Source organism: Hypomesus nipponensis, chromosome 18 (assembly GCF_054491055.1).
Source record: "Hypomesus nipponensis isolate SF chromosome 18, ASM5449105v1, whole genome shotgun sequence".
Classification (NCBI taxonomy): Eukaryota; Metazoa; Chordata; class Actinopteri; order Osmeriformes; family Osmeridae; genus Hypomesus; species Hypomesus nipponensis.
The window spans coordinates 12,724,597-13,008,531 of NC_140378.1; the positions used below are offsets into that span (position 1 = coordinate 12,724,597).

General features: G+C 44.8%; 13 protein-coding genes and 1 long non-coding RNA gene across 32 annotated transcripts in view; 6 read left to right on the forward strand and 8 right to left on the reverse strand.

Annotated features, from left to right (window-relative positions):
* Window positions 1-29,046: 29,046 nt before the first annotated feature.
* On the forward strand, window positions 29,047-29,981 carry bhlhe23 (basic helix-loop-helix family, member e23). Its single transcript, XM_084680856.1, has one exon. It carries the CDS (start codon window positions 29,047-29,049, stop codon window positions 29,728-29,730), a length of 684 nt encoding a protein of 227 aa, XP_084536982.1. The 3' UTR covers window positions 29,731-29,981.
* A 22,017-nt stretch (window positions 29,982-51,998) lies between these two features.
* On the reverse strand, window positions 51,999-61,086 carry LOC146252196 (voltage-gated purine nucleotide uniporter SLC17A9-like). Its single transcript, XM_084681192.1, has 13 exons — window positions 60,291-61,086; window positions 59,447-59,644; window positions 58,796-58,935; window positions 58,112-58,211; window positions 57,698-57,828; window positions 57,497-57,593; window positions 56,666-56,762; window positions 56,200-56,287; window positions 56,056-56,090; window positions 55,776-55,891; window positions 55,463-55,518; window positions 55,169-55,198; window positions 51,999-54,635 (listed from the first exon to the last, which is right to left on the reverse strand). Exons 1-13 carry the CDS (start codon window positions 60,422-60,424, stop codon window positions 54,457-54,459), a joined length of 1,401 nt encoding a protein of 466 aa, XP_084537318.1. The 5' UTR covers window positions 60,425-61,086; the 3' UTR covers window positions 51,999-54,456.
* Window positions 61,087-61,236: 150 nt separating this feature from the next.
* Window positions 61,237-63,768, reverse strand: LOC146252197 (glucose-induced degradation protein 8-B homolog). The gene is made up of 5 exons (XM_084680247.1): window positions 63,620-63,768; window positions 63,039-63,167; window positions 62,647-62,843; window positions 62,267-62,464; window positions 61,237-62,134 (listed from the first exon to the last, which is right to left on the reverse strand). Exons 2-5 carry the CDS (start codon window positions 63,154-63,156, stop codon window positions 61,961-61,963), a joined length of 687 nt encoding a protein of 228 aa, XP_084536373.1. The 5' UTR covers window positions 63,157-63,167; window positions 63,620-63,768; the 3' UTR covers window positions 61,237-61,960.
* A 312-nt stretch (window positions 63,769-64,080) lies between these two features.
* Window positions 64,081-86,691, forward strand: dnah12 (dynein, axonemal, heavy chain 12). Of its 2 annotated transcripts, XM_084679842.1 has the most exons (75): window positions 64,081-64,178; window positions 64,372-64,583; window positions 64,668-64,758; window positions 64,887-64,913; window positions 65,004-65,193; window positions 65,284-65,353; window positions 65,469-65,627; window positions 65,740-65,935; window positions 66,127-66,315; window positions 66,430-66,583; window positions 66,753-66,844; window positions 66,960-67,138; window positions 67,255-67,390; window positions 67,484-67,609; window positions 67,695-67,829; window positions 67,952-68,145; window positions 68,287-68,530; window positions 68,634-68,819; window positions 68,961-69,161; window positions 69,261-69,455; window positions 69,539-69,660; window positions 69,764-69,899; window positions 70,100-70,246; window positions 70,388-70,507; window positions 70,601-70,757; window positions 70,934-71,106; window positions 71,246-71,398; window positions 71,492-71,731; window positions 71,888-72,133; window positions 72,277-72,396; window positions 72,474-72,583; window positions 72,741-72,924; window positions 73,045-73,185; window positions 73,280-73,363; window positions 73,453-73,641; window positions 73,782-73,901; window positions 73,999-74,187; window positions 74,280-74,431; window positions 74,511-74,649; window positions 74,778-74,944; window positions 75,063-75,318; window positions 75,467-75,766; window positions 75,894-76,072; window positions 76,207-76,399; window positions 76,573-76,734; window positions 77,686-77,880; window positions 78,125-78,258; window positions 78,351-78,513; window positions 78,641-78,721; window positions 78,861-79,037; window positions 79,156-79,287; window positions 79,372-79,461; window positions 79,549-79,689; window positions 80,025-80,266; window positions 80,358-80,505; window positions 80,638-80,783; window positions 80,944-81,158; window positions 81,305-81,497; window positions 81,607-81,799; window positions 81,894-82,066; window positions 82,196-82,336; window positions 82,490-82,648; window positions 82,844-82,988; window positions 83,083-83,233; window positions 83,420-83,673; window positions 83,839-83,979; window positions 84,065-84,202; window positions 84,298-84,531; window positions 84,673-84,861; window positions 84,951-85,054; window positions 85,335-85,539; window positions 85,777-85,914; window positions 86,017-86,108; window positions 86,210-86,277; window positions 86,389-86,691. In XM_084679842.1, the coding sequence occupies exons 2-75, from the start codon at window positions 64,384-64,386 to the stop codon at window positions 86,580-86,582; spliced, it is 11,919 nt and encodes a 3,972-aa protein (XP_084535968.1). In that variant the 5' UTR covers window positions 64,081-64,178; window positions 64,372-64,383; the 3' UTR covers window positions 86,583-86,691. The 2 variants fall into 2 exon arrangements, with proteins under 2 accessions (XP_084535968.1, XP_084535966.1); XM_084679840.1 differs by having other exon boundaries at window positions 81,894-82,336.
* A 170-nt stretch (window positions 86,692-86,861) lies between these two features.
* Window positions 86,862-91,103, forward strand: asb14b (ankyrin repeat and SOCS box containing 14b). 6 transcript variants are annotated; one of them, XM_084681206.1, is made up of 11 exons: window positions 86,862-86,941; window positions 87,255-87,293; window positions 87,609-87,786; window positions 87,869-87,924; window positions 88,157-88,288; window positions 88,456-88,614; window positions 88,716-88,961; window positions 89,196-89,367; window positions 89,485-90,019; window positions 90,175-90,328; window positions 90,473-91,103. In XM_084681206.1, the coding sequence occupies exons 3-11, from the start codon at window positions 87,656-87,658 to the stop codon at window positions 90,646-90,648; spliced, it is 1,761 nt and encodes a 586-aa protein (XP_084537332.1). In that variant the 5' UTR covers window positions 86,862-86,941; window positions 87,255-87,293; window positions 87,609-87,655; the 3' UTR covers window positions 90,649-91,103. The 6 variants fall into 6 exon arrangements, with proteins under 6 accessions (XP_084537332.1, XP_084537331.1, XP_084537336.1 ...); XM_084681205.1 differs by having other exon boundaries at window positions 86,870-86,941; window positions 87,255-87,300; XM_084681210.1 differs by having other exon boundaries at window positions 86,870-86,941; window positions 87,255-87,300; window positions 90,175-90,372; window positions 90,473-90,599.
* Window positions 91,104-91,299: 196 nt separating this feature from the next.
* Window positions 91,300-105,590, forward strand: tasorb (transcription activation suppressor b). 2 transcript variants are annotated; one of them, XM_084680657.1, is made up of 23 exons: window positions 91,300-91,725; window positions 93,356-93,501; window positions 93,647-93,739; window positions 93,832-93,904; window positions 95,040-95,131; window positions 95,274-95,408; window positions 95,527-95,651; window positions 95,789-95,826; window positions 96,305-96,410; window positions 96,581-96,684; window positions 96,885-96,994; window positions 97,133-97,205; window positions 97,325-97,399; window positions 97,490-98,320; window positions 98,855-99,144; window positions 99,229-99,331; window positions 99,427-100,994; window positions 101,794-101,916; window positions 102,328-102,487; window positions 102,770-102,878; window positions 103,026-103,204; window positions 103,381-103,515; window positions 103,813-105,590. In XM_084680657.1, the coding sequence occupies exons 1-23, from the start codon at window positions 91,416-91,418 to the stop codon at window positions 105,132-105,134; spliced, it is 6,300 nt and encodes a 2,099-aa protein (XP_084536783.1). In that variant the 5' UTR covers window positions 91,300-91,415; the 3' UTR covers window positions 105,135-105,590. The 2 variants fall into 2 exon arrangements, with proteins under 2 accessions (XP_084536783.1, XP_084536784.1); XM_084680658.1 differs by having other exon boundaries at window positions 103,816-105,590.
* Window positions 105,591-109,497: 3,907 nt separating this feature from the next.
* Window positions 109,498-111,235, reverse strand: LOC146252201 (amphoterin-induced protein 3). Its single transcript, XM_084680960.1, has one exon. The coding sequence runs from the start codon at window positions 111,233-111,235 to the stop codon at window positions 109,793-109,795; it is 1,443 nt and encodes a 480-aa protein (XP_084537086.1). The 3' UTR covers window positions 109,498-109,792.
* Window positions 111,236-131,918: 20,683 nt separating this feature from the next.
* LOC146252202 (metabotropic glutamate receptor 7-like) lies at window positions 131,919-173,860 on the forward strand. 3 transcript variants are annotated; one of them, XM_084679449.1, is made up of 10 exons: window positions 131,919-132,106; window positions 148,817-149,033; window positions 154,126-154,261; window positions 154,857-155,011; window positions 155,924-156,061; window positions 158,138-158,338; window positions 161,275-161,414; window positions 163,052-163,987; window positions 169,677-169,932; window positions 172,713-173,860. In XM_084679449.1, exons 1-10 carry the CDS (start codon window positions 132,053-132,055, stop codon window positions 172,760-172,762), a joined length of 2,283 nt encoding a protein of 760 aa, XP_084535575.1. In that variant the 5' UTR covers window positions 131,919-132,052; the 3' UTR covers window positions 172,763-173,860. The 3 variants fall into 3 exon arrangements, 2 of the variants coding, with proteins under 2 accessions (XP_084535575.1, XP_084535574.1); XR_014732017.1 differs by lacking the exons at window positions 131,919-132,106; window positions 172,713-173,860 and adding exons at window positions 132,473-133,095; window positions 164,888-165,090 and having other exon boundaries at window positions 169,677-169,765; XM_084679448.1 differs by lacking the exon at window positions 131,919-132,106 and adding an exon at window positions 132,473-133,095.
* A 10,153-nt stretch (window positions 173,861-184,013) lies between these two features.
* Window positions 184,014-194,074, reverse strand: LOC146252203 (dystroglycan 1-like). Of its 2 annotated transcripts, none has more exons than XM_084681160.1 (3): window positions 193,822-194,074; window positions 189,096-189,653; window positions 184,014-187,926 (listed from the first exon to the last, which is right to left on the reverse strand). In XM_084681160.1, exons 2-3 carry the CDS (start codon window positions 189,456-189,458, stop codon window positions 185,614-185,616), a joined length of 2,676 nt encoding a protein of 891 aa, XP_084537286.1. In that variant the 5' UTR covers window positions 189,459-189,653; window positions 193,822-194,074; the 3' UTR covers window positions 184,014-185,613. The 2 variants fall into 2 exon arrangements, with proteins under 2 accessions (XP_084537286.1, XP_084537287.1); XM_084681161.1 differs by lacking the exon at window positions 193,822-194,074 and adding an exon at window positions 193,560-193,677.
* Window positions 194,075-205,080: 11,006 nt separating this feature from the next.
* LOC146252204 (poly(rC)-binding protein 4-like) lies at window positions 205,081-232,533 on the forward strand. 6 transcript variants are annotated; one of them, XM_084680381.1, is made up of 14 exons: window positions 205,081-205,427; window positions 215,989-216,282; window positions 216,565-216,588; window positions 218,450-218,482; window positions 220,136-220,252; window positions 222,388-222,519; window positions 223,127-223,255; window positions 224,515-224,589; window positions 225,485-225,556; window positions 227,289-227,330; window positions 227,477-227,552; window positions 228,211-228,260; window positions 231,078-231,247; window positions 231,557-232,533. In XM_084680381.1, exons 2-14 carry the CDS (start codon window positions 216,175-216,177, stop codon window positions 231,900-231,902), a joined length of 1,374 nt encoding a protein of 457 aa, XP_084536507.1. In that variant the 5' UTR covers window positions 205,081-205,427; window positions 215,989-216,174; the 3' UTR covers window positions 231,903-232,533. The 6 variants fall into 6 exon arrangements, with proteins under 6 accessions (XP_084536507.1, XP_084536505.1, XP_084536506.1 ...); XM_084680379.1 differs by having other exon boundaries at window positions 205,083-205,427; window positions 227,477-227,564; XM_084680380.1 differs by having other exon boundaries at window positions 205,083-205,427; window positions 215,992-216,282; window positions 227,477-227,564.
* On the reverse strand, window positions 211,495-213,309 carry LOC146252205 (uncharacterized). The gene is made up of 3 exons (XR_014732026.1): window positions 213,191-213,309; window positions 212,733-212,925; window positions 211,495-211,510 (listed from the first exon to the last, which is right to left on the reverse strand). It is a non-coding gene; the product is annotated as an uncharacterized LOC146252205 (long non-coding RNA).
* A 4,513-nt stretch (window positions 232,534-237,046) lies between the features above and the next one.
* On the reverse strand, window positions 237,047-267,423 carry LOC146252206 (dedicator of cytokinesis protein 3-like). Its single transcript, XM_084679013.1, has 52 exons — window positions 267,387-267,423; window positions 261,474-261,557; window positions 261,131-261,171; window positions 259,561-259,616; window positions 258,032-258,128; window positions 256,168-256,316; window positions 255,188-255,272; window positions 253,779-253,820; window positions 253,334-253,488; window positions 252,965-253,046; window positions 252,822-252,882; window positions 252,592-252,739; window positions 251,144-251,232; window positions 250,392-250,517; window positions 249,266-249,390; window positions 248,953-249,115; window positions 248,719-248,825; window positions 248,402-248,573; window positions 248,180-248,277; window positions 247,921-248,004; window positions 247,508-247,608; window positions 247,253-247,334; window positions 246,729-246,899; window positions 245,753-245,945; window positions 245,382-245,509; window positions 244,796-244,942; window positions 244,570-244,668; window positions 244,323-244,417; window positions 244,064-244,139; window positions 243,823-243,923; window positions 243,516-243,723; window positions 243,301-243,386; window positions 243,148-243,174; window positions 242,942-243,037; window positions 242,754-242,814; window positions 242,573-242,666; window positions 242,321-242,469; window positions 241,943-242,029; window positions 241,449-241,553; window positions 241,066-241,207; window positions 240,734-240,900; window positions 240,535-240,621; window positions 240,156-240,335; window positions 239,950-240,033; window positions 239,708-239,824; window positions 239,458-239,600; window positions 239,001-239,218; window positions 238,469-238,584; window positions 238,296-238,380; window positions 238,057-238,179; window positions 237,797-237,879; window positions 237,047-237,658 (listed from the first exon to the last, which is right to left on the reverse strand). The coding sequence occupies exons 1-52, from the start codon at window positions 267,421-267,423 to the stop codon at window positions 237,047-237,049; spliced, it is 6,264 nt and encodes a 2,087-aa protein (XP_084535139.1).
* A 2,642-nt stretch (window positions 267,424-270,065) lies between these two features.
* On the reverse strand, window positions 270,066-281,569 carry dcaf1 (ddb1 and cul4 associated factor 1). 3 transcript variants are annotated; one of them, XM_084680570.1, is made up of 25 exons: window positions 281,361-281,569; window positions 280,583-280,703; window positions 280,330-280,406; window positions 280,176-280,249; window positions 279,928-280,041; window positions 279,701-279,838; window positions 278,943-279,554; window positions 278,458-278,559; window positions 278,175-278,333; window positions 277,869-278,048; window positions 277,577-277,786; window positions 277,268-277,437; window positions 276,992-277,119; window positions 276,640-276,875; window positions 275,454-276,523; window positions 275,067-275,265; window positions 274,864-274,946; window positions 274,038-274,122; window positions 273,704-273,937; window positions 273,422-273,515; window positions 272,861-272,965; window positions 272,676-272,749; window positions 272,437-272,529; window positions 272,086-272,335; window positions 270,066-271,714 (listed from the first exon to the last, which is right to left on the reverse strand). In XM_084680570.1, the coding sequence occupies exons 2-25, from the start codon at window positions 280,693-280,695 to the stop codon at window positions 271,656-271,658; spliced, it is 4,659 nt and encodes a 1,552-aa protein (XP_084536696.1). In that variant the 5' UTR covers window positions 280,696-280,703; window positions 281,361-281,569; the 3' UTR covers window positions 270,066-271,655. The 3 variants fall into 3 exon arrangements, with proteins under 3 accessions (XP_084536696.1, XP_084536697.1, XP_084536695.1); XM_084680571.1 differs by having other exon boundaries at window positions 270,066-271,711; window positions 280,583-280,716; XM_084680569.1 differs by having other exon boundaries at window positions 280,583-280,716.
* Window positions 281,570-281,906: 337 nt separating this feature from the next.
* ssuh2rs1 (ssu-2 homolog, related sequence 1) overlaps window positions 281,907-283,935 on the reverse strand; it is a 4,288-nt gene continuing 2,259 nt past the window's right edge. For both annotated transcript variants that reach the window (XM_084679885.1, XM_084679884.1), the window contains exons 7-13: window positions 283,795-283,916; window positions 283,616-283,678; window positions 283,406-283,488; window positions 283,192-283,284; window positions 283,012-283,117; window positions 282,696-282,803; window positions 281,907-282,580 (exon numbers count right to left, since the gene is read on the reverse strand). In XM_084679885.1, coding sequence (XP_084536011.1) covers window positions 282,440-282,580; window positions 282,696-282,803; window positions 283,012-283,117; window positions 283,192-283,284; window positions 283,406-283,488; window positions 283,616-283,678; window positions 283,795-283,916 — 716 coding nt within the window. In that variant the 3' untranslated portion in view covers window positions 281,907-282,439. The remainder of the gene's footprint in view (window positions 282,581-282,695; window positions 282,804-283,011; window positions 283,118-283,191; window positions 283,285-283,405; window positions 283,489-283,615; window positions 283,679-283,794; window positions 283,917-283,935) is intronic.

The following is a 283,935-nucleotide window of genomic DNA, read 5'->3' on the forward strand; positions in this document are numbered from 1 at the left end:
CTGTGAGTGTGTGTGTGAGTGTGAGTGTGAGAATGTTGTAGACATACTTGTGTGATCTGATTGGAGCGAACAGTCATTTGGGAAGGGTACGCTAATTAGCCGGCAAGGCCTTGAACCAATTTCCTCAAAGAGACAGAAAAAGCATGCAGGCTTGTTTGAGATTGAGTATCAAGCTCTGATTGGAGGTATGGTTACGAGAGAACATAGTTTAATTCCATCAAGGGTCGGATAGACACAAAGGTAGGGGTGATGTTAGGTGTTTTCTTTTCGTTTGTCTCCCTCTATTCCTTGGTCTCTCACCTTCCCAGTGTTATTTTTATCCACCTAAAATATGTTTGTGTCAACCCCTCGTTCCTCCTCCTCTGTTCACCCTCACACTGCTTCCATCCTCTGACATTCCCCACCGTGACTTCTTTTGTGCTTCTCTGTCTTCCTGACCTTCTTTCTCTCTTCCTTTTCCTCATCCCATCTTCCATCTCCTCTAATTATTCAAACATCTTTTCCTCTCTCATCTCCTATCCTGCATGCCTCAGCAGCCTCTCCTTCCTGTCTGTCTGTGTTGGCATGAGCTTCTCTGGCTCTGCCCCCGCCTGCCCGCACTTTATGCTGATTGGACCAGCTGTTCCACTTAAATTCACCATGGCAACCACAACCCGTTGCCTGGCAACCCTGCTCTTCTCCCTGAGTCCCAGCCAATGCTCTCCACAGGCAGAAAGAGGAAGAAAGAAAGACAGATAGAAAATTCCCTTAGATTTTTTTCTGGTGTGTGTGTGCACAAAGTATGCCTTGAGGCCTCCTTTGCTGTGCGGTCAGAGTGATATTGTGTTGAGTGTTGAGTGTTTTGATAAGGCAGTCAAAAACAACCCATTTTAACGTGAAGGCTAGAGGGACTCTCAGTTGACTCTGGAAGATAGGGGGGAGGGGAAGATAGGGGGAGGGCCATTTGCTGAAATTATGTGTGCATTTTTTGTTTTTCTTCTTCCTTCATTCGATCATTCTCCGTCTCTCGCTTTCTCTCTCTCTTTCTCTCTCTTTCTCTCTCTCTTTCTCTCTCTCTTTCTCTCTCTTTCTCTCTCTCTCTCTTTCTCTCTCTCTCTCTCTCACTATCACTCTTTCTCTTTCAGTCTCCATCTCTTTCTAGTCACTTCTCTCTCTGTCTCTTTCTCTCTCTCTGTCCTCTCATGCATGGTGAGAACTGAAGTACATACACCCTCATGCTAAAGAATTCATGACTCTACTGCTCTCTAAGGCCCCACTGTCAGAGCAGCCTCATGGCTTGAGAATACTAATCAGAGCCACTCCACCCACCCACCCACTCACCCACACACACCCACAAAGATACACACACACACACACACACACACCCATACACACATGCACAACACACATAACACACACATAACACACACCTCAGGGTAAAGGAGCCCCTTTTGAACCAGGGCAGATTAACTGCTTGCTAATTGTCTTTTCCCTAGTCCTAAAGCCTGGTGCCTGGACCAGTAGCCAGGGGTAATCCCCACAGCTCATCCCCCCAGATGAGCTCTTTACCTGGGGAGAGCAGCAGGAAGTTCCCCATGACCTCTGGTAAGAGGATCTGATGTCCCTGTGCCAACTCCTCCAAACGTAATAATAATTGTATATTATATATACAATAATAATGACTGTAATTTGATGATATGGAAAATAGACAAATAATGTGTGTAGAATCATATAGCTATAGTTTTCAAGAGTGTATTCACCAAAAATACAACCACATATGCAATCTGATTGAACATCATGTTTGTATCTCTTTTCAAAGTAGACACATTCCAATATTTGAACTTCAGCACAACAGTTTTTTTAAGCACTTAATTGTTGATACCAGTCAATTATCTTTAGATGAATTTGATTTACTGGCCCTGAAAGTAATGTAGATGTGGGGGTGTGGAGGATACTGTCATGGGGGCCAGCTCTCAGTCTCACCCCTTCATTGTCTGGTGGCCCTGGCCAGACTGCTGGGACAAAAATGGGGGTTTAGAAATCCCCCCGAAATGTATGTTAATTACGCACACACACACACACTTATACACTCCTTGGTAGCTTCACTTGATCATTTATTTACACAGCCAGTTTGTTCAAGTGAAAAAGCTCTTCTTTTCTCCACAACACACATTTCTGTCAGATGTAAAATGTTGTGCTCTCGGTCCAGAAGGCAGGATGTGGTGAAGTGATGGGTCATGGATGAAAGAGTTCCACCTCTAAAAAGATTTAGTATAGAGGACAAAATATGACACAACTTGGAGGGCACTTCAATATAACAGTCCAAATGTATCTCTCAGTTTAGCTCTCTTTCCTTATCGACAGTCTTCTCCCATCTTTCTTCTCTCTATCACGTCAACTGCAACTTTTATTTACTCTTTCTCCATCTCTCTCACTTTGCAACTTTACAAGGCGTTGTGGTGATTCCAGACGATAGCCACCCTCCCCTCTTCCCACTGCTCGGTTCCTCTCCTCAGATGTGTTAGCTTGTGGTCCTCAGCTGTTGGGGGTTCTGTCCATGAATGATGATGGGGTTTGATCATTTCATACTCCTCCCGGTCTGGGCCACTAGGGACCTATTGCATAAATCACAGCCCAACAGACATGACTCTCTCCTCTTCTTACTGGAGCTACACGCTGCCTGCTGCATGCATAAACAGGCACAATGTGCCTTTGTGATTTGGTGTGTTCTGTTGAGTAAAATTGTTGTTGTTGTTGACTCCAAAGTCCTTAGTCTCCAAGCTTTAAAACGGCATGATAAGCTATTAATGAAAGACATTTTGTTAGATTAAGCCTTACACTATGTGGTTAAGGTTTAGCTTCTCTTTTGGTTTAGGACTCGTGTTAGGCATTACTTTTGTGGTTAGGTTTAGATTGAGATAAAAGTTAGGTTTAGAGCACTTCTAAATCTCAAGGGTTCTACTTTATTGTGAAGGAACAGTTACCTCTGGTTCAAAAACACCACACTATCATTATTTAATAACGCACGTGTCTTCTGATTAAAAGTATTACATGACAGAACGTCTACAAATGCAATATCAGAATGCCACATTGATATTCCCTACACATGGTTAAAATGGAGAACTGCTTAGACACATTGTCAGAGCTGTGCCAATGGAATGAACCTGGAATTTTCAATAATGACTGCATTCAGGGCACTCACTCTTTCTCCTTTTCTCTCTTGCTGAAATTATGTGTACAGTTTTTGTTGTTCTCCTTCCTTCATTCGATCATTCTCCTTCTCTCGCTTTCTCTCGCTTTCTCTCGCTTTCTCTCGCTTTCTTTCTCTTTCTCTCTCTCTCTCTCTCTCTCTTGACCCTCCTCAAGACCCACCTCAAGCCACCCCCACACCAAGGCTTCACTGGCTAGATGACAATCCAAGTTTGTTTTCTATTTGCTTGAGGTGACTAAAAACATTGCAATTATTTGTTTCTTTCTTTGCTATGCATTTTGAATCTCCTTTATTGAATCCTCTTGGTCATCTTGTCTCTCTCTCTCTCTCTCTCTCTCTCTCTCTCTCTCTCTCTCTCTCACACACACAACACACACACACACACACACACACACAATATAGTCTAAGGTACAACGCCACTAAAAGGGAAGGACCTTGCCGTAAGTCATTCGTGCGAGTACGTACATGCATAGTCCATTAAAGAGCAGAAGGAAGGGGGAGAGAGGGAGGCTCTTACAGTAATTGAAATGTGTTTTCTGAATGGCTGCCAGTTGATCCACTAGAGTCTGAGGCATCTGCAAGCCTCTCGTGTCAAACGGGGGCCCCTACAACAATCTATCTGATTGGGAACCCCCAGATGTAAGTCAGAAAGAAGCCCTACAACAATCTATCTGATTGGGAACCCCCAGATGTAAGTCAGAAAGAAGCCCTACAACAATATATCTGATTGGGAACCCCCAGATGTAGGTCAGAAAGAAGCCCCAGTGTGCTTAGTAGGGGGGGGGACAAAGGCGTCAATTCTTGACCCTCCTCAAGACCCACCTCAAGCCACCCCCACACCAAGGCTTCACTGGCTAGATGACAATCCAAGTTTGTTTTCTATTTGCTTGAGGTGACTAAAATCAGTGCAATTATTTGTTTCTTTCTTTGCTATGCATTTTGAATCTCCTTTATTGAATCCTCTTGGTCATCTTGGTTCTTGTTGACTGATTTACAGACTCCCCAGCATTACCATTCTCCTCTGAGAGGCTTCTGACACTGCATCTATCCACAGCTAAGGACATTAGGACATGTTAAACAATTGTGTATTCCTATTATCGTCTGGATTGGACCCACTAAGGAATTACACACAGTAGGTGTGTGTATATGTGTGTCTTCTTCTGCGTGCAATATGCGTTCCCTAATAGTGGCAGTTACCACTGTAGGGGGGCTCTAGGATTACTCCCAGATTAACAAGGTTAACAAGGTTAATCTGACACACACTCTCTCATTGGCCCAGCCTGTTGTCCGACTAAGGAATGAAAGAGGGGTCAGAACCTCCAGACTGTTTTACTTCATAGACTCACTGAATGTACATACATGTACGGAACGTCTTAATCCTCTTGTTCGGATCTGACTTTCTCTCTCTCTTTCTCTTTCTCATACACACTTACAAACACTTGAGTCAAGATACTGAATTACTTACACTACAAAAAGAGGATGCACAATTACGTAACAAAGTGATACACAAAATCACAAGCAGAACAGTTGTGAGATTGTACTGTAGGGATGTTTACCGGCAGCTGGCATGAGATGCTTTCACGTTTCTCCATCAATCCCTTAGTCTCTCTATCCTTTTTTATCCCCCTGTGACAGATAGATGACCTTCCCCATCTTTTCCTTTTTTCCTCCTCAGAGGGAGAGATGAAAGGAGATGGGATTTGGTGGATTTTGTGATGTTTAGAGGATTGGGGATGATTATTTGGGGACAGGGAAGAGGTGGTGGCTGAACAAAGGTCCTGCCATTGCTTTAAGAAAGCCTTAAGTAGTACTGTGATTGGCACAACACTTTATCTTTATTATAAAATTCTATAATGGAAAATCGACCCTTTCCCTTGAGCTAAGATGAACCTTATCTGGAGAAGTCTACAGAGTGAGGGTGTGTGTATGCCTGTCTGTGTAAGCGTGTGTAGAGGGTGTTAAAACAGATAGCACTGCAGAGAAGGGTTTGAATTGAGAAATGGTCATGATAAATGCGAAACCAACTGCTTTTTGGGACATCTCTGCCTCTTTTGACATGGAATTGACCACAGAACACCAACCAATGTGACATCGAGGTGTGTATCTGGAAGGCCAATTTAGATGCAGTTGTCCTCTGAACCCATGTTATAGTTCTGAATGTGTGTGGCAGTAGTTCCTCCCTGTGTCCCAGCTGCATGTAGCAGCCCAGCCTGTGTGGCTGTGTGTGCTGTGGAACAATGCTCCAGTTAGCCAGGCTTTGTGGTGGAGGCTGTGGCAGGAAGGCAGGCGGTGGGTGGTTGTGATAAGGGGCCTGCATTTACCCACAGGCCAGGAGGACAATAGCTGTGCGGGGCCTTGTGGCAGCCTAGCCGCGCTGCCTCTCCTTTGTCTGGACCAACGTTCCCAGTGACAGATGGCCGGGACGCTGTGGAATATTTGTTACCTTTCCCAGTGACGTGCAATATGTCCTCTCCTCCCCGACCGACCACCGAGAGACGGCAGCTGTCCTTCCCTCACACACACCCTCACACACCATCACACACACCCTCACACACCCTCACGTACACCCTCACACACCCTCACACACACCCTCACAGACCCTCATCCCAGAGGGAAGGAGCGAAACACACACATCCAGGCATCTTGGAAGGCACACATTGAGAATATTGATCGTCCTTTTCTTTTTATCTGAACTATATATCTGTTAAAACTGGCCTGCTGGTCTAATACTAAAGCATCCTGCTGGCAACAATTAACATGAAACATTTTTAATGAACAACAAAACTCATTCCACTAAATCAAGTGACTATTTATCCTAAAAACAAGCTACACATCTTCAAGCCGTTATGCTCTTCTACAAAGCCACCTTTATCTTTTCAACCTTTTCTGCATTTCAGAGAAAAGTGTTTATTATTGTTTCATATCTTGCTCAAACCTTCCAGCCAAACTGTGCAGAATAATAATGTGGAATTACACAACCTAAGTTTTTAAGGCAGCCTCTCTTCTCCAATCTCCAACCAAGTAGATCAACAGAATGAGCCATTTTGATGGTAACCTGATTTACTTGAGACCACCTCAGACTAACCCACAAATAGCAACATACCTGAAGTTAGACTGTTCACAGTGGAACAGCCTCCGTACACTGTGTGGCACGTCTCCCATCCCACTGCCTGGAATTTGTCACAGTGTGGGTCTAGCGAGGGCCTTTAGAGGCAGGGGGGGTGAGCTGGTCTGAATTGTGTGTACTCTTATTGATTTATGGCCCAGGCAGAGGTTAATGACAGTGTCGCTCATTGCTGCTTGTTCTTCCTACTGTAACAGCATTCTAAAGACTCAGAGCCAAAACCCACAGGATTGCTCCCTCCCCCCAGACTCTTATCTCTCCACCATCAGCTCTGACACCTAACCTGGAATCTAGCCTTCATTAACCCACCATGTAAACCCTAACATTCTCTGAACAAACCAGGTGAGATGTTATGCTAGATTACTGTATTTATCTTGGTAAAATAGTCAGTAATAGGACATCCATACACACACACACACACACATACACTGACCAATGGGGCAGTGGATCCTGACAGGGCTCACCTGTGCGTGTCTCTGGAAGCAGGGTTGTCTGTCCTACGCTGCCCCAAAAGGCTGTATCATCAACCCAGGAGAGGGGGTGTCTGTCTGGGCATGGAGGCAGGCCTGTCACCCGCCCCACTGCTCCCACCTCTGGTCTCCCCCAGCCTCCCCCGCTCCCCCTGCCTCCACCATCACTACCTTCCCAAGACAGACGCAGACAGGAGGTACATACAGAATGGGTATGTGGTGTAGAAATAGCTGGAGTTGAAAAGTCTCTCACACACAGTTATTATACCTGTGCAAGCATGTACTTGAGCATGCATGTAGGCACGCACACAAAAGCACAACTTTCTCTTTCCATTTCACTATCCAATTATGAAATAAGCTTTTATAAAAAGTTCTACATTCAGAAATATATATATATATATATATATATATATATATATATATGTATAAATGTATTTGTTTACTCAACTGATTTGAAAGATTTTCCCCTCCTGTGGGATTCTTGCCACAGCAGCAGTGTGACGGGAGGCAGCTACAGTAGAGCCTAATGTCGGGGGAAGAAAATGTCCAAAGTATTTACAAAACAACCATGGTATATGTCAGTCAAATCAGAGTTGTCTCGGTGTTTGAAGTCAGCAATTGATGGTTCCAACACGTCGGCAAAGAGAATTCAGTAGTACTGGGGCTCGTCAGCTGGGGATTGGATTTTCAACTTTTATTAAATGAAATATCTGTGTGGTTCTCTCCCAAGAAACACTCATAAATGTGAAACACTTTGACACATTTTCACAAGCATGAAAGGGTTCTCTCTTGCTCTCACCCTTACTCGTTCTTCGTTCTTCCCCGCCTTTTTGTTGTTTCAATCAAATTTTTCAATGAAGCCCGAAAGTTTGCTGAGACAACTTTTGATGCCCAATCTGTATGGGATTAGCAGAGAGACAGGCTCCAGAGGAGCTTCTCTCCTCTTCCCTCTCATGTTCTCTTTCCCCTCTCTGTTTCTGCTCCCTCTTGAAGAAACTGCTAAATGTCAAACCTCTTCTATCGTCACAAGGCCTCCTTTCCATGTCTCACTAGGAATCATGTTCAATATGAGTGAACAAGTATTCTGAGAGATCGAGTTGTGTCTTATCATGTCATTACACATAGATCAGAACAGGATATGAATGGCTGATGATGTGATATATTTACTCCTGGATTGTGTAAGGTGTGTAGACACAACGTGAGGGAGCGGGTGCTGATACCGCAGTGTAGCTCAGTGAGAAAACCCACACACACACACACACACACACACACACAGCCATCTGTCACACACTACAGTACAGAGGCCACTTACAGTACTGCACATGAAATTGGGACAGTAAAAAACCCATTTCAGATTCAGCTATGATCCTGTGGAAGATGTCCATTATGCAGGAACAGAAGTGTCTGAAGGCTGGACTTCTGGACTGTTTATTTGAGGACGAAGAGACAATAGCACCACATGTCTCCCCGTACAGCTTATTGTTGACACGATGATATTCAAAATGGTTTCTCATTATGTGCAGAAATACATATTTAAAAAAGTATATTAGAATATTGCATCAAAGTATCTTTACTGCCTTCTAATGATGAGAAACAGAAATGAGAAATGTTACTTTTAGGCAGGATTGCTTGAAACGTGGTACACACCTTCTGTCTGCATGCTCTCTGTGCAGCTGGGGAACGAACACCAAATGATGATTTAGAGAATATGTCTTTTTCTGCCTATACTCAATGAGTATAGCAGAAAACATTAGCATAATTCAATGTGCTCTATTTGCATAAATTATTTCACGGTATTGGTTTTCTGCTGCTTTTGATGGATGACTGCAGTGTCTGGTGTGGTTCATTGTCTAAGTGTGTGTTCATGTAGCAGGTTGTGTTTGGCCTCAAAAGGGGTTGGGGTTGAAGGGTGGAGGGTCGAGGTTAGGCAGGGGGGTTACGGTTTGCCATGACGTCTGTCTTTGTTGAATAATCAGCAGCCTTCTGCTGGGGTCAAGGTTGGTTAAGGTCAGGGGTCAACAACAACAGTCAAGGTGGTGCGTCTGCTACGTTTGCTGGGTCTGTTACATACACACACCCTAACACACACACACACACAGACACACACACACAAACTCACACACACTACCCCCAACAAGCCCTATCTGGCGGGCACAGGCAGACCTAACAGCCGGGTGTCTACCCTGGATCTTAGACTCATGTTTAAACGGACACGCTTATATTTCTGATCTCCATACCAAATTCACACCCTCTAACCTTTACCCCGCCCCACCCACACACAGTCAACACACACACACACATTCAAACCTTTAACCCAGTCCCCAACCAACACAGACACACACAAGCCCCCCTGTCACACACACACACATGCACCCCCAAAGCCCCACCCTTTCCTAATCTTCTCCACCATTCCATCTTATTTCCTTGGTTTCCTTCATCTCACACTCACTCTCTCCTTCCTCCTTCATCCTCATCCTTCCATCCTCCTCTCACGCGCCCCCTTCCTCTCTCCTCCCTCCTCTTTTCTTCCTTTCTGCTTGGTTCAGTGATAGGAGGAACTGATGAGAGTAGAAAGAGGCTGCTAGACAACAATCTTCTCAGCACCTGCCCTTCCCCCTCCGCCCGTCCTCACATCCCTCCCCCTCCTCCCCAGCCCTGTGTGCTGAGGGAGTTAGCTGGAGGGCTGGTTGGGGTGTGTGGGGGAAGCAGGGGGAGCCAGGGGTAGTGGGGGAGGGTGAGGATACAGAAGGGGGAGGGGGGGAGGGGGTGAATGAGGTCGTCTGAGTGTGCGGCACGTGCCGGGTGGCTGCTGCTGATTCACACAACCCCCCCTAAACACACAAGCTGGCACACTTACTCACACACACACACACACGCGGACAAACGCCAACATTTCATTATGTTGGTCTGCATCCATCTATTTATGAATATGTATACTATTACAATACTAATATGAATAATAATAATGAAATAATGCATATCCACACACACAAACACATACATACACACACACGGTTATATACACACCAAACCAGGAGCTGATTGGCTGTTTGGATCAGGCAGGGGGGAATTAAGGTCACATGATTGTTGCTACTGTAATCCTTCATTGCACCCAAGGACAGGTTGGTCTCCCTGCATGTTCACTCAGGAAGGCGAGAGGGAAAGGAGGAGGGTGACTAGGACTGAAGAGGAGAGAGGAGGCAGTGTGTGTGTGTCAGGCTGGAGTAGCTAGCAGAGTATCTCCCAGGCAGATCAGATGGGTTTTATCCTCAGGTGTCAGGACAGCTAGCCTCACCGCGCACGCTATGACACACTGCCATCAGCAGCTACTCAAGATGCTTACTGACAATACACGGTTTTGTGTGTGTGTGTGGAGGAGAAAATGAGATAAAGGAAAATAATTGAGAATTGGGATGAAACTGTACCTCCTTATCCCTCCGCTCGGTCTCATATATCTCTCTCTCTTTCTTTCATTCCCCCCGCCAACTTACATTCCCACAGCACAACGGCCAGTTGCCATGGAAACTGGAGGATGGGGTGTATCTTTTCAGCGAAGTGTATGTACTGTATGACTGTGTGTGTGTGTGTGTGTGTACAAAGAGGCAGAGGTTGATTCAACCCACCCTTTAAATTCGGTTTGAAATCCCTTCTAACATGGTGAAGACGTGTGATTGCTTGTTAAAAAAACTGCATTGAATGCAAAAAATCTTGTGGAAGAGCAGTGTGGGGGGAGTCAGATGTACATGTGTCAAATGCTCCTCCCAGTGGGGCAGGACCAGTTCATGATTAGTGGAAGACAATTGAGGCCATTCTGTTGTTTATCTGAGTATCTGGATGTGGCTGCCGTTCAACAGCATTATCACTGTCACCTCCCTCCCTCACCCCCTCCCTCTAACCCCCCCCCCCTCCCTCAACTCCACAACCTCTCACCCACCCACCCCTCCCTCACCCACTCCCTCATCCCCTTCACACCCTTACAATCCTTTATCTGAGACAGCCATTTAACCTTCAATTGGTTAATGATTGTTTGCGTGTGTATGTGTGATTGTTTGTGCGAGTGTGTGTGAGTGTGTGAGTGCGTATGAGTGAGTGTTTGTATGCAAGCAATGTGTGTGTCAGTATGTGAATGTGTTTTAATTCCCCTGAATCAGCAGATTGCGGGTAAACAGAGGCAGGTCTAGTTGAAATTACCCTGTTAATTGATAGGAAACAAAAAAGGCCTAATTAGGTGCGATGAGGCAATGAGCCCAGTGGCACTGTGGACTTAATGATGCTACACAGACAGCACCAGGCCTGCTGCTAACACACATTCCCACTCCTCTGAATAAAGAGACAGAGAACATGAAAGAGTGAGAGAGAGAAAGAGAGAGAGACACACAGACACAGAGAGCGTGTGTTTTTAGGGGTTGGAGTGGAAAATAATAAAAGCAAGACTTTTCAATGGTTACTCCAGTAAGTATGTTTTCCAGCTGCCAGGGTCTCTACTCGTTTAACTAGAGTGTAATATACTGAGTCTAGCATAAATATCTTGAGCATTCATTTCTCTTCCTGTTTATGCTGCCATAGCAATATTGAATAGTTAAAACAAAGAGCAGGAGAGCAAGAGGAAGAGAGCGAAACAGGCAGAGAAAGAGATGAGTTTGTGCTTCAGCAGTGAAACATGTTGCACAATCCAATCGATATGGTATAGCAAGAGCAAACAGTGCTCCTAATAAAACAGTATTTATAGAGCACATGGAAACCTTCCCTCAACAAACTTGGCAGGTAAATAAGAAATACGGTCAGTACAGTCTATTTGGCATCGAATACATGGGCATCGCATCTCTCTTGCCCTTTGTTGGTTTGGTTTCATATACAATCAAATGATATCATTATATTAACACTACCACCTGCTCAGGGTAGAATGCCCCCACCCCTTTCTGTCCTTCCTTCTCTCTCCTCCGTTCAGCCCTGGTGCAGTTATTGCAGTTATATTTTTCCTCTTCCATCCCCAAGGTAATTTGGCTGGTGAAATTGCACCTTTTTTTCCCGGCTCTTTCCTTGTATGCTCCTCTTCGATTTCCTGTCCGGGTGGTTGCCATCACTCGCGCCTCGTCCTTGCTGCTCGACCTTGGCAGCAGACACCCCCACATAACTATCGTCATGGAGACAACCCCACAAATCTATCACTGTGGAAACACCCCTTTGCATAGATATGTATTACAGACCCATAAGAATCACCTGTGTTAGACGTGAACAAACATTCATACACACACACACACACACAAATGCTGTAAAAGTGCAGTGGGTAATCACTCCAGGGTATTCCTATATATGAAATTCCTAGTTTGGTATTCTTGTGTTGGCAGTAAGAAACTCTAGAAGACTCAAGGTCAAGAAATCTAAATTCATGGATTTGTAATAGAAGTTTTTCACAAAGAGCCCAAAAAGCCGAAACTTAATGACATAAATTATCACATTGATGTGCTGTGATTAAAGAAGATAGAGATAAGGATGGAATGAAATGAAAGAGATGGGAGAAGAGAGTGAAGGAGATAGACAGATAAAAGGAGGAAGGACTTTTTAGGCAACTTGATAAACTTTTTGGAATGAAACTTTCCCACATCTATTCACTGAAAAAGAGCCAAAAGTCAAATGCACATTTGTTATCTTCATTGTCATCATGACACCACACATCATGACACCACCATTATCACCACCACATATCACGATCACCACCACCATCATTATCACCACCATCATTATCAACACCATCATTATCAACACCATTATTATCACCACCATCATTATCACCATCACCACCACCATCATTATCACCATCACCACCACTATTGTCACCACCATCACCACCACCACCATTATCATCACCACATATAATGATCACCACCACCATCATTATCACCACCATCATTTTCACCACCACCATCATTATCACCATCACCACCACCATTGTCACCACCATCACCACCACCACCATTATCATCACCACATATAATGATCACCACCACCATCATTATCACCACCATCATTATCACCATCACTACCACCATCATTATCACCACCACCATTGTCACCATCACCACCACCACCACCACCACCACTATCAGGGTCACCATTATGCTGCTGATACTTATTCTGTTACATTATACAGTATCCTGTGGTACATAATACTGTACAATACCTTGCAGTACTTTACATGGTATTGAACAGTATTGTACTATCATATTAGTTTTATACTATTTAATATATCATACTGTGCAAAACTATACAGTGCTATGCATGGTTTTATACAGTTTAATTTATAGATACAGAACATGCGTGTGATGTTGGTGGTGGATTATTCATCTGTTTGTATGTGTATGTCTATGCATGCATGTGATGATGTTTGTTCGTTTGACTGATTCCACTGACATTTCCATAAGACACATGACATCCATGTCTATCAGTCACACCCATCCAACCCAATCTACATCAGTGCACTGCATCACAGTAGGGTCTACAAGTGTGTGTGTGCGAGGGAGACGAGTGAGTGTGCATGCTTGTGTGTGTTTGTGTGTGCGTGTGTGTTATTTGCCAAATATACTGCTAACACCCATCTGTTGCTGTTTGCCATGGCACGTGCCTCTCTTTTATTTAAACCTAACCAACACTAAAGCTAGAGAAAGAGGCAGGGAGGGAGGACAGGAATGAGGCTGGATAGCAAAGAAACAACTCTCCTTCTCTCCCTCTCAAGAAAAACGAATGAAAAAACCCACGAAGCCATTGTGAGGTGCCAGTACCACTCATGCGTACACTTATGCAAATTTCCCACTTCGATGTCAACGGTTGCCGTGTTAACAGGGGGAGAAGTAGAGCGCGGGCCCTCGTCGCAGCATAGACATCATTTGTTTAAGTCATTGGAACAAAAAGCAGGGGAGAGAGGCCTGTCATGATTGGTGAAATACTGTATGCTGGTGTGGGGCCACTGCAGTGGAATAATGATGGCAGCATTACCTCTGGCCAGGCTTGCTTGTGTGTGCCAGAGGCTGTATGGCCATTTCCTGCCTGCTCTGAGTGAATGTGGAGGATGTTTATTCATGAGAGCTGTGAGGAGCCTCTGGTGTTGCTCCACCATAGGCTGGATGCCACAGAGAGAGAGAGAAAGTAGAGAGAGACATAGAGAAAGTAGAGAGAAGGAACGAGAGAGATAGAGAGAGAGAGAGAGAGAGAGAGCGTGAGAGAGAGAGATAGAGAGAGAGAGAGAGAGAGAGAGAGAGAGCGTGAGAGAGAGAGAGAGAGAGAGAGAGAGAGAGAGAGAGAGAGAGAGAGAGAGAGAGAGAGAGAGAGAGGGAGAGGGGGGGGGAGAGAGAGATGGGGCCAGGTGGAGAGAAGAGCAGGAAAAGAAAAAGAAAGACTTTCAATAGAGAGGCCACAGCGTCTATTCAGATCCGAAAACATACCATTCCGTCTTTAGCCTCTGTCCTTATACAGTAACACACCAGGCCATACAGCTTGAGGTGGCCCATTCTCTTGCCCATAGTTCCATGAGGTGAAGAGAGGAGGAAATGGATGGTTAACACCTTACCAACCTGTATTCAAGTATTCTGAATATTAACAAATTCCTTTGACATAACCAGAATTTGAAGGACCCTAACTCAAGGTTGATATTTTCATAACGTTTGTCCATTCATCTGCATTGTCTTGACGTTTTATTGCATGCCAACACAGCTTGAGGTATTTTTACTTACATTTACATGTATTCATTTAGCAGACACTTTTATCCAACGTACAAGAGAGAGCATAGGTCAATGATCATAAACAACGAGATAGCCCCAAAAAACATTGCGGGTAGCCAAAAGATGAATCATACATTGTGAAAAGCAAATAAGTGCCAATGGGTAGAACCAGAAGAGCATGTAGTTAAACAAATTTCAATTACACAACATGATCCTCGTAAGTGCTAGAGTGTACCTGGAGGATAGCAAGCAACAATAATATAATTCACAGCAAGTACAAGCAATAAAATCAGTTACCACTAACCAAAAAGTGCAGCAAGTCCCTCAATAAGTGTCATTGTTTTACTGGAGGAAATAAACTTTACCCAACATCTGATCCAACAAATCCTTCTTCTTCAAATCTTCTTTAGCCTTCTCTTGAAGGTGGAGAGACAGTCAGTATCTCTGATGGAGGTGGGGAGATGCTTATTGGGGGCCCAGACAGGAGAAGAGCTTGGGTTGTGAGCGGGCGCACTTGAGAGGTGGGTCCACCAGACGGTTGTCCGAAGAAGACCGTAGGTGGCGGGTGAGGGTGTAAGGCTGCAGGAGAGACTGGATGTAGGCAGGTGCAGTCCCGTTCACCGCTCAGTACCAGGGCCTTGAATCTGATGCGGACTGTGATGGGTTAGCCAGTGGAGGGAGATGAAGAGAAGGGTAACATGGGAACGTCTGGGTAGGTTGAAGATCAGCCGGGCTGCTGCGTTCTGAATCCGCTAGAGAGGGCGGGTTGCGCATGCTGGGAGACCGGCGAGAAGCGAGTTCTAGTAATCCAACTTGGAGAGGACTTCAGCTTACTACTTAAGTGGCAAAGTTCTGCATACAGCGTACAAATGTGCTACTCTAATAGTCTCTTAAATTAGACAGTGTGACCCTGTGTTCATATAATGTACCTAACACGATGCATAAACATTGTATTTTGGACGGAAGATGACTTCAGAGAGCCTTTGGAAGAGATCCAGTCCCGCCGCCTGTGTGCTCCTGCAGCAGGTGTGCTACTGTGATGCCAGAGCTAAGATGAAACCGTTTTCCTCATAATGAACCAGAATGATCCAGCTGAAGATGATCAGAGGCCAGCAGCACCACAGTGAGAGGAAAAGACACCAGGCTGACAATGTATGCTCACCATGGACTGATCATCTGTGGGATTGTTTCTTGATCCCCCCCCCCCCCTCCTTCTCTCTCATTTAACACAGGCCTGATTAGAACCCAGAGAGAACAGCCACACAGAGAAGATCAAAGAGACAGGGCAGTGTGTGTGTGTGTGTGTGTGTGTGTGTACTGTATGTGTTTGTGTGTGTCTTAGCTTGAAGAGCTCAGTTTCCCCCTCTGCCCCCACCCCCATGTTTTAACAGCGAACTTACAGCAGCCTATGAGAAGCTCTGATTGGCAGGCGAGCTCAATTAGAAGCCTGTCTGGCGAACACATCAAGAGAGTCTTTCACAGAAGCCTGTCACTCCACGCCATGATGACATGCAGATCTCCTCTCTCCCTACACTCCTTTTCCCTCATTCCTTCTCCTCCATCTCCTTCTTCCTTTTCCTCCTTACCCCCTTGCATTTCTTGCTCATTATCAGTGTGAGAAATCATGTTATCTCTGCGTGGACTGCGAATATCCCTGAACCCTGTCAGGAGACGTTTAGTTAAAGGTCTCGTTTTCCTCAGCCTGAACATATCCTCGCAGATCCGATCCAACAGGACGCAGTGTTGAATACTTAGATGCGTATACACGTATTAATTATTAATGTGTACACACACATTAAAACGCAAACACACATTGCCATGCACCTGCATCAAATCTCCCACACCCTCCGAGCAACACTTCGTTCCCTCTTATCTATTTCTATAGAGCATCAATCTGAGGCCAAACAAACAGCAACAGGGTACGTGACAGCAAGGTAAACACGCCCTCGCGGGAGAGCTGAGCAGTGTCAGAGTGACAGCAGATCTTGATCCACTGATTTGAATGGAATGTTCGACCTCCACTGTCCACTGGTCCCCTGGCATGAGCCAGTGCAGAGACAAGCAAAGCCTGTTCATGGCTTTGGCGTTGGAGCGAAGCAGCCTGGACGTCTTCCATCACCAGGCGTTAAACTCCCCTGTGGAGGGAACTGCTCTCAGAGACGGCTCTCAGGCCAGCCCTGGAGCAGTGGGTCGGGGGATGTGTGTTCTCCTGCTCCCTGGTCGTAGCTGCCTCCTCTAGGAGGCTGCCCGGGCCCAGTGGCACGGCTATCCAGCCAGATGTGAACCGCGCAGGGGTTGGAAACAGCTGGGGGAGCGCTGCTGAGATGGGCTGTTGTCTACACACCAGCCAGGCGGTAGCAACTGTATGTGCTGCTTATCAGCGCGGTGCGGTGAGCACGCAGTTGTTCCTTGGAATCCCATTTATTATTCTACAATGTGCCGTCTTGTTGTTCAGTGTCTTTGATGTGGGGAGGCTTTGTTTGTGTTGGTCTTCTTTGGTTGGGAGAACAAAAGTGATTGCTGACAACACACTGCCAAAATAGCCTGGGCATTCCGCTTGGGTGTGTAGAGTCATCTGGTAATAGCTTTCTGTTCAACAGAAAAGGTTGAAGGGAGGAGGATGTGTGTGTGTTTCAACGGGGCATGTCTATGTGTGTACGTATAGTATAATATGACCATTTGTGTTGAATATGAGTGGGATTTGCATATGCGTTGTGTTTGTGTGTGTGTGTTGTGCATGTGTTTGTCTTTGTGTGCATGCGTGTGTTTGTATGCACATGCGCGTGTGAGAGGCAGAAGAGTATGCAAGCTAATTCAGATGAGAGGCTGCGTCGGTTATCGGTGTTGAACACGCGCCACTGTTGGTGCGCAGGCCTTTGTTTGCGGGTAGTGCTGTTTAGTAATGAGAGAGGCTCTGTCGCCTCCGCGTGAGCTGAGGAGGGAGAGGAGACAAGCGTGCAGCGGCCCCCCAGCCCCCAGCCCCCCAGCCCCCTCCTCATCCCTGCCTTCTGTCTCCATACACCTCACTGTTATTGAGATGAGCTGGGTGCGCAGAGCAAAATGGATTATAACTCAATCATGAATCACATTATTACACATCGTCCTTGTATTTCCTAATCGTGTTTCCCTTGGAATAAATCTTCAGGAATAAAATTCTAACATCATGTTTGCTAGGAAACAGAATGTACCCTCTGTTTTGGGGTGTCACATTTCCAGAGAATGAATGTGGAGCGCTCTGTGTACCTGACCTCAAGCAGCACATCCTTGGAGAACGTAGCCATGCTTAGTGAGTGACTGACAAACAAACACAACTCTAATAAGAATCCCCAGGATCCACAAACACATCTCAGTCTCGTAGAACCGACTCCACCTCAGCAGGAAGTGATGAGGCACTGAGCGTTTCCAGAAGCCTTTAAGGACCTCAGCCATATCATGGGCGCTGCCTGCTAGCGAGGGCTGCCTGCAAGGAACCTCAGACAAAGGCTGTGTGGCTAGACAGGATTCATCACAGTAGGACTCTTCCTTCTGCATCTTTGTGCAACGAGATAAAGAATCCTAACTAACACCATCATACACACGCGTCTGCCTGATAAATAGGCTTATGAAGACCACATATCCTAATGGACTGATACTCCAGCACTGGGGGTCAGAGAGGCGGGGAGAGGGAGGGGGGATGGGTGGGTAGATGGATGGTGAGATGGAGGACAGAGGCGGGATAAGGAGGGAGGTTGGACCTGAGGTCACTGGGTGGGGGTGTTGAGAGAGCATTGAGGGAGAGGGGAGAAGAGGGAGGTGTGGAGAGCGGAGAACTTTACACCAAGCGTCTCTTGAGCCATTCAGGGCCGACCTTGCAATCAAAGAGAGTTAGAAAGCAATTAACTCGGACAATTATAGTGGGGAGAGAAGGCTGAATGGTTGGCTAAGTAAAGCAGTGTGTCATTGAATTGAGATTAATTGGTGAGGGGAGTATCTCAAGGTCTTTATTTGATTCCTCTAGAAGTTGTAGACTAAGAAGGTGTACTGTAGGGCCAGGAGCTTATAATGGAGGCCATGGATGGAGTCTCCCTGCTCAATCCAAGAGACAACGACACACCAGACCTGCATATTTTATCAAATGACTCTGTTTTGTTGTTATAAGTCACCTAGCTTTTCAGAGAAACTAACCGTTTGATGTCCACAACAGATAGATATTGGCCCAATTTGAACCCATAACAGTGATCTTGTGAGGATCCACAATGGTGAGTTTAGTTCCTGCTGAAGCTAATGATATGTAGTGAAAAACCGTCAAATTTCTGGCTGGGAGAAGAACACCACTAACCCTCTTGGCTACAGCCAATCAGATTGTCTGTACTTCGTGAGGCTGTACTGTGACTGGACAGAATCTCCTTCCTAATGTGGTGCGATGTAAAGCCTAGATGCCAAAGCCTTCTTTAAGAAATCCCATAGAGGAGATTTCGGGGAAATAAGCCAATCTCACATAACAAGCTTTTCACAAGGACAGGGTAAATGCTAGCCATTTAACATTTCAGATTTTCTTTTGGATTTTAGAGAGGAGGGGAGGCAGATGAAGAGACAATGTTGTGTGATCAGATGGGGATATCAGCCTCTACAGTGGAGTGGTAGATTTGTCAGCTTGTCTAAGATGAAGAGCAGAAAACATGTCAGTTTAAAGGTCAGCTAGTTCATGTTGTTTAGCATGAAAACCACAGGGGAGTCTCTGTTTACAATGTTTACACTGGGAATGATGAACATGCCCACTAATGAGTGCTTAAAATGACTAATTCCCTCTGTCTCTCTCTCTGTCTCTCTCTCTGTCTCTCTCTCTGTCTCTCTCTCTGTCTCTCTCTCTCTCTCTCTCTCTCTCTCTCTCTCTCTCTCTCTCTCTCTCTCTCTCTCTCTCACACACACATTTTTCACAGGGGTTTTTCAATAATTCAACACATTACAAGATAGACAAAAATGATGTGGTTATGTTTTTTCTTTTGTTGAGAGACAGTCAGTCCAATTAAAATTAGAAGCAGGGTTTCCGATTCCCAGTTTCTTCAGATTAATTGGGGCCTGTTAAAATGGAGGCAGAGTGAAGAGTGTTTTCTCTCTGCCTAGTTATCAGTGAGGGCCAGCCATCCTCCCGTCTCACTCGGCCTCACACTCAGTCAACGAGAACAAACAGCCAAGAGAACCCTGTCACTCTCTCTCACACACACACACACACCATTTTTTGTGACGTGATAAAAAATTAGGCCCATTTTTGTTCAGTATCATCTTCATCCCATCCTGCCAGAGGGTACATTTTTCATGCCTCTATCTATGGAGGTTCTTTGTATCTATTTTCCCTCCCTTTCCCTCTCATTCCCCCTCAGCTATCAACCCTCGCACTCGTGCTCTCTTTTTGATTCTCGTTTGGACCCTCCCTTCATCTGTTTCTTCCTCTCCATCGCTCTTCTCTTCTCTTCAGACCCACTGGTTCATCTCTTTGTTCCGGAGGGGGCTGTTCTGAAGGGATGATTCTAGATTGTGGTTTAACATTGGTATGGATAACAAGCCAATTACAGCAGTGCGACGGGTCTTAAGTTAGGGGAATTATTCATGAGTTGTATTCTGGGTGCTGTTTGATTAGACTGTGAAACTGAAGATCCACTCTCTGATAATTGTGGGTCCACTCTGCCTCTGCAATGCTCCTAAGATCTGGAATCAACCTCTAAACTTGCTGGAATTTGTTTTCCTCTTTGAATCCAAGCACAAGATCCATGAGAATCCACAGCAGCACTTAATAAGTTGCAGTAATGAAGCAAATGTGTTCAGCTTTGGCTGCATTGCACAAGGCGGCCACTGAAATGCCTCACCCTCTTGACATTGAGACATAGAGCCAATGATCTCTATTAGCCTAATTAAACCAATTAACCCAGTGTAACAATCCAACATGGCCTCAGCAGCAACTCCTCAACCTCAGCAGTGAGTGGGAGCCTGAAGGTACAGCACAGAGTCGTGGGTACGACGGATCCACTCCCAGATACACCAAAAGGACAAGCACTGTTTCATATCATTAGCATAAACAAATTAGGGCATCACTCCCTCGTTAAGCCAAATATGTCTCGTTAGTGCCACAGCTGAACAAACCTCCTGATTAGGCCCCACTGTCTCCCTTTGAAGCCCGCAAAAGGAGAGTCTATTTTTTAATTAAGCTCATTTGCATTTTACAAATGAGACGCTAATTAATGAGACTCGTTTGCTGGGACTTTCCTGTTTGGCAGGAAGCTGCGAAACCATGTCTACCTGCACCGAGAGAAAGAAAGACCGAAAAAGGGCAAACAGGTCTGTTATGTTATCAAATATTTTTTTTCCTAGTATTGTAATTGTCTTCAATCACAAGATCATCTATAGGTAGTATTCATATTTATGGCATACTATGTAGCTTTCCATAACAGGGTGACTGAATAAGCTTGAGCAATCAAGATACATGCTCCTGATATGTAGAAATGTCTAGATATTGAGACATTTTGTTATGTACGTTTCTGTTAATTCTCACACAATCCTCCTCCTGTATCTCACTGTTAGTTGTAGCATTTGTCTCGTGTATGAATCCCTCTGGTAGCAGATATTGATTTGACTTGTTTTTCTTGGCTGATAGAGGCTTGGAGCCACCCGCAGGGGAGTCCTAGGTGTCTGGGCGGGGGGAGAAGGGAGGAGAGGGAGAAGGAAAGGAAAGATGGGGAAGCAGGCAAATAGTGGTGTGTCGGTCCAAGACCATACGGGTACAAGGAGGTGACAGGGCAAGCAGTGTCTGTAAGTATGTGTGCGTGTGTGTGTGTCAGTGTGTGTGTACTTTATGTGCTTGCAGAGAGAGAAAGAGAGAAAGTCTGAGGTGTGATATCATCAATTAAATAAGCCTCCCACACAGCATCTGGTGCTCCCTCCCTGTCCGTCTGTCTCGCCCTCTTTCTCCCTCTTTCTTTCTCTCTCTCTTTCTCGCTCGCTCTCCTCTCTTTCTTTTCCGCTTATTTGCTGTCACTTTATAGCTCAGTGTCTTTTTCTCTCTCGCTGTCTTTCCTGTGATTCTTCACTGTGCCCTTCATTCTCCATCTATTACATCTGTCATGCCTCCCTCCATCTCTGAAGCACACGGCCCTCCTTTCTTCATCACCTCCATGCTTCAATCGAAAGTTTAAAACAACAACCCGAAGGACGAAAAGAGTCAACAATGGAACAGGAGGAGGAGAGGAGTCGGAGGAGAAGCAGAAGGAGAAGGAGAGAGAGGGAGAAAGAGAACAAGTGAAAAAACAGGAGAGCGGAACTCTTGAGGGAACCCAGTGACCGTACGTTAACTGACAGATGTGCATATTCTCATTATGACACTAATTAATTCCCAACTCATTCTGTTAACTCTGCTAGTTTGGTTTGTGCTCACTGCATGATTCGATTAGACCCTTCACTATGCTAATGAGAGTACTGACCATACTTCACTTTGCACTTAGTTTTGAGCACACAGTGTGTGTATGTGTGTTAATGGGGGAGAAGCCTACTGAACATGTACCTCTATCTATCTATCTATCTATCTATCTATCTATCTATCTATCTATCTATCTATCTATCTATCTATCTATCTATCTATCTATCTATCTATCTATCTATCTATCTATCTATCTATCTATCTATCTATCTATCTATCTATCTATCTATCTATCTATCTATATATCCAGCTCTCTCTATATATATATATCCATCATCTCTCTCTGTCACTCTCTCATTCTCACTCTCTCTGTATGCTAGAGAACTCTATCTGATGGTGCAGATTTGTAAGACCAGATTGGTCCTCCAACAGTGGTATGGGAGATTTAAAGACATGAATGAACCTTTTATATTTGAATCCAATTATAGTTTGTTTGATGCTGTATAACTAGTAGGAAAAATGAATCTGCATATCAACAATTCAGTTTGATGTGAGATTCCAAGAGAGGGAGAGACTGTGTATGTGGGGGGGGGGTGAGAGAGAAGAGAGAGAGAGAGAGAGAGAGAGAGAGAGAGAGAGAGAGAGAGAGAGAGAGAGAGAGAGAGAGAGAGAGAGAGGTATTGGGGTTTTCAGCAATGAAAAGAAGAGTTATATTTGAAGAGAACTTGAGGATGAGAATATCTGAGGTGTAGTGGTGTGGTGTGACCTAACATAATACTGGTTGGGGGAAGTTTCAAAGCCCATCTGTAACACAGGGTAACTCTTATGGCAAAACAGGCCTTGGAGGATTGAGAATTCTTCATGCTTTATGTTTTGGTTACTAAATTTACTGAAATCTAAAATTCTACCATTTAAGTTTGGCATGTTCTTTTCTAATCTTTTTTTGCAACAATATCAAAAATATGTTTGCATCTATTGGTTGCTGACATGTTACTGTTATCAAATATGCCTTGTTTATTTGCTGAATTTAAACTGAACTGACCAACTGTTTTTGTGAAATACATCTGGACAGATTCTGCAAGTAGATTGAAATGCTCAATGGAAGAGACAGAACATCTGTCTAATCACAGTCAGCTAACTATTACCAAAAATAACAAACAACACTTATGATGATGATCAGTAGCAATGTTTGTGCAAAAAAAAAAGTGTTTACGTTCATTTATTTGTGTGCATGTGTGTGTGCGTACATGTGTGTAAATATGATTCAACAATTTAAAACAGTATCTCTTTTTGGTGAGTACTCATGTACATGTGTATGTCTAGTGTGTGTGCATGCTTGCGTGCGTGTGTGTGTGCGTGATTTCAAAATCTAGGTCAAAGCTCTGAATTCGGCAGTGAGCTGTGGAGCAGAAATGTGCATGACTCTGCCTGGTTACGGCAGGGCCCTCTGGTGAGGATTCACACACGTACACAGACACATACACACACACACACACACACACACAAAGACTAGCGTTACCTTCTTTTGACAGTGATCATTAGAATGGGAGCAATTTCTCAACATTTAAGTTTGCTGAGAATTGCAGGCGTGTGTGAAAGTGAGTAGGATTTGAGGGAGTCTTTGTTGTAGAAACACTCTTGGTTAAAATACAGCTCTCCCATGCAACCATGGAGCCTCCCTCTCAGCACAACTCCATAACAAGGATACAGGCAGCCCAATCTGCACATACAGACGCCCTGACTGCCCTCACATGCTTGTTCAAACTGTCTGATGTTAGTATAAGGGCCAGATTGACTCATACCTAAACATTACTAACCTATTAGGATGCACAACTCAAACAAACCATAGCCTTTTGGCTTCAATGTGTGCGTGTGTGTGTGTTTGTGTGTGTATGCTTGTGTGTGTGCGTGTGTAAGTGTGCATGCGCATGTGTGTGTGGATGTGTACTTTGTGCGTTTGTGTGACTCAAAGGACGGACAACGATGGGTGACTTAGATGCCTCGTGTGTTTGACTCACTCAAATCATGTGTTTGCTTCACGCTTTACTATGTATTCTACATGGTGTGTATGGGGTATGAGTGGTATGTTTGTGTGTGTGTGTGTGTGTGTGTTGTTCCTCTCCAGAGGAGCATGCTCTGATGGATGTTAATGTGGACTGACGCAAGGGTGTCCCCCTAGGGAGGGAACATGGCCAACGAGGGAGGAAGAGGAGGGGGATACACACTCCTCTAATCCGCTCCCTTCTTGCCGGAGCCAGAGAAAAGAAGAGGCACTGAACCGCCCAATGAATAAATAACAGCCTGAACCCCCCTCCAGCCTTCGGCTCTGCACAGGAGCACTTAAAAGCATTTTAACAAGAGAGTCACTTCATTAAATATGGACTTCCTGTCCACAAAAACCCTGGAAGGAAAACTCTCGGTGACTTTCCACTTTAAAGGAGAGATCGAGAGAAACCCAGAGAAAGTGAACAGGAGAGAACGATGGGATGAGGGACAAAAGAAGAGGAACAGAGGGAGAGAAGAGGACATTTTAGAGGGCTTGTGGGACGAGAGAAAGAATGCACATAAAGGATGAAGAAGAAGAAAGTAGCAACATGCACGCACGCAGCGGCAGGCAACATGCATCAGGTCACTGGGTTCTCCTGCTTAAGCCATGTCCTTTTGTCCTCTGCTTGGTCTCGCTGACAGAGGTAGCTTGTACTGAGTGGTCTGGCTCCAAAGCCTTGACAGCAAACAACCATCTTTGGTGAGAAGTCAGCAACGATGGACACATTCCATGTATTCATATGAAAAATTAAGGGGTTTCAGTACAAATCACTTGCTAAGGGCTGAATTGGATTGGTTAGATATTCATGATATTACATGCAATACATAATAAATTGCTTATTCACAGTGCATCAGATAAAACTACATATTTATTGACATATTATTTAAAAGTTAAAGGGTATGCTATTACAGAAAATGCATTTGACATTTTTGCTCCAATGAGACAAGGAGAATACACGCTGGAAATCAGTGACCCTTCATCTCCATGGCGACGGGCTCACGATGATGGACAGACATCTTCAGTCAGCTTTAGTGACAGCTCATTCTTAGTGTGATTAGCACTCAGACTCTTAGTCTTTGCCATGTTTCCCTGACCTTCACTCATGAGAGATAAGAAACACAGCTGAAGAGATGTAAAGCAGAAGAGTCACGAGATTCTACCTTGGTCACAGTTCAGTTGAATTACATGCTAGCTCTCCTGATTTTCTTTTCGTTTGTGAATCACCCAGCCGGCCTCAGAGATGGAGGGGGACTGCGGCACCTTTAACGGGTGCGAATGGGACTCCAAAGTGGGTCAGAGTAAAAATATCTTCAACAATTATTCATGGGACCCCGCCCATCTTCACAACCCCCACCTTCTACAAAATCTGCATTGCACTGCAGTGAGGAGAGAGAAAGAAAAAGCAAGAGAGAGAAAGAAAAAAAAAGAAATAAAGACAAAAAGAAAGAAAGAAAGAAAGAGAGAGACACAAAGAAAGAGAGAGACAGAGAGAAAGAGAGAGACAGAGAGAAAGAAGGAAAGAGTGAGGATCGTGGGGAATGGTGGTGAAGAAAAGTGTGTGTTTTGGACTAGAGAGAACATTTAGAGAGGTATAGAGGCCCATGCTGACAAGGTACATGATGAAATGTGGGTGCAATACATAAGGCTCTTCAGTCACCAGTTACACACTAACTGTTTTCCGTGTCCAGTGTTGACCACACACACACACTGCGCTATGGCAATGACTTACCACTGCAGGTTTGGGGAAGCGCACACCAACTCAATGAAAACCAACACACCAAGCATTATGGACTCAATAATTTTTCATGCAAAACCAAATACCTTCTGATTGGATAATTTAACTAAATAGAAAATCTCTGATTGGTAGGAAACAATTTTTATATTTGTGTCTTGAGTGAGTGGCCTTGAATATGCCATTTCCTGAATGCTTTGTTGAATGAGTGTTGCGATTGGCCAGTGAGGGAGGGTGAGGCTTGCGATTGGTGACATGGGGAGAGAGACAGGACTGCAGCAGAAGGGTGTCATGGATGCCAGGTCCCTGTAGGTCTCAACTGTAAATCCCCACATTAATCAGACTTGGCGGGAAGAGATCAAAGAAGCCTGCTCCTTCGTTACTCAGAGCAGCACTTTGAAGACAGAGATAGTGTGTTTGTGAGTGTGTGTGGGTGTGTGTGTGGGTGTGAGAATGTGTGTGTGTGAGTGTAAGAGTGTGTCAGAAACTGCTTGGAAAGAAAGACTGGTCCTGTATAGCGTTTAGGAGACCTACAGTGTCCTTAGCCCTCTAGAAGACTCTCAGTAAACCAAGGCTGACAACAAAAAGGAATATAAAACCACATATTATATATGGCAGTGAGAATGTACTCTCTATATTCAAATATGGGATCTGGTCAACCAACCAATATTTATGTGTGTGTGTGTGTGTGCTGGGGTGTGTGTGTGTGTGTAAGAGAGAGAAAGAGAGAAAGAGAGAGAGACATAAAGTATGTAATGAGGGTTCTTCAGCGTTGAAAAGAGGAGTTATACTGCCTCCCTGAAATCCCACTCTGCCACTGCAGCCCCCTGACTCCCATGCTCGGTGCCAAATGGACTGACACCTTTACATGGTGCCTAGGCCTAGGTAACCATGGCAACAGAGAGCTGCAGCCCAGCCTGAATGTTATCTATTATTTGTTGTTCTGTTGACACATTGACTGCCTCTCACTGTCTGCTTGTCATTTACTTAGACATTGATAATAATAATAAGAAGGTAAATATAATCATACTGAGAGTACTTCATGTACCAGCGATGATTTGAGCTAGCACACACCTCAGACATTTGTCAATGTCAAATGCAATCCATGTGGAATCAATAAAAATGGTACGGTATTTTAGTGACACTGTCTTAAAGTCTGTCTATTTTTATGCATTCCGAACCGTGAACTACAATATCTGTAGAAAATATTTGTTTAAACATACAAACATTAACACTACCTGTATGAACAAACCTGGATACCTGTGTCTACACTGTAAGCTGAGACGCCTTCCAAAAGACCTTTGGTTTCAGACCTGCTGATCTTGCTTGAGAATCCTGCCACCTGCTGGTAATTGTTTTATTTGTACTGAGCATTAGAATTAAATCTGGAGTTAACCATGTAAATACTGCAAGTGGAACCTCTGATGCTTTAACTTTGCATGTCATAGTACAACTATGTTGTCCGGTGACGCCACCACCTGCATGGTCCAAAAATAAGGCAGAACAATGGTAAAGACCTGGTGGTTGAAACTATATTTTGCTCGACATAAAACGCTTTGTTTTGAAAGGGCATTAATCGAGGACGAAGCTTTGTACTGGGAAAGCTTAAAATACACAATTTTCTAATTCATAATCTTTGGGGCAATTTACAGTAGCCTAATTGAAACTCAAAATGATGGTGTACGGTGGAGTGTTAACCACAAGATGGCAGTCTGGTCTTTTTTAATTTTGCTGAATACACCGAAGACATTTTTATGTCTATATCCGAGGAGATAGCACTCAGGGGTAGGTCTTTAATGAACAACTACCATACAGAATGTGTCTTGTTTATTCATTTGTGACAGATGATAGGCTCATGATAGGCTGATGAAAGGCTGATAGCAACTTGACTGCTTGACCCATCGACTATTCACTGCCAGGCCTATACATAAAGCCGCGCAGCCACAAAACAGCAACCCAAAGGATTGGGGCACACTGCAAATATATGTTGTATGTGTGAGATAACCTATGCAGATGGTAGTGAAGTCGGGAAGGCTGTAGATACTAGATTTAATAAAATAATGAAATAGGCCTAATTTAGGAGGTAAGAAATGGTGAAACCATTTATAAAAACCCATCGAAATAGTTCAGGCTGAGTGTGTGCTCAATCTGGAATGTTAACCGCTGAGCATTTGGTACTGAAACAGCTAATGTACGTGGTGAACCGCGCCTTGGGCCCCGGTTCTTTCGCTAAGCCCTGTTTCTGGGGTCCTTCCAGGCAACGCACTTATTATCACCCGTCTCTCTCTCTCTCCCTTTCTCTCCCTCTCTATCTAACATAACACTTTCTAAACACAGAGCTGTTCCTGGTGCTGAAGTGGTTAAATAATATCACTCTTTGCATGGCAAGTTTGCAGATTTTTATGAAAAGTTCTTCTACATGCCTTTAGTGTTTGGCTTTTTGACATGTGTTAGAGCTATAAGGATATATATCATATCCTTTTCTGTATAAATATATTGGAGCTGTTTGCACGTGCTGTAGGCTACATAAAAACCATAGAGGTATTTGCCTATCTGAGAGGATCTCCTGGGAAAAATGAACGCTGGAGATTACGGTTACAGTAGACAGAAGAATCTTTCAATTTGAAGCCTATAAAATCTGACTGGGATTTTAGTGTGAGACAGTAAGCCTACTTACAATTTTTGTTTCAGACAAACATCTGAGTCTTACCTATACGTCTATTCGTATGCTACAGTATAAATATAAATTGACTGCTCTCACAAAAAGCTTATATAGTTTCACAAGAGTGGCACAGACGCAAACCTCTAAGTCTTTATTCAGTAGTATGCTCAGCAAAAATATGGACATTTGGCTTTTTGATTGCAGTTATCATGTTTGAAATTAGGGCCATGCCGGTGTACTAACCGAGTAATTAAAACGCCCCCCTGATTGGACAGAGAGATAATCCCGACGGGCCTCGTGCTCCTACTAACGTGCGAGTGGAAGAGAGCGCGAGTCACAATCTGCCCAGGGCGAGGGCAAGACGCATGCGAGGAAACGACAAGGAGACAAGCGTACTAGTCTCGTCTACGCGTTTTCGCGTCGCTTAGCTCTACACAATTACAGAAGTGCTCTTAAACGTTAATACGCGGAGGGGAATCGTTTACAAGAGTACAGAGGGGGTACAAGTGGTCAACTCTGTTCAGACTCACGACTCATATTTGAAAAAGAGCCACAGTGAGTTGAAGAAAGAGTGCGTTGAAAGTGAAAGCGCTTTGAAAAGCAGGACTCGAAGAACTTGTGAGTAGGCTACTTTTCTCCGCAAAGAGGGAAAGACAAACGGATAGATTCATACCTGCAGTAGTTTCCCATTTCAAAGTGTTTAGTTGTTACGTAGAAATATGAATGCTGGGGAAGAGAACCTGCTGAAGTCTATCAGCAATGACACACTATTGGACCTAACTCAGCGCTATGGCCAGTCAGCCTTCGGGTTTGGTGCTGGCCATGGTCCTGGAGCTCCTGGGCGCTATCCCCTCACACCCGCCGCCGATTTCCTCTCGGGTCAGACCACCAAATCGAATGAAAGCGGCGGGGAGCAGACAAGTGAAGACGACGACAGTTTTGACACTCTAGAGTCCCGGAAGAGGGGCTCGGGGTTCGACGATGACAAGCACGGGGGTCCACTTGCCAAGAAACCCAAAGAGCAGCGGTCTTTGCGTCTTAGTATCAACGCTCGGGAGAGGAGAAGAATGCACGACCTCAACGACGCACTAGACGGCCTGCGCTCTGTTATTCCGTATGCTCACAGCCCATCGGTGAGAAAACTCTCCAAAATCGCCACTCTCCTCCTAGCCAAGAACTATATCCTCATGCAGGCTCAAGCCTTGGAGGAAATGAGGCGGCTGGTGGCGTATTTAAACCAGGGACAGACCATAACCTCGCCAATCCCCACTGCACTGGCACCCTTTGGACAGGCGGCCGTTTACCCGTTCTCAGGCTCGACACTTGCCACCTGCGCCGAGAAGTGCACCACATACTCTGGAACACCTTCGAGTCTTTTCAAACACTGCAACGACAAGCCTTGATTTAAATTTTCGGTTTCTGAACTTTACCTTCTGCATCCATGTTGGCCTCTCACCCTCTCTATAGGCTACTTTTTAAAAACACCGAGAGGGCTTGGGGACCTTGTCCTATGCGTAATCCTAAACTATGTTTAAATAATTACTGCAATGTTTCATCCAGATTTAACAAATAGCTTATATGGAAAATAAAACCAGTGTTTACTAAAGCTTAGGCTAATTTATGACAAATCGCCGTTTAACCTGTTGTGTTTCTCTTCAACCCTAAAATAAACCAGCTGTTGGGCTACTGTAACTGACACATTTGAATTATTGTCCAGACTCCTGTGATTAAGGTTTAGAATGGTAATAATTTCATTTTCTTGTTAACTATGCAACATGGTAGAACAAAAACTAACTAAAGAGTTGACAAGGATGTGACAACAACTAAAAGTTTGTTTGTTTTGCAGCAACACCCCCCCCCCCCTTCAAGATTCTTATTTTATCTTACAGATAAAACATGGGGAAAGACTAGTGTGACGTACTTTATATTTTTGCAAGTTAAGGATTTAGTTTAATTTTTATTTGTGGTTGTTGTTATTGCACAATTCACATGATTGTAGCCTATATTGTACTGCTGTGGAAAATTACTTGCTTTAAGTAGGCTACGTCTATTATGCTATCGGTTACATAATATCAGCCTGTATAAAGATGGAGCATTTGGTTGTGTTGCAACACGAATTTCATATTGTTTATATGTCTTTATAATTAAAACATATATCTATGCTTGGAGAACACTTATTTTCTGATTCATTTAGTCTATAACTGGACGCTGCTTCACAATAAAGAAAATCAGACATAACAAAACCAATAGACAAAACCAATCTCATTTCAACTGCCAACATGTTTTCGCAGGCCTACGGGATTGACATCAATTGGCCTATTTTGTTTACCAAATTAAGGCCTCGGCCTATTTAATAAGATATTGACATTCTATATTTTGCAGATCAGATCACGTAAAAGTGACGTATTTTTTTGTTTAATAAATCATATACTGTTGTCCGAGTTATTTAATGATACTATGAAGCAACGATCACAATTTGACATAGGCTATAGACAATTAGAAATTGATTAATAGGCCTACAACTGAAATAATGAAGCAGAAGGCATATGTACATGTTTACATGCATAACAAAACCCCAAATATTCCTAAAGTTATGGAAGAAATTACTTTGAATGAGTTCCAAACTTCTTGAGTGCTCCGCTCTATTTCCTTTTGTGATCAACCTTTGACATGAAGAGATAGGCCCACATCTATATCTATTAAACGAGCCTTGTCTGGCTGGTGGGGCCCGTTGGCGTTCGGTGGGGTCGTTGGCGCTGAGGGGAAGGGCGCAAAAGGCGCCCCGGGCGCCTGGGACCTGTCTCCCGGTATTTGGGTGATTGCGAAGTCTCGTTGGACCCATACCAAGGCCAGTTATTAACACGATTTCAACTCCTGTCTCCTTCTTCTCTTTAATGCAATGAACGTTAGAGTGGCAATTTTGATTCGAAAGACGGGCAATGGCATTCTAGGCACTATGGATAGACTACAGTTCTTGCCTGCCCACTTGAGAGAAACTACGAACGAGGTTTTCCGACTAAATACATATATTTTTTACAGCTTAACAAATTGTTGATTGTTATTAGCCTACCTTTTTGCCAATATGACGTAATACGATACCTAAATATCAGTCTATAACTTAATGTGTTGTTTGCTCTGTAACTGTCGAATAAGCTTCTTTTTGTAGGCTGTTTTTCAGGGAGAGAACGTTTTGGAAACAGTAGCTAGAATATAGGGCCAAGTAACATAATAGGCCTACTCACAGGTGATCGGCTGTTGTTCCATATGTCACCTGGGAATGGAAATGGTAATGTCTGACTATTCTGCTCCTCTGTCAAATTGTTTGTCATAAAATCAGTCTACATGGGGTTACCACGCAATCACTCTTTAACAGTTTAGCTGAATGTCATAACTGTTACAGGCCGCCACCCATGGCATCTCAAATTGGCTTTCTGATGACATATGACTCCTCAGCAGCCTCATGTGACAGTCGGAGGACTGGGGATTCGTTGTGACAAAGGCTGTCGCTGTTGAGAGGCCATGGGCCCTGCGTTCACTCACTTCCCGCTCGGACTAATTGGCTGAGATGAGACGGTTGTCTTTTTGCACGGGCTCGTGACTGGTCAGTTTCCCTATACGATGGTAAGGCAGAAAAGTGTGCATTCATGTTAAGATATATTATCTTAATGGCCGTCAACAAGTAAGACAAATTGTATCCTATTTCGCCGTAGGTTATTTGATTCACTGAGATCTTTCTTTTCAGAAACATCACTATTCCCCTTTTAACTCAGAAATATTTTCACTTAAACATGTTCCATTTATGAATGAAGTTTTTGGCTTATGTTCAGTCTAACGGAGATAAGAATTCTGTCTGTTTATGTTATGGTCAAAACACTTACTGTTATCACTAACTTTCGTTTATTCAGTTCATTCATTATATTTTATGAAGAATGTACTGTAAACACGTGTCTTAATATTACACAGGTCTGTAGCGCTTGTAAATATGCCTATATGGTATTCGGTATTGTACCTCACTCCAGGTTATTCAATTATAAATCAAGTATTCTCGGCAGTTCACACTCACAGTCACACATTCTGAATCCATACCATAACACACGTAATATCCATAGCAATGGTATGCAGACTCACACACTACACTCGTAGAGAAAAGCAGCAGGCTCTGCTGTCTGTAAACATTTGTGGTTGTTCTCCGCAGCATCAGATAGGAGTGATTTCATTAGCAAGGCTTGGAGCTCTGAGGTATGTTTTTGTGCTTTTCTCCAACCCGATGGTGTACTACTAAAACCATATGCCCTTAAGTGCCTACCTCTCCCTAATGCTTCTGACAGCCCTGTTTTCTTTAATTAAACTCTCATAGAGGGTGGCCTCCATGGCTGATGCACATTGTGCTTCAGATTTGTATACATTGAGGACAAATACACACACACTCGCTTTCACAAACACACACTGGAGGCCTAGGCGTCCAAACACACAGTACTGCCGGGGGTGGAGGCAACAAATGTGGATGGGGTGGGGGGTAGTGGTGCTTCTGAATAAGGTTCTGTGGAGTTTTTATTTTTTCAAATCTGCACAGGGAGGCAAAATATGCCATCAGATGCCAAGTGACACTGCAGACTGGGTGTTTGGGCAGGTTGAAGAGGGGGAAGGGGTTGGATAAACAATAGGGCCAGACATCTTAATGCATGTGTGTGTGTGTGTGTGTGTGTGTGTGTGTGTGTGTGTGGGGGGGGGATTGTATCTATGTGTGTGCTCATTGTGTGTCTGTATATATGTGTGTGTGTCAGGGGGCTGGTTGATGTGTTTCAGAGACGGAGAGAAGCGCTGATGCCTCTCTGTTATTGTGCCTGCGGTGCCACTGGAAAAGACCCCCAGTGTTTCCTTCCTCTATGACATCACAGACTGTCGTCCCTCCCAGCCCCGCCTTGTCGGAAGCGATGAGTGGGTGAGTCAGTTGGTTCCGAGGAGCCATGTGATTTGGGGCGACGTTGCTGCGAGTGCAGTGGGATGAGCTTGGATCCTCCAATTGTTAATCAGACAACAGACAGGGAACAGTGTGTGTGTGTGTGTGTGTTGGTGACTGTGTGTGTGTGTGATTGTGTGTGTGGCGTGTGTGAGCCTGTGTGAGTGAACGGGGTATGGGGGTTGTGTGCTCATATGGCCGCAAACCTTCCAACATGGCAGCCAGGCAAAGCGTTTTTCCTATCGCCACAAGGCACCTGACACCAGGCGTGGTAAAGCCAGACTCCCTGGGCCTGCTGGGAGGGAGGGGAGGACAGAGGCAACAGCCGTAGGAAACACTGGATGGAATCACGGGGGAGCAATCCCTCACAGTCTGGGGCAGTGTTGAAGATGATGCTGTGGAGGAGGTTGAATTAGACCCTCTCTCAGAGGTGCCTGTGTTGGGCAACATGCCTTGTGTTGATGCCTGTGATGGATCAAACCAATGTTGAAAAAACTGGTTGTACCAGTAATACAGATTGTACAGATTGCCTGGTAACCTTGGATAACCTCCTCCTGTCCCTCTTACCACTTTTAATTGTACATCTAAATGTCTATCCTGTACTGTCCCTTCTCCCTCCCTCCATGTCCCTCCCTCCCTCTTGGCTTGTGGTCTTGACAGAGGATGTGAGCTGACAAACGGGGGCATCCGTTACCTTGGCACAGCCTAATCTCTGTAATGGTCCCTCAGATTCAGGACTGGTGGGTAACTTTGAGGGGAAAAAGAGAAAGGGGGCCAGAGACAAACACTACACACACACACACACACACACACACACACACACACACACGCACACACACTGGGGCCTGCACCCCTTTGCCTGCCTGGTACCAGCTGAGGAGGGCTATAGTTTGTGGGGAGCAGGGGGAGCTCGTTATCCTCATTAATTAATGACAAAAGCCATGTAATTGGCCATCCATAATCCTCCATGCGTAGAGCCAGTGACAGGCAGAGCCGCCAGATCCTCCACTCTAACACATGCGAGGAGATGAAGATGCATTTCATTCTTTTCATTTGTGTGTGTGTGTAGTGTATCTGTTGACATTAACCCACATTCCCAATCTTGTTGTTGTTTACGTGTAATTCTCTGCAGTAACATTTCAGTCTCATCATTCCTTGAGTGTATTTGGTGACTACTTCATCAGACTGAAACTGTTTCCAAGGTGCTCCCAGGAGCAGGTAGGTCCAGGAGGTTCCCCTCTGGGTGGAGTCCTCCCAGCAGGGTCAGGGGGATGGTGGCGTCAGAGTCTACTGGGTCCTGCTAGTGAATGGGACCAGGGCTGCAATACTCTCTGAATGAAAGACAAGATTAATGGTGTTTCCTGTCGCAGATCGTCTCTTGCTCGTCTAATTAAAACCATTGGAACATGCACGTGGCCAAGGATCAGTGGCTTTTAATGAGGAGCTTGTAGGCTGATTTGGGTCTCATTTTCTGCTTAATAAGGCTGGTTTAAAAAGTAATTTTGGAAGGATGTGACTCCTTTAAACCTGCTCATTATCAATGATAGCGCTTCACTTAAGTACTTCAGGAAACGCTGTGTTTAATTAATATTGCGGCGTGCACGTGGATTAGCTGACAGGCTGGAATGGTAAAGCAAGCGAGCGAGAGAGGGGGTTGAAATTGATGAAGAACTTTCAAGGGCACTGATTTCATTAAGCAGCTTCATTACGACCCAAATAACTCTTCATGTCATTTCAACGCTCCAGTTGCTCCAGACTCACACACACACACACACAAGCACACATACACACATAGGCACACACTCTCTCATATACTGAATGCATACACACACGCACACACAGACAAACATTTGCATTCAAGTTTTGTGCTGCACTGTTATTGTGAGGATAAAGCATGTGAAACCCAAACAATGAAACATGGATAAAATATCAGGAATCCAAGCAACTACAATTCATATGTGTATGTTCCAAATGATGGGCCACATCACATTTTTCCATTCTCTTTCAATATTGTCCATTGTTTTGGCAGATACTTTGCTTTTGTTTTTCTTAGAACTGGATGATGAGGTCACAGAGAGCTTTGAGGTTCATCCTCTTTACAGTAAAAGCAGGCATGAAAGAATGCTTTGCCCTGGACTCCGCTGTTCAATATCTACAACCAAGAAAAGTGATGGACTTGAGGGGCTTTGTAAAGCTAAATCTCATAGATTCTCTTCTCGTCTTTAGGACCAATTAGCAGGAAGCAGGATGTTTAGGAAAGTAATCGTTAGTTGGGGGGACACGTCTTACAGTATCTGAAGAGTTAGCTAAATATTCTGTTTGCAAGTCAATAATCTGTCAAAATACCATTTAGATAAGTATTGTATGAATCACTGCTACTCCTGAAACTCATTCTCTCAAGTGTGCCCACGATGGAGAGGCTGTGAGGCTGGGCTGTTATTGTGTCCTCGCATCTCCTCTCCTGTTGTCCCTTTTATTCTCTCCACACACCAAGTTTAAAGGCTTTGTTGGATGAGTTGTAGGGTAGAGAGATGAAATAAATGCTTCCTAATCCTGAGAACTGGAATGAATGGATCATAATCGACTCTGAATGGGAGGAAAGCTGAGGAGGGGAGAGGGGGAGAGTATGTAGAGAGAAGAGGAGGAGCAGGAGACTCACTCTAATCATCTCAGTGGGGACCTACTTACATTATTTTGCTGTGACTTGTTGATAGCAGTCACACTGCCCGGCTGAGTATCAGGTAATATCATCCAGTCTTTGAAGGATTAGCAGGAGTAAGAGGCGATTTACCCTGGTTTGTGGAGGGGATAAGTCCTTTGAAATATTCTAATATGGAAAATGGATTTATTTTCTTTTTTTTCTGTGAAAGGTTTCTCAAGAATATTAAGATAGCATACAGGATGGTGGCCCTGGTCATGGAAAATAGAGAGAGAGAGAGAGAGAGAGAGGGAGAGAGAGAGAGAGAGAGAGAGAGAGAGAGGGTGAAAGAGAGAGAGACATACAGGAACAGGACTATTTCAACTTGGTCCCTGCATTGATTGAGATGGAGTGGGAGACAGAGACAGATAGACAGATAAAGGTGTTGTTTCTCTTCTTGAACACAGAGGTACATCTGACCAGGGAGTTGGCTTAGTGACTGCTAGAGTTAATGCCTTGTACAGGCGCTGATGCTGTATCTGGATAAGCCATGGCACAAGTACATTGTTATTCTTTTTCATAAAATGCAAATAAGAGGATAATAACACAGGAATGCACGATCCTGTAACACCGTTTGGTTTCCTGATTGTTTTGTTCTCGAATGAAACAACAGAAAAACACCTATTGTTTTGATTGTGAGGGTTTATATCATCCTACAGATATCTGTGTGTTTTGACCGCTACAGTGAAAAAGTTCAGAAACCTTATGTAGTAGAATCTGAATATCTCAAACAAACAACTTGGGAGTGCATGTTTTTCGACCGCGATGACAATTATTGATGACCATAATTCAAATGGACTAATCATAGATAAATTATGTGTTATAAATCAACAGAGCAGTATATTATCTCCTGAACCCCCCTCACCTCCTCAGGCCTTCAAGGTTGATCTGAACAGACTGAGGACAGGAGACAGCTGCCCATCAGTCTCTCTTTACAGGACCAGTCAATTCAAACAGAAGTGTGTGTGTGTGTGTGTGTTTGTGTGTGTGTGTGTGTGTGTGTGAGAGTTTCAGTTATAATTACAGAAGAGGTCTGTTAATGAAGTAAATGACTTTGGTGTTGGGATGCTGGCTAAATGACACTTTCCTATCACCTCAGACAGATCCAGGCAGAGGGTCTGTGTCGTGGGTGTGAGATAGGGAGGGAGGGAAGCGTGACCGAGGAAAGGGAGGGAGAGGGAGAAAAGTGAGGGGGAACATTTGAGCGTAATGAGAAGGAAACAAAGCAGGAAGCAGTAATTGTATGAAACTGTACATGGATGAAGGTGTGCATATGTGTGCATGCACGAGAGTGTTGGAGTGAAGGTACATATGGGTGTGTTTGTGTGTCTGTTTGTGTGTCTGTGTGTAAATGGAGTTCCATACTGGATGTTGCTTTGTCCAGGTCACCTGCCGTTCCCTCTGTTGTGTTAAGGATTATCCCAGGAAGTTCAGTGAAGCAGCAGTAATATGGAGTGTGGCTCTTACCGTAAGACTGAACCTGGACATACACACACACACACACATACGATGTTTGGAAGATCTGAACATAGGGATTTGTGGGAATGATTTGTTAAAGTTTGTGTTTGGGTTCAGCTGCCATCACATATACCTGGAAAATAAACAGGCCTACAGATAAACACATTTGTTTATTTGGTGATGGAAAGATTTATTTGGTAAAGGCAAACAGGAAGCCAATCCGCCACCTGCATCTTCTTTCTACTGATATTGTAAACAATGGAACAAAACAATACTTTATAATCACTATTAGGAAATTACATGACATACACACACACATGCAGACACATCATGTTCACAATACAGGGCTGATCTTCCTTGTATTGTGAACATTTCCCAACTCAATTTTCATTTGAATCATGACAATGGGATGAGCTATGCAGGAGGGGCTGGTCTAGATTGTTCTGATTGAGCTTCTTGTGTTTGGCAGATATGTATTATGTCTAGGTTAAGAGGATTTAACATCGGGCTCACTGGATTGTGAGATTTAATCATGTTTGCAGAGGTAAAGCAGTGGTAGTCTGCTGGCTGACAGGAGTGTGAGATGGGGATCTCAGGGGGGGGGGGGGGGGGCAGATTAGATGGGATGTGTTGATATGTTGGTGTGGGGAGGAAGCCATGGACAATATACTGTTAGGAATATGGGCAGAACCATGGCAGTTCATTTGGATGAGAGGGTGTGAATGGGGTAGGCTACAGTATGTTTTAGGGGTTTCGAGGCTTGAAGTAGGATGTGTGGGATTTGTTTTATGGGGATGCAGGTGGGGAGGGGGTGCCGAGTCACATGCACACAATGGGATTACAAGAGTTGGGGTAGTATGTAGAGAGAGGAGGAGGGCTGGTGACCCTAATTCTGTGGATTAGAGTGGAGAGGGGCAGAGAGAAAGGGATTCTTGCCTTCAACTTTTTAATGGGGGGTGGCAGAGCTAACAAAGACATGGATTAGTTGCAGTAATGTTCCTTGATGGATGGCGAGACAGATTACACATAAACGGATGGGTGAGAGTAAGTAGGGATGGGATGAAAAAGCCTCAAGAAGAGAAAGGAGAAGGCGGTGAAAACCCTGGCAGGAGTGCGGAAGCCTGAAGACGACAGGCAGACAGACAGACAGACAGACAGACAGACAGACAGACAGACAGACAGACAGACAGACAGACAGGGGGGCTTGCCCATAGCTGTGAAGGTGTCTGTCAGTGTGTGTTGGTGAAATAGCAACTGACCCCTTGTGTGTCATAGTTGAGCCTGCCACTGTGAGGATTAACAAAGCAGGGGGTGGCAGCAAGTGTGTGGTGATGATGTGGATTATACCCTCCTAGTGACCCAGCAGCATGTTAACCTAAGAGCATGGACCCCAGCTGTGCCTCCTGTAAATAATGCAACTACACACTCTACACACACACACACATATATATATATATATACACACACCTGCCTGTCTGTCTGTCACACACTTGGTCCCTGACTCCACCATGTGTCAGAATAGGAGGGACTCGGTGTTAGGCTGATCTGAGAGGCTCATTGACATGGCTGTAGATGTACCAGGGGCTTAGACACGCAGCACTCCTGAATGTTTCTTTCCGCTGACCCCTTAATGATCTAATCCTCTTTATCCTATCAAACCATCCAACACCTCCTCCCCATGACCACTCTCACTATTGTTTTCATCTGTGTTCACAAGTGTGTCTGTGTGTCTGTGTGTTCTGAACAGACATGATATCCCATTCTCTTAGACCCCCCCCCACACACACACACACACACACACACACACATATCCCCTCCAACAACCCTCACCATTCCAAGAACATGCAGTAGTGTACATGTCCACATTGACATGGCCTGGTTTTGATGTCTTCATGTGTGCCTCTGCTAGGTTCAAGTGGCTGACCCTGGACACCAGTGCTGGGGAACACTACCACATGTTTGATAGATGTGTTCTTATAGCAAATTGGAGGCCATAGCGTGCACGAGGTTATGGACCTGTCTGTTCTTGAGATGAGCTTGCGTGTCCTCTTTCCAAAATGATGGAATATATTACCTGGCACTGTTGGTGGGGCCATTGATTTGTTTCAATGACTGTAGACATAGAATGTGAGCTAGTTACAAGATAATTATTGAATTATGTATTGTTGTACCATACTTATGTTTTCTGTAACTTGTGTGTGTGTGGTGTGTGTGTGTGCGCGCACAGTGCCCTGGCTTAGCCAGCAGTTGGCTCCGCCAGGCTCAACTCAGATTGCTCCAGATTAGGAGATGGGGGCACTCTGAGAGAAACCATGATCCATATTAAAGCTGCATAAAATGAAAATTGAAAAGATTTAGAGACGGATCATGGGCCATGGCAAATTTAATCACAACCTGGTTGTGTGTGTCTGTGTGTGTGTTTGTGTGGGTGTGCTTTGTTTGTGTATGTATGCATGTGTGTGCGTGCGTGAATGGACATGTGTGTGTGTGTTCCTCATTTGCATAATTCAGAAGTCATAGCGACATCAGGATTAGAGATGTAGGCTGTATTTACTTACCAGCCAAGTGCTCAGAGTTGTATGACAACATTTCTCTGTTTCCCCTCTCTCTGTACTGACCAGGAGTATGATGACACATAACAAAGATGACCACCTTCTGGAGTTAATAGATATGTAAATATACAATATCTGATGCTGCTGGGTGGAGCTGTGTGTGTGTGTGTTTGTGTGTGTCTGTGGGAGTGGTTGTGTGCAGAGATGACAAGGTCCCTGTGTTCTCTACACTTGTAATCCCCTAAAGCTTTAAATGCTGTCCTACTGTAGTGAAATGGTAGTCTAGTAATTATTGGTGCACTGCGGTGTAGTGTCCAACACTTACTGTTGGAAAGTATGCCCTGCACAAATCTAATTGTCATCATATTTACCTCAATCATTGTTATTGGTAGAAGTAGGCATTAAAGCATCTATTGCCGCACACATTTTTATTGTTTGTTTTAACCTCTAGAGACCGTGAATCTGCGCTTGCTTGTGTGTATAAATGTGTATGTGTTTGTGTATTGGTCGGTGTCAATGTGTGTGTGTGCATGCGTGTGTGAAAATGTGTGTGCATGTGTGCGTGCCACAGGCTATGTGGCTGGCATCCCGGGTTTTGGCAAGACACTTTGAGACAAGATTCATGACTCTGTGTCCTATTTGTGCTCACCTGTATCTGTGTCGCCAAGACAACTAAACACATTTGATGTGTTGCCTGAGTAAATATCTCAGATTTTGCTCTGTTCACTTTTCTCTGTGAGCTTTGCTGTTGCACATCTCGTTCTCTCATTTTCACTCATTTTCTTTCTGCTTTCTGTCAATCTGTCCTCCACTCTCTCTCTCCCTCTCTCTTTAGCGTGCCCTGTCCTAATATCACATTGTCTGTGTCACAGGCTACACACACACACACATGCACAGAACACAGACATAGAGTGAGCAGATGGTGACCGTATTCATTTTTTCTCTGACTTACATTACCCGTTTATTATAGATAGCAGGCTAAGCCAATCCATTCCCACCCACCCACCCACCAACCCACCCAACGACACACGCACACACGCACACACGCACACACGCACACACGCACACACGCACACACACACCACTACCCCTTCTACTAGTGCCCTTCTTCAAGACAGCAAGGCTCAGACACTCAGTGTTGACTCCATCCTGATATCCCTCACCTCCTCTCTTCTGGGACACAATGTGAAGTATCTCTCGCTCTTTCAGCCGCTCAATCTCTCTCTTGCTTTTTCTCTCACACTCCGTCTTTCCCTCTGTCCCCTCATTCTCTTCGGGTTTCTCTTTCTATTCTTTTTTTTCTAGTTCTTTCTCTAGTTCTCTCTGCCTGTCTCTTCCTCCACTCTCCCTCTCTCCATCCCTCTCCATCTCTCTGTAATCAAAATGGTAAAAACCTAAAACCTGTTAGCCAGTAAATCAGGTTTAATCTCTGGCTCGAAGAAAAGATGAACATTAATCCACATCTGTCCATACAAATGTTTACCGCTCATATTTCAGACCTCATTCAGTCCTGCTAGATAAGCTGCATGCATACATGAGTGTGTGTGTGCATGTGTGTGTGTGTTCATATGTGTGTGTTTCTGCAAATTGAATGATGTCCTGTGTGTGTCTAATGACTGTAGGTGCTTAATGTGTATGGATCTGTGCATGTGTGAGGTGAGATCTTGCTCCGCTACAGATGTGTACACATGCAGCTTGGCAGAGTCTTGGAGACGCTGCTGTTTCTAACCTTCCTTCAATGTCAGTTGTCGTTGGAGTGTGTGTGTATCTTTTCAGACGAGAGTTTTTACTATATGTGTATGACAAGTGTGCTTTGTGAGTGTGTGGGTGCTCTGTGTGTGTGTGTGTGTGTGGGGGGGGGGGGTGTATGTATGTGTTTGGCCATAAGTGCATACTGTGTGTGTGTGTGTGTGCTTGTGTACACAGCTCTGTGTGGAGACAACTCTGTGAGGAGGAGTTGTGTAGATGTGTTGTGACGTTGGGGATTGGGAAGGTTGGCCAAGCTGGGAACTCTGGCACACTTAAACTAATGAGAGTTTTCGAAGCAGTCGGAGAAAGTGTGAGTTAGTGCCCCTGGGCCGCCCGGTGGACATCAATCGCCCTGCAGCCTGAAGGCTTTACTCAGTCCCCTCCGTGACCTCTGAACCCTGTCCACAGCACACTAGTCCACAGTCACCTGCTGGAGGATATAGGATACAAATATTAGACTGTCAGAGGACTTCCATCAATGATAATTCAGAGAGTATTGGTAGCTTGTTGATCCTTGATAATGTGCTTATATTAAAAGCGCTGTGTTGATTTGACCATGCTAAAGTTTGTAGACTTTGTTATTTTTGCTGAATAATTCCATTCTGCTAATATCTGAGCACTCTAGGGTGATATTAAAAACATTAATTAAACATTAAACAAGCATGTAACTCTGGATGAAGCCTCGGTCATTGTGTTCCCTCTCACAAAATAAGACTAAATCATTTTATCTCTCCCTGTGTGTCATTCCATATGCCTCTTCCTGTCTTCTCCTCACCATCCTTCTTTCATTGCACTCCCCTCTCACACACACCTACAGAATGTCTGTGTCCCTCTATTCCTCTGTGTCATTCAGCATCTCAGTCTCTCCATCCGTCCTGTCCTCCTCTCCAGTCTCTTCCTGCTCCCTGGCTCTCTCTCCTAGCACCCCCACCCTCACACACACCTACACACAGAGTGGTCTGCCACCTGGCTCCTGTGGAATTCTCCCATCCGGTTGCACAACCAGGGTGCCCATCAGCAATGGGCAGTTTAAGATCAATCTCTTCTCAATGTGTGTGTGTGTGTGTGCGTATATGTGTGTGTGTCTGCATATGCACACGTGTGTGAGGGTGCGTGTCTCAACCACGTCCACACTTAATCTTGTATGTCTGTGTTGCCCCCCCCCCCAACCCCCAACATGCACTCACACCGATAAAAGGAGAAAAACTCTACCTTCTTTTCTCCTTGCTCCCCCCCCCCTTCTTCCACCCACAGTCACCCCAGTGCCCTAAAACTGTCCTAAATGACTTAATCTGCTGGGTGACAGTTCCCTGAGAGGATGCTGGATGAGGCCACTGCTGGATGCTGTAAAGGGATTGCTGTAATTACTGTGATCTGTGCACCGTATTTATCTTTTCAAAGGACGGGTGATCCTGCCGTAAAAAGCCCAACATTTGGCACTTAACTAATGCACACCATTAGATTGATTGTGTTGGATTTGTGTTTTACTGGAGCACTTTTTGTGTGCGTGTGTCTGTGTGTTTGTGTGTATGTTTGTTTGTGTGTATGTGTATGTCTGTGTGTGTGTGTCCCATATTCTTTCCCCTCTCAGCATGCTCATGTCCTGGCCTATAATGTCTGTTAAATAATGGTTGTGTATTCCCTGTAATCCTGATTAAATGGGGGTTAATGTGTGTCTGTTATAATGTTTCAGTAGGGAGTCTCTATTTATGACCTTTTATGACAACAGTGCTTGAATAAATGAACTGGCTCATGATAAGACTCTAGAGTGTAGCTCCAAAATGTGTCTGAATTCACATTTTGTGTCTGTAAGAAACATAGGTAAAGATACTTTGTTTCTGAAAAATGGAATGTAATGTATGAAAATACATACAAAAATCTTAAACATCGGTAGGATACTAAGAGACCAAAAAAACATAAATAATGAAATAAAAGGCAAATATCAGTCTTGGACGTGGCAGTGGTACAAACAGATTGACCACGCTCTGAATTCCAAAATCCTCCCCCGTGCAGGCAACACTTCCCTCACGTCCATCTTGGCAGTTTTTTCCACAGTGGTGTTAGTGTGTGTGTGTGTGTGTGTATGTTCATGTGTTTGTGTGCGTTGTATGTGTGTGTCTGCCTGTCATTGTGTCAAGTGAGAGAACGTGAAAGGCTTCACCGGGCTTCAGGCTGTCCGGCCTCCACACAACCCTCCCCGCCGTCACACCCACCTCTCACCCAGCATCCCCTCTACGGTGAGCACCGAGGTGAGTGTGTGGGCATTTGGCTGATTAGTTCAACGCACACATTCCACGTCTCAGAATGGACACCTGTCCCTCGGTCTCTCTACTTCGCCGCAAATCTTGTTCTGTTGCTCTCAGCAGGAGCTAAGGCTGAAGCTCCACTGTGGAATGGGGCGCTATGTGTACGTAGGACTGAGCAGGACCAAGCCAGGGTTAAACGCTGGACTCACTGGCAAACGTCCTGTCACCTGTCTATTGTCCTCTGTCTCATTAAATAAACTGCTTTCACATTTCTTCCCCTCTCCTTCACTCTTTTTCTTCTATCTCTCTCTCTCTCTCTCTCTCTCAACCCCCACTCTATCTCATTCACTTGTTCATGATTAAGTTTTTATGTTTCCGACCTAGAGAAGGGGGATGAGTACACAGATATATTACAGTAATTATCTAATTTTACTGTGCCTTTAAATGTCTGTTGGAGCCAGAATTATGGCGTTAATACAATAAAGAGGGCTTGGGCCTTGGAGATGATAACTTCCTGGTGAATTGTGCTGAGGGTCCTTGGTGAGACACTGCAGCAGCATATCTGCACTGCAGCTTCCCCAGATCATTACTCCATCTGAACTTATGTTAAGATCTACAGTCTAATAAAACAAACAAATCAGCTGAGGATCTTCTATGAAGATAAACAAATCAGATGAATCTAAGATTGTCCTCTAGAAGTCCCTTACGGAAGATGTTCACTGCAATGCAAGGTAGCCATTTATATGATTGTTCATCCTCAGATCTTAAAACAAACAATAAATAATCCACAAATTCAATGTCAGGAGAATGTAGGATTGGCACAGCTTGCATCACAATGCTAACGAGCAAAGCAGGATGCATTACAACATAACATGAATGCTTTGCTATTTTACCTCCGTGTTTTCATGTAAAATTCTGAACAACGATATTTAGATTCTCCTCGCTGTGCAGAAACCTGGCTGGCTATGGTGTTATTTACTGAGGGACTGAGGCACATTTGGGATCTGTTCAAATTCAAAGCTGTGCCAATCAACTCTTTCTTTCTGGTGCCCCCCCCCACCCCCTCTCTCTCTCTCTCTCTCTCTCTCTCTCTCTCTCTCTCTCTCTCTCTCTCTCTCTCTCACTCTCTCTCGTTGTCTCTGTGTCTCTGTCCTGATAGATGGAGATGTGAAATATTTAAACACACTTTGTTGTTTGGGGACAATGCACTCAGCAGATGGGCCTGCCCTGCACAGACCCAATGTATGCAAATCTCCATACAAAGCAGCCCAGGATGTTTTCAATATAACACAAGGGCCTCGGGCCCTGTTTTAATCCCTCTTTACCCACAGCCAGCGCGTTGTTTCATCCAGTCAAACGCCTTAAGCGCTATGTCAACTTGGACATCTGGCCGCACGACTGAACCAAAAATAAAAAGTGTGTTGGTAAAGGAAAGTGTGTGGGGTAGAAGGGGGGTGATGATGAATACTGTTGGGCTGAATATCCTGAGATGAAATCAGAACACTGGATCGAGACCCATCAGACCAGATCAATGGAGCAAGCCAATCAAAATGCTGTGCACATCTCAGGAACTGGGATCCCTCCCCTACCTCTTGCTGTCTCGATGGAAATAAACAAGACAAGGTGGCAGTGGTCATTGTCCACACTTCTATTTCATTCTATCTTCTCCATTTGGTTGTTTTTCCTCAAGTTGTTTTTCCCACTCCTTGCCCTCTAAGAATACACTGCACCTCTAAAACACACTCACACACTCACACACTCACACACGTACATCTCAACAGAACACATGTGCGCCGCCTGCAGCCACCTTCTCTTCCCTGTTCTGACGACTGATTTCTGCCGTTGTGACATCTGAAGGGTGCTACAGCACAGCCAGGCACCTGGATACACATGGCATCTTTCACTACTTGTGTGTCTGTGTTTACAAATGAGTGTGTGTGCATGTGCATGTGTGTGCTAGGTGTGTGTGTGTGTTTATGTGTGCATGTGTGTGTTTGTCCATGTGTGTGTGTGTGTGTGTGTGTGTGTGTGTGTGTGTGTGTGTGCGTGTGTGTGCTAGGTGTGGCAGAAGGTGTTACATCTCCTAAGGCTAGTTCAGCAGGTTTCCAGGATGGATCAGTAGTTCAGTTGCTTGTGGCGATGTTGCATGTACTCACTGACCTACATGATATGAAACTAAGCACTCATACACACATAGGGCCCTATTTTGACGATCTGAAACGTATCAAAACGCAAAGCGCAAGTAACTTCGTGGGCGTGACTCCAGCTTGGTTGTTATTTTGCCGGCGGGGTAAATGACTTTGCGCCTGGCGCAAATCTAAAAAGGGTTGGTCTGAAGTAGCTACATTACTAATGGGTGTGGTTTGGGCGTGACGTGCAATAAACCAATCAGAGCATCATCTCACATTCCCTTTAAGAGCAGCGGTGTTCCATGGCGAATTGCTATATTAACGGCGGATTTGGATTTTGTTTGGAGACTGTGGATGGGTAGTGTCATAGGAAAGGGTGTCTGTATGCTTTGCAACCCCAGGCTCTGAAGGTTTTGTGTGTGTGTATGTGTGTGTGTGTGTGTATGTGTGTGTGTGTGTGTGTGTGTGTGTGTGTGTGTGTGTGTGTGGACCAGTGCAGGTGAGTATGGCGGGCAGAGCTACCTGTCAGTTCCACAGCTGGCTCTCTGGCTGCTTGCCTCTGGCTGAAACAGTGTGACACTCCGCATCACAGCACCATAGCACAGGGCTTAGACTCAACACATACACATCCACACAAATGCAGACACACACACACTCCAGCTCTCCTTCTGTGATGATGTTTTTACTCTGAATCTTCTGTCTGGGTAAGCCTCACCTGATGGGCCTGCGACCCAGGGAGCCATGGAGTTACAGCTGGTCTGAGAACGGCAGAAAAAAAACAAACCAAATCTGTGTGTCTCAATGCAAGTGTGAACATGACAGAACAGATTGCTTGGCAATAGAGTGACCACCATCCTCGTGTAGAGAGAAAGAGCGAGGCAGGGAGAGAAAAAGAGAGTGAGAGAGAGAGAGAGAGAGAGAGAGACAGACAGACAGAGAGAGAGAGAGAGAGAGAGACAGAGAGAGAGAGAGAGAGAGAGAGAGAGAGAGAGAGAGAGAGAGAGAGAGAGAGAGAGAGAGAGAGAGAGAGAGAGAGAGAGAGAGAAAAAAAGGGGACATGTTATGAGGAAACCAGTGACTTCAACAGAGATGTATATATTACGATGGATGATGATCTCTACTATAAGCAACTATTATCTTAGTCTCTACATCAGGAGATGGTGCTCCTACCCCCAAGCCTCGTTAAGGGACTCTCCTCACAGCATCTACCCAAGCAGGGGGGACTTTCTGTGGATAGAGTGCCTGAGGCAATGCCCCTCCCATCCTTATCCCTGCACACTGACCCATGCTTTGAGACAATAGTCAATAGGTGATGAGGGAGATGTACTGTATCTTTATATAATAGGGTTTTCCCTACAGTGACAACTGCAGTGTCCACTGATTCAGGTATGTACAATGATTTGTAAAATGTGTTTTAATTGAATGATATGCAGTATATATGTTATTTTACAGGGCATAAACAGAGACCATGTGAAACATTAACACATCTGTTAAAGTATAGCTAATGGAGACATATTTTAAACCTTCAGTGGTTTATTCTTCCCTTATAGAAGATTAACAAGAACCGGTGGAGATAAACATTGTATATTCAGCTGACATTCGACGAGAAATAACAAAATGGAGTCAATAGAGAAAAAAAAGTATGAGCGTTGACAGGAGAAGTGAAACTGAGTTGTGACTCTAGCTGTCAGGGGACGTTCCCTTCCACTCGTCTAAAGTTTTTAAGATTAAATGACTATGCGCCCCAGTGGCCCTGCCTCATGTCTGTGCAAGTGTGTTTTTGTTTGTGTGTGTGTTTGTGTGTGTATTAATGCGTGAACGTAGTGTGTCCATGTGTATGTGTGTAGCGATCAACTTCAGCTAAATACTAATTACTGAATACTTAGTACGGGTGCCCTTTCTATTGGGTCCCTTTAGTATAAACATTCATTATGCCTATTTTTCTCCTTTGTAGCTCCGTCATCATTATTCCACTGCATCCCCCCGAGGAGAGAGCGAGCTGAGGCCAGGGTTGGGCCGAACCGGGCTGCCGAGGAAAAATACACTTGGAACCAGAGCACCAGGACCTGGGAATGCACACAAGTGATATTTGTGCGCTGAGATCAAAAAACATTTACCTTTAGATGTTTCCACGATATGAATATTCAATGTCCTTATTGAAATCTAATTTGGGTCTCCTTGTCTCAGGGGTCTTTTCATCAGTGCCTGTTGCCCGAGGCCACAGCTGATTGACAGCCAAACTTTAGTAAAGAGAGAGGAGGGAAAAAGGTGGGGGGTTTTGGTGCTGTGGAGATGTGAGCTGTGTGAAGCCATGGAGGGCTGAAAAAGACATGAGTGGAGGGGCGGAGAGGTGGAGAGCGGGAGGGGGTATTTAACCTCCTCCTGCATGCAGACACACAATGCTGTCGTTTATTAGCCTCTTTTAGAGAAAAAGCGATGGAGCCATGAACTATTATATTTTATCCTCTGTTTCTTCACTTCTGTGGGAGAATATTCACTATGTGGTGGGTAGCTTAGTTTGGCAAGATTGATGACAGATCAACCAAAACTACATTAATTAATTAACATAATATTACCATCAAAGCAATGGGTATTACTGGTATCTGTCCCAGGTGAGGCAAGATTTGTAATATTTAACGATAAATAATGTTTGACAATGTAAGTGAAGACAATCCTCTTGAATAAATATGTAATTGGTTACAGTTGCAGTGGCACGATTACTGACAGTATTTACACATTTTTTTGTGAGGGATTGTTTTACATTCATTTCCAAACTGAACATACGATGACTCTATGCCAGAGGCTATGCACCATATTGTTTTCTAAAATTATATTTGTTCAGATGGCAATTTTTCTATTACTGACTCTTGAAGTCTGTGGCTGTCATTCATTTAGCAAAACTGAAAATCTATTTTGCTTATGTACAAACTAATGTATTTTACAGATATTTTTCAAGTAAATGTTTTCCTTTTAAATGTATTTGTACCTTTCCTCTCTACCTCTCACTCAGTGGCGATTCTAGACACATTTTACTGGGGTGTTTAATCAGGGGGGCACATTAAAAACAAACAAATGATATTTAAACATTAAATACTTTACATTGCTTTACATTAAAATCATACAAACGGCTCTGGCTCTCCCTCTTCCAGCTCTTCAGCTCTCTCAATACCTTGATATGTTTCTCAAACTTTTGTATTTACTGGGGCAAAAAAGGCTGCAATGTCCCTTCCTCATTTCATGATGACTACTTTTTCAGTTTTTTTTCAGTCATCTTAGGGGGCCACATGGACATTTTTACAGGTGCCCTGGCCTCTGTTGGCCCCCGTGTATAACCGCCCCTGCTCTCCCTCTCTCTGGCTTTAAGGAAGATGTAGATTGGGTTGTGTGTCTCTGTGGTTCTAACTCAGATAAAGCCATCATTCAATATCAATTGCCCATTTCTAAGGACTGCCTGGAGTGACATCTTGTTTTTCCTCTGGCTTGGCTGTGAAGCAAGCAGACACAAACAGACGCACCTGTGGGGTCAATGCAGGACTTTCCCCCTAAGTTGAGTTGTTGAGTACATAAACAGTGGGTCAAGCAGTTTCATAGTCGTTTACTGAACTACATATAACCTCACAATTATAAGCATGAATAGCAGTTTGACTGTGCTAACAGACAGATGCCAAGAGGGTTAATTTGTCTCAGCAGAGCTGCCCTGTAGCAAGGAGGGCTGAAGAGAAATGCAAAGATGGGAAAAAACACACACACAAAAAAACACACACACATTCACACACACACACCAGGCTGTCCTCATCTGGCCACAGGGCTGACGGTGATTTCATGTTATTAATGCGCAGGTGTGGGTCCTGTCCCAGAGGGTTTTATTAAAATGCTGCCCCTTTCAATGCCTGCACCATTTGCTGTTTATATTTAACAGAGGCCATATGTCTAGCAGGAGGCAAACAGCTGATGGAGTTTAATTGACAAAAACCTGCCTAAATTTGTGTGTCCGTGTGTGTGTCTGTGTGTGTGTAAAACTAGTGAGAAGTAGAAAGAGGTATAAGTCAGCAGAGCATGGCATACATGGGATACAACCTGCTGCATGGGAGTGTATAATGTTGGAGTTGAGAGTCTTCCCCCTCCTACAGACACCGCTGTGTTCATAGTGTAAACATGTTTCATCTCAGCTCACAGAGACAGTGGTAACCAACATTTCCATTGAATGGGGTCAATTTAGACAATAGGACTGGCAGTGGACAGATTTAAACACAGTGGGGAACCTACAACAAATGTGGGAACATTAACGCTCAAGCTTTGAACATAATCAAAGCCGGAATTCAGAGATCTCAGTGTGCGTGGGACATTGCGGTAGGAGACATTTGATACATATAATATTTCTTTAATATTTCATGTAAAAAATATTGATGTGCAGTCATGGAGAGGGACCTACACCGGGCTAACAGGCACAACACAATTAGCTCTAAAACTGCTGAAGCCTTGCTATACAAAAAGTCTCAAAGGACCTACAGACTTATAATGCCTTCTGATCCATTACTAGTGAGTTATTAATCCTGCACACACAATGCAGTGTCTTTAACTGGGCCTTGATGTCGTTAGTTTTGTAAGAGGGTTCTTCCTGGCGCTACGCTAATTAGCATTCGTATCAGGGACGAGGGAGAGAGAGGCCCTCCGCCAAGGAGGAAGGACAAGGCATGAGACGGCGACACGGTGACATTGTCATTAACTTGATGTTAATTACTTATTAATGGGGGCTATTTCATTTACATGTATCTGTGGCTCTCTGACGGCCTGGGCCTTGGTGGGTTACTGTCCCAGTCTCCACCAGCCTCTCAACACGGGGGAGTTCCTCCCCTCTTGTCTTCCCTTCCAATGCTTCATTTCCACTAATTAAATAGCAAGCCACTCATCATGATTATGTCTTTTAGTGTTTTAAGACCGTCATTTACTGTCACTGTGAAAGTCCTCCTATAGGGACTAGCAGCCTACTCTAACAGTAAGGCTGAGCCTCCCTGTGCATCTACCTACACTGACTTATGGATTCGCAGTAACAGTACAAACATCATGATCCGTGACCCCTCCCCTTTTCCCCATTGTCACAACAATGGACGCAAGCCACCCGTCTCCATGGTAACCTGAGCCGTTGAGTCCCGTGAGAGGGGCTGGGTTGGGTTGACTGGCGTCAGGCCCTTCACAAGTTGGCGGTGCCAGCTAGCCAACATGGCACACAGCGTCCTGCCATATGGTGCCACCTTTTAAGTCCCACTGGCCTGGGCTGGGGAGCTGGGCCTGTAGTGGACTGGAAGTCTGAATGGGACAGACCTGCTCCAGTAACAGAGAGAACATCTACTATCACAACTGAAACACACAAACACTTACACTATACTTGGTTTGACCAAGTTACTCATCTATTTGTAACAGCTATGGTGTAAGTTGCTGGATGGGTTGTACACTGCCTATATGGGGACAACGGGGGGGGGGGGGGGAATGTATACTTGTGGCAGGTATTGTGTCAGTACTTGCCACAAGTATGCTAAAGTCAATTACTCACAAATACACACAAATGTACCTCATGTTTCAGAAGCTATATACAGTGGGACATACATATTTTTTTTGACTGTACAAGTAGTCTATAAAAGTAGTTCTTCAAATGAGCCTGTGTTCTTGCAAACATAGCCACATTACTGGCACTGTGCTGCCTCTCAGTGGCCTGAGAGTGACACTACACCATGACCAAGTTTGGATAGATTCGCTAAGGCCAAACTAATGGGGATATAAAGACATAACAAATACTACCGTTTGGTATTACTTGATGTCCTCCCAAGTAGGTTGGAACCTCCTCTGGAATGAAGTCAAGAACCACAGCACAATCAACTCAATCCAATTGACAAAATAGATTTTATTTAAAAATTCGAGAAAATATGCATACAAATACATCTTTGTAGCAGTAGAACACTGCATTTATTTCCCATTAACTTTAAATAAATGATATAACATATCATACATTATCTTATCAAAACAATATTGTCAAAGCTTTCAGTAACTTACAACACAGTTGGTGCATTACAACAGTGTTGTGTCTTGTTAATGAAGTATCCGGCAGGAATGAAAACATCATAAAGCAAAGTAACAGAAATCAGACAAGTAATGAACGTGTTCAGACCATACAATTAAAGCAGCTGAAGTGCATTCATGTAATTACTAAGCTTTTTTCCTTTAAAGCTGCCTACTACAGAAGAATCAACAATGAATAGGGAGCTTGTAAAGAAGCCTTTGTTATTTGTATGCATCCTACTTTCTGCATGAAACCAAAAATATAAATTATGAGATTAACTACAGGTATATATCTATACATAGCAGTTTCAAACTAGCGATGCGTCATTCTACTAATTTATTGCTTAATTGTCCATCCTACATTAATTGAGTCTGTATACTGTATAATGTCTTCAGTAACACGAGACCATCTTATTCAGGAAGGTATTTTAGAACTTACCTGTTCTGTTTGTCATGATCTCATGGGAACTAGGTTCCCATAAAACAGCTGCCAATCTTTAAATACTATGATAATACAGTAACCTTTCTATTGAATGTTGTTGTTGCCTTTGCAGTGAGGCTTGGAAGGTAAGGAGGGCCAAATTATATGAACTGTCTGTCAAAGACAAAAATTACAAGCTAACAGCAACAGTTTTATACACATTTCCAGGCTACTCTCTGCAGACAAGTACCATTGGAGACAGCTTGCGAATGTGCCCTGACTTCACTGAAAACACATGAACAGCTCAAATGGTACAGTAAGAAAATGTATATGATACATATCTACAATAATCTGGTACTGATGAAACATCAGTAATGAAACAGAAGGCCATACAATTAACCATGTATTAAAGACTATCATAAATACATTGGATTGAATGTGTATAGACAAGTTAGGTCCCAAGACTTGATACAAATATGTATTTCCTAATCTTCACTGATCTTTAAATACGTGTACATAAGTAATGTGCTCCACAGCAGTCAGGTATTGAGTTTGTGTTGGATGGGGATGGTAAAGAAGGTAAGAGACTACAGAGATATTTTGCATCTGAACCATTAGAAAGAACAGTGAGAAACTGAACAGGGACATTCCTATTGATATGGAAGTTATGGTGCCTCCTCCCTAATGACCACACTTCCTGTCTTGACTGTGAAGTAACCACAACATGATAGAATCTCTACATTGAACACGCCTTTTATCCCCATGAGCATGTCCTTTAGCTAGGCCTACATTAAATGAGGCACAATGATCAAAGGCAAAGTAAAAGCAGGTGACCCCTGGAGAATTTCGGACTGGTGTTCAGATGGTTAGGAGGCTAGGAAGGGCAGCATCAGGCTATTGCTTCATTCTACAGCATGTCATAAATTTCATCTCTAATGTATAATATATACGATAAGACTTGACAGATCTATTTGATAATTATTATAAATATAAGTAATCCAAACTGAAGTGAGGTATTTGTTATTGAATGCATCATGCATGATTGTAAAAATAATATAAACAAAATTAAATAGAACATTTATATCATTTGGTCTTTAAAATATTTGACACTGAAACTGAAGGTTTTGAAGCTGGTGCTGTGCAGCCATAACAAAGCCCAGTGACGCGCAATGAGATGACAAACCTGTAACTATGGAGATGGGGGCCATAGAAGTTAACTGAGCAGGATGTGAAGGGGGGCCTGGTAATTAGTCACTTGGTACTTAGGTTTTAGTCACAAACAAGTCCCGTCTATTTTGAGTGGTGGACAGTGGACTAGAACCCTCCAGGTGCGACAGCATTCGCACCCCCTCACCCTTCCAACACACACCTCTTCCTCTGAATACATCACATGTGGTTTGGGTGTGGAGAGAATGAGATCACAGTTAACTGTCTGAGCTGTGACTTTCAGTCAGTAGTTCCATGACTGAACTAAAGTCTCAGTTCAGACAGTCAGAAATGGCCGAGCATCACGAGTGAACAAGAACCACGTCCCTAAAGAACAACACTGTGTTCATCAAGCACAGTCATGAAGGGATCACACACTTTCTGCATGGGTCTGACAAGAACTCAAATACACTCACCTTTCTCATAGGCAAATGGGCCAGCTCTGGATGGTTACACACATATTTACATAATAGTTTCAAGTTCTGCACTAAGGCCTGGGGGATGTTAAAGGCAGTTCAGTAACATTCCAGGGCACTTGAGAGGATTCAGTGTGCTCCCATATTCTGGTATGACAGCGCTGTCCTGTTGTTTCTTTCCCACAGTTCAGGATCTGGTCTGAGGGTGCTGGTTCTGGGCCTGACCCTGGACGGATTCTGTCAGATGTGAATGTTGTGGTAGCGGACCTTGGCAGAGTCGATGTCGACCCGGCGGGCCTCTGCGAAGGCCAGGAAGGTGCAGAGGCCCAGAAGATTCACCACGGAGATGAGGGCAAACACTGTTGCCCATGAACCCGTGGTCTCAATCAGGTATCCAGAGAAATATACCATCAGAACTCCTGTATGGAACACACACACACACGCTCAGACCCGTGTGTCTAACACCACAGACTACCAGACCAACAAACATAAACAATACAAATCCATGGAACACTCTTGATACGAGGCACCGTACAGCTATATCTTAGTAATGGCTTCAGAGCAGCACTGAACTTCACTAATATGCAAGCATAGTTACTCAATGCTAATGCTTCAGGAATATACTCCCCTCCCTGCTGGATGCTGTATGAATAACTGGAAGAGAAATGACAAAAAGCTCATTCTTGGTCTCCCAGAGGAGCAGTAACTGTCATCTCCTATTCTCTCAATTATTCATCAGACACTAACTTTATTATCAATCCATGATGAAATGAGCATCATGGAACTTGGTGTCTGTGTGACTGACAGCAGACACACAGCTCAAAGTTTTTCCTTCAGAGATTTGAATGAATACTTTTTTTTCCCCACAAAAGGGCTAAACAATGGCCGTGCTGCTGGTGAAAGATTAATCACAGATTTTCTCAACACTTTTCACTTGAATTTAGGAACTCACCCGAGAAAGCACCACAAGTATTCATAACTCCTGCAATGAAGAAACATGCTTCATTAATGTTCCTCTTACACATGTCTATAAGGTGCATTAACTTAACAGACATTTTCAAAATCTGATGTTGAAAGAGCAGAGGTGAATCAATAAAAATAAGAGCCAGGTGGGTGACACCAACCAAACAATAATACAATAGATAAAATATTTTCATTTTAGTTTTTAAAAGTATTTAGATGGAGTTAACTGTGTTTTTTATACGGTCATATACACTGAAGGTTTCATAGGAACTTTAAAACATACCAAACAAAGCCCCAGCACAAGACGGAGCCAGATCCTGAACGTTCACCGACACACCACTACAAAACAATCACACAAAGAAAACAGTTCCCACATCATTTACATTAGATCTACACAGACTGACTCATAGTCTGAATGAGTCACAGTAAAACAGTAACTTGAATATGGAGTCATAAAGTGATAAGAGTAATAGAACAGCAGCGTAGCAACACCGTTCCCTAGAGGCCTTTGTGTCCATAAAGATACAACAGTCTGCTCCTGGAAAGTTGGTGGCCAGGTGGTTTGAGTGCACGGGTGTAAGCCTGGGCATCAGTACCTGTGGCTGAAGGTGGTTAGGCCCATGGTGGCAGACACAAAGGCTATGGCCCAGGGGAAGGTGGAGGTGCCACACAGCAAGAGGGTAAACACACTGGACACACCCATGGAGAAGAACTGACAGGTGGAGATGGAGAGAGCACACCAACACAGACTTCCAGTTTAGGGCATGATTGCAGTGGCAAGGTTTCGTTCATTCAGGGAGGTGTTGCTCATATTAAGGTTAAAACTCCATCTGACCATCAATGTGATACAACACAAGCTGAAACCAGCTACAATACCTGCATCAACTTTCTCACTGCAGCAGTATCAAAACCTAGAGCAAGAGAGTGGGAAACAAGAGTTAGAAAAGAGTCAAGTAGCAGCTAGATGACACTCCATGTGTCGTCTTGTATTTCCATATGCAAATGAAAGGGTTGCTTTACCCTGACTGATGAGGTGGTCAGAGAGACAGCCGCTGAAGAGGGAAGAGGGGATGGCCACTAGCCAGGGGACCACGTTGAACACCCAACCCTGACAGGGAACAACAAAAACACACGAGGAAATGCTTTAACACGGATCACCAAGGATGGACATTACTGGCTTGTCTATCCCATAAGTTGACTGTAAAAGTACTGCAAAAGTAATGCTGTTTATAGCGACCACTGCTGGATAAGCATTTGGTGCTTCAAACTGTGAAGTAATAGTACACTGCTGCTAAACCTTACTGTGCTGACACAAATTGACAGTCCTTAACCTTGCCCTAAACATTTCAAATACTAAGAACTACTGTAGCCTCCTCAATCTTGTTTTCCTTGGTTTGATCTAATTCTCCTGCCTGTTAGTTCTGTCATGCCATGCTTGTTGTATCAAGGTTGCTTTTGCTTTGAGAGCAGGGGCTAACATACTTACCCTGGCTTCTGGGAAAGTATCCTTGAAGAAGGTTGGAAGCCATGACAACAGTGTAAAGAAGGTGCTCGCGGTGCAAAGGTGGGTGACAATAACAGCACTGTAAGGAAAACTTAGATTAAATAAAACGTGACACCCCGCATGTCCCATATCATCTTATTAAAAAGCTACACAATAGTGGTTCCTGTTAAGAACTGTGGCATGTTTGACAAACGATCCAAATCCCCAGTAAATTAAAATGCAAGGAAGAATCACCATTCTGTGTGCTGGGTCGACGGTAATATGAGCATTTTTATCTTTAGTTACTCAGAGATGCAATTTTGTGTGACATGAGAACGTCACTTTCTCATACAAGCACACTTCTAGAAACTCAGGGGTTGTTTTACTCTGGGGGAAAAGCTAAGCTATGAAAGAGAATGAAACCAAACACATATTTTCAAGTCAGGTAAAACAGCACAGATCAGTGGCACAGCCAAGAGCTTCTATAAATAACTGTCCCTCAGAGACCAGACAGAGCACAGAGGACATGAATGAACTCATTATCTGAGAACATTCTATCAGCAGATAGCTGAGCTGACTGACCACAGACTCAACCGCCTGGCTTCCTCTCCTGGGTACAGATAAGGGCTTTATCTAATTAGTAATAGGTGTGCAACTGAACCCAGCTAAACACAGAGAAGGTAAACTGCTCATTCATCTAAACCCAGTTACACAGGCTGCCATTCACACCCACACAGACAGACGGAGACACAATCAAACCAAACACGAGCCAATCCAAAAGCGAACGAATGAACAGACAGTAGAATTCCCCATTGTCTTTGCTTCTTATCTCACCAGACAGCAGGTTGTTTGAAGAGGCGCAGCCAGTGTCTCCTGGACAGCTTGGACTGAGTCCCCCCGCTACCCAGAGACTCTAGAGTGATGATAGGTCCTGGAACACACACACACACGATTTGTCTGCATGGCTCTCTCTTTAGAACAATGATGCAGAAAAGGCAATGTGAGTACATTCACAACTACTCACACACCACTTACCTTCCCCTTTGAGTAGATATTTCCACATGCAGTATGCCCACAGGACAGAGAGCAGGCCAGATGCATAGAAGACACTCTCCCAGCCATACAGGTCTAACATGAGGGAGCCAGCCGCTCCTATCACCAGTGTTCTAAAGGAGACAGGGAACAATAAAAGGCACACAGAAACTTCAAAGCAGTTTCCAAAATGTCCCACGACAGGTTTTTCAGCGTCAGTGACCGATGAGTTTCTTGTCTTTCTACCCCATGAAGATACAGTAGTCAAACCATGCTAACCTACAGTACCTGTAGGTTGACTTGCTTTGATTTATCAATAACCAGTAGGAGGTGAACCACAAGACTGGCCCCAAGTAAGTATCAAAGACCAACCGTGTTTGTTTGTGAAAGCAGGATGTGTGTGTGATGCAGACTCACCCCAGGTAGGAGCCACTGCCCACTGTGCTCATGAGGAAGCCCCTCTCACTCTCCACCACCTTTTGAGAACACAGGCTGGCTAGCGAGGGGTAGTGCACACCTTCACATTTGAGAAATAAAATTATGTATTGTATTCTCAAGGTAAAATACAAGGATTAAGTCCAACAAAAAATGAAAGAGCAGACTAAGAACATAACATTATCCAAAATTACAGGGGGGGTTTCCTAGTTCACAGAAAAGTCAACAGCATTTTTCTTATCTTGACCATACATAAACAGGTTTTACAATAGCCCCGAGGTTAATTGCAAACAAAACCAAGCTAAACCTTGACCACTGGCAGCTATCTGAATTAGAAGGGGTTTTAATCGCCATGAAAGTTTGCACAGACAAGGAATTTACTTTGGCAGGAAGGTGCATACATTCAACATATAGGAGTACATCTTAAATAAATAAACAAGTCCAACTATATTATACAAGGTTCAAAATCTAATTAACTAATACTATGTAAAATAAACTAAATATAAAGTATAAAATAGCTATAATGTACAATATAAATATAATTCACAATGTTACAGTCAGATGCTTTAAATACAACTAAACCCTTATCTAACAAGGTTGCTTCATGTTAATCTGTCCTCATAACTGAAATACCAATGTGGCATTAGGGCAGCTCTTCCCCCTCACCTTGCAGCAGCCCCATCAGGAAGCGAGCAAGTGTCATGGAGAAGATGGGCTGGTTGCAGAGGCGGGCCAGGACCGGGGTAAAGGCTGTCATAGCCCCCCAGGCTGCTGCTGACAGCAGCATCACCTTCTCTCCCCCCACCCTGAGAGCAGACACATGATAGCACATAATACTCAGATCACTGTTCCATCTTGGTTTGAACCTAGTGGAGGGGCACATACTCAACAACTGTGGGTACAGGGTTTCCCCTGACTAGTGCAGAATGATACATCCATCTGGAAATGTCTATTGTTGAGTAATAGATAACCATGGGTGTCTTCCCTGAGTATGCAGCCTGACGTGCTACACTATTAAGGTCTTAACTGGGATATCATTATCCAATGTTTGCAATGTTGCAATGATGCTGGCAGTGGCACCTGGGCGTAACCCACCAAAACCAGTTGGTAGAGCTGTCTGTTTTTAGTGCCTCTCTGCAAACATTCACATCAAACAATATGACCTTGTTTCCATTAAAAAAGATATTTGTAGTATGCATCATTATAAAATTATATTTTCTTTTGACAGTTCACACCCAATCCCAGTATTTGCCTTCCATTAGTGCAAACAGACCAAAGCACACAGTGTGTGGAGTACTGGTCAAAATCATCACCCACCTGTCACTGACGTAACCCCCAATGACTTGGGTGAAGCAGTAGCCCCAGAAAAAGCTGCCCAGCACCATGCCCGTCTCTCTCTTGGTCCAGCTGAACTGTTCTGCCATGCTGACCGCACAAATGGGCATGGCTACACGGGCACAGTACAGCAGGCATGTCCCCAACAGCAGCACGACTGTCCAGATTCGTGCCAGTGGTCTGCACAGAGTAAAAATGTACTAATTAATTGATACTTTTTTTTGTTAGGTAGTGTGTAAGCTTGCTTGTAATAGTGGAAGGAATGTGTGTGTGTGTGTGTGTGTGTATGTCCGCATGTAAGAGAATTCCCTTTTAACACTTAGCATAATGGAAATACAGGTTTACAAACTGGTTTACATTGTATTTCAGTTAACAGGCCCAATTAGTTATGTTCTGTTTCAAAATTGAGCATGAATTCAGTAAGTATATGTCAACACATCTATTGTGACATCAGTACATTTTCTTAAAATGATTTAGCACAGGAACAGTCTAAACACGAAAAAGAAATGGGTGCACTAGGCCAACTACAGTTTATGCATCTCGGGACCAGCAGCTGACAGCCATTTCAGAAGTCAATTGGTAGGCTATATGTGCCTGAAAGCTGTCTAACTTAACTTTACAAAAGTTACAAAGTAACAAACACATACACATGTGTGTATGCTGAGTATTGCTTTGGTCAAAATGGGAAGTAAATGTGCCGTGAGAAAAAGGTGCAAATGACTGCCATCAATTGAGCCCTCATCGGCAATTTTGCAATGAATCTCGTTTATACTTGCCAAAAATCATCCTTCCATTTGTTGCCATTAATACTTTGCAATGACCTTACCTTGACCAGTTCGCATTCAGTTCAGACCCCTTCTTCTGACATCCAGCGGCACCGATTTTATCTGTAGGGTGGTTTTCTTTGAGACAGACCAAATCTGGACTAGAGTTCTTTCCATGTTTTTGAAGAATTGCCATTCAACGAGAGTGATAAATATTTACTGACGTTTTCCCTTGGCTACCCAAGTTCACAATCCAGCGCTTTCTCGTTCGTAGCAAAACTGAAAGATGACAAAACAAAGCCTTACGTTCAGATGAAACTGTTGTATAAATTCCTTCCAATTAGATTCATATCGGGTCACATTACAGGGTGGTGAAGAGAAGCGTGCGGGATGAGACAGAACTAAGGAGAGAATCTGTTTCCCGGTGCCGCCTCTGAGGGTTGATAATCCACGTGTCAGTTTCCAGTTACAGCCACGCAGTTCTTCTAGCCATCGGTAGGGCAACCTTGTTCAGGAAGTAAAGACGTGACTCAGTCTTTTTTAAACAGCGTGTACATGAAAGGGAGTGAACTCCATCGATTCCCTTGCATGTCTCTCCCAAACATAAAAAGCGCTCCAGCATGTGAGATGAAAGCATTACAGCTCTGATATGATTACGTAGTAAAACAGTAGACTAGATTGAAAAGATACCATGATTCAGTCGTTTTCTTTACGCTTTGCGTTGCCCTTGACAGATGGATGATGATAATGACTGTCTTCTCTGATGCTCTTGGTTGGCTGTTGTCAGTATTTCTCAGACAAGGCAGCGATGCTGCGCAGTACCTTTGGGCTACTGTAGTTTGTTACTGCTCCCGTGCCGGATGCTCAGCTGAGCTGGCATTGGTCAGATGAGGAACCAAGAATTACATAACATCCCGCAATGTCGTCTTGAATATTGCGTGGTGTTATGGTGCCTTGCAAATTTAAAAACATTTTGTGGCAAGTCTTGTGATTATAAATCCACACATCGACTTTTAAATTAGATTTTATTGCAAAATAATGTCAGCTAAGCAAAACATGGGTTCCAAAAAGATTTTGTTCCAAAAGAAGTATATTTTTTATCTCCCCTCTATCAGTTCAGGCAGATATGAATTCACATCATTGTATAGTGTTGTCAAGAAATGACACGGGATGAAAAGCAAGACCCAGCTCAGTGGAAAGTCAAGCATTAAGATTTTCCTGCTTTTACAATTTTTTAACATTGATGACAAGCATGTGTATATCTGTGACACAGATACACACATTGGACAACCAATCCTTCAGCATCAACTATAAACCTTCTTTCACTCCATTTCAAGGTCAATACATAAGTCTTACAAGCCTAATTTAGGCTTTATTCTCACCCTTCATATGCAAACAGTGTTAACTTTCCCTGCCGACTGACAGAAAAAAAATCTAATAACTGAAATATGTAAAATGATAAATCATCACACAACTTTACATCACAGGCTTGAACAAAGCATACAATGTACCTCATAAAAAAGCATTATATCTTGGAAGAAGTAGATTCTGGCATTAAAGTCACTTTAAAACATCAACCGTCCACTTTGCACTGTCTTTTGTTATCAAAGAGTCCCAACAAAAACTACAAAAAAAAAAAAGAAAGAAAAGGTTGTCTTGCACGAGTCAGTCTCTGCTTAGGTATAAATAGATAACAGGAGAGTGGTGTGTCCATTTTTGCACAAAGGTGTTCTCACTTTGGGTCCTCAATAGTTCCCTTGCTGAGGTCTGTCATTTTGGGATACTTCACTTTTTTTTGGTCAAGTTCATTCTGAGCCCACAGGAGCAGCTTCAGGAGCTTGGCCAGTTTGGGTGTAGACTCTCTATTCTCATAGTCCAGTACAGACTGGTTCACCTCACTCCACACCTTTAAGAGAATGGAGACAGTGCTACATAAGCAAGGAAAAGTCATAATAATTGAAACAAGGACAAATGTCGAGGTTTAAAAATATATTGGTCCTTCCCATTCATGGCTCATCATGTGTTCATTTGACCTCACCTTCTGCCTTTGCATCATGTTGAGCAGATCTCCAAAGGGTGACTCCTCAGGGTTGTCGAACGCCAGCAGAGCCAGGGTTCTCTCCATCTCTGTCAGGCATTCACGGCTCTCCTCCCCTTGCTCAGCCAGCTGGGACTGGGCAAACTCCAGCGCTGCCTCAGTCTCCCTCAGGCGGATCAGCTCGATCAGGTGCTGCTGCTGCACAGGGGAAAGAGTTTTCAAGATATTAGTCTGAGGCAGGAAGGCATTGGAAAGTGTGACACATACAGTAACAAAACAAACATATTAAAGTTGACTTCAAAAGGGACTGAGGGAGAATTAAGTATACGTGCAGAAAAGAAACAAATAATCAATAAATCAAAGGAGGCCCTTTTAGTCACCTGTAGATGAAAGTAGAGGTAGCGGTTGGTGTCCAACAGCTCTGGGTGCAGGCTATTTATCAGTGCGATGGCTTCCTGGATCTGTCCTTTTAAGATCATCTCTCTGATCTTTATTCTCTCGTCCAGAGAGTCCAGGTCCACGCTGGGCTCAATCCCAGACTCCATACGGAACTTCTCAGCTGCCTCCTTGAAACCCTCTAGTACATTTAGTCATAACTGTTAGACTTTGTATTGGGAGTGTGAATTATTGATTTAAAAAGGCATAGAGTTGTTAGGATTAATCAAACAATATATTGCTGTTCAAAATGCACAATTAAGAATAAGATACTAAACATTTCTTCTAACCCTAAACAAAAGACAGGATTATGTAAAAATGTGGTTCTGCATCATACCTGTCACAAGGTAGTTCATTATGAGCCTGTTCATGTCAGCTCTCTGAATGTGGACATTGTTGAGTTTATCCATCCACTCTTCTCTCGTTATGTCCTCCGGCTTTTCAGCATAACTCATAATGAATGGTCCTGCATTGGGGGAATCGAAATAACATGTATTATTACAATAAATTTAACTCAAGCTGTAACTTTTTAAAATGTATTTTAGATGACAATTGACAATTTTGACTGATCTGCAGTCGATATATGAGTGCATTAAACTAAATGTAAGCAAAGGGATAATACATGTTGCCAAGCAGTCTCCATCTTAAATATATTTTCACAAATAAAACAAGTTATTAGAATATCCACTGGTCAAGGTACAACAAGCCACCGGAAGCTCGCGGTACTGAGGCCCACGTCGAAAAGAACAACATTGAAGCCCGACTCGTTTCAGAACCAAAACAAAGCAGTTTTTCAGTCAATATAATAGCATCAAAACACCAAAACCAGTACAATTGAACGGAGCAATGTTGTGCTAATATTCTAGTGTGTGTCATATCCGTCTTAAAATATAATAGAGGTTATTTTAGATTCGGTACCTGAAATGCTGCTACTCCTCTGCGGCAGCAATTGAAAATATGTGCACTGCTCGCGATATTACCATGGGGCGAGAAAGGGATCTCTCCGCGGTTGCCAGGTTTGAAAACCACCGCCTGATCGAGGTGACAGTACCAGCGCAAAGGAAATTCAGTGAAAGCAGAATTTTTTTCATGGAATATTTATTCAAACAATTTAAATGTAATTGTAGAGTTTAAATGTGTTTACACTTGATTATGTGCCTGATTACTCATATCATGCCATACATACACTTACACACAGATATCCTAAAACTCTTTCCTTTTTATGTATTCTTTAACATGGATATAATGTAAAGTTGACATGATGTGTCAGTTACACTTCACATGCCTCTATTTAGTGTATTAATAAGTAATCAGATAACCCATCTGATGAATTAATGCTGTATGGCAAGTTGACCGTTTCTATAGCAACATAATTGTTTACCATCTCTCTCGCCATTCACTTTGGTGCTTTGTAAAATCCAGAAGTGAGAACTAACGCTACATGAGAGCGCAAATCAGTTTTAGCAACAAATAGGAGGTAGGTTTTGTTGCACTTATAGCAGCTTGTATGCATTTCACTTTCAAACAATTAACGCTAGTTTGTACTAATACTGTATGCCCGATTTCTCCTAGCCACTCGGTGCGTTTAAGTTACTGTATAGGCTAGCTACTAAAGTATTCTACCGTGCTGGCAAGCAGACCCAGTCTTATGTCTTTGACTACAACTGTAGTGTAGGTACGAGATGTCTACCTTCGCGGGGGTGTTGAAACCACCCCCAGGAGAAGGCTTGAAGAACTACCCTGTCCTGCCCCCCATCCCAAACACACCTGTCCAGGACGGCGCTATGGGGCTGAGTGGTGCGGAGGAGCGGATGACAGTACAGAGGAAACTCCTGCGCCACAGGAGAAGTAAAAAGCAGCAACAGCAGTTGCATAAGATAGTGTAAGTATATTAATTTTCAGCACTGCCTTCTGTATATGAACCTATTGTACTAATGCTACGGTGTATGTTATTTTACTGTTCAAGTGTTTCTAGTGCAATACAGGCCTACAAACGTGCAAAGGACATGACACCTACTAGGGCTCCCTTGTCACCCGAGCCTGAGTTTCCTCCTTCAGTAAGATTTTTTTTAAAATTTTCTGGTCCTCTTGAATGATTTTTAACTGACAACATGTTTTTTTTAAATCAATTACTCTCAATCTCGCTAGTAATATTCAACATGTGTGTTTCTTATTTATCTTGCAGATGAGCAGCAAAGATAGAAAACGAAGAGTAAGAATGTTTTTGGAACACAATATTTGCTCAGATGTCTTTTGAAATATTCCTTTCTTCATGGTTGCATCTTTGTGTTTTTATTTGCAGTTGAACTACATGTTCTTAAAGCAGTGTGTGGAGGGCAGTCCTATTGTGCCTATCCAGCAGCAGTGGCTGGATGCCATGTTGACCCGTGTTCCGTTGCAGCTTAGAGAGGGCCCTGGGAGAGATGAGCTGCTGCAGGAACTCTGCAGGGAGGTCAGCGACAACTTCCTCAGCGGAATGGTCAAACACACAGGTTCGCCAACAACCACTGTGTGCTTGTGAGATTGTGTGTGTTTGCATTTGGATTTGGATTTAAATCTGTCCTAATGTTTGGCCCCTTCAGTAAATTCTGTGCTGGAGAAGCCACAAATAAAGGGTACAGTAACAACAATACAGAGAAGTCCATCAGCAAAGTGAGTTTATTAATGATTCACAACCAGCATCTTCAAATCTATCATCATCATGCTGGTAATGCAAACATATTTTTTATTCTAGTTTATATGAAAATTCTCCCCATACTTTTTGCAGAGTTCTTGATTTTTCCAGACCATGGCAAGACAGTTTTGTTAGGAGTCGCAAGGACATCAAGGACAATTTGCACATTCTTCATCCAGTAATGCGCATCATTTTAGATATGGGATACATAACATTCTCCCACCTTCTCTTAGTGGACCTCTCTGACTGCAGGTAATGGATGCATTATTACATTATTAGTGTTAATAACACCAAATCTTTTTATACTTTCAATATTCCCTTACCTCATATGTGAAATACATTTTCCTCTTGCTTTAATATAAAGGTCCACAGGCCCTGTAGACTGTGAGAGTCTGAAGAATAAAGTGGCTGTTGAGTGTGAGAAAATAGAGGAGAGAATCAGGAACACCTGGTTCCCCAAAGTCATCCACCTGCTGACCAGTAAGGACACTCTACAGGGGGTCAGACCTGAGAAATTGGACTCCTTTTACAACTGTGTCTCTACTCTCATCTCCAACCAGGTAAGAGTAGTTTGTGATAATTTATTTCAAGATGATAGTTTGGTGTTATTTCAAGTATAATCAGTCTTATGATGATAGCTCATAGCCTAATAATAACAATAACAATTAGTTGAAGGTTAGTAATTCATGGTTGATAACTATGTTGTTGTTTTTTTACATATCTTTATTCTTTTTTGTCAATTTTTCCACAGCTGAGATCCTTGGTTGAGAGAAGTGTTGAAGAGTTTGTCAGCTTATTTGATCTTTGCAACCACCATCGTTTGCCTTTGTTTCGCATGGATCTAACATTTGATGATGAGAAGATGGAATTCTATCCCAGCTTCCAGGATCTTGAAGAGGCTGTTTTACAAATTCTTAAACAAATTACTCTCACCATGCAGGTCAGGATGGGAGAAAATACGATGGAATATTTTGCCAGTATGGTATCAGTTTCACCAATGAATGTGCTGTTGGGTGTAATCAACTCTAATGTTGCATCTGATATTTATCCATAGAAGGTGCAAACTGTCCAGTCATGGCTAGGTGAGGCTAACCAGTCTTTTGTGGATGCCAAATTGGCAGACCATGTCCTGGTATGGGCACAGACCACTGTAAGGACTGCTGTAAGGAAGAACCTAGAGGAACCTAATGAACACTTTCAGAGTTATGGTGAGGGGCTGACAGGAGACTGTTCTAAAAACCCATTTGGATAAAAATATGTTCTTGTCACAATAGGCTGTTTTACAGTGTTTCTCATTATTGAAACACTAAACTAACCGGAAACTAAAACTAAAACAGATCATATAATCCATGACACGTCTTCTTCATCTCTCCACAGTTAAAAACTATGACTGGTTGGTCAATGGAACAGCACAGGCCCAAGTGGAGAAGTTCATGAAGGAAAACCATTCTTTTGATGAATACACTAAGGTAACAGAGTGGAGTCAATTTGACTTTATTGCTGTGAATAACTTCATGCAACTAGTGTGATGATGTTTGAGTTTCAACTATCAGTAGTTGAACTTTCTATTTCTTTTCTTCTTAGCAAGTGGAGCAGTTCCGTGTTCTGTCCAAACAGATTGTAAGCCTTCCAACGATTGCCCACTTTGCCATGGTCCGCCTGGACTGTGAGGAGCTGAAGCAGGGACTGGCTAAGAAGGCCAAGACTTTTGCTGAAATCCTTGTGGAGCAACTAATCACTAGCCACCGCGAGCACAGTCTACAGTGAGCTGCATACAGTTGACACTTTGTATTTCCCTTGTCTAGCTGGTTCTTTGATGTGCTCGGGGTTGCAGAAAAAATGTTCGCCTCATTAAACGTTCCCTTTCTGTGCCTTAAAGGATCTGCCAAGAGTTTGAGACCATCAAAGAGAAAGCCCTCAAGGTTCCAGAGACCACCGAGGACATGACAGAGATGATAGCTTACATCAGTCACATTAAGACAAAGGGAATTCAGGAGCTTAATGCAAAAATAATGGTAAGTAGAAATCTCAAATTATTTAGAGATCTTAAACAATTTAAACCCAAATCAGTTATGAGTTTTTGTCTTTCCTTTTCTGTACCTCCACAGGAGACCCACCATAGACTTAACTACTTGTTGGACGTTCACATATTCGATCAAGAGGATCTGCAGCTAAACTCGACAGTTCTTCTCTGCCCATATAATATCGACCCAGTGTTTGAGCTCAATGATGAGGTGATGCCAATATACTTCCTACCCCTCAAAGTTGACATGAGGGTGCTGGAACAGCTCATATCCTAATTCTTTTTTTTCTCCCTAGGTGATGGACAAGGCCAAGCTAAAGGGAGAGCAAGAGCTGCTTGGTCGAAGGGAGAAGTTAATGCTGGAGCTTGATAAGTTGGGGAGAAGGATGGAGGAGTTCGCAGAGTGCTCTGAGTTAGACATGATGCAGCAGGTGCGCTTTCACTGCAATGCCTCTGCCAGACACTATCACACTGTCACCAAGGGAAGTGCCAGCTAACTGCCATGATGTTCAGTTGTATTATGCCTCATAGTTACTTTTTAAATTTTGAACAGTATGTAACAGATGTGAGAACAGTCCAGAAGCGTCTCCAGGACGCTGAGGAGGCTATAGTCTTCATCAACAAAGAAGAAAACTTGTACAAATGGGACCAAACATTTTATCCTGGAGTGGAGGTTATCAAGGAGAGCATCGAACCTTACCAGAAGCTGTTTGGACTGGTGCTGAAGTGGCAACGCACTGAGAAGAGGTTTGTGCTGCGGATATTGAATAGTTTTGTGAGTGGGTGAATACTGTCAGTAACCAGAATGTAACTTGTTTTTTCTCTCTTCAGAACAAGGTGAAATGAAATATTTCAACATATCTAACCCCTAATTTTGTTTGAATCCAGATGGATTGACGGCTCCTTCCTGGACTTGAATGGAGAGAGCATGGAAGTAGAGGTTGATGAGTTCTTCAGGGAGATCTTTAAGATGCTCAAGTTCTTCCAGCAGAAGCAGAAGAAAGCCGAACAGGAGAGAGACAAGATGGCAGGAGTGGCTAAGAAGAAGCCTGGCGAGGAGGCCGCAGGGAAACAGGAGAGCCCTACAGCACTCATCTGTTCCAGGGTTATGGAGCAAGTTAAGGACTTCAGGGTACATAACTATTAAATATCCATAAATAAAGTGAACATATCCAGTGTATACACAAAATCATGTCTGCTAATGCTAATCGTGCTGAATGTGCGTATGTCAACAGGAGCACATACCTATGGTGTCCATCCTGTGTAACCCAGGTGTCAGGTCTCGCCACTGGGAACAGATGTCTACAATTGTGGACTATGACCTCACTCCTGACTCCGGCACTACTCTACGGAAAGTGCTCAAACAGAACCTGGCCCCTTACTTGACGCAGTTTGAGGCCATCAGTGCTTCTGCCAGCAAGGTTAGGAAACTGTTTAAAAATACTCAGTTTGCGGAGCACTTTAAGAGATTGACACTTTATTTACTGTCTTTTTTCACTTTCTCTGTCTTTTTCTCTCTCATTTTCATCCCTCTGTCTTTTTTTTTTTTTTTATCTTTACAGGAGTTTTCCTTGGAGAAAGCCATGCAGACCATGGTGGAGATGTGGGAAGGAATCTCCTTCCACTACCACCCCTACAGAGAGTCTGGAGTCTCTATCCTCACAGCAGTGGATGAGATCCAGACCATGCTGGATGACCAGATTGTCAAGACCCAGACCATGAGGAGCTCACCTTTCATCAAGCCCTTCGAGAACGAGATCAAGGTGGGTTCATGTCGAAGCACAGTGAGGTCATGTGGTTAAATCAAGCTCCTATAGGCTTCCAGTTCAACGCCTCCTCCTCCCACCTTCCTTGCCTCTTAGTCGTGGGAGGAGCGTCTGATTCGCATCCAGGAGACCATAGATGAGTGGCTGAAGGTGCAGGCTCAGTGGCTCTATCTGGAGCCCATCTTCTCCTCTGAGGACATCATGCAGCAGATGCCCGAGGAGGGACGTCTCTTCCAGACTGTTGACAAGCTGTGGAAGGAGGTCATGAGGCACTGCGTCAAGGACCCCAAGGTAGGAAGAGGTTGTATCGGTGACCTCACTGCTGACCGGCCCCCACGATGCGTTAACTAACTGAACACGATTGGTTGCTGCAGGTCCTGCCTGCCACCTCTCTACCAGGCTTGCTTGAAAGACTGCAAGATTCCAACAACCTTCTGGACAAGATCTTGAAGGGACTCAATGCTTATCTGGAAAAGAAACGTCTCTTCTTCCCTCGGTATTTTTAATTTTGAAAACTTTGATACTAAGACCTTTTTTTTTTTTTTTTTTACTTGGCATGGCTCTAACATTGCAACACACTGCACTGCCCTCTACTCCAGGTTTTTCTTCCTGTCTAATGATGAGATGCTGGAGATCCTGTCTGAGACCAAGGATCCCCTGCGTGTGCAGCCCCACCTGAAGAAGTGCTTTGAAGGCATTGCCAAGCTGGACTTCCTTCCCAACCTGGACATTCAGGTAGACATTTCTGTCATCAAAAGAGTAGCATTTTTAGTGTTGAATAATAAATCCATGGCTTGGGATTTCCCTTCATGAGTTCACGTGTCACACACGTAATTGATGTGGAATGAGAACACAAGCGTTAAGTGAAAACAAATCACGTCCATGAACATACTTTTTCTCGACCCCTGTTATCCACCGTCCCTCCTACCATGCAGGCCATGTACAGCAGCGAGGGAGAGCGTGTGCAGCTCATCCAGCTGATCTCCACGTCCGAGGCCCGGGGCGCCGTGGAGAAGTGGCTGGTGCAGGTGGAGGATGTGATGCTGCGCAGTGTCAGGGATGTGGTGGCCCGCTCCAGAGTGGTGAGGACCTTCACCACCAACACGAGGACCTGTCGCCTACTACGCATCCTTAATAATAGCGCCATACTAAGGCACTTTTTCTGAGTGTGTGTCAACATTTTAGTCATTTCTAATTCATTCCTGAGAGGTTTTTCTGTGTAGGCCTATGGTGAGACGCCCCGTAAACAGTGGGTGAAGGAGTGGCCAGGCCAGGTGGTGCTTTGCACCTCCCAGATCTTCTGGACCTTGGAGGTTCATGAGGCCATCAGAGGAGGAAAGGAGGTGAGGGAGAGGAGAAGCCCACACTGTACAGTCCTTATGATCCTACAGAAACAAATTGCTCATACTGTGTGTGTGTGTGTTTGCTATATACAGGGGCTGAAGAATTACTATGAACAGCTGCAGTCTCAGCTTAAAGACATTGTGGAGCTGGTAAGAGGAAAACTTCCGAAGCAGACCCGCACCACGCTGGGGGCTTTGGTAACCATTGACGTGCATGCCAGAGATGTGGTCATGGACCTGATAGAGAAAGGTAGTGTTCCTCAGCAATCTTAAACCCACACCATACCCCAGGACCGCCCACATGGCCCAATGTTTCACCAATCACAAAATATTTTGACTGATGATTTAGTTACTCCTATGTTAATATATGTATTTGGTTATTGTTAGTTGATGCTGGTTGTTTTGTGATGCCTCCCTCCTCTGCAGGTGTGTCTCAGGATACAGACTTCCAGTGGTTGGCCCAGCTCAGGTACTATTGGCACAATGAGAATGTGCGTGTTCGCATCATTAACTGTGACGTCAAGTATGCCTATGAGTACCTGGGCAACTCCCCCAGGCTGGTTATCACACCACTGACGGACAGATGCTACCGCACCCTGGTAACTTCCTAGCAGGGAAAACAGACAATACTTAACACTGGTGACACACACACATGGGTTGAACGTTGATCTACTTCATGCCCCTCTTTCACATTTCTTTCCCTGTCTTCCCTGTCCTGTTCTTTTCCGTCTGTCTCAGATTGGGGCCTTCTACCTGAGCCTGGGGGGAGCCCCTGAGGGTCCGGCCGGAACAGGGAAAACTGAGACCACCAAAGACTTGGCCAAAGCTCTTGCTGTGCAGTGTGTGGTTTTCAACTGCTCTGATGGCCTGGACTACCTGGCTATGGGGAAGGTGAATGGAACTTCACTGTTCTCGGTACTATCGCAGGGTTTTGTTTACTCATGTTTAGTTGATAGGTTTCAATGTGCTGTACTCCTGTATCAGTTCTTCAAAGGCCTGGCTTCATCTGGAGCGTGGGCGTGCTTCGACGAGTTCAACCGGATTGAGCTGGAGGTGTTGTCCGTGGTGGCCCAACAGGTCCTGTGCATCCAAAGAGCCATTGAGTTGAAGATGGAGTACTTTGACTTTGAGGGAACCATGCTGAAGCTCAACCCCAACTGCTTTGTCTCCATCACCATGAACCCAGGATATGCTGGTCGATCAGAACTCCCTGACAACCTAAAGGTACTGTAGTCCCTACCTTTAAAACTGTTTTCTATTTCTTCATTGTGGGTTTCGGTTTTAAAGTTGGCATTTATAAAAATTTCTGTCAATGGGTCTATCAATGTAACATTGTAATCTTCACCTGATTTATTCTTTGTCTCTCGTCGATGACCCCAGGTGTTGTTTAGAACAGTAGCCATGATGGTGCCTAACTACGCGCTGATAGCAGAGATCTCCCTTTACTCCTATGGCTTCCTGAATGCCAAGCCCCTGTCAGTAAAGATAGTGATGACCTACAGGCTGTGCTCGGAGCAGCTCTCCTCCCAGTTCCACTATGACTACGGCATGAGGGCTGTCAAAGCTGTGCTGGTTGCAGCGGGAAACCTCAAGCTTAAGTTCCCCGATGAGAATGAAGATATACTGGTATGTACAGATAACTGGTATGTACAGATCAAGAACACCGCACATTCTGAGGCACTGTAAAAAAGCATAAATCTAACCCTAATCACACTAACTGATGTTGGTATATTGATGTGAATAATGACTTGCCCTTTACTTCCCTCCAGCTCCTAAGGTCCATCAAGGACGTGAATGAGCCCAAGTTCCTATCTCATGATATTCCGCTGTTCAATGGCATAACCAGTGATCTCTTTCCTGGCATCTCGCTCCCTGTGGCCGACTACAAGGTTAGACAAGGGCTTCTTTTTATGAACCTTCTTTTTACAGCAATAATGTGTCATCATCTTGCCATGTGTTTCTTCAGCTGTTTCTGGAGTGTGCTGAGGAGTGCAGTAAGATTCACAACGTCCAGCCAGTCCAGGTCTTCCTGGAGAAGATAATCCAGACCTATGAAATGATGATTGTCCGCCATGGGTAACTTATCGTTTACATCAATCCCCCTTGGATTCAGAAGTCTGATTCATATCATATTTCCATGTATTGAAACATATTCACAAACATCAGAGTGTTAAATGTGATATTGTGTTGGATTCCTGATGAGTGACCTTCGCCCTGTCTGTCTTGTATCCAGGTTCATGCTGGTGGGAGAGCCCTTTGCTGGGAAGACCAAAGTGCTGCATGTGCTGGCTGACACCCTGTGTCTGATGAATGACAAGGGCTATAATGAGGAGGAGAAAGTACACTTCCGGACAGTCAACCCCAAGTCTATAACCATGGGACAGCTCTTTGGCCAGTTTGACCCTGTCTCCCATGAGGTGGGGTTCTAAATCACCATCCTTTAGTCATCCCTACGAGAAGAACTGTTGAACCAAGGAACCAACTATACCCTGCATCTCCCTGTTGTGTGTCCTTGTGTGTGTGTGTGTGTGGTGCAGTGGGCTGACGGGATTGTGGCCAACACCTTTCGGGAGTTTGCCTCTGCGGAGTCCCCAGAGCGGAAGTGGGTGGTGTTTGACGGCCCTATAGACACACTGTGGATCGAGAGCATGAACACTGTGCTTGACGACAACAAAAAGGCAAGATTGTACTGTAACTCACACTAACATGAAACATGCTACAAGATAACAACCAGCCCACATACATTTACAATGTCTTTCTGTTCCTCCACAGCTGTGCTTGATGAGTGGAGAGATCATCCAGATGTCCAACCAGATGAGTCTCATATTTGAGGCTATGGACCTGTCTCAAGCTTCAGTAAGAAGACTAACCGCAGAGCACAAGAACAGTGTCAACCCCTTATAAAGAAGGAGAAGGCATGACAGTACATATCATCTACTTTCTAGCCAGCGACAGTGAGCAGGTGTGGGATGATCTACATGGAGCCTTCCCAGCTGGGCTGGCAGCCCCTGGTGACCTCCTGGATGAACACCCTCCCAGAGCCCCTGCAGGCCCACGACCACAGCTCCCTTCTGCTGGAGCTCTTTCACTGGCTGGTGCCCCCCTCCCTCCGAATTCTACGCAAACACTGCAGGGTAGGAGGACAGGAGGCCCTAGGACTAGTCCAGACATATATTTGCTGTCTGGCCCATTGTGGAATGTTAACGTTTTTACCTTGACCCTACTGTACCCTGCATAGACTGTGTAGTGAGTTCTGGTTGGTTGTGTCTTACAGGAAGTGGTTTCCACCAGTAACAGTAACGTAGTGGTATCCCTGACTCGTCTATTTGAGATGCTGCTGACAGAACCTGTGAAAGACGATGCCGGGAACAAAAACATACGTACCTGGATCATGGTAATGCTTTCAAAATATGCTTATGTACTATACCCCTGAATGTGTGCTCTTCATCCAGGTGTTTCTACCCTAATCCCTTTTGGTCTGTGTGTCGCAGGCGGCATTTGGCTTCTCCCTGGTGTGGTCTGTGGGGGGCAGCTGTGATGCAGACAGCAGGGAGAGGTTTGATGATTTCCTCAGGGAGATCCTTTCGGGAAAGTCACAGCAACACCCCATACCTGCATCTGTCTCAAAGTGGGAATGTCTTTTTGAGGAGAAGGGTCTGGTCTATGATTACTCCTATGAGGTATGATAATGTCACATTACTGTTTCTTGTTGCCTCTTTTGGGGGGTAAGCCAAGTTACAGTGGAAAAAAATTTGCTCCGTTACTCCTTTAGTTCAAAGGAAAAGGCAGATGGATCCACTGGAATGAGTCAATCAAGAACATCAATCTGGGGGATAAGAACACCAAAGTCCAGGACATCATTGTTCCCACCATAGATACGGTCCGCTACTCCTACCTCATGGACTGCTGCATAAACTATGGAGTGTAAGCATACATCAGCAGCATAGGGTTCACATACTGTAGGGTGCTGTACAGTGCGTGCTAGACTGTGCTCTCTATGCAGGCCTCTGCTGTTTGTGGGTCCTACCGGAACTGGGAAGTCTGTCTATGTGAAGGAGAAGCTGATGAACAACTTGGACAAGGACCGCTATCTGCCCTTCTTCATCAACTTCTCAGCTCGTACCAGTGGAAACCAGAGCCAGGTCAGCACTTAGCACCCGTCAAATGAACACTGCCTTCACCATTCCATTTCTGTATGGAAGGTTTGAAACATATGAAGGCCAAAGACAATACTAACCTAGTCTCTCTGAAATGATTCGTCTGTGTGTAGAACATCATCATGTCCAGGCTGGATAAGAGGAGGAAGGGGGTGTATGGCCCGCCCATGGGAAAGAAGTGTGTCATCTTTGTGGATGACATGAACATGCCGGCGCTGGAGCAGTTTGGGGCTCAGCCTCCTGTGGAGCTCCTTCGTCAGTACTTTGACCATGGCAACTGGTGAGGACTGGGGGCGGCGGAGACACCACAGCTAGATATGTTGTCAGTGAACCATGAAATGATGACAGGGATTGTTCCCGCCAGAATGTCCAAGTGTTCCTTGGTTGTTTCTTGACAGGTATGACTTGAAGGACACCACCAAGATCACTCTGGTGGACCTGCAGCTCATCTCTGCCATGGGACCTCCTGGTGGTGGAAGAAATGCAGTTACCCCTCGCTTCCTGCGTCACTTCAACATCTGCAGCATTAATGCCTTCAGTGACGATACCATGGTGTGCATCTTCTCCAACGTGGTGGCATTCTACCTGAGGAACAATGAGTTCCCTCCAGACTACTTCACTGTGGGTAACCAGATAGTTGCTGCCACCATGGAGGTGAGTCCTGAAGAGATGCAGGAAATACGTATTTTTAAAAGGATTCCATTGACTACAACTACAATGCTTGTTTTTTTTTGTTGATATAAGACTGAGTTCAGATATGAAGTTAGTCAACACATTCAATGATCATTCTACTTCCCTGCAGGTGTACAAGAAGGCCATGCAGAACCTGCTGCCCACACCAGCCAAGTCCCACTACACCTTCAACCTGCGGGACTTCTCCCGTGTGGTGCAGGGCTGCCTACTGCTCAAGAAGGAGTCTCTGGAGAACAAGCGCACCATGATCCGCCTCTTCGTACACGAGGTGTTCCGCGTCTACTACGACCGTCTGGTGGATAACAAGGACCGTGCTTGGCTCTACAAGCTCATGAACGACATTGTCAGAGACCACTTCAAAGAGAACTTCGAGCTGGTTTTCGAACACCTGAAGCAGGACAAAAAGGCTGTGCGTAAACATAAAGTGTATGAGATTTCGTGAGGATAGGTGAAGGAGTAAAGAATACGATCCACAATGCTTTGAATCTTCGAGAATGCTTTGCTCTTTGTTTACATCGTGTATTTTTCTTTTCAAGCTGTGCGAAGAAAATATGTGCAACCTCCTGTTCGGAGACTACATGAACCCTGACCTAGAGGATGAGGAACGGCTTTATGCTGAGGTGCCCTCCATGGAGATCTTTGGCCAGGTGGTGGAGCTCTGTCTGGACGAGTACAACCAGACGCACAAGAACCGCATGAACCTCGTCATCTTCCGGTAACGCTTCTCCCCCATGACAAGCTGCGGTCCGTCACACAAAGGGCATTATATAAATACAGGAAAACAATTTACTGTAGGTAAATAATCAGACGCAAAAACGAAGTATATTCCTACTGTATGTTTGTGTGCAGCTACGTCCTGGAGCACCTGTCGCGCATCAGCCGTGTGTTGAAGCAGCCGGGGGGCAACGCCCTGCTGGTGGGGGTGGGGGGCAGCGGGCGTCAGTCCATAACCCGTCTGGCCACATCTATGGCCAAGATGACCCTGTTCCAGCCCGAGATCTCCAAGAGCTATGGCATGAATGAATGGAGGGACGACCTCAAGGTCAAAGGAGGAGAATATTCCACTACTATTTTACATACGGGCATTTTTGAAAATGCACCTATACTATCTGTATAAATATGGTGTATGCCTGGTTCAGGCCTGCTTTATCACAGAGCTACATGTGTTTTTGGCTGATGTTTTGTTGATCCATCTCCCTCTGTCTTCTTCCATAGCTGCTCTTTAAGAATGCAGGGGTTAAAGGCCAGAAGACAGTGTTTCTGCTCACCGATGCTCAGATTAAAGAGGAAGCCTTCCTTGAGGATGTGGACAGTGTCCTGAACACAGGAGAAGTGCCCAACCTCTTTGCTGTAGATGAGAAACAGGAAATCATAGAGGTAAGGTTACCTACTGTAGGAATTTTCAGTCCTTATCAGAAGGTATTTGGTCAAGAGGAAACTCGGAGCGGAATATCTTTCTAAATCAAGGCAGCTTGATGATTTATTCAGCAAAGCAGCAGTGGTTACAGAAGAATGCAGAAAAATGCTAGAGACACATCTAAAATCCCACACATATTTAGTCAACATGAACAAGCTCCCCATCCCTCCTTACTCCACAATCTTCCAATACTGTCAACACAATTGCTCTGTGTTCAAATTTCCTATCTCTAATGTCAGCCTGACCTGTTCCCCATGTCTCTCCCTAGCTGGAGCGTAAGTTTGCACCCCAGCTGATTTCTCAGAGGAACAGACTATTTACCCTGGCCTCTCCTTTGAGGTTGTCCTGACAGTTCCTTTTCTTCCTTTCTACTATTATTTATTACAAAGGAATGCGTTATTCCCAAACTTGTGGCTCCACTCTTGTTCACTTATGGTCTGACCGTTTCTGCGTTGGTGCCGCACAGTCAGTGGCCTGCTCCGTTACTTATGGGGACTCTTACATGTTGGCCTATAGGTCGTGATGTCAATCAACTTTAGCCACGACACCTACCTACCTGCGAACCGCACCCCTTCCTCCCGGTTTACCTTGCTCTTTATGTTTGAGGAAAAATGACATCAACAGCTAAGTAGTCTTTGACGTGTTCTCTCTCTCTCTCCCTCCCCTGTCCCGTCCCCCATCCCGTCCCCCTCCCCTCTTTGACCTCCCCTCCATGTCCTCCCTGTCCTCCCTGTCCTGTCCTCCCTGTCCTGCCCTCCCTCCCTCCCTGTCCTGTCCTGTCCTGTCCTGTCCTGCCCTCCCTCCCTCCCTCCCTCCCTCCCTCCCTCCCTCCCTCCCTCCCTCCCTCCCTCCCTCCCTCCCTCCCTCCCTCCCTCCCTCCCTCCCTCCCCTCCCTGTCCTGTCCTCCCCAGGCGGTGCGGCCCATCGCCCAGGCTGGTAATAAGAGTGTGGAGTTCAGCCCTCTGGCTCTGTTTGCCTTCTTTGTGACGCGCTGCCGGGCAAACCTACACATCGTGGTGGCTTTCAGCCCCATAGGAGACGCATTCCGTAACCGGTTACGTCAGTTTCCTTCACTTATCAACTGCTGCACCATCGACTGGTTCCAGGTACACATGCAGGAACAATATACACTGCTTTCCGAAAAGCCAACCTACAACGAGGAAGCAATTATGCCTAGGGCATTCGTTTTCAATTGTAGCAACACATTTACCATGTAACACTTCTGTTTCGATGAAAGGATGAATAGAGGTTAAGCATATTGATTTACAGTATAAAAAAAGAAGAATCGTGATAATGTTCTTTACATCCCTCAATATCCATCTCTTAATCCTTCGGCTATGAATTGTCCAGCCTTGGCCAGAGGAGGCGCTGGAGCGCGTGGCCAACAAGTTCCTGGAGAGTCTGGAGATGAGTGAACGCGAGAGGCAGGAAGTTATGCCCATCTGCAAGACCTTTCACACCTCCGCCATCGAGCTTTCACACAAGTACACAAACTACACAACAGATTCTACTCTTTATGGTTCAGTCCTGTTACTGCTGGTGATATCGTGACACATAATTATGTTTCTAACGCTAGGTTCCTGTCTGAGCTGGGTCGGCATAACTATGTCACCCCCACCTCCTACCTGGAATTGATTGCTGCCTTTCGTCAACTCCTCACCAAGAAACGAGACACGGTCATGATGGCCAAGAGGAGGTACACCAACGGTCTTGACAAGCTGGCCTTCGCTGAGTCTCAGGTACAGGACACACCTCACTCTCATGAACACGTGTACAACACTGTTATTTTTTATCATTAGCTTACAGTACAGTCAACTTGTCAGTATGTAGTCATTCCATAGGCTCTGTGGATTTGTGTGTCTCTAGGTGGGTGCGATGAAGAAAGAGCTTGTGGATCTGCAGCCCAAGCTGGAGCAGGCCAAGATTGACAACACCAAGATGATGAAGGTGAAAGACACTCTCATGAAACACACACACCATGACATATTGTTTCTTTTGTCGCCGTCTCAAAGTGCCGGTGCAACCTTCAACGCTGCTCCTGACAAGGGCATGGCCTCAATGCAGCTTGGTGTGTGTCGTGTTTCAGGTGATAGAGGTGGAGTCGGTCCAGGTAGAGGCCAAGAGTAAGGTGGTGCGTGTGGATGAGGAGGCTGCTACTCTGAAGGCTAACGAGTCCCAGGCACTGAAGGACGAGTGTGAGAGTGACCTGGCGGAGGCCATCCCAGCCCTGGAGATGGCCCTCTCTGCCCTCAACACCCTGAAGGTACACATGGCTGCCTGATTTGACCCCCAGGGCAGTACCGCAGTGTACCAACACTCATACATGCAATGACATCAACATGTGTACCAGCTGTGTGAAGTGTAAATTAAACTCCTTCCAGCCCTCCGACGTCACCATTGTGAAGTCAATGAAGAACCCTCCATCTGGTGTGAAGCTGGTCATGGCTGCTGTGTGTGTGATGAAGGATTTAAAACCAGACAAGATTGCTGATCCTGCAGGGACCGGGCAGAAGGTGAGGCCCTGTCAGTTAAATGACAATAGCATGCAAACTGTCTATGTTTAACAATGTTTTTATTTATTTATTACAAACATGCAGATTCTTGACTACTGGGGTCCAAGCAAGAAACTTCTTGGAGACATGAATTTCCTCAGAGACCTGAAAGAATATGACAAAGACAACATTCCTGTAAGTTCATCCTGTCATCCAAGCTGTACCACCCATAGTGTGTGAACATATACATTTGAATGACCTCTCCTCTTTTTCCACTCTCAGGTGCCAGTGATGCTTAAGATCCGAAGTGAGTACATGACCAACCCGGACTTTGACCCCACCAAGGTGGCCAAGGCCTCCTCTGCAGCCGAAGGCTTGTGCAAGTGGATCACTGCCATGGAGGTGTACGACAGAATAGCCAAGGTGGAGTGACCGGAACATTCTCTCTTTTCAGGCAGCGCTGCTGTCTCTGCAACCTTCTCTTTTCCTATTCCACTCTTACGTTTACATTTATTCATTTAGCAGACGATTTTATCCAAAGCGACATCCAAGAGAGAGCTTTACAAAGTGCATAGGTCACTGATAATAACAACAAGATAGCCCCAAAACATTGCGAGTAGCCAAAACATGAAGCACATATTGAGAACAACCAAAATAAGTGCCACTTTTCACTCTCTCACTGTAACTCTACTGTCGATCTGCCCTCTTCCTGCCTCTCTCCTCTGACCCCTCGCTCCCTCCCCTCCTGTGTGATGCAGGTAGTTGCCCCTAAGAAGGCCAACCTGGCAGAGGCCCAGCAGTCCCTAGCCACCACCATGGCCCTGCTCAATGAGAAGAGAGCTGAGCTGAAGGAGGTGGAGGACCGCTTGGCCTCCCTGCAGAAGACCTTTGAGGATAAGACAGAGGAAAAGGCCCAGCTGGAGTTCCAGGTGGATCTGTGTGCCCGCAAGCTGGAGAGGGCTGAGAAACTCATTGGAGGTCTGGGAGGAGAAAAGACCAGGTGGGCTTTTGATGGTGGAGGCGATGATGATGAGAATGAAAGTGATTTGTCTGAAGGACTGACTCTCCTCCACATTGCTGTCCATATACAGGTGGTCTAAGGCAGCTGATGACTTACAGAACACCTATGACAACTTGACTGGTGACGTGCTCATCTCAGCTGGGGTCATTGCCTACCTCGGAGCCTTCACTGCAGGTTTCAGACAAAACTGTGCAAAGAAATGGACACAACTCTGCAAGGTATCATTTCTACATCTCTCTCAGTAATGGTTTCTGATCATCTGTGCAGTAGTGTGCATCCCTGGCACTTGTGCATCACTGGCACTTATTCTCCACACTTATCTCAAACATCTCTCTCTCCTATGCCATAAGACAAAGAATATTCCATCATCTGATGACTTCTCCTTGAGTAAGACCCTTGGAGACCCCATCAAGATCCGGGCTTGGAATATTGCTGGTTTGCCCACCGACAGCTTCTCCATCGACAATGGAGTGATTGTCAGCAACTCACGTCGATGGTGATTCCCTCTCTTTTCACAGTTGACATAATGACATTACTCAAAACACCCAGTCCTCACTCTCTCTCTCTCTACACTGTCTCTATCTCTCTCTTTATCACTCTTTCTGTCTCTTTTTTTCTGACTCTCTTTTTCTCTGTATCTCTCTCTCTTTCAACAGGCCCCTCATGATTGACCCCCAGGGTCAGGCCAACAAATGGGTGAAGAACTCAGAGAAGGACAACAACCTGAGTGTGATCAAGCTGACAGATGGGGACTACATGAGAACCCTGGAGAACTGCATCCAGTTTGGATCCCCTCTGCTGCTGGAAAACGTTGCCGAGGAGCTGGACCCTTCTCTGGAACCCCTGCTGCTCAAACAGATCTTCAAACAAGGTCAGGGTTAACAATTCACTCAAACGTTTCACTCAAACATTTATTGGATTGTCCCAAACAAGATGCACACTAATATTTGACATGGATTTAGGACTATTATAATTGTTTTGCCAATTGAAGTATAACGGATTTGTGTCTGACACAAGGGGGTATGGAATGTATTCGACTGGGGGAGAGTGTGATTGAGTATTCCCGAGACTTCCGATTCTACATCACCACTAAGCTGAGAAACCCCCACTACCTGCCGGAGCTGGCCACCAAAGTCTCCCTCCTCAACTTCATGATCACCCCGGAGGGGTTGGAGGACCAGCTACTTGGCATCGTGGTCGCTAAGGAGAGGTGGGTACACACAGACACAAACCTTTCTCTGTTTCTCCCTCCCTTTACTCTCAAGTGACCGTATAGTGAGCGTTGGTACTACCTCTTATCGTCATTTCCCTTTTCCCAGGCCCGAACTGGAAGAGGAGAGGAACGCCCTCATTCTGCAGTCTGCAGCCAACAAGAAACAGCTTAAAGAGATAGAGGATAAGATCTTAGAGACGCTGTCATCGTCGGAGGGAAACATCCTGGAAGACGAAAGTGCGATTCAGGTCTTGGACTCAGCCAAGATCATGTCCAACGAGATCTCCAAGAAACAGCAGGTGAGTTTGAGGTCTCTGCAGAGAGAGGAGGGAGACAGAGTGGATCTGGTGATTATTCTGCCAATCTAACCGCCTCTGACATTCCACCCCCCAGATAGCAGAGAAGACAGAGATCAAGATAGCAGAGTCCAGGGAGGGCTACAGAGCCATAGCCAAGCACTCATCCATTCTGTTCTTTAGTATTGCTGACTTGGCCAACATTGACCCCATGTACCAGTATTCTCTTGGCTGGTTTGTTAACCTCTACATGAACTCCATCCAGGACAGGTGGGACATGAACATTACTAGTGACAAAGGGCCAAGCTATTCTGGAGCCTATTTTTGCCTATTTTTGGAGCGTATTTTTACATTCAGGATGCTATGTGGTGGAATAATTGCATGTTGCTTGTGTTTCAGTAACAAGTCCAAGATACTGGAGAAGAGGCTGCGATACCTGATTGACCACTTCACCTACAACCTGTACTGTAACGTGTGTCGCTCCCTGTTTGAGAAGGACAAACTCCTCTTCTCCTTCATTCTCTGCTCCAACCTTCTTCTGTAAGTCTCTATTTACCATCGCAGAGGAGCCTTTGGTTCCCCCTAACTAATCTGTTTGTTTGATCTGTTTTAAAGCGGATTTATATACACGCGTAATCTGCATACATTCTATCCTCCACTGTTGTTAGATGGCTTGTCTATGATCTCCTGCAGAGCAAAGAAGGAGATAGAGTACTCTGACTTCATGTTCTTCCTGACTGGAGGAGTGGGCCTGCAGAACAACACACCCAACCCTGACCCCTCCTGGCTGCAGGACAAGAGCTGGGATGAGATCTGCAGGGCCAGCGACCTGCCCAACCTCCAGGGACTCAAGTAGGAGACCCAGCTACCGCTAGCCTGTAGTGTCACTTAGTACTAGAACTCTATGTATGACAAACACCCATCGGCCTGATGGCTAATATTGACCAATTCATAAATCTCAGTCATAATGGCCACGTACATTGTCATTGAGCTCTGTTTTTTACATTCCTCTATGTTAACCTCTAACGCTAACGATCATTTTGCAAGGGAGAGTTTCACGAAGAACCCAGAGATGTTCCTGACCATCTATGACAGCAAGGAGCCCTACAACACCCACCTGCCCAAACCTTGGTGTGAAACCCTTAATGACCTGCAGAAGATGATCATATACCGTGGCCTCAGGCCCGACAAGGTTAGAAAGAAGAGCCTTCTCGTCGTGGCAACTGTTCCACTATATACACCTGTGAATGAATGTTCATGTAGTACTTTACTACGTCATTTGTCAGATTGTACCAGCCATCAACAACTATGTGACTGACAAGCTGGGGAGGAAGTTTGTGGAGCCCCCTCCCTTTGACCTGAGTAAGAGCTACCTGGACTCCAACTCTACAATCCCACTGGTGTTCATACTGTCTCCAGGAGCTGACCCCATGGCCAGTGAGTGCTATCACGCTAAACCAACACACTGTAATCTTTTAGTATTGCCAGACGGCCCACATATATATATATATATATATATATATAAATTAACTTTTGACTGGTACTGTATGTATATAACCATAAATGCCATATATGGTTCATGAATGGTTTAGTCAAACAGATTTGTCCTCCTTTCTCATCCAGGCTTACTAAAGTTTGCCAATGACAAAAACATGGGCGGCTCAAAGTTCCAGGCCATCTCTCTGGGTCAGGGCCAGGGTCCCATCGCTGCTAAAATGATCCGTACGGCCATGAAGGAGGGCACATGGGTGTGCCTGCAGAACTGTCACCTGGCTGTCTCCTGGATGTCCACCCTGGAGAAGATCTGTGAGGACTTCAGCCCCGAAACCTGTCACCCAGAGTTCCGCCTGTGGCTCACCAGCTATCCCTCCCCCAAGGTAGGTCTCAGCACCTGGTAGGCCCAAGCCTGGTGAGACGCTGAGTCTGCAGTATAATCGCACAGCATCTTCTATAAGCAGCCCAGATATTGCAGTGATAACAGCTATGTGATTGTACATACAACACCATTAATGTGGCATCTGCCTCCCTCCCCCTATGGTCAGTTCCCCGTGATCATTCTGCAGAACGGTGTGAAGATGACCAACGAGCCTCCCACCGGCCTGAGACTGAACCTGCTGCAGTCCTACCTGACAGACCCAGTCTCTGACCCTGCCTTCTTCAGCAACTGTCCTGAAAAAGAGCTGGTGAGTGTGTAGGTCAAACACACACACACACACACACTAAAGTCACATACACACATGTCATGTTTAATTCTGGTGTTTTTCTCAGGTGTGGGAGAAGCTCTTGTATGGAGTGTGCTTCTTTCATGCTCTGGTTCAAGAAAGGAAGAAGTTTGGGCCCCTTGGCTGGAACATTCCGTATGGCTTCAATGAGTCAGATCTGCGCATCAGCATCAAACAGCTGCAGGTAATCGCACACACTCATCAACCATCCACACATCCATGTGCTCGTCCGTCGCAAGTTTCTCTCTCACCATCTCTCTCCCTCTTGGACTCCCACAGCTGTTTGTGAACGAGTATGATAGTGTGCCGTTTGAGGCCATCACTTACCTGACTGGGGAATGTAACTACGGGGGCCGGGTCACTGATGACTGGGACAGAAGACTGCTCATGACCACCCTGGCTGACTTCTACAACAAAGACATCATAGAAAATCCTCGCTACACCTTCTCCCCCAGCGGCAAATATTATGCCCCTCCCAAGTCCATATATGAGGACTATATAGAGTTCATCAAGGTAGGGACTTAAGAGGGGTTTTCAGTGATGCTGTTTTAGTCCAATACAGATTTTGTCTATAGTCTGTTCTATTTCTAGTCTATTCTGATACAATGAAGTATTAGATTCTACGACAGACTCTGGTTGTACGATGTCTTCTAGAACCTTCCTCTCACCCAGCACCCAGAGGTGTTTGGGATGCATGAGAATGTGGACATCTCAAAAGACCTGCAGCAGACCAAGTTGCTGTTTGACTCCCTGCTGCTCACTCAGGGAGGGGGCTCCAAGGGAGGGGCCAGCTCAGGAAGTGACAACACACTGTTCGAGATTGCTAATGACGTCCTCACGAAGGTGACCAGTTCTTGTCAAATATTGGGGTTTTGTCCATGTATTACATTTTTGTCATTTTTAAACTCACCCAGCTCCTTTTTTCCCTGTAGCTTCCAGCTAACTTTGACATTGAGGCAGCCTTAATGAAGTTCCCAGTGATGTATGAGGAGAGCATGAACACTGTGTTGGTGCAGGAGATGGAACGCTACAACACGTAAGATACAGCATAGAACTGAAAGTGAAAGAGATCAATGTATGGATCAACAAACCTCTAGGTTCAAATGAGTGTGAGTCAATCTTTTAAGCTTTAAATTATAGCTGCACTTTCTAGGCTAACAGGTTTACAACTGCCATGAAGGAATAGGTACATTTAACTTCTGCAATCAGGAACAAACACAGGATGTGCAAAAAAAAGTTTCTAAAGGTTTGAAAAAAGTTAGATTATGAAACTGTCTTCAGAAAGCCCACTAGTGTGGTTTTCCCCTCTTGCCCAGGTTATGTGTCACCATTCGTGTAAGCCTGCAGAACCTGCAGAAGGCCATCAAGGGTCTGGTGGTGATGGATGCTGAGCTGGAGGCCTTGTCTGGCAGTCTGATGGTGGGCAAGTTGCCAGAGAAGTGGGCCAAGCGCTCCTACCCCAGCCTCAAGCCCCTGGGTAGCTACATAACAGACTTTCTTACCAGGCTCAAATTCCTGCAGGTTAGTATATTTATATCGCATCCACTAATGACATAACATTAGCTAAGAATATTATTTATTTCACCCTCAATGTTGTTTTTCAGAGGGAGGTCAAATCCATGCTTGAATCATATTATACTTAAAACAAAAATGATATACGGATTCTATGGATTCCAGTGGAAAATAGTGACAACTGGTGCATCAGGTAGTGGTTCATCTCACTTTAATACCAGTGTCTTCTGATGTGTGTGCCTGTAGGACTGGTACAAGACCAACAAGCCAAATGTGTTCTGGCTGTCCGGCTTCTTCTTCATCCAGGCCTTCCTCACGGGGGCCATGCAGAACTATGCCAGGAAGTACTCCATTCCCATCGACCTGCTGGTCTTTAGCTACGAGGTCTGCTCACACAGTGCACGTGTATGATCCCTCAACAGCGGCCTGTGTCACCCATAGCTGACCTCTCCTGCCTCTGCACTGTTACTCTCTCCCCTCTGGAAGGTTCTACCCATCGAAACGTCCGACACAAGCCCTGAGGATGGTGTCTACATCCACGGTCTGTTCCTGGACGGAGCTCGCTGGGACCGACTGAAGTAGGTTAAAGCTCCATTTGATATGAACTTTTTTGGTATGAAGTTGTAGGAGTGCAGTGGAACGTTTTAGTCCCTGAGTCTGTTTTTGTGCCTGTCAACAGTGGAGTCCTCACTGAACAACACCCCAAAGTCCTGTTTGACTCTGTCCCCATCATCTGGATCAAACCCAGTAAGAACACGTGGAAACTGAACACGACCTGATGCACCCGTTGTCATTGTGTGATTTAGGAGTTTGTTCTGGTGTCATCATTCTCTATTTTCTCCCCCCCCCCCCCCACAGCTCAGAAGGATGGGACAGAGCAGTCCCAGAGCCTGTATGTGTGCCCACTGTATAAGACCAGTGAGAGGAAGGGCACCCTCTCAACCACAGGGCACTCCACCAACTTTGTCATCAGCATGATGCTGCCCACCAACAAACGCCTGCAGCACTGGATCAAGAGAGGAGTGGCCATGCTGTGTCAGCTGGATGACTGAAACTGAAAGTCACACTATTTCATACAAGCACTTTATGCCGTCCCACTTGGGATTCATGTCTTTTGGTGGATTCTTTATTCACAAATGAACCCTATTAAATACATTTTCAACCACCTCAAGTTGTGGCTTTGATGTTAAGAGTATCGTGTGTCATATGACGTCTGTGTGACATCCTCTGCCTCTTGGCCATAGAGAGGACAGTGTGTCACTGTGTGTCACTGTCTGTCAGTTAAACTCCTGGTGGCGCTAGGAAAACCCCGTGACTAGATATAAATAGAGGGGAGATATAAATAGGTGTGTTTGGGAGCTGAGTTGCCCACTGAACATAAAGAGGGCTACTGGATCCGCACAGCCTGAAGGTAAACAGATAATAAATACACTATCTTAGCACATGATGTTCTTGAATGTGTGAAAGTGGAGTGGTGTATTAATGTTGACAATGCATGCATCTGCATTTGTGTTGCATGGTACCATGCTCCCAACTGTTGACTTTAAGTCTATGGCATGCAAAGGTTTTCTATTGACTTCAAAGCCCAGAAGTTTTAAGAATTACAGCATGGTTTCTGCTCAAAGAACTGCATGAAGATATATTCTGTAAAGACCCAGCAAGACTTCATTTACACATTTAACGCTACATAACTGGAGGGCTAACTGCAGTTTTATTGTTTCCAGATTTCCCCTGTGATCACACAAGCTAACAAGAAGTCTAAGGTTCCTGGTAACCACAGTCTCAGCCACATGCACATGAACTAGGGCATTTAATTCAGGCCAAAACTATCATTCATCATCGGACACAAAATTGTATTACAGTATACAGCAGACACTGCTGAAATAAATGATTTTTGTATTCCTCACATGTGTATTGTGAAGTGCATGCTCGGTCATTCATGCTCTATGTTCTGTACCATGTCTATTCTGTCTTCTGTTTTCAGCTGTGAGTGTGTTGCGAGTTACTGTTCATTGTGAGTCTCTGGTACTGTGCTTAACAGTCTTGTTGTGGCTCACATAGTAATTGTGTCTCCCCAGACAGATTCTGTTAATTACTGGTGAAGCAATCCTTCAAGGTGTGACAGATGAATACGGAGACAGAGACTGGAGATGAGTTTGAACAAGACAAAGATGACAGGGATGAGGATGAGGCCACACAGTATATGATCGAACAGAGCCTGCTCCAATATAGTAAACGCAAGGCAGCAATTTCCAGGTAAGATATCCAATATGCTGTATAGAAACGACCATCTCATTATGATGCTACATGTGGCTGACTGTCCCAATATTTTCCCCAGTCACCTTGCAGGCACTAAGGATGAACCCGATGAGATCTTTAAAGCAGTAAATGAAGGTGAGCCGAACAGTTATTATGTCTCAGTAATACTCCTACTGAACGGTCATCCTTGTCCGTCTTATGTGTGGGATGAGGATGGATGAGATTTAGGACAACAATGTCATGGAGGTTCAGTGTGCGTGTATAATATTGTTGGTGGCTTCTTCACACTCATTCTTCAGTAATAATTCAATCCTAAAAACCTACGTCTGGTACCTGTTTGCCATCCATTCTGCCCCTCTTGACACAGGGGATGAGGAGGCCTTGAGGGCTCTGACAGAGCTTCCAGGGGTCATGTCCAGAGTAGATCATAGAGGATGGATCCCTCTGCATGAGGCTGCAGTGCAGGACAATAAACACATCCTAGAGATAGTGTTCTCAGGTACAAAACCACAAACCAAGACCTACAGTACAGTATATCCTACACATAACTCCACACACAGTAGTTTGATGCACACTGTACAATCATTGATAAATTGACTGCATCATTCAATATTACAATTCAAGTAGGAACATCTAACTTATTATGGCTTGACATGTTGGGGCCAGCTTCTCCACTGGGTGCACTCCACTGCCGCACTTTGAAGGGGGAAACACCACTCTTTCTAGCTGTGGTGCATGGCCTCAGGGCTAATGCTACATTCCTGCTACAGAATGGATGCAATCCAGACATACAGGATGATGAGGAGGATTCTCCACTTGTGGCAGGTAACATGGCTCCACTTGGGTCCCTTTATTAGAAAACTGCTGCGGTAGTGGAACAAAAAAAACTCTCATTACTTTCTTTCTCTCGATTCCTTACTTTACAGCTTTAATTAATGACCAGTATGACCTGGCCACTTTGCTGCTTCGCTACAACGCCAAAGTCGACCCAAAAGGACCTTTGGGCCGAACCCCTCTTCACGAGGCTTCCTTGCTGGGTCAGGAGAACTTTGTGTATTTGCTCCTACAATCCGGCGCCAACCCAAATGTCTATGATACCAACATGAAGAACCCCCTGGCCTTGGCTGCACAGGCTGGCCATCTAAACGTGGTGGAAGTCTTGCTACAGAAAGGTGGGTTTCTTAGTGTATAAATGGCTGCTGGTGTACTAATATTGTTACCATCACTGTAGATGTACTAGTCTGTTTGTACAACAATTTTTGTTCCTCTCTATTTATGTGTGGGTGCATGTTTGTGCCACTTACTCCTCTTCTCTTTGAGCTCTCTTTATCTCTCAACTCTATATCTCTCTACCCTTCTCTCTCTTTCATCTGTCTCTATGTTTCTCTTCTGAATGTCTCTCCCAGGAGCACGTGTGGGGTATCAGTCAGAGTTGGCTGGTTCAGTACTGTTTGATGCAGCTGAATCAGGGAACCCTGACATAATTTCTTTGCTGCTGGACCATGGGGCCGACCCTAACATAGCACTGCCCAGCGGGCACCTGCCTCTCCACCGTGTGGCATACCACGGCCACGTACTGTGAGGAATTCTAAATATTCACTTCATACTTTCAGCTATTCATACAAATGCATAGACTTTATACAATCCTTTGTATTTCATACGGAAAGTATAGATACCAAACTCTTCTCCTGACAGGGCTTTGGAGCAACTGATCCCGGTGACTAAAATGGAGGTGGTGAAGGAGAGTGGGATGAGTCCTCTTCACTCTGCGGCGGCTGGGGGGCATGCTCAGTGTGTGGAGCTGCTTCTCCAGGCTGGCTATGATCCCAACTTCATGCTCCACCCAAGGATACGACGGAACTACGATGATGAACGCAAGTCTGCGCTCTACTTTGCTGTTTCCAACAATGACCTTCAGTGCACCCGTCTCCTGCTGGAGGCTGAAGCTATGGTCAACCAGGACCCTATCAATTGCCTTCAGGTGGCCCTCAGACATGGCAACTACGAGCTTATCAACACCCTGTTGAGGTATGGGGCCAATGTCAACTACTACTCTGGTGTCAACACCACTCACTTCCCATCTGCGCTGCAGTATGCCCTGAAAGATGAGGTCATGCTGAGGATGCTCCTAAACCACGGTTATGATGTGCAACGCTGCTTCGACTGTCCCTATGGTGATAGTTCCCATGACTATGCGCCATGGACGACCTCAGTCATCAAAGACATGGTGGTGAGACAGTCTGGGAAATATGGTATAGGAGTGGGGTCTCATGGATCATGGATGCAGGGCATTATTGTTCATTGGATCATTATTGCTTTTTCTCTCTTTTCTTTATCTTACCGGTCTCTCTCAGTCAATCTGTTCCCAATGTCTGTTTTCTGCAGTTCTGTGAGGTGATAACAGTGTACTGGCTCAAGCACATCTCTGGACTGGTAGTGCGCATTATGCTGGACTACACTGACCATGTCATCTTGTGCACGAAGCTGAAGGACATCCTGAAGCAGCAGAAACAGTGGCCAGAGATCTGTGAAATTCAAGGCAGGAGAAATGGGTTACGGGAGATTTAGAATGATATCCTAAAAGTGTGTCTGACTGAGCAGACTATATTAGTATACCTACACAAATGATTGTATAGTTGTAGAAATGCTTTTGTAGATTACTCAATCTGCTATAACTTTGCAGAGAATGTGCGCAGCCTGAAGCACCTGTGTCGTCTGCGCATTCGAGCCTGCCTGCGCAACCTACGCCTGAGGGCGCCTGTTTTCATCAGCTTCCTGCCTCTTCCAAACAGCCTGAAGGACTACCTGCGCTACCGGGAGTACGATGTCTACAGCAGAGGCAGCATGGCCAGCCCATAACTTTCAACACTATAGCCACAGCTTGTCTGTGAAAAGACATTATGGGTTGTCCCCTTGATAGAATTATATAATATTTGCTGATCTTCAGACACACAATTACTCTTTCCGGGAAGAATTGAGCAACAGTATTGCCAGGCTGAAGTACAGTGGATGAAACATTTATGAGCTTATGTATTCACTGTATAATGTAAGAACAATTTCTGATTCAAGAATGTTTTGTCCTATTATTATTATCCTAGACCTGCCATAGATTTTTGAACCTGTGAAGCAGTGTATGGACAACGGTTCATTTAATTTGTTTGTGTAAGAAGAAAAAAAATGTATGCTAAATAGCCTATTTGCCTTGTACAGAAACGCAGACATATAAGTTGTTCAGATATGTAATTTTGTGATTCGTGCAACCCTCAACTGAATAATTGAACTCCAATAAAGATTAGGCTACATGGTTTTACAAATATGTTTCTACTTGTCGTTTTTTATGCAATAAAGACAGTAGGCTACGCACTGATACAGACAGTGTGACCCCCAAGCGACCCTTGTCCAGTCTCTGAAGTGGATTCATAGGTCGTTGTTCACCAACTGACCTGTGGGAGGCGCGGATTTGCTTGAATGTAAACATTGACGCCAGCGTTTTGCAGTGGTGGAGAAGAAGGTGTACGTCATATTCACTATGGCGGAGGTTGGGTGAGGAGTGGAGTATATCAGTTAAGCGGCGCTGTGTCCAACTAGCAACATTGCCCGCGACAGACGAACACGGTGCCTGCAAAATGGCCCTGAACCCCAAGGCGGAGGGGAAAAAAGACTCAGAATGTACAGAGACAAACGAACATGTCAGGCAGAGCTGCGATAGCAAGAGGAATTCGCTGTCAGCCGCCACCTCGACCACATCCAACCAAAATGGCGATCAGACTGGATGTGAAGAGGGTGCAATGCCCCAACAAGAAGCCTCTGATCGGCGGAAGAGCGGGCTGTCTGATGCCAGGAGTAGCAGTAATTCGCCTTTGCCAGGCCAGAGACACGCCGAGGACCTGCCACGAAGACATTTTCAGATCCCTAGGAAGATAAAAGAACGGAAAGGTTGTGCCCTTTCACTTCTATTTCCAACAGAGGCTGCCCTGTTTTATAATATTGCTGCTGTGTGTAGCTTGCTAGCTAACTGTTAGCATAGTCCAAGTTCTCAATCATCTCACGTTTGAAATTGAGAATATTGTTGCCATTTATATCGATGATACTTACTTATGTAATTAAATAAGTTATTGAATCTGCAGCAGCTGGGTAGACTAAACAACTGTACATTTGGTGGACAGCTAATGCTAGTCAGGCTAGCTAGCTAAATTCTACAAGCATTGCAGGTAAGTTTCTGTAGAGGCGCGTTAAGGGAAGCACGTGAAGATTGTCTCCAGAGCATTATCTATCCTTATAGAGATCCATGGGGAGCTTGGAAGTGAGTTCTGGTGGCAGTGAAGTACTCCCTAAACATTTTGAGGGCTTCACTGGCAATTGTAGCAAATATAATCAAATATCACACCACACCCACTGTTAAGGGAATAAAGTGGCTACCCCCCCCCCCACCACCCCTCCAAGTCACTCAAGGGGTAGTCAGCCCATGCTCCGTATCCTCGTTGACAGTCCAGATTATGAAGGTCCCTTGTGGTGAAGCACAATCCCTTCCCTTTGCAGTGTCAGTGACCCAGCCGACTTAGATTGTATGGTCCCAGAACATGCATTCATGCTAAAGCAGTGCTGTCATGCCTTGTAAGAAACACTGAGATAAATACATGCTGTATTGTAAACCAGTATGCAGATGCTTGTTTTGTATGAGTCCTACTTTGTTGTCAGTAGCTTGGCATGTGTGCTCTGGTGGCTGGCTGAGCCTGTTTAAGATACAAGTTGTGATCTTAGTGTCCCTGTGAATTTGACACAGGCTTATTCTTTAGGAAGGCGTTTATTTGTGGAGTATTTTGTGTTTACGATATTCATATCCTCCATGATCAGTTATGTTTGGAGCTCTTTTTGTTGTTATTAGGCTAGTTGTAGGAAGGGCCTGCTGTACCCCAACTTTCCTCATTCCCCCTAGAACAGTGTCCTTGGAACTGTTTTCCTGCACTGAAAACCTGGCTAATTAATCACAGAGTTTCTCATCATTTGTCGCAACTCCCACAGAATGTTAATATCCACTGTGTGTTTCTCCAAGCAGTGCTCACATGCTGTCAATCAACACCAGTTTCCCCTCTTAGGCTGGTCCCTATCTTAACTCCTTTTGATGAGTAATGTTTATCAGTGTTTCCCTTTTTTGGCCTGGAGCTAATCTTCATGTTCTTTGAAACATTGTGGTTCATCTCATTTCTATTTCGATGTTGGTCAGAGCTGTGGTATGAGAAACAGGCCCACCAATTGAAATAGCCAGACACGGGCTGAAACTGAAGTACGACAAGGGGCTCAACTGACACTGAAGTATAGAACCTATTTGCCCAGCCTGTTGTATGGTCATGCCAGTGATTACTGACGGACTGTACCATCAAGATTAGATGGTCATTCACATCAAATCAGATAATTTCTCCTAACCTTCCAACCTTGCCGACTAAGAGATTTGTTTTCTAACCAGATCTTTGTAAACTGTATAGTAAATAGTAACTGATGCATCAGGATCTCATTTCAAGGCTAATGTGTGCTAACTCAGTGTCCACTGCTGTGGTGACTTTCCCAGGACTGTACCAGTTCCTACCTCCTGACTCGCGGGAGTTTGAGGACCTGGTGAAGATCTTGTCCTCCTTCTACCTGGATAACTCGTCACGAGGGACCTTCTCCTACTCCAAGGCCAGGCTCATTCACAATGAGCTGCTGGAGAAAGAGGTAGATAGTCACGTCTTCTGATGGGAAGCTGTCTCCAGAAAGATGACTTCATAATCTGTCTAATTGAATGAATCGCGGATATGAGTTTTGCTTAAACGGCATGTTTCAAATGTCTCTTTCCTTCCCATTCTGTCCCCGTGTGAAGTTTATTGAGAAGAGGCGGGAGCTGAAACAGGAAGGGAGGACCGAGGCCGAGCTGCTGGAGTCCTACTGCTTCCTGTTTCCAGACAAGTCCAAGGTACAGCTTCCTGTCTTCCTCCGACTCCAGATGCCTAACATGGCCCCGTGGTAAGGAGGGTAGTCTCACACTCTGTGCTGCTGTGTTCTCAGCTCCCGTGGATCTGTGAGAAGGGGCTGTCTGTGGGCCACACCAGGATCACCACACTAGGGAGCACATCCATGGGTGAGTGACCATGTCTGTGGGTGGGTGGGGGGGTGTGGTGCATGGGTACTGTCAGGGTGTCCTTGATAGATATTGGACGGTCGGGTCATTGGGCAGTGCTCTTGACCATGACAGTTGCAGACGTTGGGGGTCCCAGATATTGAGGATGTTTAATAGTCCTGCTTCATCTTGTCCCCTGCTTAGACAGACAGCTTTGAATGCTGCCTCTGTTATCAGGGCTCTACAGTGCACCCATTTTACTTGCATATGCAAGTACAAATATGTGTGTGTGAGCATGGGAAAGTATTTGGGCGCACTCGTGCGAGAGAGTCTTTAACCTATTGGAGATGTCAGTTTCGTGAAAAGAGACGATGGAACCTGCAAATGCTCAAACCATTATTTGCAACAGGAAACATTTATTTCTTTTTTTTGAGAGAGAGAGAGATTTCAACTACTATTAATCGTAACTCAGATAAACCTCATAGGCTGCGTCCTGCGATAGCCTAAAACCAACAGCGCAGTTGCAACCCTACATGTACACCGATGCGAATACAATATAAAAACTACATTTCCCATTAATGAGTAGTTTGAACCCATCCACCACAGAGGACTTCATTCGGATCAGTACAGAGGCACCCTCCCTGGAAATGTTTGACGCCTCCTAAATGTGCTAAAAACTGTCTGTCAGCTGGAAAAAGATCTTAAAACTCCCATGTTCCAAAGCTTGGCCAAGCCAGTCAGTTTAAAACAATGTTACAATGAATACAAAAAAGTAATAAATATCGAATGAATAAATGAGTAACCAATTCTGTTTTCGGTCAATTTTGTGTAATTCATTCAATTAGTCTAATAATGATGCAATGTTTAAAGTTTTTACACAGACAACATTTTTGTCTGTGCCCCTTAAGATTTTCACTTGGCGGCACATGTGCTCCAGCAAAAAAAAAAGTTAGCGTAGAGCCCTGGTTATATCTGAGGATACCTAATACAGGACTTAGCAACAGCTGGGAATGGCCACAGTGTTTATGAGGATTCCTGAACCCAGAGGGACGAGTCGTCATCCCTGACACACATTGGACCCCTACACACACCGATAGGTTGTCTAAAGGGTTAAATGTGGCTTTATCATAATGTTTCCTGCTGTCCTTTCTTTCAGGTGTTTATCTTTCCAAATACTCGGATTTGCTGCAAATGAATCCATTTGAAGTGGGAGCTTGTGGAGACATAGTCATATTCAAAGTTATGAGGGTATGGATTCATCACACCAATCTTGAGTCAAGGACACACAAACAAAATTGTGTCTAACGTGCTTTCCTGTGCTACTGTTTGCTAGAGACAGTAGCGAGTAGCCATTAGTCTCATATGTTTGTGTTTTGTCTGTGTATCTCAGGGCCGTTTGAAGAGCATCCATGAAAATATGCCCAAGAGCGTGATAGAGCCTACACCCAAGTTTGACTGCCATGTGTCCAAAAACGCCACCAGGGTCACCTCCTTGCTGTCATACAGAGCCTTTGAGCTAACACAGGTGAACAGTGGACCGATTTCTGCTCTCTATAGAGCGGAGAACCTGGGCGCCTGAGATACTCTCTGTCTGTTTAGACTAGGAATGAATGACCTTGTTTGTCTGTCTTCCTCTCTTGCAGCAATATTACTTTGAGTTTGCGTTTGATGAGATCAAGCCTCGGCCCAGGCATGTGTGTCCCTACGCCGTGGTGTCCTTTCAGTACAAAGGGAAGGAGGCTGCAGTGGCCCCTATGACATCTCATAGGTACGTGCATAGTTATCCACAACCAACACCTGTCTGTCTGTCTGTCAGTCGGTCTGCCTGTATTCTTTGTTTGGTGTATGTGACAGACACTAAGCAATAAAAAAAATTCTGGTTCTTTCTGTTCTTCTCATTGGCAGGTTCAACACGAGCAGCTGTGAAGGAAGCAGAGGACCAGGTTGTTGCATATTCTCTGTCTCGTGTTCATTAAGATTAAAATGCAAACAATGTCAAACTAGATCCTCAGCCTTCAGAAAAAGGCTAAGACGCACTTGTTCCAGGAGTACACCAGCACTTAAGAAAGACTAGTTGGATCTGATGATAGTTTATTTCCTCCAGGAACACATTGACAATTATTGAGGGACTTGTTGGTTAGTTGTAACTGATTTAACTACTTGTACTCATTTAACTACATGCTCTTCTGGTTCTACCCATTGGCACTTATTTGCTTTTTCACAATGTATGCTTCATGTTTTGGCTATCTCGTGGTTTATGATCATTGACCTATGCACTTTTTGTAAAGCTCTCTCTTAGAAGTCGCTTTGGATAAAGCGTCTGCCAAATGAATACATGTAAATGTGGATCCATGTGGCACTGCATGTACATGCTGTGCCTTTGTTTTGACCTATGCCCCCCTCCTATCTGACTTTGGTTAGTGAGGACCTGTTACACTGTGTGGAGTGGCCCTCTGGTCAACAAGGGCCAGGAGCTGTGCCAGGTCTGCCTGCGCTCCTCCACAAGGCCCTACCTCCCCTTCAAACTGTAAGGAACACACCCTTACCGTAGCCTCAACACAAACACACACACACTAGTGTTTTTTAGTCGCTCATGAATTGAACTAAAAATAAATCTGGCTAAACAGGACTTTACCACTGTTGTTACCATAAATACAACTCTTGAGTTGTGCTGACACGTGACCTTGTGCCGTACAGGTCAGATAAGTTGGAGTTGAGCCGGGGCATGCAGCTGGAGCAGGCCAAGAGGAAGATCCCCTCGGTGCTGTTCTCCTGGGAGACCTACAGCAGCACACGGGAAGGTCAGCAGCGCTCCTTCATCAACATGTTCATCTGTCTCTCTAGCTCCTTCTGCTGTTTACTCCTGATACACACACACACAACCCTGGGACACACACACACACACACACAGAATGAATCCAATCATCCTTTTGCCACGGTTTGGAGGCTCCGTTCGGCTGTAGACAGCATTGTAAGGTGTCTGTGCTCGTGTGTGTTCCAGTGCTGAAGTGCGGGATGTACTGCAGCCTGTTTGAGGTGGTCAGTGGGAAGGGCAAGGCTGGCAGTGGCAGCCTCTCAGGACTCCTCCACAAGCTGGAGCGGGACCGGATGGTGAGTGGCAGCACCCCCTGGGTCCTCCATACACAGCTTCAGCAGCACATCCACACAACACCGTCCTCGGCAGGTAGAACTCCATGGAGTGTTCAGAGAGTGCTGTATGGAGCTGTCCTGATGCATCTCTCTCTCCAGGTGCTGGTGAAACCCTTGTTGGACAGAGGTTTTCTCTTCTTGCTGTCATCGGCTCAGATGGTTAATCCCAACGGTAGGCCCTGTGGTAGTTTGTCTGTCCAGCCTTCTGTCTTTCCCCTCGCCAGCACACGGTGTGTGTCTCGTCTTGTGGGGTTTACCTCTGAGGACGTCCTCTGTTCTTTTTCCTTACAGAGCAGCGGGGACGCTTTGGGCGGAGCCTTCAAGCCCTCTTCATCTTCCAGGAGCCTAGGGGAGTCATCAAGCACAGTAAGTCCTGCTTACAAATACCAGCTCCCTTTCACACCACAGTCACAGTAGAGAATTACATCATCAACTGATGTCTCTCTCCCTCCCCAGCCTCCAGAATGTCTGAGCCAGAGCTCCTGTCTGCTGAGCCCCAGCCCCCCATGTTGACCTCCATGCAGCCCTTTGTCCCAGCCCTCCACTACGCCCTTCTGAAGCTGCGCTCCAACCCAGGCAAAGACCTGAGCTCTGGGGTGGAGCGCCAGGCGCAGGACTTCCTGAGCCGCAGGGATATTTGCCATTCCCGGCACTTCCAGGTGCCGGACTACAAACCGAACCTGGACGACCGCAGCGACATCCCCCCGCCCCCCCGGTCCAAACCCAACATGGACAGCCAGCTGCGCTCCTACATCCACGGGCCTGCCTCCTATATCCTCCCACTGGCCAAGGCTAAAGACATGATGGAGAGGATACAGCAGCCCTCTGCGCCTGCCCCCATCCCTGCTCCAACCCCTGCCCCCATCCCTGTTCCAACCCTGGTCCCCACCCCTGCCCCGGCCTCCACAGACTACAGCCCCGTGTCTGACTGGGGGGGCTCAGGGGGGTCCGACAGGCCCGAGAGGCTCCCTGCAGACACTGACCGAAGGAAGCCAGGCGCGTCCCACTCAAACGGAGGCCAGCCTCACGCTCGGCCCCAGCCCCAGAACGCACGGTTGAAGATGAGCCAGAATGAGTACGACAAGGACAAGATGAAGCAGCTGCTGAAGCTGATCCAGCTGCATAAGAAGGCCCTGGTGAAGGAGCCAGGGAAGGAGAGGCCAGACGGGGGGAGGGACGCCGCCTCGGACCCCCACAGCCTGAAGAGGAAGCTGGAGGAGGAGAACACAGGAGGCACGTCCAAACACCTCCGTTCTGACCCCCAGAGCAACGGAGAGCCCAGCCAAGGTGAGGAGTGGTGGTGGGCACGAGTATTAGAACAGTCCAAAGGGGATTCGAACGGTGACGTTGTCTTGTGTTGCGGGAATGCATTGGCTAGGCTCCATTTAAAATGGCTCTAACATTTGAACTGGGTATATTGTGCCTAATTTAAATGGAAATGTTATTCGTGGTATGGGGTTGTGATACGGTGGAAATATTGACCACCGGGCGAATTGAGTGGCAGTGCAAACTCCCGAGGATGCCACGGAGTTAAGGATGCTGTGATTCAGGTGTACGGAAATGAGAAAGCGTCAATGTGCTGTTCTTAAGGTCTGTTTCTCAGTGTCAATGCAAGAAGTTCCTTCATTTTGTCACATGCTCGAAAGTCATTGTTTGTGGCAAGTCGCAGAGCAACAGCGTCTAAGCAAGCAGGAAAGTTCTGTTGTCGGAGTTACAGTTGTCAGTTATCCTTTTAAGGGGGGTGTGGGAGAAGTCACAACGGGCATTGGCATCCCTGTCATCATCCATCATAACCTCACTGCGTGTGTCTCCTGCCTGTAGCCCACGGAGACGACATCCTAGAGGAAGGCAGCCAGAACCTGGCAGCGGTCATGGAGAGCATGGGCATCTACGACACTGACCTGCGGGACCGGGGGGGCGCCCAGGGGTCCTCCAACAAAAACACCCAGCAGCTGCTCAAGATCCTGCTGGACACCCTCAACAAGGCCGTGGCCCAGGGGGCAGCCGGCGAGCAGCCCGACCCAGTGGAGCCCTCACTGGGCATGGGGAGAGGGGAGCCTGAGCTGGGCCTGGGGAAACCACAACAGCCACCCAGACAGGACTACCTTGAGGTGAGCGTGTGGACATCTGCCGGTAAATCCTGTTTGTAAATGAGCCGACGCGTGTTTGTAATAGGCGGTGGTTTGTGATTTCAGGAGGAGGCTGTGTGTAGTCTTGGGAGTCCCATGAGTACCTGCTCAATGGAGGAGCAGCCCCACAGCTCTGACCATCCCCCCTGGGGTCCCCCTCCTCACCCAGGTAGATAGCACGTAGCACACACTGCAGACACACAGCTGGTACACACCCAGTGAATTTGTCTCCTTAACCCGGACTCCTCTGTCTTGTTTCCCCAGACAAGCCCCAGACCCTCCCAGACCCTGTGGCAGACGGCCACCTGCAAATTATGGAGGCTTTGGAGCCCCATCAGCTTCAGTCTCAGCCCCAAATCCAGCCTCATCTCCAACTCCTGCCTCATCCCCAGGTTCAGCCTCATCCGCAGGTCCAGCCTCATCCCCAGGTTCAGCCTCATCCCCAGGTTCAGCCTCATCCCCAGGTTCAGCCTCATCCCCAGGCCCAGCCTCATCCCCAGGCCCAGCCTCATCCCCAGGCCCAGCCTCATCCCCAGATTCAGCCTCATCCCCAGGTCCAGCCTCATCCCCAGGTTCAGCCTCATCCCCAGGCTCAGCCTCATCCGCAGGTCCAGCCTCATCCCCATGCTCAGCCTCATCCCCATGCTCAGCCTCATCCCCAGGTCCAGCCTCATCCGCAGGTCCAGCCTCATCCCCAGGCTCAGCCTCATCCCCAGGCTCAGCCTCATCCCCAGGTCCAGCCTCATCCCCAGGTCCAGCTTCATCCCCAGGCTCAGCCTCATCCCCAGGTCCAGCCTCATGCCCAGGTCCAGCCCCAACGCCCCTGCAGCAGTCTAGACAACATCCTCAACCAGGAGCTCCACAACTTGTCCTCTGGTATCCAGAGCATTATGCAGAGCCAGCACATCTACTACACTTCCCATCAGCCCTCACAGCTGCTCCAGAGAGACACCTGGCTCCCCAACAGCTCCTTTTCAGACTTTGTGTCCGCCTACGTCACCCCAGTGCCAGTCCATGGCCACGTCAAAATACTCCGGGAGAAGATTGGCAAGCTCATCTCCCAGCCCAGTTTTCACCACATGGACATGACCAGTGCACATGGCTTAGCTCCCCCACCACATGGCCACTACCCCCCTCCTGTGGCAGCTGGTTCCCTACCTTCCTCCTCCCTTCACTTCAACCCAGACCCCCCAATTCCTACTGTACCTCCCCCACATACTCTCAATACGGTCGCCTCCCAACCTCCCATGTCCCACCTACCGCCCCCACACTGCCTAGCCCCTACCTCTGCCCAGTCTCCCGTCCCAACCACATCAGCCCCAAAAACCAAAGCACACGCCCCTCAGGTCAAGAGCTCCTCCTCTCAGCGTCCACACAAACCCCCAAGCAAGACCAAGCCAGACCTTCTCTCCACAGAGGACAACCACACAGATGTCTACTCGCCCTCCCAGGTCACCATGGGCTCCCCAGACTCAAACCAAACTGGATGCCCCGTGGCAGGGTCAACCCCTGCTACCTCTGCCCCTGCTGTGGCCCCAGCCCCAGTCCAAGCCTCTCCTGCCCCTGCACACGCCTCGCCTGCACCTGCACACGCCTCTCCAGCTCCTGCCCCACTCCCAGCTCCTGCCTCAGCGCCTGCCCCAGCCCCAGCCGCTGCCTCAGCCCCAGCCTCAGCCCCTGCCCCAGCGGCCAACCTGCTGTTCGGCCAGCTGAAGCCGGAGGTGTTCAGCAGCCTGGTGGAGATCTTTAAGGACGTGCAGAAGAACACTGTGAAGTTCTACATTCACCCTGGAGACGAGGGCGAGGAGAGCGCCATCTGTGTGGAGATCAAGGTACGTCCATCTGGTAACCTTCTGGGTTTGACCCAAATACACCCCAAACTTGGGAACACCTGGATGCTCCGACCTCAGGTGGATGTGGCCCAGGGTTTGATGGTGGCTTGAGGCCAGGCCGGCTGTGATTAATGAGCAGCTATAATAGTCAATGCAGTCGCTGACTGTGACCTTTTTAGTTTCTTCCTCTGAATCCTCTCTTCCTCTTCGGGGAGACATGATGAGTTTCTCTCAGAGCAGTCCATGACTGTAATAATGAATCACAATAGGAAGCAGGTGACTTGCATCTCTTAATCACTGTTTATTACCAGTCAGCCTGCAGGTCATGAATCTTCTCCACGGTCTAGTCTTTTCCTAATATGTTTGTTTTGTCCTTTGTTTGATTGTGTACCTGGCTCAAGCTCCATCTGTCTGGAGATGGGTCTGTCTATCGCTGTGTCTGTATCTACCTGTGTGACTGCTGTGCCTGGTGGTCTGTCTGTGGTGGGCCTTCTGGTCTGCCTGCTGGTCTGTCTGTGGTGGGCCTTCTGGTCTGCCTGCTGGTCTGTCTGTGGTGGGCCTTCTGGTCTGCCTGCTGGTCTGTCTGTGGTGGGCCTTCTGGTCTGCCTGGTGGTCTGTCTGTGGTGGGCCTTCTGGTCTGCCTGCTGGTCTGTCTGTGGTGGGCCTTCTGGTCTGCCTGCTGGTCTGTCTGTGGTGGGCCTTCTGGTCTGCCTGCTGGTCTGTCTGTGGTGGGCCTTCTGGTCTGCCTGCTGGTCTGTCTGTGTTGGGCCTGACTGACTGTGCTGCCTGTTTTTCTCAGGAGTACCTGAAGAGCCTGGGCAATGCTGAGTGTAAGCCCCAGTCCTTCCTGGAGAACAGCAGCAACCTGGACAAGCTCCTCATCATCATTCAAAATGAGGACATCGCTGCACACGTCCACAAGGTAGCCTCCGCCTTCTCCTCACACACCTGCTGGTGCGTGCGCACACACACACACAACACACACACTATGAGTCATCGTCGCCAGGGCTAGACAGAGCACGTAAAGCCTCTGCCCTCAAGAGATCATCTGAAATAATGGAATCCTAATTGAATTTGTGGCTGTCCTAGTGTTTTATCCATCTGCCTGCCGACATTGGGCTTCTGTGAAATCAGTTTCTGTGAAATATTAAGAGACCACGAGTTTAATTGCACATTATCCTTTTTTTATGCCTTTGGACGTTGTTGTTGTTTAACTGAAGGTTATTTGTTTTTCACCAAGCCCCTTGTGTTAAGATGGTAAAGAAAATGTTGTCATCCCAAAAACAAAAACTCAACTCATCATGGCCGTGACCCCTCCCGTCCCCTCCCTCAGATCCCTGCCCTGGTGTCCTTGAAGAAGTGCTCCACCGTGAGCTTCGCCGGCGTGGACAGCCTGGATGACGTGAAGAACCACACCTACAACGAGCTGTTTGTCTCCGGAGGGTTCATCGTGTCAGACGAGTTTGTGCTGAACCCAGACTGCATCACCCAAGGTGAGCAGCAGCAGTGCTACTGGGGCTACCTACATGGTGGTTTCTGCCTCACCATGGGCCTCTATCATAGTGTGTTCTGCCTCACCATGGGCCCCTATCTGATTTTGTTTCCACTCTACATTTGGTTGGTATCATAATTCCTGTTGAGTAATCTTTACTGGGGTCAGTCTCATGTGTATGTGTGTGGAGTATGTACATGCAGTGTTTCTGAGTGCTGTGTTTCTGAGTGCTGTGTTTCTGAGTGCTGTGTACTTACGGCTGGGCTGTGTGTGTGGGGTGCAGAGCGCCTGCAGTCCTTCCTGAGGTTCCTGGAGGAGCAGAGCTCCCCGGAGCACCCCTGGCAGTGGAAGGTACACTGCAAGTCCCAGAAGAAGCTCAAGGAGCTGGGCAGGTCAGTAGTTATACCCAGGGCAATAACTCTTTTTCAAACCTTTAGAAACTCCCCCCCCCCCCCCCCCCGTAAAACAGTGCTCTGGCCACAAGTACATTATTTACTAGATCGGTGTTTTACATCCCTGACCCTTTTCTCCTCCCATAGGTTGAACAGTAACGCCATGGGCCTTCTGAACCTGCTGACGGCCTATCAGAAGAAGCACCTGGTAGAGTTCCTGCCTTACCATGAGTGTGACACCCAATCACGTCAGGCCCCCGACCTGGACTGTCTGGTCAAGCTCCAGGCTCAGCACACCCAGCAGCGCCACATGATCTTCCTCACAGGTAAGACCGGCATCATCATCATCACCAACCATGTTTATTTCACTCAAGCCCTGTGTCAGTCAGGTCTGGTCAGTAATCTACTGCTGGTCAAATAACCCCACAGTACAAACGGGGTATCTACTATGGGTCCTGTCCTGTGTTGATGAGGTGCCCTCGCTTTGTGCTTGCTCCTGCAGAACGCCGCTTCGAGATGTTCCTACAGTACTCCAGGAATGGCATTGTAATAGCGAGTATCGATGACATCATGAATAGTTTCCACAGCCTAATTGGTGGGATCAATCAGAACGAGCTGCCCACACCGCCCTCTACTGGTGGGTAGTGTCAGCATCAACCTAAGAATGAAACAAAACTGTCTTGCGCTGTCTTATGGCCTCGGTATACTTCAGCCATCCTGCATGAACATGTATAAATGTAGAACATGTATAAATGTAGAACATGTATAAATGACTAAATGTAATGTATAAATACAAATACTTTGCATCAAACATATCATAGCCTGTTTAGGCATTTAGCGTTCAAACCTTTCTGGTACTAATCTTTGACACACAGTTTCCCTTCCTATGTTTTCTTCCGCTTTCTACCGCGGTGTTTCCTCCCCTCTGTTTCAGTAGTGAATGATGAGTGTGTGGAAGAGGACATGTCCCTGGACTCTGATGACGACACCCTGGCGGTAGAAGCGACGCCCGCTCCCACCCAGGAAGCGGGTCTGGAGGAGCAGACCCAGCCCCCTCCCCTCCCTGACACGGAGGAGTTCCGTCCTCCCCTCCCCGACCAGCTCACCACCTCCTCCGGGGAGCACAACCCCTCCTCCATGGCTTACTCAGACTTGGCGGCGCTCAAAACGGCCATCTCCCAGTTCAAAGCCAACAACCAGGTGGGGAACACCTCCCCTGGGGGGTTTGCAGTCAACCCCCACCAGAGCTTCCTGTGTCCTTCAACCCCGTGGACCTCCTTCTCTGGCTACGCCGCCTCCCCGGCCTACCCCGCCTCGCCCTGCAGCGCCACGCAGGAGCAGGACTACCGAGCCCCAGCCTCCACCTCCACTGCTGCCCCAGGCTCTGCCCTCACCACGGGGCCCCTCACCGGCCAGACCCCGCTCCCTTTGGAGGTCAAGCCCCCGCCTCCGCCCCACCTCATGCATCTGTATGTGTCATCCAAGGCCCTGTCTGGGTCAGACCCCGCGCTGGCCGGGGCTGGAGGGGCCTTCTCTGTAGGCGGGAGTATCAGCGCACTGCCCAGCACAGCAGCAGAGGCCTCGCCCTCCGCCCTCCCTGCCACGCGAACCTACCCAGACCCCACTGGGTACACCCAGGCCGACATGGCCCAGCACAGCTTCACTACTGGGTCCACCACCTGTGTAGGCGGGGCCACAACCCATCAGGGAGACGGGACACTCAGCGGGCCTCGGAATGGTGTGTGGGGATCTGTGGGGAACAGCACTGGTGAGACCCCATGCAGCCAGGGAGGGGGCATTGCAGGACCAGTCTCCCAGACCGCGGAACGAGAATGGACAGAAGCCCCTGGCAGCAGCACTCCTGGTAGTCAGGGGGACGGGACTCCAGTGAACTGTGCAGACAGCCATGGAGTCGGTATTGGCATTCCCTCAGCGGCCACTAGGGGGGGCTCAGTGGTCAGACCCATGCTACCTACACACGGGGGGACTGGAGGTGCCTACGGTGCCATACCTGGACAGATAGATGGGTCTCTGCAGGGGGGTTTGGGTCCTGGGTTGAAAGGGGGCTACCGAGGGAGAGGTGCCCAACCAGGAGGGTCGTGGCTCAGGCTGGGACCAGGCCCGGGGCGGGGCCACGAGCAGGGGGAAGGAACTAGAGGAGCACCTTGTTCCTGGGGTTACCCCATGGGGAGGGGGAGGGGGAGGGGTCAGGACTACTACTCAGACTACACATACTCACACAACTACTCCCCCTGAACAGACAATCAACATTAACGAGGGAACAATGTTGGATGACGTACTTCAGAGACTGGTAGAGCTGTCTGAATGTAAATATTTACTTACATTTGATCTATAAGTGATTGAAGGATTCTTTTTTTTTTTTTTTTACAAATAAACAAATGGCAGTGGTAAGTGTCCTACTGGCGTGTATGCTGTATGTCTGCTCTTTCCATGTGAGCTGTTTCACACCTTGTTCAAACCACTATATTTATATTTGCCAAGAAACGTGATGGCCTTCCAGATTCTCGGAATAGTCGTTCAATTTTCTGTTTGTCCCAATTCTAAAATGGTTTTTGAACAAGGGGGAAAGGCTGACAATATTTTTTTAACAAGAAAAAAAAGTGAAAAGCACTTCACTTTAGATTTTTTTTTTTTACAGGCTTGGTTGTTAAAAAAGATAAATGAAAATGAATAAACATCTTTCAAATCTTATTGTTGCCTGGGGATTTCATGGGGTCTAAAGCTTTCTCTGAGTGTTGTAGTTCACTGTACATTTGCTCTCTCACTTGCAGTTCACAATGATGTATGATGGCTTTGGCAAGTTAATTATGAGAAGAATTTTTTTATTATGTTAAGTAGGATGAGGGTGAGTCTGGTATTAGTTGAAAATCAATAACTCCTTTGGTTCTCTGGATTAGAGGACTAACAGTTGATTTTATATCGAGTCGACTGGAGTCATTCGTAAATAGATTTTTTTTTGTTATCAATTTGCAAGGTTTTACAGTCTGGTGTTCATTTACCACTAGAGTGCGCTGTTTTCACGCTAAAATAAAGTGTTTTATGCACAAAATCCCGAACTTACTTACTAGTGAGGGATGTTTCTTTGTATCTTCCAGAGACAACTATGACATTGCAAAATGGTGATCGCTATATCTAACCGGCAGTGTGCACAATCATAGAATGATCCAGTCTTGTTAATACAGAGTATGTTTATAGGAACGATTCTATCCAGAGTGTATTTTGACATGAGGCTGATGACTATAGCTCTTTGGTCCTTGTGTCACGGCACATTAGCATAGCTATTGTAGATTTATGAAAAGGCCCTCCTTCTGGCCTGTGCCTGGTCTGGCTGTTTTTTTCAGCATGCACAATTTACAGCCCATTTAGGAGTTTATTACAATATTTCTATATCCAAATAATGATGCATTAAGAGAGCTTCTTTGATGCTTCTTCGTTAGATGTATGCTACGCAAATGTGGACTTTGCAGTCACAGAACAGCTTTTGATTTGTATATTTCATTCCACATCAATCAACTGATAATATTTATGAAATCTCTCATAGAAAATGCTCCTCTCCAGATGTCCATTTTAATCATGTGATCGGCAGTTAGTCTGGCATGACAATAATACACAGAAATACTTTATGTACTATTAGGTGTGTGAATAGGTATGTCTGAATTCATTTAATAGTAGCCTACAATAGATCAGCAGCGACACTAATATCCTGAAGCAAGCTTAGCCAACGCAGCCCCATGTCTCTGACCTTTTGCCAGAGAATGTTGTGACAGTCTACTTTACATTACATACTAATGCGATCACAAACAGACTGTGTCCCAATCTGCATATGTCTTCAATTGACATTCCCCGAGAATAGGCTCCAAAGTGTTGTGAATGGGCTCTGTCTGGACTAGAATCTTCCTTTTGGCCCAGGAACAAAGACATCCAGATGCTTTATAGAGCCATAACATCAGAGAGCTGGCATTGTCTCCATTATCATGATGCACTGTATTTCACACACAACACATCCTGAATGATTCAAGGGATAAAAGTGTAATCCAAAGGTATGAAAGACTTGCCTTGCAACAGTGACTCGAGACAGTAGCCAGGCCAAAAGTTGAATGTTTAGAATCTTGACATGTCAAACAATGTCCTTTTGCAGCTAATGTGGTCCTGTCGGGGTTTAGGCTTAGCTAATTGGGGAAGAGTGAGACAGCATGAGGTGTGAGGGGATTTGGGGACAGCACTGATGAGGGCCATCACAGTCAGGGATATCAGAGTGGATTTTTACTGCAGCTAGATGCTTCCACCGCAGCCTGATGGCTGTTTTGACAGTTCTATTGCCAGAAAGGCTGACCTCAACAGTGAATGCAATTCCACTTCTGCTATTCAGAATGAAACACCATTCACGGTAATTGGATTCTTGATTCAAATCATTTCATGTCCCTTGGATCCCAACCAAAATCCTGCAAAACAAATAGCCTGGAAATAAGACTAGGCCTACATGCTTTAATTGGAGCGTAATGGAGTGTTGTGTCTAGAAGGACATCTTTTCAGGCATCAAGTGCCTCTTCGTTCAGATCTGTGTAATTTATTGCAGCAATGGTTCCATTCAGTCTAGATTGCATGAGTCAATAAACCTAGTTCCAAGGCTAAATTATTTTGCCTTGGAACAGCCTTAAAATGCTCATACAGTACTTGGCTCGAGGAGAAAGCAGTTTGACATTGTACACCTGCACAATAGCAATGACCTCATCCTTCAGAGCTGTGTGTTTTTCTGAGATATTATATTGGCTTAGCTGTTCGTGTAGAACAAGTGATGAGGCTGTACTGCTGTTTATTAGAATTGCTGTTAGCGTGAGAGGTGTATTGCTGAATCACCTACACATAAAAAACTACAGCAATAATGTAGATCCATCCATGAAGTGATCACATTGTGTTCCCTTGGATGTTTTGACCACCACTCTCATCATGACAGGAAACACAATTCTCTCCCCAGCTGTGTGTGAGCTCTGTGTCAGAACGGGGAACAGATTAAAGGGATTTAGAATCGGAGGAATTGACTAAGCACCTGGTTTTATCCCTTTGCTAATCTCCTAAAACCTGCCCTCAGTACAACTAATTTTTCATGCAATACTACTGTCTCTGTTAAACCACTGCTCCTGACAGACTATAGCTGCAGGTCACTGGAAGTGCCTCAGTGTTATCATTACATAAGCAGTGAGAGGAGGGATTATTTTATGGGAGGCTTGTCATTTTGTAGACTTCTTTGTTTTGAGATTTACCTTATTGGTGGTCTTTGCTATAGGCCTTTCCCTTGAGATCACAAGAAATGTTTCTGTAATCTGTTTGCCTTATGTAACACACCTTTTGCATGTCTTGAAACAAATGTTGACAAATGTGAATCACAAAACCCCAGCCTGGCATCGCCAGTCCTGATCTGTCTGGTTCCAAGGCTAACACCTTTCAGTACATCTGCTTGAATGTCTTTACAAACCAAGATTCAGACAGCTTGGTCTTGAAAGAGGTGCTTTTACTTCAGAAGTATAACTTATGAATGGCATTTTTCTCTCATGACTGCCTCTCTTCTGAAAGAAGATCTTGAGTTGTAGTACCTGACAACATCCTCTTGACATTATATAAAAAGATTAGATTGAATCCTGTTCAATCTCAATCCAATCCTGAACCTCCATTGGAAGTTTGCATAAAGATTAAACTACAATTGTAAGACATTATAGAATGTCTTCTCCAGGGCATAAACTCAGAAGAATTGATGTATTTTCCTTGGCATCATTGTTTGTGTCTCAGAAGGATTAGCTGTCCACTCATCTCTATCCATTCCCATGTTCCCTGACGTCATGATCTAATGTTGTTCTAGTTTTGATGCCTTTTGTTCTATCCTAGCGCTGCAAACATGTTTTTGGGGTTCTCACATTCATGCCTGTTTAAATCTATACGTTTATATTTTATCTCTGACACCACAGTGCATGAAAACAACAATATAAAGCCACAAAAACATTCATGTTTTGCACAGATTTGCTTGAAGTAAATGGCAGCATGCCAAGTGAGTTTAGTAACCCCAATTCACATTAATGTGTTTGTTCTGAAATTGTCAAAGAGTTCTGTTCTGTTGAATCAAAGAGATGAAGCCTTTGCTAGTTTGTCCCATGGCTCTTTGTTTTAGCTTTTATGCACGCGCATGGCTGGCAACACAGTCCAAATCCAGATCAACCTGAGAGCCCAGGAACACTGATCATCACTGATGTTGCTGCTAGATACCAGTGCAGTAAGTTTCCAAGATCTGCAACAGGACTGTAAGAGTTGTATTATGAACTGTGAATATCACTGTGCTATGACACATTTTATTGTGCAGTCTAAATGTAGAGGATTCTGGTTTATTTAAGTAACAGGTGGCCTAAAGATTATATATGTTAACTAGAACCGCAGATGTGACCATGATGACACATTTCATATTTTGAATTGCACTTGTAATTGTTAAACATGTAGTTTCCTTCATTTTTGCTAAGATTTAAGATTTGCAATAACGAAGACACTTTTTACTTTGAGTTTCTAAGAAGATTTATTGAGAATACAGGGATCAGGAGATTTGATCAGGTGAGAAGAGGAGAGCTGATGCAAACAGATGAGGAATCCATCACGGTTTATGACTGAAGTTAGTCCTTGAGTGTCACACAAGTAAGTTGTTGGAATTCACTTGGATTTTCCTTGACTTGACTTTTTCATCTCACAACAGCAAGGGTAAAAACAATGAAAACCTACAAAATACATATCAAAGTATTGGAGAGAGAAATTTACCTTTTTTTCTTTCCTTTGGGACAGAATCAAGGAGATGGAAATCTTCTACACTACAATGTCCACACACTGTGTTTGCAGTGTGGCTCAGTGACTGTCTGAGGTTAGTTGAGTCCTGTGGTGTCCCACTCCCAGCGCAGTGTGGGCTGGTCGGTGGCCAGAGCAGCCCTCAGACAGCCGTTCTGCTCCTCCAACACAGACTCCACAAACACCACGTGTCTGGTGCTCTGGGATTTGGCCACATCCCTTTGGCCCAACGAAGGGGAAAATATAGAGGAGAGGGTGGAGGGGTCATGAGTGGAGACGGGCATGCCTGGGGGGAGAGGCTGTTTGCAGCACCCACAGCGACAAGGGGTCAGATAGAGGTACATGAGGATAAGGACCAGGGTTACCACACAGCCCAGTAATGTGGTGTAGCCTGTGCTGAACGAGTCCACTGTGGCTCGCACTACGGTCACATTCACCTCCCTGGTGGCGTTGAGCATATGTTTATGGTCCAGAGCCGTGCACACGTACATGCCGGAGTCATTCATCTTGGCTGCAGGGATCTCCAAGGTGCCATTAGGGAAGAGGCTAATGAGGCTGTCATTACTGCTGAGGGTAATGTACTCCTGGTTAGGTGAGAGCCATGTAAATGAAAGTTCTTTCCCTTTGACGGAAGTTTGACAGTCCAGGCGCACCCTCTCCCCCTCGTACACAACCAGGCTGGAGATCAGCACAGTCACAGGCAGGGAGACTGCCCGCCCCAGGGTGCAGTTCTGAAAGAAGTGGGAGTGTTGAAGGAAACGGATGGCAGCACGCGGGTCCCCGTAGATCAGGCAGGTGAGATCGTCCATGAAGTCCTTCACCGAGTCGAAGCCCCTCTGCTCCCAGTGCCAGAACACACCATACATGGAGCAGTCACATGCCAGAGAGTTGTTTTGAAGGTACAGGCCTTTCTGGACCGATCCTGGCAGAGCCTTCACATCCTCCCAGGGCAGTGCTGTCATGCGGTTAGAGGACAGGTCCAGCATGGTGAGGAAGGGATGGCTGTGGTCCTGGATGGAGAAGAAGGGAAAGTCTGTGATCTGGTTGAGGCTGAAGTAAGCCTTCTTTAAATTCCCCAACCCTCTCAGCATGCCACTCTCCACACGTATGATCCTGTTGTTGTACAGTAGCAGCTCCTCTAGCCTCCACAGCCCCTGGAAGTAGTGCTGCTCCACCACGTGCAGCTTGTTGGAAGAAAGGTCCAGATGCCGGAGGCTGGAGGCATTGTGGAAGACATCTGAGCCCAGGGTGGTGAGCTGGTTGTGGGCTAGGCGAAGGGTGTCTAGCCGGGGCAGTCTGGAAAAGCTGCCTGAGCCCAGCCATGCTAGGCGGTTGTAGCTGAGGTCAAGTGTGGAAGTGGTGGGGGGCAGGAGGATAGGCAGTCTGGTCAGGCTGCTGGAGCCACAGCTGACAGAGTCTGCTGTACAGAGGCAGATGGAGGGGCAAGTCCCCTCAGAGCAGCCCAGCAGGAGGAGGCAGAGCAGCACCACAGCACTGCCAGGACCCAAACCCCGGGTCATCCTGCTCTGGTCCTAGTTCCCTGAACAGTGTTTATCTCAGACGATCTGCCTGCTGAAAATGCATGGATACAAATGTCATGGCAGATACAGGGCCTTTGTTACAAATAGACTCCAAGATGTGTGTACCATGTGCTTGATATTTCTAGACTTTTAAGGAAAATCTTACAATCTAACCCTAATGAATCCCTACAAATTTACAACTACTAGACACTTAAAATTGAATAATTAAAGATTAGTGGGGATGATGGTCATTAACATTTCATAAGTACTAAAGTAATTACCACACTAGACACATATTCCAAAGTCATTAAATAATGTAATGAGTTTTACCTCTTTGCTTCAAGACAATGTCTCATCGGCAGGAAGTAAGGTGACACAGAGCTCGCAATTGTCACTGCAGAATACTTGAGAAAGAATGGCACCAACTGAGTCATTCCCGTTCTGAATGTGGTGAGAATGACTGACGCCACGCCAAGAGTCGAGAGCAGCAGCCGTGCTTCAAAGTTTTCACACTTTCAAACCAACAAGTTCTCTCTTGCACCTCGATGTCCTAAACGAGTAGCCAAAACAACACTTTTACTTTCTAGTGGATTTTCTTCTGCTTAAACATGTATTCCATCAGTCCTCTACACAGTTGTCTGAGAGCCACAGAGTTGTTTTCGAATCCTCTTCACCAGGCGCTGTATTAATGAGACAGAATGTTCTAGTCTCCACTCATTGCTGTCCAGTCAGAAAGTTCCTCTGATATCTCTCTCCCTGCCCTGGCTGAGAGCAGAGCCCAACAAACATCCTGCAGCGTGCAGCGGTGTGTTAGAACAACGAGAGATCACTTAATCTCTCCCAATCCCCTCCTCCTCCTGCTGTCTGTCATTTAGAGACCAGCCTAGTGTCTTCCTCTCTCCATGATTAAATAATGATGGTGGTATCCCTTCTCTCTCTCTCTCTCTCTCTCTCTCTCTCTCTCTCTCTCTCTCTCTCTCTCTCTCTCTCTCTCTCTCTCTCTCTCTCTCTCTCTCTCTCTCTCTCTCTCTCTCTCTCTCTCTCTCTCTCTCTCTCTTCCTCACCTACCTCTAAATGGTTTTCAGAGGATGAAGATTATGTTATGTAAAAGAGGTTGTCATCACAACTGTAACATCTCCACCATTTTGACTTGTTGTGGATATATATAATTTACTTTTAGTTTTAGTTGGTGGTTTAAAATTGAATTGTCAATATCCCCTCCCTCTCAGTGGATTTGGATTTGGCAAGAATATGTCAATCCCTCTCCACCCACCTCTCTTGCATACTGTGTCGATCTGCTTAAACATTCGTTTGCTCTATTCAATGGTTTTGGCTGTATTTCGTTTGTTTTGTGCCTCTATTCCTCCTCCTGGTTCCTCTTCTCCTTGGATTGCCTTCCTATGTTTTCTCTCTCTCTTTCTCTCTGACTCCCCCTCTCCAGCTTTTGGCTGGCTAGAGGGTGTCCATGCTTCTTGGTCACGGTGGTCCTGACAGCTCTGATTCCTGTCACAGCACATTAGGTTTGCCTCCCAGCAGCCACCTCCACACTACCACCCATAGCCTCTGGTGCTCCACTCACTCCCACTCCCTCTTCACAGGCTTTCAGCCAGCCGGCCCCCGGTGGGCTGATGTGTGCGGATGGGCTTTACTTTCTAATAATGGTAAGGGGGAGATAGTGTGAGGGGCCCAGATGGAGTTGGGTGAGGTTGCATTCAGACACCTCCAGATGTAAGCAGAACCTTAGATAGGGGATTTACACAAAATGTTGTCCCTAGGCTGCCATAGGTTTGTAGGAACTAATCAGAGATGCACACATATTCACCCACGCATCCCACATATAACCTGCTAAGAGTACTTTAAAAAGATTTTTCTCTGAGGTATGGCTCTAAATGTGATTTGTCTGCCGTCTCCCTCTGGGATGACCCCTCATCCCTTAGACAATTTAAATATGCATGTGCCATTGAATATTTATGCAGAACGTACTGTACAACATATATCATTTACATACATTTTAAATGGACTGCTCCCACCACACATATGCAATAAATCTATTTAATCTTACAGATGAAACCTGTCCACGCCAAATATGTTTTTCTTCACTAACTACGTAGATGAGTCATAGTCCTGTGTTGGCTCCGTGTCTCTCTAGGGAGAGTCTCTGGTGCTAATGTTACACATCTGTGTTTAGAGTGTGTGTTTTGTAAGTAGCAAAGTCAGAATGAATAATCACAGGTGTGTATGTGTGTGTGTGTGTGTGTGTGTGTTTGTTTGTTTTGTTTGGCAGCCATGGGGCATTTGTTCAAGGGAAATGGGATTGCTCAGAGTTCACGCACATTAATGCCTGATGGTTTTCCAAAATGGTTACTTCTTCATGCATTGTGATGTCAAGTCCCTTTGATTTGTGGCATATTGAATTCTGTTGTGTGAAACATCTTGCTACCATTGTGCTGCAAAAATAACTATTAAAAAATCCAGAAGGGATGGTACACTTTGCAATGACCCATACAATATAAATAACTTGTGTGCATGTTTTCCTGAGCACTTGTGTATATGTGTGGGCATGTGTATGTCTGCATGTCATGTGTGTACTTGTGCAGACTTAACTCCCTGCTCGCAGCACAAACTGTGCTGTAAAACCCTTCATTTGCCCTGTGACAACGAATCCTGTCTATCATCCTGCTTTGCAAATCCTGCCTCCTCCTCCACCCGCCTGTATTTGATTAGAATGAGCGTATGCAAACTAGGGCTCTTAAATCAGCCAGGTTCAGAGTGGACCTCAAAGCTTAAACCCTGACCCGCATGCTTCCTGCTCCCAGCAGTAAGTGATTTTCTCTTTCCCATCTGCTGCAGAGGAAACACCACAGCACAGGGAATTGTGGGCTCTTCTCTTGTCCTTGAGATGGAGGGTACAGTATCTATCTTTGTGCTGAGTTGATAAAGCTTACCTGCCCTACTGAGAATTCAGTCTGGATGTGGAACTCACACCCTCTAGTTCAGAGGCACTCATTATTTCTACTCATTTATTTTGACAAAGTCATAGACTGTATTATGGACTGTTTAAGTATCCCCTCAAGTCTATTGTGGCAGTGTAGAAAAGGGCTGAGGAAAACATGGGTAGTCTGTCAAAGCACCAGGAGCAGGGATACAGCAGAGCTGAGCCATGAGGCTGTTTGACTGTTGTATTGAAACAGGGGACATTTGTGAACAACTCTGTAAACACGTATTCTTTTGTGTCAGCTGAAGTGTGTGTATAGCCTCCTGCGCTCTACCTGCCTTCCATGAGAACCTGAGAATATAAACCTCATATTCATTTACTGTTTTAACAGCTTTCTGTTGGCCTGGCAGACTGCCAGATACACACATTTGAATGAGTCAGCTCCAGGATGAATCGCAGAAGAGTTGGCGGAATATATTTCTGACTACCACCATTTCTCTCTTTCTCTTGGCAATATAGAGGAGCTCTAAACTACTGTATATAAACGATATACAATATACACTAAAAGATGAGTTTACAAATGTTTACAATGTCTCTGGGGTTGTGGATCCACTGCCTTGGTCTGCCTACTACTGACGACTCAAAGCTGTCATGATGGAAAGGTCACTTCTCTCAATGGTTGTTGTCCACAATTATATCTCATTTGACAGTGAGTATGTTAATCCCTAGTTGATGGGAAGTCATGATGACTGACAGAGTAAGTGAAGGTGGTGCAACCGTGTTCGACTACTCTGTAGTACACACCCCATCTAGTGGCTACAAGAAGACCTCAGAGTGAAAAGCATTGAACACACCATCTAGTGGTATGTAAAGTAACCGTAATCAAAATATCAACAATGTTTCACTACAAAATAATACTTCTCTGCCATGTTGATACAGATGCAATGTTTTCATCTCTGTACTGAGTACAGACATGTACTGTAATTTATCTTCAAGGCCAAACTCAAGGCTGAGTTTCTCTCAGGCCTCAGCATCAAACACCTTGCAGTTACTGTGTTCAGCATGCAAGTCCTTCACCACAGGAACATATCAATACACTTGGCTGTGTGTGGGATGGAAGGCTAAGCTACTTGTGGTTTTAATGTTCAAAAGCCCCTGCCAAATATGTTGATTGCAAGCGATTTCAATTAAACCTCCAAGGGGTTAATATTGCTGGCTGCTTCCTCCTTTCCCCACTCCTTCAGGGTATCTAATTACGCCTATGTGTTTGTAGGTGGTTATACTTAAGCAATGGCTCCACTCCTGTCTTTGTGGTCACATTACTGAGGGATATGGCTTGTGAAATGAGAGCACTGAGTACTCTGCTATCAGAGATTGTGCTATAAAACATGATGGGCCAGAACAAGAGTAAATTGTCGTGACTGTGAAGTGGCCGTCTCTCTTCATCTCTTCCTCCTCCTCATCCTCCTCCTCTCGCTCGTCTTCTCTCATCCTCTCTCAGCGTGGCACCTCCTATTCAGCCCTCATCTCCTCTCCTTTTTCTTTCTCACCTCAAATATCCTTTTACTCTCCTCCTCCTCTGCTGTCGTCTATCCTCTCATCTCCTAGAATCTTGTCGCATCTCTTCCCTCCATCGCACCCACTCTTTCATCTTCTGCCCTGTGGTTATCAGCCGAGGAAGACAGGACCTGAGCAGACTCCAGATCTCCTGCTCTTGCCTCCATCACGTACAGTATGGGAGGTGATCCACATTTCACAGAAAAGCCATTCCGCCCCCTTGACCAATGGGGATTACCGTACGTGATCATATTATTGTATGTCATTACGGCTGTAAAATGAATCATGTGATTGCTAGAGAAATGATGCAGATACATCTTCTGATGATGCACGCTAGAGAAAGAGAGAGTTAAAGTCAAGACTTGGAAAGTGAGAGAGAGCGAAGTGTGTTTGTAAAAGGCTGTGAAAGCAAGTATAAGCAAGACACTACAAGCCTAGTTCTGTATTGTGACTGTTAATACAAGGATGTGTGGAAAGGGGATAGTTAGTCACACATACAGTTGATGTGGAGTACTTTTATGATGGCACTCATCTCCAGAACTGAGACAATGCTGCCACCTGTGCTGCTGCGGTGTGTGGGCTCTCTGCAGAGCCCCACCCCAGGGGGCATGTGAGGGGATGAGACAATGGCACTTCCATTAAGGATCTCCAGGGCCATCCTCAGAAAATGAAACCTTCTCTGAACAGGTAACTCAATTTAACTCCTGGCCGCCTTCTCCTGTGCTACAAGCACAAATACTTTCCCAGCTGATTGGATGAGGTAACAGAGCATAGCCGGAGTCACAGGGTGCAACAGGACACGGCCGCTTCGCCTAAATTGCATGGACATTGTCAGGGGAGTCTTTTCAGTCCCACAGATGGAAGAAGAAGAAGGAAGACACGAGCAGAAAGGCTCAAGTTTTTTCACTTATTTTCAATCAATGGAATAGACTGCCTTTAATCAGGGAGGTATCGAGTGCTGAAGATGGCAAAATGGAGGATTGGTCACCTGGAACCATGCCCATCTCTCCACTGTACAGACTAGAATTATACTGGATCTGCAAACAGTCACATTCAGTATGAGCAGATATGAAGGTGAAACAGTTGGCAATTCATACTTTTATACTGTCTGAAAGTAGGAGGAAGTCATGGATAAAGTAAAAACTGTAACTACACGGCAGTTATTCGTGCCTGGTTGTAATTCTAGGCGTTGTCCTTAGCCCTTCAGAGAAGTACATTTGGAATGACTGGATTTTGATGAGACTGGAAGTGAATAGGTTGACTTGCATGGGAGCTGGGCATCACCGATGGTTATAAAACACATCTCCACATTTGGACAATGAGATAAATTTGAGCCAATGACAGGGAGCGTTCATTTCAACAGTCCTCATTATAAGTCACTAACTTCCTAGCTTTCTTATTAGCCTGCTGGGTAATTGTTCTCAGGCTAAATTACATAACGATAACGTTGACCTTTTCTCAGTCCTGTTTAGTAGTCTGAGCCAGTGGATCCAGGAAAGTCAATTTGATGAACGGAATTTAATGTGGAGCTCAATAATGCTATCTTGCATCCATTATTAATTAGAATAAAAAACTTATCACGGTTAATTATTGCAAATGCAAACCAAATGCAATACAATGAAAATTTGAGAACCTGTGGGTATTCCAGAGTGATGGATGTAGTGTTCCTCCTGTCCTCTGGTATCAGACTCCATTCAGCTGTTGAATCATCCTGTAGGAACACAGACTCAAGAGTCCAGAGAGTGAACCTGGGAGAAGATGGGATGCTAAACGCTTGGAGATACTGTCTAGTCTTGTGAAATGAGGTGATGAGGTTCCATCGAACAGCAGTCCTTTTATAGGTCCTTTTCCACATTTACTCCATTATTTATTCAGACCAGATCTTTCAGCCCATTGTCTCCAAGTTCTTATTCCAAGCCTATAGTGCATTAGGGTGTCCCAAATCAAAACAGAACCCCACATTGATCACTCACTTTGATAGTTATTGAGCCTCCACTCTCCCTCAGACCAGAAGTAATGATTGAAATATAAAAAAACAACTGAAAAGTGATGCTGAGCCCCAGGTTCCACCACAGAAATGGCTGTGTCATTTCATGCTTTCATGCTTTTCCATGCTGTGAGGGAGACGTAGAATGAGTGGGTGAAAGGAAGAGAAAGAAATAGAGGGAGAGAGAAAGAAGTTAGTGAGACTGATTGTGGCCTGCAGAGGTTTGCCGTTAAGCTCACCAAATTGCATTATGAGATTTTCAATAAGATTGCAACCATCAAATTGTAAATACGGACACAGGCCTCCTTCCCCTCCTCTGTCTCCATCTCCACCAGGTGCAACATGTTTCTGAGATCCAATCTGGCTACAAGGCCACCAGGAGCTTTTACTTATTGCTCGGATCCCAGAACAAATCATAAGCCCAGCAAATTTCATGGGTTGGTTCGCCTGGGGAGTGGCTGGAGGCTGGGGGGCTCAGATTTGCTTTGTTGTTTGAGTGATTACACAATGATTACCAGGCGCTGCATACTGTGGCGTTGTGTGTGTGCCGCTGCACAAGGGCACTGGTGGGATTTACACTGTTCTTCATTATGAAAATTTAAATAGCCTTGCTGATAAAGCCTATCCAATATAAAACCCTTTTTCAATAGATTACTGTCGCCCTGCAAGGCTAAACCCTCATCACAGGCCAAGGCTAATGAGAGATAAGGAGATGGAGATACGAGGGGAGGACTCTGCACTCTGTAGCAACACACAAGCATGGCTGTTCAAGACTAAGCCCGCGCCAACAGTTATTACTGAAGACTTTGTGAGAAAGCAAATATCAGTGTTGAGAGGTGTGGGTGTAAGGAGATGAACTAAGAGAGAATGAGTGGGAGCCCATCTGTCATTGCAGTCTGGGTAGAGTTGGCCCTCTCCCCTCTGTTTTGATTATTTCCTTATCTCTCTCCGGCTGGCTGGCAGTGAGTAACAGTGACCCGCCGGATTGCTTCCTGGACCATATTTTCTGGGATGACTCCTGTGTTGCCGTCCACTCCTGAGGTCACTGGATTTATACAAGGCCTTACAAATCCCCCAAACACTCAGAGACTGGCTGCTCCATGAACAAAAGTGGATTTAGATTCAACAAAAGGCCCTTTAAAGATGTTGGTTTATGTTGGAATGCTTTGGCAAGGCAATGGAATTCAAATGAACATGGTTTATGATTGTGTGTGGGTTGTGGGTGTGAAGTCAGGAAACGCCAGGGACATTTGACTGTGAAATGAAACATCTACAGTCTCTTTGTATGGTTTTGTGTGCACATAGCTGTGTAGCTGTGACTTAATAGTCATGTGCAGTCACTGAAATGTAATTGGCTTTCTCTCTGTCTCTCTCTGTCTCTCTCTGTCTCTCTCTGTCTCTCTCTCTCTCTCTCTCTCTCTCTCTCTCTCTCTCTTTCTCTCTCTTTCTCTCTCTCTCTCTCTCTCTCTCTCTCTCTCTCTCTCTCTCTCTCTCTCTCTCATACACACACACAGATACGCTCACGTACTCTCACACATTCATAAACTCGTGCACACACGTGTTCATGCTTGCCATTCACCTCACAATCCCTCTTTAGCTTGTTACCTTTATCGATGTGACATTAGTCCCTGCCTCGCTTACGTCCTGTCCCACATGTAAACAGTGTCTTTGAAGTCTTCCTGTCGTTACTGTAAAAGCCTCGCCACCTTTAATGACGGAGGGAAGAGACAAGACCTGGGAGAAATATTAGCTCAGCAAGGTCACCGCAGACAAGGCCCCATCTGTCTCCTGGAAGCCTCTGTGTGTTCCAGACCCTTACATTACTGTGGCCCCAAGGCATGGGAAATGGATCATCAATCTGATTTAGAGAGCTCCAGGCCAATGCTGTAATTTCTGAGCTGAATAACACTGGTTTGTCCTCCCACCTGCTATCTCAGGTATATTCCTAATGTCTGGTGATGTTAAACTGCCTCATATGGGACTGTCATGTCTCCCAGACCTTCACAGTTGCTCAAATCACATTAGATCACAACAGGACTCCTTTTACTATCAAGTTTTAGAGAAAGAAGGAGCTGATGCAGTAGAACTGTTGTGTGCAGTGATCGGATGTGAGGCCGATGGAGTGGCACAGTAAGCTATAGCAGCGGTTGTTATATAAGTGCCTGTCTTTTCACTGAGCAGGATGGTTATATATATAAACTATTGTTGAAGATGATTCTCTGTGACAGTCATGAAGTTTAAGTTAGTCTGTAAACTGACTAGCAATTCACCAGACACCATTTAAAAGTGCATCAGCCATGCCTGAGTAACAAAAATCCAACCTTTCCTCTATCTCTTTTCCTCTCTTTTCTCTCTCTCTCTCTTTTTCTCTCTCTCTCTCTCTCTCTCTCTCTCTCTTCTCTCTCTCTCTCTCTCTCTCTCTCTCTCTCTCTCTCTCTCTCTCTCTCTCTCTCTCTTTCTCTCTCTCTTTCTCTCTCTCTCTCTTGCTCACTCCTTCTCCATCCTCTCCCCTCCCCTCTCTTCCTTCCTATCGTGTTAGAGAGGATTCGGTGTTCTTTACTGGAGCTGACACAGGGGAATTTGGTGTGAACGTTACTGGCCTAACCACTGGTCTGTTTATAATGAGCTTCTAATGCATTAGATACCCAGATGTAAAGTTAGCTTTTTCAGTCTGCCGACACAACCTATGGATAATATTACAGAGAAGGGAATGTTTGAAATGTAGCCAAAGGAGTCTCCTTTGTGTGCTTCAGCTGCCCAAACTTACACATGTGAAGTGTAACTTGCCATCTAATGTTTGAACATGAGGTGTATCCTCGCCCTCTCTCTGATTTATGTCATTTTCTTTTCACGCCGGGTTTCTCCCCTCCCTTATGTTCTGGCAGTCTTCTTATCAACAGTGCCCACCTATGACACCTCCCATGAGCTGCTCTCGCACCAGCAAATGTCACGTTTGTCTGCCAATGTAAATTGGCCTAGCTGCTAGAGAGAGAGAGAGGGAGAGAGAGAGAGAAAGAGAGAGAGAGAGAGAGAGAGAGAGAGAGAGAGAGAGTCAATATGAGGGGGCAGGTTGTCTCCACAATGCAGGGCGTTAAGGGATCCCGTGAAAGCAGCTTCTTTCCGCTTCCCAGCCCTCTAATGTGACACAAATCCCTTTGACAGAGGAATGTTTTCCTATCCTTGAGTTAGCTGCAGGTGCATTAGTCATCTGTTTTCCTTCCAGTATTTGTTGGGTTTGAACAGCAGGGGGGAGGGGCTTCTTTCTGCCTGGTCGTTTGAAGATCAGGGACCATGGCCCAAGGCCCAGGTGGGTGGCCAAGCCTACCTCGCTGTGCGCATCCACCCCACCCCTCCTCACCTCACCCCCGGTCATTTGAACAGCTCCCTGTGGCTGCCATTGGTATTCACCTGGAGCTGTGCAGTTTCTAGATTATTCTCAATCCAAACTCTATGTTGCCAGTCTGCTCTGTTGTTAGTTCAGCCTGTCATACCAACTGTAACTGTCTCTGTCAACATACCTGGGAGGCATGTCGCCCAGTAACCAGCCTGGCATTCTGCCTCCCTCTGCCTGGCAAGGTGACGATAATCAGGCAAGCACTGCATGGGTGAGACAGGGGAGGCCTGGAGAGGAGATCCACCTTCTGTCTCAGCAGGAGGATTTGTTTTTGCCTGCATATGGAAATTACATTGATTAAAACTCACACACAGCACCTCCCCTGTTTGACTGCAGCCATTTTCTCCTCCAGGGCCATTTAGGAAGCATTCGCTAACACAGCCTTTGGAGACAGCGCTAATAGCTGGTGATGAAGCGCCATCATCACTTCTGCTTAACGGAAATAGGGTAAGGAGCCTGGCATCGTCACATCATTAGATAACTGTTGTTTGTTCTCTCTGATTAGCATGATAAGCAACATGCATCCTACTTCCTGTGACACACTCCTTTTTCGAGTCCATGAGTCGAAGGCCTTATCGCCTACCCATGCTGGGATTTTTAATGTCTTAATCCCCCAGCATATTGCGGGAGATTATCGTTCTAAAATTAACTAGCCCCTTGAGACTGCCTAGATAGCAGCTGCTTTTCCGTCACTTGGCGAGTTTTCAACAAACAAAGTGGCTTATTGCAAATGGGGAGGGTGCTCACATTCGCTTTTTTATAGGGTTTCCCAGATTATAGGAGTATCATGCTGCTGCTGCTGCCGCTTGATGGCATTCATGTAAAGGAAACGTGTGAATACGGCAAGCTCGGGGATTCTTCAGGAGAAAATCCCTGTTTGGTATGAAAGGATCTTTGGCAGCATGTGTACATGAGTGCGTTGCAGTGTTGAGAGTAAGGATATAAAACATGGAGGGATTCTAAGAGAGGCCTGGCCCACTCCCACCGCAAACCCCTGTGCGTCTGCCATTTATGAGAGCTAGTCAATCAAACTCGCTCTGGGGTAAAACTTGGCAAGCATGAGCTGTGGGGGGAAAAATTACATCTGCACTGCAACATTTATTTAAATGAGTCCTGAAGGTTTGCTTGGTAAACACAGTATGAATTAGTCTGTGATTCCCAGTACGTTAATACCTTTCTTTTCCCATCCCTTCTTCCACAGGCATGTGAGCCTAAGCTCAAGCAACACTGCACTGCAGGTTTGACTGAATACCAGCTTTACTGTGCTTTTTGTACAAGCATCAGTCTAGTCAGAGACAATATACGTACATGATTGAGAAGGAAGGGGAAGATCTGACCCATGAATGGCCTCTTCTGGGGTGCCTGTCTCTGCACAAGCACAGTGCTGTCGCCATCCATATTGAAGGCCAGCCCTACCGTGGTGGACCGACATCCCTCCACAAGACGCGGAGGCTGAGGCCGAGGCAGGGTGGACCTGCTGCTCTGAAGGGGGCCCCCTGTGGTGCCTCTGATGAAAGTCTGGAGAGGCTTTCTAGAGGAGCAACACATACTTGAAAGTATAATAAACGCAAAAGTGTATGTTCACAGACTTGTGAGGACTTAACGGACTTAATGTGGTGCGCACATGTAGTGTAACAAAAACTGTTGTTGAACTTCCAAGTTTGCACTTTGGCTCCAGCTGGAGCTGCCAGTCTGTTCCGTGTGAGTGCTCTCCCTAGTAATATAAGATAGTCTATATGTGTGAGTGCTCTCCCTAGTAATATAAGATAGTCTATACGTGTCCAGTATCATACTTGTCTTATTGGAGCCCATCCATTTTAAGTAATGTGATAGTGATATCGCAGCACTATTTAACTGCACTTTCCTCCTCTTGTTCTGCGAGACTGAGGTTTAGACAAGGTAGTCATGTTCGAGGAGACAGACGATATTTATCACTGCCTGCCTGGACACTCTCGCTGTTCATGACAATATACCAAACTAAACAGGGTTTAGCACATCAGACAGCTCCTAGTATTTGTCTGTGACTCCCCCCCTCATCTGTTGGAGGAGAAACAGATCTGAACAGGTCCTGGAAAAAAAACATTGTTGGGCTCACCAGTTTGAAATAATCCTGGTTGCTTGAATAAACAAAACAACAGAAATGGAATGTGACCGCGGGGGTCTGTGTTGCATATGCATAATGTGCTTCAGGCAATGTTTTCATCTGAGAAATTCAAATAATGTCACGACTTCTAAGTTCTGCATGAAATACGAATATACATACTTTTGGCCATGGCCTTTTCAGGCAGAAGTCAAATTATTTCTCAAAAATTATAATTCAAATCAAATAGGATTAACAAATTCCTGACTGAAGGTGGAGTAAAATGGTTTGTGGTAGATGTATAATATTATGAGGAATGGAATACCTTTAAAGGTAAATGTCTTTGGGTGATGGAATTGCTGTTTGCATGACCTGAGAAGTGTATAAAAGCTTTAGAAAACTACACCATGTTGAAACAGGAAAAACAACACAAGGAATTTAGAAATGACTGACACCAAAACATGTCTTTCTTTGTTTCTGTTTGTAATTCTAATGGCATTGTGGAAGAACTATTCTTCATCAGCACCTTCTGCTGCAGTAACCCTGATTGCTGGATTCGATGAACTTGAACTAAAAATATTATCACATCTAAAAGCCTACTGGAACATTACCACTTGGGAGGGCCGATCCTTTCTTTGTTTGAGCTCTACCAGGTTTCTACAGCATCTGTTAGTCTGCAGCATGAGAGGAAATCTAGATAATTTATCTGCTAATTGTTCTGATGTATTCCCCAGTCTGAAGAGACGGCCACATGTCTGGTGTTTTCCTGCACTTTAGATAGTGTGAAGGTAAAAGGGTCCAACTGTGGCCTTGTTGGTCATTTTATCTCTTCTTCTTGTTTCCTGGTGGTTGCATTAGTTAGTCTGCTGGGCTTTCGTTTGGCACATTAAAAGAGATTTGGGTTAATAATTGATGGCACAATTTATGGACTGTAGTGCCCGAGGTTCAATAGCAAGATTCCACTTAAAAGGCAAGCATTCTCATCCCTACGTTTGCCGCAGAGTGCCTTGATTTACAACTTCACTTTGATGGCCTTCAAAATAACGTTAAAGGGAACACCAGAAAAGACAGTCTTAAAAAACAACCCAGCTTGTGAAGTTGCTCTGTCTGAGGTGTGTGTACAAGCATTAAACAGAGAAGAGGGAGAGGGATATTGATCTCTGCACCTTGAGCAACAAAGCCAGCATGGATGAAACACTTCCACCTCTCCACCATTAGTGTATCCAACATGAACTGCTTGTGCAATGTAGCTATCAGATTTGTTGACATTGTACAAAGCTCTTTCAGATAATAGACCAATAGCGTTAATGCCGGTCCCAACGCATTTGGTGCCCTAGGGTAAGCTTCTTGTGATTTTAAGCAATACTTTTGTATTGTTTCTGATGTTTAGATGTGTTTGATAGTCTCATACCTTTGTGTAGACTTATTACTTGACAGTAATACATATAATTTATGGATGGGTTGTAAGAAATAAAACAATATATTTTGCAATGATCCTCCTTTCCCTGCTCTGTGCCCTAGATTATGATGATTGATTTACCGCAGACTGGAATCAGGGTTTCCTAGAAAGTGACTTTTTGGAATGACATCAGCTTTGATATACATTTTTTGGATGGGGTCTATAGGATACTCTCTCATGTGATGAAGCCAGCAAACAGGTTTTTTGTTTTAATCAAATCCCCTGAAGGGGCTAACATTGATTCAATGACTCACATTGTTTGCCCAGTCAGGCCTCTTCTTGTGCGTGGATGGATTAACTGTCGTCTTGAAAACAGCTCTCTTGTATTACATCACCTACCTACAGCAAATGAAGGGAACAGCTATTAACATTCTATAAGAATTAGATCACACATTTTATGATTGTCTTTCCTTTCAAATGTCTTATCTCTTGCTGCATTTGTCTTACCAGTCTGCATTTGTGAATGAATGCTAACAGTGTTTTTTTTAAATATAGATATTGGTATTGTTTACTAACACTCAGCTCAAAATAGACTGAAGCTTAGAGAAGCAAGCGCTTGACATTACCAGCAATCCTGCAAGAATTTTCTTTCCGCCTCTTTCCTGGGATATTACTGACAGAGACCAGGATCAATTCTCAATAGAATTTTAAAAAGGGAATCAGCAAACAGTAAGAAGAGCACCTGCATGCAATCTCCTCAATAGAACCTGCATTATGCCACTGTGGTTATAAATTCCATTTTAATTTCCTGTTTATTTCTTTCTGAAGCTATGGAAACTCTGAGAGGATTTAAATGTCCTTCACTCTTCACCACTTTCTCCCATTGCCTTTGATTTATAGATTTGATTTTCAGCTTGAAAGCAAAAAGGATATTCTAAAGAGAGAGAAAAAAAAACTTGTGACACAGAGGAGCTTAAAACGAGCTGAGAGGTGGAGGAAAGAGGCAGGATATAAACCCCCCGTTCCCAGGCCCACTGATGAAATATGAGGGATTGTCTGAACCACTGTAACAAAACGTGATATGTTGCAAATTAACTGGGCTTTATTCAATCCCCAAGCAGCCGTCAGAGTAGAAGCCATTGTGGTGTAGCACTGCGCTGTCCTGGGCAGTACTGTGTCCGGTGCTCTTCTCCAGCCCCACACACACACCGCTGGGCATGCATTCCATTCTACAGGACGCAAACACTTCAGCATCTCTCTATAAATAGAAAGGCCTTCCTTCATCTTTCTGTGACTTGGTGTCTCTCTGTCAACTGGTATCCTACAAGAGTCACCCTGGGAGAGTGTTGATGAGTCAGCTGAGCACAGAGACCCTGACCTCACAGTGACCTATATTAGATCCTTGTCACACACCCTTGATTGGGTCATCTGCTGGGAGTTGTATAATGAGCATGTACAATACTCCACCTCTCTCCTGCGCCCCTTGTGAGGAGTGATCAGCTGTAAGCCCAGATGCCCATACTGTGTGCAGGCAGTGGAACTCACTGGAGAATAGGCAGCCTTTGTGACACACACAGATCCAGCAGCTGTTCCCCAGTGGGACCTTGGGTGGGAGACAGTGGGGAGGCAGGGGGAGAGGCAGGGGGACAGGGAGAACCACTGATGCATCAAGCTCATTGAACAGAGAGGCCCCTGGGAATCCCTGTCTCAGACCAGGCAATGCTCTCCCCAGGCAGCCCCGGACTACTCCCCTTTGTTTGAATTTGCAGAAATTTCACTGGAATCATTTTAATTGTGTATCGTCTAAAGGTATAGGCAGTGACGTACAGTGTATGTGACAGCTTCCATAAGTCTAGAAAGTGGTAGATGGCATTCATCCGTACCTAAAGGTGCTGATTTATAGCTTCTCATACACAGCTCTGTGAGGTAATTTGCCATTTGAGTTCATTTCTGTCTAATGAGTGAGAGAGATTAATTCATGTGGGTGATGTATTGTGCGTCAGCAGCAAAAACTCCGCCCAATCAAAGCAAGTGTCTGTGTGCATGCACACGTGTCTGTGTGTGCGTTTCAAACTCAAGAAAAAATGTCACCGAGAGCACTTATCTAAAATAAGTAGGTCTGCCCTCAACTGTAGTCTTCCCTTCCCAGCTCAGTATGGTAATGAGTTATGGAAAATGAAAAACTGCTCTTTCTCAACACACAGAGCACCACACTTAATTCCAAAAATGTGCAAATTCTGCACCCACTCTATTGACAGGAATGTGCAACGAGGAAAGATAGAAATAAGTTAATCAATGCATTCCTGCACATTCAATCAGAATAGTGTTCGTGGAGCAGTGTTTTTTTTTTAAGTCATTTAGTTTCTGTGCAGTTATTCTTATTCAGCGCATCCACCTTCTCATCTTCACAGCACAGAAACCTTGTTGTTCTCTTGAAACTGCAGAGTTAACATGAACCAATGTCTTATAGCAGACAACAGCTGACTGCATGGTCTTTAGTGGTCATGGCAGCTTTCAACACACTTCACCATCTTCCAAAATTGCGATCCAGTTTTTATGTCTTCAGAAATACATTCAAACATTCAATGGAATTATGGTTTTAGATTACAGAACCCACATTGTTTCTGGAAGGACTCATTCTAGTCCCGACACATGGCAGTGTCAAACTACATGTATCAGTAAGAAGTATAAGTTATAGAATGTGATGAAATGTTGAGACAAACAGAATTCCCCGACCTGTTGTCCCTGGTGACAGAACAGACACTTTACAGTCTGTAACTGTTACCCAGTTTTGGAAGGAAACATCACAAATTAAGTTTTAGAAAGAAAATGTGTTTGGATACTGAATTACTTATTTCCTTATCTCTATCATCAACACCTTTCAGTCTCATGGTAAATGACAGAAGTGAACTGGAAGGTGTGCTTCACCTTCAGCTGGTAAAATAATTGCATTCATTAATTTGATGGTCTGCTTGCTCATTAAAAATGTTTAAGAATAAAAATTATCACAACATCTGAATCAGTATGCATTTGTGGCACCTTCACATACACACATATACACACAAGAACATAACTACAGTACACAATTTCTACCGACATGCACATTGGCACACACACCCCACATGTCATTATACTGAATAAAAGGATGATTATGAATCATTCAGAAAGGCAAGGGACAAATCTTCTCAATTATAATATTCTATGAAACCTCTCTGATAAAATACCTCACACACAGAACCGCAGAGCTCCCTAGAAGGTCAGGTAATTAACAGGCACAATACCAGGGGCGTTCGCTATCACAATCAAATGTGTGGGTACGTCCTTCTGCTGAATCACCCACCTGCCACAGCTGCCCCCACTTATCAATGAGCCCGCTGGGCCATGGGGTTAGGTATCATAACAAAGGCCCAGTCACTCACAAACAGAACCACAGGAAGATTACGGAAGTGAGTAGGTGGGGGGTTACTACCTTCAGGTCCTTTCACTGTCATTCACATGGTTGCTGCTCGTTATTGCCCACAAAAAAAGCCCAGCCACCCCAATCATAGTGGTAGGTAATTGCCACAGCAACAATGGGCCAAAACAGCAGTGATTTTTCTTTGAATAGTTTCACTTTTTTCCTACTTGGCTGTTGTTACAACATGACTGTGTGTTTCGGTTTTAGTTCAGACGTCTGAGAACACCAAAAGATGTCAGATTGTTAGATAGGTTGTATAACGAACTACAACAGCACCAGGGTTGGCTGCAGCTGAGATGGATCTGGTAACCAGGAGGCAACCGCTGTCATACATTCCATTGGTCACAAGCCTGTTTGTCTGTCACATCTCTGCTTTGACTGGCCACAGAGACACCAACAGCCACAGCAGCTTTACTAACACACAATTCAAGTGGAGCAAGTGTGACAGAGAGATTCCAGTGATAATTGAGTGTGGAGGGCTCATCATCATTCCTAGAGAGCACCTGCTCGCTCTTCTGATGTAAACCTTTGTGGGTTGGAGAGATCAAACTTAAAATAGTCAGCAAACAAGATTTAAAAGGGAACTAGTTTATCAACAGGTGGCAAGCAGAACGTTGCGTTTGAAGTCAAATGTACAATGATGTTTTCTGTATGTAGTTCATATAAGTGATATTTTGTGTTGGGGGTCCCCTACCACAGCAGTGCAGCACCAGCCTGTGTAGACACCAATGTTTGTGAAGAAACCGCAGGACATAAAAATCTAAGAGTAAGTAAGAGGAGTTGGAATCTTAACAGATGGTGTTTAATTAGGCACAAGGCCCAGCAGGCCGGTGACCTTCATGTTGTTAATCTAACATTGCCCTAACATTGATCAAACATTAACACCTAACCCTGGTCAGAATATTCATGATTTCAAACGTACCCTGGTGGTTTGTGGCGTTCAGAACAAATCACAGCGACATGTAATTACCTCCTGCTCCTGGGTGATCTCTTTCCTGTGGATGCCTGAACCTTTCGTTTGTGTCCAGAATTACAGAGGTCTCCAGGTTAATTAATTTGACAGACGGGCCCCATTGTCCCGACTGTCAGCCCTGACGCAAACTGCTGTTGGCCTTGGTCCTGGAGGTTGACTTTTTATTGTTCTTTGATTCTTGGTTCTAGAGAAGAGCACACAGTGCCTGGACTGTAATTGACTCGAAAAAGAGCACTCACAACTTATAGAAGGCATGTTATTTGTCTGAAACAAAAGCTGTGGTCTCTTTTAGCTAGAAATCATTTCTGAGGTGCAATGCATTGACAATAGTCCCTTGGATGAGAAAAGCCAGGCCTGTGTTTGTGTAGTTGGGTATATTTTACACTAACCTTCTCCTAGATGCATTAACACTTCACTGGAACCTTGCTACTTCATGTCATCCTTTTGGTGGAATTGTAATGAAGTGTGTGTGTGTTTGTGTGTGGAGACAGACAGAGAGAAAGAGAGAGAAGCAGAGAAAGAGAGGGGAGTGAGAATAAGGTAAGAGATGAAGGAAGGAAGAGAGAAGGATAGTGGATCCAAACTGAAGTGTAATCTCAGTCTAAATCACAGACTGTTCCCAGGGGAAGGAGCCCCTCTTCCTGAGGTTAGTCAGTGAATTAAATCCCAGTGCAGGGCCCATTTTTCAAAAGTAACCTTTCCGTTGACAGTGTAAGTGGAAGTCAGACTCTCTCCACACAGTCCAAGCAGTGGAATTAGTGTTGTGCGTATCAATGCCAGTCTCCCAGGGTGTCATTTGTAGGGGCTGTTGCTGCATTTTTCACAGGCCTGCCTGTCTCACTGTGTTCATAGTGGAGGAGGCCATCTGCCTCCCTCTCCCCTTCTCCTCCCTCCTCTCCTAGGCAGTCTGTTCCCTTTCTTACACTCTGCTTACTGAGCTCAATAGCTCTGCCTCAATAGTAAATATGATGAGCTCAAATATGGTATAGTTATGTTGTATTTATGCATATTTGTGCCACAAAGTCTACGTTACATACTGACTTGGTAAGTTGGAGCAATAATTCTGCCAACAGTGCTGCTAACACAGATAAATACTTCACATAGCAGAGTTGGGTTTGAATTAATCTCTATTCAAGCCAATTAATTTGAAATTAAATGAAATTTGTCCACTCATGCCTGTAATGTCAATAGGGCATGTTTCAATTAGAGTTACATAGACCCTCTAATCTCTTAATTGAACAGGATGGAAATGGGGTGAACATGCTTTCAGAATGCAGTTTTGCACCTCACACAAAGATTCAACTTTTCTCTTTGGCTGACTTTGTAATTAAAGGACTAATTCCCATTATTTGACAGCAAACACTTAATCAGGTGTGTCACCATTGTGCACACTATCTCTTTTGAAAATCAGAACACAGTTGGTGCATCAATGAGTCAAGGAGTCATCAATTCATCTATTCTGAAGCATTACTTTCTTGGTCTGTAGATATACAGCCCTTTTACAGCCCCCTTACTTTGCTGTCTCGCTATGAGCAGTCAGAATAAATCATATCCTCAGTTATTTCTCAGCAACTAGATCAGAACCATAGGCTACAGTTCAGACCTTGTATATTCCCCTCAACAACCAAGGAAGTTACTTTCCCATTTATTTAATTTTTACTTAGTTACAGCAAATTAAGCCTAGGGCTCCATTTGGACATGTCCATGAAACTAAATTATTATAATCTCTGTGTCTGTGAAACCGAAACCTGTAAAGTAAACCAATAATGTTGAGGGTGATTCAGGGAAGCTGCCTCTGTTATATCTATGGTTATTCCTACTGGTATCACAGCATTCTGTGCCAGTGGGGGTGCAAATAAGAAGGAGGAAGAGTCTTGTGCAGAGGGGTTGCCTGGGCGACCAGTTTAGAACCCTTCAGAATGTCTGTTCGTGCTTCAGCTCTCTTTTCCTCTCATCAACTTCACATCACAGGGCAGTCAGTCCTATAGATAATTATTGATCAATGACATACAGTCTGACAAAGAATGGCCATTGTAATCTTGAATAGCTGTTTCAAACACACATTTACATCTATCGGTGTTTTGATAGACGACTGAGTTTTGACCGATATAATAGTAAGCTAATCAAGGCTAATGACATTTTCACATGTAGGTGTCCTAATAATACTTAAATTCTGTTTGGCCAGTTCATTTATTATATGTAAGCTATACGTTATCTTGTGAAAAAAGTCAAGCAAAACCAATCCTACCTCACCCTCATGAATTAAATACTATCTTCATTTAGATTAACAATACACACAGACATTTATAGCTTTCACACGAAGTTATAATTAGATGGGTGGATGCGTGTGTCCTTTGCGCGCGTCCATACACTCTGTGTGCAAGAAGTGGGGAGAGAAAGAGAGAGAGAGCGAGGGGAGGGGAATTACATTTCAATCGTGCCCAAATGACTGCGTTAAAGCCTAGGCTACTGCATAGGCTACAGCATGCAACGTACCCACCGAAGACGATAGTTTGAACAGGAAATTAATGATGATGCCAAATCGCAATTATCGATGTACAAATAAATTATTATTTTAAAATGCTCCTGAAAATACAAGAACATTTCAGACACTTCGACATAGATCAGTTTATATATTCCACCTGTCTAAGGTGACTAAATCCTAGAAATCTTCCTCTGAAGTCATTCGTCACGTTTTTTTTATCCGGCAGCTGAATGGCGTCTCTCAAGGAAAGCTAGTGAAAACTAATTCGCACGGAAAATTCTTCCCTGTGAGTCTTTACTTTACGACAAAGGTGGTTGTCACAGAGAGTAAGAAAGAGAAGGGAGAGCGCGCGCGAGAGAGAACGCTTGTAATTAGGTTAGGCTACTTGCATTTTGATCCTTTTGAAATGTCTGGCCGCGCTTTTACGGACGTCGTGTCTTTTTGCGAGATTCCAATGATATGACTCCTGTTCGACCGAAACGCAGTTGCTGGTTTTTAGTAGAGATGCCTCCGTCACTGCGCTCTTAAGAAGTTGGACTCAGCGTGAAGAATGTCATCCAGTTCTACGGGAACTAAATTCGAAGTGTTATATTATCGGCAAACGGTTCGTTATGTTTTTTTAATCCTCCCTTCCGAAAAATTGGCCGTTCGTTTCCCATTGTTAGTTTTGAAAAGATGTCTACACTTTTGTTGAAGCGACTGTAGCTCTTCAAGATTTAGCTGTCTGTGTTGAGGATTTCCGAATGTTATAAACTGGCTTCATGTGTGACTCTTGAGTAAAGTCTTTGGTTGTAGCCTACGTTCTTTGACAAATGGATGGAAGTTGTCTCCTTTTCTTGAGCGAACTGAAATACCGTCAGAGGGTGTTTTCCTATTCAACAAGCTTCGCCGTGCACTTCTGGCAGCTAAGCGATGGGCGCAGTTTGTAACCGAATGCATCTCGATTTTTCCACCAAGCTTGTTGAATCGCCACCTTGGTGAAAACAATGGGCTGGTATTGAAAAACTTCGTCGTCATTTGAGTTCCAGTTGTTGATTACTGCAGTCTTATTTCCTCCCTGAAACTAATTCTGGTGAGAGCATCATGGCACGACACAGTCCAAATACGAAGCCGATACCATGCTGTGTATGGAGCGTGTTTTGGTTGCTGAGAACGTTAGTGGATTTTGCGCTGTCACAGGAAATTTACGCACCCCATTCAATCCGGATTGAGGGCCATTTGACTCTGGGTGGACTGTTCCCGGTGCACGCCAGAGGGGCCGACGGCATGCCGTGTGGAGATATAAAAAAGGAGAACGGAATCCATCGGCTCGAGGCTATGATGTATGCTTTGGACCAAATCAATATCGATGATCAACTCTTGCCCAACATCACCTTAGGCGCCCGGGTGTTGGACACATGTTCGAGAGATACCTATGCGCTCGAACAATCCCTAACTTTTGTTCAGGCCCTAATACAGAAGGACACATCCGACGTCCGGTGCACTAATGGGGAACCACCGGTGTTTGTCAAACCTGAAAAAGTAGTTGGAGTCATAGGCGCCTCGGCAAGTTCAGTATCGATTATGGTGGCCAACATTCTGCGCCTCTTTCAGGTGAGTCGTGGGATTCTTTGTCACAGAACTAGGCCTGCCACTCTGTGTAATGTCTCTAAGGTAGGACAAAACACATGCATGCTTATTAAAAATATAGCCTAGGCTATCCTACATACTGGCCTTCTTGCATGTATATTTGTTTGTAAAAATGTTTTATTCCTTCAAATAGAACCATCCAATGTAAATTTCAGCTCTGCTGCCATTCCTCCGTGGTTATTTTTAAGTGCTCGCCCAGTGAGAAAAATGGTTAGAGCTAGCTGAGTGGGCCTGAGAGCACCACGGTGCTGAAAGAACAGCTCCCAATGACTGACCACTTCCTCCCTACCTCTTTCCACGGTGGAACACTGAATGCCTACCGAAGGGGCCTGACAGGTTGAAATACTCACAAACACACACAACTAATCAAAACTGTGGTCTCTGAAAGGTCCGCACAATAGTATCAACATTTCAGGTAGCACCCCTGGGTATGTTTGTGACAATGATATGAATTGAGTATCAAGCATGATAGAGTTTAGAATTTGATCTAACCGTCTTTTATGGAGGGACGCCTCAGTCTGTCAGTCTGCATTCTGTTGGTCTGCTGTTACTACTGCAGTGAGGTTAGACGCCCAATAAAGATCCAAAACTAGCTCTGATTAAAACAAATACCATACTTATATAATACTGATATTTCCAAACTTGTAGACAAATACAACTTCTGTTGATGGAAAAAACAACGTGCCTTGTTGGAAGGCCTTGAAAAAACATTAGTGTTATGTTGAAAGGAAAGTACTAATGATTTTCAGTTTCCTGTGACTTTTGTGAATTTTTCTAAATCAATTAGACAAACAACATCTTTGACCCTGAGTAGCTGTTTGGAGAGTCTTCAAAGTACTTAACATGCTTTTAGCCCCCACCACACACACACTCACTTATACACACATGCTCATGCACACACACACACCCACACACACATTACCCTCTCTTTTAACACCGAGTGTAATCCATATCAAACCACTCTATAGTCTTCCTTGTCTCTGAGGCTTTGTGGCTGGATGGGATGGACCGCCAGGCTGACAGTTCCCACAACAAGCTTGGCCTTGGCAGAACAGGCCGCTCTCTCTCTGTTCATCTTCTGAATTGAGCAACTGAATAAATTAATGTTCCAGGGAAATGCAACCCTATTTTATTCAATATTTGCTTTAAATACATTTTATATTCAATAATTGGTTATTGTGATTATGATTATGGAGACATTTTATGATTCTCTAATTCTCCTCGTTGTCACCATAAGGAGAGTGTGTTTGTGCGAGCTGCAGCAGCGTAGGTGTGCTGGGGCTCAGGAGCCTCAGCACAGTAATCAGGCGGGAGGAATCAGTGGGCTGACAGGCGCTGTCACAAAGCTCCTTCCTGCGTTTGCTCAGCCAGTCACTCTGCATTTATGCTAATTCCCCCACTGCACCTACTTGCGTATAGCTGTCGCTTGCAATCTTGATCCCTGCAGTCAACCCTGCTCTTGTCAGGGTGGAGAGGCTCATTTACCTCTCCATTTCAGCCTGGTGTACATTGACATCCAGCCAAGCCAATGTCTACCTTAATGATCAGCATGATCCCATTGATAGTAAACATTGGTTAGATATGAGTCCTTGTAGAAATCAATAGATCTTCCATCCGACAGCTGCCAGACCATTTACACTCATCTGTCTCACAGCATCAGATTGATGTGTGGTAGCAATTAGAAGTTTCAGAGATTGTTTTCAACTCCAATCTATTAAGTGCCAACTGAAATTAGTCACATTCTGGATGAGAACACCTGATCAGGCATGATTGAAAATGCCATGTCCTATCTGCAACATCAGCTGATAAAGTAGGCTATCAGATGGTTAGGGCATGCCATACAGTATATTTAGATAACATACTGTTCTCCCATTATTCCATTATCCCTACCACTCCCTGTAGCTCACATTCCGATTAGTGTGGCCAATGCGTTTTCTCAATCTGCAGTGAAACTCAGAAGGCATCACCCTTCAGTGGGTCCGCTGCGTCTGTTTGTCCTCTACTGAAGCTCAGTGATGTTGTCGTATCATCCACCCATTGTGAGCATCTCCCCCTGTGATAAATGGATCATGAGGGAACCTAAATAGTGATTGTAGATTTTATTGCCAGACACTAAATATCCTAGCTGTCTGTTCGAGGCGTGAGTGGCCACTGAACTGTTAATGCTGGGAAATTGACATGAGGGATAGATTTTTCTGAGGACTCAGGAGTGTTGATCAATACTGTTGCCATGGTGAGGCCGATTTGCTCTGAAGATGTTTTTATTTCCCTGCCTCTCATGCTGTGTTGGAAATGAAAAGCAACAATGGCACAGGGAAAAAAAGATAACGACTATGTCAACTTTTGAATTATTACAGAGTGAAGGACTTTTCAACCTTTGGAAGTTGATTGTTGTGCTGAATTAGGGGGTACCCCATGGATTCTCAGGGTAATTCATTTGCACTTTGATGACCATACAAAAGGGGGAGAGTTCCCTACTCCCCTGTGGAAGCAATTGTTCCAAAAAGACTGTCTTCACACCTTCAAGCACATAATTCTTGAGGATTAGTCTCAGCAGTGAAGATGAAGGTGAACTGATGAAGACTGGATTTATCATTAAAAGCTTGAAAATGTTTCTGTAGATACTGTTTTGAACAACCTTTAAGGCCATGCTTGGTATAATTTTGTTTTCTTCTTCTACGCACCATATTTTAGTAATGTCTTGAGTGTTGCTTTACTATATTTCACTGGTTTTAAACAGTTTGTGCATGCAGCAGGCCAAAATGTGTTTGCATACTCCTCTGACTACCACAGGCATTCCATCTGGTCTCCTGCAGCCACTGAGTGAAGGCTGGGATGGTCCAATTTGAATGCTTTCAGACGTCCTCATTGTTGTGTCCCACAGTTTGATAGGATGTGTGGCTTCTGTATGAGACAGGGTCATTGTCACTTTGAGACTTTACTACCAGGCTCTAGGCATGTGGACCTAGGATTTGTGTTGACCTCCGGTACGCTAGGCATCTTCACATTTCATTTCACTAGATGGCCTTAGTTAATTAATTTTCTGAAGGCGCGTTTCCGTATGATTTCATTTCATTAATATTACATATTGATTCGCTTAATATTTAGATAACAAAACGATCATTTTGCTTTCAAAGTCACTAGTCCTTGTCATACGTATCTTTCACACTCACGCTAGTCAGATTGATATTGATGACTGTAACATAACCATAAACACTGGACAAAGACAAAAGTGGGGCTTTTGAATCATTTCAGTGGGTCCTTCTATGCTCCGGACATTTTATCCTAGCTTCAGGTCAGGTTTGTATACTTTGATCATGGTTAACTCCATAGTCTTGGTTTCGGTTGAACAGCTGTTTTGAACAGCTTTGAGATCGATGCCCTAATCAATAATTAAAACAATTCTCACCTACGTTGGAGGTACGTCATTGACTCTTTAGTGCTCTAGGCTACAGGTAACGATAAATGTACATTTCAAAGTTGGAGTATTAACAAGTTATATAAACAAGTTTATGCCCTGCCATGATATCTTACAGTCAGGGACAAGCAAACCCAAATGTCCCCATCCTCACATTCTTTTCTGCCTCAGTGTACTCTCCCCACTATTGAGAAGAAGTCAGTTCTACTGAAATGCCTCTTAGACAATGTCCCTTCCTTTGAATGAACAGTGGAATAGGTTTTTATGAGGCTGACATTTACATCAGGAAGAACTGCCCGCGACGTTCTGTCTCCTCTCCATTCCCAAAGACCAAGGCGGAACTTTGTATTGAATGCAGGTGAACTCTGTCTTGTCCTTCTGTCGAGGGACGCGGCCCCTGCAGACCAGCTGTCGAGGTGAGGCATTGATGTCCTCCCCTCTCATAGCCTGACAGGCTCTGCTTGCCGTTTTATCTCTCCTCTTTTCTACTGAATCATCACTGTGATTGATTCCAGGTAGATTGAAGCCTGGCAGACTGATCTATTTGGCTGACAGAAGTCCAAACAGGCACACTGCAAACATGTAGGCTATGTGCTGCAGAACTGGCATGGAAGTTGTCAAATGTCACAGGTTAAAATGTGTGCTTTCTCCAGACACAAGTTTGCCATTTGGACATCTGTATGGATGACAGCGCAGGTCAATTAGTCACATCTATGACACCTCATTTCTGCCTCCAGTGAATATGTGGCAGGTTGTACAAAGGGAGGCACACTCACTGATGCAAACTCTCTCTCGTCTCTCTCCCTCACACACACACCCATGTGCACACAGTAAGAAAATACAAACCTCTAGTGGAAATCCTTTGTTCCATGCCAGTGGTTCTGGGTCTTGTACTTTCTTCCAAAGCTAGCCTTGCTAATTGGCTTTTACTCTGAGTGTGACACAGAGAGCTCTCTCATAAATGTTTTTTTTGTGTCCTAGATAGGTGAAAATGCTGATAAGAATAATAATTATAATTTATTCAGACTTACCAGGAGCAATTATCAAACTCCAAACGGAACCCTGTTAGTGTACAAAAAGGTGGGGAATGTGCTGCATGATTAAACGAATGCGTACCCTCTCTGGCCTTTTATACAGACTGAATATTGTAAACAAGCTTTGTTGGAATCATGTTCAGCAGAGCGGGCATGCATGGACACACACAGCGCAGTGTAGGTGACTAATGCAATATTAATAAAATGAATAAAATATCTCGCCATCAAACAAGTTGTCATTGTCAGTGACATGGGGTCCTGGGGTCAGAGAAGGCCTGTCAGTGGGAGATTGAGAAACCTTGTTTCCCCATTAGTAGCTTTCCTCCACTCCTCTAGGGGTGACGGAGTAGCACTTAGCCATTCACTTACATAACAACACACTGAGCATTACAACCATACACTCTCAGTGTACTGCCACATACTCAGCTATTACTTGTCAGAGTCTATTTGTCCATACGCTGATTTCATATTGTTTCTTTTCACCATGTGGAGCTAGTATGCGTCTCACTTCATCTAGCTACTGTATATCTAACAGTTTGTTCGTCCATCCTTTTGAACCTCTGAGTCTTGTGAGAGCTAAGGCAGGCTAGGGCTTGGTATGGAAGGAGATGGGCTCTCAGCAGTCTTAGTGAGGCTTTGTTGACTCTGAGCTTCATCCCCCTCCTAGACCTACACTGGAGGGAACAAGATGACTACTTAACAGCTTGACTCTTAAATCTCACATTGAGGTCACACCATTCTTTATTGTCAGTCTGACCGTTGAACTGGCTGGGATGTGTCTGTGAGTTCTGGAAGTTTTGCTCAGTGGTTGTGGCCAGCTGAAGGAGTTAGGGGAGAGGAAACCCCAGTAGGTCCAATCCTCTTAGGGGGATAACTGAGGGGAAGCCGTGGGAAGGTCTCACTTGGCGCTGGGTGGCCACTCACACTCTCACATTTTCACTGATGGATTTAACCATCGCTCTGGTCAGTATGACACAGGGATGGGGACTCACAGTCACAGATATACAATTCAAATTTTAGGCAATTCAAAAATTATAGGCAATTCTAAAATTATAGGCAATTCTAAAATAGATTTGAGCATCCATGCCATGACTCTTCTTAGCTCAGTGTTCTGCTGGTGAGGACTGAAAATATTTCTTGAGCCAAGCACTTCGACTCTCCAAAGTAGTAGATTAAATTCTCCCAATAGTGCAAACATATATATTTTTTATATGTTTAGATATGATTTGGCTAAGAGCCTTTTCTCTTTTTACTAAAACAGGTTTTTATATAAATAGCAGGCAAATCATTTCACACACCCACACATTTTGATAGTGCCTTTGCATGGTGATGTTGCATCAGATTATTCATCCCTGTGTGTGCACCCCTTTGCCATTCAGAAAGGAAGAGAGAGGCAGAACAAAAGTTAGAGCAAAAGAGAGACATTTAAAAAGTTCAGTATGTTTGGTGGCTGCTGCAAAGCAATGATTCCTCTTTATTTTTTGAACCTTCTCACTCCATTCCACGTATCCCACTTTCCCTTCATACATAGAACTTTAAAAGTCAGTCCACACAGACTAATCCAGCACAGATGCTCATCAGTGAGAATTCCCCTTCAAGACTTGTTGCGATGTTGCGATTTATGAAATCCTGAGAAGCAACAATAAGCTTTCAATGTGAGCACACAGGTCCCTTGCCTTCCACCACTCCCAAACCCCCCCAAACCCCTACCTTCCCACATACACATACAAACACAAATACGGAACACTGCCAGTTTTCTGACCACCTAACAAAGTGGAAAGTGCAGTGGTCACATGACCTGCTCTCTGCTCTCTGCTCTTTGCCAGGAGCATGGTGGTACTGGGCTGTGTGTGGACTCCATATGAAGAGTCTAATGTGGGCGGACATGTCACTAAAGACTGGCTGAGAGAGAAGAGTTGGCTGACACACATCCTTCTGAGCTGCAATAAGAAAAAAGAGAATGCTCTCTCGGGTCTGCCATGTTTGTTGTGCAGTGAGTGTACATATACAGAATGTGTGTGTTTGTGAGGAGGTGTGGAACAGGAAGGCAGGTGTGGCCCATAAACCCATACATAATACACATGACACATCTTCATTCAGATAATTTCATTGTTGTGTGCTTGTGTTACTACAACAAGTCTTAAGGCCAGCACAACCTGTAATAACACAACCGCAGGTAGCAATGAATCTCTGTATTATCAAACTACAAAGAATAATTACAATAAAATCTATTTAGAAAAAAGTAGTTGCACTTGACTTATTGATTTCACAGCCCCAAAATTAATTGGATTACTGCTCCGGAATTAGATGTTGTGAATTTGCTCTTGGCTATGTTTTTTGGATAGCTTGGTGGGCAATGTTCATGTTTCCTCTCTTTTGCTCTGCCTAGGCTTTGCAGTGGTGTGTGTGTCCCTCAAGCTTGAAAAGAATGCTATGCTGCAGCAGGAAGAGCATACATAAGAAATCAGTTGACAGGATTACTGCTTTCAGATGCAAATCCCATGGGATTGAAAGGAACCTCTGGAAAGCGTACATCGGAGTGACGTTCACATTGATTAGGGGAAGAAGTCAATCCCAATGGACATTTAGCTAATAACCAGACCCATCTTTTTCATAATGGCTTTTTTTTATCTGCAGTTGACCACTGAAAATTGTCAATTGATGGGAGAATTGAGTTCTTTCTAACCACCCCTCTCAGTCTCATGGCTCATGGGTGTGTGCAAATGACAGATCCTGGATCAATACTCTCTCATTGGATAAAATCATGGATCAAATCACTAGTGGCCTTGCCTTATTAGTTTGAGGGTCAAAGACCAATTAAATGTGGAAAACAGCAATTAATCTGTTCCTGGACATGACAGTGTAACCCTCCCTGCAGGCTGTTAAAGCACAGCCTAGGCTAACTTACCAGTGCCTGCATACAGTTTGACTTGACCTCAGTTAAAACTGTCCAAGGTACTTACTTGGGACTGTTATCACATTGTTCATTTATGTTGTTCATTGTATATTATTCCATTCTCTCCATCCCTCCATACACCCATTATACCACAATACCTTTAGTATCATGATCACACACCAACACCACTGCCATCATCATCATCATCATCATCATCATCATCATCCTTCTACTCACCATCATTTACCACTATCCTCATGATGGATTTCCTCTGTCTATCTCTGTGTTGGGGGTTGTTTGTTTCTTCCAGAAGACCAGTGCTCCCATCCAGTCGGCAGTAAACAGATCAGGCCTGTTCCAGTTGGTTGATTTCTCCGAGGGTAATTGTCTGATCTGTTGTCTGCAACGCATCCCTTACTCCTGTTCCCATATACATGCTACTCTGTAGCTCTCTGACAGCCAGGCCACTGCAAGAGGAAAGCAAGTGTAGGCTAATGTAGGACCAGCATTAAACGGGTAGATAAATCCTCTAGGTCCTCTAGGTGCACAAGTCTGAGACTTCAGAGACTTTTCGTGAATCATGAGCTCAGACAGATGATAAGCCCAAGGTCTTGCAGAGATTGAAAGGACATCTCCAATGCAGTGGGTGTCGTCAGACAGGGAGAGCAGTGGATCTGTGTCAGGTTAGGCCTGCAGTATCAGCCCTGTTTCCATCAGCAGAGCAGAGCAGATGGCCAGGCCAGGGCAAGGTTAGGCCGTGTCAGTCCAAGTAAGGTCAAGACTAGACAGGCGGAAGCTAGGTTAAGTTGAGGACCACAGAAGCGAGGGCCAGGTTAGAGACAGGACCATTTTGATGTGTGAGGATGTAAAGTGGAAGACAGCAGTCTTATTAGAGACACCAGGGACTTTTACGAGCTGTGGTTATTGGATCACAACACTGAAGAGAGAGAAGCTTCCAAGGACATTGTTAGGTAACACAGTTTTGCAGCCTAGTTAAGGTGCTACCTGTTAAGTAACAGTGCCACAAATGTCAAAACTATGAATGCTTACTTATCAAATGTCATAATTGCAAAAATGTGTGTGCCTTGGTAATTACCTGCTGGGAAATAGTATTAATCTGTATCAGATCAGAGTATTTCAGGAGGGATGCAAGCTCTTATCGGTCCTCGGCTTGTAAAACGATCATATCGGCTACAATCAGCCACCCATCTGTCAAAGGTTAGGAAAGAGCCAAGAATGTTGTACATCTTCTGGCTAGAATGTGCAGCAGGGAACATTTTCCGTTCTCACCACGTCTTCAGACTCAACAGACACAGAGAGCTGTGAGGTTTGTGTAACTGTGTTTTCATGGGGGTTGAGAATAATTTCAAGCATTTACGGATATTGCTGATGAGATAGTGTAATCTTCCTGACTGTGGGAGAGGTTTGGGGCGACTCCACTAGCGCATGCTGGTGAACTGATAAGTGTCCATTCAACTATGTTTTGTTCTGATCCATAAGTCTTGAGTGCATAGGACCAACTTGTTACTGAGAGCCAGACACTGAAGTACAGTATCTGTGATATCTTCTGATGCAGCGATCAGTAGGTAATGACAGCAGCCGACTGAAGACTGGCCTGTGAGCAGCAGACAGACGGGGAGATACGATCAGAGGGGCTCGTCTGCTTTGTCTGCGCTGTTAGGGGAGAAATGGGGCCGATGATGGTGCCCTGTCGGCTTTGAGAGGGAGAGATTTGGAGAGAGAAATTACAGGACAGAAAAGGAGAAATAGATATTGAAAAAGAGAGGGGGGGGGGTGGAGAGAAGGAGATGGAGGAGACAGAAAGAGATAAAGTTGTGTTGAGAAAGAGGGAGGGAAAGAGAGAGAGACACAGTGAGAGAGAGAGAGAGAGAGAGAGAGAGAGAGAGACACAGACAGACAGACAGACAGAGAGAGAGAGAGAGAGAGAGAGAGAGAGAGAGAGAGAGAGAGAGAGAGAGAGAGAGAGAGAGAGAGAGGATAGCAGTCATTGGAATGCAGGGCAGGGTGTTGAAGACACAAGACCGGAGACAGACAATGAATGTGTTGAGCCCCTCCATACTTCAGGTTGAGGTAAAAAAAACAAGCACCTCTCTCTGCTCCTTGGTAAATAACCTGTCAGGGCCAGACAAAGACCGACCAGCACAATGAGGCAGAGCAGAGATTGTGCCATGTCACTGGTGTATGATCAGACGCACGCACACACACACACACAAACACAGAGACTTGCACACGCAAACCTCAAAGCACTAAGGACACATGCACACAAACACGATGCTCACGCGTACTTCTGCATCTGTCTACATACGCACACGTCCACCATGCTTTAAATAATGCAGTAATATATGATGCAAGGGATTACTTTAGTTTTCTTGTCATAAATGTTTTTGTTGTGCCTCCTTATCTGAAGGCCGGTAGCCTGGAGAATTGTTCAGTGTTTTTCATGCATATTATTAGACACTGCTTTTTCAGATATAAAAGAAACATATAAAGTTGTACTCTAAAGATGGCAGTGGATAAATAAGGCAAAGTCCAGCACACCTTCCAGCCTGTGCTTGGGCAAAATCAATATGACTCTGTAATGTGATTGCCGGTGTGGATAGAGAGAGAGGAATACATTTGATAACACTTCGTCATAAAGCTGCAGGCTATATTTTATTCCTGCTGTCAGAGTGGTCTCAATAGCAGCATCTGTAGAGAGAAAATCCATCAGAGTAGCTATATGGTCTATCCAGCACAGGTGAGCTGGAATAAGCAGCATGTGTTTTTTTCTTTGTCTTTAGACATGTGACTAGTTTATTAAGTGCTATTAAATATGTGCTGTATGCTACATGCATGTCAATGTTGTTAAATGAACCATAGAACTGACTTCATGAACTAACACACCCAGCTGCTAATTAATTTCAAGTTTCCAGTCAAATATAGCTGAACAACTGTTGAAATCCTTCCTCTACACAGCCAGTCAGGGTTCAGTGATGATGGCTAACTGCAGTTAAGAAACATTTCTGCTTCTCCAACAGCAACATTATTGCAATAGCAGGCTGTTTACCAGATGGGAACATGTAGGTCGGTCAGGTTCCCTTTTGTGAGCTAGCCACACTCTCCTCCCACATGCGGCGGCTGCACTCTATCGTGCGGCTCTCGTGGTCAAATATCTGATTTGTGAGTCATACCTTGCCTCTCTCCCTGTGGAGCAACATGCTGGGTGTCTTAAAATATATCCTGGCAAGGCTGCCGTGTCAGACCACAGACCCAGCACACCCCTGTAAGCAGGGAGAGAAGGAGGCAGAGAGAGGGGGAGGGAAGCAGGGAAACTGGGAAGGATACTGAGCAGGTAGGGGCCATGGAAAGGTTTACCCAGAAGCATTTTGTTACATGATATCAGGACTGGATCCTAGCAAGATGTGACTTGTCTTATGTTTGCCAATAAAGGTGAAGCGCAAAGGAGGGAGACTTGAGAACTAAGGCACTGGAGAGGAGAGGCTGGCGGGGAGAGAAGGAGAACTGAGAGACAGACCGGGAGGTGCTAGAGTGAAGCCTAACCAGCTGGACAGGGACAGGTTGGCTTGTCGGAGACTGGCTGACAGGAGAAAGTGTATGTGTTTGTGGTTGGACTGACATTGGTGAAAGTCACTTCGTTTGGAGCGGAAACGACATAGTGGGAGGCCAGAGAGTGAGACGCAGAAAGGGGTGGCTGGCTCGGGTGAGCGTCAGAGAGGGTGGGGGACCAAGGACAGGGAGGCAGACAGGAGGGGAGGGTGAACAGACTGGCGGGTGTGTGAATGACTGCGGGCAGATTGGCTCAGCTCAGGGAAACTGGCAGTCTCAGGACCTCTCGGGGGCAGGACGTGTCTGCTGCTCCTCTGTGTGGGAGGGCCTGCAGGCACAGAGAGAGACACAGGGAGGGACGCATGGAACTCTGTCGAGAGGGAAAAAGTGGGAAGGGACAGAGAGAGGAGGGAGAGAGAGAGATGGACAGAGAAAGAAAGGATGTGTGTGTCGGGGGTAAAAGAGGGGGAGATGAAGTGTGAGCGGAATGGAAATGGTCTTTTATTGAAAGTGTGGGAGTGTGAGAGAGTGAAAAACAGATAGGCAGGAAGAGAAAAGAGTCACACAGACAGGGAGTGAGATACCGAAGGAGGAAAAGAGAAAGGAAGACAGCCAGAGGGATTGAGTGAGTGGTGTCCCTCCCTTCCTGCCTGCCTGCGTTGGCAGCGCCATGCTCTGGTGTGGAGAGATTACCAAAGCCCAGCCCGGGGTTCCATGTATGGACACAGTCATTACCTCTGCCCTGCTGACAAATGGCTCTGTCATCTGAATACGAATGGCCTGCTGCCTAAATCCTACTTTTGTCTGCGTCGTCCTCTTTCATTTATCAGGAAGAACGTTCACGTTAATATCTTTAAAGACCCGTTTATCTGACACACACATTCTGTTTGTGTGCCTCAATGCACGCCGTTCTGTTGTACTGCACTGTCTTAACGGATTTCTTTTGTTGAGGGCCACCATTTATATTCCATTGTGGCTTTGGTAAATTAACGATTTATGTTTTCCAAGACGACCCCTTGTCCAGATCCTTTGACAAGTGGGTGTGTGTTACAGTGTCACAGGAACAGGCTGTGCTCTGGCATTTGGCCACGGACAGCATGAGGTTAGAGTTCAGTCTGTTGAAACCCGCTGCCACATCCGCTGTCACCACTGACAGTCTCAACCCACACAGCCAAGCTGACTGATGTCAAGATATACTTAGAGTCTAATCATGCAGTAAATAGAAGCACAGGGTCTCCTGCGATAGGAGCTGGCTCTCCTCGGTCCACTTAAAATCATTCACTGAAAACGTATCAGCTCTGTCAAATATAGTTTGGGGGTTGTTTTCCCTCTTCGTTCTTTGTAAGTTCGCCTAAGATTAATGGAGACCGAAGCAAGGCTGGCGGCTGCCCAAGTGTCTGTGGCAAACCCCAGACTGGTGACATGTAGAGCTCAAAGCCTTCACACTGAAGGGGACTTCAGTGCTGCAGGGCCTGTGAGGTCGGGGCTCTGGATGAGGGATGAGCTGGGGCTTTACATGAAGGAACGCTTTTGATTACTCACACCGGGGGGCATGCGTCGAATCCCTGTCCACTTTGTTTATCAGTGAAATAGTCTGTTTCCTCATCTCCAGGAAAATGCCAGATCCATTCTTCCTTCAGATGGCAAAGATAGATACGTGCCATTACCCCTACCGAGAAGTGGATTGGGCCATATGCTCCCCATATTATTTTTTGAAAATTTTATTTTCTTGTGATAGCGTTTATACTTCATGAAACAAGCTGGAGGCAGCTTCTGTTCTGTTACAGATGGAAGGTGTCACTCCACTCTGAAGAAGAATACTCCCATTAGCCCAGCAGACCAAATAACATTCCTGCATCTCACCTGGCCACGCTACTTATCAGACTGGCTCTGTGAAATAACAGGGGAAAGGCCAAGCTGCACTAATTAACTTCACTCAGCATTCCTGCTGAAGAGAGTATGTCTAACCTTTATACAGTAACCCCGCTTAGCCACCTTCTCACATAAACAACCTGCTTGAAAATCAAATTGAATGTCAGTAAGCCAAATGCCCCTTTTGCTCTGTCTGCCTCTTACCTTCCCCTTACACTCTCACATTGTTTTTCCCCTCCCTCCCTCCCTCCCTCCCTCCCTCCCTCCCTCCCTCCCTCCCTCCCTCCCTCCCTCCCTCCCTCCCTCCCTCCCTCCCTCCCTCCCTCCCTCCCTCCCTCCCTCCCTCCCTCCCTCCCTCCCTCCCTCCATCCATCACCCCTCTTTAGACCACATCACAGTTCTTATTCAGGGAGGGAGGCGGCACTTTGCGGTGGTGAATCAATACAACAGTGTCCCCTATAACAGACCTCTGTGTTTTCCTCTTATCGATCCTGTCAGCCCAGATACATTTAAGAGCAAGCCCTGCGATTACCCTCAGCAATCCTACCTTTGATCCATACTGCAAACGACAGGCGCCAGACATCAGCTTTGGGTAATTGTAATGTTGAAAGGAGTCCCATTGTTCATCTGTTTTGGGGGGCCTGGATTCAATTTCTCATGTTGACTTTGTTCTTTCTTTTAATTGGTTTGGACAGCTTGTATTAACCACAGTCACAACACTGTCTTATATCCACTAGGGAGGGTTGGATTAATTTGGATGAAGCTTTTTTATGAACAATAAGGTACAACTCTAAGATAGACTCTAAGACTCCATCATCATTTCATCTATCATAACTCATCTAGTGCAAAAAATGATCATGTATTGAACCCAAGACTGGATTTACAATGTTAAATCATTTGGGGTTAGTTTCTGATATACAACTCAACAACTGAGACTGCATTATTTTGCTAACTCCTTAGCTAGAAATTGCATTTAGCAGAATAGTTTCATCAACAGCCAAAATGAAAGCACCCTGCAGCAGGGGTAAACTACTACAGCATGGACTGGGGAAGCAGGACCTAATTTCATTGATGTTTCATTTGATAATAATTGATGCACAAGTGTAAGCGACAACAAAAAGTTGGCTTTTAGTACCTGCTATCCACTGAGGAAGACATAATCAACTTTTCAAAAGAGTGTCATTAAATCCATCCATTTCACACTAAAGGTTGACATCACAAACTAGCATCTCGCTTAATTTGTAGTCCATTAGCTGACTGAGCAGGAGATGCACAGGTGTGAAATTCAAATCTCTGACGGCTTGTTTCAACAGCTTTTCATGGGTTTGTAATTTCAGAAGCTCATAGCCTCACACCTAGACATTTACAGATTTAAGGTTTAGGCTTTTCCTTCACAGGGTTCAAAGTGCTAATTAAAGAGGGGGACTATCAACAGTAACTGGACTGAACTGAGAAGCACCATCATCCTAATGCCTCCCTGCAGCCAGAGGCTAAGGAGAATTTGAGGAGACAAGCCATATTCCTGCAAATATAGGATGTGACTCAACAAATCTATAAGACCTTTATGGAAGCTTGAGTGCATGGACAAAACAGCAAGAGCTTTGTTGAGGTACAGTACATGACTCCTGGCTGGACCTTGTGAGAGACCCTGGGTGTCTTTAATTGCTTATTGCTGTTACTCTCCTTTTCCATAAGTTTGCCACTGTCCCCTTTTGACCCTGCACATTGAAATCAGGCAGAGCTTAAGTGGCTCAACCACAAACATCTGACATATCCCTTTTTCCTGGATTTGTTTAATTGCATTACGTCAGCAGGCTTGGTACTGTGGTACATTTAGCCCATTCAGCAACTATCAAGTTGTCTTGAACACGACCTCCCTTTCCTCTTCTCTATTTGTCAGTTTTATGCAGTTGACCCCTTTTGAGTTGTGGGTCAAAGCTATAACTCACACTCTGGGGTTGTGAAGCAGTGCTCTAGAATCCTATCAGTGAGCTGCTGTGTCCTCATTCCTGTGTTTCCCCAGTGTCCACAGGCTTTTGATCACTCTAATAGAAATGGATGGCATTCATAGAGCCCTTAGATTAGACTGTGTGATGATGTACCACATTCAACATCTGTGTGAATGTGTGGGTGTGTGTGTGTGTGTGTGTGTGTGAGAGAGAGATAGAGAGAGAGAGTGTTTACAACATTACTCACCGGAGCGATGCAAGGCAGCCATTTTGAGGCTGGACATTCATTCCACCTGCAGTGATTGCAGAGTGGAGGTGAGCAAAGGGTTGCAGAGGGTAGGGCAACTCAGAGACTGCTGCTGATGAGGTGTCTGAGATAGCCACAACAGTACCACAACAGGACGAGTCTTCATCACAGAAACGGGGGTACATACACACACACACACAATGCCACCCCTGACCCACCTTCTAAACTGTGTACAGTATTCCCTTATGCATCATCTGAGAGCACCTGAACTGTTGATAGATGATGGCAGCCATGATTACAATAGGAAATCAGCACACCTCCGTAGATAAAGATGATGAATTGCATAGTTACTGTAGTTACTCTGAGACGTTTTACAGCCTATCTACTGTAAGTGCAGCCCAAATTTCAAGTGGGACTCAGGTCTCCCCTATCAGTGAGTAACACTCACCTAGGCTCTGCATGACAGCCATTTGTGCCTACCTCTCATCTCCCACCACAGGGCTTTCAGTGGATGGAGACATTGTGAGGATTGAAGTTTCCCAACTCAGTTTCCTCTGATCATTCACTCACACTATCCACCACCCGCAGGTGCCTGCGACAGCCATGGACACCACTGTGTACCAGAGTGCCCACATCACACACTCGGCGCATCAGCTTTCATGGTTGACTGAAGCTTTCTCCTTCTGTCTCTCTGCCAATCAGATCCCCCAGATCAGCTACGCATCTACAGCTCCGGAACTGAGTGACGACAGGCGCTTTGACTTCTTCTCCAGAGTGGTACCCCCAGACTCGTTCCAGGCCCAGGCCATGGTGGACATTATCAGGGCCCTGGGCTGGACCTATGTCTCCACTGTGGCTTCGGAGGGCAGCTACGGAGAGAGAGGCGTGGAGGCCTTCACACAGCTTTCCAAGGAAGCAGGTGAGGTGGGGGCTGTGTGGCCAGGGATGTGATGTCACACTGAGGGAAATGATGTCACACTGAGGGAAATCGTGTCACACTGAGGTAATTAACTTGGCAGAGTTCAAGCTTCTGCTTTGTTGCCCTAATGTACTTGTTATTCCATGTACGAAATACCACAATAGACCTAAATATGCTTAGACCAAGATAGATAGATGTGGATGTTGCTGTAGTAAATCTATTATTGATGAGTCATAGGTAAATTGAACACTTTCTCATCAGAGTTGAAAGTGGATTTCCTTGATATAAAAGTGTGAATAGCTTGGTGTGTGGGTTCCATGAAGGCATCACCCACTTCATCGTGTGATCATCCCATTCCATGATGCAAGGTGCAGCCTTCATGTTACAGTATTCATCGGCAGAATGAGGGTCACCTCATGAGTCCAGCCTGACCTCCGCACATCCCAGTCCATCTCCTGTGCTGTGCAGCCTCTGAAGACTTCCTTTTCAGTCTGGTCCACCCTCCACCTTCCCAGCTCCAAACTGGAGCGACGTGAGAGAACCTCTGAGATGGAGAAAGCTAATGATATCCCACGGGCCACGATCAGAAGTCCAGCAGACATGAATATTTCATATGGGCGCGTTCATGTGCAGTCTGATCACTCATTAAATCTTGAAGAGGCTGTTGTAGCTTTGGAGTTTGTGTCAAGAGAGAACAGCTGGGAAGAGTTAGCTTGTGTGGTTGGCTGAGGGGCCATGAGGGAAAAGTCCTGATGATGTACTGGTTATTTTGGAAGTTTCATTTTGCCTTGTTACACCCTTCAGTGTGCATGACATGCCTTCAGTGACTAGATCGTTTTCATTTGTTGTGTTTCCCACTGAAGTTTTGTTGGTAAAGGCCAGTGAACTCAACATTGATATTACTGCTATGACTTGAGAGGAGCTGAGACGAAGGACTGTGAAATTATGGGATATTGTTGCTGTTGAGGCACTTTGACAAGAGAGAACTGCAGCAACAAAACAATATCCTGCATTTATATACAACTCTAATGAGAATTAGATGCACCGCAGGCATGGTATCTTTAATCAAAGGGTTTATTACATAATATCAAAGAGGAACTGTGCATTCAAAGGATACAGTACAGGGTATCAGCAGCTCCCTATACAAAACAACACACTGTCTCTATCCCTGCTCTAGGGTGTCAGTAGTGTAGTGAGTTAATTGTAAAAGAACATACACATAGATGAGAGAGATAGGCTGTATTACAGCACACAATATATCAACAACATACAGTACACCAGCCCATAAGGTTGAAATCTGATACCAAGAGATGTTTTTGTGGGTTGGGTTAGAGTGAAATGTCAAATGCATTAGTACTAGTAGGATTCTCGCCTCACCACTTCAAGGAGAATCACCCAGCAGACTAATGCAATATGGGTGCCCATTACCCTGGGCAGCGTCTGGAGTGATGGTCAGCCTGTATCGATCATTTCTTCCCTTCCTTCTCCTCTCTCCTGTAGAGCTTTCACCATAACTGTTTCTTTTTAGTTTTCTTTGCTTGTAAGTGGAGCAGAAAAAATACTAATCTGATTTGTATTTTTCTGTGTCTGGATTCTGGATCCAGTCCAGAGCGATGCAGTTAGGGTTTTCTCTTTGATAAACAGACTCATGCAAGCGCGTTTGAGGACAAAACTCCCACAAAACATCACTCTAAAATTAATTACAAGCAAGCTGCCAAAACCATGTTTTCATATCGCTTGTGGAAAACATGTCAAACTATAGTCCAAATATTTAGCATTGGGTTTTGAGGAAAAATATAAAAGATTTAGATTTTCGGTTTGAATGTGAAGTTCACTCAAGTGAGTGGCCCCATGTGCTTGGTCAACAGCTTAACGCATTTGCTGAAGATAAACACAACAAATAGAACAGCCTTCTCCTACAGGATAGTTGTCTATTGTTGAGTGCCATGCACTATGAACATGGCAGTAGAGGGTAATATAGGATGAAAAGGGCACACACATCTAGAATAGGAATGCCATTCCATTTTCCCACTTGTGTTGAGGAGAAAAGTGGAAGGAGAGAGGGATGGAGGGAGACAGTCGTTCTGCCTCTCTGCTCAGGAGGTGATAAATATAATTGGAGCTTTATGGATCCCCCTGGGGCTGGGTGCAGGGGGCCGGGAGGAGCTACAGGGGCAGGGGGTTGTGGAGGGGGGGGGGGGGGCTGACTCCATCAAGAGTCAGTCAGATTCAAAGGGAGTTCCTGGATGTGTTGACCAAGCTAAATGGGAATGGCAGATTCCTCACCCTGTAGTGCATTTCCCGAATCTCTGGGATTTAGGATGAATAATTGAAACACTTAATGCAGCACACGACCTCTGGCATTTCCACTCATCAGCATCAGACTACCAGCAACCTGATGAATGAAACCATCATTATTTTATCTCTGATGTATTAATCAAACATTGAAATGGGGAGCATAGAGTCAGGGGATGGAAAATATGTAGATAGTAACTGTACTCCCAATAAATGAAATATTGTTTGGAAGTTTCATATTGAAAGGTTTTTAATACTTTCAATGTCACAAAAGAAACACTTGACAAGCTTGCAGAATGTTTGTCTGGCTTGCACTGTTGCAAGGTCCATGAGACTAAGTGCTTTCTTGCATTGGAATTTGTCTTACTGTATCCTCAAATTCTGGTGATTCCGGTGTCATGACATCTGGTGCCTTGACATCTCTAAAATATAGTATTGTTTAGCACATCTCTAAGCCCCATCTTTTAGACCTCCCCCTCCAGGGAAATGTCTTTCATGTCCTGGAAAGGCCGCCACGGCCAGGTGAAGCCTGTCAGACCCCCAGCACAGGATCCTGACAGGACATAGGCCTGGCTCTGGCATTCTCCTCTTTGTCGACGGATTGACGAGGAACTCTGCAGCCATTCAATAATTTAGCCTTCACTGCACAACCAGTGTGAAGCCTGCAGGGCAGTCTAGTCCTCGCAGCATGTTCAAGCCTGATGCCCAATGATGAAGCCGCTCTGAAGGCTGCTTATCTTCATCAGCTGTGGCCTCTGTATCAATCTCTGGCTGCTTTTACCTACAGTACCGTATGTCTCTGTCACGTTTGACAGAGCACTCTATACGCCACATTGTGACAGAGAAAGCCATGCACTTTTATGAGTCTTAAATTTCATCCCATTTTAGATTTACATGATGTTACATTAATGCTCAAACATAATACCCAGAGACAAACAGGCAGGCGAATGACAGCACCTGAAGCTGAAAAGTGTTGTTAATACCTTCCACAGAATTAGACATAGAAAAGAACGACCGTTTCCCCAAAAAGAAAAACCTTGATGTGCAGCGTCATAAGCCTCCTAGAGCCCCAAAGAATCATTTTGAAATCTCTGTGCTAAAATTGAGCTTTAGCTGTGTCCCTGTGAGGCACACAGCAGCTGCTGCTCCACAGTACTGGAGCTGGAACAGCAGGCAGCCAGGCACATTTCATTTTAGGAGAACAGCACAATTCCCCGGCATTACCATGATCATGGAGGGGAGCGTCACCCCCATGTTTGGTCCACTTAAAGACGATTACAGGAGCCATCCCCACTGTCTTTGGGGAGATTCAGTGTCTTCCAATATTTTTTATTTGTTTGTTTATGGGCTGGGCTGGACGAGAGGTTGGGGAGTGGTCCACCAATCACCTGCCACTGCTTTTGATGTATCACAGTAAACACATCAAAAAGCAGTGGCCAAAGTGTGTTCTGCCAGCTAAAAGCTGTTTATATCATAGTAATGAGCCCGAGGAGACAATTAGGACCTGCCTCCCATTTCTCAGTCTGCTCAGGACAACCCAAACTGAAAGGTTATCTGATACTGGAGCGCTTGAGTGGGAGACATTTTAATTGGTTTGGATAGAGCGCTTTGTGTGTTGACTCAGGACCCTGTCTGCTGCTTTGGTGGCTGCTGTAGTTATGATGTGCCTCAGCTCAGGTGTACAATGATGTCTGTTTACTCCTCCAGCTTGAAAGGTTAGGTCAGCCAGCACTCCCACATCTTGTCCTGGAGAGCCGTGCTAATAAGGGTATTTGAAAAAGATGGAATGTTTAGTCTGTGCCAGGTAATGAGAATTTTAATGTGACCTAAAGATGACATGGCACAGAAGCTAATTTGCCGGGGAGTGTGGTCCACCTCTTCCCTCCCTGAACAGCCTCTGTTTTCACCAGCAGTGTTTACCTCGCTTATCGGAGCTATCGGGCAATATTTAAGCATGACCTTAAACTGTTGACAGGTGCAAATTGGGTCATTTCATAGGCCCTTGCTTAAAATGTGGACAAGCATGGATTAACCCAAGAGATTGCCTTAATCAATATTTCCTCAAGGACAATGGCCAACAAAGTTTAGGCCACATCTCTGAGGTGACTGTCACGGGCTGCTTGCCAAATATCTAATAAGTATTTAGCAACGCACAGAAGCAATCAGTAGCTTTCATCCTGTACAAACTCATTAGTGACCTGTCCAAAAAATGATTCATTGTCAATATGAATATGATCTTTGTTTGTATAGTCTGCCAGGCTATCTGATTGGACCAGTGACCACCCAGTGATGTTTGGTAATTAATTTAAATGAGAGTCAATTAAGAGGTGGACTTTTAAATGTCTGTGTTCATCAATTGTGAAAAGTGAAGGTGCTCATTCTCTTGTTCATTCTGCAGTACGGTTTTCATGGAAATTCATTTAGTTTGGTGTGGTTCTGCTCATAGCCCTTTTGTCATTTTGTAAATGGTTTAGCTATTCACTTTTCTGATTTCCTTCCCATTCCTTTTTGTCATCCCTCTTGTTGTAAGCCACCATGACTTAGAGTTGACGGAAATGTAAATGTGATGTGTTGTGTGTGGTTTTTACACATCTATTCATCAGGCTAAGAAATATCCTAGAGCGGGATATAAGACACAATCTTCTCACCAACTCTTTGTTTAGAAGTTCCTAATATTTCCATGAGAAAAGCTTTAGCTTTATCGAGAAAGAGTTTTGACTTGAGGGTTTTTGTGTGCGCGTGTGTTTTTGTGTGTGTGTCCCTGAGGCATCATCATCTCACTCTTTCTCCTTTAAAGGTGAGATCTGCATCGCTCAGTCTTTGAAGATTCCTCCCAACTCCAAGCTGGAGGATTACGACAAAGCCATCCAACAACTGCTGGAGACGCAGCACTCCCGGGCAGTCATCATCTTCGCCAGTGAGGAAGACATACGGTGGGTAGAGCCCTAAACTGCGTCTGGGTACATCCATGTTGTTGAGGGGTGTTGATTACTAACCTTGGTGCAGTCTTTAATCTCAGAGGGGAAGCGCCCGCGGACAGGTTGGAGGCAGACAAATTTACTGTGTGTACACGATGTAGGCAACACAAACATGCCTCGCAGGAGAAGTCAGAGCATGGATCACAAGCAAGGAGCGGGAGATATTGTTTCATTTGCAATGCCTTGTGGGGAATGTCTCTGGAAAGAAAGAGTGAATCTAGCATCCTGGTGATTTTTTTCGATAATTTAATTTAGATGGATACAAACTGACATTTATTATGAGAGAGAAAGGGGGGGAAACCCTGAGAGTGATGGAGCGATAGAGAGAACTTGCTCTACACTCTATGCCAATCTATATACACAATAATACAATTATGGATGATGATTGAATGTGTGATACTGAGACACTATTTGAGGGTATGCGTCCACTTTGAAAACACTCTGGAGCTTCATCCTATTGCAGTTTAGTGTGTGCATAGCTTGCAGTAGCTTCCTAATGGGTTTTGGATTGCATGTATCTGCTGTGGTTCACACATGGCTGCCCTTGCAGGGGAGTTCTCAATGCCACCAAGAGGGCCAATCAGGTGGGGCATTTCCTGTGGATTGGATCTGACAGCTGGGGGGCGAAGAGCAGCCCCATCCACCAGCTAGAGGACGTGGCTGTAGGAGCAGTCACCATACTGCCCAAACGCTCGTCCATTAAAGGTACACACACATACGCACGCCCACACCAACAAATACCCCTTCCCAGTTCACCAGCTTGTGGGTCGTACTGGGGTGCCAAGTCACTGAATAAGTATTCGTAGCTGAATTGTGTCGCTCTCTTGAACAGATCTTACTGTCATATCTCGACATGGTTCTAATGGTTTATTTGATCAGTCTGCATGGTCACTAGGATAATGTTATGTATAGGATCTTGGCATGATAGCCATTACTATTATGGCTATTATTACTACTTTCTATGGTCTATGAAAGTATGAAGTCTTCTTTGATTACAGAGGTCTAGACAAGACAATGTATGGTCTGGTCAAGCCAGGAGGCAGAAGGACTATATTAATCTAACATGCATCATTGATGGACCTCTCAAAAGAATATCAGCCAAGTCATTCAGTCCTGATTAGTCATTATCTTTTCTCGCTGTGATTCAGCCGACATGACAGGGGGAGAGCAAGGAGAGGAGGGAGAGGAAGTGAGAGAGAAAGAGAGAGGAAACCTTCAAAGTGTGAAGATCACGGAGGGTGATGCGATGCAGTCACTGTTGCAGCTGATACCTCTTAACAGTGGCCTGTGTCTGTGTATGTTATTATACAGTAGACAGAGAGTACAACTATAATATTGATTACCTGCAGGAAATAAGGGATACTCGTTTACCGTACAAACCCTATCATTTATTATGCATCCGGCTTTTTAATTAATGTAATATCCCAGATGAAGGAAGTTCCATAGGCAGAGACAGGAAAAGAAACCACAGTGGTCACATTTTTTGGAACATTGGCCATAGAAAGTGGGGCTTCCGAACACACACACACACACACACACCTCGCTTCATTACCTCCAAGTTGGTCTTTGTTAATAATTGGTACGGAACTGCAGTGCTCTCCTTGTTTCGATTCTCAGGGTTTGATGAATACTTCATGGCGCTCACCCTTGAGAACAATCGCAGGAATGTGTGGTTTGCAGAGTTCTGGGAGGAGAACTTCGACTGTAGGCTCCTCAGCTCTTCCAAGAGGGAGGACACAAGTAGGAAGTGCACAGGTACTGAGACTATCTATCTGTCTACCTATCTGTCTACCTATCTGTCTGTCTATCTGTCTGTCTATCTGTCTGTCTATCTGTCTACCTATCTGTCTGTCTATCTGTCTGTCTATCTGTCTGTCTACCTATCTGTCTGTCTATCTGTCTGTCTATCTGTCTGTCTATCTGTCTGTCTATCTGTCTGTCTATCTGTCTGTCTATCTGTCTACCTATCTGTCTGTCTATCTGTCTGTCTATCTGTCTGTCTATCTGTCTACCTATCTGTCTGTCCGTCTGTCCCTCTGTCTGTCTGTTCGTCCACCTACCAACCTACCTACCTACCTACCTTTTTGGCTGGCTGGCTGGCTTGCTAGCTAATACTATATGATGGGGAACTTCTACTCTGCCCAAACCTGCAACATGACTACACAGCACATCATGACATGTATACTAAGCAGACAACATGCATATCATTTGGTAAGGGTGCAGTAAAGAGAATGGTGGGAGGTAGCTCAGTGTGCAAGGTAATGCTGCTGGTGCTCCCAAGTGTCATATTACAGACAGGGTTTTGATCCCACTGCAAACTTCACTTCCAGTGAGATGTGTTGATATTGTTCACAGTTTGTTGTGAGTGTTCCTTAGACAGCTGAACCTGTGTACTACCCCTTAGAGCTCTGGCATAGGGGTGGGGGTGGCAGGGATGTGCTGTCTATTGCCCTGCGTTTGTGTTCAGAGCTCTGTCTGTTCAGGTGAAATAGATGACAGCAGCAACTATAACGGCAGCTTTGAAGAAGTGTTCTTTGTGTGCATGCGACACAAGTGTACACAGGGACTTCTGTGCCACTTACTTCTGAATCTTGTCCTTGCAGTACTCTATTACTCTGTTCTGCTTCATGATGAATTTTTTCACCTCAAAATATTATATCTAAGAGACTAAACTCCATATTGGTGTTGCTTGCTCTCAGTCAGATTTACCAGAAGAAAATGTTTCTCTAAGAATTGTAGAGACTTCTTTGACATATTATTGCAGGCAGGTCTACATTTATGAATGTCTAAAGGCAGAGGCTTTTGCATTCAACTCTACTCACCACACTGGAAAACAAAATGCTGGTTTTGCGTGGGCTGAAATACATGTTCAAGGGAGAGAAACGGGAGGAAATGTCAACATTTATTGCTTTTGACCTCCTTCAGCTTGTGCCATTCTCCCACGTTCATGTTCTCGTCATAGTGGCATGGCCCTGGTTTTTGGTTTCCAGTGTGGACCGCAAACCTTTATACGGTGTTCACTATACACATACTCCAGTCATGTTCTGTCCTTCTGTTCTCAGCAATTCATTGAAATAGCAATACTATCAACATGCCAATAGGCATACCTCTCTCATACCTCTCTCTCTCTCTCTCTCTCTCTCTCTCTCTCTCTCTCTCTCTCTCTTGCGCTCTCTCTCTCTCTCTCTCTCTCTCTCTCGCGCTCTCTCTCTGTCTCTCTCTCACACACAAACACACTCTCCTAGTGCTCTGGCTGGTGCTCCCTGATGTGCTGTTTACTGTAACATACTCCATTTCATCTGTTCTTTTTGCACCCCCAATGTATTTGTTTCTTTCTTGTTACAGTAATGCTTTCATGCTAATTACTTTCTCATTCTTTCAAATGAACACATTTAGTTTCCATATGCCCAACATCATAAAGAAATCTGTTCACATTACCACAGGCTAGTGCAGGATCCTTACCAGCTAGACAAATTCATAATATATGCAACCAGTGCCGAGGCAGTGGGATGTAAAAAGCCTCCAGTGAAAGGGCAAGTCATTGGAGGGAGTGTCAGAGGATGGGCCTTCTGCACTGTGACCAGCCGAGTGTATCACTGGATATTCTGACATTTACTGAAACGCAGCATGGTATCTATCTTTATTTGCAAAGTTTAATTAAAGTTTATATATATTTTAACTGTACAGCAGTAATTGGTTGTTGGTAGTTACTAAAGGAGGCTGTATAGATACCAGTGACTGAGGTGACATTGTATGCTGCCTACGGAATATAATATCTTCACCTCCATATCTGTGACATCTTCTGTTTTTCTCCCTCCTTTATTCCCTTAGGTCAGGAGCGAATAGGTATCGACTCCAAGTATGAACAGGAGGGAAAGGTTCAGTTTGTGATAGATGCGGTGTACGCCATGGCCCACGCCCTCCACAACATGCAGAGGGACCTGTGTCCAGACCACCCTGGGATCTGCCCCCAGATGGAGCTAGCTGATGGAAAGACCCTGCTCAAATACATTAGGAATGGCAACTTCAATGGTGAGTCAGGCATCCCCAAACAGGGTATGTGATCTGTTGGTGAGGTTGGGGAAGGAACATGTGTTGTGGAACCATTTGAATACAAGGAGGATTTCCATACCCTTACAATGTTGTCTGTATTTCGGTCTACAATACTAAGCTTATTTTTTTATGCTTTACTATTAAACCTTTTTTTCTTGAAATGATGGTAATTCCCTCTTTATGTATGATTTCTTTGTTCCAGAGATGTCTCTCACTAGGGCTCAGATGAGGTCCATGTGGACTAGCCACTGCATTTCTCAACAATAATTGTCAAAGGTCCCAAACCCTGACTTTCGAAATAAAATATTTATCCGTGGAACACATTCAAATACAGCCCGTAAAGTGTGCCACAGTCCTCAGCAACAGAATAATGCATGCTGTTGTCATCTCCATTCACGTGTAGTGCCATGAGCATACCAAACAAATCGGGCTAATGTATCTGTACTGGGTGAGCAGGGAGACAACAAACCGGGCTAATGTATCTACACTGGGTGAGCAGGGAGACTCACCTCAGGTAAGCTGTAGTCAGGAAGCCCCTATCGCTCTACCCCCAGGGATGCAGTATTCACAAACCCTTTTAACAGTATGCAAAAGTTACTTCTCCTGTGGCTTTGACAACCTTATCTCAACTGTTCTTCACTGCATCTAGACAGGGTCGGTGCATATTAGGGTGTGTGTGTGTGTCTGCGTTAATGTGTATGCGGGTGAGAGCCAGTGTTAGACTTCTTTGTTGATCTCCCCACTGTGCCGGAGCCACAGAACTGAAGAGAGGAAGAGAGGGAGGGATAGAGAGAAAGAGAATAATGATGCGAGAGAACCCGCCGTGGATCCCCAGTCCACCCACACTGCTCCACACAGCACAGCAGCAGGGCACTTTAGTCATGTCTTAGTTCAGAGCCCCATGCAAACGTATGAATCTTTTATCTAATACAGAGCTCTCACAAAGCTGTCTACACGGATCATTTTGTTCCCCTGGAAATGACAGGCAAAAGGGAAATAGAATTGAATTTGTAATGGCTTTTTATCTGCAAAGACAGCAATGTTGCCTAATTATTTGCTTTAGAACCAAAGAGCCAAGTAGCTAAGCATTTATTTCACTATCTAAAGTGAATGAATGTGTGTGTGCATGCAGCCGTGTGTATTGCTATGGGCGGGAACATTCACATTTTTGCTGTCATACTTACTGTACGGCTGCAGGATACTATGTCAACACTGTCAATACAGTATTTCAACAACTCCACTGTCTGTTTGGAGGAAACACAAGTGACAGGCTGTCGACTACCACCCGTGTATTTTGTTTTTGTATTGAATTGAGGGAGGTTTCTTTTGCTACAGCAGCCATTCTTCTGCTGTATGTTTTAGACTGTAAACAGTGTTTTAGTAGCACGCTACACCTTTTTTGAAAACATGTATTTACACCCCCAGCCTATTGAACTTTGATCTTTCTCCGTGCTGTCACAGACTGGGTGATTTAGAATAGATGAAAGAATCTTGATTCTCACTCTGGATCTCTTGGATTCAATGGAAAGCCCTGACTATACATTATTTCCTCAAGGTGGCTCATGAAGGAGTGGAAAGGGAGGTTTTTCCCTCACTACTGCTTGTTCCTGCTACTTGACTGACACCGTAGAAGACTGGGGCTTTAGGAGAAATGTTCAATGACAAATGTCCTTGGATGTAAGTTGAATGGAGAACTGATATTCTTCCAGCAGAAACTAGGGAGGAGGTTTACCTCCAGGACAGGAGTCCTGCACAAAACACAATGGCAGCATGTCCCCTAGACCATTTTAGACTTCTGTTATGTTATCCTTCACCTTTTAAATTTTTTATAGCCAGAGCTATTAAGGCAGACAATTCCCATGCCAACTGTGGTGTGACTCCCCCTGTCCCATTTCAGAAATGGTACCTTCCCTGTGAGTTCTTGTATGCTGTTTCAAGGTGAACACATGGATGAAACAGTAGTGTTTCAGTTTTTCTCTCACTCTGGCAAGGTAATAGAGAATGACCCAGAGTGTGTGAAGGGGCAAACGTCACATTACAAAGCACAACACGTTCTCACTCTGCGAACAAGCTAGAAATGCAAGCGTCAACCCAAACATGCACAAACCAACGTACAGTAAACACATATACACACAGACACTTTGTCCAGAGCAAATAAACCTTCACAGGTGCATCAGGGAAACACACACACACACACCATTTTACTGTAATAATCCACAGACTGCTCTAAGTACAATGTTTCAGGTGTCCAGAGTCTTCATTAAGCTAATTAGTGAAATCTACAGGGTTCTGCCTGCTACAAACTGAGACCAGATGGGAGCCGTACGATGATCTGGCTGACCTATTTATCTCTGCTCTCCTCCACATGTCCTGAACGTCCAACTGGAATTGTTTGATTCTGACCTTTTGGAAATGTGCATCCATGTTGAAGAACAAGCATCTTCTCATATCAGTCCACAGATTTACAGCTGCACATGGCTCTTATGATGCGCTGCACAGATCCTAATGAGGCGGTGCACAGATCCTAATGATGTGGCGCACGGATCTAATGATGTAGAGCACAGATATAAATACAGAGCTTCTCTGGTGAGCAGCCCTGGATCTCTGATCAACCAGGTGAAGCTGCTGGTCAGAATGGAACTAGCTGGCTTGCCTCTCATCCCTGGGGCCAGGGATATAGGTCATGGCCATTATGACTAGCTCCTACTGTGCACACAGGGACCCAGCCACTGTGACCCCCAGGCCTGTGACTGTACCATTACTTTCTAGGTTACCCATCACATAGGGAAGGGCATTGGGCTGAACACCAATGTTGCTCTGTTTGGACTTAATGTTCGCACTGTATTCCCGAGAGAGCGTGTGCGCACAGACGCATGCTTGAGAGAGCATTCTAAGACTGGGCTTCTTCTCTGCAGGCAGCGCTGGCACCTCAGTCATGTTCAACAGAAACGGTGATGCCCCAGGACGCTACGACCTGTTCCAGTTCCAGAAGACCAACTCGTCCATCCCTGAGTACAGGCCTGTGGGCCAGTGGGTGGAGACACTGCAGCTGAAGGTGAGGCTGGCAGGGCCCTCGGTTAAGAGCAGGCCACAAAGAGGGCTACTAAATGACAGCTTGGGCCGCTCTGGTGGCTGTCAGAGAGAGCAAGCTGACAATTACGGGACAGAACGTTTTGATTGTTGAGGGACATTTGACAGAAAAGTGTATAATCATGTAATTCTATAATCAATGAAGCAGTGTTGTAGGGTCACATTAACCCTGGAATCAACTAAAAGCCAAATTGAAATACTAAGGCTGCCGGTTTCATCCAAGGTGACAAATCTTGCATGAAGTCTCCATAGCAACAGTGCTGTTGGTCTCATTACTGTTTCCAGCCAGTGTGTAATCAGGAACCTCTCCATACAGCGCCGTTCATTGTCTATAAAATAAAGGTCTGTTGCTCGGCCACAGATAGATGGCAGATGGTGATCTGCAGCGACAACTGCAAAACAACCCGTCTGTCAGCCAGGTATACAAGAAAAACACCTGCTAGCATCCACAGTTTCTGCTGGCCAACTGATGTGTTGGTATAGTGTTGATATTAGAGAACAAGTGTTTGGTTTATCCTTTAGTATGTTGTGCTGTAGGAGTCCGTATAGCGTCCTATTGTTGTGAAGGTCAGTCAAGACTTGTGATGTGATCATTATTTAAACAAGGTCTGATTTGTTACAAAAAGATCTCTGTTCTTGGCAGAGGTGTGGAAGTGAGGACATGAAATATAGGTATAGGTTTCAGTGTGTCTGTCCTAAAGATAAGTCGGTGCTGGAGATTACACGTATTGATATGTACTGTGGTATTGGTTAGACTCTAACTGTTAGAATAATGTGGCTGTGAATAGCAGTGCAGTATAATCCCAGAGGTGGTTCAGTATCTTAGCATCTTTCCTCAGGCCTCTGGTATTCTAGGCATTCTCTGAGTCACTATGAAGATCCAGAGTACAGCCCTGACTAAGACAACTGTAAAAAAAGGCATTTTACAGCTCTAAATCCCTCATCTCCTCCAGACTAATCCCATTTTTGTACCTCACTGGCTCCTGTGTTCTTTATTACAGTAATCACATGTATCTGGAATTTCATTGTTCCCTTTTTTTCCATTCAATAAAAAGTAAGCGCTGTTGCCTTGGAGATTTCCGTTACTACATAGTGGTGGAAGAGAAAATCGTCTTTGGGGAAACAATCCAGCAGTGTTTTTCAGCCTGTGTTCTAGTATTATAATAGCATGCCTTTGGGTTAGAGTCATGATTGTTGGTGAGGGCATTCATTAAGGCAGTTGTTAACAGAAACTTGCTCACTTGGCAGTCCTTTTGAAAAACTTAATGCATACCATTACATCCCTTTTGCCACCAGGTAAATATACTGCAGACAATTATCCACTATTATCCAAGTAGCAACTCTTTCTAATCTCTCTCTCTCTCTCTCTCTCTCTCTCTCTCTCTCTCTCTCTCTCTCTCTCTCTCTCTCTCTCTCTCTCTCTCTCTCTCTCTCTCTCTCTCTCTCTCTCTCTCTCTCTCTCTCTCTCTCTCTCTCTCTCTCTCTCTCTCTCTCTCTCTCTCTCTCTCTCTCTCTCTCTCTCTCTCTCTCTCTCTCTCTCTCTCTCTCTCTCTCTCTCTCTCTCTCTCTCTCCTGGTGGCCGATGTGTTCTGCCTGAGTCAGCTGGAGGAGCTGCAGTGGCCAGAGGGGGAGCAGGAGGTCCCTATCTCTGTGTGCAGCCTGCCCTGTAAGACTGGCGAGAGGAAGAAGAAGGTGAAGGGCATGCCCTGCTGCTGGCACTGCGAGCTGTGTGACGGCTACCAGTACCAGTATGACGAGACCTCCTGTCGCCTGTGCGCCTACGACATGAGGCCCAACCCCAACCGCACCGCCTGCCAGCCCATCCCCATCGTCAAGCTGGAGTGGCACTCCGCCTGGGCCGTCATCCCCGTGTTCCTCGCCATGCTGGGCATCATCGCCACCATCTTCGTCATGGCAACGTTCGTGCGCTACAACGACACGCCCATCGTGCGGGCGTCGGGACGGGAGCTGAGCTACGTGCTGCTGACGGGCATCTTCCTGTGTTACATCATCACCTTCCTGATGATCGCCAAGCCCGACGTGGGCGTGTGCTCCTTCCGCAGGATCTTCCTGGGGCTGGGCATGTGCATCAGCTACGCCGCGCTGCTCACCAAGACCAACCGCATCTACCGCATCTTCGAGCAGGGCAAGCAGACGGTCACCGCCCCTCGCCTCATCAGCCCCACCTCCCAGATCGCCATCACCTCCAGCCTGATCTGCGTGCAGCTTCTAGGCGTGCTGGTATGGTTCGCCGTGGACCCGCCCAACACCATCATCGACTACGAGGAGCAGAAGACAATCAATCCAATGCTGGCCCGCGGTGTGCTGAAGTGTGACATCACAGACCTGCAGATCATCTGCTCGCTGGGCTACAGCATCCTGCTGATGGTCACGTGTACCATCTACGCCATCAAGACCAGGGACGTGCCAGAGGACTTCAACGAGGCCAAGCCCATCGGCTTCACCATGTACACCACCTGCATCGTGTGGCTGGCCTTCATCCCCATCTTCTTTGGCACGGCCCAGTCTGCAGAGAAGGTGAGTCATCGCTCTCGCCCTACCCCCCTCCACCCTCTCTCTCTCCTTCCCTCGGCCGTCACGCCATCCTCTGCCTTCTGCCTTTGTTTTATCGCTTGCAAACACACATTCATGTCAACACATTAACACAGACACACACACACACGTGTGCAAACATACATACATACACACTGTACATGTTCAACACTCATTTTCTTTTGATTTCAAAATCATACAGCTCGAATGTTCATAAAAACCCACACAAGGACTGAAGGACATAAATAGGCATTTTAAAGGAGAGGGATGGCTAAGTACTGGAATGTTTTGGGGTGCCTGAGGATTGTACGTAATAGGGTTGCAGCTGCCATTATCTTAGCTGTCATGCCTTACAGGGAAGACTAGGAAGTTGGGGGGGTGGAGGAGGAGAAGGGTGGAGTTGGAGGAGGAACATATGGAGATCTGACTCAAGGCACTCGATTTGTTAACAACTGCACTCCAGAATTCACTTGATATCAGCAGGTAGCGGAGTTGAAGGAGATTGTGACATTCTAACCCTCAGTGCTAGCCATTGCTTATCTGACCAGTATTGGACAGAATACAGATAAATTCATTGGCTCTGTTCATGCCCGGTGTGTGCTGCTTGGCAGGTCCTGTGTACATGATCGAGCTGAGGGGAAGTTTTCCACTGGCACAATATCGACGTCGACAGGAAAGTGTTACAGCTAACCTTTTGAGAGCCACACCGCTCAATATCCTTCCCGCTATGCTACACAATGAGATGGATCAGAAACTGATTTTCCTCATCTCAATTTGCTGCTGATTTCATAGATGAATTACGCCCTCAGAAGCGATTAGGAGTTCATTATGTTACTCACGGCGACTAGCGAGTCGGTAATGTGTTTATCTTTCCTCCTTATGCAGTTAACCCTTGAAGGAAATGACTGGCTCACGTCTTCCACTCACCTGCAGCTCACACTGTAGCCACTGCAGACGTGCTCTCTGTGGGCCCGCCCCTGTGTGCTTCTGTAGATAGGAAGTTAGGTTAAGTTTTGTAAGCTGTCACTCAACCAAGACACTCACCTTTTTCTAACAATACAGTTAGAAAGGTTACTCTGTGTGATAAGGTGAGTTTAAGGTGAGAGATGTGTAGGTTCTGTGTGCACGTGTGTGCTTGCATGGATGCATATGTGTGTGTGTGTGTGTGTGTGTGTTTGTGTGTGTATACACACTGGTGTATTGGAGCAAGTCTCTTATCTTACAAATACCTTGCAGTGTTTTCTGAGGCTGAAAGTCACACAGACTTTTGATTTCGATTTATCTCTGTCATTCCGGGCCAACCATTATCGAAAGATTTGTGGAGGCACAGTTGTGATATGCTGCTGCTGCTGCTGTTAATCCTTAGATTTAGATATCCATTTGACCTTATGTTATTCTATCCCCACTTGATATCACAGCTAGAAGTCTGTGGCTGTGCTGAGTCAATTCTCAACAGCTCAGCGCAATTCCTCTGTCCTTATTCATTGCACCTGTGACACTCCCCCACCCCTGCCCCAGCCCTTACCCCTGCCCCAAACCAATGTAGGGGGAAGCCATGCGCAAACGGCAACAAAAGATCTCATAGCGTCCTGCCCCCCTCTCCTCTGCACCTGCTTGTGTTCAGTCACCACACTGGGCTGGATGACTGTGAAAATCACCAGTTTCCAAAGCCTTCTAATTAAAAAGTAGCTATCGCAAACTCAAATACCAGGCATATAACAGACATTATTCCGGCAAACTAAACACCTGGAAAATGGACCAAAGTGTAAATAATGCTCATCAATTAAACATGCCTATTTTGTCAGCCATAGTTCCATTGACATTGTGTGTGTCATCTGTCAGGTTTTAATAAACAATGCATTGTACTTCACTGTTGTAGAGTCCAGTCTTATAAACAACTTCACAACATTACAGTGATAACACTATCACCATTTTATTCTAATTGTAATCCACTAAATATTAATACAGGTATGGACAGGCATGGAAGTCATCCTGAAACAGCAAGCATCTGAACCTTCTCTGGAAGCATAGAAAGCTTCCAAGACACAATCAGCAGGAGTTAGGTCTCGCCACATTTAGGGGAAACACTTTAAACATCACTCCTACCACAACATGTCTGTTATACACTTAGGGCCTCGTTTACGAACAGGATTGCGCCCATTTCAGGCGTAAAACAGAGATTTCTCCCGTCTTTTAACCGTGCGCTAATAAACGCTAAAGGGCGGAGTAAGGCACTGATTGCCCGACGAGGATCTGGTTTGATAAATACCACGCAAAATGCGGAAATCCACAGTGCGCTATTTTCGGTTGGGCAAAGGTGCAGATTAAGCTGCGGTCGCAATGTTAGGAAATGAGGCCCTTAGACTCTTGTTATAGGGTTCTTGTACTCATATGAATTTCTTATATACAGACAGAGCTGCCAAGATAGATTACCAGTGGCAAAGGATACTTGGCAAGATCCATTTCCTCATTAAATTTTAAACAGGCAAAAAAAGCTCTTTGCCAGAGTAGCTTCTAATCCCGTTCTCTTTCTACTAACAACTTTATTTGATGAGAGGGCAACAAAACATCCCTGCCTCCCTGTACTCCTGTTTTTGGATGATGCTTGTGTGTGCCTCTGGGACCTTCAGTAAAAGTACAATATCTGCTCACAAAAACCTGAAAGTCAACAGGGAAGAATTGGGGGAACTAGAGGCTGTTTGTAAATTCCGAACCTTGGTGACAACGTCAGAGAAATTAATTAGAATTGCATATTGAGAATAATAATTGTAGACCTATTGTAAACATATTCTACCACAGAGGCTTTTTGAGTGGATCCCAGCAAAGGACCTATTTTGCTGTGTGTGAGGCCGTTTTTAATCCATGCTGGTCCATAATTGACATTTTCTACAGAGAATGACAGCCAATCAGAAAGTCGATGAGAGCCATTCATAAGCAGGCTGAGGTCCCCAGAGTGGGCGCGGCAGGCAGGCAGAGTTATTCATGATCCCAGCCAGCCTAGAAAGTAGGCCACTCTTAACAACAGGAGACTACCAGGTAGATTAGCAGAGACTTTAAATCGCGCAATCCATTATTAAAGGCATTCACTTTCAGGGCAGAGAACTCCTTTAATTGTCACTAACTGGATCGAGTCTCCATCTCTGTGTGCATCTATAATCTTCAATTTATACGACACTAAATTGCCTGTGCTTTAAATCCATCCCCGGTGGCACTATGTAATCGTCGTCAGCAGCTTTTGTTTGAGTGGAAGATAGCATATGTTCTGTGTGGATGTTGGGCTGGGCGTTTGGCTCATAATTTAGATGTAAAACTCACAGGCAATCGTTTGATTCCTGATGAGTATCTTAATAAATCATTACAGTGACTATAAATAGAGAGTTGCCAAGCAGTTGTGAAATTGACTTCATGTATTTATTTATGTTAAAGCAACAGGAATTAATTATGAATGCTCCGTGACAAGCTAAACATTCTTGTGATGGGTGAGAGGACTGAGAATTTGGGTCAGGCTCCTACTGCACTCAGAAGACAGCTTGGACAGGTTACCGTAGCAATGTGGTGACATGATGTATGCAGAAATGTATCTATGCATGTGTGTGTGTTGGTCGAGAAAGACAGTCAAAGAGAGAGAACCTCCTAAATACATCAAGTGTGTCTGGTTAGTGTGGTCTCAAATCAATGTTCTCATATTATCAATAAATACATTCTGATTCTATCAGAAATGCATTATAGAAGATACCAGAAAATCATTAAACACTTGTTTCAGCTGTGTTTTAGCAGAGTATAGAAGCACTCTAAGAAGTCAATATAAGTTATTTGGTTTCAGTAGTTAATAGAAAAAACTGTGTGGTGTTGCTATGGTTACTTGACATAGGTTACCAGCTAGCAAACATGGAAACATAACAAGGACTGAATATTCTTTAGTGATTAGAAATGATCTTACATTGCTTCAGAGCTCTGATCAATGTTCCCATACCCAGTCATACGCTCCACAAATTGACAGCGACAAAATCTGGAGCATGCACAACAATTCCATGAACAATTCCATTCTCTTGATGGTTGACGATGAGGCGGAACGGAATGTGTTGAGAACCTCTTGATATGGGCACCATGACATTCATAGTGTTATTAATGCATGGTGCGCTAGATCCCTTTCTTTTTCTATCTCTCAGTTGTTTGTCTACACAGAGCGGGAGAGAGAGAGAGAGAGAGAGAGAGAGAGAGAGAGAGAGAGAGAGAGAGAGAGAGAGAGAGAGAGAGAGAGAGGTATGAGAGAGGTATGCCTATTGGCATGTTGATAGTATTGCTATTTAAATGAATTGCTGAGATCAGAAGGACAGAACATGACTGGCATGTAAATTAATCTCTTTAGACCGAACAATAAGAGTACCATCAGTGGTGCTATTTACTCAGAAAAAAACAGTATGTAAATTGTGACATTTTCTCTTTCCAGTTCAGTCAGTTTTACTGCCATGCAGATATCTGTGACTGAATCCCCCTTTTCTGCATTCACTCCAAAATGCTCTAAAAGAACATGAGTGGCATTTTAGTCTTTCAAGTACAGTAAGTTGATTTAAGTAGATGGTGGTGGTTTGCTCTTCACACACCCTGAGCAGTCCCCTCTGCATGGGCATGAGCGTCCTCCAAGCCCCTTAAAGGCAACAAGTGCCTTGCAGGTTTCTGAATGGTTCCATGATTGGAGAGAAATTTCCTTTTAAGAATACCATGGTGGCATTCTGTACAAAGCTAAATTATACTTTGTTTAAAGGTTATGCAAGTTTTAACTTTACTGGATGAATGGTGTTATGCAAGTGAAAGAGAAAGAATAAGCTCCCTGTGGTGAAGGATCTCAGCAGTTTCCACATGCTCATGCCACCATGGAATGACGGTTGTGTGAACGATCTTAAGCCACTTATCCCAATGTGAGCCAATCACAGGCTGCCCTCGTACTCAGCCAGAACTGAGAGGCTGAGACTCTCTTTGAGGGCCAAGCAAAGTCTACAGTATATGTATTCTTAATCCTTCTTAATTTATGTTGGATTTATAGTAAGGTACTTTCTTCAGGCACTTCAGTCTAATGTCTACCAATTGACTATGGCTGTCAAGCCCTGATGTTAAAAGAGTGGGAAGAGATGCTGCTCCTTGCTAGAGCGTCGTGAGTCGTACTGGAGGGTGGGCTGGAGCTGTTGAGACCAACGGTCAGGGTTTTATATCACCTTAGGGCTCACAATGGGGACACACAAGCACCATCCTCTTAAGCACAAACAGCACTCACACTGGGAACACCCTGAGGGGAATATAGTCCTCTTCTCGCACTTAAACTGAGATAGGCTGTTGAGTTTACTGCTCTGAAAGAAATGCAGGTCGCTGTATGATTATCTTCGCTCATTCCTCTGTTGAGATAACAGTTATTTTATGGATAGTAAGAGGAGGATTCAGTGTGTTGAAGAGTTGCCTGCAGTATAATAGGCACAGCTTGTAGATTCCTCCATACATCCAGACCACCTGCCGAATCTTACCTCGGATGATGCTCTCTCCTGTGGTTCACCTCTTTCTCTCACCTGTAACGGAGCAGAGAACAGCCACATGCTCGATGTCTCCTTACAGCACCACAGTATGTCGTGATCAACCTTCTCCTCTCTCCTCCTCCCCCCCCCCCCTCCCACCCTTCCTCCAGCTGTACATCCAGACCACCACGCTGACCATCTCCATGAACCTCAGTGCCTCTGTCGCGCTCGGCATGCTCTACATGCCCAAGGTGTACGTCATCATCTTCCACCCGGAGCTCAACGTGCAGAAGAGGAAGAGGAGCTTCAAAGCCGTGGTCACGGCCGCCACCATGTCCTCCCGCCTGGCCCAGAAGCCCGGAGAGCGGCCCAACGGAGAGGCCAAGACAGAGCTGTGTGAGAACCCTGCCACGACCGACCCTATGAGTGAGTCTCCTGGTCCAACTGCTAGCTTCTCAGACCTTATGAACTGCGATGTGTGTCTGTGTCTGTGATATTCTGTTGTATCCTGTGTGTGTTGTTGATCCTCTATGTCTACACAGAAGGCACAACGTTCAGTGGGATTTCCTGAGTCTATCCCGGGTAGACCCACTAAATGATTTGTCTGATTTGTGCTGAAGGAAACTCAAATACCATCAACGCTTCTCCTTCCTCAACGCATGTTTGTCAGACTGCCACAGACCCTGTGAGTCACTTCTGTTGAGGGAGTTAAAGGGAAGGGAATATGTCATTAGGCCTCCATGATTCGCACAACACTGAGGGTCTCTGGTGGGCCTGGAGTCACTTAAAGACGGATTAGATTGTGATTATGTCAACAAGGAAACCAGGAAGTAGAGTGGGCCAATCCTATCTATTCACTGACTGTTTCAGTTGGCCCCTAGGTCTTTACACTTCCTGTAGAACTGTAGGGTTTTCAACATCACACTCTAATCCCCCTTTCTTCTATTCTTGAACAGTATCAATGGTGTATTATATTCTATTCGGGAAATGTAAGGGCTTTGCTTGTCTTTGGGGGACCTGCTTTATCTGGTTCTCTGAGATATGGTAAGACCTCTAGCTTTAGAGAGCAGTAGAGGCCAAAACAGAACATGGTGGGTCTTTTCTTCAGAGCACAGAGTAATGTCACTGTTCAGCATTAGGAGCGCAAGAGGTTCAGGATACACCTCGGTAATGGAGCCAGTTAATCTCAGCCAATGACTGTGTGTCAGTGACACCACACCACGTCTGCTAGGCTGTAGGCCTGATCCCGTTATCTAGAGACAGCAGTCAGACTATCACTGGAGCAAGGAGGCCAACATCACTGGTGGGGCCACACAGCAAGGGACTTGTAGGAATAATCACGAGTAATCAGTAGGATTTGAACATTTGATATTCACAATGGGCGGGATTAACATAATGAATCCATGCTAGACCTCTGTTCCCTCAGAAGCTTGGTGCTTGTTATTTAGCTCAGTCCATAAGATTGACAGTCAATGCTAATGATACATCTGAGGCCCCCGATGTTTCCTGTGCTGCCACTAATCATATGGCCCTCTCATGTCTCATGTCATCAACAGGTTCTCTACTGCACTTCTCTATGAATAATAGCTATGCCATGACAGCCCTTCATGGGAGATTCTCCAAACATCCATACTCATTCGACATGAGCTGAAGCATGTGTGTGTGTGTGTGTGAGCGTCCATATGCATGTGTGGTGGAATTTGTCAGAGGTGGTCTTAGGGGAAACGCAATTTGCCTCTGTCACACACATGTAGCTCACGGAGAGTGCACACACACTGCTTAGAGGGCAAACCTCCACAGCTGTTGTGGCTGCGCCGAGGTCCCCAAGCAGGGCCTGTACAGCCCTAATGGGCCTTGTCTCCGAGAGGCCCTCCCAAACGTACACTGTGTCATCTGCTCTGCTCGTCTCTCACCTTCTGTCTGCCCTACACCCACGTCTTCTCCCCCCCCCCCCACCTCCCTCCAACCCCCTCGCCTCTGCCACCCCCTCATGCCCTTCTTTTTTAGCAGCAGAGGGAGTGACATTTATTAATGACGAATTTATGTGCATGACCGCCCTGAAACCTGAGCTGCAGCTTTGTGGCCCCAGGAGACTGTCCGTCAGCTGCTGTAAGCATCAGAGTGCCGGGGCCCTCTCAGGGCACATCACCTCAGGATGAGGCCTAATGATTCCTAGGATAAGTACTAGACTAAGCATTAGGCGCACCACAGATTGGTATTGATACGGCATAAGATCTGTATTATTACCTGTCTTTGAAATATGCCAGGTAATTTGAAGATATTGGAAAAGCACCTTTTCTGTTCCAGTACTGATGACATGCTGAGATGAATTGAATACAATCATGTGTGGATAGTTTAATGATTTTCCAGTTAATCTTTGCATTATGAACAATCAATACTTTGATAAAGCAATGCAGTCACAGAAACACAGAGAAGCAGAAAGAGATAGACAATACTGTTCCCATTCAGTGAACTCTTAACTCTGCTGTAGAATTTAGAGGTTAAGATGTGTAGATTTCCATTTCACACACTCTCATGCCAAGCACACACCGACAGATAAAATCATTACTTTCTCCTCCAAAATAAGTCATACTGTAAGCCTGCACCATGTTGTATATTTACATATGTTTTATTCATCACAGTCACTGGCCAAGACTACAAAATAAGGCTGTTAGGAAGTGGTACGACTTTAATTGCATAGCCCATAGGAGTTGGTCGCCATGGCAACATCAGACCATCAGCAGTAGATGGAGAGTTTACAGCAATGTCTCTGTTTAAGAAACGCAATGTACATCGACATTCTCCAGGTCTGACTGGTAGCACTGCACAAGCACACACACACAAAGATACAGACACACATAGAGACACACAAACAACCTAGGCACTCAGCCATTTTCAGATCCGTTTCCATAGCAATCCATACTGGGATCACGTTAAATGCCCTAGCATTTGTTAGGTGCCCACGTATGTGGTGTTTGTGTTTTTGTAGCGCCAGTTAGCAACTGAAAATAGAAACCAAGTTCAACACAGTGGCGATGTAAAATGTTGTTCTAATCCTACCAGTGTTGCCTTTGATTGCACACTGTTTGGGATTTGTTATTAATTATGCTGCCTTTCTCTCTATGTCTACATTTTGTATTGTGTGATTTGTCTTGTTGGTGATCCTAAATGCCACTTTTAACCAATAACCCCATCTTCATTTTCAGGTCAAGCTACCAAGAAAACATATGTGAGTTACAATAACCTCAGGATCTGATTGGCATGTAGGAAACCCTCCGTCTCCCACCTCTGTGACGTTCCAGGGGGAGGAGCCTCAGTAGAGAGAGGGGAGGCAGATTGACCTTCCCACCTATGCACTACCTAGGACTGTGGGTAGCGTCAGCATTCATGACTTTGTCACTGGTAAAGAAGGAGGTGGATAAGGAATGGCAGATAGTGCACATGGGAAGTATGTGGAGGTAAATACAGCCAGGGAACAGACTAGGAACAGGCCCGGTTCTGGAACCAGACTGGAGGTTCTGGGTTTGGACTATTCCACCGATGTCTGAGCCGCTTCCCCGCACCCTGTCACAGTCAGTGAACCACTGAAGGAATGTCTTACTGGCTATATCCATGGTCGATCAACCTAAGTACCACTGGGAAGAGGACAGTAGGGCTGTTTATCAGAGTTTCTTTTAAAATATTTCATTAAAGCCATATTCTCTTGAAGTATCCATTATATTTGTTTTCCTTAAGTGTGATTTCTTAAGTTCCTTGTGTATGATATATTTTGTCAGCATATAGTCTGTTGAACACCTTGAATAGAAAACTCTACTGAAATTATTTTATTTTATAGAATCAACTAAAATCTAATTTTAACACAAGTACTGTAACTATTTCAGAATTAGGTTATGTATTTTTATTTTTTGTAAATAGCTGAGAGTATTTTCATGTTTGAGGTACAAAAATTGTATCTAATGTATATTCAATTGGCTTTGAATGGAAATGAAAACACCAAGTGTTCACATTGCATGTGTCAATGTATGTCTGTTCTATTTGATGTAAAAACAAAACAAAAAAAGGAATAAATTCAGAAAAAGAAAATGAGCTAAAGTATCATCCTGCAGTTTATTCCTTTCTTTACAAGACAATTTATCATATGTGACAGAATATGGCTTTAATTAGTTGTTCAATTGACCCTTCTGTTTCTGCAAGCATGTCTGTTTTCTATGGTTTTGTACAGGGTAAATTTATGATTAATTATCAGTGGTGTGGAAAACTTTAATATCGAAACAAACATGCAAGTAAGTTATGATATTGTCTGTCAAATTATCCACATGTAATAAAATAATTTTGTTATCTTTTATACAATTAATTAAGGAATAATGGCATGGTTATTTGTGTGTGTGTGTGTACTGTATGTGTGAGCATGCAGGTATGTGTGTGAGCTCGGTTGTTCGAAGGATAAAGCATGAGCCGTTTGCACTGATGCATAAATAATGACCATCAATCAGTGTTGTGTTTATGAGTTTCCTGTAAACTGATGAAAATGTCATGTGCTCATCTAGACCGTCACCCCCATGAATGCCACATTATCAGGCTCACTGAGCTATGCTGTCATGCAGAGGAGAGGAGATCCTTGGAGAGTAAGAGAGAGGACGTCCACTAGGAGGTCTGTCTCCCTTCTTCCGCCGTCTCCTCCGACTTGATCTCTTTTTCATTCTTTCCCTCTTTTCTCTCTTTGTTTCGCCTGATCCTCTCTCTGTTGTTCTCTTGTCCTCTCCTCGGCTCTCTCCCTATGTTTGTGTGTCCCTCTCCTGAGAAACTGCCCTGTCTCCCTACACCAACCTACAGGAATAATAAAACATGGCAGATCAATTTGTCGTCCTGACAACAAAGCCTTTATGAGCTAAACACTATTTATTTTTATCCACGCCTGAAAATGTAAGCTTTTCAAAATGTCTACATTGATTACAATACATCAAACATCGAAGTTCTGTTTCTTTTAGTACACAAGACCCCCTGGAGGCTATGGTATCCTGACACATGACCAGAGCATGTGTATGTGTGTGTGTGAGACACAGAGAAAGAGAGAGATGTAGATGTATAGAGAGATCCATCCTTACACAAGGTCTCTGTTGTTTCTCATTCCATTTGTCTAGCAAGTCAGCAATCCTGTGGGACCAGATGGTCTTTACTTCTTATACTTAGTCTGTCATTCCTCTCGCGCTCAGCCAAGAAAAATCCCACTTATGCCCAATTAAGACTAGCTTCCCCTCCACCAAATTAATTGCTTGTCTCAGTGACTGTATGCAAGTAATCAGTGGGGGTTGGTCTGGTTTGAGATCTGTGGCCTTATGAGCAAAAAAAGAAAGCCAACTCAAAATGCTCAGAAGTAACAAACAAAACAGCAGGCAAAGCCATTCAAAACACCCAACTAATAGTCTTCTGACTAAAAAGAGAAGTAGACGAGCAGAAAAAGAAGACCGTACTTGAGAGAAGATCATGCGTGATAAAGAAGACATCATTAAAGCAAGGTGTGTTCTGCACCTTCAGAATGATGGGAATCATGTGACTTGCCCATTCCAAACTCTAAAGATTGGTAAGTCAGTATCTGCTTTGTATGCAGCAGTTCCGTAGGCCGTCTCCTGGGAGACGATCAAAGAGAAGGGAGAAGGGAGTTATCGAGCTAGACTGAGACATGCAGCATCCGCCAGGGAACAATGCGGAGGCCCTAAAACCTTTACAATGAATTATCTCACTAGCTATACTTTCTGTGGAAAGACAATTATGGGTGAAGTATATTATAAGAGTGAACTGGACTTAGGATGTGTGAACACTGACTGACCTGCACGTGCTTTAACTTGCCTCCAAAGATGGATAGAAGCCCATTGTAGCAGTGCGATGTGTGTGCTTGTGCGCAACAATGACATCATGTCAAATAGAAGTTGCAGCACTCAGAACAGGCTTTTACCCTCTCAGAATATCCATGTCTCAGGTTCCTTCTGCTCTGGCTCTGAGGAAAGCCTTCCTTATCTTGTCAGAACTCCTTCACAGACAATTTACCGATGCTGAGTCCAGATTAGCTCTTTTTCATGGCTCCTCCCCGCTCTGTGCTCTCCTATCTCTCCATAAATGTCCAATTATCCAACTCCAGCTTCTCTGAAACCTTATCTGCTTCCCCTCCCTGGACGGCTGGGCTAGATGCAACAACTTCCTCTAGAGAAAGCCTCTCTCATTTCCTATTTGTATTTATCTTGTTTCTCTTTTTTTCCTTCCTTACAGTAATCTCTCTGTGCTTCCTTGTTTCTGTTGTATTGATCTCTTTATCTTCTGTATCCTGCATGGAGAAGTAAAATGTAGGTCACATACCATGGCATGGTCATTCCAGAGAGCCTACCATTAGTCGGTTTTACCGTCGCAGGTTGATGTTGTTTTGTGAATGAAATACATTTATGAATCTCAGCTGATCTTTTCATTGGTTTTGATGATTGTGAGTGACCCTGAATGTGTCCTACTATTTCATGTACACATCCACTGCTGATTGACATCTACTGAATTGAAAAGAGTAAGTAAGCCAACAGCTCTGACTAAGCAATGCCAGAGAAATAGGTCATTTCAGTCCAATTGTCTAAAGGGGCATTAGGTGGCAATTTCTGCATACACTGGTCCACTCAACTATTCCTTTCTGTTGAGACAGTATACAATGTGTGTGTGTGTGTGTTTGGGGGAGGGGGGTTGTCATCACAATGTTACTCCATTTTTAATCAGAGGAAGGGAGCAGACATTATTCTCATCACATTACTGTCTCCTGGTATTTATCTATTTGTCTTTCTCTTCTACTGCCTTTGCTCTGGAGAGAAGTTTAGTGGGTGGAGAGAATCCATTTTAAATTTGTTTCTTTGATTGTCATTAGAAATATGGATTGTGACAGTCTACAATTAACTCACCTCCTTTCTCTTCACCAGGCATTATCTGGGGATTCAGCACGTGTAGAACCATAGAACTGCAACTACCATGGGGTTCCTCCCTCTCTCTCTCTCTCTCTCTCTCTCTCTCTCTCTCTCTCTCTCTCTCTCTCTCTCTCTCTCTCTCTCTCTCTCTCTCTCTCCCTCTCTCTCTCTCTCTCTCTCTCTCTCTCTCTCTCTCTCCCTCTCTCTGTCTTCTCTCTCTCAATTTGTTTCTCTGTCCCCCCTTTTCCATCTTTCTGGAACCTCAAACACCCTCTCTCTCATGCTCCTCTGCCATCTCTCTCCTTTTCCTGTCTTTCCTATAGTCTGGTGGCTAATTCGATTTTTAGACATGTAGAAAAATCCCTTACAGCACGGTATATAAGCGCAGGTAGTTCAGGCAGGGTAATCGGGCAGCGCACGTCATCTGCTCATTACCACACCTGTGTTAGCCAGCACAAGCCCATTAGGCCACGTCCGAAAACACGGCATTAAAAGGCCACGCGGATACGCACACACATGCACACACTCAGCCCATTTGTTGTATGATCTGTGCTGCTGCCACCACCACCAGAGTGCTTCCCTTAGATCATCCACTCCGCTAAAGTCAAACCTACATGTCCATGTCATGTAACAATAAATGCTCAAATCTTCAAACCTACATGTCCATATCATGTAACAATAAATGCTCAAATCTAATATGTGATTGTCTTGACTGAACTGACATTCTGGGTATGATTGACTGTTCACAAGTTCAAAGCCCACAGCAAAGTGGGAATGTTTGTTTTTTATTTATTTAAGGAAGAACAAGCATGAATTAATGGAGTCAGTGAGAGTGATCCAGCCTTAAGACTCTGGATGTGGTGTATTAGTCCTCGGGCCTCGAAAGGGCTTCTTGAAGGAGCTTGGCCGATCCCCTTCAAGGTGCCTGTCTGTATAGCAGAAGGGAAGAGGTGATGAGGAGATGGGGAGATGAGGAGGGGGTGGGATGAGGAGATGGGGGGGGGGGCACAAAAAGACACACACAAGTGGCTGATATAATGAAGTTATATTTATAGAAGGCTGCCAACGAGTTATACATTGGATTAGTTGATGAGCATCAGGTGTGTGATGATATGGTAATCATGTGCGTAGACGAGGTGGCAGATGGAAGTTGTGGAGCGGTCTTCTCCTCCCAAGCCTCAGTTAAATACACATTGTATTATTAAGATGACTGAGTAAAACAACAACTCTTTGCTGTGTGTGGCAACAACAGATATGTTGTTACTTGCTGGCTGTTGTATGTGTCATTTTAAAAACATTGTTTTCACTTTTCAATAAAAAACCTTTTGTTGAGCCAATAAATGGTGTGTGACTGTGCTGCAAATGTGTTGCATATTTGTTATGCTGATTGAACATGTTCTTTACATGGCCTTGCACATGTTTACAATAGTAAGTGATGACTGAATAATGGCACAGGTCTATTGTGGAGAGACAGCCTACAGCCTTTAATGTAAGGTATATCCATCTGTTCCCTAAACTAGAGGTGGCAGAGATAAGTGCTAGCTGGCTGTGAATATGATTGAAGCTAAGCCCTTATTTCAAAGTATGACACAAACAATGTATTTCCACCACCCTCATGTCACTTTTATTTGAAATTAAAGGAAAAGGTAAAAAGAAAGTAAAAAAATTAAAAGTTAGACAGAAAAACAGAAGAAGTTTTGAAGAAATTTGAAGAATATAAGACGGATTGAATGAGAGGAATGATTTGAACAAAGTCAGAAAATAAACAATATTTCATTACAAAATGATTTCTTGTCACTCGCTTAAAGAGAAAGCTCCTCATTTGCCTTCAACCTTGCTCAGTGACACTGTTGAGGCAATTCTGATCTTGATATATACGGTATCTCTGTAACCTAAAGCTTGCACATTCAACAATACAGACTGTGGGGGTTAGGCTTCAAAAGACACTGTGGAATGAAACTGAAAATGTTGTACAGTCATACAGAATCTGAATAATAGTCTCATATTGCTACAAAGTCATTGATAATTGTGTGTCTCATTTTTCAGTAGTCTCAGTAGTGTAGATCACTCCACATTTGATTAAACTCTACCCAAAGGCTCCATTAATTATGTATCCTGACAATGGCTGTAATAGACTGTGGTTACAGTTGGCAATGACTTGACTAAATTTCCACATGACATAAGTTGAAATGATCTAACTTGGAGAACAAAATCCTGCTCTCCAGTATGTCTTATGTGAAGAATAAGAATGAGTCATATATGCATGTGTGTTTATTATGCATGTAAAACCACATGGATTTTTCACTAGTTTTTTGTTGCTTATGTAAGGACATGCAAACACATGTGTGTGTGTGTGTGTGTGTGTGTGTCCCTGCAGGCATGCCTCTTCAAGACTGTGAATCTTGCATGGATGTGGTCCAGCCTTGTGTGTGGGTTTACCATCCATCCATCTTGTTCCCATCCAGCTCATAGAATGCTGGTCTCCAGGGCTCAGGTCCCCAGAGTGGCCCCTCACAGAGAACAGAAGGGGCCCAGCCTAGGCTCATCTCCACATTCAATGACCCACACATGCCCATCTGGCCATCGGGCTGGCAGGAGACAGAGGGCAGGGAGAGCAAAGCCCTGTGCAAACATGCTGCTCTAACTGAGGACCCAACCATCTCAGCCCTTTAAGGTATAAATGTATGAAATCCTGCCCGTACACCAATCTACAAGGAAACCTTACTTGAGTGTCACTGAGACTAAAATTAGGATCTTACTGTATGTTATAAGAAAATTTGAAATGTTTTGAGTGGTTCTAATTCTGGCCTGAGATCCATAAGAAAGTAGAGAGCATTGCTTCTGGCTGTGGTCAGAATCCCCAGGAGTTCATTTGTAGGGGATGAAGACTGCTAAACATCTGGTGCTGACATGACCTTGGCATAGTCTGCCATTGCTCCTCTCATGCTGCTGTACAGCAAAGCAAATGTTTTCGATAACCTTTCACATGACAGTTTTCACAGGTTCTTCAAGCTTGTGCTCTGGGCTCCAGGAAGGTAGGGCATCTTGAAATGCACCTCACTGACTCAAACCCAGTGGGAGCAGTCAGTACAACTGCACTCTGTCATGTTTTCTCCAACTGTTGGTTGTCATAACCCCCCTATATTCGAGTGACAATTCACCACATTTAAATAAATGGGGGCTTTGCTGTTCTTTTACTGCTGAAAAAGCCCTCTCTCTAGTCTCTGGAACGGATCCAATTATTGAGATAAGAGGGGAAATGCAATTTGCCTAAACTTTCTAAATCTGTGAGTGAATTATGAAGGGAATCTCACAGTTGTTCCAACTTAGCACATTTTTTCATTTTAAGTGTGACTCTAGAGGGTACTGTACATGTGTTATTGTTGGGTGAATTAATTGAGGATCAGTTCATTACTGATACTCTATTAACAAAACAGTTAACTTGAGGGTTTTTCAGCAGAATGTAATGTTAGGATGAAACCAGCATGTATCATCCTGTCAGGTTTTTTAGTAAAATAGTAACAAGTATCCAGGACTGCAAGGAGCAAAGCCACCATTTAATGCCTGTTGTTTTTACTGTAATATCAATGGATGATTCATCAAATATACAGTATGTATTTTTTTTACATTGTTAGAATTGTAACATAAGTGTACATGAGTACATTAAGATGAGGAAGCCTCTTCAAAATGTTGATTTATTCTTACATTTACTGGCTTGATGCACTCGCTCCCATCAGACATGGTGGGTTGCTACTGCCCTCTCCTGGCAGGAAGTGTCATGTTTGAAAATTGTAAATTAAAGTGCAGTAATTATTTTTCATTTCACAAGATGGCACTATTTTCCCTGTTGAATATTCTGCGCACCCCTTTGTGTACATGTATCATCCACAACGATACATGTTTCTAAATCACACACTGTACCTTTGTGCTCCACATTCTGCTGTGCCTAGTGGAAGGAGCGAAGGGTAATTTCTGAAACAAAACTGATCTCATGTGATTTTATTATTTTACAAGGATTGTGTTTCTATAGACATGGAGCAGTATCACTTGAGTATTGAGCTGGTCACTATTTAAGTCTTATTCTTTGTTCTCCTACATGTTTTTTCCTCCCATCCCTATTCCTCCTCTTCTTTTCCCTGTTTCAACGACATTATGCCTTAACTCATCTGAAGGTTATCAGTTTTCAAGATTAATAGGCCAATAAATCTGTGTCATAAAAATGCCTTATAAGCAGAAAACCTCAGGCATGTCCTCAACACTAGGATATGATCAGAACTTTTCTGCAGACGTCTGATGAATAGAACTGCATTCCTCATTCTATCAAAGAAACATTTCAGAAACATTTGTTTCTGACATAACTTCTTCAAAAATATGTCTTATTCTGTTTTTTTTTACAAAATTCAAATTGAATACCAAATGATTTGCCAGATGCTTGTCACACACTTTCCAGAACATTCTATAAATATTAAAATAGAGAAACAAAGAACAGTTTTTCTTTATGAAGTGTAAAGCAACTAAAAGTTATTCTGTTTATCATTAGGTTCAAATTCTGCAATACTGCAGCTTATTTACGGCAAACAAACCAAATTAGGTTTCAGCAGGGTAAAAAAATACATCACAAAAAATCCTGATTGGGCATCCACCGGTACAGTACGTCTATCACAGGTTAAAAGTCAACAGCAGTTTGCAGCTCTAACTCTAACCTCACACAGCCTCTACACTGGCCATGCAAATTACCAGACTGGCTAATAGCCTCAAGAAATACTAGGCTGCTTAGAAGGATACATCATTAGTGTCTTTTAAAATAATCTGACAGTTGGAATCCATGACGGATTCAGAGTATATTATTAGTGAGAAACAATTACCCTCCTTTTACCAGGGAGAGTTTAGTCCAGTGCCACCATGTAGCTAATGAACATTTGTTATGATCCCAGAAATGATCAGCCCACTTGATGAGAGAGGATTGTGCTCTCCCTGTTCCTCATACAGATACATACCTTCCACAGAGGGAGGGCGACTACGTGGATGCATGTGTCCCTCCATAGGAACAGTCTGTGTTGGTACTACAAAGAACCTGAGCAGCTTGGACCTGCTGACTGGTCATCATACAGAGGTTGGAATTCTTGTCAAAGTACCAATACCTAGTCTGCCAAGAGCAGTGCATCTAACACATTGGCAACTGAAAGGTCAGTTCTGCATAGGTTCTCATAAAACTCATACATATTTCATCACATACATTAACCTTCATTCCAAGTACATTATTAATAAGTGCAGGGAGCATGAAAAAGCCTCATCTCCCAGTTTTGACACCACTCCATCTCCCCACAACACTGCTGCTCTAAAATAGCCCAGTATGGATTCACATACCAAAACAGCCTGTTTCGACAATTCATGGAATTGTGGCAATCTGATACAAACATCGGATCCATTCTGTTGCTTTTTACCTGGTATTTACTGAAAAAGGGAGAGTGAGTGAGAGAGTGAGATAAAAAGGCATGATGCACTAGCTAACATGAATTGCTGACAGTGAGCTCTGACTAAAGTAAAGGATGGATGTTATGAAACACATTCTGAAGGCATTCCGAGGCCTTGGCCCATATAAAACACACAATGGCAGACAGTCTTTATAAAACACACCCGCGTACTTTAATGGGCATTAACATGGGTGGGGTACACACTGTGGCTTTGTCGATAAGATAAACCTGGAAAAAACGTAATCGGAACTAAATATTAGAAGAAAAAAAACATGACGTTCGTGAGGGCTGCTGACTGAGGTACATTGTAAAGTGTTGATATTTGTGCTTAAAATGGTTTTGTCAATGAAGCATGGGTCTACAATGCTCACCAGCTGCTAATAGAATTGCTTTTGACCTTTCCAGAGAGCCATCATAATAGAGGCCCTTCAATATCAGATTCCTAAAGCTGTGATTAGTCACTGTTATAGATAGATGACCCAGGGAGAGAGGTAGAAGCAAAGAACTCTGTGCTGCCCACCCGAAGTTGTAGAGTGGGAGCCTTACTGTTAAAATAGGACCAAAATCTTTCTCATGAAAAAAAAAAGGCTGCGTGGATCTTAAGCTCTCCAACGGAGAGTGGCTTACACAGCTGGAAGGTGATGTTTTAATACCAGGCATTCATAGGCATTTCTTTTTAAGAGGGCAATAGTACTGTATTATCGGAAACCTGATGGCAAGATTAATTAACAGGAACAACATGTAATGGCTATTTGGTAAAAAGGTTTCTGGTGTTCTGAGAAAAGTACACAATTTTCAAATTACGTTTTTGCCAAGTGTTGTTGTGTAGATCACTGCTCTGGGTGGTACCTCTATCTGATAAAGAGTGGATTTCATGTATTATTATCACTCAGTTGGTGGACTAGAAACACTACAGCTTGTAAAGCACAAGAAGACCTTTTCCTCATCATGAACTGTAATGTAGTCATCGTTCACTGAGTTTCTGATACAGCTCAATTTAGTGTTTAAGTTGCAATGAACTGTTTGATTTTAAAACTGTGTATGCTAAAAATATGCCTAGCAAGTGCTTTAGCTCCTTAAGAGCAATACAATAAATATCCATAATCAGTATGAATTTGTAATTTGCATTGTAAAATGCACAATTGTTTGAATCTGTATTGTTTATCAATAGCTCATAATGCTACACCAGACTAGAACGATAATAACAGGAAAATCTGATGATTAATTAAATGGAAAATGAAATATTTTACGACCGCATGTTTCAACTGTTTTTTCGTCGAATAAACTGCTCAAAAAAAGTTCTGAAATGCTATTTTGGTCGATTATTCCTCCCCTTTAATAATACTAATTGGTATTGTATTTTATATAGTTGGAAAGCCTGATTTGTCACCTTTACACTGAGGTACAACTTGTAAGGATTGTGCATTCGTGGAATGAGCAACACAGCTAACCGTGTGGGTGGCGGCCCAAAAAAATGTGCCAAAATCCCCTGCAATATTCTGCTGTTGGTATTCACTCTCGTTGATATTCAAGTGGGATCAGCTTGGGCGTGCTGTATGTGCCAGAGTGACCAACACAAACATGTTGGCTGACATGCGACAAATCCTGGTTGAGGAATGGGATGCCATCCCACAGCAGTGTGTGACCAGGCTGGTGACCAGCATGAGGAGGTGCCAAGCTGTTGTGGCTGCGTATGGATCTTCCACACGCTACTGAGGTCCCTGACAGTGTAAAATGAATAAAGTATAAAAATGGCCAATATGTGTTGTTTTTTCCTTATTACTGTGGGAGAGTGCAATTATCCAATCCACCAAGCAACTCAAAACGAGAGTGAATACCAACAGAGGAATATTGGATTTTGGCACATTTCCTTGGGCCGCTACCCACACGGTTAGCTGTGTTGCTCATTCCACGAATGCACGATCCTTACAAGTTGTACCTCATTGTAAATGTGACTAATCAGGCTTTCCAAGGATATCAAATACATTACCAATTGGTATTATTGAAGGGGAGGAATAGTCGACCGAAATAATGTTTCCGAACTTTTTTTGATGAGTTTAATTGTCTGAAGTTAAACCAAAGAAGAGGAACTTGAACAATCTTTGAGGCTTTACCAAATAGTAGTACATCTTTATTAATATATTTTCATAAAACAATTTAAGACTGTATCAAAAATTCAGTAAAAACATTAGATTTTTTTCTGCCATTTTTCCTTACGGTGATATCAGATATGAAACGTACATTATTCACTTGTGGTCTCTTCTTCTCCCATCATATTCTTAACATGATGCAATATTTTCAGTGATGGGCAAGTCAACTCTTTTTGTCCTCCCACAAACGGATTACATTGTTTCTGTTCATGACAGATTAATCATAAATCTAGACAGACAATTAAAAATAAAATGATTCTTCCCCCCCCCCCCCTCCCGTCCCTACTAACTCTATTGATAAAACACTAACGTTATGGAGGATGTTCAGTATCACAGGCACACCATTATGTACACACACCTGTCCCCATGCCTCTTCTGAACCTAGAACAGGCAGCACACTACAAAGACAGTGCAGCAGCATAGAGGCAGAGCAGTGATAATACAGTACTGTACCTTCCCCTTCACACCCACGACAAACTCAGTGTCATGTAGAACATACATCTACCTTCCATTACTGATTCCCCCTTGGCTGCTTAAAACAGCATCTAATTGACCCTGCATTGTGGTGGCATCAACCCCATGAAGCTTGTTCTGTCCCAAGCATTACCTTAGCAACCCCAGAATCCAGATTTCTTGTTGTGGAGAGCAGGATCAGTGACAGGTTAACACACTGTAAATGTCTTAATTATTATTCCTGTTTTGAAATTCAATTAGGCTACATTAACAACAAGCGTGATCAGTGTACTGCTGCCCGCGTTGATTAAGTAACAGATGACCTTTCAGTCCAGTGGTGTGTTAAAAGAAATAAGATAGTGTCCTTTTATGACTACCATTACAATGTTCACTTCTGCAAGACACAAAGAGTAAGGTTTAGTAAGAAAGTGCCTAAGTGCAAATTTGCACCTGTTATTGTCAAGAGGGAACTAAACATGTGACAAAGAGGAAAGATGAATGATTAAAAAAGAACTTAAGATTATCTGTAAAGAAAGGATGGTTTCATGCTTTTAGTTTGGCTTTTTGTCTTATATTCCTCTCTACAAATAACAGGTGCAAAGTCTTAGTAAACCTAACCCACAGACAGATAAAAGCGATATACTGAATTGGTATAAAGATTAACGCTGTGAGTGAGAGCCTCAAGTCTGTTGTCATGGTGACATTTGCTCCAAGGCCCTCTAGCTTGCAGTCTTTCCTGCTTCTTTATTATGTTCTATACAATAGAAACAGTACATCTTCTCAGATAAAAATGATTCTTCTTGGCAAAAAGAGATAAAAAAAAGAAAAAGAAAAGATTACGCAAGAGTCAAAAGCAAAACTGAAGGACAAGAAAAAGAGTGCTAGAGTTACAAACAGTTTCTGCTCAGTTGTCCTGTGCCAGTAGACTTGTACAGTACCAAATAGTATCCACAATGGTCATTTATATGGGTCTAGTTGCCTGCTCCTCTCCAAAGCCATTTTATTGAACAGATATGTAAAATTACTCCTTTCATTCATTTCAAACAAACAACCGTCACCACAGACCTCCTCCTTCCCAGACATAGGCTCCTGTGAGCGTTAGGGAGGCACGTAGGGAGGGGGCGACCTGTACGCCGTCATGTTCTTGGGGCGGGAGCCCTTGCCCTCTATGGGGACAGTGAATGGCGGAGGGGGCTGGTAGGGGGGTGCGTTCGGATCCTCGTCCTGATAGATGGAGTACTCCTCCAGCAGGTCCTGGCTGAGCAAGGTGCTGTGGGGACCCGCCATGTTGGGGTACTCTGGCGGGGGCAGGGGAGGTTTCTCCTCTTGGAGGATAAGGGGTATGCTAGAGGAAGGAGGGGACTTGGAGTCATCCAACTCATCAGCAAATATGATTGGCACTCCTTTCTTGATGAAAGTGGCCTGCTCCTCAATGGTCATCTTCCCCTTGCGTTTCTTGCGGTAGCAGACCATGGCGATGACTCCGGCTATCAGCAGCAGCGCTGCCACCACCACAGCCGGGATGACTGTGTGCAGGTAGACATCGTCGCTGCTCCTACGACCTGTGCCCGGGGTAGGAGTCGCTGTCGGAGGGACAGGGATCGCCACCTCTCTCGGGGGAACAAACGTGTAGCTCTGACACTTGTTAGTGCCATGAACAGAGATGTTGATTGCTTTAAACTCGGGCTCCATAGCCTTGGTGAAGGCCAGCTTGGGCCTGCCCTGGGGGTCGGAGATCTTGCTGCTGAGGACAGCAATCTGGTCCTTTGGGCAGGGGTTTTGCTGGAGGCTGTTGTTGGTCCACTCCACCACAATAGAGCCCTTGGTGATGCTCTTCAGAGTGACCGTGCTGCTGTTGCGATCCCCCAACGCGTACGCTAGCTTCCTGGTCAGGAGGATCTTCTTGTGGATGTCATCCGTCAGTGTCTTGGGGTCACCATGGAACCGGGCAGCGAACACAACGGGGGGTTTGTCATTGGTGGACCAGCGGTTCACACGTACTTCAAAGGCGTCTATTGTGCTCATGCCTCCCTTGTCAGTGGCCAGCATGAAGTACTCATGTTTGCCCTCGTGCTCCTGCTCAGGCAGGCCGTACAGCAGCTGGATGGTGCTATTGAACTGGATCCAGGAGGTTTCGCTCACCACCTCATTGTCCTTCTTCTTCAAAGTCAAACGCAGCTTGTCTGTGGTGCCGTCCTCTTTGTCAAAGAAAGTGTCTGGGGGAATCTTGACCTCAAAGTACGTCCCCACCCAGACATTCACCTCATCAATGGCATTGCGGATCTCAGGCTTTTTGTTGTTATAGTCTGGAGGCAGAGACTGAAGGGTAGTGCGTCTGGGTGGCTTGGGAGTTGTAGTTTTAGGTTCTCTTGGGGCTGGAGTGGAGGTTTTGGGCTTTTTGGTTTTCTTTGTAGGTGAAGTCTTAGACCTTCTGGTAGTTTGGGGGGTAGGCAGAGCCGTGGCCTCCACAAACACAGGACGGGTCATGGTGGGCTGGATGGGGATGGTACTGGTGGTCCCTATAACTCTGGTGGGCTGGGGAGGACCAAGTACAGGAGTGTGGGCTATCTGATCCCTCACCCTTATAGTGGGCTTCACTGGCAGAGGCAAAGGTCCACGGACAGGGGGTGCAGAGTGGTCAGTGGCCGGGGCAATGGAAGGTGAAGTTGGGGTGGGCACAATGCGAACAGGGGGCTCAGGATGTGTGGTTGGGGGAAGCAATGAGGGCACAGGGGTGGGGGTATTGTACAATTGCCTTCTGACTCGTTTCACCATATGGGGCTTTTTGTTAACAATATGCCAACCGACTACAGGGTAGCCCAGCTTGGCGGACATGGTCCCATCCTTGGCTGGTGATTGGACACTGCTAATGTCAGGGATATTGCTCTGGTCCAATGCGCAACCCAGTTTCCATGACAACAGGGCCCCATTTTCCACCACTTTCTTGGCATTACCAGGTCCAGCCATGAAGGCGGTCATGTCAAACAGACGATTGTTTACCACAGGGACCACTCTCATGTGCTCAAGAGGAATGCCAGAGAACTTTCTCATGCTGGCCAAGAGATCGACTCTCTGCTGGGCATCCATCTTGGTGAGATCAGCATCCAGGATAATGGTGAGGACGGTAACAGGCTCCTCACTGCCACAAGTGAAGGGCTGGTGGCCATTGGCCTCGGATTGGAGGGCCAACAGGGCTGGTTCAGTGTCGGCTCGCTCCTCTGGGTACACCTCGATTGAGAAGACCTCCTTGCTGTGGGCAACTGGGCTGCTGGCAACCCCGTTTCTGTCTTCTCCAGATACAGAGATGTGGAGCACACCTTTGTCCTGTTCCATGGCCAGGCCTCTGAGGGAGCACAACTCTCTGTCCCAATGCAGCCAGGAAGGGAGACTCTCCTTGCCCATCTCGGTTAGCTGGATAAGAAATGAGACACAAAAATACAATAGTTCAAGGAGGAAAATGTATGCCTAATACATCATAAGGAAGTGCACAAGGAGGAGGTCATGAGCTGTGCCAACATAGTAAACAAAAAAAGGAAAATATAATATAAGAGGTAATATAAACAGGAAACCAGACCAAGCTCCTATTCACATCGTGACAGCTGCCTGAGTCATCATTGCCCTGCATTTTGAGATATTACGATAGGACAAGATATCATTCAAAATCACAAAATGGTAATAATACATCTAGATTCATCGAGTCAAAGGGAACAAATTGTACCACAGTCCTTTTCAATCATTCATGATAGAGATAAATTCAATCTAAAAGGTGATGTACATTCTATATTGTTAGGTTGATTTACCTATACGTAGATTTCAGATAAGATGTTAACCTAGATCAAAAAAAATAAACTAGGGCTTAAGTCTTGCACGGAAATGACAACATGTTTAATGTCAGATTGAATTTATACAAGAACAATCAAGAAGGCCACATGACCAGGGAATCATAGGAAATAAAAGCAAATACAAGAACATCAAGCAGTTGAGTGATTATGGTTTCATAAAGTTAAGCTTAATGAAAAGGCCTTCTATGCAGTGACATGCAGAGGCATTGTTTCCTTTGTGGAATATCCACACATACACAAAGGCTATTTTCTTTCAGGTGTAATAACTGTTCCCAATTCACACACATTTGGGGAAGTGCCAGAAGTGTGTACAATAGGTGTTCAGTCACAAAGTATTAGCAAAATAAGGTAGAAGATAAACCTTCTATTTCTACAAAAATGGGGATTACACAATATAGGCTATCAATCAACATAATCAGAACACATATCAACTCAGCCATATTGGAGAAATGTATTCAATGGCAGCAATCTATTTATACAATATAAAGCCAGGAGAATACAGATAAACATTACACTTAAAATGCATTTGGAATGCAACATAAGTGAGCTCTAGGGTCCTATTTAACCACTACTGGTGGAATAATTTACCTGGTAAAAGGGACAAATGGCCCAATACATGCACAGTCTGCATGTTTGCAGTCCATTAAGTTATATCTGTGGGGAGTAGAAGCCCCCCCCTACTATACAATCAAATGGTATAAAATGCATGAAGAAATCTGTCACCCTATCAGAGCTTACCTGGATGTTACAGCTGCCATTGCCTGGCCTGGGTGGAAGCCTCATCTGAAACACCTGGCCGACCACAGCAGTGGAGTCTGGGATGCCTGTGGAAGCTCCTTCGGTGGGTGCAAAGGATTCTGGAGCAGTAGTTGGGCCCTTTGTAACAGAGGCTGTGGCCTGCAGCTCTGACAGCACAGAGGAGTGCATGGAGGCCTCCAGATCCACGGTTATGATCTCCCCCAGGGTCTCCTCCGGGCTGCCACGCACACTAGATGGGGCCAGGGCTACCAGGATCACCAACACCAGAGAGATAGTTCTGCCTGGAGGTTGCCTGCTTCTCCCTGCATCCCCACAGCCTCTGTCTGTCTGTCTACAGTGCATGATGGTAGGCCTTTGTGTTCCCCGCCTCCTGTCTTAGAACAACGTCAGGGCCCACATGCACTGGCGTCAGGATGGTGAGCTGGATCCTCTGGCTGAAGGGCTGAGCTCAGATGTAACACTGTTTCACTTTGTTCTTCCCCTGTCGTCTCCCCCTGTCATCCATGAAGAGTGCGTTGGCAGCTTGTCAAACAGCAACTGGAGAGAGAGACAATTCATGTAAGAATCTGATACGGTTAATGAACAAACTCATCAAACCTCATTTGAACTTGACTAAAGGAATTTCACGCTTGTGATAGAAAGGACCATTTTCAGCTCTGTAAAACACCATTATGCACATTCTCAATAGGCAATGTGTTTGGTGTTTTACACAGTATTGGAGAAAGAGTTTGGCTACCACAATTCTTTAATGCAATGGCCCATGAACTAAATATCAATGACAACATAACAAAAAGCTTTTAGAAAAGCAAGTCATTTTAACGTCCTACATTGTCAAGAGGTGTTATAATTTATCTTACAAGTGAATGTTTTCAATAGCACTACTGAACTAGCCTAATCAGTCAGATGCGCTACAATAGTCTGCTAAAAGCCAGTGATCATTTTACAAGTTATCGAAAACAAACTTCAAGGGTTCAGAAACAGACTAAAAACATCTGAATATTAAACGTTGCAAAAATCATTAGTAAAGAGGGTATGTTGATCTCCAACTGATCTAACCTTTGCATGTCAGATTCTTGTGAGATGGAATGACTCAAAGGTCGTTTGTCTTGGTTGTAAGTTTTAATTAGGTGCCCAGGGGGTGGGAATTAGAGTCTCTACTGTGCTGACCCAGCCAACCCCAATCCTGTAGCACTGAGAGACGGCCAGAGCAGGGGCGGACAGTTGCCTGGAATTTTAATGCAGGCTGTGACGTCAACTCATAAAGACCAATACTGTGTCTGAAAACTCTTTAGGGGTTTGCTTTCTTCTCCCCTTTTCCTTCAGTAAAGACAGAGACCTCTTCAACCATGCTGCCTCTCTCTCTCATCTCCTATCAGATAAGTGATCAGAGAGGAACAGGCACAAGGAGGGGGAGCTACAGTAGCGGGCACTTAAACATCAATGAGTATCCTATTGCAGTCATCATATGTGTGGAAAACCACAACCTTGTACAGTATTTTGAGGAAGGAAAGTTGTCTGTCCACTTACATAGACCATCTATGATCGCATTAAGGAGAAATAATGTTTATCACCACCATGGTTTTTATTTTATTTTTTATTGTTCTTTGTTCTATGATACACAAATATTCATTCTCCCTCTATCAAAAGCTCTCATAAATATCCTTGACAACTCAACTGGTGAGGCATTTCTCTCTCCTTTGAAACAACTGGCAACATCCTTCAGATTGAGTATTGAAACGTAAGGGGGTGGGGGGTGGGTCAGGGTCTCCACTGTGCTGACGGCAGAGCCAACGCTGCTCAGAGGCCAAATGCTCTCATCACATTCCTTTTGCGATCAGACAAGATCGATCGGGGAGCGTCAACTTAAATGCTAAGGCAGCAGATCATCTGAAGTTAAGTCAAAGTGTTTTTTAGAGAAACATTGCATTCTTCAAAGGAAGTCACCATGCAGTCAAAAATGGTATCTGGGTGTTGAACACAATGAACATTTTATATTTGTATTATAATGAGAAACCTGTGGACTGTCCTATTTTGTCATCTCTGCAGGCCCACATCCCACTTCAACATTTTCTGCAATACAAAGGGAGATACATTTTGTCCAAGGGTAGACCACTTACAGAAGCTAGTTATGGTGTTTCTGCCATAGAAAGGCATTGTTATGACTGGATCCCCAACTGAGTATGCTGGAATGTTCAATTAAACCTTATCCACAGGGTTCCTTTGCTTCACACTATCTTGTACTAATATTCTGTGCTGGATACAGAAATTGAACCATCTCTTTTTTTTTTTTACCATGTCGGTAAAAATGTCTAAGTATTGGCTACCTTAAAGACAGTTGCCCCCATTAACTCATGTAATTTGGAGTAGGCTAACCCAGTTGGCTATTTTCTAAACCCACCATGTCCTCTTTAATAGAATTCCTTAGCTTATTTCCATGCCCAAAAAAAGCCTAAATATTATTTGCAAACCATTTGTTTGTCCGTTAGATGGCTCTGACTTTTCTACACAATCATTCTAAGACAAAACAATCAACAAGTTTGGAAAAAGGCTTGAGTTATCTTTTATCAATTCATATTGTATGTTAGCCACATTAAAATCTGCAAAACTAGATTTCAATGTACCATAACATAAGCTTTAGCTCCATAAACCCACCCTATGATTCTGATATTAAAGTTAACTCTATAGATACATTTTCATGTTGCTTCTTTAAGACATACTGCACAAGGCCATGCTTGAATCCAGGCAAAGGCAAGTCATACCAACATCAAACCACATAGTTTCAGTGTTGACTGAAGTGAAGTTCTAGTGTATAGTCCATAGGGTCATTTAATTACCTGAAAGACACCTTACACTACTCAAAAAGTAAAAGTATGTTGTGCCTCAAAAGAATGCTATTCACTGTGGCCTAGATTCCATCATGCTCCAATTTCCTAAACATGATTCAATCAAAAAAAAAAAAAAAAAGGCCAAGGGTACTAACTTCCCTAAACACGTGATGTGTTTGTACCTATGACAACGCTTCTGTAACAATATGTTCAAATGTATTAGGAGATTCTGAAGTCAGATTCCATGCAAATTATATAATTGTCACTCTCCTTTTGGCCAAGATGGCAAACTCAATGCATCCAAGCTTGCCCCCCACCCACAACTGACCTGCAACCTGGTCTACAATGTTCATTGACACACTGGAAATATGTCTACTATGTATCGAGAATCATGAAATGCGTCATTTCCCCTTACAATTCTCTGATATTTAAGCTGTACAGTAGGCAATAATTTTAAACCATCAAAAATAATTAGTCCTCAAATGCACAGTGGCATTCAAGACAAATTGAATTGACGTATCCCACATCCAGCAGCCACTGGAAAGCACATGAGCTGAATATTAAACATATCCCAGACTTGCTTGCTTTGCAATCGGAATTGTTGATTGGGGAAACAAAGAGGGACATCCAAACCCAAAACATTGCACAACACCACCCTGACAACCCAAGTAAAGACCAAATAAAGATAACGTCACACGATTGAGTCTGCCTTCTACCTTAAATGCTCATATTGCACAGCCGATACTGGCTGCAAACTGACCTTCATTTAAAAATGATTTTGCTTATTTGCTGAATATGCAGAAAAAGTAGCTCGCACCTGGTAATATCTGCTTTTACCCAATGTGTTCTGTAATTGAAAGGCACATCCACCTAACGTTGTGGCAGGCTACCAACAAGAAGTGATGGAATGGTGTGAGAAAACTGACTTGCTAACAGCTAGCTACCCGGCTATCACAGTTCAAATAAATAATTGTCCCATTAGCTAGTGCTGTGTTAGCTAGCTACATGAAAATAATCGCGCGCTAAAAATGATCATTATGCTGCCCCCAACGTATCATGATGCATGTTTTTATTTTCCAGTCACTCCCGCAAGATTGTAAATAGTCAATGTCACCGTTCATATTTTAAGGAACAGCATTGGTTGCTACCTAGCACGAAAGATATACTGAAGCTACAGCTAACTAGCTAGCAATAATAGCACAGAAATCTCAAGATAGCGACTGCAAGGTTCTCTACTTGCTGAGGCAGTGGGCCCAATTGGTTGAGTGACAGTAGCTAGCAAGATAAAATGGCCATTATAATATCGGCCGTCTAGAATTCGCTAACAGCAAAGGAATAATATATAATACACTACGCTTATTATAATTGTGTTTCTTTAAGCGACAGATTATTGGGCATTTCTTATTTGAACCCCCTAGCCGCGACACCCTGCATCCCGTGGCTTTCACTCTCGAAATGCACCTGTTCTAGCAAAATTGGAAAACTGTCCGGGTTAGCTGGCGCTAGTAGGCTAGTGCTCTTGTTCTGGCCTCGCGCACTCAAACCAATCTCTAGACAAATGTTTTCGCTAAGATGTGTATAGTTCAAAGACACCATGCAATTATTCTAACATACGTACGCTTTAACTATTTTCTTCCGAATGCATCCATTTCGTGGAATGTAGACTGCGAAAAACCAAAGAATGACTGTTGTTAACCTTCCGTAGAGAAGATGCAGTAGTCTCGACTAATCGAGTGTTGTAGCTTGCTGCTTGGGGATGGTAATGAAATGAAATATTTTAGGTCAGTTGTGACCCAACCATTTAGCAAAGCAAATACGATATGATAAAATAAGGTGTTGGAAACGGAGGACAGTTAGATGTTAACATGCAGAAAACTGACCTTGTTAATGTATGTCTCCTCTTCGCTCTAAATGTAATACATATCCATCGTTTGATATCTCAAAATGTAGGCTACTGATACGGCAAGGAGACTAGCCTTAGCAAAGTCACTATATCGTGGGCAGAAAGGTCTTCGTGCTACTTTCTGCTCTCTGTCCTTACGCCTTGTCTACAGGTAGCAAGGAGTGTCAAATCTTTTTTCCTCCTGGTGTTCGACTCCGCCTCGATCTGGGCTCGCACCCTGTTTATTTTGACGGATGCACAGGTGCATTGATATTAACTATAGCAACTGAAAATTATAAATACAGAAACCCAACCGTTTAAACCTTCTCAGATGTTAGAAGATTAACACTGAGTGTTTCTGTTGTATGAGGACAATAACATTTCCCCATTACAATTAGCCAAAGACCAACCACATGTTTATAATAAATGATCATACCTCTCTGCAGAATGTATATTTGTAAATGTCACGCACAACCTTAGTTATTGAAGGCTTGCCTTTCACTAAACATCCACAATATGTATATAAACACCTAGTTTTATAATTGAATGGAAGGCATACCTCAACTCTGAATAATTATAAGCAAGAAGTCAAACTGAACCCTGTGGTTTTGTGGTATTCCAAGTTCAAAGTATATCCCCTGCACATATTTTATTTAGAAATGTATCAAAGTGTGCTGGCCTCTTCTGTCTTTGATGGTGGAAAAGTAAGATATTGAACCAAAAACTGAAACTTTCCCCTCATCTAATGTGCCTGCCAAACCTAAAATATGTTTTAGTAGGCTATACAAAATGAATGGCAAAGATTTGTGATGACATTCAAGTTGATTTGGTTTAAAATTAGTTAAGAAAAGAGCATAACATACGCATCATATGACTATGGGCAGAATCTGTCAGAGAAAGAAAGGTTGATTATTAAGTCTAAAGGTTATGTTTGTTTTTGAACAACATGTTGAAATATTGACAAAGGTATGGTAAAGATTCCAGTTTGTGCAAAGGGCACTCTTGTTCTCAAACTTACATTTTCAATAGTTGCTCATCTTCACTAAGAACATTTTCTAAATCAGATCTGGTCATTCCCTTCACTTCAGTATATCAAGAAATTGATTAAGATTGTCTACTATCTGATTACACGCTTGAAATTTGGTCAGTAGTCAAATAAAAAGAAGCAGCAAAAAACACTCATTGGTTTGGAGAACTATGTGTCATATAGTGCAAACACGTGGCTGTTGAAACTGTAGAATTAGAAGGGACATGCCTGTGGTGTTCCTTCCCACACTTTCTGCTCAATGGATGCCAGTACACTGTACAGATATACCCTTAACCGTCAAAGAACTCCTGAGAGCTCTTGAATCTGAAACTGTTCTCATTACGTACATGTCAATAAGTTATTAACAAAAAAATATGTATGAAGAATGCATGACTTCCAAGTATTTAACACATTTGACAACGCCTCAAATGTCAATGAGAGTAGTCCTCATGCGTGCTTGATCCTGACCAACACCAAACCAGGCCAGCTGTGGTTTCATTGTTGTCCAAGTGACGATCTGATTTATTTGTTTTTAGGTTTACATTTCTATATTCTGTTATTCACTGGCATTTGTAAATCCTATTAAGATTGAATTATTATATCCAGAAGTCATTTTCTCTCTTTTTTTTTTATACATGGAACAGGTACATATACAATGGTGGAACTGACAGTTATAATTTATGAGTTTAGAGAAGCCTTCGTGAGCTGATTTGAGTGACTGCCTGTCTTAGCTAGCACATTGTTCTGCTTTTAGATAAGACATCAACTCTATTGGGAACAATGCTTGACAGAGAAAAGGGATGTTTTGGGTCATAATGACATCTTCCAGACAGGCAGCCTACCTTCCCCTAAAGCTATGACAGCACATTCAAAATATCTCCACCATTCAGTGACAGCATCATCCACACAAGCCAAACAAACATCTTGAAATGTCACATTGTGTTGTCACTTATTCAGTACTATGATGGATTTCATCAAACAACAATTATTCAATACAGTACTTTAATGACCAGATTATAGTGCACAAAACTTGAAAACATCTTCAGACCACACTGTATGTGAATGGCACTGAACGGAAATTGACTGCATCCTCATTTATTTTTCTTGATGGGTAACGCGAGGCTGCCTTTAACAGATTAGAGAGTTGTCGATCATTGAAATCCCTGAATCTTTGTTCACCCTAAGGAGGAGACAGAGAACATACATTGTCTGCATTGAAAAGCTCAAGTCTGAGTGTGTTTAAGGTTAATAGCCAACATACATCAAAAGGACATACATAATTTTACAGTACAAAGAATTAAATGGCTTTGAGAGACACCCACTATAACTTCCATTACAGTATACAGTACCAGTCAAAAGTTTGGTTTGAATGGGAAAATGTGTCCATACTTTTGACTGGTACTGTATATACGTATCATATACTATAACTATGGCTACACAGTAGAGGTTATGTGGCACAAGGTTTTTGGGTATCCAGAAGAAGAAAATATCCTAAATATGTAGTCGTTTAATTTGTAGTCTGAAGTTGACAAAATTTACATTCAAAAACATGTTTGTGTGGATTTTTCTGGGGAAACTTTAGTCATCCAGCAAATGCTTTGCCTCAAGATGTCTGTGGACAAGTGAGCCATGTTTTTCATAGATATTTTCTGCTCTGATTGTATTTCACATATCTTCAACCCCTTTTACTCTCTCTTTCTCTCTCTCTCTCTCTCTCTCTCTCTCTCTCTCTCTCTCTCTCTCTCTCTCTCTCTCTCTCTCTCTCTCTCTCTCTCTCTTTCACTCTCTCTCTGTTTCTCATGTCCCGTTTTACAGAGTATCACCCCACAGCTGATGGGCTTCCATGTGATCGTATAGATCAATCTGACTCTTGATGTGTGAGCACAGAGCGAGAAGGGAAGAGGATTAGGAATCAGCTGACTCCCCACATTTTCTTCCCGGTGACTTACTGTAATGGAAGGGTTAGAAGGAGTGGAGATTGGCGGGGGTTGTAGGAAGTCAGACCCTTATCGGAGCCAATCTCTGCCCATGCTCCCATAGTGGTAGATTACTCCAGACAGGCCACCTACAAGCCACCTTCAGTCAACGATGTCAGAGAAAGAACTCCCCTCACATCCAACTGTATGATTCTCTCTCCCTCTTTGCATTGTTGAGTTTTACTGTAATGGCTAAATCAACAAGCCAGCTAAACTGTAGTAGTGTACAGTGTTAAACATCCATTTTACACAGGAAATACAGGTACACAGTATTGCATGTGGCTGTATGAGTTTGTACTTTCCGTGGATTTCGTTATGCTGTTATTTGTTATGATGGACAAATAAAAGTACAGGAGGATTAGGGGGATTTCTACACCACAGAGCCTAAAGACTCTGGTTCTTGTTTGCACCTGCCCCAATTCGTGCTTTTAAATCTTAGTTAAAAAATGTGATTATCCAAGAAGGGTCCGTAACCTGTGTTTGCTGTAACAGACTCCAAGCAGTCTTTTCATGAATATTCAGTTTGTTTGAATTGTATTCTTGAAGTAACACCTTTATCTCATCCCATTTACACACATTTCTGTGTAAATTAAAATTGTCCAAGACTTGCTGAGGCAAGTTAGCTGATAATTCTCAAATTACGCTACACGATTAATCCACCATCAGAGACCCCCACAGGCAATTACAGGGGATTGGTCTTTAGCTGTGCTGTACATTAGACCAGTGGCTGAGAGGTCTCTCCATTATAGGGTAAACACTCCTCAACAGCAGCCATGTGCATTTCCAATCATGTTAAACGGGAGGCTGTAGAAACCCCCCCTAATGGCTTCTGTGAGTTGGGTAATAGTGTTTGTTATCAGAGACAAACGGGCCTAATGATTCTGGAATACATCAAGAGGACATCAGCAAACGCAGAGATCAGCTAAGGGAATGGCCACTGTGTGACCCCAATGAAAAACACAGAAATTGAAATCCTCTTCTACAACGATGACTAAATAGATCTTCTAAAACTCCTAAATGGCTACTGTAACTCTGCTTCAGTTACATGGAAGACCTATAACTGACCAAAACAGCAATATACTCAAGAATGGTATAGTGTGAATGTTATATTTTGTGGGGATTCAGTGGTGCTTGTCGACCCACAAAAAGAAGCTGTTGCAGTGCTACACCAGCCTGACAGAGCTAAGAAGCACAGTCAAACAGTATGTGCAAACGTTCTGTAACATTTTGAATTAATTAATTTATAAATAACAAATGAACACAGAAGATCACTGCGTTGGATGACATCTCTTTACCTACACTCTCTAAACAGAACTTAGATCTTTTTATGAGCTGTTTATCTTAGTTTCCCACATACTTAGCTATTGTAGGTGAGCTCTACTCCAACATGATGTCCCATGCCTGTCAGATGTAACCTTGTGTTCTCTCCAGTTACTGTTTTAGATAATGATCACCTAGAGCTGGTCACTGTGTTCTCTCTTGGTCTCCTTTGAGACCAAGAGATTTATTAACTCCAGAGCATGCACAGAGGCCAAGGAATGTGCTCCAGTTTCAGCCATTGGATCTGACCGTGACTGGCACTCACAGTTAACGTGGCAAGCAGTCCTCTCTTGTTACGTCTGTATGTGCTGGCCTGTGTGTTGCACCAGTTCTTTAAGTCGCTCTGTGGCCCAGGGCTTAGATACATGGGGACTGGGACATGGGAATGTGCCGCCAGAGCCTGTAGCTGGGGTCCCAGGTGTGCATTTAACACTACCTATCAATTTCAGCCTGGGGTGAGAGAGGCTACAGCCAGATCAAATCAGGAGTCAGAGCTTCAGGATGTGTTTCTGCCCGGCTGATTGCCTGGCTGGTCACGTGCAGCCAGAACAGAGTGAGATGGAATGAGTCACTGGCAACGGCAACCACCGCAACAAATCCATCCAGGTGATGTGTGGGAGAGCACGTATGTGACGGAGACGTCAGGGCATATCACTTATAATTCCATGTGACAATCATATCTATGATAAAAGCTGAATAGAGGACAAGAGAAAAAACAACCTTTCAAGAAATTCAATGTCAGTGTCTGAAGATGAAGCCGCCCATTACTTGCCTCCTCGTATCAGCCCACCTCTTGGTCCAAGGCTGTCAGTCTGTGTGTCTGTCCGTGCTCACTTGGCTACTATCACACAGTGGTGCTCTCTGTGAAAAGGAGGCCACGCTGCTGAAACTCTGGTGTTCATGCCAAAGTCCTGGGATCCAAATCCATCGACACCGTCTCATTTAACAGATAAGAAGCTAATCTCCAGAGGGGGTAGACAGAGAGACCTTCAGAGACAAAGTCTCTCTTGTCGCTTCCTCTTCTTTCTCCACATTCCTCAAATGTGTACAGACATGTGCAGACAAACAAAGATTTGGGCAATCTCATCTTCTCCTTCCTCATCATGTTTTTATACCACTGAACTAATGTAACATGTATAAAACGGGATATTTATTTTCTTTCTACCATCGGACTGTACTGAATGCATTCAGTTGATTGTTTAGAAGGGAAACTATAAAGATAGCCTTTCTTAATTGTAGGCTTCAAGATCAAGAGGCTGTTTTGTGGCCTACCAGTTCACAAGACCAGGTACAATACTGTATCAAGAGTCATACTGTATCACTCCCAAACCACATAATGAAATATCTAACAGACTTAAACCAGGGTGATGGAGTTCAATTTCCTTTTGAGAACCGAAAGCCAGTCATTGAATATTAAACAACAGGTGCCCCCCAAATCATCATTCCCAAGGCTGTTTTTCAAATTAGTTCTGATAATCTACACAAAAAGAATCAGAGCAGAGCAGAATGGTATGGGCTCTTTCAAATTAATCTTTCAACAACAAAATATAAAAAATTATTACTAGTAATTGCTGATTGCAGTTTAGTAAATTGAGAAAACAGTCATTTCATATAGGATAAAACAACCTTTCTATTTTCTTTGGAAATATGTTCAACTTTATCCTACTTGTTTGTATTATCTTATTTCCCCTGGCGTGCCTTCTTGTTCATGAATGCACAGCCTTCCCACACTTTTCACTACACTTATCTGATTGAGTTCCTGTCCCGGGGCACTTTCCAACCACAACACTAGAAACCTGCATTCAGAGTACTGCCCTGCTCTGCATTTCTGTGCACCTGTGGATGATACTGTCTCAAGGGGTGTCTGGTATACAGTCTGAGACACATAGCCTGCAGGAACCCTCAGTTCTGTTATGACCTCATCTCTTATCATATAGGGGGTTGGTGAGGAAGGTGAGGAAGGCCTTGAACATGAAGTAATCTTTGAAACTTGAATAAAAAAAAACAAGAAATATCTGAATCTGAAGGTAATCTGAAATCACCCTTTGAGACAGAGCAATGGAAAACTTGAACCATTGATTGTGTACTGAGTGTACCGAAACTGCAGACATGCATCAATCCACACTTCAGCCCTGCCTTGACATAAACCATGACTGACACTATGGCCAGCAATATAAATCAAATCTAAAGGGCGTGCATCTTAGTGTCAGTATGTCATCTCACTTTAATCCTTAGTTCAGACCAGAACATCACTTTACTTTTCCTCTTTGAACAGGATTCAGTAAAAACTGGAACATGCCATCGAATAAATCTTTGTTTCTCTGTCCTAAAGGACGCTGGATGTTGTGAAATAAAAGAGAAAAATAAAAAGTATTGTGTGTTGTTGTACAGCCGGGTGTTTGCTGAATGTTTATAAAGCTGGGAAGCTGACAGCCTCAAGGAGTCTGACTGTTCTTTACCAACTCAGTATTTAAATTAAGGGGTCCTTGGGCAATGTGTGTACTATTAGATGTCACATTGTAAATAACCAACCATACATATAGAATTCATGCCATGTCCCTGGATGGAAGATGCTACAATCTCATTCTATTGTCACCTCTCCCACAAACATAAAAATAAGAAAGGATTGCGTCCGATTTTACTTTCATGGCAATTTCTAATATTTTCTCTGTCAAGTGCTTTCTGTGGATTCAGGCAGAAATAGTTCATTTCTGTTTTTCACAGTTATCAGGACAGCATTGTTGATTGTAAAAAAGAGAAGTTCAATGGGAGAGAAAATAAACTTTGTGTCATGGTGTCAAGTAGTGCTTAAATAGTACTTTCTAAATCTTTCTAAATACTTTATAAATTAAATAGTACTTTCTAAATTCCTAAGGGGAAATTGTGCCATTGCAGCAGCAAGATTAAAAACAAGCTGCCAGCACAAAATACACAGGGCTGTACACAAGGTAACACACAGGATTAAATCACAGGGAAGTACACATGTATACAAATCAATTTACACACAGGTAAAACAGGTGATACAGCTTACAGTGAACAGGGGTGCAGCGGTCCGTCGTCCTCTGGAAATTCACAAGCTCCTCCTTTGTCTTGGAGATGTTGAGCAGCATGTAGTTCTTCTTGCACCACCGAACAAAGTCATCCACCCGGCCCCTGAACTCATCCTCACAACCGACCCTGATAAACTCCACAATGGCAGTGTCATCAGAGAACGCCTGCTGATGACAAGCCTGTGAGTTGGATCCAGAATGTGGGGTGCACACGGAGGAGCAGGAGTGGGGACAGTACTGTACCTTGGGGAGCCCCTGTGCTGCTCCCCACTCTGCCTGGCACACAGCACAGCAGCCATATAACTGTGGTCTTCCCGACAGATGGTTGACAACCCAGGAGACCAAAGGGACTTCCACCTGCGTCTGCCTCATCTAATCCCCCAGTAGCCGAGGCTGTGTGGTGTTGGAGGCACTGGAGAAGTAAAAAAAAGATTATCCTAACAGTGCACCCAGCTCTATTCAGGTGGGAGTCTAACCACAGGAGCAGATAGATGATGATATAAGATGATGGAAGATAGCGAAGGTGAATTGCGGAGGGTCCATGAACTTCATGGACCCCTAAGGGGTCTGAGGTGTGAAATGACTAGCCTCGCCAGGGTCTTCATGACATGTGATGTCAGCGTGTAGTCATTAAAGACAGTGGGGGGATCCTTCTTGGGTAACAAGACCAGACAGGAAGTCTTCCACATTACAGTGACCATTTCAAGGCCCAAGCACAGGTTGAATGAACTGGAGTACCCCACACATCTGAGCAGTGCAGGTCTATAGAAAGCAACTAATGATAAAGGACAAACAGTAATATATTATGATGTAGGAATCCTTTGTTCCAAACTTAAAACTCTACTAGCATTAGTATTCCAACGTGTCCTGTCTCTTTCTTCCGTTATTTAAATTTATTAAATTTAAATATTATTATTTAGCTTACTTCAAAGAAAGGCCCTATATTGTAAAAGGAAAACACATACTATAAATAATCTATACTTGACCTTTCCTTCTATATGAAACATGCAAAGCTGCATCTAACAAGTCCAAAGGGTGGCCAAAACATATTTATTTGTAGCTGTATGCTTGTGTGTGTACGGATGTGTGTAAAAGCAATTTGCAATCAAGTGCAAAATTCCATTCACATGATGGGAAGTTGTTAGCTTGGAATGGAGAAAAACACAGCATCATCTGCATGCTGGATACCCATGGTTGAGATGTGAACATCAAAGCAAAGAGTTAACATACCAACTGTGCTTGAGAGTCATTCAAGGTCTAACTCCTCTAGGAGTTTCAGGAGGGCTCCAACTTCCGCAGAAGTAAGTGAGAGTTTAAAAGAAGCCATCAGGTCTGACATATTAGTGAATTGACAAAATGGCAACATCGCCCCCCCCTTTCCTCTTCACAAGCTAAGACCCAAACATTTTGTTATGGTGTTAAAAAAGTGTTTCAAACTATGTAAGTCACTACCGCACAGCAACTTGGATATCTAATCCATCAGTAAATGTATGGGCTATAATGTGCCAATCTATAACCAACACCCAATCTCTTGTTTTGAGAACCAAACAAGACTCAGATGAATAAAAGACAGCAGCTGAATCCATGCTTTTCTCTGTAATGTTCTCAGTCTATCAGTCTTTCTTTCTCACCCTCCTTTTACGTAACATAAACAAGTACACACACCAACACACACACAGACAAACCATTTTACAGTCAACCATAGAGGGGGATACATTTGATAAAGTGCTCTGTCACAATTCCACAGAGAGTAGACCAATGTCAACACATCCAGCTGTCATATTTTAGTGTAGGTTTGTGTGTGTGCGTGTGTGTGTGCGTGTGTGTGAGAGAGAGAGAGAGAGAGAGAGAGAGAGAGAGAGAGAGAGAGAGAGAGAGAGAGAGAGAATGAGTGAATGAGTGAGTGCCTATGTGTAGGCCTGAATTGGAACATATGTGTGTATTTGAGTGTGTGCGGGTGTCAGTGTGGGTATATGTGGGTGTCAGTGTGGGTATATGTGGGTGTCAGTGTTTCTGAGTGTATTTCAGTTTAACCAGCAGTCGTGTTTTAGTACAGCAGCAATCCCTCATCCTTATTGATGACTGTCTCATTTCCGGCTCTACATTTCAGCTGTTGTACAACTGCATCTACTTGACTGATATACAGCAGCCATCACACAACCTTAGTCCAGTGATGGTGGTGTCAACAACACCCTCTGTTTTTCACAAAGCACATTTTCTCTTTCTGTTCAGGAGATAAGAAATCAAACAGCACCTCCTACTGTCAAAGAAAGTTATTATCTGCATGTAAAGTTAAAATAATATCTAATGTTGTAAAATCTTAAAAAATACACTTGGTAATCAGAACTGTGCAGTCATTTTAAATCCTCCTTTGCAGTAGGTGTGTGCTTTCGAGTTGTATTGTCTGAACTGTCATCATACATATATCAGCAGTTGTATGACACTAATTGAGTTGATGATGACCATCCTTATCAATGTGATACATGAATATTGTGAGGTCAAAATAACATGGTGGTTAGTTGTGGTTTAGGGTGGCATGTTTTCAGAAGAGGAACATAGCAATTCACTTTGACTTACTGTGCAAGTGATTTATCCATGTTGTCAATTATGTTGAAATGTATACCATCATTATAAAACAACCAGAATATTTACAATTTACAGTAACAAGACACACGTATCACATGTATCACAACATGAACTGAATAAGTTATACTCATGATCAACATATGGCACAACATTCTTATTGCTTCAGACATACAGTGCAACACTCATTCAGTGGACATCAGTCACCTGAGTGACAATTAGGATGATTGGTTAAACAAATTAAGCGCTTTCGAGCCTGCCATGAAGACATTACTGAACCCAATAAGAAAGGTCAACATTCATCACAGCCTTGGTATTAGCGCAGTAGAAAAAATGAACTATTTGCTAAACTCATTGAATTACACAGTTGGGCAAAACAATGGATCATGCAGTAAAAACAGTCATGGTAATATTGAATGCAAAGTCAGATGAACAGTTCATTTAAAGAGCAGTGTGGGTCAGGGCCATGGGTTTCACTATACATGGGTGAGACATCCCCCCCACTTTTTCAAAATGGCGTATCCCCCACTTCTATGTAAAAAAAAGTTTTTTAATGGCTGCATCCTTAGTTATATAAAAAAAAGTTGTCCCTCCCACCTTTTAAAACACACCTACGTCCCGAGTGTGGATCAAGCTTCATTTGATGTCGGCTCAGATGATTTGAGTCAACCAGACACCATCAACAAGGTAATAGGGTTATACAGGTTACTCTTTAGGGGAGTGACATGTTTCTGCCTTCATTGTTCATTCATGATTCACTAGATGGCAGTATATAAGAGCAAGTTACAATACCATCTCAGGGCTACAGTGAGGTTCTCTAAGTGGGGTTTCGAACAAATATCTTGAAAAAAGCTTTTATAGTCATTTCTTAAACAAAATTTAAATGACCTGACTGGCCTTTACAGGAATAAAAAGTAAAATATGTATTCAGATAGGCCTAGACAATTATAAATGCATCATTTCATTGGAATTTCTATTTATTTAATCTTGTTTACAAGATGAGGAACTGCAAAAGAATAACAATCACAATATTCAAAGAGCCATTTTTGTACTTTGTCATGTCACATTGTTGGCATATTGTTGTTCAACAAGCTATACAAATTCTACAGAGCTGATTTTAAATTAGCTGAATGAGCCCCATTATGTGAATAACCTTTCCTAATAATGTACTTGACCATTTCATGTTGCTTAGAAAAATGTGTAACATTTACCCAGTTAACCATCTCACATGCTCCATTTGCTAATCGACAGGAGAGGTCTAGAGGATCCATGTGATGTGCCCAAATGCAGAGGTCCCGCGGGGACACATCTCACCGGGGGGCAGCAGAACGGACAAGACAGTGAACGATCGTTTGGTATAGCCTGCTGGCATTATCTTGACAGACATAGTCTCGACTTGGAAAACCATAGTGATCCGACCGGGCTGGTGGTCGGTCATTCGTTTTAAACTGTTAGCCTCACATCTCATCAAGCCTCCTCCAATCTTCATGCGCCTCGCAATAGCCCCTGCCTATTCTTCCCGTCTGACACCCAAGGAGGAGAATAACGTTGCAACGCAGTGGACTCTTGTGGATACACAATCTAAACATTAGTGAATATATTCATGCGGATTCTTTTAAAGAAATTGTGGGACTCCTGCTGGTACCAGGTAAGTGACAGTTGGTTGGCTATGTTACACCAACACAATTTGCTTGAAAATTGCATCTTTAACTTGAAATTGCTTCCGTGCAGGCTTGTGCTTCTTAACCGTTGGGAACTATTTTAATTAACGGCGCAGTTCTTTTTTAGACCGAATTAAAGCTTATGTAAATTAAAATGCACAGCAGACCAATCAATACTATTGGAATCAATACTATGTTATTGAATAAACTGTGAAATGGGGCTTCCCTTATAAGAAAATGACAGACACATACACTTCAGCCTACAGACATTTCTCCTTGGTGTGCTATTCATATTGCTTTTGTGTGAATGTAATAGTCGACTTTATAATGTTTCATTTTATATTTTTAACTTTTAGAATTGATAGCCAGTAAAAATGTCTCCATTGATGCAAAATCGAAACAAGTTATTTTGTTGCCTATAGCCTACTAATAGCATATGGCAGTGCCCCGACAGATGCCCACGGAGAACAACAGCAGTAGTTTACTGGTGTTGAGGTTACAATTGGCCTGTTGTTGTTGGACATCTTTATGATAATGAATGATGACCCAGCTGCCCAGGCGAGTTCTAGAGCTGCACAAAGATCATTCTGATGATGCCCGGTGATGTGGGCGTCTGTTAGGTGCTGAACAGCGTGTCTCTGACAGGAGCATCATTCACCAGGGTGCCTAATTGCATTAGTCTCCGACTGGACGGAAAGAGTAATGAGTTGACCCAGATGAATAGTGCTCCAAGTAGTAAATGCAGAGTTGTAAATTCGTAAATGTTCTCATGTTGTTTGGTTTGACCATTGCGACCCTTTACTCCAGGTAGCCGACCATTTAGCACACTAATGACAAACAGTGCTATCTCTCTCTATCTCTCTCTCTCTCTTTCTCTCTTTCTCTTTCTCTTTCTCTTTCTCTTTCTCTTTCTCTCTCTCTCTCTCTCTCTCTCTCTCTCTCTCTCTCTCTCTCTCTCTCTCTCTCTCTCTCTCTCTCTCTCTCTCTTTGTTCATTATGTGTTTATGCAGGATCTGTAAATAGGTTAAAATAAACTATACAATAGGGGCAAGATAACATAACAAATTGGCCTATATGGTATTTAGCTATAGCTACATACCAAAAAGATTCTCGATTCTCGGCAAAACAAAGCAAAAGCATACAAAAGCATGTAGCCTACTGACCAATAAAATCCGAAGGTTATAACAATGTCAGTATGAAATTTACCAATGTTTGCGTATGTTAGTTACCACTTAGGCCTATCTGTTGTTTGCCGTTACGTATTGCATTGAGTGTTGAACGGGAATGTTTACCATGAGCTAGGTAGGATACATAGGCCAGCCTGTCAATTTCTAAATTCACTGGGAGCTCACGTAAAAGTGGTGCGATGCCTTTAGTAACAAAACATGGATCTGACTTGGACATGGGTAATTGAAACTGCGCGTTAACGGTAGCCTGATTGCACTGATCAAAGGCGTATTCAATATATGTTTTAATTAGATTTTAATCGTGTTGAAGCTGACCAGATTAATCAAAGACATCCACACACAATGACCGTGACCAATTACAGCACCGAAGGCACCATACATTTTCAGTCCTATAAAGTCCACAAATTCAGTCCCTATATGGGGTCCCCATGTATGCTCTCCTAGACAATACCGTCAAATAAATAACATACTGAAATGGATCACCTGATCAATTTGGAAAGTATATGGCGAAGTATTTCTAGCAATATACCTGAATATTTTATTCTAGCTTAATGAATATGTCCATGTACAGTGTGCTCTTTTCTGATAAGGCCTGTTTTCCATCTGGCTGCCGTGCCATCCATCCCCTCCTCAGTAAAAGCCTGTGTGCAGGAAGGGATACATATCAGGATACTTATACATAAGATACAGTTATGTACAATGTAACTTTCTGTAATACTGTTAAGAAGTAGTAGGAATTTGAACTAAATTTGAAGCAGACATTTGACAAAATTCCAGTATAAAAAATAAAATTGGCTTACAGAACATATTATGTAATGCATGGCAAAAAACAATAAAAGAAGATAATGGGATAGTAACTTTACTTTCTAGGCTGGATAAGTTAGGATAGTTAGAATAAAAAATCAAAAGGCTGTGCATGTGTGGTTTTAAGTGCACACATGGATGTGTGGGTAAAATATGTTTTATGTTTTTTTAGGGAGATACACTCAGACAGGGAGGGAGAGACAGAAAGAGAGAGAGAGAAACCATCAGGCATTGCTGACTTGCCATCCAAATGTAATTCCTTAATGCACTCCAAGATTCAAAGATCTAATAAGAAGTGGAAGAGCCTCTTCAATAATGAAATCCAGACGGCAAGTGCATCAGGAAGGACTGAGGGCTAAGAGGACTCATAAATAACTGGAGCCAGGCCTGACCCATGTAGCTCCCAACATCTGAGAACTGCCAATAGTCCTTCTCATTTACTGAGATTTTGCTGCTGCAGGAAATAGCCTGTGCAATGTGGTCAATGAGGACAGAGTCATCAAGCCCCAGAGAGGGCTGTCCAGTGCGGTAGCTCTCTTTAATTGGTCCATGCTTCCAGACTTGATGGTGACTAAAGGGCATAGTTACGGATTAGGAGGTAAAAACTTGAGGTGAGACATTTACAGGATTTGGACCCTTGAAACGGATGTTGTAATTCTAGGCTGGTTCTCAGTTAGATTTATATACACAGACTTGTGGTTATACACTTACATACTGTGATGTTTAGTCTCTATACTCTATGCACATATGTTCTATTTTATGTTCCTTCTGTCAACAAAGCATAGGACTCAAGTCCAGCTCATGTTCAGTCATGTTTAGTCATGCATTCATTGAAGTGTTGTCACCAGGGTGTTCTTATTACACATATTAATATTTACTAGCAATATTTGAGACAAATTCCATGTAGCAATTAACCTGTATTTAAGCAGTTAGCCTGTGTTTGCCAGTGTGTAATGAGTACAGACTCTGGAGGCTATGACTACTGCCTCCCACACACAGTTCAGTCGATGAAATAGAGCAACACTTCCTTTATGGCATGTTTTGACAAGATGTGGCGGCCCTGCAGACCAACTACAGTATGAACTACTGCCAATTTACAACACATTGATCTGTGAACAGTTCTCCCCACAGACTCACTGAGCCTTGAAGAGTGTTCTGTAAACTCAGAGTTTCAGAGCCTATTGTTTAGTTATGAGTGCTAAAGCATCTTCTGCCAGAGCACTGTGTGATGCATGCTCTCTATTTTCCCCCAGATTCAAGGCCAAATATCTGTCATAGCTTGAGGGAGTCTCCCTGGGCCCCCATGAAAAGACATGACTGTGTTTGGTGTCTAATGGTTAAGCTCATCGCCCTGACCAAGCAGGCCCCATGACTCCACTGTTGTCTGGCTCTCTGAAGGAGAGTCTTATAGGGATAATTTATGTAGCCCAGTTTGCTACCCTTGAGTCAGATAGTACATAGAGTGGCTTCACAGGTCAACAATTAATAGCTTTAATGAACAGTAAGGACATGCATGTCCTGCACTTAAATGAACTATGTAAGTGGAATACATGAAGTCAATTGTTGAGGACTGCCATAGTGACAGTAATGGGCTTTGCTCAGAGGAGCCAGTGTGTGAGGCAACGTACTAAATGGAGGTTTCTCTTTCAATTGGTCGTCGTCTCATCCGCGTGTTTGTTTTTGCTTTGGCGAAACAGAGGGGAGAGAGGCTTTTTTCCCCCTTCAGCTGCTGAGTGCCTGAAATATTTAACAAGGACGGCACTATTTTTGGATTTGTGTTCAGTTTGTTTTTAGGCTTATGTAATATCTAGTTTTGTTTCAACCTACCGAACATGGTACTTTTTGGTGTGTCCGTGCAACTTCCAATCAAACAGCCACTTGGCTATTTGAGGCAAAATGTGTTTTAGCAGAGGATTGTTCCTGATGCCATAATGAATATGATGCAAGGTTACTTGGATGTGATGGGAGGCTTAAGGAATGTATCATATGCAGTGCCAAATGCCATTCTCAGTTGAACTTCAAGGAATTTTTGTATTGTTATCAAGTTTCAGTGAACAAACTGCAAGATATACCATAAAAAGGAAAAAGTGTCAGTGTGCATCAATACAAGCATTACAATACACACTTAACTAAAATATACAATCTGCACTATGACTGAAATAGAATAACTTTTCCAAGACAATCATTTGATGTGGGGTATTTTTTGTCTAGTAAGCAAAGCCTTCCAGTACCATCTCAAGTTGACTTTCCTCCGAGCTATTGATCCCTAATCCCCTCTCTCTCTTCTTCTCTCTCTTCTTCACTCTCTGCTTCTCTCTCTCTCCCTCTCCCTCCCTCTCCCTCCCTCCCTCTCCCTCCCTCTCTCTCTCTCTCTCTCTCTCTCTCTCTCTCTCTCTCTATCTCTCTCTCTCTCTCTCTCTCTCTCTCTCTCTCTCTCTCTCTCTCTCTCTCTCTCTCTCTCTCTCTCTCTTCCCTCCATTGCTCTCCGGTGAGAGGTGTCAGATTCTCTGACTCATGCTCTGGGGTGGAGGATCTTAGGATGGTAGGATAGGAGGAAGGGAGGGATGAAAGAGCAGATGAAGAGAGCATAGACGTTGTGCAGGCAGATAGAGAGGGTGACCTTCATCCTGGAAGAGGGCTGGGATGAAAGCTGGAGTTAATACCCTGCCAAATTGTATTCAGAACCATGCCAAAAAAAGTATTCAGAATGATATATGGTGCTAACGTGAGCTCTCTAATAATAGAAAGAGTGCCATTGTAAGTAGAGGCATGGCAAATGACCCTAACCAATTTAGCCTTCAGTTCCTGATAGCGAAGCACAGAAGGATATCCTTTATAAATACAGCCGATGCCCACACAACTGTGAGACCATTTGGAATTTGTCTAATTTACAGTAAGAAGTTATTTTCGAAAAGGTTTTTGCTTCCTGTTCAAATGAGAGCAGAGAGTTGCAAGCTAGATGACTTCAGTCATGTATATATCTGCACTGGTACTGCTGTCCCCACACCAGTGACCAAAGCCAGCATAAATAGTGGCTCAGACACTGTGTCACTGTGTGTCTGGAACCAGCAGCCACCAGGGACCCGGCGATTGACAGCAATGAAACGTTGGCTGGCTGTAGGGATCATTATTCGGATGTTTCTCTCCTATTGTTCCTGCCAGACATAATGAGAGGGACTAGGGCTCTATAATGAGGTAGTAAAATATATGAGTGCATATGTCAGTGCGTACATTTCATAAGTGTATTTGCAAGAAAATGATCAGATATTTGGGTTACAGTTTATAAGGCGATTAGATGCATCAGACTGATATTGAGATAGTAAGTAATCTTTGTAATGGAAGTTTCCCAATGTCAGTTGTCAACTATTTCATCGTACACATCACTAACACACATAAATACCTAAATAATCCTTTCTTAACTACCATGGTGATGGTGCTCTAATGAGCAGAGAATAATTTACCCCTCTCTGAGTTGCCATGCCCAACAGAATTCCTCTATATAGAGACAGGAGAATTATATTGTAGCTTAATTATTATATGACTGAACAAAACAAAATATATGGATTTGGATTTATTAGAGTAAAATTGATCAAATCAAAGGAAGACTACAGAACTAATACTTTTGAAGAAAACCCCCAAATATCAAAAATATAATTTCCCTGCAGGGGTGTGAATTACAACTGCACAGTTTTAGTCAGAAATAACAATCTCTGGTGTCTATGTGCAGGCAAGACAGGGCTGGTGGAATCCTTTCTGCGGCAGCAAACTGGCTCCAGTAGCGGCAGACAGCCAGGGCTTTAGTCACCTTCTCTGGGGGGTTGAACCGGTGTTTGACAGACAGCATGTAGTGGCGCGAGCCAGGGTTAAGACTAACCCCAGATGAAAGCAGACTGTGATAGGGAAGGGTGCCCCTTGTGTGTTCAGGTCTGACCCCTCCCATTAGATTTGACAGAGCTAAGACAGGCACGCTGGGAGATAAAACAATGCTCTTTAATTTCAAGCCTTTTCCATTTCACAGACCCTCAACCTCCCATTTTCTATTACCCCCTCCTTCTTCCTCCTCTCCCACTCTCTTCTTTCTGCAGAGGCAAAGTGGATGTTCAAAGAATGTTCAAGGAATCTTTTTATTGAGTGTAACCAAATGTCTTTCATATCTTTTTTTCCAAAGTTTAAAATGTTACCGGCCTATTACTGCCTAATAACAAACTGGTCAACTTGACATCACTACTGTTCAGCTTTACACATTGGCAAGAAGATTTAAGTCTGGGCTTAATGGCACATACCATTTTTCATTTATTCCAGCTATTCTTTTCTTTGAGCAGAAATCTTCAGCACATTTTAGATTTGCTAAGATTAGGAGCCTTGTGCTAACACAGCAGCTGTAGAACTTGACCCTTATGGCCCTGTATTGTATGTAGACATCCATACATATAAACCTCTATACATTGTAGAATATGTAGAATTCCATACATCTCTACATTCCATACATCCATGCATTCCATGTCCTCAGTCAATACAATTTGAGCATGGAAAAGACTCCCCAAAAATCTACCTGAAATAAAAACTGTCCCTAGTGTCAACCTGGTGTGGAAGTTGCTCTCGAATATACTATACAGTACTACTGTATTGTTATTTAACCTCTGGTATAATTAAGCTCTCCACTCTCACACAGGTCTAAGCTCAAATACCAACCTTCTGAAGGGTGTGGAGGATGTGGAGGCAGAGTGAAAATGGAGGCTGCGCTCCCTGCAGACCTCATTAGAGTCGGGAGTGGAAGGGTGGTACCATTAAAACCTAAGTGTCTGTCAGACCACTCTTGTCTGTTGAACAGAAAAGTGTGTTGGACACTCTGCTTTTCCCTCTCTAATGCATAGTATATGCTTTCTGATTTAGACTAATGGACAGATGATGGAGGGACATCTCCCTAATACAGTCATGACTGTTGATTGATTGATTATGATATCAAGTATCAAGACACGTCCATTCTATATCTGAATGCTTGGTGCGCCACTACTGTGGACTGTAGAGATCAAAGAGCACCTAGTGTGTTTTTAGGGCCCCCCTCTCTAGTCTGTGATATAGACTCCTTCCCCAGCTGCCGTGTGTCCGTGTGCGTGTACGTGCGTGTGTGTGATATTGCTTGCACCCTTGCCCTAACAGTGCGCGTGTACACAAATTGACACCCTTCTGCATTCGTCTGCGGGGGACACCCTATCCTCTTTCCCTCTCTGTGTTTATGGAGCGGACACCTAACACGCCTAACCCTCCCCATGTACAGTATGCAAGGGGAACCCTGTGTACCTCTGTCACCATGGTGATGAGCTATGTCCTCGTTCCGCGGCCCCTGCTCCCCTAAGCCAGGCCCGAGGCCGTCAAGCCTGCTGTTTGGATCGTTGTTTTAGCGACATCCTTGTCTCGGAACAGGTGTCCACTTCTGTAGGCAAGTGGGTCATGCAACTTCCTTTTCATCTCGCAGCAGTCTCACTGGAGGCTCCTGCAAACGCAGAGAGAGAAAACAATTGTTAGGGCCTGTTGAGGGATGCTTGAGAGTTGCTTTTATCTGTGACATCTTTGATGTGTGATCCAAGAAAGGAGGAAGAAATACTTCTGCTATCTTTGTGAAATTTGGCAACTTTTCACAGAACAAGACTTGACGTTGTTTGTTATAACATCTATGGACTACATCAGGAGACAGCGGTTTATCTTGCCTACTCTGTAAAGGAATAATGTATTGTTTTCTCTGAACACTTACTACATACTCAAGTGATCAACATAAGCACATTCGTGAGGGCCTCAGGAGCAGAGTAGTGAGAAGTTAGAGCGAAAGAGACACTTGGACAAGCCCGCTGCCTCTCTCTTTTCATCCTGAAGCTGCACTCTCGCCACCATAGCCTTAGCCTTAGGCTGTAGTCTGCAAGCTAACGTACTAATTCCCTGGTCCTGAGTCCCCTTGTCTAATTCAGAACAGAGGAGCTCTGTTCACTCTGGAACGTCAGTGCTTGGGATTCTGGGAATGAGTAGTTCAGAGGCACACACCGCCCCCTCACAGACGCAGAGCACAAGCCTTGTTATCAGCCCACAGAGCAGCACATAATGATCCTTCCAGCCATTAACTCCTAATGCAATAAAGCGCTAACATTTTAGCCGTGCCCTACAGGGACTGGCTGAACATAACGAAGTTAGCGCATGAGTTACGTAAATGTGCGCCTTCATAATCAGATACGTTCTGATGCATCATCTAGCACACTTGGAACATGGAACAAAACCAAAAAATCTTTATATATACAGCATGTATATTTATTTAGTTGGTAAAACGGTCTTGCAAACTAGTAAGATTGGAGATGTAAAACAATTGACAGTGTTGTCTCTTTAAGAACAGATAAAGTTGTTTATAGTCTCTTCCACGCATCCTTTGCTTTCCAACTATGATGACAGACCAGCATTGCATGACTTTGACATGGTCACTGACAGGGATACTGTAAGGTTAGCCAGCCAGATCCCAAGCTGTAGTCTGATATCCACAGAATGACGTGGTGATAGATTTAAACAGGCCTTTTTACAGTAAATAAATAAACTGATCGAGCAGCCCTGCCTTGTGAGTTGAGTGAAGGCAATAAACCTGCCTGGAAGGGTTCTCTCAGGAATAACACCTCGTCAGACATCACACTCACTCTGATTAAACATGATCTCCTCACACAGCCTTAACAACCCACAAAAAAACCGACTATAAAAATGCACATCCCCATTGCTCCCCAGCATGGTTTATGCAATCTATGGAGAGGATAGACAGTGAATTAAAGAGCACCTGCTGTATGTAGGAGCTGAATCATGTATCCTAGCTCAGAGCCCTGGCGACTGCAGCAGTGGGCTGGCATGCTGCTGTGGTATTGTGGGCCAGGTGGAATGCTCTTGGCTGACAAGCGCCAGGCATTCATATTAAAACAAGTGGCCTTGACCAGTCGGGGAGTAGAGGATACATGAGCCATGCTTCAGGGGACAAGTGCAGAACATAATCTACCAACAAGGACTGTAGAGTCAGCTTCAGGGCTATAAATGTCTTGAAAGTGGCGACAAAAAGTAAAATAATTTTGCTGCTATTATAATAAGTGGGGAAAAACGTCAAGCTGCATGCAAGGATTAATATTAGTGTGAGAAGGTACAATTGCAATATACTTTGAAGGCAAATTCCATCAACTTTAAGGAAAGCTTTATTCACTGCAAACCTTTAACTTTAGATTTATATAAATGGGTACATTTTAAAACATTATCTTTTCTACAGTACCAACAAGTTACAACATAGTGTTGTAGTATTTTCACATACTATCTTCTTCTGATCGGACACCAGCTGTGTTGACCTGTCTGTGGTGTACTTCCCCTGTCCAGACTGACAACACTGAGGAACAGTAAATCAAGAGGAAACGTAAATATTTCCAGAAGCTAATTATAACCTGTGTTTGCCTTGTCTGCCGAGCACCAAGGTGGCTCACAAATAAATCACCATGTGTCACAAGAACTGACATGCTTCCAGACCCTGTGGTGCAGTGTCATTTGCGGAGCAGTGTACACACTTCTCGTGTGTCTGTTTGTAATCTGGGCACAAAGCTACAAGGCTGGTTAAGATCAACAAAGAATAATGTATACTTTTGAAAACAGTTTTCAAATGTAATTTTGCAGTGCAAACTGAAGTGCCTCAATCTTCCTTCATCTTGTAGTCATATTCAGTGACATGATGTTTTGGGCTCACAGCAGGTCTCTCTCAATGAAGGGTTGTCAGTTAATTAAGGGCCAGTCTCTTACTCACTGATACCCACCCGCTGTCAGTTAGAAGCCCATTTCCCTGTCCGCCACCTAGCCGGGAGCAGCACGACAGCCCCCGCTGCTTGAGTCAATATGGAGAACACACACAGTCTTCCTCTTCATGACTCTCCAATGAATGTTCATCGATTTTAAATAACCATAGATTGATGTGTGCGTGCTGCCCCATTATCAGCAGATGAAGAGATATGATTGTAATGTGCACATTATAGGCAAAGAAGGAAACAGCCTCCAGGATATTGCAAACTCGTCTAAGCTTGACGCTGTCCTCAAATCCCACCTCCATCATCTCATAATGCAGGCCTTAGAGATAGCCATCTGCATACTGTATTCATAATCAAGGCAGCTCACACTGGCTTTGTAGACATGGCAGTGCAGAAGACTTTGAATGGAGGCGTTGTGAAGATTGCTGAATAATGACACATAATTTATTATTGAATTGTGATGCACTGAATTCATATCCAGGATTTTGAATAGTGAAATAGAATAAATATGCTTTGAGAAAGTACTTGCCATTGGGGTGTGATATTTTCTGTGATATTCTAGAAACCATATGTCATTCTAGTAATAATAATTTCTTTAAACACAGACATCTGTGCTAAGAATGTTAATAATGATTTGTTCATCTGCATATTGCTTTTCTTTAAATACAACCATGTGTTCCATATTGTTATAATTTTTCAACCTATATATGCTTTTAATATTTTAATTGAATTGAAATGTTTATTGTTTTTTGTATCAGCAGTGCATTGACAGGTCAGGGTGAGAGAGAGTGTGTGTGTGTGTGTGAGAGAGAGAGAGAGAGAGAGAGAGAGAGAGAGAGAAAGAAAGAAAGAAAGAAAGAAAGAAAGAGAGAAAGAGAGAAAGAGAGAGAGAGAGAGAAAGCTGGCCTTCGTCTGAGAGCTCGACCAGCGGATGAGCCTCGTTCATGCGTCTCCCTGCGTGCCACTCCCACATCACTATGAACTGTGAGCAGGACTTTGGGGACGGGGGCTTGGGCGTCACCCTCACACTCCGACTGCTCATGCACGGCAAGGTAGCGTACAGTCAGAAATTATTTAACTGTTTGTGAGTGAATGACAAAGCTAAAGTTTACAGTTTACTACCCAGGTTTTTTTGATCAATTACTGTTGTATTTAACCTGGTCTTGTTTAACCTGGAACTGTTTTGGTTAAATGTGTAATATTGGTTTTAACTCACATAAATGACAAGAAAGCAGAGCTGTCAAATACAATAATATAGATTCTAAAGTTTTTATTTTTTCTATTTGCAAATGTGTATTTTCTCAAATAAATGTAACTCAATTATCTAATTGTAGGAGGTTGGCAGCATCATTGGAAAGGTAAGAATTATTTTCTACAGTTACTTCACAAAAATACAGAAGTATAATCCCTTCTAAACACACAGTCCCTAAGCTTGCCTTTTGAATGGATGCATAATATGTCTATGTGGATTTATCATCCTACACCAAGTCTTTCTGCTCTGTTGTGAAATCTATACCAAACGCCTGACAAACTGTTTGTGTTCCATATTTCCCCATCCTCAATGTAATTGGCTAAAACCAAACCTCCTAAGACCGTCCACATTCCCTAATGCAGTACAGTAATCCATCACACAGCAACATTAGTGCTTTGACTGCAAAGCTCCGGCTGAAACTCTGCTCCAAAGGCATATTACTGTTGGCTCCCTGTGAGCAGTTTTATGTCTGTTAGGAGAAGGTGGGCTGCTCTCTACACACTCACTAGCTCCCATTAGACTTGCCACATCTAACAAAACCCAAGCAGAGGAGGAAAGGGGGAGCGGAGAGGGATAAACAAAAAACAAGGTGGGACACAAGGGGCTTTAAGTTGGAAATGGGAAACCTGAAGTGGAAGTGAAAAAGAGTGAAAGTGAGGACCAAAGATATACAGTTGTGTTAGAGATACAAGATAGACGGCAAGATAAAAGAAGGAGAGCGAAAGAGAGAAAGATGCTGAATGTGGTATACGCTTGGCAGAGACAGACCTGTAACCAGGCAGTTGATCTACAACAGTCTTCTTAATAACGCTTCCCCTCCACGTCTCTCCCTCTCCTCCTCTCTCACTTCCATTCTCCCTCTTTCTCTCCTCATTTCTCCCTCTATTTACTCATCTTTCACTCCAGCTTTTCCCCATCTCTCTCTCTTTTTTCTCCCCCTCCCCCCTTTCATGTCGTTTCAGTCTCATCTCTTCCTGTCTCTTTCATCACCTCACCTCCCTCTCTCATCTCATCTCTTCCTGTCGCTCCCCACCTCACCTCCCTCTCTCTTCCCATCTCTTCCTGTCTCTCCCCACCTCACCTCCCTCTCTCTTCCCATCTCTTCCTGTCTCTCCCTACCTCACCTCCCTCTCTCTTCTCATCTCTTCCTGTCTCTCCCCACCTCACCTCCCTCTTTCTTCCCATCTCTTCCTCTCTCCTCAGATGCCCATCTCTCTATATCTTGCTCCTTTTCTCACCATCTCTCACTCTGGCCTGTCTTCATTTTCCAATTTTCTCCTCTCCCTCCCTCTCTCTTTATCTCCCACTCCAGCCACATCTCACATCCTCACCAAAACAAGAACAGCCCAAACCAGTGTTCACTCTTATCCAAAACTGCAGTTAGTTCATAATTGCATTGCTGCTAATATAAAAAAAAACATAGTAACATGGTCCACCAGACAGCAGGATTACTCAGTGCTAGTAGTTGTCATGTGTGAAGGTGTGAATTGGAATGATTGTGAGGAAGATGATAGGTATGAGCCAAGAGGAGAGTGACAGATGGAGAGGCAATCTAAACCTGGCAGAGGATGACACAGAGGTGTGACTTCATCCTGACTGGGAGCTGTCCACACACACAGACGTAAATGCATGCATACAAACGTACACACATGAGCCACGTCTCACGGATACAGGCACAAGGACAGATGAGAGGTTGAAGTGCGATACAGTAAATGGTGGAAAGGGATAGTCTGTAGAGCTGGGTTAAACTGTACAGTAAATGGATACATTTTAAATGTTCTTATCTGATTATGAACATAATTTTTTTTATAATTGGGGGGGGGGGGGGGGCTGGTCCAATTGAATGTATTTTGAAGTGAAAGATGCCATGATTCTGGATTGAAGGACAATGTTAAGGGCAAAATCCTTCAAACAAAGCACAAGCACGCAGGCCTCATCAAAGCTCTCCCTCCTCTTCTCTTCTTCAGAAAGGCGAGACGGTGAAGAGAATACGAGAGGAGGTACGTTATCTGCTTCTGATGTCCAGCTCCCATCATGCCAACAGACATGATCATATCAATGCATGCAGAGTGTGTTGTGTCACGTCACAATGCAGTGTGTGTGAATGTATAGCCACATGTGGCTAGGATGCAGTCAGTTCTATGTTTTGTCAGCATAGGTTTATTTGTCCTTTGTGCTTTCGTCCAGTGCATCTTATGAGCTCAGATAATGTAATTAAATGGAGACACACTCTTATATTGGTAAAAGTGCTGGGTAGAAAGTGCTATAAATATTAAAGCTTCGACTCCTCTTCAGCCAGGATGTTTGGAAGCTGGCAGTCTGAATAGCATACAGAACAGGTACAGTCTGATAGCCTGGCTGCCAGCCCAACTTGGCCCCGCCCACAAAAACATTTGGTCAGGAAGTTGGGTCTGGAGGGGCTGTATTGGGGACAAACTATATAAAACCAGGATCTGGGCAGACCAATGAAATTGCCAGGGCGGGCTTTATATGATGATGGACAGATGATCAACAACAACGTAATCAACAACGTCACGAAAGAGCGCTTGGGTTGAATTCGTTTTCAACAAACAACATATTGTGTTGCTCTGATTGGTTGTAGGTCTATCCAATTGAGCGAAGAGGCATTTGTTTTACGAGTTTGGTTGAAACACGCCCCATAGTCACAGCCCAACGGAGAGTTATCAGACTCATATTCTGACTAGAATTATGAGTATGACAACGTCAGGCTAACAGTCTGACCTACCTATTGGGAAACAGTGACTTCTTCTCTTTCAATTGGTCTTGTTTTTCTGTACTTTTTCATGTCATTGCCTCAACCATCTCTGTCTCTCTGTATCTGTCTCTCTCTCTTGCACACAAACACACACACACACACATCCACACACACACAATCTCTCAATATGTGTCCCTTTCTCTCTCCATCCTGTGTCTTTCCTATAACTGTATTTGTCGCTCATAAACCTCAAGGGAGTAGTTGAGCTTCATTAACTCTTTGTATAAAAAAGTAATTAGCTTGCCATTGTTATGGTCCATTCTCTCCCCCTGTGTCTCCTGGAGCACAGCGGTTATGTTAGTGCTTTATGAAGCAGAAGGATAAACAGAGAGATAGTACAACTGTGAGTGGGTGACCCCGCAGAGACCTACAATAAATCACCCACTAAACCAGTCACCCATGATGGTCACCCAGCCACGCTCCCAACTAGTCTGTCAGTCCATGAGTCAGTCAGTCCTGTGTTGGTTCCTCTCCAGGCATGTGGCTGTGTAGTCATGGAGGGAGCATGACTCAGTGCCATGACCACAGGGAAGATCAGGGAGGTCAGAGGATTGGCCTGCTTCTCCTCATGTGACTCCGGGGGCTCTGTAGAGACATAAAGGATGTGTGCAACACATTGTGCAACAATACGGCATTGAGCAAGGAGGGACAGTTACAGATATGATGTCTCTGTCATCTGCATGTGAAACGTTGTGGATGATCTAGTCTATCTGAGATGAAGCATTTTCATCTACAAGCCCATATCTAGAGTCATAGTACTCCACCCCCTCACACATTCTACCCAGAACCAAACCAACAGGGGATGAATACCTGCCTGACCCAGGACCAGGTGTTAGAGGTGACTTTGACCTTGTGACTTGTGTGTTTCCCTCCACAGAGCAGTGCCCGGGTGAACATTTCTGAGGGCTCCTGTCCAGAGAGGATCATCACCATCACCGGCTCCACAGACTGTGTCTTCAGGGCCTTCACAATGATCACGTACAAACTGGAGGAGGTAACTTACTCAATATAACAATCACATCAAACAACTGCCCATTGTAGATATGGAATATGTTGTTGTTGTAACACTGGAGATTGTAACTTAGAACCATGGCATAGTGTAAGAGACAGCAACCTCTTTGAGATGAAACATTCGGAGGTAGGGGGTAAAGGACAGAGATTTAGTTACTGCAATGACAGCCATGCAGAAAAGGACATTTCCCAAGAACATCATTAAGAGATAGCCCTTTCCAACCAATCTTCATGATTGTTCCCTTGTCACTACTTGAGCTCCTGGGCCAGATTGGACTTGGTAGGGAACAAGCTGTGATTGGTCAATTCTCCTGCTAGTGGTCTTACCCCCACTGAGTCATGTGATGGTGTGTCAGAGCGTTCCGTGTAGGGTCATTCTGGCTCTCATTTTGGATATTGCAGGGAGAACATTGACACACTGATGCATCCATTTGTCCTTTCTGCTATACACTGTGGGCTTGCTGTACAATATATTGTTATTGCTATATTCTGCTAGGCATTTAGGTGGCTTGAGTGGCTTCATGTATGTTACAAACAATATGTCATTTAGCATCCTTCCTCCTGCACACTTGAAAAAACAGCAGATGAAAATATGTTAACGTAACCAGAGGAATTTTGTGCGAGCGATAACCTAGGTTGACTGATGAGATGCAGTGAACAGGTATGCATCATGCCTAAAACCATCCCATTTTATAATGACCTTCCTATCCACCAGTGAATGTGTTCATATAGCTCAATAAGACATGCACTGAGAGCAGACTGCAGCTCGCAAGCAGACACTCCCCACTCAGTTCTATAGCTGTCAGTACACACGCGCCTGGCTGGGAGCACGGAGCAGCATTCATTAAAGATCTTAGGCTCTCACCTCTTGCCAACCCTACCTTCAGCTGAAACTCCGAGTTGTCATGGCAACAGGTTGGCTGACCTACAGCGCGGCACTCCCATCATGCCAGAACGGTATGTGTCTGACATCTTAATTAACAGCAAGGAGAGAGGGAAAACATGATTGGGTAATTGACAGACTTTGTGTAGTCCTTACTCACTGACGGAGACACTGAGGCTATCTGGTTATCAGAATCCATCACTTATCATCCCTCACTTGATAAAGAATTAGCCTATTATTCAATAGCATGGCTGAACCGCAGCTATCTACAGAGCACAGTCAGAGATAAGACTCTGGTGTTATTTCAATCTCAAAGACCTGGTGTTCCTGGCTCAGGAGTATCATGTACTTGACTTGTTGCTCCCAGGAAGGTAGATCGCATCATTTAGGGCACTTAGTCATTCTCTATTGATGTTTTATCGTCCTACCCACAGCATACATTGGGGATTAAACGAGGCTCTTTCTTTTGTGTCACTGCTGCTTGTGTAACCCACGGTCTGATTTCCGCCAGTTTGCTTGGAGAGTGTCTCTGTGTGAAGATGGGGCTGGGGTAGGAGTGGGACGTTCACAGTTGTTAAGATATGGTGCATATTTTTAGATCAAATCTCGGATGTGACGCCCAGAGCTCTGTGATCCTACTGACGAGCTACGTGCTGCTCATATCATGAGACGAGACCCCACCAGCCTGATCCACCTCCCTAAATATAGACACTGTGGAGAAAGGCAGCGTCATAGCCACATCAAAATATGGGGCTTTTAAACTTAAACTACAGAACTGTTGGAGAAGTAAATGTTTTTTTTCCCTCACAAGACAAATCCCCTGGGGGCCCCTCTCTAAAGTATGTGAAATGATTCTTACGGCTCGCCTCCTAACACATTCTGTTTGAAAACCATGCAGTATGATTTCCATTTTGCTGAGGAGCAGGGTGGGAGAGGCACACACTAGTTTTCAACCCAAGGTGTTGGGATGCGCGCTGATGGGCTGAGAGACAGTGAGCAGGATCATTTACATTTCAAAGGCTAACTGAGCCTGACTGTTCATCAATTAACATCGCAATCCCTCCCAGGGGGAGGAGAAGGGTGTTTACTACCTGGTCAATTGAATGAAAACAGGAGAGCCCGTCGAAATAAAGTCTTGGCTTTTTGGCTTTACCCGTTGTGACCACTCAAGGGCCCTATTTCCGCCAAGTCGTTTACTGTGGGTTCATGGATCCGTTTTTATTTTCTTTCTGCAGGACCTGACCACTCTGGTAGCCAATGGCACTATCAGCTCCAAGCCCCCGGTCACCCTGCGCCTGGTCATTCCTGCCAGCCAGTGTGGCTCTCTCATTGGCAAGGGAGGGACCAAGATCAAGGAGATCCGAGAGGTAAGCACATCAACCGAGCATCTCCATTAGACCAAGTACCATCTACACACAGTACAACTTCCCCCACTGTACCATTGTACTGAGTATGGGACCTTGTTTATGGCAGAAGCATGCATCCAAGCTTGGTCAACCTGGCGCACAGTATACCCTTACCATCCTAGACTGACTATCACATTAGTGTCACTGTCCACTTTTTAGTTCTACCTTTAGAAAAGGAAAAACATACAAAATTCCGGAGATGAGAAAGGATGTCCTTCAGATGGCTGGAGTAGAAGTGTGCTCTGGTCTGATCTGTTCTGCCGACGACAACGTGTTTCATTTGTTGCCCAGTGTTACAGTGTTAGATCACCTATCATGTGCAATGCGTCTACATACACACTGAACCATCAGGGAATCTTCTACTGCTTGTCTCCTTTTACATCTTCTTATCTGTCTGAGACCACCTTCTATAGGATTTAGCTAAATTTACCACAAACTCAACACAATTGATCAATCTCAATTTTAAGGTCAACACAAACCAGAGATCATGGGACCATGTCATTGTTATCATGCTCTGTCATATCTCCAAAATCAGACTAATCCTTCTCTAAACCCTTGTCACTGGCAGAGCACCGGAGCACAGATACAGGTGGCAGGGGATTTGCTGCCCAACTCAACTGAGAGAGGGGTGACGATATCAGGAAGTCAGGACTCGGTAATCCAGTGTGTCAAACTCATCTGCACAGTAATCCTTGAGGTAAAGCTCTGCCTGTCTCTCTCTCCTGCCTGTCTCTATCTCCTACCTGTCTCTCCCTCCTGCCTGTCTCTCTCTTCTGCCTGTCTCTCTCTCCTGCCTGTCTCTCTCTCTCCTGCCTGTCTCTCTCTCCTGCCTGTCTCTCTCTCCTGCCTGTCTCTCTCTCTCTCTCTCCTGCCTGTCTCTCTCTCCTGCCTGTCTCTCTCAAAGACTGTTGAGAGTTCAAATTGGATTGATGTCCAGTTCTGGCTAGGATACAGATAAGAGTACATTATAGCACTTTCCTGAATATAATATTACCCTCCACTAAGTGTGAGCTAGCTGTCTCTCTTTAAGGTGCTGTCTTGATCCTCGTCTATCCACACAGTGTTGGAACTGCTTGCTTGGTGTCAATCAGGAGAACACCATGACAAAAGTTTTCCGTTGTTGGAAAGAACTTCAAACTCTTAATCGAAAATAAACTGACCTGCTGCAAAGTGTGTCCATCTTTATACAGCAGCTCTCTTGAGTAACAGGAATGGAAAAAGGGAAAACCACCTCAAGCACTTTTTGTCTCCACATGTATGTGTGCTTCACAGATCCTTTTTTGTTTTTGCATTGCAGCTGGACCTGACTGCCTAATTGCTAGTTTGATCCAGTTTTCTAGGGCTTTCTTCAAAGGCTTACAAGTTTCATTAGGATTCTCCACCAGCGGGGCCTTGCTTTTGGCTCCGGGACATAAATTATGCAAAGTTATACAAAGAATCTGCTGTGACTGCTCTCACAGAAAAGATGCTCCACATTCAGAAACTAAAAAACAACACTGCATCCACTCAATACATTATACAACTTCCTGTGTGCATTGTTTCACCTATTTACATTTGAACAAGAAGCTTCCAGTGTCATTGTGACATTGCTCTTGCTCCTGTGCCAGTGAGGTTCATATTTCTGTGGATGTGACATATCCAAGGAGAACAAGTGCTGATGTGTCCTGCCAACCATAAAGATTGAATTCCCAGTGTAATGGTTAAATGGTTCAATGGATGACTAACATCAACTCATAAAAAAGATCATTGTTGTTTATTTTTATCTGCCTAATAGTTCAACTCAATATGCTCCACTTGTTTCACTCTTGCCCAATTACTGTTGAACTTACGTGACATTAGGAGAAGGTATTGTACCGTAACTTGACTTTCTCTATCAACCTGCTCTCCTGTTCCATTTGTGTTGATAAAAATATATCTCACAATCCCAGACCCCTTGTCCTATTTTTGACTCCTCAGTCTCCCCCGAAGGGTGCCACTATCCCCTACCGGCCCAACCCCTCCCCTGGGGCACTACTCATCTCTGGGAATCAGGTGAGCAGGAGAAATGTAACCTCCATAATCCTGTCAAAGTCATCTAAGCACACTATATAGACCATATCAACCTCCACTGGGAGATGCGGTCCAGGTGGTCAGTGAGACACTTGGGCCACTACTTGATTGGAGGTACAAGTTCGTAGCAGTAGCTTGTGGCTACCCACAGTGGGAAGATAAGACACTTGAAGGAAAGTAGGGCTGGGATATGGAAGGGCTTCTGGGTGAGCGAGATATCAAGCTGTCTATGGAGTAAGACACCCGATTAGCCTGTGGGTCGAGACCTAGTCTGAACTGTGTCCAGCAGGGGCTGTTTGGTGTCACTGCCTGCTACCTCAGCACAGCACTGTCTGACACTAGCTGCCAATTTATGATGAGGTATTGTGCTGTGATAGTACTTATAATAAGCTATCAAATTAAAGTCTAGGATGAGGCTATGGTCCAGGGAAGATGAAGGGCTTTAATGAATGTTATGTTGTGAGAAGGATGTTTGTGCAATTTGTCGGAGGAGAGAAATGAAGTGGAATTGGAAGCCCACTGGCGGTGACTCATACTCTAAGCCTGTTAAGTGTGTTTGAGAGAATTAGACATGCAGCTTCAAGGACCTCTCGGACCACATTTGATCTTTAATAGTCAGTACACCAGCAGGAAAGAAACTGGAATGGTTATTTCTGAATTAAGAGGAATGGATTTTTTTAAACCAAAAACGTTTAGAAATAAAGTACAATATATTTTTGGTTAGCATCCTGTTTCAAATGGTATGATTTTGGTTTAATCAACCATTTGATCTTGGTATTCATGCTTGATTAAATTGCTATGTCCAGAAAGTGTTTCCATATTATTTATGTTGGGATTGAGTTGTGACAGCTCTTTCTTTGTTTTCTCTCATATTCAGGTGTTTGAAGCAGCTGACTTTGCCCCCCAGCCCTTGTACTCTGTCAGTCAGGGGGGTCTGGACCTCCAACAGGTGAGCTGGACAGAGGAAATGTCACCACCACTTTGATGTTGCCAAGACAGTGCATCATGAAAAGTCTGATTGGATGACGTCATCTCCCACAGTAGATAGCAGGATCTTCATTAACTAGGTTGCAGTTACACTGTAGAGATAAGGCGCATTCCCAAGGGGGAATCTACTGTATACATCAAAATGGCAGCTGAAGTTACTTGTTTGTTTTTATTTACCTGTTGAGAGCAGTGATTGAGATCTCCTGTGTGTCAACCTGTACAGTCAAACTGTGTGCCCATGTAATTTAAAACATATCCTCTATGACCACAACATGCTTACACTGTTACTACAGCTATTATTATGTAGTTGCATGGTTCACGTGAACACTTAAGATAATGTGTTACCAATCTACGCAACTCTTTTGGAAGATTACAGAAGCCAACATAAAGCAAATGTGGCCACAGGGGAACACTAAGGGCACGGTATAGTAGGTGTAGGGGAGTGAGCTTTTTATAGCTTTGGGGGTGAGGATAGTGTTGTGGCATGTCGACAATTACACAGTCAATCACTGGGATGGGACGTACAAAAACAACAGCTGAAGTAATAAGCTGTGCCCATTGTTCTAGTAGTCATCATGGATATCTCCGGCAGACACAAGATAACACCATCCACTACTACACATCAACGTCAAGTTAGCCCTCCCTCAGTTCACACTTTACGCTACTATAAAAACACTGTATGAAAACACTAATACATATAGCTCATGGAGGAATACTTGACATTGTTCCACTGTTTAGATTGAAGAAATACAAGCAAGTCAATTTACAGTAATCACAACCACCAGGACCAGATACAACAATTTAAAGGTTATTGATTATCTTGCTGTACATTTTGGTCTCTGGTATAAAAATTACTGCAGGCCCACCCAATAGTGAATTATGTGTCTTCCAGGTTTTTGTTTTATGCTTATGGATACCTTACTGGGATCAGCTTGCAATCCTACCCAGCTGATAGCCATGCTATGACCTGGTGACGCTGGCCAGACTGCTGGCGGCAGTCAGAATTGAGTTTAGCTAAGTGCTGTCTGGCATGTAACTGTTAGGAGGAGACTGCCCAAACATTGCTAATGAGGGGAGGGAGGGGGGGGGCAAGAAAGATAGATAGATGGTGGATATACAGTAGCAGATGGATAGAAAGAGAGAATTATAAAGAAAGATTGGATATGGATGTGACGAGGCTTGAAGTGTTTGTGTGTGGGAGGGAGGGAGGGAGGGAGGGAGGGAGGGAGGGAGGGAGGGAGGGAGGGAGGGAGGGAGGGAGGGAGGGAGGGAGGGAGGGAGGGAGGGAGGGAGGAAGGGAGGGAGGGAGGGAGGGAGGGAGGGAGGGAGGGAGGGAGGGAGGGAGGGAGGGAGGGAGGGAGGGAGGGAGGGAGGGAGGGAGGGAGGGAGGGAGGGAGGGAGGGAGGCTTGAAGATATTTCAGGTGACACGTTAAAGAGTGCAGAGTTTTGTTAAAGAGACCCCTGCTGTGAAAACAGAAGTCTCCTGCTGATGTCCGATCTGTGCTGGAAAACACCCACGTTAAAGCTTGCTCAATGTGGCGTTCTGTGAAGTAGCTGCTGAATATCCAGAACCCTTTAGATCCACAGAAGCATTTTGCTTTTGCTGAAAAATTGTGTTTAAGACAAACACACAGATGGACGATGTTGATATTGTACTGTTTTAAAGTAATTGAAGCGACCTTCTTCCTTACAGGCTTACACTGTACAAAACCAATATGGCATTCCCCATTCAGAGGTAAGATGTTTCACCTAGTGTTTAATACTTATTTACATGAACTATAGTCACAATGGCACACAAGGCATGCCACTTGAACAATGCTCATTTCAAGTGCCATAATATTCCTGTTGGTAACATAAACAACATCCTCTCTCCATGGACAGTTGGCCAAGCTTCATCAGCTGTCGATGCAGCAGAACATGAATCCTCTGGCCCAGCCATCCTCCACTGGCCTACCGGGTATGTGTGAGTGTGAGTAGCCATGGTCATGGTCATAGCCAACAGGCATTTATATTTTTATACATTCACTTGAAAGAATAGGCCATTGGGAAGGTTACCGCTTATTCTCTGTGTACTATAATAACTATGATGATTTACGGACAGGGATATTACATTTGTGTTAGTTTGTTGGAATAGTCGAAAGGAGAAATGGGATATGTGGAGACGAACCACTGTGTTTGTGGTTCTTCTGGCATGACTGTCTGTAGTAGTCAATGAGGAGGTCCACATCATTTGTGGAGCTGTTATGTGCTTGTGTCTGTGAGAGTAAGCTCCCTACAGTTTTCTCATACAAATGTTCTCCATATCATCCAGTCCAAATAAAGCTATTATGTGAAATGATGTGTGTTCAGATTCAGGGAACCAGGAGAACAAAAAAAATAATGGTGGTGTGTTAAACATCAGTCCATTAAAATTGAAATTAGCTTTACTAAATCTGGTTATTTTACATTGAAGAGATTTCCTGTATAGCATGTCAAAGATTATTTGCTTGACCTGATAACCAAAGAAAAAGATTGAATATGTGTGATGAAATTATTTGTTCTCTGACTCTAAATATCTTTCTCTCTCTTTATCTTCTTCTGTTTCTCTTTCTCCATATCTCTTCCTCTCTCATTAGGGATAGATGCAAATGCCCAGACTTCTCAAGAGCTCCTCATTCCAAATGATGTAAGAAACTAATATAAGATATTGGGTGTTCTATTTCCACCAGTTTATCAGACAAAACTATTTGATCAAACAATCAAGAGCAGATGAAAATTGTACACTTGAAATGAGTGACACCAGACATTATAGAGCAACATGCTGGATGCTCATGACTTCTAACACAGCACTGTGGATACAGCATATTGTATAACTTGAAAGGAGAAATGTATTTGCAACAAACTAATTATTTGAGTCATCCTAACCCCTGCCTAACCCAAGGTCGGAAGAATTTTGAGCTGATATGGATTCCCAGGTGTTATTGTCTGGATTCCAGTTGCATTGTCTCCGAGTGACTCCCTTGAGAAGCCAGTAAATCCTCTCATGTTCCCTGACCTACTTAGAAGCTCTCTGCTGTCAAAACAGCCAATAAAAAATAGACAAAGATCTCACTCTCACCCAGCCTCCTCAGTCTGAGAGCTAAGACTGTGATGCTGAGATGCTCTGATGCTACAAGAAAACAGCCCAAATTCATCTTCCAATGATCTAGCACTGCTGCTAGGGGCCCTGATCTGGGAGCTTTAGATTGAGAATCTGCTCTCAATCCATCACATTCCTTCTCAATCTAATGGAGAACCTGACTGTAGACTGTGATCCACAAGGTAGTGCTGTGATACACAGACATTTCTTCTTCGAAAGCTTTTCGAACTTTAACTCAGACTAGGTATCTGAAACAAAGAGGACATTTAGAAAACCAAGGACAGACTCTTCTGTTTTGTAGAAGACATGCACACGTAGAGATACTCAACAAGACATAGTTGTAGGTTAACGTCTGTGAAATGAGGGGTGTGTTTTGCTTCAGACTCCCTGCATACCAAAGCCACCAGCCTCTCAGAGGAATGGCACTGTTCACTGCTGTACATGACAAGGACAGCTGCAAACTAAGCTCCAGCCATTGTTCCAGAGACTTACAGCCATGGAGCCCCCCTTCACACACACACACACACACACACACACACAGAGGCATAGCCAGACCACAGTCATCGCACCGGTGCAGGAATCAGGCTCTCTACTCTCACAGCTCCAGTAGACTAACAATACAGAGAGAGTAGAGAGGAGGTATTCAAGAGTTGCTTACCCACAGTCAGCACTATACTGTACATCTGCACAGGCAAGATTTAGCCGGAAGAAAAATGGTGACAATCCCACTACACCATTCCTCTTCCTGTGTCCTTTTAAATGGCTGGTTCAGCAGTAAATCCTACAATATGTGGGCCAGTTAAAGCATAAGCCCAGGCCAAGCATATGTGCATCGCTTGCTGCTTAGTACCAGTAATCAGGGCCAGGTGAATCTGCTGCATCTCCAAAATCACTGACGAGTATTTACGTCACACAACATGGAATAGACCTCTCCGCCCATGCCAGGCGCCTGTCCGTGACAAGTGGGTGCTTACACTGTCACCTATTGAAGCGCATTGTTCTTCCTACAGTGTGAAGCAGTCCAGTGGTTTTGATGATTAAAAGTAATCGTTGACGGCTGGCATCCATAGACAGCTGATGTGAAAGGCCAGAGGCCAGTGCAGCGACTCTCTCCCCACAGGGAAATGACATTAACTTTGATCTCAGGTCTGTGGTGGCCATTGTACTCCTGAGGTGCTCTTCAGCCCAGCTTTGCTCTCAGCCTAGTGTTGGAATAATCTGCAGAGCCAATAATAGCTAGGCAGACCAACCAGGTCGCCGTGTGACAAATTAGAAAGGGTGGAACAGGCCGCTGACTTCCCAGGAAAGGAATGTGATTGTGAAGGAAAAGGACAGGAGCAAGAACAGTGTGTGTGTGTGTGTGTGTGTGTGTGTGTATGTGTGTGTGTGTGTGCGCCCATGCAGGTGCCAAAATGTGTGCCCACGCATGTGTGTCCACTGATGCGTCAGCCAATGTTAAGCTGCTAAAACGCACACATACAAGAGGTACTCCGTCACTGTCAAGCTCTCCCTCCATATATCTGCCCTGGTATCTGCCCCCTCTATGTGTGCCCTGCCCCCCTGCCCCCCTGTCCCCTGGCAGACCTGGCTCCTGGCTCACTGATCCTGGGCCTGGGAGGATCACCTGGGCTTCAGCCTGCTAAGTACCCCATTGTTCTCCAATAGGCAGGCCTGCATGCTGAGCCAATGAAAACAGAACCACGATGATAATGCAGAAAACAAATGTGTACATCTTCTAAACTAATGTCAGCACTATGCAAGCCATCTGAATGGTATATCGTGTTTTGAATTATTTTTCCATTACGCTTTCTATTAGAGGGAAGATTCATCTGGCTGGATTGTGTTTGGGAAGTGATTTGTTTGGGAAGTCGCCACGACTGGGGGAAATCAATAACCTTTTAGCTACTCAGATTAATGAGAGGCAAATGTTCCCTCTCTCGTCTCTTTCACCAGGCCAAGGAGAGTTTCAATTAAGGAAGAGTTTGGAAAATAGTGTATTTGACATGCATGATAGATGGTCAGGCTAGGTCTGCAATTCACATACAGTACTAACACAGGCCATGAAAGGCATTTATGATGACGCACCACAGACAAAGACAAATTTCCCTGAGCGGGACAATAAAGTTAATCGTATCGTATCGTATGAAGCACATTCTCATCAAACATTTCTGCAATTCTCCCCAGTACAAATGTTTTTGATAATCACTATTTCAGTCTTTTGACCGTCAGTTTAATGCCAAGGATAATTGTAAAGTCCTGATTTGATGTTAAATAAAACACAATATTCTATGTTCCTATGCATCTATACACCTGTCCATCCGTCCATTCGCCAACCTACCGTATCCCTCGTTGTCTCTCCTCCAGCTGATAGGCTCCATCATCGGCCGTCAGGGCACCAAGATCAATGAGATCCGGCAGGTGTCTGGGGCTCAGATCAAGATTGGCAGTCAGCTGGATGGAACAAGTGACAGACACGTCACCATCACTGGCACTCCAATCAGCATTAACCTAGCCCAGTATCTCATCACTTCCTGGTAAGGCCAGTGTCTCGTGAGTATGTTCAATCAATGAGATGGTCATAGTCTGGGTAGATTGAATAGTTTTAACAAGGTCAGAGGTAAAATGGCATGGTGATAGGTGATAAAAGGTCAAAACAGTGTTCCTGTGTTGTAGCTAAGTGGCCCAGAGGGAACCGTTAAAGCCACAACTTTTAATTCTGGTCAAACATCTGCTCTACATCAAAGCCGCCTGTTTGTTCGGGGTGGCATTCTGTTGTAACCACTGCCCCCGCTTCAGGTCCCCTCTCTTTCTACTTCACTTCTGACACTTTTCTGTTCCCACAGTTTAGAGACGGCCAAGTCCACAGCCCAAGCGGCCTCTATGGCTGCCCCGGTTGACCTCAACATGGCCTTCACCCAGCCAGTCTCTCCCGCCTCCTCCCCAGCCCCCACCCTGGCGGCTATGGGCGCTTTGACCCCCACCCAGGTCCTGGGCACACCCTACGGCGCACTGCCCCTCTCCGGCCTGCTGGGGATGAAGTCTGTCCCCTTCCTGACTCTGTCCGGCCCAGCCCCTGCTGTAGCAGTCACCGCTGCCCCATCCCATGCCACGCTGGCAGCATACACCACCAAAATCTCCTCAGCCAACTGCATCAAGAAGCCAGAGAGACAGAAGTTTGCTCCCTACTGATGCTACCGTCTGCGTAGCCTCAGCCTCTCCACTCGCCTGGAGGGCGACATGAAGGACAGCTATGTTGTTTTCTTCCACACGCCTGATGTAGCCATACCCTCTGCCAGAGTTTCTCTTGACCTCTACCTGTTTCATGAAGCACCACAAAGAGACCAAGAGAACATTTGGACAATGGCGATTAATATAAGTTCTTCACATATATAGATGATTTGTGAGTTTCCCATGAATTTGTGGACCGCTGCAGTATGAGCCGTCACGTTGTCACTGTTCTATCACTGATGAAGGGCTGGATTCTCACCTGAGACATACGCGTGCAAAGATTGGTTTACAAGCGTGCATCTTGAGTTAGAGATCGGCTCAAAGTATCTATCATACAATACGTTTATAAATTATACTCAGATGACGGATATGCTACGGTATGATGCTTTTTTACAATGTCTGTTTGCTTCTTGGAGTTTTTAAGAACATTTGTAAATGTTTGAGGAAATAGTGTATTTTAATAATTTTGTTGTGCTTTGGTACTGTATTGTACTGTTCTGTTTGTTTTGTTGGATTTCATTTGAAATGTGTAAATTGTTTTATTTTATTTATTTGTATTGTTTTGTTTATTAAAAGTCTTTGTTTCCTGAAATATCTAAAGACATTTGTCTCCATAATTATACATTTGCACTCTCCCTAGGTACTGTAGGGGTTGAGGAACAGAGACATGTACTAACCCACAGCAGCACCTGCAGAACTGTGACACAGATTCCAACCCAACCTCCAGAGAACAAATCAATGTCAAGCTAATGACAAAACACAGTATGTAATATGTTTTTAAAACACGTGCCTTAAAAAAACCCCCAAAAAACTATGACAAATGATGCAATCCCAAATCTCTCCGAGCCAGGTTATTTCTGCGTTCCCCTGTCACAAGCCACTGGGTGGCACGTCATTTCAAATGCCAGGTTTTATGAGGGATGCTTTTCACATCATTGTGCTCTTGTCCCCGAACAATAACTGCAGTGTGATGCATCCTATTCCCAGTGGAGCAGAGGGCCAAGCCTGCATTCACGAGCACGCTGCACACACAGGCACACACACAGACTGAGGCAGAACACAGTACATACATGAACACTTCAATCTACAACGCACATTGGTGCGAAGCACCGTCAGATCCACTGATGCTGAGAGAGAAATGGGGGGAGGGGGGGAGGAGAGAAAAGGAGGGCACATACTATATAGTGACAGCTGGGGTAGAGAGGAGACACACAGCAGTACTGGAAAAGGAAAGTCAGTAACTGCATCAACATGCACTACAGTATCAGGGTCCTCTGGAGAGAGAGACCTTTTTTATCCTCACTCCTTTAGACTTCACCGTGGTAACGCAGGGAGGCCTTGAGAGCGACGAATCCTCATTGTTGTCATCTACATTGACTCAGAAGCATTCCAATATATGACTCTTTCATGAAGCTTAGACTTTATTCATTTCAATGAAGTCTAGTGCAAAATCTGCCATGAGAGAATCCTATTCTTTGTCCAGTTCTTTGTCCTGACATCATGAAAGAGCTCCTGTTATCGTGAGGCTCAGTTGTTGTGTCCATCTATCCTTCCGCTCGCTAACTAGAGCAAAAGAGGTTATAAAATATCTATGCAATCAGTGGTCTGTATCGACAACCCTCTCTCTTTCTGTCTTTCTTTCACTCTCTCTTGCTCCGTCTCGCTCTGTCTTTCTCGCTCCTTTTGTGTGTCCCACTATGCACATAAAAACATAAATTAAAATAATGGTGGAATGGTTTTCTGTGATAAAATTACAGTTACTAAAGTATTAATATTCTTTTTTTTGATTTTGTGCAAATAAATCCTGCAAAACTTTTTGTAATCACTGAATAGTGACTAGTGGCAATGACTGCACAAAAATGAATGCACAAAGATGAATGGATGCAATCACTATTTGCTCATCTTTGATTAGTTGTAAGGAGGAGTCAATTTGGACATCTTTGCATAACAAGATGGCAGACAGTTTTAGTCAGTCACTTGCGCCACCTACAGGATGAATACTATATAGACACAGTGCAGACACAATTCAGCCACATACAAGAAGCCAGGAAATTGATTAAGTAATCTGAGCAGGTTTTGACCTTTATCCCACCCCCTCTCCATCTGTCTCAATGCTCCCAGTGTCCTGTCCTGCATGCTTGTTTTGGATGTTTACTCTGTTCAAAAAGGAATACATTTTCCAGCTCTCTGAACCTAACAAGCTGTTTATTTGGACTGAATTCAAGTTTAATAATAATCACAATGGAACTGTGTTTTAACCCATAACTGGGTTTTTTGTATAGACTGTGATGATACTTCAGCTAAGTTGTTCATTCAAAAGAGAAACAGATGGAATTAAAGAAGGCTTTCTAACTTTTTTTCCTGTCTTTGTTTCAGGCTTGTTATTCACTCAGTCACCATAAGAAACCCTAACATGTCTTACTGACACTACACACCTACACACTCTCCAGCCCTCACTTCCACCCACTCTCTCTTTCCTCGTCTCTCTTATTCATCTTTTGAACACCCATGTTGTAGCAAGGTTTCAGTAAAGAAATGTTCCTGTCTAAATAAAATGTGTGGTGTCAGAGCAGTACATAACGACCCCTTCTGTTATCCTCCACTGCACTCTAGTCAGCCAATCAAGGCTGTTGTTTCTGTTTGCCAAGCAAGATCAGGAAAGGAGCAAAACAGGGCTGATAAAAGATTGTCTTTAATGTTTGGCATTGTTAATGAAGTCCATACCACAGCAGTTATGGAAGTAGGAAAACCACTTTTACAACCAAACACTGTTTGATCATGCTAACACCATATGTACAAGAAAGCACATTGAAAAGTGTATAAAGTATTTATATGTGAAGACTTTAAGTCAAGAACAATGCAGACAACCACAGTCTAATGGATTTGTCCTTTTCCAACATTGATTATAGATATTTATCAATTACACCAATTCCTGGAGTACATGTATATACACAAAACAACAAGAACATCATTATAGGGGGTCTGCAATAATTCTCAAAAATATTTCACAATACCGCTGTATGTACAAGAACAGAATTTACTTTGAAAAATTCTATTGTACCTATATTTCATCTGAGTATCATTCCACCCTACAATTACTGTCAATACTAACAACCCCTTGAAGATTTCTAATTAATTAATTTCTTCCATACAAACTCCAACATAGTTCATGCAAAACGCACCCTGCATCCTTTCATGGTACAGTTCTGAATTACAGAGTCTAACTACAGATGATTCCACATACAAAAATAGATGCTGTCTGAGCAGTTGACAACCTGATGTACGAGAACACAAAGTATCTACTGGCAAAAGAAACGAATGGAGAAACAACTGTGGTTCAAGCCGTGACCCCCGACCTTCCAGCCCACTGGGAACTGTGACGCCACACACTGCTGCTGCTCCCATCCACGGGAGGTGCACTCTGCTCTCACACAGGGCTTTAGACACTCGTTTGAACACAAACAGTTGTTCTCATATTGCAGAGCGTGGTCAAGGAGACAAAACTAGATAAACAGTGACACAAACCAAACAACAATCGCTAACCAAGGCAGGAAAAAAACGTACAAATGCCATATGTTGATATCTCATTTGTTCAGGGAGCATTCAGAAGATATTTCTTTAAGAACTTAAGAACTTGGTGACGATGCGGGGGGTTGTGAGCTTCTCTGAGACGATCAGCTGTGGAGTCCAGATGAGAGGTTATACTGCATTTCAGTGCACTTAAGGCAGGTAGGCGTTTTGAACGCTGTTTGAGGGAGTCTGGATTTGCTGCTGTTCGTGAAGGGGCGTAGGGCCACACAACTTATACATCATAAGAGCTAGGCAATGTCATTGACAGCAGATTACCTTAGTCAGTCCTCATTTCTTGACTTTTGTCCCAAATTACAGGAAGAGGCTGAGGGGGAATGGGGTTGGTGTTGTGTGTTCAGTATGTCCAGCCGGTGGTTGAGGTACGTTGAGTCATTAGTCTTCAGTCCTTCTCCCCACCATGCTAAGTTACTTTAAAGTCGAGTGACTTCACTAAAACTCAGTGTGTCAGGCTCATGGTTCCCACCTCACCAAGTCTATCAAGGCAGTCTGTCACCCAGCTGGTCTGGATAACAGCACACACTCCTTCCATTAGATATCTTTATCACACCAAAACAAAGAAACTCAAACCGAGACCTAACTAAAACGTAAAAGCAAAACAAATTATAATTGCCACTTGTGTAGTACAAATAGTACATCTCATTTGAATACATTCACATTGGTTTTCCATACATTGTGTATGGATGGATAATCATTAGCTGAAGTTCATGTCCCTTGAGATGTGGGTCTATGGGTGGGACCCAAGTCCTAATAACTAACCTGCTTTCTACGATAGCCAAAGAGAAACACATAGGATCTGAATGTGCCATGTGATACGGTTCACTATTAAGGAGCACTTAACAGTATTTGAAAAACTGAGGATAGACACAGCATTGAAAAACACATACTGTATGTAGCAAAGATGTCAATATCACATATCCGAGATATGAAGCCTTTCAAGCAGAGAAGTCATTTAAACTGAGAATAGAATGTTCTGTAGCTGATGTTTGGGATAAAGGGTGGGGAAGTCTTGGTCTTGCACTGTATCATGTGATCATGTTTGCTGTATTTTACAAAATGGTCATATATTATTCTCAAAGCAAAGGAAACGAAACATGCTCACAGACTAGTTGTACAATAGTGTACAATCAATACCAATTGAAACAAAGTCATCATTATCTATATTATTGTTCATCAGATAATATTCCCTTATTGGTACCTGTGAGGCCACTCCATTCATGATCCGACAGCAGAAGCACAGTGAGGAGACTGAGTGGGCCTCATAATAAGTTACTCTAAAGTAGCTTCCTCTCCAACTCTCCTTTCTTTCATCTGCGCTGACATGAAACACTTCCTACTCAGCCCTTGTCTATAAGATGGGTGAAATCATCATACTCAGCCCTTGCACTACAAAGTAAAGTGTATCTACCATCATCAGTGCAGCTCTTTCACATGAGCGCAGATGACGGAAAGCAGAAGCGGAGAGGAGGTCACTATAGAGTACTGAGATGCAGGCGGAGGGTCGGGGGAACTGGTCCTCATGGTGTCTCCTCATGCTCCTCGCTGATGCACTGCTCCCAGGCATGCTTGGCCTGCTCCTCCCTGTGGCTGTGGGGAGAGTGGAAGATCCTCCGGGGCAGGGGGATGGGCTGGGGGACCAGCTCCTCCTCAGGGATGCAGCCCTCCCTCAGGTAAGGCTTAGGGGGCACACCCGGGGGCTGGGGCCGGCGGTAAGGGATGTGGTGGGGGCCGTGGAGCGGCGCGTGGGGGTGGGCGGAAGCATGGGAGTGGGGGTCAAGCCCCGTCAGCTGGGTGTGGGAATGAGGGTTGGAGTGGGGGTGAGAGTGGGGGTGTGAGGCAGGGCTGCGGTAGTGGAGGGGCCGGACAGGGTCCATGGAGTCGGTTTCGGGCCCACTGTAGTGGATGTGCAGGTAGGGGGAGGACAGGTACTCATCAGGGGTCCACAGGTGGCTGGGTATGGGCTCCATGGCCTCGTTCCTGATGGGCGTAGGGTCTGGGTACTGCCCTCCAAAGTTACTCTCACTCAGAGAGGACACCCCGCTGCTGGCACTGCCTGACAGGGTGGAGTTGCTGCCCCCTAATGCTGACTGAGGACTGGTGGGGGAGCCAGGGATCGGGTGTAGGGGAGACTGTGGCGGAGAGAAACAAGCATTAAATACGAGTTCACCATTTCACAGAAAGGAGAAAAAGGGATGTGTTGGCCTTGTTTGTGTGCCCGGTGAGAGGTTAACGCTGGCGTTCTACATGCCAGCTCTCAGGTGGATTACCTTTCTCAGAGAGCGAACAGGCAGAGCCGGAGGCGGGTCGCTGTTCTGGTGGTGAAACGCATCAAAGTGCATCAGGAAATGTCCTGTAAGGAAAAGACAACATTGAAATCGGCCATCCATCACCATGGAGACCAGCACAAGACATTAGCAGGATTGAACTCAGTGCAGGGAAGTAGTCTATTTTACAGTATATTTCCGTGATATAAATCATGTTTCCTCCAGTCTGACATTAGTTCAGTAGAAGGTCCAGGGGTTCCTACCAGGAGGGAAGGATCTGGGGGGGACAGGGGGCATGATGGCCCCTCCAGCAGGGCCCTGGATGTAGGGCACTGTCTCCCTGCACTCCCCATCCAGACTCCAGCTGCTGGGGGCATTGGGGAACACTGCAGCACACAACAACATCAGCACAGGTTAGCACAACAACACAAGGGCAACAACAACAGTGGGCAACAACAACAGTCTAATTGTCTTAAAGTTGGCCTTAGGGCCTCGTTCTCACCTTTCTCTGGTAAACCCATATGAGGATCAGTGCAAGGCTTACAGGGGCTCACTTGTTGAAGTAAGGCACGCTGTAGGTGGTTGCTCTGTCAAAACACAACCATATGACTCCAGTTCCCAGAGAAACAAGAAGCAGACAGCACGTGGCATGGTGTGGTTCATGTCCTGGCCTACCTGTCCGTTCTCAGTCATGTTGTAGTACATGGCGTTGTTAGCCCGCTCCCGGTGCGGTGGGAGCAGCATCATCACCTCCCGGTTGTGTTTGGTCTTGTCAGGTAGAGACGGAGAGCCTGGCAGGATGGATGGGACATGATGTTTATATCAGACTTCTTTATTCCTTGTCAGCTCTGCTGTTCTCTGGGACAGATGTATATCGGCATTGACTCCCTCCTGAGTCACACTGCTATGGATGAACATGTTCTCAAATGAGAGCGGACAGGTCTGCACTGGTATACGCCAGATCTGATTAGGGCCTGAAGTCGCTGAAATCATTATCAGTGATCTTTAGGCTGATGCTATGACATTATCACAAGTATAGCTTCTTAGCACAGCCTGTCAGGAACGTAAAGGGTGAAAATTAGACTCTATTCTGGGGTCTGAAATCCCCCCCTGCTGTTCATCATGGTAAGTCAGTGAAAAGAGCTTCTCTGTAACCATCTCCCTGTGTTTTGGCTCCTGGTCACGTGACGACCCCAGTGTCACTCACCTCTGGCGCTGGAGGGGGCGGAGGTGATGACCTGGGAGGAGTTGGAGCGAATAGAGCTGAGGCTGGAGGAGGAGGGGCTAGGCTGCATGAGGGAGGTGTCCTCGGAGTGCTCTCCCATCAGGCCGTCTGTCAGGATGACTAGGTTCCCCGCCTCGCTGGAGGTGTGGGAGGACAGGGAGGAGGAGGAGTGGCGGATGGAGCCCTGCAGGTTCAGAGGACTGGAGAGGAAGACGGACAAGAGAAGGAACAAAAACAGAAAGAGAGGAGGTGAAGGAAGAATGCAGGGAGTAAAGCGACAGACTGTTAGACCATGCCCGTGTGGACGTTAAAAATGTGTGTGTGTGTGTGTGTGTTTGTGTGTGCCAGTCAGTTTGTGTATGCCGGTATTTTAGGGGTGTACATATGTGCGTGAGTATGTAGGAGTAAGTGTGTGTGTTGGAGAGTTTGACTGACTGACCTGTGCCTGTGGACCAGACGGATGCTCTCTGGGCTCATGTGGCTGTGGGAGGTCAGGATGCCCCTGGGGGAGCTGACCCCAGAACAGCCTGCAGGACTGAACCTGTCCACTCCAGGCACGCCCTGCTGGGCCACAAACATCAACTGCTCTGAATATTCACACTGCAGTCACGCACACATGCACACACAAACATAAGAATCCATCCTGTCAACACGAGTATGTAAAACAGACACAAAGAAGAATTACTCACATGGTGTAAACCAGTCCTCATCACGTGGAACTGATCTACAAGCTTTTTGTGCAGGGGGCGCATTTCAGGGTGCACCAGCTTCTCATGGACGGCCAGCCCCACTCCCAGGATGTGGACCTGGGATTGTGAACAAAAGAAAACATCTCAGCCAATGCCGAGTAGTAGACCTTGCTGTCAGCACTCTCTAATGGGATTGGGTTTCCCTGTCCAATAGGAGAGAGCGAGCCAGAGGATGATCTGACCTGCTCTTGCATCAGGTCCTTCAGCTGAGTGATCCTCTCAGAGTCCTCTGGGTGACTGTTGATGTAGTCCTTGTCAAAGAATGCCTGTAGGGGAACACAGTCATGAAAGAGATTGTTGCACACTCCTACACAAAAGAACGTTAAATATCAACCCCCACACCCCCCGCCCACCCCTCCGCCGTCTCTCCATCTCGCTGCCTCAGCACCTCCTGGTATCTGGCGATGCCTCCGTTGACAGCTGCGTCTATGACTCCGTTGAGGCACATGCTGAGGGGGTTGATGTTGCCATGGTGCTGTCTATGTTGGTACTGGCTGATCAGGGTACGCAGCTCCTGGGTCTTATTCTCCACCACGTAGATGGCATTCTCCAGAGGGCTCACCTCCACCTGGCAACACACACACACACACACACACACTTTAAAGGATTCTAGGGTGGAATATAGGAATCTCAAGTGGAGAATCTAGATTTGATCATTGAATAACCAGATCACACATACACCCTCTTGCATCATCTGACAGATGTGTCCCAGTGGAGGCGGAGATGACATTTTCATGTGTAAGCACGTGTGTGTGTAAGTTCCTCACCAGCTCTCTCCTCTCCACCTCAGACCAGCGAGCTATCCCAGGGAGCGGACGTGTTAGGATCAGTGTGGTCCGCTCAATCCAAAGGCTCTGGAGACACACACACACACACACAGTGAATGCTGTCTTGTATCCAAGACAGTGAAGAAGCATTTTATGCAGAGCAGACAGAAAAGATAGAGTCAAGCTCCACGGCCCGCACCCTGAACTCGTTCTCTCTGTCCTTGGGGCCCTTGTGGAAGGGCCTGTCGTAGTGGAAGCGGTTGACGTTGTTGATGCGGTAGAAGCTCTTGATTCTCTCTGGGACGCGCTCCAGCTGGGGCACGTCAGAGATGTCTGACACGGGGGTCACCGCATAGATCTGCAGGTCTGGGCCGGGCCGTCAAGGATGGACACACACACAGACACACACTCCAAAAGTGAGCGAGCTTGTACTCTCTTTCTACATCCGTTCTCTTTACTATCAAGACCCAGCCAATAAGGAGCTGATGTCAAAGTAGGTTATCTATAGTGGAAGCCTCTGGAGTAGGATACATTGAGCGTCATTCTGTAGGATGGTGTCGTCTGGCTGGTTTGAGTGCTGCATGGCGATGGCCTGAGGAAACTCTCCCAGCATCCTCTGCTGGAAGTCCTCCAGTCGCTCATAGTCATAACCTTTGCAGACAAATTCCTTATTCTGGAGAGAGAGATAAGAGGTTGTCATCAAGGAGAGTGTGTCTACATTGTTGATATGAGTTTTTGTGTCGTATGTGTGTGTGCATGTGTGTGTGTGTGTTTATACTCCTTCTTGTGGAGAGAGAGATGAGAGGTTGTTATATTTGAAAGTGTGTATAAATTATTGATATAAGTGGTGTGTGTTTGTGCGGTGTGTATGTGTGCGTGTACCTGTGTGTGTAAAGTGTGTGTATTGGTCTTACTCGGAGGAAGAAGGGGAACTTCCTGCCATAGAAGCCCATCCTAAAGAACTCTGGTTCGATACGCTGCTGCTCTATGATGTTGTCATAGTACGCAGCCTCCATTTTCTGCCCCAGGGAAACAACATCACAGGTATCACTAACCCTCTAAACCTCTTCACCAGACTCCAAGGCACACATCTACAATGACAAGCTCTGGAGGGTGAAATGCTATCCTTGTCGATGTCAAAATGTGATTCAAGAGAGAAAAAGTGTGACAAAAAGAGATAGAGTGACCGGGAGAGAAAGAGAGCGAGAGCGCGCGCGCGCGAGAGAGAGAGAGAGAGAGAGAGAGAGAGAGAGAGAGAGAGAGAGGGCCATAGAGAGCTAGAGGTATAGAGTGTGGAAACTGGGAAACTCTATCCATCCAACCACAAAAATAAACTAATGTGTGTTCCAGTTGAAGGTGAAAGCAGAGGACAGTCAAAATGACAGACTGAAGGATGGTACACACTTACCCGGATCCAGCTCAGGCTCTGGTAGTCATATAAGGTTTCATACTGGAAAGCCAGTTCCCGGCAGAGAGAAATTCCATACTCCCAACACTGGACAGAGATGGAGAGACAGAGACATGAGCCTACAAACTCCAATTTACAATATCATGTCTATGGAAAACAACTCATGGATGATTTGAAAGTGGAACATAAAAAAACAACACGATTAAAGACAACATACGGAGATCCATTTTAAAGGGCCTCATCCCAACTACCAAGTCTGCTTATGTTCTTCTTTCATATAGGTCTGTTGGACTCACTATAAATGCAAACATACAATATGGTATGAAGCCATATACAGCCTGCAGTGGCTTCAGCATAGCTTGCTTGGTCCTGACTTGCCTTGCCCTTGTTGAAGTAGTGGAGGACTTTGCGGCTGAGGTTCTCCTTGCGCTGCCACTCGCTCTGAGACGGGTAGTGAAGGAACTCCCTGAGGGGCCGGTCCTCCCAGTGCAGCAGCTCCCAGTACAGCAGCAGGGTGAACGCTGCCTCTGGTGGTGGGGAGGAGCAGGAGCAGGCCAGAGGTCTCAGGTCAGCACAACACATCCTGTCTGTGTTGTCATCAACACTCTCAGATGTTTAGGTGATGGTTACCTGTGAAGTCTTCAGCCTGGAGGTGCAGGTCACACAGCTTGTGGATGTAGCGGATGTACATGTCCTCCTTGTTGATCTCTGACTTGTAGAAGTTCTGGGGAGGAGAGGGAAACGTTCTCAGGAATTGTGAAATGTCTAAACACATCTCTGAAGGTCGGAGGTCGAATGTATAGTGGCTCACCATCAGGTTGACAGAACCACCCATCTTCTTGTTCTCCGTCTCATCACCCTTCATGCAGTCCCTGAAAAAACCCAGAAGAGTTTCAAAGTCGCACCAACTGACCAACAAGGCCTGATGTTTACACAAGATTCACAATGAATTCCTATCTAAGCCTATCTGAGATGACGGAGGACGTTAAAGGATGGTACCTGTAATCTAGCAGTCGTTCCATGAGTCTCGTGACAGACGTGACAAATGAGATGCCTGTCTCTCTCCATGTCTCCTGCTCGATCTTCTCCAGGAGGCTGAAGACAGACACACCAGGGGATTCACGTTTAGTCTCAGTACCGAGGAAACAGTCAGGTTTCATCAGTCCAGAAATCAATTGTTAGGCTGTGGAGGTCTGGGAACTCACCTGGGGTAAGGGCCAAACAGCTGGGTCCTGGATCCCAACATAGAAAAAAGGAATTGAGAAACATGAGGTTAGCCAGGTCTTGAGCAGAACACCATGTAGCAGGACAACACAGGGTGTAGGATGTGATCATGCTGTGACTGTGGTGACGCCTACAGCAGGCTGAAGAGCTCTCGATGGTGGTCGTCTCCCTTCCCATCAGACACCATGCTGTCCAGCTTATCCATCAGCTCTGCCTCCACCTACACACACACACACACACACACAGTAGTTCAGCATAGTTTTTTTATGTATCCAGATCAAGTAAATAACAGTGAATTCAAATGAAACATTAAGACCTGCTGTGACATTGCAAACCAGCTGTGACGGACCTGCTTGAAGTTGCCGTTCTTCCGTTGCTCCCAGTCCATCATGTCATGGAAGATGGGGATCATGATGTTCCTGACCTCACTGTGCGGCACCAGCGTCACTCCCAGGAAGGGCCCCATCATTCCTGGGATGAAGTGGGGCTTGTTCTCCCCCAGTTTCTGCCACATACTGAAGAGCTCATAAGCCATCATCACTCTCAGATCTCCATGCCTGTGAAGGGGACAAGGGGACACGTGGTTGAACGAATGAGCAGTGTGTAGCTGGGGTGGCGCTGGGGTAAGTGGTGTTAGGATGTGGTGGCAGTATTACTTGTCCAGGATCTTCTTCTTCTTAGACTGACTGAGAGGCTCCAGCTGCAGACTGGGCTGGTTGATGTACAGAACTGTCAGGCTGAAGAAGGAGTTCCACACCTGTAGACACACACACACACACACACAAACATACAGAGGAAATTAAGTCAAACAGGAAGAAAGCACTAGACACTAGAAAAATATGAAAAAGATAAGATGTTTTCCAAGTTTCTTCAGCACACGGATACTTGAGTTCATACCTTGAAGTCAAAATCCACCTCAGAAAAGTTCTTGTGCAACGCCGGGGACAGGTACTGAGTTGTTGCCACGATGACACTGGAGAAAACATTGCATACGTCACTTTCCAAACAACAGAAGATGAAGGAGGGACACAAAGATAAGTCATAAGAGTCCAGTTATCAGGAGAGTTTCCTTGTGGATTTCTTCTCAGTGAGTGGGGTGTTTGTGGAGGTAGGGTGAGTTGGAGACAAGGCGACAGGTGATGACAGGCAGACTTACTGACTAGTCAGCAGCCTCATCACGCTCCAGTCTCGAGGGAAGATGGTGAGCTTCATCAGATTCCGGAACACGCAGAAGATTTTCAACAGAAACTCCTGGTGGAGGATTAGTCATACGCATTTTATTACATTTTCTTTCCAAAGCCATGTTATCCATACGTAAAAACTTGCGTAGGCAAAATATGAATGAAATATTTTCCTTGTTCTGACTCAACTAATCCCACACAAACTGAGTGGCAACTTCTCACCTTGAGCTCGTCTTTGCTGTGGAAGTTGTTGAGCAGATGGTGAAAGTGGAGCTCTGTCATTTGTCGGAGCAGGGACAGCAGGCAGGACACGTACTCGCCCTGTTGATACAAAACAGACACACACAAACACACTCTCATATCAGTTGATAGTTAAGTCTGCCCTAAAACAGATTGACGGTCAAAATGATGCAACTGTGGATGGCAGACACCGTGCATCAGTGCTCACAGTGATCTCAGCTGTGCACTGAGGACAACGCTGCCCCCTAGCTGTCTCCAGAGACTGGGACTTGCTCATGATGGACAGCAGAGTCTGCAGCAGCACATCCAGCAGGCTCTCCACCATCATCTCCACCTCCTCCTGCACAGACGACTCCTGAGACGGGGAGTGGGAGGGAGAGAGAGAGAGAGGGGGGGGGAGAGAGAGAGAGAGAGAGAGAGAGAGAGAGAGAGAGAGAGAGAGAGAGAGAGAGAGAGAGAGAGAGGGTGGAAGAAATGTCAGTATTTATACTGATCAAGAACAACAAGAGAAATGTTTAAGGCATAGTTAATAAATGAACATGTGCTGTTCAATGGACCATTTACAAGATGATCACTCGACAAACGCCAGCATGCATAATGCATAATGCCTGAACCACACACTGCTATACATTAGGCTTTACCAATAAATAATTCATTCCATTAAGATAGGAACGTTGGGTGTGAGGGGGTTTAACCCCATCATGTATGGTATGTAGTGCTGTGTGAACACAATGGGAGTTGGATCTCAGAGGGCACGTGCAGGACAGAGCCTGTGAGCGGTCGCTCTGCTGTACCATGGAGCTGGTCTTGATGATGGAAAAGATGCTTCCCAGGATGCCAGAGCAGATCAGTAGCTCCCTCTGCTGGCGGAGATGCAGGTGGATGTGATGCAGGACCACGGGCAGCAAGATACTACGAGACTCTGGTTAGGAAAGGGAAGACAGGGAGAAAGGGACAGGCAGAGAAGGGAGGATTTAGAATGAAGGGAATAGGACAAATGTTGCATTTAGTGTACGTAATAGTCCTTGCACACTGAAAACTGCATTGGCACTCAACATCCACATCTACAACAAGCACGATACGTTGGGATTTTGATTTTACCTTGGGATGCGCCTAAAACATACTTCAAGAATTCTAGAAGTGCGTGCGTGCATCTGTTGCTCACCAGGGAAGAAGAAAAGGCGACTCTCCACGGTGCGGGCAATGGACTGCAGTTTGACCACGTCCATCGACTGGCCGATGTCAACCGTACTGGGCATGCTCCCCAGCGTGCCCCTCACATACTCTGCCACCTCCTGAACAGTGAACATCTGCAGCAGCTCGTCAAAGATGTCTGGGAAACTGTTCAACAACGCTGCCTGAGAGGGGAGACGATGAAGGGAGAGAGAGGGAGAAAGTAGAAAAGAAGATGGATACAGGTATGGCTCCAACAGAAAGACAGACAGATTCAAAATGCTATTTCACATTTGGCCGGCTCAGATTCAGCTAATACAAATGTAATAGTTTGTAAGATGTAACCCAAGAATAACAACAATGTAAAAACGCGGAGGAAACCAACCACACAAACATAACAGGCTGGGTTGTGTAATACCCTTCAGCTGTCGATACTGCAGTGGTGGTTTGTAGGCCCTGGGACAGACCTTCAGACAAGAAGGCTCTGATTCAGGATCAGCCTAGCCTATACAAACCTTCTACAATAACAGGATTATTACCCTCATAAAGGACCTGAAATCACTGTCCTAATGGGACTACGTCATCCTTCTCGAATAGGTGGTAGGCCGCCACTGCTGCATGAGGGAACCAACACAGGGGGGCGCTGTGACTTACTGTGACAGGCGAGAGCCCAGGAACAAGGCTACCACAGAGAGGCATGCAGTGATCGCACCCTTAACTGTCCAAGAGCAAACCGGGAATAGGGTGACAGGAAAAGGAGGGACCAGTGCAACATTAAAATGATACATCAAACAATAGGATGACTCCAAAGGAAATATATCAATGAGTTCAACCAAAAGAATAACGTTTCAAACGTCTTTAAAATGTAAAGTAAATCAAAAGACCGATTAGCCATTAGATTATAGATAAACTAGCCTCAGACAGGAAGTGAGGGTGTGGTGGGCAGAGAGTGCACAGGACTGCCTGACCTGTGTGAAGACCAGGGTCTCAGAGTTGCGGCTGTCCAGACTGAGGACAAAGCGGATGGACTGGAAGAGCTCCTGGATGCTGGCCCGGAATTGCTCCTCCTCCATCCCACAGGTGGCCCGCGAGTACAGGATCCTGGACTGAACGATGAACTTGAACAGATACTCCAGAGCCTGGGAGGGGGGGGGGGGATAAGATATTACATGGCTACAACTCAACAAAAATAATGGATGTACCAAGTACGAGTCATGTGACTCATGTCTGGTCATGCAGTCAGCGTCCTAAGATGTAGACGCGTCAATACCTGGATGAGGAAATGATCAATGACTTCCTGGTGCCAGTGATCCTTAACCTTCAACTGCCCAGACCCTCATCTGATTCACCCTGGCTTGACATTACTCTGCTCATGTGACCTCTGCATTGGACTTCCTCCCACTGTCTCTCTCACTACTGTATGGTCATCAGACCTCCTCTATGCGGTCTGTGATTATGGTCTGTGTCACTGGTAGATGCGGGGGCGCCTCACCCTCATGGCCTCCTGGATGTGGTCCTGTCTCACCACCTCAGCAGAGCGGTCCATGTACCATTTCAGACAGCGGATCAGCTCTCTACACAGACAGAAGGACAGACAGGCCATATCTGGTTAGGAAATGATAGACTGTAGACATATAAAAAGCCCTTCCTCCCTATTCATCTTTGCAGCAGTGAATCTTGTATGAATGGGTCTGTACGTTACTGAGTCCAACATGATCTGAATCATTTGTTATGAGAGCTGGGTTACTTGTAGGCCAATGCTCCAGCAAAGTGGTTCTGGATGTAAGAGTCCATGACAGGCCTGAAATGGTAGAAGCGGCTGTCCCTGAGTAGGTTGATGATGAACACCTGAGGACACAGAAACATGATTTATCAACACATACTGTAGATTTAAAACCCAAAATGTTATTGCTAGCCTAGAAAGAAAGGAAATTCAAATGACCGCCACAACTACTTTTTTAGCGCTAGCATGAATGCTAAATATTTTAAGGGATGTATAGTTTTGAGTACCCAACTTTGGGTGTTCATATGACTGGTTGATAGGGCAAAATATTAGTAAAAAATTTGGGAAAGTGCCAATAAACAGCTGCCCCTGTGTCCATTATCCTGTACAAAAAAACGAAAATGCTATTGCTTTAATTAAATTCCATCTTGGATTACCAGTGACTGGAAAACCAGAGGTCCATATTTATCAGTGTTTTCATCCAGAAGACAGAACAGTGTGTCCAGGACATCTCGCAGGAACTGAAGGAGAGAGAAGAAAATGCTCAATCTCAAGACAGTACTGGTCCACACACACTAAAGGACATCATGTAAACTACATGCTTACTAGAGCTCTACTACTGTATCTGTTTTTGCTACGCTAACATACTGTTGACTACTGTTCGTCATACTGTTCAACATAATGGGGGATACGAACCTTGACTATCTCCTCTCCGTTAATGTGGCGTAGTCGACCCAGGATGTCCAGAACTCTGTCAGGGTGGGCCTTCCAGTTCAGCAAGGCCAGCAGATCCACTGAGGACAGAACACAGTACAGTCAACCACAGTACAGGACAGTGAAGTGCAGTACAGTATAGTACAGTACAGAACAGTACAATACAAAACATATTTGGTGTGAGAAGTGATGACTTGGCCATACCGTTCTGTGTGAGCTTGGTGGAGCAGAGCTGAGTGGAGACCCAGAAGGTTTCTTTGGGGCTCCTCTGGAAGGGCAGGTTGGCAGGCAGACTGGGGCAGCTGTTGAAGTCCTCCTTACAGCACGGCATGCTCAGGTACAGACCCTGGTTACTGAAGGTGGCATTCTCATCACACTGACCAGGGAGACCGAGACGAAAGGAGCGGAGGGGGGAGACACGGAGACATACAGAAGAGTCAGATGGAGAACAAGTGCTACAGTATAGAGTCAAGTCATCTCTGTGTCAGCTTCATGCCATCTGTTGTCCGGTTCCTGGTCACCTTGTAGACGTAGAGCTCATGGCTCTCATCTGAGAGTGTGGTGCCGTCCTCTCTCATCAGCGGAGTGAAGGCGAAGCCAAACAGCTTTTTCTCTCCTTTGTCTTTAGCTGAAACAAAAACGTTTGCATTTGGTTTCATCTACCAAAGATTTTATGGCCAAATCATTTGTAAACCTTCCTGTAGTGACAACATCAGAGAGGGGTATCTGTTGTTTACGGCCACGTGTGCACTCACTGGAGCAGTGCCTGAACTCAAAGCGCAGATGAGATCCTCTGAAGCGGTCTATAGGTATGGGCAGCTTGATCATCTCACTCCAGCGAGGACTGTTGTTGTGGTAGAGGACAAAGGAGCGATGCTCACTCGTATTGGGCTCCCCACTGCCCAGACTGATGCAGTCCTGAGGGTGGAGGAGCCAGGTTAGATACAAAGAGTGGATGGATGGATGGCTAGGTGGGTGAATGGATGAGTGGCGGATGGGTGGATGGATGGATGGATGGATGATGGATGGATGGGTGGACTGATGGAGAAAAAAGGTTGTGTTTCTTACTTTGAGTGTGTCCCCATCAGCATACAGGACATAAACAGTGACTTCAATGTTCTTCTGGACACTCTTGCCACCCCTCTCAAAGTCTCCTTTCTCCAAGGTGAGGTACAGGTCGTTACGAATGTCACCTAGAATACGGACACAGGCCAACCGCAGCCAGGTATAAATACACCAAAGCATCGTGTACCTCACTAGAGTTCCTATTCTAGAATATTCTCTGAGGCCTCCCTCTGCACAGTGTCACTAGTGGTCAGTGTCAGTGCAAGGCTGGAAGTTCCCAGGCTAAAACAAACCTTTACATTTCCTATTTGGGCCTCAGAAGTTTGAATTTGTCTCAGCCTCGGTGTGTGATCCTCAGAGGAAGTGAGAGGGGTCGAAAGAAATTAGGCTGCAGCGCTGGCACCAGACAGAGTTGTCAAGACATGCAGGGCACATTATTGTTCTTACAAATGACGAACGGCCTCTCTGAGTTGTAGAACACAAAATCTCATAACTGTCTCAGGATGGCTAGTCAGGTCACAGTTTAATGGAATAAATATCAATGGAAAGTTTGGAGGAAGATATTGCAGTTATTTATAAGATCAGATTACTGTTATTTATAACTAACTCATTTCCTTGGGGAGGGATGAGTCACAGAGAGTGGTGTTGGGGAGACTGTTAGACAGCGTGGAGGAGAAGGGAGGCAAGGAGAGGTGTGAATTGTACTATAAGTCCCACTGAGAACTATGCCGATGCCGGCTAATGAAACAAACAGAAATGCACACAAGGCCAAAAAAGTCCTGAGGTTCACTCTTGATGCATGGAGACGCAGAACAATCATCCAAGAGTTGCCGACTTCTCCTCAACCCAGAGTACAACTCCCACAGTACTTCCTGCTGAGAGTTGTCTCTGACCTCCATGGTCCCTTCTCCTCTCTGCACTATCCCCTGCAGCTCACTTCCCTGTCATCCCCTGCCATAACCCCTACCTCTCCTTCTCTGCCCTTTCTACCTCACTACTCCTGCTCCCACTCTCCACCCCCTCTTTAATATTCCCTCTATCCCCAGCTTCCTTCCCTTTGATCCCTACCTCCTGCTCCCTGTCTCCCCGCCCCATCTACCCTCTCTGCCCCCGGCCCCCAGGCATTTACCTGGCAGGATGACGTCCGGGAAGCCCAACTTGCGTGTGAGGGCCAGGGCCCGGCTGAACACCGCCTGGTTCTCCCGTCTGATCTGCTCCAGCTCACCCCGCAGCAGCTGCAGGGAGATGATGAGGCCTGGGAAGGGTGGGTGGGAGGGAGGAGGATGGAGAACGGAGGGAGGAGAGGGTGTAGGGAAGTATAGGTGGTGAATGTGGTAGGGGAAAAGTGGGAGAGATGGAGGAGAGAGGATGGGGGAGAGGGGGGAAAGGGAGGGTGAGGGGGATGGAAGGAGGGAGGAACAGAGGGGTATTTAAGGGACATTAGTCAGAGTGTGGGGGAGGCAGAGACAGACAGGAGCATGGATGGAAAGATGTAATCAGAGTCAGGGTAAAAAAAGAGAAGAAATAAGGTTGTAGCATCGGACAGTGTTGGGTACAAGACCTGATGACAGAACTTGGTCATTCACATTATGCTAAAGTAAGGAGCAGAAGAAGCACATTTACAGACATACATTTTCACAGTGACTCCATTTTACCAAAGACAAGAAGATGACACAGTATATAGTAGTCCAATAACAGAGTAATAGACCATGTCTGTCCTTAAGGATTCCTAGCCATGCCAAGCCATACTAACAGTACTTGACCTCAGCTTATCCCGAATGGTGATTATCACAATGACCCTAGAGATGGCCTTTCTTATCAACAACATTAGAGAACACTGCATATTAACACCATGTGTTTGCAGTGTTGAGGTGTGTTTACCATAGTTGGTGCTGGGGGCCGAGTACTTGGTGCTGGACTTGCGGATGATGTTCTCATGGATCTGGAACCATTCGTTTTCGTTGTTGCATCTGGCGAGAACGACGAGAGCAAAGAAGTGCCCGTTAACTCCAGAGCCATTAGTGGACCCAGATGGAGGGAGGGGGACGGGCGACGAGGGGCTGACTGAGCAGCGTGTCTTCCAGTACCGTTTTCCTCGTGGAGAAAAGGTACCAGCGGGGGGAGACTCTATCAAGCAGCACATGAACCCCAACGCACAGCGTGCTAAGCTAAGCTGACAGCCACTTCTCCACCAGCCTTTTTCATTAGTGAGGGCCCGTGGGCCCCTGAGAGAGGCACGGGAAAGGCACGGGCTGGAGTCTGATCTGAAAGGACAGTTTAGAGACAGCTTTGCTCCACACTGAATCACTGCTGGCTTTCTGAAGAGGAGGAGCCCTTTGGCTTTAAGGAGAGATGTAATAACAATCCTCATAACATCTTTATTTGACCTGGAACACTACTTGTATTTATTTGATTTTGTGCAATTTGATTACATTTCAACTATGTTATTTCATGTCAACAGATGAGCAGAAAATGCTGGAAAAGTGACTTTAGCATCATGGAGAAGCATCCATTATTTATCTGCCATGCAGACCCCATGGAGGGCAGGCCAGATGCTGAGCTCGCTAACAAGAGAGGATGCAGAGAAGGAGATAAGCAATGCCTTGAGTCACGGCTTTGCTTGGTGTTATTTCCTCTCCTCAAACTTTGTCCTCTAACTTTGTTCATTTATCTAAGTGTCATGTCTCTCTCTCCCTCTTGCTTTCCCTCCGTCTCCCTCCCTTTGTATCTCTTCACATCCCTTCATTGGTTGGCTGGGGTACAGCTACGTCTCTCTCTGGCGGTGCCTAACAGAGGCAGCCAGATTCACATCACGCCAAGAGCACAATCTCAGGCCCGGGGTGAGTAGCTATTGATTTTCCAGAGGACACTTCATTATCATTCTGGTCAAAACACACAACCCATCAACACAGCCCAGCGCTCCGTTGTCATGCACAACATTTACGGAACATTCAAACAACTTTCCTTCCACTGAGCCTACTGTACTGTGCCACAATCCCACCTTTCATCAAGTGGCGCTGGAACCATTGATCTGCATGGTAATTACAGTGGCAGGTGCTGCACATTGTAATTACAGTGTAGGAAGTCATTGCTAAACATTAACTCTGATTCAGATCAGAATATTGTGCCAAGTAGGTGAGTCACTGCCATGGATGTATAGTTATACTGCATTCGCACAACTCTCACAGGTGAAGGCAACCAGTTTTCGAGGACATTAAAACGACAAGGTACTCATTTATACCAACCATCAAGGGAGTATATCCACGTACTAACGGTATGTTTAATCTCAACAGCATAAAGTCAAAAGCCAGATTCAGCTGTAGACTCACGTGTAAACTTTGAGCACAAAGTCTTTCTCCTCTTTGAGATCAGTGATGGTGTGGAACACGTCACTCATAGCAAGGACAGCACAGCCGTATGGCCTCCGGTACTGGACATGGGGCGGGCCCTTCTTCGAGTCGTTCAGTAACATACGACCTGAGGACAAACAATAACTATTTTCCAACTGTCCCTGATAAAAGTACATTGGGCTTCTGTGCGTCCCTCCATGTGAACTCACCAGTTCTTATGACATGTGCAACAATGTACAGATCTTTCTTTAGGTCTTTACTGCTTAGGTCCTGAAGAGAAACACAAATTGTTGTCAACTCTGGATATCGTTTTATTTTGAAGGTCTCTCATGGTGAACGGAGGGAGGATTACCGTGAAGAGGGCACACAGACGGTCAATCTTCTCTGGGTTCTTTGGTCCTCCATTCTTGTTCAGTCTCACCATGAACTTTTCGCTGTGAAGGAAGACACATGTAAGGTGCTTCAGCGTTAAGTGAATAAACTCCCCTGCGATTGACTTTGAAAGAATGTCAATGCTAATCTTATCCGGTGCAACCTCTCCTGTTTGTGTCTGTCCTGTATCTGACTTGTATGTGTGTTTGTGTGTTCTGTGAATATCCTGTGTCCCGTGTCCTGTGTGCGTGTATTTGGACAGTGTGCTTTGCTGTGTGTGTGTGTGTGTGTGTTGTGAGTGTGTGTGCTCCGTGTGCTCGGGGCGTCCCTCCCCCGTCTCCCCCTGTACCTGATCTGCTTGGCCTCGCGGGTGTCGTAGAGAGAGAAGAACACGTCCGCGTCCTCACTGATGGTGTTGTAGGTGAAGCTCTTCAGGTTGATGAATAGGTGGTGCAGCACCGGGACACGGCAACCGTCTCCGTGGCGCTGACGCACGCTGTCACCCTGAGAACGAACGGACGACGAACACTAACAAAACAAGTCCTTACTGCTGGGCCCCAGTCCTGCTGCTGCACACATGCCTGCTGTGTTGAGAGGTGGGAGACATGCTGAGTGTAGTGGCTGTGTGTGGGTCAGCATGTGGACGGTGCGTGTGTTTCTATCGTGCACAGGCCTAAGTGACGGTTAAAAAGTGGTTGTAAGCATTTATGACGCAGGTGTGTCAAACGGGGTGCCATACACACTCAGTCAACTTTTGTTTGGCTAACTACTCAGCAGTTTTAAACAGGTCATACCTGGTTTGTGCTTGGCTGGCCACAGTGTCTGCTTGATACATGCTGGGGGGGAAGAAGAGGAGAGAAACAGATCAGTTTGGACGGTCCGCTCTGGTCTTGTCACTATCCGGGCTTACATACCAGTTGATCCTATTCACCTCTAAATAGCTTGTGCACTCCGGCCGCACCTGTACAGCACTACCCTATACAGATGCTTAGAATTGGATAAAAATGCGCCCACCCATTTAGCCAAGGGGCTCCTTCAATGTGCTGTCTGCCTAAAATAAGCCCACATGAGGTAAAACGTGAGCCAGTGGGAGAGGAGAGGACAAAGCCTATACCGCCCACACACACACCACACACACACACACACACACACACACCTCCGTGCTCAGCAACCTAAAAGAGCTCCTCTACTCCTACCTGAGGAGGTGCCAAGGCCCCGTGGCCTGCCAAGAACAAGCTCACTTTTATCGACGGAGTGAGGAGGCTTTTTGGCAGGGACTCACTACGCTGTTGTTTCTGGACAGGGCACTTAATGCAGTAACAATCTGCTTGCAAAGCCGAGAAAAATGGCAGAGGAATAATAGGAGACTGCTGGACAGTTGGGCAGTGTCTCAGGCTGACATATGGACCCTCTGCTATTGGTCAGACTGTGTCTCCCCTCTCCAAGATGGCCTCCCAAAACATTACAGTCATTACGCTACGTCTGTGTTATAATTACGTGGAGGACTAGTCCTAATCTCCTTTCTCTCTGGGTAGATTTGGAACGCCCACATTACTCCCGATGAATTCCAAAAGCACATTTGAGACATGATTTATTTATAGAATTATGTCTCAAGTCAAGACATTGGTTTACGTAACCGAAACTGTAATATTCAATTAATTTACTATTCCAATGTGTGTTTTTCTAAAGGCTCACCCAGGCCTGTCACACTGAATTATGTCTGCGCTGAGAGTTAACATTCATGCTTGTGAGAGTCACGTGCTGGGAAGGGACACACTCAATATGGTGGGACTGTGAGCATAAAGAATAGGCCTTCTTATCCAGCCTAGTCCACAGCAGCTGAGTCGTGCCGTCTCCCATGAGTCACCTTCTTATGGATGATTTGGTAACGAGCACATTCACACCAACACACACAAAATCTGGAAAATGCATATACATGCATGGTGCAAACACTCACGTCCTGATATTTTACAGTGTGAATACGAAGTGCATCTTCAAGAATCACACCCACACAGTCCCAATGCTAAACCATTCCGAGAAAGAGAACACTTTTTCTCATTACTACAGATGCACAACGAGGTCAAGGTTTTCCTAATGCTCAGGGTGTCCAAGGGAAACCACAAGTTATACTGATTAGTGTTCTGATTCAGAACCCCAAAACTCTGCCAGAAGATTCAACCAAAAGTAAATACTAGAGTTATACCATTTTGTAAAGTTCAGACACACTGATCTGATCTGGATCCACCATTTCAAACTCTTTCCTGGGAACCAGGTCTAAGCCAAGGTGCCTGTAGAGGAGAGGAGGAAAACAGAGAGACAACAAGAACAATTAGATAAATGAAAATACCCTTTCTTGAAAGTAAAAACAATAAAATCCCAAGCAGAATCTTTCAATTGTCAGTCACAAGTCAAACAAAGCGGTCAAGACGAAGACATTTCAAACACCCATTTGAAGCCTGACAGGCTGATGGCTGAGCACTCAAATAAAATGTGGGTCTTGTGAGGACCTTCATCCCACATTTAGTAGGATGGGAAGTGACAGTCGCGTGTACACGTTTACGCTATGCGTCATAACACTATCACACTGTAGCCCCCCTAACCGGAGGTGCTGGGGGGAGAGGGGGAACCGCAGAACCACTATCCCTGCTTCTACAGGCAATAAGGCTACCAAGAGACAAATCAGACCCTGGCAGCCCTCAGGTTAGTTTAGACAAGGAGATATTCAGCTAGACTCTAACGTGTAAACCCTGTCATCTATAATATCTTTATTTGACATGGCAGATTGGCCGAGAACAGAGTTCTATTTTGCAGCATGTTTATGATGTAAAGGGTTATGCTATTCCTTGCATGAGATGAAACCCATACATAAATGGTCGATACAAATGGATCCCGGACTAGTTCGATGGAGCAAGAAGCTGGCAGCAACAAGAATGTGGGGTGTCCTCCAGGGCATGAAAATATGCCTACAGTAGTGCTATTCATTGGCTTTGGATTCACACATGCCTGAAAATCACATCATAGCTACATTTATATACATTAGACACAGTACTATAAATGATCTCGCTGATATCACGTTTCTTATAACAACCATAAACTCCATTGGGTCTTGTTCTTCTGCCTTATGTGATGGTCATGGTCTGAGGGCCGGGGCACCCATCTTAGCTCGTTTCAGAGGAAACTCACTCGTTGCCCCAGTCCAGTCTGACGGTGATGTGCCGTTTGATCTCTCGGGTCTGCTCCTGCGCCAGGTGACCCTGGATCAGCTGACGCCGCAGGTCGATGAGCTCGTTCATCACATGGCGCAGCTTGTGGAAGAGGTCCACCTTGTGTTTCTGTCAGGGCAGAGGTGAGAGTTGGACCACAGATGGTAGAGCATGAGATGACTCCAGTCCAAGAGACACTACAGTATGGCTACAGTCTTATTAGGCAATTCATTAAAGTTAAGTTCCATTGGAGAGGGATAATGGATTTATGATTATGGATTACGTTTCCATTGTGGTTTGCACACAATCTCATACCATTTGGTGTGCCTAACAGTTGAAAGTGGAGTGTGTGCCCAGTGGAAGGTAAAGCTGTTAGACTATCAAAGGACTAATGGAACTTTGGATATTTAATGAACTCAAAGGTAAATCCCATCTCCACTATAAAAGGTAGGGCTATAACACAGCTTTCAAGGTACATGCGCCTTTTACATTTATTCAAAATGTCAAAAAGAATGTGCAAACCAAATCTGACTCAGACAATGCTTGTTGCAGTTTTTATACCTAGGTAAAAACTCTGGATAATATCCAGTACATCATCTCTTTTCTGGGAAAACTTTTTTTTTTTCAGCACCAAGGACAGCACTTTTAATTAAGGCATTTTCTTCTCTCCCCGACAGCATGACAAGCCCACATTACCTCCCAGGTTTGTTTACATAAGTGCAAAGATTAAACGCTGCCACAATGCTCATGTAAATTTAATGAGGGTAAACATTACATGTCCTCAAATGCTGGTAGCTGTTCGAAAACAAAGATTTTTGTCAGAGTTGATGAGCCCTCTCGGACTGTTCTGTAGGGCTAATTATGTACATTATAACAGATACACACTTATGCTTAGGCCATTGCTCCCTGAGGTACCACCGTGCATTCTAATTGGTTAAAATGTGCCTCGAGGGCAAAACATCCAAGGAAAACCTTATAAACATCTAGCCAATGATACGTCCTATTTTTATGGATGGTAACCGTGGTGACTACGCCCTACCACATGCGGGGAGGAAGAGGAAGAGGGGGTCTACCAAAATGAGCAGTGTTAAATCAGTGGTCCGTATTAGCTGTGCTTGAAAGGAAGTTACATCATCCCAGCCATGCCGGCGGCTCATTGGCTGCTCTGAGCATGAGCAGTCCTCAGTGAGAGGTTACGTAAAAACACGTTGCTCTGGCACAGCTCCCCTCAGCTTCAACCCCCCAACCACCACATCCCCTGCCCTGGCAGTCAGCAGTTATTGGTCTGCTTTAGGTTCCTGGTGAACACGTTCATGGGGGGAATGCTGACTGAGGGAGGTAAGCAGCGCTGGGTCTTAACATGATGCTGGGGCTGAAAATGGAGAGCCGAGATCCAAAGCAACGGCAAACTGACACAGCGTGAAATTGCTGAAGACAGCTGTGAGGGCAACCGCTATCTAAGGCCAGAGACTATATTTGGTTCTACGTAGATTGTGTCAGAGCATGTGGAAAGGGGCTTCTGAGTTGCGTACCATAAAGGAATATATGGAAAATAGTTGCCCCATATATGTGTCTAACTGTCATGCTATTTCTTGGTCTTTTAAATCAACGTGGGTATTTTAGCCGTTGAATGAGGTGAAAGAAAACTGTAGACCACAGGAACAATTCTCTCTGACAAATCCCTTAAGACCATATCTGTAAAACAGGAATGCATCCATCCCCTTTCTGCTCAGGCTTTTTAAGAAATCTCTGAGCCGGCCAAGTCATATGCATACATGAGCTTACTACACACTGGCTAGACAGAGGGCTTCACAGGGAGGCGTGAGGGTGTGTGTGCTACTGACCACGTAGAGCTGCTTCCATAGCACGCCCCATTCCTGCAGTGTGGAGGTGGTCTCAGTGATGATAGGGTCCTCCAGGGGTACCACCGTCTCACACAGTCTAGGGTGAGAAACACACACACACACACGTGCACACACACACGTGCACACACACACGTGCACACACACACACACACAGATAAATATATGCAGATATTTAGGTCGCTGCCTTGAGCTGTTTCAATAATGGCATTACAACTGAGTGATGATAAACATGTAATGTACCCAGTAATGAGATTTTCTCTGCCTTTAAGGAGCCGTGATGGGCCACTTCAATAGAAACACAATAGACATCATTCCTAACTCTATGAGTGGGAAAGCCACAAGCCAGTGGAAGCCACAAGCCTAAAAGCGAGACAAGAGAGACCTCTGATATGAGAAAGGAGGATGACACGGGCATTCTGCTGCAAACAGAGTCTCTTTGTCCTCTTTTGGTTTACAATCGTCCAATCAGGCTGGCTGCCATTGGCCTTTGGTGTTCCATCATGGACTACATTACAAAGAAAAACTTTTTGGTTAGGATACATTAGACAGTCCATGGATTACATAACCAGTTAGAGTGATCCTCCAAAGCTGTAATGCTTGGGGAAACCTGGCACCATACTGTAGGTGTTGCAGATCATTACCTCCCATAGGCAGCAACACATATTTCCCAAGTGCAACTCCTGGAGTGAGGATGCACCACAACTCCCATTTCTAAGTGTGCACTTTTAATTGTTTAAAAGCTCAAGAAGAGGCCTCTCTCTATGTGGCAGCTGAACTGGAGGGGACTGACATAACACTGTGAAGTATACTCCCAATCCACACAGTGCCAACGATCCCAACCCACAGATGGAATCTCTGTGAACACAGCCTGATAAAGAGCTCCACTGCTCGCCTTTGTCTTTGCCCTGCTCTCTGCTTTCAGAACCACCGACAGCTTTTGTTCCTTCAACATAGGAGCCGTGACGGCCACTAACCCATGCGTGTGCGTGTCGACGTACTCGCGTGTGTGCCCGTGTGTGAACAGTATGCATGTCTATGTGCACAAGTGGGCGTTCCTCGGCCACACTGGATAAGCACTCCTAATGCTATTTCAGTATGGATCCTCACAGATCAGTGATGAGGGAAATGAGGCGGCCAGGAATGGGCCGAGCGGGCATGCTGTCAATGATCCATCGATGAATATGACCCAATCACAGCTCCGTGTGGTGGCTAAGAGAGAGCTCCATTCCAGTTCAATGAGTCAATGCTCCCAGCCGTTCCAACACTCTGAGTCTCTGTGTCCCTCCTGCCCCTGCTGACATGGCCCTCACACACCACGCTGTGCTAGACTGGCTGCACATCTGTTGTGAAGAGGCGGCTCAAGAGACGCCGATGCTGCCTCATACAATGGTTTCTTGACAGGGAGCGGGCGGGACCCGGAAGGGTTGAGACAGGTTTAAAAGACACCAGTACTGTGTTTGGCTGATGACATGCTTGGATAAACAATGATGATTGGTCATGAGACTTACCCTCTGTTGGTCACAGTGGATTTCTTCAAGTGAACATAGCTGATTGGGAAGATGCCCTAATAGGAAGATAAGGTGCAAAGAGGTTACACACAGTACGGCTAATCCCACATTCAGTATGTGTGGTGCTATGGGTACTGTGGCAGCCTGTCAATGTGGAATTCATTTGGGTGGACCATTAGCTGCAGCCACGCTTCTGTCAATCACTATCAGTAAACATTTTGGGGGATTGTTGGCACCACATTCAAATAGTAAGAAATAATTATGTCAAAATAAACGTCACTTAAATGTCATTATTTTCATTGAGCTGCGGCTCCTGTAGTGGTTCTGTTTCAAACAGAAATACATAAACACACCCACAACCTTATCCATGCATACTTTCTGTCAACGGAAACGTGAGCATGGTCACGTGTGGCGGCCCCAATTGAGCCTTGGCTCATAGTGGAGCATGAGAGACTGAGCAGTGCCACCCTTTCAGCTCCTCGTTCTTGTTCTGATCTGCCAGATGTGATGAATTGGTCACAGTGAACACAACTGATTCTCCCAGTTCAGGGGGAAGAAGAGGGAGAAAAAGCAGGGCCGACAGAGCACATGACAAAATGGAGGCCTGCTGGTAGGGTCTGTGAATCACTGAGAGGAGCAGCAGGAGCAGGCTGTTATGCCTCTAGGACCAATATCTAAGCAGGACTAAACCGTTTTAATGATTCATTCTGGAACATTCTGCCCACCTGGCTGTGTACCCACATGACCTCAACATTTGAATAATCTGGCCTTTGAATTCTCATAACCTTTGAATTCTGATGACCTTTGCGTTCACAGCGGGATAACAAATTGAAGTCTGATTTAGATAACACAGATTCAGGCTAGTCGTAGCCTAAAGCATATCTATGGAGATGATTCATTTTAGATTAAGGAAGTCTATCATATGCGCCCTTAGAGTAACAACACAGCTGGGGTTACCAGATGTCATGTCTTCCCAGATGTTGCAAGTATAACAGATCCACTCTCACATTTTGAAAAGGAACATGAAGCTACTGTCTAGGCACAGTAATAAACATTCTTTACCGAACGGTCGATTTTATCGGAAGTGGATGTGTCAGTAATATATGATAACTATTTACTGCAGTGCAGTGTATTGATCGATAGCAGGCCGCAGCTCTGGTGGTTTGTGCTCTGGGTGTTGGGAGGGCAGTGGACTGGACATGCTAGGTAAGACCCAGGGGCTCAGGGTTGGCTGAGTTCCAGCTGGTGCCTGCAAGCCCACATGACACGGAACGCCATGTAAATACAACAGCAGCAGGCTTTCTGGAGAGAAGTGGCTGGCAAAACACCTGATGGTTTGGACCACATCCTTGCGTACCCTTTTACCTCAACACAACTGTTTCCTGTGTTTAGCAACCATACATGGGGAAATATGTGATCCTTGTTGTCAATGGAATGAACAGTGCCATCAACTAAACTCTTTCTCCTATCCATATAGGTAGCAAAGAAACAGGTAGGTCATTACCCCTCTGTCTGAGAAACAGAGTATACATGAACATGATCAGTGCGTTTTTACAGGTAGCCTATTTACCTTTACGGAAGGCTTTTTGGTGGAAAACCCTCTGTACCAACCTAAAGGAAAGCAGAAAGGTAAATTAAAATAACTCACACATACACATCCTCATAGAATTACGTTGTCATGCTCTTTGGTTTCCTAAACATGTCATGCTGTGAAATGTTAAGACTGAGTCAAAGCTAGCATTAGCTACTCTTGTGAGAGCACTACCTCAATTAACCTTTGCTGTTGGTACACTTCAACATCTTGTATTGCAAGACATTCTTGGATGTCTCAGAGCTATGCATGTATCCAATATGCATGGGGATGTCTGCTGATCTACTTTATTGTCCATATAGAGACGGCGTTGTGTTCTTACCTTCACTCTTCTCCAGTATCTGCACGGTCTCCCCTATCTCCAGGACCAGGGCCTGACACACTGACCCCCGGAAGTTACAGATCACTGCGCAGAGGAAAAAGAAGTTCAGGTTGTGGTGGCCGTCCATAAAGCTTCAGAGTCAGATTGTGGGATTAAAGCAACCTCTCAGTTCCATAGGAGTAGGTGAAATGAAGGGAGTAATTCTGCAATGGAGCCTTATTAGGTTAGAGAGGGGGACTGGGGTCAAGGTGGGCCAGCCTGGTGCCAGTGTGTCTCTCTGCCTCAGCAAACTTGGTGTCAATCTAGCAACCAGCCAAGCAAATTTCATTAGTAGATAGCCCTCAACGGAGTAAAAGTCCTTTGGGGTTCTAAATAAAATATTGCATCCATAGAGAGCCCTGCAAAACCTGCACTTTAGTACTTGTAGTACTGTAGATACTCCTGTCTGACCTGAATTTGCTCATTTATGGAGGGGAACCCGACAGGAACAAATTGTTCTACCTAGAGCTTTTTTTGGTTGTGTAAATGGGTAAACTATTGCATGAATATTAAGCTGCATAGGTTCAGGATGAGACTGTTATTTATCTGTGCTATTCACATGTATGAATGAGGTGACTCCCCAACTATGTCATGTTTTGACAAAACCTGTGTTTTGGTGTGCCCCAGACTGGTTATCACAGCTTTTAATAAGCTGTTTCATACAAACATCTAAACACAGCATCAAACAGGAGCCACTGCCTCACCAACTGTAAACAAGTACCCTCCCTGAAGTGTATAGTCATTTTAATAGCCAATTAATTCTTTAGCAGTCATGATTTTAATGCAATGTTAAGTTAATTGCACTGTCTCCAGATATAGACCACACACACTCTGCTGCTAAATAGGGGGAGGGGGGGGAGGTAAACGTTCCTCAGTCATATTGCTGCATTTGCATAAATGTTCCCTGTTGAACCTCAATGTGCCGCTGCCTGTTTCTGCAGAATCACACATTCAACCAGGACCTGTAAGTGTAAAACATAATGTATACTGAAAGATGCAGTGCCTCGAACTCTGATTAAGGATGTGGATGTGATTAATCTTCAGAGACAAATGGCATGGTTAGGAACCTAAGTCACGTGGCCTCTGGCTCCTCTCTCATCAGTAGTTTGTGTCATCTGAGAGGGGTAGGATCTTAACATCACAGGAGATGCAATGTATACAAGCCTCAGTGAGGACAACATTGTTTGATGATGACAGAGCCCCATTGACGATTCAAAAACCCACAAATGGTGGCCCTTCGAGGAGAGTTCTGTGTTAGTCATTATGCTAATGAACTAGCCAGGGGACCCAGTGAGGGGGAGGAGGAGACAGAAGGAGGAGGGGCTCTGCCGGGTGCCTGTTTGTGGGAAACGAGTGCTCGGTTCTTCTGCTATGGTAACTATGGCAACAGATCATCTACAAACTGGAGGGCTTTCTTTACTGTAACTGCTGCAGGGATATGGGCTTTTTAAAATGGCAGGAATATGGATGCTCTCCTGTGCAAGGGTCTAAATCAAGTGTACAGAGCAGAGATTCAAGGGAGAGAAAGATGGATAGACTGAAAGAGTAGAACTTGACACCTTTTTCTACTGCTTCAGGCCCATTACCAGCCAAGGCTGAAGAATATCTACTTGAGTCCACTTCCTTAATGTCCTCTACTTCATTTGAATTGCAAAATTGCCCCCAGACCATTAGAAAACTCCTCAACAGATCTCACACGGAAGAAGATGGGCCTGTCAGATTTTAAAGAGATGGTTCAATTGCATCGGCTCTGTTGACAATACTGCAGTCTCATCTTTAGAGAATGTGATCCATCCATCTCTCAGTCCTCTACTCTGCCGTGGGAATAAGCTGAAACTTACAAACTGAATGTTTACTTTATGCCTATGCCAACATGCATGCTAGTATATCTGTAGACTTCTCTATCTGATGTGAAGGCTTGAGATATTACAGTGCTGTGACACTGGTCAGAGAGCCTGCACCCCCTATAGATGTGCACCTTTGCTGTCCCAAAACGCCCCTCATCTATATCGAGCACTACCATTCGGATTGACTGTAACAACGATGCTAACTATGGGGCTCAGCTACAGTCCAGTGGCAAACTGATCATGATGATGGCATGAGTAAGACCAGGCAGTAAGTCTGAACAGCATGAGCTGAACCAAGGCATTTTGAGCCTTCACAGACATCAATGGTTATTTGGTAAAGATCAACAGCACAAACAAGGGTCTGTTTGGGGTAAGAAAGAATAAATGGACACATTTAATTCCACCTAATGTGAGATAAAGATGTCTGCATAGGCTAGCCTACAAGGCCTGTTATGTGTTCAAGATGCAAGAACAAATCAAAGTTGCTTACACTACAAATAGAATGTGTTTTCAGTGGAAAATTCCTTCAACCACAGTAGAATCATGGATTAGCTCGCAAGAATATAAAGCAAACTGTTAAGATGCGCCCCCTAATTCCCCAACCTTGGAATACAGATACAGCTCTATTTTTGTAAAAATCCTCACTGATGCTATTTTTACAATACAACAGCATTTTCTGCAGGCTCACATGACAATATGTGATGATAGTAGTCAGATGCTGCAGTTCTGTGCTCCCCACAGTGTGAAAAGAAGGGATATCGAGGCCAGGTGTGTGAGCCCAAGCATGCATCTATACACACAAACACACACAATCTCAATCACAGACACACAAAATGGAAAAACTGTTACTTTGTGAGTTTGCAACTCTCATATCACATGTGTTATGTCACTCTATATTACAATTGTAATAACATAAAAAAGAAAAGGTCAATTTTGAACAATTTATATTTGATCATGCAGTATTGTCTTTGCGCTACTCTCTAATTGTTGGCTCTGCTTACACAAACACAAACTGCTGTGTCCTTCAGTCCAGTGAATCTAGGCTTACAGTATGTGTCATCCTGACCTCTGGCTAAATCAGCCATGCAAATAGATTTGTTTAACATTTACAATGCACCTGTTTAATAATAAAAGACTGTCAGCCAAAGCACGTATAAAATAGGAAGCACATTATTATGGCTATTACACATTTGCAACATTTTTTGAAATATTTTGATAAATATGCTGACAATGTTTTAATTTGTTTGTTTTTTTCCAAAACAAAACGGGTTTGTAGCCACACATCACCAGGGGAACGTGCAGAGTCTGAGAGGCAGAGAGAGACATACTGTACTGTACTATACTATACTGTACTGTACTGTACTGTACTGTACTGTACTGTACTATACTGTACTGTACTATGCCCCACAGCGAGCCACACACACACACACACAGCAGTGTAAAGGGCAGCACACATCAAATCCTCCCAGACAACAGCCAATGCTACCACTCCTCTATGAGACACTATGCTCACCATGTTAACAACATTCCCTAGTATGGCCTATTAGGCAACAAGTTTTAATTTGTAGTAAAAGCATCATGTCAACATCAGGTAGGGATAGAACAGGCTCCATGTTGTTAAGATCACAATAAAGACTGTTAATGTATTTGGGCACTGTGGAGGCTATAGGGGTGATGCTGGCTGGGAAGTGTAATATAAACTGTACTCCTGTTCCTCATTGATTCCTCAATCTTTTAAGAACCAGAACAAACCCTCACTGGTAGAACAGGTGATTACAATGAACCAAATCCCAAACGAGTTCCTCTCGTAATTTCTGTAATGCATTGTGACCGAGCAAGAAGCCCCCAGAGGTCCTGCTCCCCCAGTTTGAGTAACCCTGTCCCAGATCCTCACAGGGCAAAGTTACAAATTCCACAACGCTCTATGGGTTTCGCCCAGTGAGTCATGTTTGTCTACATGACCTGAATGCACACTCACTCAGGTCTTGCTAACCTAATGATATCTGCAATGGGAGCAGGGGAGGTTTTTGTCAGTTCTGATTCCAGGACTGTGCCACATCTGTCTGACTATGCGCCCATCTGCAGTATGATGGTCACCTGACTGGCCAGTGACGACCTCAGTACCTTCCATTCCCTTTTGCAGCCCACTTACAGACAAGCACACAGACTGGCTGTCTGTGCCCTGTCCATGGTGGTATTATTGGTTAAACCTAGGGAGAAATAATGCTTAACGATGCTAATATCTCAAATACCACTCAAAGCTAGATATTAGCTGTATATGTGGTGCTTACAGTTGATCAGACTATAAGAGTGTTCACCTTTTAGTGATTGAATTTCAATACTGCACCACTACCTCTTGGACTGCTGTGTAGCATGTGTTCCATCCACATTGCCGTGCAGGGCAAAGGGCTGGTCAGTGCACTCTCTAATGGGGCCAAGTGAAGCCTTAAGTTATGTAATTAAACAAATACCGATCTAGTCATATCCAAACCACATCAGGGTACATGTTCTACTGTTTGAGAAAAAAGCCAGTGACAATATATTATCTTGTTTCCAATACAAAGAGACCTAGTAAACGGTAATCAGAGAGTGATTGCTATTAAGGCATTAAGATTGGATGAGGTGGGCTCTAAATGTTTATTCTTCTTCTGTTTGTCAGAGCTCATTAAGATAAGACAGACAAAATTACGCTATAAATAGACATCAGTGGACAGCAAAATGGGAGCTGTCGGGTTGGACTTAGCGGTATATAAGAGGTTTCAACCGTAGGTGATAGGTAATAAATATATTATCATTGTGTGATGCTTCAAACCCCTATGTTTTTTGTTATAATTTTAGCTTCATACAGATTGCAGTGCTATATAAGAATGCTTCCAATCACTTGTACACATGTATAACAACTCCTGACTTCAACTGCAGCCCAAACTAGTCAGTCATATTGTGTCTACTGAATGATATGATGCTACCAAAGGAACATAATAATGCACACTTGTTATTATTAATGGTCGGGCCTGTTCTCCTGAATGTTATCCCTTCAGCACCATGGACAGTGGTAAGCTAAAACGGTGAAGGATATATTTCAGGGGTAGCCAACAGCAGTGTAACTGTTGCTTCACTCCCATTTGCCAAACATGTAGGGATTTTCTCTAACTCGGATACAGTTATCGATTTCTCGGAAGCCAGAGTAGTCACCACGATGTGGTGCCTATTCGTCACCCTTTTTGTAACAATTCAATGCATCATCGAACTAGCAATAAGGATAGTGTGCGTGTGTGACACACACAAAGAGATACAAGAGATTCAACATGACTCATTCAAAAGCCTAGAAAATTGCGCAGAAATATCTACTGTTAATCTTTGGTTCAAATAAGATAAAGGTTGCATGTACGATCCACAGAATATACTCATGGGGATGAAGGGATGATGCTGTGGTCGTGAAACTTTTTTTATAGAACTCAACAGTTATAGCTGAAGCATGTTTATTAGTCTACAGGTAGGTTACGCATAGCCTGCTGCTCTGACTCTAAACACAGTCTACACCTGTTGGAGGAACGCAATCTCATTGCCCCCTCGTGGTTTCAACATGAATCGCCTTTTCAAATGTGATGCTCAAATCAAATAACACTTAACTACATAGGCTACAATACTACTGACGCATTTCAAACACCAAAATCCAAAAATGCCTAGAATAAAGCACGAATAAGAGGAATAGCCTTCGGTTGTTGTCTTTTATTTCAAAAGCCAATAGTAACAGTGAGGCAAGGACTAATAGGATATCACCCACGCAATGATTTGCCATCTCAGGCATCATTGGGAAGTATTCAGCCATTATTAGCCTATACCTTCATAGGTTATAATCAAACTGATTGAGATGTCAGGTTATATTACAAATATCATAGCTAAAGATAACAGTATGCTTCCTATTATTCATTATGCTACAGACGCAAATGAAAATCATGCTGAGACTAGTGGCAGTCTCATTAAAAACATTTTGAAAACGAGCAAATGATCGACACAAAGATCTTACCAACTCCGATTTTCTCCTCTTCTGTCGGTATCCACATATTTGGATTTTTTTGGTTATTTTCCCTCCAGACGATGAAGCCACATTCTGTCGATACCGTGGAAAGATGCTGCTAAATTAAAACTATGGTGAATGTACGGCCTGTTCCTTACATCGAACTACATGTCTAAATATAAATCTTTATCAAACGATGTATTAACGGACCACCGATATAGAGACCCTGTTCTATTATCTCCCGGTGTGTTCGCCGCGCCGTGTCTCCAGTCTGATGCAGTCTGTGTCCACCTACCTACCACACACACATCCACACACGGTAATCTAATATCTGAACGCTAGCCTATTATTGCAGCAGCAGCTACATCTCGACTGGACCGTGAATAGTTTTTTCAACAAATTATGAATTTATTTTCCAGTTGGTGATTAGCCTATCGCTCCAGTCAGTTCTTAATCAACTATAATTTTATAGCCTACGCCGTATTGGCTGTTGGAGGCGAGGTTGAGTCAAAACCCATAGGCGGTCATTAAGAATCGGAATATCGTTTGCCGGTCGAAACTGGTCTTGGGGTGGAAGAAAATATGAGTTAACTGCAATATACCATGAACTGCGCCATCACCATGGTCCTCATATGACTCATTTGTCAACACTGATGTGTCAAGTATTTGCAAATCTATACTGCACTCCCAGATACCAATGCCATGGCGGATGCATCCAATACAAGCGTTGAAACAAGGCAGGTTTCTAGAAACGGTGACAACGTGCCTCTTGATTTAATCTGCGGCCTCAGGTCTGGACCAAGAAGTCCATGGCTTTTTACATCAGAGGCATTCTTTCCCGACTCCATAACATGTCATGCAGTCAAAGGATGCAGATATAATTTGGTTGGTATTTGTTGTCCTTTAATGACTGCTGTCAGTGTTTCTATGGGCCTATTGAACCGTCTATGCATACATTTTGGTCCTATAGCTCACTAAAACGAAAACAAAAAATACACCCAGATATACCATATTCATTACAAACAAATAAACTTATATGAACTAATCCACAGGCTATTGAAAAGGCAATTTGGTGGAGCATGTCATAAACATTTTATAGCATTGCACCTGTACATCTTACGTGGTCCTGACTGACCAAACCAGCAGCATCTGGGGCTCACTGGCAATAAAATTAAATGCACTCCATGACCAGTGCACTTGACTTGTGATTTGTTGTTTTCAACCAGGTGACTCATTGATGGACATAAGGCTAATTGACAACCTGAGATGGTTTAGATTTGAGTTGATGAAGACCCAAGGATTGCCTCAGTGATGAAATACAGATTTTAGCATGACTATCTGTTTTTATGTCACAGTAAGGTTTCAATTTCACAGTAAACAGTGATTTAGTGTCCGATGAGTTTGATGGAGAGTGGGAGGGGGGGCAGAATCCAACAATGTAATGATAGCTATAATTGACCCCCAGCCCCACCGCCACCCACCCCCCCAACCCCCATTCTGTCTTAAATGGAATACAGTGGGTGGGATTTTGAACAAACATACAGCTGGTTGAGTCTGATGTTATTTATCATTTCAATATGATTCTCAGATCATAACCATTTGCAGTGAGAAAATGTAAACATTTAGCTTGACATTTGATTCCTACTCGACACAAACTGTGCAGCCTGCTAACTCGAGCTAATGCGTATTTTCCAAAATAGGAACATGTCAGTAGCAAGCAGGGGCCCTTAAGTTAGGGCCATTAAGTTAGGGCCCCTTCTCTTTGATGTATTTGAGCTGGCATGGTTGAGTACACAAGCTGAGAGTGAGAGGCTGTGAGAAGGAGGCATGGGGGGGGCACTGTGGTTGCCTAACACTGTGAAAGCTGCTATCTGTTTCCACACTCCCCATTCCAGCAGACAATAAGAGCCAGAGGAGGTAGTAATAAGAATCCCATCCAGTCCTCTCATCAATCATCTACTCACACATCCCTTCAATCTGCTTCTCTCACACTTTTCCTCTCTCCCACGAAGACAATACCTATATAACAAAATATCTCTCACATTCCCCTCTGCCTGTCTTAAGCATAACAATCTTACTGTAGACAGACACACACCCTTACATGCCCACAGGATCTGTCTCCTACACTCCCACAACACTCTACAGACAAGATGATCGCCTCCACTGGCACTATTACCCACAGACAGAATAACACATCCATCCTCTCAGTCTTGCCAGTGTTCTACACAGTCACTCTCACATAAGCACTCCAAATCTCCCACGCACAAATACACTCATCAGTGTTTCTCCCTATATCGCACTGGATCACAATACTACACATATTTGAGTTCTGCACAAGTATTATTTTGTCTGTGGGGAAGGAAACATGCCTATTTGATGATAACCTTCAGAAACTACCCAACCAAAAGCTGTGAAAAGATTATCCCTCTAAAGAAGATACCATGTGATGCATACATATATTAGCCATGTACATGCATGTCCAGTGTATTCATGTCATACTCCAAAAAACAAGTGTAAAGTCCTCCAGAGATTTACAGGTTTCTAAATATTGTGTTTCTGATGCAACCATGAACTCCTGGCTATATGTGGGCAGAGATGCTACAATAACAGCAATTGAATGATAACTGTTTGAAGAATGTGTAAAGAATGGGCCTTTTCAAGGTCTTCAAGGTCTACTCATACACACAAAAGCTTTGACTTTTTATTTTATTTATAGTAAAAATACTTTTGATACATTCTGTACAGCAACATTTTTTAAGTATCTCAACATGAAAGAAAGAGACCAGAGGTGGCAAAATATTGAAATTATATCAAACAATCCAAAAAACCATAAACTACAGCAATCACAAAATGTTTACGATGTTGGCAAGCCATGTTGTGAACACATACTGTAGAAGTTATGGCTTGATGATCATGCTGTCCGTAAACAGATTCTCAAGCCGTCTATTAGTATCCAACAGCAACATGAAAACAAACCACCTCGGCAAACCAACTGCAATCTGCACCAGTTGTGTCCAATGCAGGTTTCAAGTTCTGTCTCTGGCACTCGATAAGACCAAAAAAAACTGAATGTGTGGCGTCAAATGAAGCATAAGAAAGGCTTGCTGTAATTTTCAAAACACCCACCATGCCTCTACAACTCAACGGAAAATAAAGCCTATGTCCCTCTCTATCAGAACAAGGCCCTGAGGTCCACAGAAGCAGTATCAATTAGTCTAATTTATATGCTGTTCATCACTGAACATCAACTAAATAATGGAAGGCAACCTTTAAGACCTTGTCATGTCATGTACCAACAACAGGCCCACTTCAAGTCAGCAGTTTTACACTTTCATTATCGAGTGTCCAGTTTTTAAGAGCACCATATTTCATCCATTCCTATGACTACAGTGAAACACACAGGCAATATTTCTTGATGGCACGTTGTAAGTGACGTTTTGGTCATGGATATTTGTATGGTGACATGTTGGTAGAGTGGAGGTGCCCCGAGGATGTGTCCTGTTTGGCTCCACAAACACTGGGCAAGACGGTTGGCAACGTGTGCATATTTGTGCGTGCTACAGAGAGGGTCTAACACCACATGTCAGGCCATGTCTGGCCATATGTGAGGAGGCAGAGATGAATCTGAGACAGCTCATCCCTCACAAATCCTATCTATTTTAGTTAGACTAAAATGGACAGAAATGAGACCCATAATAATGATTTCAAAAGGTGGAACTCCTGATGAAAATATAAAATAACCTTGAAAAATTAGGCCATAAACAGATTTTTTTTCCTTTGCTTTTTTTTCTTTTTTTTTTTTTAAACCCACAAAGCTCACCATGTCATAGAAAACTATATCATATACTAATCTGGTTTTCCTTCCTCAAGGACTCTGCACATTTCCAGGAAGTCCTCCCTGTGGTCTGTGAGGAGGTCTCCTTTGGCACCTCTTCCTCATCCTGTCCACTCCTCCTCAGGGCCCCTGCTTCAGGGGTTAATGCCTCCAACAGTTTAACTGGCAGTGCTCTCTTCCGTCTGTCTAACCGTGTCACACGTGTCCCCTCAGCGCCGTGCCAGGGGGGCAGCCGTCGCTGTCCCAGCTCCTCTGTCCCAGCTCCTCTGTCCCAGCTCCTCTGTCCCAGCTCCTCTGTCCCAGCTCCTCTGTCCCAGCTCCTCTGTCCCAGCTCCTCTGTCCCAGCTCCTCTGTCCCAGCTCCTCTGTCCCAGCTCCTCTGTCCCAGCTCCTCTGTCCCAGCTCCTCTGGCCCAGCTCCTCTGGCCCAGCTCCTGACAGCAGCTCACTCATTCAGGGATAGGATGATGTCATCCTCAAGGTACGAGTTGTCAGAGCTGTCTGCTGGGGTGACAGACATCAAGCAAACAGAGGTTCAGAGGGTTGAAAAGTACAGGCAGGGAATACTGCAGAAGTCACTGTGTCGGCATAAAAATGCAGAGTCAAAAACTGAATGTCCTCAGAGTGAGAAGGCTCTTCACCCATATCTCCGCTTTTCTCTCAGTTCTGTCAATCTTTCTTTCTCTCTGTCTCTGGAATACACTAGTACAACATAACCTTGTTTTTTTTGTCTTTCGGGTTAGATGTCACCTTTTGTTTCAAATGCCCTGATCAAACATCATCAAAATATAAGACAGACTTCAGCCCTGCCTGTCCTGCATCACATCTCTGAGTCTGTCTAAGACTGCAGACAACGTCGACAAACCAAGACTCACTGTTGTCCGCTGCGAGGTCCACATCTTCCTCGTTATCGTCCGAGTCGTCGTCCTCGTCATCCTCGTCGTCCTCCTCCAGTAGACGAGCCACCTCTTCGTCGTCGGACGGGGAGAAGTCGTCGTTGCCGTCCTCCTCGTCCTCCTCCCCCCCATTGTCGTTCTCCAGCTCTGCGATCAGGGGGTCCGTGTCCAGGTCCTCGTCAGAGTCGTCCTCATCCTCGTCGTCGTCGTCCTCCTGGTCGTCGTCCTCCTGGCGGAAGGAAGAGAGAGAGAGAGAGAGAGGATGCTGTCGAAGGCCTGGCGGAGAGCCATGCGGTTCATGCCGGGGTGAGTGGAGGTGAAGAGCCTGACCTGATCTTCCTCATCCTCTTCCTCCTCCGCCAGTCTCTGGCGGCCCACCTCGTACAGCCTGCACACAGTGTCTGTGTTGACTGAGTCCTGGTTCTGGAGGGGGAGGGGGGAAGGGGGGGGAAGGGTCAGACAGAGAACCAGTCCAATACGATGTCAGTCACCCGGCCCTCCTAGACTCTGTTCACCACTGACAGAACAGACAGTTTTATTGACATGTGTATCAGATACTACAGACGTACCTCAATCACAGCCAGGTAACAGTCTTTCGTGTCTGTGCACAGGTCAAATATATTCCTCTTCACGTCGATGGTGGCTGTGGATACAAACAGGGGGTCGCTCAACACCTCATCCACCTGGGACTGAACACCACACCGCTTTATGGTCTGCTAAGGCTCACACTAGGGCTGTGTGAGGCTGGCCTCACCGATGGGTTTGTAGTCTGTGGCGTTGAAGGTCCTGAAAGAGGAGCCAAAGGGAGTCTTCATCTGCATCTCCATCATGTCATCCTCATCGTCGGCCTGTAACATGGCTGTAACACACACACACGTGTTAACAGGCTGCAAAGAGCTCCTCCACTGGTCACAGTAGGGATGAAGAGACTGATGGCCAGATAGATACATGGTACCAGTTGCATGCAGAGCGCCCAGACCCAGACATGAGCAGGCACAGTGACTGAAGCTGCTCATGTGGACCTGGTCCCACACATGGCTCTGACGGGGAGCTCGTGTGAACCAGCTGGTCCCACCAAGCGCCAGCCCAGTGCTGAGCCTCCTGCCCATATGGTTCAGGAGGACATGGTGGCATGAAACGCACACCTCTACAGGCCCTGTTCACACCTCTCCCTGCCCACACGGCCCCACACAAGACAACACACACACACACACAAGCTGCCAAAAGTTCTTACACACACACACTTGTCACACAGAAGCCCGAACATGTGACAGCTTCCAAATCTGTGTGATCTCCCAGGAGGGATGAGGCCTACCTCCATAGATCACAGTGCCGTTGTTGTTGAAGACGATCCTGCACTGGTCCAGCGCTGGGACAGTGTGTAGGAGGTGGAAGGTCCGCAAGTCCCACTGACATGACTGTTAAGGACTACATCACTCTTAGCTTTCAGATGGCTGTAAACCAAAGCTGATATCATGAATACACAACACATACATTTATAACCCTGGGGCAAAACAAGCTTTTAAGTGAAGTAAAAACAACAAATCTTTACCCCCCCCCCCCCCCCCCCATACTAATGTGACATGGTGAGAGATACAATCTCCGTGTTGACGATGACCTCCAGGCCGTTGGGGTGAAACACCCCGCTGATGTTCATGTTGAACTTGTCAAACTTGTGGATGGCCTGGGCTGAGCGCACGTCCCACAGCACGCCGTCGTTCAGCACCAGGTCGTCTGTGGGGTTGAAGGTGGCGCAGTTCCTCTTGTAGTTGTTGGCCAGGTCAGGGTTGTTCAGGGTCAGGGTCTTCAGGCCTGTCTGGATGTCGTAGATCTAGGAAGGCGATAGGAAGATTTCGATCACTAACCTGATCAATAGAAGAGATGTGGGGTGTTTTCATATCTGTGGTTCTGTGACGAGCGGGGGTACTTACGTGGGCGATGTGTTCCTTTGTGCCGATGACTCTGTCCTGCGAAAGTTTACTAAACTCCACATAATGGTCATCTAGGAAGGAATGCCTAGAGGCAAAAAGCATGTTTTAATACATTTTCTGACGGCCCTTTCAAATCTTTAGGGCTGGTGGAGTTAGAAAACAACACTAGCTGGGTTGAACACATTTATGATTAATGATTTGGCATTAGTGTTTGCTAGCATGGAGTATGGACGAGTCAACTCCACAGAACACTGCTAATTGAAAACCCTTCTCTTCCATCCGATGAAAGTAAAGCAAAAAAAAAAATCAAACATGTTGCGAGGACAGCAGAATGCTGCTCTGACTCAGTCCCCAGTCCCTCTGGAGTTTGGTTAAACTGGGTGGGAATGAGCCACTGCCTGTGTTCCATCTAGTGAAGATTTCAGCCCCGGGGCAGTTAAGAGTGCATAATTAAACAGCATGTCCGCTCCCAGCTCCCTATTGCATGGAGCAGATGTAGCACTGGGAAGAGGAACCACACAAAAGGCAAGAACAGTCCCTATACAAAGCAGTCTACTCTGTGAAAATCAGATCATTTGGGGCAGGGAAGTTTTGAACAACCCTCACTGCTCACAAGCACAGTTTGAGTCAGCCTGGCAGCTTGGTGATTTTCCTATAGGAGAACGAGGGGACATAGCCTCCAGCTCTGTGTCTATATAAAGGGGTCAGAGCTGTGCTCCTGGGTGTCAGAGCTGTGCTCCTGGGGGTCAGAGCTGTGCTCCTGGGGGTCAGAGCTGTGCTCCTGGGTGTCAGAGCTGTGCTCTTGGGGGTCAGAGCTGTCACTTACTTCATGATGAACACTGACTTCATGCCCCACAGCGCAGACAGAGGGAAACTCCACGACGCCGACGTCAGCAGCAGAGAGCCGTCCTAATGAGGAGACCAGATCAACAAGAGATCAACCAATCAATAACGGCGCGCACCGACCGCAGTAATAAGAGGGTGTGCCATGGAGGTGGCCCCGAGGCGCCGGGTATCGATCCCACTGACCCGGGACGGCTCCAGGTGAGTGATGGCCGAGCTGTGGCAGCTATAGCTGGCCTCCTCCTGCCCCGTGAACACGTTGTAGAGCTTGAGCTGGCCCGTGCACGTGCCCAGCATGAGGAAGCGCTCGCGGGCTGAGAAGGCACAACACATGAAGCCACTCTCGTCCTCATCCGCCTCCCTGAACACCGAGATGGGCCGGAACCTGGGGAGAGAGAGGGGAGGAGAGATAGGGGGGTGTGTGGGGGGACCCGTCACCAAAGTGGAAACTAGGACGATTTCTTCATCCCTTATGATAGGGAACAAGAAATAAGCGCACTGCCTGCAAGGAGACAACCTAGATCCACCGTGCCCGCAAAAGACGTTCCAGACGTGCGCGGTTCGTCGCCTCACCTGCTGAAGATGAGGTGTCTGTCGAAGCAGCCCCCGTCCACCCCTCCGTATTTGGGGTAGACGACCCGGCGCGTGTTCCGGGACGTGAAGTTGGTGGGCGCCTGACGCCGCTGCTTGGGCTCGGGGCACTGGTGGGGGGTGAAGAGGGAGAAGGGGGGGCAGGTGGTCACCGGGTTCTTGCAGCGCGCGTGCTGCTCCCTCAGGTACTCGGTGATGATGCTGTCCAGGGCGGGGGGGGAGGGCAGGTGTCGGTCCAGCTGCTTCTTCATGGCGGGGCTCTGGCTGAAGGCCCCGTGGTCAGACTTCTGTCTCAGGACCCGAGGCTTCTTGCAGCTCACCACGCCGCACGGCGACGGGCGCTCCCGCGTGAACACGATGCGGCCGATGAGCGGCGAGCCGTTGCTCTGGTGAGGGCCGGACGTGGAGGGACACAAGGGAGGAGCGACGAGGGCTTGTGATGTGGATGGGCGGGGCTGGGGGTGGACCGACAGTAGGCTTGACGAATGGGAGGCGAGACTCGCTAGGCGCGCCGCCACCCCATTGGCCAGCCGTGGGGTGCGGGGAAGGGTGGTGGCGGGGGAGGCAGGAGGAGGAGGGACAGAGACGGGGGGGAAGGTGCTGGAGGAAGGGTGGGACAGAAGAGCCATGGGGAGGTCTGCCTCTTTGGTTAGGATGGTCGCCGTGTCGTTCAGGCCTTTGGCCACTAGGTGGTTCCTGATCAAAAGGAGCAGCTCCTTCTCCGGGAAGGATATCCTCGACTGGGCTACCACGTTGGCCCTCTGCAGCCAGGCCAGAGACACGTCCGTGCCGATCAGCAGGGGCTTCCCAGACACCCGCTCGATGAGCTCGGCGGCAAACTTGCAGAACTTGACGTGCTCGCTGCGTTTGTCCTGCAGCACGGGCTCCTTCATCAGCTGCTGGATGTGTCCGCTGCTGAACAGGGGCAGCTTGCTGATGATCTGCCTGACGGAGCTGGAGCGAGACAGGCCCACCAGGGCCTTGCAGGCCAGGGCCCGGATCTGGTCTGCGTCTGTGATCGGCATCTTCACCGTCAGCAGGGACAGCAGCACCTGCGTGGCAGCACAAATGAGGACATCAGTGGATTTGACGAATCTCAGTCAAAATCGAAACCAGCAACTGGTCCGTTGAGCAGTGTGTGCCTCACACAGCGTGTGTGTGTCCCTACCTTGATGCCGTTGTTGGACTGGACCACGTTCCACATCTTGGTGAGCACGCTCTCGCTGGTCTTGGTCTGCTGGGGCAGTCGGCGGCGAGGCGTGCCCGAGATGAACTTGCCGATGCTGGACATGCGCTTGTCAGGGGCGCACACGCAGTTGGTGACCACCTGCAAGGCCGACTTCTGGATCTCAGCGTCGTTGACGAACACCTCCCCCTCAGCCACCAGCAGCACTATGCTCATCCCTGAGGGGAGACCAGACAAGACCTTTAGTGCTCCTCCACTGGCGACACCAAGGCCCTGTGCTGTGTCTGTGGAGGGCCCCCTGTGGACGGCCCCCTGTGAGACCCAGCGGACGTACCCACGATGGAGGTAGTGGCGCCCCCCTCGTCAGACAGCACCGACACAGACTCAGCCATCAGCAGCTGGGTCTTAGGCACCACAGTCAGGATGCTCAGGATGTCCAGGGCGTAGCGCACTGTATCACTCCTGTGGACAAAACAAAATCCATCCGAAATACTGTGATGCAAGGTATCAGTCCAACCGAGGAAATCCATCAAAGATATCCCACAATGTATTAATCCTAGAGACACACATAAAGGAGTTAATCAGAGAGAGAGAGAGGCCATGTTCCTACCTGCCGTAGTAGGTCCTCCAGTCACAGGCGATGGAGATGAGTTGCAGCAGGAGCTGCACACAGGACAGCTTGTGGAAGACCTCTGCTGGCTCCCAATACAGCCGCACTGGGCCGTACTCAATCAGGAACTCCATCATCTCCACCACCTGCTCGTGGGTGTAGCTGCACGCCTGGGGGGAAATGGCAAACGGGCTGATCAGTGCTGACCTGACACAGTCTACAGTGAGGTCAAACGCTACATTATTAAGAAGACTCAACTAAATGTGGGGGAAAAGCAATCCCATAAGCTGGCCGCTTCCCTCCACCTACCTTGTAGTAGGGCTGGGAGTGGATGGGAGCGCCCCCTTCAGTCCGCTGCAGGGACTGCTTGACCTGCTCCACTTTGATAGCCAGGTGGGCTTCGAAGTACCTCCGCAGGGCCATGCAGGTGTGTTTGGCAGTCTGCCTGCTGGAGAAGATGGCATCATCGCTCAGCAGAGCCCCCTGGTCCTCAGGGTTCAGGATCTCTAACGTGCTGATCTGGAAACAGGTAACGGTACTGGTTGAACACACAGACAAAACAACACAACTACACACACAAACACACCCAGAGAGTTCATACCAGGTTGACGAGGCGGCGGAGGCCGTCCTGCCTGTCGAAGAGCTCCAGCACGGCTCGGAAGGAGAAGGAGATGGAGAAGAACATGGTGGCGTGGCAGCAGCCTGACGCATGAGAACACTCCAGCAGCCACAGCGTGTAGCCCACCACATCAGACAGCACCGAATGGGGAAGCATGCACACCTGGGGCGCAGACACAAACACAGGAGATGGAGACACACAACATACAATTGTTTATATTAGAAATATATTATATTAAGCTTTAATGTATAAATGATGTGTATATAATTGATGTGTGTAGTATTGTACCCGCTCCATAGCATCCTGGTTGTAGGCCAGGTAGTAGAGACAGAGAGACACCCCCGTGGCAGCCATGGATGGTCTGGGGATCTCCAGCAGCTTCTGAACCCCCCCATGAGCGACAAACTCTGCTGCAAACTTCTTGTGCAGGAGCAGAGAGGCCAGGTACTGGACGGAGAGAGGGATTGCAAAAAGTATCCAATTCAAATCCTTTCACAGGACGAAACTCGCTATGAATGATTCAATCCGGAGGGTTTCGGAGGCCGTCAAGGCGAGTGGCAGGAAGGGTTACCTTGAGAGCCTCGAAGGTGAGCTGTACGTCATTGGTCTGCTTTAGGTCCATGTAGTGCATGAGCAGCTCTCGAGCCCCCATCTGCATGAACACAGCCAGGAGCTATACGGGGAAAAGGGTGGGGGTGTCAATAAAAGTAGACACAATAAAACTGTAAATGTTCACCTAGTTAGCAACTGTCCAGCTGATAAGTTCTAAAGCTTTAGTTTGTTTAGAGCGTGTCTGTGGTCCTCATGCTCACAAGTCACATTTATGACTTGTTTTTTCATGTTAAATATCCATGTTACAACACTACAAGTACACTGACATGTAGTGGTACGGTTTAACTCATGAGAGCACGACAGTCTCAAGACTTATTTTAACCATTGAATTTTAAATGCACTCATAAGGAATTCAAAATGACTTTTGAAAGCATAGCCAGCCAACTGAGGGTGGCACTACCACCTTAGGACCAACCTACAAACATGTGCACATTGACTGCTCACCTCCTGGTACTCCCCCAGGGGAGTCAGGTACTGCAGGATGAGCCTCTGCTCTATCTCTGGGGTCAGAGGGTAAAGGTGATAGTTATTCCCAATCACCCAGGGACTCATTTCAGACCAGCTGCTATTGGACAGCTCGTTAAAGTTTCTCTCGGGCTCAGGCAGTGAGAAGTTCAGCTTCTGTTTGGCCTTGCGCCCGTTCTCCCTCTCTGCCCTCCTCTTCAGGTGACTGCTCCCCTCTGCCCTTCCGTCAGAGACGTCACAGTGCATCAGTGAGTTAGGAGCAGAGACGGGCTTCATCATGGTTTTGACTGTGGAGTTGGCACGGCTGCTGGTCTTGTGAAGAGACGCCAGGTGGAAAGACAGGTCATTCCCAGGCTCACGGAGGGTGAACACATTTTCCGATCTGACCTCGTCTGGTCCCTTCTCGTCTCTTTCGGGCCCGTTCCTGCCCAGGGTGAAGGGGCTGTCCTCAAAACCACCGTCGACGGTCTCCTCGTCCAGAGGAAGCAAAGGCTCTCCCAAGGCCTTCCGGGGGCTGGGCCTCTTGAACTCCCTTCTGTTCACAGTATCCTTGTCCTGAAGCTCACGTAGCCGCTGCAGCATCAGAGGCACCTGGAGAGACAGAAAGACAGAGGTTAGTTTCTGACCCAAAATGTTTATAGACAACTCTTGAGTCAACGCAGCAAATTCTGTTACTTTGTTTACCTTTCAAAGACACAGGAGGCATGAGGGTAAATGAGAAGCATTTCTACACTGACCAGAACAGAGTTCTCCTCCCTGTAGTTGGCAGCAATGTCCTGGTTCTCCATGGCTCCTGCTAAAAGGCCTGTGGCATAGATCCTTAGGGGCTGTTCAGCCTCCTGGGCCCACTTAAACAGCCTCTCAACGATGCCCTCCTGTCACACAGAGGCACACACATCCTTTTAGGATTCTGGTCAACATCGAGACACTTCCACTGTCACCTGCGCACCGTTTCTTTGCATACCTTTTCCTGAAAAACCACAGCTGTCTCAAGGCCGGGCATGATGTTCTGCAGCAGGCGGCAGGCGGACGTGTTGAGAGAGAACTCTCTGCTTGTCATCACATAGCTGTTCACCAGCTAGGGAGGCAGAGGAAACCAGCAACTCAGATCAACTGTGTGCATCACACTGTGCAACAGGGTTTATGTCCCCAACATGTTGACATCTATTTGAAATGTATACACAATTCATTAAGCCAGCAATAACTTCTCACTGCATTCATGAAATCATCATTCTTGAAAAGGATCTTGAGAAGGTGTCCCAAAACACACTCTGGATCAGCTCTCCCTGAAAAGAAGATGGGGATGTTAAGACACTTAGTTAGCAACAATGTCAATAATGCTGTTAGAAAAACTCTCCTGCCATACCAGGATGCCTGTCATCAAAGGGATCCGGATCAGCTTTATGGTATTCCTCCGTTTCCCTTTCCACCAACTCTGAGATTCTGAAAATAAAACGCAACATTAAGCTATGTATTGCACTGCTTTATACAACTCGTTCATTGGTATAACTAGAATTGTATCAACACAGGGTGGGTTGTAAAACAGGTGTACAGTGCATTTTCTGCAAACCTACTCCCGTCCTTATATTTATTCAAAATCACTTTGTAACTAAACTCACTTGGTGAGGATATTGACCAGGTCTTGTGTGCTGCCCTGTTGCTCCCTCTCCCACTGTTCCAGCAAAGCAGTCAGCTCTGCCTTGGAATCCACACTGGCAGATGCTGACGCCATGGCGCGGCCTACAAAAAGATACTATAAGATAACAGAAAATATATTTCACCATCTCGACCAAAGAACATAGTTCGAAATCCCTTGCGTATGTAAAGCAGATATGTCCGCTAATACCATTACTTCCTCTACACACAGCTGCAGTGCACCATAGGGACTTCAACTGTCAACAGGTGATGTAGTCATATGCATTGCTCAGTCAAAAACCCGCGATGCAGCTTCTCGTGTCCTGCAAGTCTGTGCAGCATACGTTTCCGTTTCATATAGATCCACGTTGGACTGTTGTTTACCATTAAGTAATTTAGTACGGAACATGCCCTGTGGCATTGCATGCTCACCAGCTAGCTTCATTACTGTGGCCAGGTATAAGCGAAGGCAGATATCGGATAGTGACTGGTGTCAATGTGTCAGTAAGATCGCTACGTTCAGTGTTCCGTAGCTAGATTAGCAGATATCACATATCGCTGCACTACACTGCAAACACAAGCCATAATGACTAAATTGAGGTTATGGTTTTAGAGTGACAAACTATACAACTAGCTAAAGTTGACGAATCAATTAAATTGGATCAATGACGGCGCTAGCTTTGTTGAATAGCTAGCTAACGTTAGCCTTCTAGGGCTGACAGGCTAGCTATTAGTGTAGCGCAACTAGCCTAGCAACTTTACCTTCTTCTTCTGTTCAGTTTTCCTAAGCTTTTTCCGTGTTTATTTCCTTGCACAAAATATAACTGTCTAAACCCTGCAAAAAGTGAAGCTAACTATATGTGTATTGTTGAAAACAATACAAACTCAAAGGCTTTACAGCCTCCTCGTTGTCACTACTTTTAGCACAGTCTTGTTCACGGTTTATTATCGTTTATGGCGAACACGTTCCTCGCGTCATAAATTCAGCGACCAATGTCGACGTCTGATGACGTTTGCTGGGGGGGGGGAATCACGCGTTTTCCTGCGGTGCGCTTTCATTGACAATGCTATTTATTATCATAGATTTGCAAAAATAATAACTTTTTAGACAATAAGATATATTACTGGTATTTTGTAAAAATTTCAGTATCCACTTTTGTTATAATCTTGTGCTTTGTTTACGTTATGAACACTGTGAAAATGAGTCATTTTATGTAGCAAAGGTTCGCCACTGAACTCCGGTGCAGTTACACAACAGTTACACAATTCAGAAAACATTATGTTCAAAAAGTTCAAAAACAAATAATATTTCAAAGGAATCTCAAACATATGGTACACTTTAATTTAGTTCACCATCACATGAATAACAATTAGAAAAGCACTTTTGCAGTATAGACACAAACATTTTGCATATTGAGATTTACAATCAATTCAGAATAATCATTCTAAATAGCCTTAAGCTTAAAGCACAAAGAAAGTTATAGCAATTTGTATTTTAAAATGTAAACAATTGTAAGTGAATAACAATAACATTCATACATTAGACATGTTAAGTACAAAGAGAATCAAGCTATAATTAAATTAAGATCAAAAGACGTTATATATGCTAAATGCAGTTCTCTATAGATCCTTCCCTTGTATTGGTAAACCATTTGTAACTGTGCAGCAGCAGGTAGTGGTAATTATTAGACACAGATTTATTAATAAATCACTGGCAATCTCTGTTGGTGTGTTACAAACCACACATGTAAACTGATGTGTGGTTGTGTATCCCTACTTCCTGCTGATATACCTAAATCCTGTTCTTTGTATACCATTTTCTTCTGTTTCAAAGAGGCTTGTTACATTACAGTGCAGCAACAGGTAGCTGGATAGTTATCAGCATTAACTTTCAACTCATTCCCATAAACAACATACATGTGAGAGTTTCCCTTCCAGTTGTAGGTCACCTTCGTGATAGGAATCAACTCAATGATCTGGCGCTATGGGAGAGGACAGAGATCGGGGAGACAGTTGTATTTCTGTTCAATCAGAAGCTAAATTCATACACAAAGATATATTATTACATACAAATCAAGATCATAAAAAATAAATCACCTGTTGTAAAATCCGTGATGTCTGGGAGTATCTGACCTGATGATCCTTGACTAGGCGCGCTGCAGCATTTACCACTCCATGGTCTGGGAATCCCATTACTGGGTACACCTGCAGAACACAGTAGGAATCTTACTGTTATTATAAGAAATTATGGCAACAATTTGTACAAACAATATGTTTGTGCAAGTGACCCCGATACAATGGCGTACGGAGTGATAAGGTAAATATTCTACATTGATTTAGTGTCAGAGGTAATCTTCAAACATTTATCTATTCCTGCTCCATATCAAGCAGATACAGTACACATTTTTCTTACCATATACTGAGTGTCCCTGAATAGTTCCTTTCCAGACACACCGGTCAGGTTGGCCACATGCAATCCACTTGACTGCTCCACCACATAGTCTTCAGTGTTATTGGTCCTGGAACAATCACAAACACAAACTTGAATACAAAGGTCTACTACATCCAGACAAATTCCTTTTTGCCTTCTTACCATTTCACATTTAGGTTGATGAACACCAAAAGCTGTCTTCGGCCATGACAGATTTTACAGTCCTTTGACCCTTTCCCATGACAAAAGTTACAACTGTAATGACAAAAAACAAATACAAAAAAAGGCCAACAATACAGAACATTTATTATGAAACTTGATCACACTATTCTGTCTCTGAAAGCACTTAAATGCTTTGGTTGTCACTCATACTTACTTCTCCCTTCCCCTCCCACTGCAATGGTGGCATCTGTCCTCTCCGTGGCGCTGGCCAGAGCCATTGCACACCCAGCAGACTTTCTAAACGTGGTAAGAAAAGAACAGTGTAGGTATCATAGCATCCAGTCCTAGATTTTAAATATTTAAATACTTTCCGCAGTTACTTTGATCCATGTTTAAAAAGTGAAATATTGCAGTTGTCACTCACACTTCCAGCACCTGCACAATCTGTGCATGGAGTTCTTCCCATTCCAACGCAGGCATGACAGTTCTGTTGATTGAATGATATGTAATCAAGTAAGCACAACACACCACACAAATAATTGTGTATCTCACATAATGATTGCAAATGTCAAAATAAGTCAAGCCAATTATATTGACAAATACCTTCACAGATGAGGTGTAAGGAACCTTGATCACCTGCTTCTCATCACAAAAGAAACTGGGGGTTTTCGCAGGAATTTCCCAAGGCCCAGGGGGGGGTTGGGAGTAAGCATCAATTGGTTGTCCTAAAATGTATATTTTCAA

Excerpts from the sequence above, each read along its gene's own strand:
- LOC146252202 (XM_084679448.1), top strand. The coding sequence starts at position 132,586 with ATGGCACGACACAGTCCAAATACGAAGCCGATACCATGCTGTGTATGG. Across the intron at positions 149,034-154,125 it reads ACAGCTTTCCAAGGAAGCAG|GTGAGATCTGCATCGCTCAG; the intron begins GTGAGGTGGGGG and ends TCTCCTTTAAAG. Across the intron at positions 161,415-163,051 it reads TGGAGACACTGCAGCTGAAG|CTGGAGGAGCTGCAGTGGCC; the intron begins GTGAGGCTGGCA and ends TGCCTGAGTCAG.
- LOC146252201 (XM_084680960.1), bottom strand. The coding sequence starts at position 111,235 with ATGACCCGGGGTTTGGGTCCTGGCAGTGCTGTGGTGCTGCTCTGCCTC.
- tasorb (XM_084680657.1), top strand. The coding sequence starts at position 91,416 with ATGGCCCTGAACCCCAAGGCGGAGGGGAAAAAAGACTCAGAATGTACA. Across the intron at positions 96,685-96,884 it reads CTACAGCAGCACACGGGAAG|TGCTGAAGTGCGGGATGTAC; the intron begins GTCAGCAGCGCT and ends TGTGTGTTCCAG. Across the intron at positions 99,332-99,426 it reads GGGTCCCCCTCCTCACCCAG|ACAAGCCCCAGACCCTCCCA; the intron begins GTAGATAGCACG and ends TTGTTTCCCCAG.
- dcaf1 (XM_084680570.1), bottom strand. The coding sequence starts at position 280,695 with ATGGCGTCAGCATCTGCCAGTGTGGATTCCAAGGCAGAGCTGACTGCT. Across the intron at positions 273,938-274,037 it reads CAAAGGAACACATCGCCCAC|ATCTACGACATCCAGACAGG; the intron begins GTAAGTACCCCC and ends TCGCCTTCCTAG. Across the intron at positions 272,966-273,421 it reads CGGCACTGTGATCTATGGAG|CCATGTTACAGGCCGACGAT; the intron begins GTAGGCCTCATC and ends TGTGTGTTACAG.
- LOC146252206 (XM_084679013.1), bottom strand. The coding sequence starts at position 267,423 with ATGTGGATACCGACAGAAGAGGAGAAAATCGGAGTTG. Across the intron at positions 244,943-245,381 it reads TCATCAAGACCAGCTCCATG|GAGTCGTCTGTGCAGGAGGA; the intron begins GTACAGCAGAGC and ends TCCCCGTCTCAG. Across the intron at positions 241,554-241,942 it reads AGAGCCTGAGCTGGATCCGG|AAAATGGAGGCTGCGTACTA; the intron begins GTAAGTGTGTAC and ends TCCCTGGGGCAG.
- asb14b (XM_084681206.1), top strand. The coding sequence starts at position 87,656 with ATGAATACGGAGACAGAGACTGGAGATGAGTTTGAACAAGACAAAGAT. Across the intron at positions 89,368-89,484 it reads GCATACCACGGCCACGTACT|GGCTTTGGAGCAACTGATCC; the intron begins GTGAGGAATTCT and ends TTCTCCTGACAG. Across the intron at positions 90,020-90,174 it reads CAGTCATCAAAGACATGGTG|TTCTGTGAGGTGATAACAGT; the intron begins GTGAGACAGTCT and ends TGTTTTCTGCAG.
- LOC146252197 (XM_084680247.1), bottom strand. The coding sequence starts at position 63,156 with ATGAGTTATGCTGAAAAGCCGGAGGACATAACGAGAGAAGAGTGGATG. Across the intron at positions 62,465-62,646 it reads ACCTCTACTTTCATCTACAG|CAGCAGCACCTGATCGAGCT; the intron begins GTGACTAAAAGG and ends TCCCCTGTGCAG. Across the intron at positions 62,135-62,266 it reads ACATGATGCAAAGGCAGAAG|GTGTGGAGTGAGGTGAACCA; the intron begins GTGAGGTCAAAT and ends ATTCTCTTAAAG.
- dnah12 (XM_084679840.1), top strand. The coding sequence starts at position 64,384 with ATGTCTACCTTCGCGGGGGTGTTGAAACCACCCCCAGGAGAAGGCTTG. Across the intron at positions 82,649-82,843 it reads CCCAACCTCCAGGGACTCAA|GGAGAGTTTCACGAAGAACC; the intron begins GTAGGAGACCCA and ends TCATTTTGCAAG. Across the intron at positions 84,203-84,297 it reads TCAGCATCAAACAGCTGCAG|CTGTTTGTGAACGAGTATGA; the intron begins GTAATCGCACAC and ends GGACTCCCACAG.
- LOC146252196 (XM_084681192.1), bottom strand. The coding sequence starts at position 60,424 with ATGGCAATTCTTCAAAAACATGGAAAGAACTCTAGTCCAGATTTGGTC. Across the intron at positions 55,519-55,775 it reads CTAACCACCTTCAGCCACAG|TGGTGTGTCGGTGAACGTTC; the intron begins GTACTGATGCCC and ends ATTGTTTTGTAG. Across the intron at positions 54,636-55,168 it reads TACTTGTGGTGCTTTCTCGG|GAGTTCTGATGGTATATTTC; the intron begins GTGAGTTCCTAA and ends TGTTCCATACAG.
- bhlhe23 (XM_084680856.1), top strand. The coding sequence starts at position 29,047 with ATGAATGCTGGGGAAGAGAACCTGCTGAAGTCTATCAGCAATGACACA.
- LOC146252203 (XM_084681160.1), bottom strand. The coding sequence starts at position 189,458 with ATGCACTGTAGACAGACAGACAGAGGCTGTGGGGATGCAGGGAGAAGC. Across the intron at positions 187,927-189,095 it reads ATGGCAGCTGTAACATCCAG|CTAACCGAGATGGGCAAGGA; the intron begins GTAAGCTCTGAT and ends TTTCTTATCCAG.
- LOC146252204 (XM_084680379.1), top strand. The coding sequence starts at position 216,175 with ATGCGTCTCCCTGCGTGCCACTCCCACATCACTATGAACTGTGAGCAG. Across the intron at positions 224,590-225,484 it reads TACTCATCTCTGGGAATCAG|GTGTTTGAAGCAGCTGACTT; the intron begins GTGAGCAGGAGA and ends TCTCATATTCAG. Across the intron at positions 225,557-227,288 it reads GGGGTCTGGACCTCCAACAG|GCTTACACTGTACAAAACCA; the intron begins GTGAGCTGGACA and ends TCTTCCTTACAG.